We start from the raw sequence: 288,358 nt of genomic DNA on the forward strand, positions 1-288,358 counted from the left end.
GTGTTGGGTTGGTGTTATCTTCTCTCACTCCGCTCTGTCATTCAACTGACATATTGTAGGGAGAAAACCTAAAGAACTAAGGGCCAGATTAGAATGCATTATTAAAAAGGCTTCTTCTCTCCAGTGAAACAAAACAGGTCCTTGTTTCTGTTAAAGCCTCACTGGTCCACTGTATCACTTAACTTATCAAACCGCTCACAGCCTCTCCATGTATGGTAGCAACCGGAGAGGATTTCGGGGGGAAAATCAAGGGAAAAAAAACATGGCTGGAACCCAGCGTTGTAAAATTGCGCATAATTATTTAGTACAGGCTTTTTCGAGAGTGAGTTGATCAAAAACAGGAAAGGTATCTGCAGTGCCCTACAAGCTGTTAAAACAAGCTACAATTTGCTATTACCGCAGGTGTTCCAACAGTACTGCTTCCTCTGGAGTTATTGCTTCAATCCTGTTTTTGGTCTCCACTTACCACCCCATACCTCCTGTACATCTACCAGTGAAAAGTACAAACATTCTGTTATGAAAATAATATTCACCGTAACTATCCTACAGAGGGTGAAACATTTCACTTCTATACAGTACTTCCTATTTATGTCCCATTAATAGGAACTGTACATTCTATAAAACACTAAGTGTATACTATTGTAGTGTCACAGTCATCTAAAGAACTGCAGCCATAACCTTCAAACCCTGTGGTTTCATAATGCTGTGCTGATGTTGAAATTAGTTGGCTCTCCACTCTGCCATTACATGGCATTGGTGGGCATGTTTGCATTATGTGCTCCCTACTTAGTGTAATTTAGTGGCATCAAACACACATTCAAAAGCAGGCTAATAATGTAAAAAAAATACAAATACAATCAAATGAAAGTGCAAACTACAGCATTGATAAAGAGAGGCCTTGGTGTTTGGCCATAAATCTGGATCAGCAAATCTAATGCATATCAGCTGACCCTGTGCAGTCATAAAATATTTTGCCCAAGTGGAAATGGCTAAATGTCTATAAACTGTATGTGCACATGATGATGCTAATTATATGAAAAGTGACCACAATCATACTCTTGGGTTTTCACATGACTGTCTGTTATTCCCTAGAAGAAGAGAACAACATCTTCAATTTATGATACTTCTATAAACCACAAATCTGACCCAAAATGAGTCACAGTACTTCCTGGATGATAAAATGTAATAAAGTCATGTTGTTGTGGTCATAGTTTTTGTGTATTTATTTTTCTTTTAACTTGAAGACTTGGCTGCCATGTTCTAGAGTTAAAATTAGGAAATAGTGCACACTTCACATTGAAAATTCTCTGCTTAGTAGTCCCTCTGAGGAGACACATTTCCAGCATCTCTTTCTCCCCAATCGCAGGACACATTCTTCAGGCCCTGAAGCTACTGTTGAGGTCACGCCTCCTGAGGTGGCACACCTTGGAGAGCACCACCAGCACCACGATCAGCACCAAAGCCATCACCACAACGACGATGATGCTAGCGCTCTTACTGTCCAGCTTCTGACACTGTTCCTGCGTCACGCTCCTAATGTTTAACTCCACTAGCTCTGAATTCTCCATGTAATGGCAGGTTACTGTGGCGATGTCCGGGACGACCACATTGGAGCGTTGGAGCATGTTGAGGAAGCGGGGGTTGCTACAGCAACTGAGGGGGTTCGAGCCCATGTAAAGGGTTTTGAGCGTCCGCTCCAGGACCACGACTGTGTCGTACTCCAGGGTGACTAGGTTGTTGTTCTGCAGGTTCAGGGACTCTATGGAGGGCTCCTTGTTCCACAAGGGGAGAGCACTCAGCTTGTTGGTGGACAGGTCCACAAATTTGAGACTGCTTAGCAGGGAAAGGTCTGTGTTCAGTTCTGTGATGTGGTTCTCTCTCAATGACAGGTGAGTTAGGAAGTTCTCCAGACCAGAGAAAGAATTCTGGTGAATATCCAAGCCTGGGTTTAGGGACAGGTCCAGCAACCTGAGCATGGTGCCATTGAAGGCATACGGTGGCAGAACTTCAAGACTGTTTCCAGAGAGGTTCAAGAAGTGCAAGCTTGGTATGGAAGCAAAGGAGACACAGCCTGATGGATCCTGGGAGTTGTGGTCTGTCTGTGGTGGTTGTTGCTGTGAGGGGCAGACTTTCAGGTAGTTCTGCTGGAGGTGAAGGCCTCTGATGCTGGGCAGTCTTTGGAACGGTCCAGAGTCCATGGTTCTGAGAACATTCCCTTGTAAGAAGAGTTCCTGCAGTGACCTTAGGGTGTTCTCCCCAAACGAGAGTTTCTGTAGGGCATTGTAACTCAGGTCCAGGGTCTTCAGAGAGTTCAGAGGGCTCCCCTGATCTACAGAAAAGGTCCTGATACAATTATTACTGACGTTGAGGTGCTCAAGGGACACCATGCTGCAGAAGAAAGACTGCGGTATGCTATTGATCTGGTTGTAGCTCATGTTGAGGTACATAAGCCTTGAGAGGTCCTGGTGTAGGCTGGTTCCACCTGACTGTGTGTGAGGCACAAACGTGTCTCTGAAGTGCTCCATCTCATCCGCTGTCCCCGTGGTGTTGATGCTCATCAGGCGGTTCCTGGACAAATCCAGGTACATGAGCTTGTTTTTTCTTGGGAGAACGGGGAAGTAGTGGATCTTGTTTTCCCTCAGGTCGAGGTAGAGGAGCTCGTACTCTAGGTCTGAGTCTGTGGTTTGGAAGCACTCCATGCTGTTCCTACTGAGGTTCAGCACCTTCAGTTGGGAAAGGTTAAAGTCAGTGATACAAGTGATGGAGTTAATGGACAAATCAAGCTCGGACAGATGGATCAGCGAGTCAAATGCTCCATCATCGATCTCTAAGATGACATTGTTGTGAAGATCAATGTTTCTCAGGGCCAAAGATCCACAAAAGGTATCCTTGCCCACTTTGGTGATACTATTGCCATTCAGAGAAAGGTTCATGAGTTCTGGGGCTTCACTGAGAAAGAAGTCGGTCATCCCTGTGTACAGGCCATTGCCTGAGAGGTCAAGCCTCTTCACGGCCGCAAGAGGCCCAATGCTGGTTTTCAAAACAGCGAAAACATCCAAGTAATTACTGGAGAGGTCCAGCACTTGCAGATTGGTCATGTCTTTGAACAGACCCGGCTGGATGAACTGGATCTTGTTGGAGTGGAGGTTCAGATGATGAACGGTGGTGTAGATTGATAGAACCTCTTGGGTAAGGTTTTGTAGAAGGTTCCGAGATAGATCCAGCTTTTGGATGCCATGAGGAAGCTTGGCCGGAACAGTCCTCAGGTTCAGATCGTTGCAGTACACATCATTCTGTACCTGTGGACAAAACAAGGAGAGATAACTACATGAGCTTTGAACTTCATGGCACCACTGCACACTCCCAAATGACTGCAAGTCACCTTGACACTTTTCACTCTCACAAACCAAATGGTTTGTGCACATGTAGAGAGTTGTTTTATGGGCCATTGTATCTGTGTTTTTTGGCAGTCAAGGGAGACTGTTAGGCTTGTTGTGGGGTTTTCACCTCATAAAACAAGCTCTTGTTACACCCCCTCTTCCACCCAGGGATTTTCAGAACGCCTAGTGGACAAAGAGTCTCTTTCCATTATTATTTCAAACATTCAACTATTAACTTATCAGTGTGGCTGGTAATTTAAACCATATGGCATAAGCCCTCTCTCTAAATACAGCCCATAAAACACACATACGTGCACACACGCACACACACACACACTCAACTCACATAAAACAAAGTGGATTTAGGTTCATGTCATACATTTGAAGTAAGTAACAGGCCTTCCTTCATTTTTTTTGCTAAATGTCAAGCTTTTTGAATGCTTTCTTCTGGCTTTTATAAACAAATGTTACCTTATACATTTCTGATTAATAACTTAACTCATATGCAATTGAAATAGCCTGCAAATCATAACAATATATGATTATATTGTTTATATACAATAAAGCTATCATGGGTCATATATCATTATAAGATCTAAAGATGTTATAACAGAAAGAGAAAGAAAGTGAGGTACAGCACATCCGTAAAACCCCAACTTGATGTTTCCATCTACTTATTATTCTATTTTAATCTCTTTGGTGCAATTTTCACAAGTATGTGGTACATTTTCACAACTCTTAGTACAAAACTCCAAACAGATAATCAAAAAGACAGTTGTTTCAAAACTTAATTCACTGAGTATAACACACAAAATCATACAGTCACATATTCACCAAACTTAATCAGTGTTTCATCTAGAAATACTGTACATGTTTCACATTGCAATACATGGTCATATACATTTGAAGTCGGAAGTTTACATACAATTAGGTTGGAGTCTTTAAAACTTGTTTTTCAACCACTCCACAAATTTCTTGTTAACAAACTACAGTTTTGGCAAGTCGGTTAGGACATCTACTTTGTGCATGACACAAGTAATTTTTTGTTTACAGACAGATTATTTCACTTATAATTCACTGTATCACTATTTCAGTGGGTCAGAAGTTTACATTCACTCAATTAGTATTTAGTAGCATTGCCTTTAAATTCTTTAACTTGTGTCAAATGTTCCGGGTAGCCTTCCACAAGCTTCCCACAATAAGTTGGGTGAATTTTGGCCCATTCCTCCTGACAGAGTTGGTGTAACTGAGTCAGGTTTGTAGGCCTCCTTGCTCGCACACGCTTTTCCAGTTCTGACCACACATTTTCTATAGGCTTGAGGTCAGGACTTTGTGATGGCCACTCCAATACCTTGACTTTGTTGTCCTTAAGCCATTTTGCCACAACTTTGGAAGTATGCTTGGGGTCATTGTCCATTTGTGACCAAGCTTTAACTTGCTGACTGATGTCTTGAGATGTTGCTTCAATATATCCACTTAATTTTCCTGTCTCATGATGCCATTTACTTTGCTGCAGTCCCTCCTGCAACAAAGCACCCCCACAACATGATATTGCCACCCCCGTGCTTCACAGTTGGGATGGTATTCTTCGGCTTGCAAGTCTCCCCCTTTTTCCTCGAAACATAACGATGGTCATTATGGTCAACCAGTTCTATTTTTGTTTCATCAGACAAGAGGATATTTCTCCAAAAAGTACAATCTTTGTCCCCATGTGCAGTTGCAAACCGCAGTCTGGCTTTTTAATGGCGGTTTTGGAGCAGTGGTTTCTTCCTTGCTGAGCGGCCTTTCAGGTTTTGTTGATATAGGACTCATTTTACTGTGGATATAGATACTTTTGTATCTGTCTCCTCCAGCATTTCCACAAGGTCCTTTGCTGTTGTTCTGGGATTGATTTGCACTTTTTGCACCAAAGTACATTCATCTCTAGGAGTCAGAAACGCGTCTCCTTCCTCAGCGGTATGATGGCTGCATGGTTCCATGGTGTTTATACTTGCGTACTATTGTTTGTACAGATGAACGTCGTACCTTCAGGCATTTGGAAATTGCTCCTAAGGATGAACCAGACTTTTTTTCTGAGGTCTTGGCTGATTTCATTTCATTTTCCCATGATGTCAAGTAAAGAGGCAATGGGTTTGAAGGTAGGCCTTGAAACACATCCACAGGTGAACTTCCAATTGACTCAAATTATGCCAACTACCCTATCAGAAGCTTCTAAAGCCATGACATCATTTTCTGGAATTTTCCAAGCTGTTTAAAGGCACAGTCAACTTAGTGTATGCAAACTTCTGACCCACTGGAATTGTGATACAGTGAATTATAAGTGAAATAATCTGACTGTACACAATTGTTGGAAAAATGACTTATCTCATGCACAAAGTCGATGTCCTAACCGACTTGTCAAAACTATAGTTTGTTAACAATAAATTTGTGGAGTGGTTGAAAAACAAGTTTTAATGACTCCAACCTCAGTTTATGTAAACGTCCGACTTCAACTGTATGTGTGGTAAAGTAGTCAATAGTTAAGTATTTGTTCCCATATTCATAGCACGCAATGACTACATCAAGCTTGTGACTCTACACATTTGTTGTACGCGTTTCCTCTTTGATTTGGTTGCATTTCAGATTATATTTTTACCCAATAGAAATGTATGGTAAATAATGACCTGTCATTTTGGAGGCACTTTTATTGAAAATAAGAATAGAATATGTTTCTAAACACTTCTACATGAAAGTGAATGCTTCCACGATTATGGACAATCCTGAGTGAATTGTGAATAATGATGAGTGAGAAAGTGACAGATATCATACCCCCAAGACATGCTAACCTCTCACCATGGGGAAGGTGGTTATTCACGATTCCTTCAGGATTATCATATTGCTTCTTATATCGATACCTATTCTTATTCTATTCTTAAAAGTGACTGCAAAGTGACTTCACCCGACATGGATGACAATACCCTCAAATTAAAGCCCACATTCTGCACTTTAACCTCATAGTCATTGTTTGATTTCAAATCCAAACGTTTTACGTATACAGCCAAAAGAAGAAAAATGCTTATCAGTTCCAAAAATGATGAAGGGCACTATATGTATCTTACATGTTTTGTTATTGGATTAACTGGTTTTTAAAATAACAAAATTGAGAAGATATCATTATGATGTGCTTTGGTGACTAAACTAATGTACTCATTATATTCACAGTAAACATTGGTTGTACGGTGAAAGATGTCTACAAACAAAATGTATTCACAATGAAAGCTTTTGTGTTAAAAGTGTCACCAGTTTGTAGTTTTGTTCTAAGAGTTTAGAAAATGCATCACATACTTGTGAAAATAGTACCAAAGCTATGAAATAAAACTTAGAGAATGCATAAACAATGAACACTGCCTCTAAAATGAAAACATCTCCTTCGAGTCCGTTCCATTCAAACTGGCACGCTATGATATCAGTTCTTGCAGTCTAAAGAGCCAATTTCCTGCCCAGCTCCAATTCATCCTGCCTGTTTATACAGTTTAGTCGTTAGTAGTCAGGAATGCAATACATTCCCAGAACTGCAGCAATATGAATTTCGTATCAGATATTGTTTCCTTGTGTCTTCGCAGAGGGTGGAAAAATTAGAGAAGGAAAACACCAAAGGACTTTAATGTTCTATGGACTCAGGGCAGAAAGCTAGTGTATGCCAGAGCCTCCTTTAGTTAAAGACTATCAAAGAAAATTGTGTAACATCAGGTCCAGATTGATAGTTTCTGAGAGAGGGAAAATTCCCTTATGGAAAGCAGCCCTGGGGCTTTCAGCTCCTTAATATAAGGAGCTGTGGACGTAGAGCCGCTTCATCCAAATACGGAGCTCGACGAGATTACACATTTGTCCCGGCAACCATTTAGACAGAGGAAGTTAGTCAGCCAGTCTACCCAAGGAAGATGCCAAGAAGCGTCCGACTTTATGTCCAGCTATGTCTAAAAACGTACATGAATGTAGGTGCTTGGAGGATGAGAGTTGAACACACTGTCTGAAAGTGATTGGAGACATCACAAGCACAGTGCAGAGCTGTGAGGTAATGGAACATGTGCCTCCTCTATGGCTATAGTTTACTTTTTATCTTGCACTCTCACACACACATGCCTATTCTTCTCCATCTCAAAATGAAACAGTGTAGGTGCGACTACATTTGGGTTATGTGGTCAAACTGTGTGTTCTGTTATCTGCTGTTCAGAGCATGAGGAAACAGCATGGCCAGAATAACAACAAGGATCGGTTTCATATCACAAGACTTCAATAGAAACGTTCTCTGCCACCGGAGAATTTGAAAGTAACCAATATATTTTGGATATACAGTACATGAGAGATTTGTGAGAAAAGTGCCAAAACTCTCAGATAATAACATCAAGGTACACACAAGCAGTATTGTAGTACTCAGATTTATCAATAAAACATAGGATACTCTATCAAATCCGATAACAGAAACATCAGTTATCAGCAACTATCAACACTATTCCTCCCCTCTATGTAATTATAATCAGGGGTCCCACATTAAAATAAGTACCCCAATGCCTATTTATTGTATTACACACACTAACACTTTGTGATAAGTGCATTACAAATTAAATGTATTCATATTTTACATGGCAGTTACATAGTTTACACATTACGTAGTTTCAGCTGACATATTTGTGGTTGACAGCTATGAAAACATTCAAAAAGTCTGCTACTGCGGAAACTCAGTTCAGGGTCACTTACCACTTGGCAGTGGGAGAGCTGGCGTGAGGGATGTAACAAGGATTCTGCCACATCACTGACGATAGCCAGGACCAGCCAGAGGTAGGCTGCCATGGTGCTGTGACACACAGAGAGGGGAGGAGAGAAGAGACAGAGCAGACATGAGTGCAGGAAACACAATGATGGGTTTTTTTTATTTTATTTTACTAGGCAAGTCAGTTAAGAACAAATTCTTATTTTCAATGACGGCCTAGGTTAACTGCCTGTTCAGGGGCAGAACAACAGATTTGTACCTTGTCAGCTCGGGGGTTTGAACTTGCAACCTTCCGGTTACTAGTCCAACGCTCTAACCACTAGGCTACCCTGCCGCCCCGGGTTATGACATGAACTGAGACCATCCACAGGAGGAATTCCTAACAGGGAAGTTGTTTCTCTGGACACGGTTGCCTTTGTTTGACTTGTCATTGTTCATTTATTCCACTTGTGACGTCAAATCGCTGGTACTAAAAATGCATGACTGATCTTAACTGAGAACGTCTTGGTTCGTTTCGGGAAGCCCGCACATACAAGGCTTTGCTTTGAATACTTTGCAGTAATATTCAATCCCGTGAGAGTTAAATTGTGATTATTTCTTAAATCATGAAAATGATTACGCTTGTTACCTCAATGTCTCTGGTGTCTGCTGACCACCAATTACATTTGCAAACTTTTTTGTATTTATTAAGGATCCCCATTAGCTGCTGCCAAGACAGCTACTCTTCCTGGGGTCCTGGGGTCCCCCAACATTAAAGCAGTTAAACCTAATCAGTCACAATATGACCCTACATGAAAATATGGAATACTTTACAATATTTCAAGGAATGAGAGTAAAAGAGAGATTGGTTTGCTAAATAAGAGTAAGTGTAGTGGATACGTAAAACATTTTAGCATGCCACTATATTTAGTTCTTGTTCCTCTCAGGCTTGTTTTTAGTCTTAAGTGACGCAAAAGGAATCTCCCACTGATCACTCATTATTATTATTGGAACAAAGGTAATCTTTAACCAACAACAATGACTTGTTTTGGTTGTTACAGCTGAAGTGCTGACCTTTTCAAAATCGTAGATTTACTGCCTCACCAGAAATTGTATAATGTGACTGCTAAAACTAATTCCAGAGATGAAAGTGTGATTCTCCCTCCATGCCCTATTTGTCTTTTGTACAAAGCCTCAAAGGTCTCAGACTGTTTTTAGGTAGAATGAAAAAGCAAGGCTGTCATTGCATGACTTTTCTTTGACATGAGCGCGATGCTATCCACATCACTCAGGTAACAGGGAAATACCCTTTGAATCCTCATTGAACAACGCTCGCCTCAGAGACTTCACAATAGCCCATTAGAACATAACTCACACATTCTCTCTCATATATTCATCAGTACACAAATCCACACATTTTCTAATTCTCTCCCTTCCTCTTTTACATAGGACATGTCTTTACCTACCCACAACCGCCACTGCTTATTATCTCAGTCTCCTCTCCTCTGCCCTCTGTTGCACAGCTGAGGACCCTTCTACCCTTCTCCAAGGCATTCCTACCATTCACCCTAACCAGCAAGTAATAGAAACCACACACGCCAGCATATTATCGTTGTCCATAGGTGTTTACCTCTCTTAGAAATGGTTACTTTCCCCTGCAGTCTTCTGCTCATGCTGCTGCTCCTGTGGTAATCTTACATCCTCACTGACACACACACCCACACAAGCACTCTCACACACACAGCCGGCTCTTCCCTGCACCATTCAGTGCTGGTCCAGGGCTAACACACCCTGTGAGAATATCCGGCATCATTGTTGCTTTCCCCCTTCCCTTTTTTAGGGAAATACCTTATATGGGATTGGGAAGTCCATTCTCACCGTAATTACTCCAATATCATACTAATTTCTCTCTCTATTTCTTCCTTTCTCTCGCTTTCTCTCTCTCTCTCACACACCTTCTCGCTATCTCCATTTAGTCACTTCTCTCTTCCTTTCTCTTCTCTCTTTCTTCTCCTCCCTCTCTTCATCTATTGTTAATCAATCAGAACAACTGGGTCCTACTTCTTTGTGGCTTGTCATTCCCACATGTTGGCAGTTGCTCATTTTGGAACAGCTGTATACATAGTGAGGTTATAAATTCCTTGTACCTTTCTGAAAACAATTAGGCATGCAAAAACACATAAACTTCTGAAAGCGCTCGGTTGAGAGGTTATTTATTATGTGGTCTCTGTGGCCAGCCAAGTTATCATACGCTAACCAGATTGTTATTCTATTCTTCGGAGAATGATAAACAAACATATTTACAAGACGTACAATTAGGTTACATGTCATGGACATATGGCTAACTTTCAAATACTGTTTAAGCCTCAACTGAAGATGTAAAAGACAGGCACATACAAATGCATGCGTGCGCGAGTACGCACACACACACATACACACACATACACACACACACTGGCTCACCATTTCCATCCAAGGAGACAATGTCTTGTGAGATGTTGTACCGTTCCAGAATTGAATGGCAGAAATATGTTCCTCTCTCCCCTAGTTCATCCGGAGATATGCATGAGTCATTGAAGTGAGGGTCTGTCAGTGGCAGTGCGTTTGGCAGCATCCTCAGTCCAGTTATATTGAGCCCAATGGGGAATCCCATGACATGGTGTGCCTACCTACCCTAAGGGATAAAACTAGATTATCAAGTTTACACTCTTAGAGGGTTCAAAAAGGGTTCTTCGGCTGTCCCCATAGGAGAACCCTTTTTGGTTCCAGGTAAAAATGATTTTTGGTTCCAGGTAGAACCCTTTTGGGTTCCATGTAGAACCCTCTGTGGAAAGAGTTCTACATGGAACCAAAAAGGGTTCTTCAAAGGGTTCTCCTTTGGGGACAGCCAAAGAACCCTTTTAGGTTCTATATAGCACCTTTTTTCTGAGAGTGTAGGATAGACACACTTTCGGTTTTGGTTTCATTTATCCAACCTTGAAAGCAAAATTACGTATTTCAGACATCCATGGGACAGTACTCACCAAGTGAGCAAAATGACGTCTTTTAGATGTGCACGGACATCGGCGTTGGACAGTGCTCACTGGGAAATGTCTTCAGTGCATTATCAATAATAATGGTCTATCCATTTTTACCCAGTGTTGACAGGTTATGAAGTTTCTTCACTATCTGTCATTGACTTAACTCTGGCTCTGAATTAACTCCACTAAAAGTTGAAAGGGTGAACATCTCTAGACACACCTGTTTGTGTGGAAAACAGAACTTTTCAGGTTTTTGTTTTTTAAGTATCAAGGTATATGTGTCCCCCTAGTGCCAAAGAAAATGTATTGCACATGTGCTCCACATAAATACTATAGAATGTTGAAAACCATTCTTCACTTTGAAAATTGCTCCTGTGTAATCTGAGAATGTTAATGCTTCTCAGTGGTCATTTAAATTTGATTTGTGAGGTTTTTAACTTATAAATCCCTCATGAATTTACTACAACTCTGACCCTGTCATATGAGGTCGGCCTACACAACAATGTTAGTTTCAAAATTTGTTCAAAATATGTTTAAAAATCGTGCTGATGTCATGGGCTATCAGTTATTGCATCCATAGCTCCATACATTTCTAAAGTACCTGTTAGCTTTTTTTTTTTCAAGTTAAAGTGGTGGAGCAGCAAAATGAATGACAGATTATGGCTTTAATAAACAGCCAAACAACAGGCTAGGAAAGAAATAGGTAACAAACACAGCCAGTCAGCCACATAGATTCAACCACACTACACAATACCCTCCATCATTTGCTCTCCCTCTACAGTTCGGAGCTCCCCGACCTTATACCCTATCTCAGTGGGCCCCCCTGGTGGCGAGGTCTCTCCTCTTTTCCTTTTCCTCTTACATTACAAAGTATGGTGAAGTTGTCCCTAGATGCTGATCTTGGGTCAGTTTTGCACTTTCCCCACTAATGGTTAAGGTTAAATCTGTACCTATAGGGGAAACTTCACCCTGGAGCTTATGTTACAGAGCTTCATTACAGTACTGCATTGAACCATTTTTGTGATGAATGATTCTGATATGTTTTTGTTTGTCCTATGTCTCGGAGATATGAGATAAGATATGAGATAAGAAAGCTCAAGAAATATATATATACAGTACCAGTCAAAAGTTTGGACACATCTACTCATTCAAGGGTTGTTCTTGTTTTTTATATCTTCTACATTGTAGAATAATAGTGAAGACATCAAAACCTTTAAATAACACATATGGAATCATGTAGTAACCAAAAAAGTGTTAAACAAATCCAAATATATTTTATATTTGAGATTATTCTAAGTAGCCACCCTTTGACTGGATGACAGCTTTGCACACTCTTGTCATTCTCTCAACCAGCTTCATGAGGTAGTCACCTGGAATGCATTTCAATTAACAGGTGTGCCTTGTTAAAAGTTAATTTGTGGAATTTCTTTCCTTCTTAATGCGTTTGAGCCAATCAGTTGTGTTGTGACAAGGTAGGGGTGGTATACAGAAGAAAGCCATATTTGATAAAAGTCCATATTATGTCAAGAATAGCATCGCGAGAGTCATCTTTCCATGAGTGGTCATATTAGTTTGTAGGCCATTCAGATCGTTCGGACGCTACAGACGTTTTCGTGAATAGATGGATGTCTCATGGTCTGACAAACACCACTGTAACTCAGCCACCTCCACCGCAGACGTGTAAAGCTGATGTACTGTACAGTAGGCGGATGCTTAAATGGACAGATTTTGATGGGGATTTTTTATTATGTTACTTAGATGGACGCACAGGTCAATTGCATTTTCTTCCTCAATGTAGTTCAATGCAGTTTGTTTTTAATTGCTTTTCACTGTATTTCTGCCCTAGATTTATTTACCCAGACAGACATTTCCAAAGCCTATAAGAAAGCCCAAGGCGATATAGTGGCAAGGAAATTCTCCCCTCAGGAATGCAGTGACATTTTGCAAAGCTATGGAACATGTCCACATGCCTCAGTTCTGAAATCTGGGGTGGTGTGAATCAAGAGTCTCAGAGTAGGAGTGCTGATCTAGTATCAGCTGTTCATGCAATCTTATTCCTTGTGATCTAAATGGCAAAACTGATGTTAGATTAGCACTCCTACTCTGAAACGCTTGATAGCCTACATGTTGTCCCTGACCTGATTGTATTGTCTTGCAGGAGGTCAGTTGAACAGCTCGGACGTGTGGAGGCACATGCCCCTGGTGGACCACGGTCCACGTCGCCTCCTTGGCCAAGGCCAGGTGAAGAAACAAGATGGCTGCTCTGCTTGGAAAGGTAAGCCTTCCTTTGTTCCAGTTGCCTACCATTGAGGATACAAAGCCCCATAATCATTGACATCCACGTGTGATTGAGTCCAAGTCAGAGTTGCGAGCGCTTAGGATTTCTCCCATAATGCTGACCTATTCCCATATCTGGTTGTACTATTGTCTATACGGCAAAAATAGATCTGGTACCAGGCTACCATAATGCATATCAGGCTAAATCTTTGTAGCAGGCTGGTTTGCAATTTGACCATGTTAGACAGTGTAGAATAAGAATTGTACTAAGTTTGGCTGTGTGCCTATGTTTGTGGTTGTAGCTGTATGTAGCGAGAGGCTTTTTGATTTCCCTCACACATATCATGAAACCCCAGTTCAAGCTTAAGAACTTGTGAATATAGACAAGCATACCCCAACTCTAAATACGGATTCAAAAACAAAAGTTTTCAATGCAACAGAATAGCAAGATAGTTGACATAACATAATCTACCAGCACGTGTTGTTATTCTACTCTTCACCACACTGAGACAAAGGCTTATCAACTCAAACAATAGCTGGATCATGGAATAGCAAGTACTCCCTGTGTTGATCTATCAAATGTCAACCGAGGTTCTTCAATTGTGACATAGAAGAGACTGAGAGCCTTGTTATGCTTTTGTGGCTTTTTGGGAAAGTTTTGTGGAATTTCATGCAATGTTACCTTTTATAAAGAACGCCTTCAGAATCATGTTACCTACTCTCATGTTACATGTTGTCGACTTACACATGATCCATTTGAAGAAGCTCTCCAAACTGTAATCCTCATTGGATTGTATAGGGCTATAACCAAAAATATGCTATTCTTTTGTGCCTTAAGAGCTTGCCTTAACACGATTCTTATAATGGATTCTGGAAACAAGGAGCATTCCAAACTGTAAACACTGTCATACTCTCTCATTAAGAACCCCATCATTCAGTATTTGCCTACAAAACTGACACACTGTTTGTGTCAAGTGGATCAGCTGTTGTCCTGCTGATGTGTACGCCACTCCTCTCACAATACTGTAGTATTAGTCAAATGTAGAGTTGATCTTTTTCTTACAAGACCTTGATTGTACTGTCCATAGAGGTTCAGTGCTTTTGGGTCGATTTCCCAGACACAGAATAGTCCTAGACCAAAAAGCCCTTTCGATGGAAATTCTTCATTGACATTCATTTTAGTCCTAGACTAGGCTTAATCAGTGACCAGGAAACCGCCCCCAAAAGTAATGTATTATAAGAAAACCCTATAGTCCTACTAAACATCCTAATAATACATAATAAAGGAGACATTATCTACTTATATACACATGTAAAATTTGTGCCCATCTCTATACTTAAAGGAGAATATCACAGCTGCTCTATTTCACTATACACTCACCGGACAGTTTATTAGCTACACCACCGGTTCACGAAAATGTATCACTCCCACAGACAGTGAGTCAGGTGGCAGTGGCTTGCTATATAAAGCAGGCAGACAGGCATCAAGCCAGTCAGTTACTGTTTGGTTGAACATTAGAATGGGCAAAACAAGTGACCTAAGCAACTTTAAGCATAGTATGATCGTCGATTCCCGGCGCTCCAGGTCCAGTATCTATCCAGTAACGGCCACCTTCCTAGGCTTTTCAGGCATTACCGTGTCTAGGGTCTACAGGGAATGATGTGACAACAACAAGCATCCAGTCAGCGGTAGTTCTGTGGGCGAAAGCAACTTGTTAATGATAGAGGTCGAAAACGAATGGCAAGAATCGTGCAAGCTAACAGGCCGGCCACAAACAGACCAATAACGGCGTAGTGGTGTGCAGAATAGCATCTTGGAACGCACAACGCGTCGATCCTTGTCACGGATGGGCTACTGCAGCAGACGACCACACCAGGTTACACTCCTATTAGTACGTGATCACCAATGCTGGACAATTGAGGAGTGGAAAAACATTGCCTGGTCCGACGAATCCCGGTTCCTGTTGCATCATGCTGATGGCAGACTCAGGATTTGGCGTAAGTAGCCTAAGTCCATGGACCCATCCTGCCTGGTACAAGCTGTTGGTGGTGATGTTCTGGTGTGGGGAATGTTTTCCTGGCACACGTTAGGTCCATTGATACCAAATGAGCAACACTTGTTTCCAACACCTTGTAGAATCCATGGCCTGAAGAGTTCAGTCTGTTCTGGAGGCAAAGGGGTGCCCAAGACAGTACTAGATGTGTTTACCTTATAAACTGGCCTGTGAGTGTATATGTCCTTAAATATGTAATTAACATATCATATGTGTCATAAAAATGTAGAATTTCCTCATTAAATGCAAATATGAGTGTTTCCGCATCTCACCAGCTACATGGCCTGGTTATAAGCACACCACAATATCCAGAAATCATAACGATTTTAGGGTGTGGAGGACCGCACCGTGGAGGTGTGAAAAATATAAAAATGTCTGTCTTTGTAGCTAGCACTTTCAGCGAGAGGATTTCGAAATGGAACTGAAGTCTCAAATGTGGTTCCCATGTAGTCGAATGTTGAAAAGTGATGCTATTCTATCGATTTTCCCCTTCACTTCAAAGGGTGAGCTATCTGATCAGCCAACATCCGCGCAGCAGAAAATAAGTCAACCTGAAGTAATGTAGCTACCTGGATAGCTAGTTAGCGAACTACATTCGTTTATCTAAACCAAAATCTAGCTAGCTGGCTTTCATAATATGCTGGCTAGACACTCCAAAGCATATCAATATAATTTGGCAGCTGATATCTGCCGATTTGCTATGTAACTTTGCATGCTAACGTTAGCTTCGTCAGGCTACGTTAGCTAACAGCTAGCTAGCGATCTAACTACCCCGGAGGCTAACATGACTATATTCTATTTAGAGTCCGATCCCATCAACATCTGCAGAGGCATCAACATTAAGCTCAGCACCAGGAACTAGTGTAAGTCACCTTCTAAAATCTACTCAATCTTTCCATGACTCCATGATGAGCAAATAAATATACTGGAGCTAGGAATAAGCATGGTACATGTCTTGTTGCTATAGTTGGTGTTTACAAGTAGGCTACAGCTTCTACTGTAGTTTTCTCTGTATTATGGAGGCTTCGTTGATTGTTCATGCAAGGCTTGGAGACAATTGGAGGAATGGAGGTATTAGTAAGGAGGGGATGGTGGGGGTGACTGGTGTATGTCTGTTGGGGGGTGGGTATTGTATGTGAACGTTAGTATGCATGATTTATTGACATGAGGGAGGTGGGTGGATATAGTACATTGTTTGAGTGTGTATTGGTGGGGGCAAAGTAGTAAAATGTTGGTTAAGACTAGTCATGCTGCTGATGATGATTACTTTGACACCAGCTTTATTAGTACATAGTCTGTGACCCATTCCATGAAAGCTTTCAGCCTGGAATAAACTGAAGCTCAACATCATCTGACTTTGAAACAAGCCAGGACAGCCAAAGGTACATTATTTATTTAAAAGCACACTCTTGTGACTAAACTGTCTACAAGCCAAGTGCGCCTCAAACCTTTCCCACACTTGCAGTCAGTTCTTTGACATGGGGGAGAGGGGCTGTTAATATACTCTTCTAGCTTATTCACTCTATTGTTGGCATTGCTTGTCTACTCAATAGCACAACTATAGGTGCTCGTACACAATACATGACTAGACTGTCTACAAGTCAAGCCCCCGTATCACATCTTTGCCAACAGCCTGTCTCAATGCCCCATTATTGACTCAAAGTGTACCAAAACACATACCAGTCTACTGTATGCTTTTTTGTTACAGATAGATGAACATGGGTTTATTGTATGGTTACACATCCTCATGATCAGTCTGCATGTCTTTCCAGGAGACAAATCTTCTGCAAGAGGTCGAAGCAGTGGGTGGTGAAGAACGTGTGCGAGAAGCTTGTCTACCTGGCTGTGGAGTGCAGAAAGGAGCCAGAGTCACTGTCCCCAAATCCAACACAAGCTGCCGTTAACCTAAACCAGCTGTTATTACAAGAAGAGGTTCACCAGCTGAAGAACATTTTGGAACATTCAACCAACGCAACATCCATATTCAGTTAGACTGATGTTGTAGTATGATATAGAATACCGAGCATGCTTACAACTGCATTGTGGTATAGATATTGTCAGCTGGTGTATACAATGGTGTTTTATATAATATATTTTACAAGTGTACTGACAAGTGACAAAATTATTCCGTCTGCATCAGAAACCAACAGTGTTGACTTCAACTTTTTGATCAATTCATTATGATTGATGAATTGATAGAATTTATGAAGGGGGCAATCTAATGTAGAGGTAGCCTGAAGAGTTCTGTTATACTCTCCAGGTCTATGCCCAAACAGTTTGAGCTTCTACTTTTAAAAATCCATCACGCCAGAAATAAGTCCCTCACTGTTGCCGCTTGTTGTAGACCCCCCTCAGCTCCCAGCTGTGCCCTGGACACTATATGTGAATTGATTGCCCTCCATCTATCGTCAGAGTTCGTACTGTTAGGTGACCTAAACTGGGATATGCTTAACATCCCGGCCGTCCTACAATCTAAGTTAGATGCCTTCAATCTCACGCAAATTATCAAGGAACCTACCAGGTACAACCCCAAATCCGTAAACATGGGCACCCAAGATATCATCTTGACCAACTTTCCCTCTAAATACACCTCTGCTGTATTCACCCAAGATCTCAGCAATCACTGCCTCATTGCCTGCGTCCGTCATGGGTCCGCGGTCAAACGACCACCCCCCCATCACTGTCAAACTCGCCATAAAACACTTCTGAGAGCAGGCCTTTCTAATCGACCTGGCCCGGGTATCTTCAAAGGATATTGACCTCAACCCATCAGTAGAGGATGCCTGGTTCTTGTTTAAAAGTGCCTTCCTCACCATCTTAATAAGCATGTGAATTTAATTTTTTTTAGAACTAAGATATAGCCAAAGGTTCACTCCAGAATTGACTGCCCTTGACCAGCACAAAAACATCCTGTGGCCTACTGCACTAGCATTGAATAGTCCCCGCGATATACAACTTTTCAGGGAAGTCAGGAAAATACACAGTCAGTTAGGAAAGCCAAGGCTTTTTCAAACAGAAATGTGCATCCTACAGCACTTATTCCAAAAGGTTCTGGGACACTGTAAAGTCCATGGAGAATCAGAGCACCTCCTAAGCTGCCCACTGCACTGAGGCTAGGAAACACTGTCACCACCGATAAATCCACGATAATCAAGAATTTCATTAAGCATTTCTCTACGGCTGGCCATGCTTTCTACCTGGCTACCCCAACCCAGGCCAACAGCTCTGCCTTCCCCGCAGCAACTGGCCCAAGCACCCCAACCCCGCTTCTCCTTCACCCAAATCCAAACAGCTGACGTTCTAAATAGAGCTGTAAAATCTGGATCCCTACAAATCAGCTGGGCTAGACAATCTGGACCCTCTCTTCCTAAAATTATCCGCCGCCATTGTTGCAACCCCTATTACTAGTCTGTTCAACCTCTCTTTCGTATCGTCTGAGATTCCTAAAGATTGGAAAGCGGCCGCGGTCATTCCCCTATTCAAAGGGGGAGACACTCTAGACCCAAACTGTTACAGACCTATATCCTTCCTGCCATGCCTTTCTAAAGTCTTCAAAAGCCAAGTGAACAAACAGATCACCGACCATTTAGAATCCCACCGTACCTTGTCAACTACATAATCCGGTTTCCGAGCTGGTCACGGGTGCACCTCAGCCATGCTCAAGGTCCTAAACGATACCATAACCGGCATCGAGAAAAGACAGTACTGTGCAGCCGTCTTCATCGACTTGGCCAAGGGTTTAGACTCTGTCAATCACCGTATTCTTATCGGCAGACTCAACAGCCTTGGTTTCTCAAATGACTGCCTCACCTGGTTCACTAACTACTTCTCAGATAGAGTTCAGTGTGTCAAATTGCAGGGCCTGTTGTCCGGACCTCTGACAGTCTCTATGGGGTGCCGCAGGGTTCAATTCTCGGGCCGACTCTTTTCTCTGTATATATCAATGATGTCGCTCTTGCTGCGGGTGATTCTTAGATTCACCTCTACGCAGACGACATCATTCTGTATACATCTGGCCCTTCTTTGGACACTGTGTTAACAAACCTCCAAACGAGCCTCAATGCCATACAACACTCCTTCCGTGTCCTCCAACTGCTCTTAAATACTAGTAAAATGAAATGCATGCTCTTCAACCGATCGCTGCCTGCACTCACCCGCCCGACTAGCATCACTACTCGGTTCTGACTTAGAATATGTGGACAACTATAAATACTTAGGTGTCTGGCTAGACTGTAAACTCTCCTTCCAGACTCACATTAAACATCTCGAATCCAAAATTAAATCTAGAATCGGCTTCCTATTTCGCAACAACGCCCCTTCACTCTTGCTGCCAAACATACTCTCATAAAACTGACTATCCTACCGATCCTTGACTTTGACGATGTCATTTACAAAATAGCCTCCAACACTCTACTCAGAAAATTGGATTCAGTCTATCACAGTGCCATCTGTTTTGTCACCAAAGCCCCATATACTACCCACCACTGCGACCTGTATGCTCTCGTTGGCTGGTCCTCGCTACATATTTGTCGCCAAACCCACTGGCTCCAGGTCATCTATAAGTCTTTGCTAAAATGTATATTTTTTAATGATATTCATGAAATGTACACTGAATAATAATATAAACGCAACAAGAAACAATTTTAAAGATTTTACTGATTTACAGTTCATAAAAGGAAATCAGTCAATTGAAATAAATTCATTAGGCCCTAATCTATGGATTTCACATGACTGGGAATACAGATATGCATCTGTTGGTCACAGATAAAAAAAAGATATGGGCGTGGATCAGAAAACCAGTCAGTATCTGGTGTGACTACCATTTGCCTCAAGCAGCTCGACACTTCTTCTTCGCATAGAATTGATCATGCTGTTGATTGTGGCCTGTGGAAGGTTGTCCCACTCCTCTTCAATGGCTTTGCGAAGTTGCTGAATATTGGCTGAAACTGAAACACGCTGTTGTACATGTCGATTCAGAGGGCATCCCAAACATACTCAATGGGTCACATGTCTGGTGAGTATGCAGGCCATGGAAGAACTTGCGATATGTTGCCATAGATTATCATGCTGAAACGTGATGTAATAGCTGCGGATGAATGGCACGACAGGATCTCATCATGGTATCTCTGTGCATTCAGTTTGCCATCAATGAAATGCAATTTTGTTCGTAGTTTATGCCTGCCTATACCATAAACCCACCGCCAACATGGGGCACTCACCATACCGCTCGCCCACACAATGACATAAACACTGTCTGCCATCTGCCCAGTACAGTTGAATCCGGGATTCATCCATGAAGAGTACACTTCTCCAGTGTGCCAGTGGCCATTGAAGGTAAATAAACCCACTGAAGTCGGTTACGATGCAGAACTGCTGTCAGGGCAAGACCCTGACAACGAGATGGCAGATGAATTTTCTTGGAGACAGTTACTGACAGTTTGTGCAAAAAGTATTCGGTTGTGGAAACCCACAGTTTCATCAACTGGTCTCAGATGATCCCGCAGGAGTAGAAAGTGGATATGGAGGTCCTGGGGTAGCGTTTTTACATGTGGTCTGCAGTTGTGAGGCCAGTTAAATGTACTGCCAAAATCTCTAAAACGATGTATGGTAGAGAAAATAACATTAAACATGCAAATTGCGTGCTCCCTCAAAACTTGAGACATCTGTAGCATTGTGTTACGTGACAACACTGCACATTTTAGAGTGGCTTTTTATTGCCCCAGCACAAGGTGCACCTATGTAATGATCATGCTGTTTAATCAGCTTCTTGATATGCCACACCTGTCAGGTGGATGGATTATCTTGGCAAATGAGAAATGCTCACGAACAAGGATGTAAACTAATTTGTGCACAACATTTGAGAGAAATAAGCTTTGTATGTTCATTTTCTGTGACCTTTTATTTCAGCTCATGAAACATGGGACCAATACTTTACTTGTTGCGTTTATATTTTGTTCAGTGTATTTGTATAAACTAGCTTCAGTCTTACTGCTAAAATAATTATGCAGGGAGTTGGTGTATAATTTAATTTAACGCAGCTGATTCAAATGATCAAAGCTTGATGATTAGTTGATTATTTGAATCAGCAGTGTAATGCTAGGGCAAAAACCAAAATGTGCACCCCTTGGGGTCCTGAGGACCAAGTTTGAGAAACTGTCAGTTAGGAACTAAATAAAAATATGTTTCAATATGAATCTTCAACATCTCCTATCTTCCCTATAGGCCTGCATTAAAATGCAAACAATACAGTTCAAAAATGTTTATACAGTTTTGTTTATATCGGTGGTTGTTCGTTTTATCTTGATCGCACACTGGAGTTTATAGTTTACCCATTTCCCACCTTTTATTTACCATCATTGATATTAATATGGACTCGTAAGGAATATTCTAATAATTAATGTGAATCTGATCATACGAACATCTTTGTGCTCCATTGATGTCTTTTTGATTAGTAATGCCTAGGAATACAAGTGTGAACGCTATGTCATTTGAGATATCTATGTAAAGAGTTAAGGATTTTATGAAATTCATCACTACAACAAGTTTAGCATTAATTCCGACTGGTTAAGGTAAGGATTATGGTTTGAAGGCATCTCCCGACATGCTGGGGACCTGGACAAACATTGAATACTGAAGTCTATCTGGTGTGATCTTGCTCCAACTACGGTGCAACAAGCTGCAAGGAGTGAGAGAATGGTGCTGAAACACAAAATTGGGGGTTTATGATAGGCTGCCGAGTCTTTGTAAGTCTGATCTGCAATCAATTTGTTTTTATAATTGCTATACTGGTTTATACTGATCACAATGAACTCTGTGTTAGTCATCTCAACATTTTATTGAGAAAAAGCTGCGTGCATTAAGGAAATAGATGCCTGGCTTAAATAGAAGCCTGTCACTAATAATTACGGTTATGTTTAGTGATTGAAGCAAATACACACCCAAGCTATTAATTGATGTGTTATGGGTAGGCTTAGGGTTTCAAGCTTTGGTTGATTTCAAATTTATTGTATCCCTTGTCTATCTCAACCAAAATGCAAAGTAAAAAAATAGGTCTAAATACAATCAAATGCTATTTAAAGTGCATTTAAACTTTGATTAGATGTAGTTCTATGTTTTAACTTACATTTTTGATTGATAAGTGAATCCAACAAATCAATTACTAATTTGTAGACAAACTGGATATTGAATTGTGTTTGGTTGTCTTCACAATCAAATATCAACATTTGACAGAGATGTAACTTCTGCTTGGATAGTTCCAACTGTGCCACCATTTATCTTTTGTGCCAACGACTTAGTCTGGCTTTAATTCCAGTTCGTCTACAACTTAATAATGGATATGCTGGATTCACATCTCCATCTCAACCAAAAATGTAAATTAAAGAATAGAACTAAACCAAATTAAACTTACGTTAATTTGTATAAAAACTGGATTTAACACCGGACTAAGTCACTGACACAAAATATACATCTCCTTTCGCAATACAGTAAATAGCTTATTAAATTGTCGACAAGTTAACAAATTATCATTTGGATTCATGTCTCCCAACTAAAGCAAAAATAAAACTTAAAGAATAGTCTCAGCTGGTCTCAGGGGATAGTCAGGCACACATTGTTTCTGGATATCAATCAAGTGTAAACAGTTTTAGATGGTCAAACCATTTGAAACATTATTATACCGGCCTCCAAAATCATTGACAGATGGTACCTGTGACTTATCATTAACTGTCTTACAATAAATAAAAGAACATCTGTCAAATGATTTGCATACAGTGAGGCACCTGCAAATCTTGTCATAATGCATACATAGTGGACAGATAAGAGACATTTTAATACAATGTGTAGATCACACCTTGATCAGATAGTGACTGGATAGATAGATCGTAGATCAGATCAAGAAACTCACATAAGGTATAAACGAGGCTATGGTAACATTATGGTGTATGGGGTGGATGCAACCACACATGATGACAAGAGCATAAAGCAGGTAGGTGTTCACTACAATGAGGTGTTCACTACAACACAATGATCGAGAAGAAAAAGAAACGCACACCTATTTAGGCGAGGTGCTGGCTAGCGGAGTAGAAAACCTGAAAATAAAAGAGAGCCGCACACTCTAGGAGCTCAGATCCAAAAATATAATTATCAACGTTTCGACAGCCAAGCTGTCTTCATCGGGGTATAATCACAAACACTGCGGGATGACTCGTTTATATAGTGTCAAAAGACACAGGTGTCTGTAATCATGGCCAGGAGTGGCCTAATATCATTGGTTAATTATCAAATATTAAAATGTCATACAAAGAACAGCATACAAACAACAAATGGATAGCACACGATCATAAATTAATTTGACTACACAAGCTTACAAACAATCACAATGGCAAAGTCACAATAATGACATGTTCCATGCCAATATAACGCAGAGACGAAATCGAGTGGCCTGCCTCCAAGAAGTGGGCCGCAACTGGGTAAGTAAAGTTTCTACACCTAATGGTGCTACGATGCTCTGGGATACGTACTTTTAATTCGCGCTTTGTTTTACCTACATACATTTTACCACAAGGACAAGTTATAAGATAAATAACTGCCTTAGTGGAGCACATAATAACACCTTTGATTGGGATCGATTTCCCTGTTTGTGGGTGTTTGAAGGATCTACATTTATAAGTGCCATTGCATTGAGCACAGCCATTACATTTGTAATTTCCATCCAGTAGGGGCGCAAATAGACATTGTTCAGTACTATCTTGGGGTGGTAAATCAGAGTGTACCAATTGGTCTCTGAGATTTCTGCCCCGCGAGAATATGACCAAGGGAAGGTCCGAAAACACATTACCGAGACTATCATCGGATTTTAGGATGTGCCAATGTTTGTGAACAATTCCCATAATTTGTTCAGAGCACTTTGAATAGCGGGTAGTTAGAACACAAGAATGCGATGGCAATATTAATCTGACCATTCTTGTAGGCCCTCTCCTTGAACTATCTTTGCGTCTCAGCCATATTTCTGTCGAAATCTGATTGTTTTCTGCAAATTCTTTTGATTCGACAGAATTGGCTTTAGGGCAAACTATTTTTCAAGGGAAGTGGGTGACAACTATCAGCCCTCAACAAACTGTTACGATCAGTAGGCTTCCTGTAAAGATCAGTGAATAGAAAATTATCTTCACACAAGATCAGAAGATCAAGAAAACTGATTTGACGTGTGTCAGATTGCATAGTAAATCTCAAATGATCAGAACAGGAGTTTAAAAAAAGCATAGAATGCCTGGAGCTGTTTTGCATCTCCCGTCCATAGAACAAAAATATCGTCAATATACCGTTTCCAAATAATGATGTGAGGCGAGAAAACATTTTTGAGAGGATTGAAAACAGACTGTTTCTCCATGTAACCCACGTACAAATTAGCATAGTTAGGAGCCATGGGGGATCCCATAGCAATACCCTTCGTCTGAATAAAGAAATCATTTAGAAACATGAAATAGTTATGTGTGAGTACTATTTCAGCCAATGGCATAATGCATGCACTGGAAGGTAGTTCATTAGGGTCACGTTGCAGAAGAAAATGTTCCATACCTTCAATACCGGCCTCGTGTGGAATATTTGTGTATAATGACTCAACATCAAAAGAAACTAACAATGTATTCTCAGGTAGAGGATCAAGAGATTCAATGATAGAGATCATACTGCTGGTGTCTTATACAAAGGAGGGGAGATAAAAAAGTTAACAAAAGTAGATAGAGGGGCCGTTACTGCATCGATGCCCGCTACAATAGGGTGCCCTGGAGGTTGTGTAACATTCTTGTGTAATTTCTGCAAAGTATAGAAAGTGGCAATTTTAGGGTGTTGAATAGCCAAAAAAATCATGTTCTTTTTTGGTTATCTGACCAGAACTTAAATACCCATCTAGGACAGTAAAGATAGTATTCTGAAATTAGGAAGTAGGGTCACTTCTGAGTTTCTTGTGAAAGGTGTTGTCAAGCAGCTGTCTATGTACATAAACACTCATGTACAGTGCCTTGCGAAAGTATTCAGCCCCCTTGACCTTTTGCCACATTTCAGGCTTCAAACATAATAGATATAAAACTGTATTTTTTTGTGAAGTATCAACAACAAGTGGGACACAATCACCTTTTTAACAAATCAAAAACTGAAAAATTGGGCGTGCAAAATTATTCAGCCCCCTTAAGTTAATACTTTGTAGCGCCACCTTTTGCTGCGATTACAACTATAAGTCGCTTGGTGTATGTCTCTATCAGTTTTGCACATCGAGAGACTGAAATTCTTTCCCATTCCTCCTTGCAAAACAGCTCGAGCTCAGTGAGGTTGGATGGAGAGCATTTGTGAACAGCAGTTTTCAGTTCTTTCCACAGATTCTCGATTCAATTCAGGTCTGGACTTTGACCTGGCCATTCTAACACCTGGATATGTTTATTTTTGAACCATTCCATTGTAGATTTTGCTTTATGTTTTGGATCATTGTCTTGTTGGAAGACAAATCTCCGTCCCAGTCTCAGGTCTTTTGCAGACTCCATCAGGTTTTCTTCCAGAATGGTCCTGTATTTGGCTCTATCCATCTTCCCATCAATTTTAACCATCTTCCCTGTCCCTGCTGAAGAGAAGCAGGCCCAAACCATGATGCTGCCACCGCCATGTTTGACAGTGGGGATGGTGTGTTCAGGGTTATGAGCTGTGTTGCTTTTACGCCAAACATAACGTTTTGCATTGTTGCCAAAAAGTTCAATTTTGGTTTCATCTGACCAGAGCACCTTCTTCCACATGTTTGGTGTGTCTCCCAGGTGGCTTGTGGCAAACTTTAAACAACACTTTTTATGGATATCTTTAAGAAATGGCTTTCTTCTTGCCACTCTTCCATAAAGGCCAGATTTGTGCAATATACGACTGATTGTTGTCCTATGAACAGAGTCTCCCACCTCAGCTATAGATCTCTGCAGTTCATCCAGAGTGATCATGGGCCTCTTGGCTGCATCTCTGATCAGTCTTCTCCTTGTATGAGCTGAAAGTTTAGAGGGACGGCCAGGTCTTGGTAGATTTGCAGTGGTCTGATACTCCTTCCATTTCAATATTATCGCTTGCACAGTGCTCCTTGGAATGTTTAAAGCTTGGGAAATCTTTTTGTATCCAAATCTGGCTTTAAACTTCTTCACAACAGTATCTCGGACCTGCCTGGTGTGTTCCTTTTTCTTCATGGTGCTCTCTGCGCTTTTAACGGATCTCTGAGACTATCACAGTGCAGGTGCATTTATACGGAGACTTGATTACACACAGGTGGATTGTATTTATCATCATTAGTCATTTAGGTCAACATTGGATCTTTCAGAGATCCTCACTGAACTTCTGGAGAGAGTTTGCTGCACTGAAAGTAAAGGGGCTGAATAATTTTGCACGCCCAATTTTTAGGTTTTTGATTTGTTAAAAAAGTTTGAAATATCCAATAAATGTCGTTCCACTTCATGATTGTGTCCCACTTGTTGTTGATCCTTCACAAAAAAATACAGTTTTATATCTTTATGTTTGAAGCCTGAAATGTGGCAAAAGGTCGCAAAGTTCAAGGGGGCCGAATACTTTCGCAAGGCACTGTATCATGTGTATGCATGTGTCTCTTCACAGTCCCGCTGTTCCATAAGGTGTATTTTTATCTGTTTTTTAAATCTAATTTTACTGCTTGCATAATTTACTTGATGTGGAAAAGGAGTTCCAAGTAGTCATTGCTCTATGTACTACTGTGCGCCTCCCATAGTCTGTTGTGTTTAGGTTAGTGTGTAGTCAAGGCTTTGTCATTAAAATTATATTGTGCCTATTTTTCAGATCTGCCAACCTGCTTGGTGGGTGACAGGTAACCGTCTTTCCACCAAGCTGTTCCAGGCATGGAGTGGCATGCTGCAACTTCCAGAGGCTTGTAGACCTTAAGCAGTGTAATGTGGTCCAGGTAACTATCACACACACGTATACACACTCACTCAATCACTCACTCTGTTTTGTTGTATAACTATTTTAACATGAGAAAATTGTTCCTCTCTCTTTTAGATCTGACACTCCTATTAGCTCAACCTCTGCCTCTCCATCTCCTACACCGGCCACGGCAGGTGATACTGGTGATTATCACATGACTGTATACACACATACACTCTCTCCCTCACTTGGGGCTCTATTCAATCACATCCGCTTTAGCCGACATCCACATAGCGGTTGTTTTGTCTGAGGTGGAACTGTGTTAGAGCTGTCAAATCCACAAGTGGCTTGTGGCATTATACCTAAAGCGGACATTGTCATTGGCTGCATGGAGTCACATTAACAGAAATCTCATGTAGCCCTGTTTACAATTTGACATGTAATCTATACCTCGATAGACTGATAGAAATCCTCATTATTTCATTGAATGATTTTAAATTTGAGCGTCATTATTTCTGTATAACCTACACTTTCTTGTTCTGAATTTGTAACGTGAGTAGGACATGTGTAGTTTTGTGACAATGATCAAGAGCTGCTGCTTACCGATTTGACAGATCCAACGCTGTTACACCTCAGACACCACCAAAACATCAGCTATGCGGGTGTCGGCTATTGCCGTTTAATGCTTGATCTGATTGAATGATATTGTAAAATACTATGGCTTCATTTGTACAGTGTGAGGTTATTCTGTGTGCTTTCTTCTGAGTTGAAAAACACGCCTCCCTCTCTCACTCACACACATTAGACCCAATGTAAATACACTGTTTATTTCAAGTATGTTCCATTTTATTTGAGGATTGTGTACATTCAGAGTTAAGGCAATAGTTTGGTTTATTGTCTTTTTCTCTGATTAAAATGAATTATCAAAAAGAAGTTGGCAAACCTGCCTACATAAAAAAAAAAAAAATTGTACCAAAGCCATTCCCTGGCTACCCATCCACATCGCTCAGTTTGTTCTCCACAATGAATGTATGTAGCGATTAACATTCAGGGCGAGTCATTAGGCGACCAAGGCCAAGGAATGGAGAGCGAGATGACCTGGATGGAGTTCCAGGCTCAATTATTTATGAAGCAGAAAAGCATAGATGGGTGGCTAACAAAGAAAACATACACAAACACTCTCACACACTCACATTAGTAGGTAAATTAGTCAATATATTTGAATTACTCTCTCCCTCTCCCACACAAAGACACAATAAACATGACTCTCAGACACCTACATTAGACCCAATGTAAATACTTTTTTTTTTATTTCACCTTTATTTAACCAGGTAGGCAAGTTGAGAACAAGTTCTCATTTACAATTGCGACCTGGCCAAGATAAAGCAAAGCAGTTCGACACATACACAGAGTTCCACATGGAGTAAAACAAACATACAGTGAATAATACAGTAGAAACATAAGTCTATATACGATGTGAGAAAATGAGGTGAGATAAGGGAGGTAAAGGCAAAAAAAGGCCATGGTGGCCTTGGTAGATTTGCAGTGGAAGAATGTGCAAAGTAGAAATAGAAATAATGTGGTGCAAAGGAGCTAAATAAATAAATAAATAACAGTAGGGGAAGAGGCAGTTGTTTGGGCTAAATTATACATGGGTTATGTACAGGTGCAGTAATCTGTGAGCTGCTCCGACAGCTGGTGCTTAAAGCTTGTGAGGGAGATAAGTGTTTCCAGTTTCAGATTTTTGTAGTTTGTTCCAGTCATTGGCAGCAGAGAACTGGAAGGAGTAGCGGCCAAAGGAAGAATTGGTTTTGGGGGTGACCAGAGAGATATACCTGCCGGAGCGCGTGCTACAGGTGGGTGATGCTATGGTGACCAGCGAGCTGAGATAAGGGGGGACTTTACCTGGCAGGGTTTTGTAGATGACCTGGAGCCAGTGGGTTTGGCGACGATTATGAAGCAAGGGGAGCCAACGAGAGCGTACAGGTCGCAATGGTGGATAGTGTATGGGGCTTTGGTGTCAAAACGGATGGCACTGTGATAGACTGCATCCAATTTATTGAGTAGGGTATTGGAGGCTATTTTGTAAATAACATCGTCAAAGTCGAGGATCGGTAGGATGGTCAGTTTTACGAGGTTATGTTTGGCAGCATGAGTGAAGGATGCTTTGTTGCGAAAATGAAGCCAATTCTATATTTAACTTTGGATTGAGATGTTTGATGTGAGTCTGGAAGGAGAGTTTACAGTCTAACCAGACACCTAGGTATTTGTAGTTGTCCACATATTCTAAGTCAGAACCGTCCAGAGTAGTGATGCTGGACGGGCGGGCGGGCAGGTGCAGGCAGCGATCGGTTGAAGAGCATGCATTTAGTTTTACTAGTATTTAAGAGCAGTTGGAGACCAAGGAAGGAGAGTTGTATGGCATTGAGGCTCGTCTGGAGGGTTGTTAACGCAGTGTCAAAAGAAGGGCCAGAAGCATACAGAATGGTGTCGTCTGCATAGAGGTGGATCAGAGACTCCCCAGCAGCAAGAGCGACATCATTGATGTATACCGAGAAAAGAGTCGGCCCAAGAATTTAACCCTGTGGCACCCCCATAGAGACTGCCAGAGGCCTGGACAACAGGCCCTCCGATTTGACACACTGAACTCTATCTGAGAAGTAGTTGGTGAACCAGGCGAGGCAATCATTTGAGAAACCAAGGCTATCGAGTCTGCCGATGAGGATGTGGTGATTGACAGAGTCAAAAGCCTTGGCCAGGTCAATGAATACGGCTCCACAGTATTGTTTCTTATCGATGGCGGTTAAGATATCGTTTAGGACCTTGAGCGTGGCTGAGGTACGCCCATGACCAGTTCTGAAACCTGATTGCATAGCGGAGAAGGTGTGGTGGGATTCGAAATGGTCGATAATCTGTTTGTTGAAATGGCTTTCGAAGACCTTAGAAAAGGCAGGGTAGGATAGATATAGGTCTGTAGCAGTTTGGGTCATCCCCCTTTGAAGAGGGGGATGACCGCAGCTGCTTTCCAATCTTTGGGATCTCAGACGACACGAAAGAGAGGTTGAACAGGGGTTCAATAGGGGTTGCAAAAATTTCGGCAGATAAGTTTAGAAAGAAAGGGTCCAGATTGTCCAGCCCGGCTGATTTGTAGGGGTCCAGATTTTGCAGCTCTTTCAGAACATCAGCTGACTGGATTTGGGAGAAGGAGAAATGGCGAAGGCTTGTGCGAGTTGCTGTGGGGGGTGCAGTGCTGTTGACCGGGGTAGGGGTAGCCAGGTGGAAAGCATGGCTAGCCGTAGAAAAATGCTTTTGAAATTCTCAATTATAGTGGATTTATCGGTGGTGAAATAGTTTCCTATCCTCGGTGCAGGGGGCAGCTGGGAGGAGGTGCTCTTATTCTCCATGGCCTTTAGTGTCCGATAACTTTTTTGAGTTTGTGTTGCAGGAAGCAAATTTCTGCTTGAAAAAGCTAGCCTTGGGTTTTCTAACTGCCTGTGTATATTGGTTTCTAACTTCCCTGAAAAAAGTTGCATATCACGGGGGCTGTTCGATGCTAATGCAGAACACCATAGGATGTTTTTGTGTTGGTTAAGGGCAGTCAGGTCTAGAGAACCAAGGGCTATATCTGTTCCTGGTTCTAAATTTCTTGAATGGGGCATGTTTATTTAAGATGGTGAGGAAGGCATTTAAAAAAAAAATAACCAGGCATCCTCTACCGACAGAATAAGATCAATATCCTTCCAGGATACCTGGGCCTGGTCGATTAGAAAGGCCTGCTCGCTGAAGTGTTTCAGGGGGCATTTGACAGTGATGAGTGGCGGTCGCTTTATCGCAGGCCCATTACGGATGCAGGCAATGAGGCAGTGATCACTGAGATCTTGGTTGAAAACAGCAGAGGTGTATTTAGAGGGCAAGTTGGTTAGGATGATATCTATGAGGGTGCCCATGTTTACGGCTTTGGGGTGGTATCTGGTAGGTTCATTGATCATTTGTGTGAGATTGAGGGCAACAAGCTTATATTGTAGGATGGCTGGGGTGTTAAGCATGTTCCAGTTTAGGTCACCTAGCAGCACGAGCTCTGAAAATAGATGGGGGGCAATCAGTTCACATATGGTGTCCAGAGCACAGCTGGGGGCAGAGGGTGATCTATAGCAGGCGGCAACGTTGAGAGACTTGTTTTTAGAGAGTTGGATTTTTAAAAGTGGAAGTTCAAATAGTTTGGGTACAGTCCTGGATAGTAGGACAGAACTCTGCAGGCTATCTCTGCAATAGATTACAACACCGCCCCCTTTGGCCGTTCTATCTTGTCTGAAAATGTAGTTAGGGATGGAGTTTTTGGTGTTCCTAAGGCAGGATTCAGACACGGCTAAGACATCCGGGTTGACAGAGTGTGCTAAAGCAGTGAATAAAACAAACTTAGGGAGGAGCCTTCTAATGTTAACATGCATGAAACAAAGGCTATTATGGTTACAGAATTCATCAAAAGAGAGCGCCTGGGGAATAGGAGTGGAGCTTGGCACTGCAGGGCCTGGATTCACCTCTACATCACCAGAGAAACAGAGGAGGAGTAGGATAAGGGTACGGCTTAAAGCTATGAGAATTGGTCATCTAGGACGTCCAGGACAGAGGGTAAAGGAGGTTTCTGGGGGATATAAAATAGCTTCAAGGTATAATGTACAGACAAAGGTATTGTAGGATGTGAATACAGTGGAGGTAAACCTAGGCATTGAGTGATGATGAGATAGATTTTGTCTCTAGAAACATAATTGAAACCAGGTAATGCCATCGCATGTGTGGGTGGTGGAACTGAAAGGTTGGATAAGGTATAATGAGCAGGGCTAGAGTCTCTACAGTGAAATAAGCAAATAAACACCAACCAGAACAGCAATGGACGAGGCATATTGACATTAAGGAGAGGCATGCTTAGTTGAGTTATCATAAGGGTCCAGTGAGTAGTGAGGTTGGTTGGGGTCACGGCGATTCAGACAGCTAGCCGGGCCATCAGTAGCAAGCTGGCAGAGGATGGAGGTCTATTTTTAGCCACCTCATGCGTTTCCGTCAGTCGATTAGTGGGGTTCCGTGTGGTAGAGGGGACCAATGCAATTGGCAAAATAGTTATAGTGACCCAAGAAAATTGTCAGATAGACCTATTCAGATAGCAGCCGATAAGACAGCTAACGATTAGCGGGCCGCAGATGGACGTTCAGGTAACGTCGCGATGGAGGGGCCAGTTGAATAACTCCCTCGGGCAGACAATGTCGGTAGTCCAGCCGTGAAGGCCCGGTGGGGCTCCGCGTCGGCAGTAAAACGGGTCCGGATAGGTGATTGTAGCCCAGGAGTGGCTGATGGAACTCTTCAGCTGGCTAGCTCCGGAATAACTGATGTTTGATCCAGGACCAACGTAAGCCAGTAGTCACTCGGATAGCAGTTAGCTAGCTGCAAGATCCAGGTGTAAATGTCCAGAGCTTGCGGTAGAAATCCGGGGATATGGAGAGGAAATAGGTCCTGTATGCTCTGGTCTGAGTCTCGTTGTCCAAAACTAGCAATAGCTTTTCGAGCTAAAGGATAGCTGATGACCACCAACCGTGGTTAGTTGAATACTAATGTTAGCCAGTAAACTGGCTAGCTTCTGGCTTGCTTCTTTCTAGCTTCTATTGTGGATTTCAGATTTGAGGTGAATAATACTTTTTTTTAATTGGTGAGGCGGGTTGCAGGAGAGTGTTTAAGTTTTTTAGAAAGAAAACATATAAAAAGATATGCGAAGAAAAGATGTAAATATTATATACGTGGGACACGACAAGAGGAGGACAAAGGACGTCAGACTGCTATGCCATCTTGGTAATCCAATTGTAATAACTTGTTTATTTTATGGATGCTCCATTTTATTTTTGGAAAATATATGCAATAAAGTATATTCACAGTTAATGCAATGTCTTTAGTTTATTGTATCTCTCTCCGAATACAATGTAGAGCCAAAAGGAAGTCGGCAGACCTGCAACCCTTGGAGTGTGTGTTTTGTCACCTGGAGCTGAGAAATAGAGATGGGGAGAGCTAGGGAGGGAGGGAGGGATGGAGGAGTGCACTTAAAAGGTTTATCATTAATAACTGACACAATTATATAATGAATACATATTATAATAATAATAATACATAATTGAGTGACCAATAGTTACTGTATTATGATTATTTAGTTTTTTATTTACTCAAAAAGTAGTGACCCAAGGAGGGATCAAACCGTGTCTCAAAAGCAGCAGAAAAGGTCATATAAGGTCACCAACATTTCTGCTACTGCTATACACAACTGGCTGACTGAAACGTGCTGCTTATAGTGTTTGACTTGCCATTCTCATACCGAGTAGAACGGTTCTTTGGATAGTACCCTATAGAAATGCATATCTTTACCAAAAAGGGCTATCTTCTGTATACCACCACTACCTTGTCACAACACAACTGATCAGCTCAAACATATTAAGAAATAAATAAATTCCACAATTGAAATGCATTCCAGGTGACTTCCTCATGAAGCTGGTTGAGAGAATGCCAAGAGTGTGCAAAGCTGTCACCCGGGAAAATGGTGGCTATTTGAAGAATCTCAAATATAAAATATACACTACTGTTCAAAAGTTTGGGGTCACTTAGAAAAGCAATTTTTTGTCCATTACAATGTGTTGAATTTATTATGGATTTATTATGGATAAATGAATAAACAATATCCCCATTTTAAATAGAATTGTATCTAGGTAAACGTATATTCTGTTTTATAAGTAATAGACAATACGAGTTCATAAGAAGGAATTGTGTGACAGGACAAGGAGTAATAAAAAGTTAATGAACACCATTCCAACTAGGCAGGAACAAATGGGTTGTGGACTGTGTAAACACATAAGGTCGTTAGCCTATGGTTGACCCAACTGAAACTTAGCTCTGGGGTTTTTAGATAAGGTAGTGAGTGCATTCCTAGGTTTGCTGTTAATTATAACTGTCAGTTCAGTGGTGATCGATAATGTTGAGGGGTCAAAAGTTATCTGGGAGTGTGTTAGTAAGTTAGAATTAACTTTTCACTTCACTTTGTCCCGGTCGAGAGGAGGGGATTTGTAGAAGCAGGGAAAAGACGTCATGATCTGTATATAAACTGATGCATGTGTTTAAGTGGGAGCGCGCTCCGAGAATAAATTCTATTACCTATTATTTAAAGACTGGTCTGCGTCTATTTTATGCAAACAAGAAATCTTACAAATTCTCATAAAATAGGTTAAGGGCTTTCAATTGATGAAAGCACATTGGCATAGTTAAATTATACTAACACAATGACATCAATTTCAACAGAAATACCGTGTGGACATTGTTAATGTTGTAAATGACTATTGTAGCTGGAAATGGCTGATATTTAATGGAATATCTACATCGGCGTACAGAGGCCCATTATCAGCAACCATCACTCCTGTGTTCCAATTGCACGTGGTGTTAGCTAATCCAAGTTCATAATTTTAAAAGGCTAACTGATCATTAGAAAACCCTTTTGCAATTATGTTAGCACAGCTGAAAACTGTTCTGATTAAAGAAGCAATAAACCTGGCCTTCTTTAGACTAGTTGAGTATCTGGAGCATCTGCATTTGTGGGTTTGTTTACAGGCTCATTTTGTTTCTGGTCATTTTGAGCCTGTAATCAAACCCACATATGCTGAAAATTTATCAAGGTAAGACCCAAGTGCAGACTGTGTGAAGTAACAATGTTTAATGTAACCAGAGGGGCAGGCAAACGACAGGTCAAGGCAGGCATGGGTCGATAATCCAGAATAGGAGTAAAGGTACAGGACGGCAGGCTTAGTTCAGTAATCCAGAAGTGGAGCAAAGGTACTGGATAGGAGGCAGGCTCAGGGGCGGGCAGAGTGGTTGGGTGGGTACAGGGTCAGAGGCGAGGGTCAAAAACCAGGAGTACAATAAAGAAAGAGCTTGGGAAAAGGCAGGTAGTGAAAGGACAAACGCTGGTAAACTTGACAAACAATACGAACTGGCAACAGACAGACAGAAAATCAGGTAAAAATACATAGGGGAAGATGGGTGACACCTGGAGGGGGTGGAGACAATACCAAGGACAGGTGAAACAGATGAGGGCGTGACAGATGGATGCTTCTTCCTCTCTGTCACGGATTCCATGGTTGCCCTTAATTTGAATATGTAATCCGGAGACAGGTGTATTATATAACAGCCTTCTGTGTGTTCTCTTTTCGACTCCCTGTGCCTATTTCCAATCAAATGGCAGAATTTTCTCCATCTCCTTAACTATCATACTCTAATTCCACTGGGCATTCCACTGATTTCAAAACTCAAGCCTCTAGAAAATGGAGAGCATCCCTTTTGCAGTTCTACTACGTGATATCTTTAAAAAAAAGCTGCATTAGAAAGAAATACCGACACATACTAACCCAGCTTATGTTATAGACAGAAGCGTGCTACATGGCAGACCAATCCAAACTCATGTCCAGCCCATCCATTATCTCAGCCAATCATGGCAAGCGGGAAGGTTCCTGAATTCAGTGGCTAAACCAACGAGGCTTGTAAGTGAACATATTTATTCATGTTTACAGATGGCCTACAAGTTTGTTATTTTGGCACATGAATGTTCATATGTTCCAGAAGTAATTTATGCACCCAAAAAATAATTTAGATTATTTTTTTAAATTTCACATTCAAATGCCTTTTCTGTGAAGTAGTGACTCATGACATACGAGTCACAAATATGGTAGTGAGAGGAAACCCAGTGGCCAGCAGTGGGAGAAGATGGAACAAGATGGATTTTGGTCCAACATTCTGATAATTTTGTCATTGATGAAACCGTTGATCTCAATTCAGTTTTCTGTTCTCAAAACTATAAGCTGTTACAAACAGTGTGGACTAAGTTTTCTAGACTTTACCCCGTTGATTAGGAGTGTAAAGGCGAATTGAGTTATTGCACATGCGCACTTCACAGAGTAGTCGTTCCCTAATGGAATATGCAAATGTATGATAAAACGCACCAATAGGATCTCACTAGCTCGTTGTTACGTTCCCCAGTTTCAGTGTTGTGGTTTTGTTTGTATGTGTGTGTTTCAGGATGGCTTCCTGAAATTCCCCCAAGCAGCTGATTGGTCGGCCCCATCGATGATTGGAGCTGACCCCACCCTCTCGTCAGAGGATACAGCTGTATCCTATTACAGTCTCCTTCTGAAGCTAGAAAAGCAAGTGTTCCTTTGTTAGGACATATCAATCAGTTCTCTCCTGTGTTGGTTGTTGCTGATGGAGAGCTGATGGTTATGGTCTGTGTTTGTTGCTGAGAGAGAGCTGATTAGTATGTCCTGTGTGGGTCAGTGTTTTTGATTCTTGAAATTGCTTACTTACGTTTGGATTATTCTGTCATTTATTCCCAGGGGGGAAGAGCCCTAGGGAGTGTGTAGGCAGGAGGCCTGCGGTATTGCATAACCCGTAGTACACACTAGGTAAGACCTGGGTGAACCACCCCCTGTATTTTGGTTAGTAGTGGGTAGGTAAGGTAGGAGAGGGGGCTTGGACATTTACTTTCTTTGCTTTAGTTCCGTTCAGCCCCTTTTTCCCAAATTTACCGTGTGAAGGAATAAATTCCCAGTAAACAGTAAATTCTCTGCCTTTTGTCATCCTTACATGCACTTACAATCCCATACCTCTTTCACTCCGTGGGGAGCTGTTGTAGCAGGGTGTTGCGTTTCCTCTCCAAGAAGCGTATGTAACACTTGTGCTTGTTCTGCCCACTATAACTCATTTAGTCCCATTTGAAATGACAGCCTGTGGTCTCTTTTACCCTAACAGGGTACTCGGGGAATTCAGAAATATAATCCCCACCACAGTTGCAACATTTTACATTCAGACTCTTCAATAACATATTCCTTCTGTCTGCAAACACTTGACATGTGGCCAAACTTTTTACACTTCTTGCATTGGGTTTTGCACAAACGCTCTTACAGTGTATCCCATATATCCCAGCTTTACATTAGGTGGTGTATATACTCTTCCTCAAACATCAATAATACAAACTTTTCTCCCTTTTCCCCATACGGGTCAAGTGACGAGCATTACCTACTCCTGGAATTTCTTGCCTAAAATATTGTTTTTTCAATGTCCAACAGGATGCCAGAGAACACCTTTTACCGGTGCCCTGCTCCAAAAATCAAAGCTGTCCACTTCCTGCATTGATAGTTTTGCGAGCCACAATGCATGCTCCTTTTTCTCTTACATTTAAGTCTTTTGGCAGACGCTCTTGGATACACACAATATCAACACCATACCACTCCTGGTTACTTTGACTGCGTCCACTTTTCCCAACACCTTTCTCACTATCCCTGTGACTTCAAAAGAGTCTCCCAAATGAACATCCTTATCCAAACAACATACTCCAACAAGCAATGATTCATCAGACTCATTTTCCACAAGAAATGTTAGCCCTTTTTGTTCCATTCTTGGACTTCACTGTTCTTGGACTTCATCTTTCTCACAAACTACTCGACTGGCTTTCAACTTCGAACAACACTTCTGCTTCCGCTATCGTAACTTCTCCCGATAAGATAGCCAACTTACCTCTATTTTTGTCAGCCACCTATCACAGTCCTCTTTCATCTCTATGGTCAAAAATCTGGTTAGAGAGCAGTCGAGCCGTGGTCCAAAAACCTGACCAATTGTGTTTCAGTAGACTGCTACAGGCTATGTTCATTGGCTAGAATTTCCCCATTATAAAATTATAGTAAGCAGTTGCGAGAGCAAAATGGATTTTAGAATGCAAACTGGAAAATTGGTGTGAGAAATATACATTTGTGCTCACGGCTCCCATCCTCTGTTTGCTCGACCACAGTTCTCTCTTGACTCAAGTGTTTCTTCTCACAATTAATAAATCTTGCTTGAGCCCAAATCGGAAATCACACCACAAAGAATATTTGTTTGTCAAATGGCAGTCAAGCATCAATCATCATGTCAGCAGAATAAGACCTTCGATATTTATCAGAAAAGGCAGCATCAAGCTCATCACACTGCACTTTTACCACCCTGTAAAGTTCATAATTTATTTAATCTGTAGCCTAATAAACTGCATCTTACTGAGCACAGATGTCAATTCAACATTGGTTCTTCAATGTAATTTCATGTAAAAAAAAATGTTTGAGTCATTTTGCAAATGCTCTTGTCTAGAGCGACGTACATGAGCAATTGCTCAAGGGCACATTGATAGATTTCGGTTATTGTCCCAACGCTCTTAACTTCTAGGCTACCTGCCGACCTAGATGACACGGAAACAACGTTGATTCAGTCAGTGTGTGCCCAGTGATTGGTTTCCCAAGTTGTTGTGGACGGACCACACACCATATTATCGCTTTACTCCAATATGATGGTTATTATATGAATATTTCAGTATAAAGAGGTTTCCACCGCCCTTTCTCGCTTAATTCATTTTACCGACATAAAAAGATCCCACCATGTCTAACAAACAAATGATCTGTTTGCATTTATAAAATGTACCGAAACGTCCTGTTTCCCTTACAGGTGTTGCTGTTTTTTTATATATACAGTACGACTTTACTCACGTAACTGTGGATAGAAAAGTGGTTAGTAACAGACATAATAGATATTCAAACGGGACAATCCGACAGGGCATAGAGAACAATGGAGAAATACTCTGGGGGGAATATCGCATCACTAAAAAAGTGTCAGCATGCTTCAGTCACGGCTGTCGGCTAGCTGAGCCAAAGAGTACACTCGCATACTCCCTTAAAACACCTTTGCTTGAAAAACGATTAAAATGCAGCATAGGGTACGGTTTGTCAATTTTGAGAAGCCATCGACGGAATGAATCTAACTCAAGAAATCTGTCATTAATTTTAACGTTTTTGCCGAGATCTTAGTCGCGCAACTTTACATCCAAGATGTTTGGTGCAGTGTTTCTCAATGAAAAAACATGCATTAAAATGAGTCGTCTCTTGTGGAATGACAACAAAGACTTTATTGAATATTGAAGAATCCCCACTGTTGACCAATTACTGACAAAGGGGCGAAGACTTCGGGTCCGAACTTCGGCTTGTCTTCAGAAAAAATGAACTGTTTTGGCTGGAAGCTTATGGACACTTTAAGCCTCGACACATTTCTACTTTCTAAAGAAGATATTCCTATCTACACGAGAACATATTCCATTTCACAATTTCCGAATAATTCTCTAAGAAAACCTAAGGTAACCTCCCTCTGAAGTTTTTTTTGGATCGTCCAAGTTAGTGAGATGGTACCTGGATTGTTTTCTCCCAATCATCAGTCCTAAACTACCAGAACAGTAAACATAGATATCCAAAACCACTATTTGGTCTGATAGCAATGCCGTGGAGTGCAACAGTGCCGGCCTTCACTGGAATAGAACAGAACCTCTTCCATGGAAATGAGAACTGAGATGACAAATAATCTAATAATATCACCAGCACTTAGAGCAGTAACACACACCTTCTTATCATACTGAAACATCAGTGGTAAGACATTTTGTCACATGTGATAACCATCAGAGCTTCTGGGTTGAGGACTCGGGTGGTTGACAAAATGTATTGCTGTTCCTCTGAACTCCAATTAGTGGCTACGTGAGATTGTGGTAGTAATAGCTGAACAGTGAAAATGTGACAGTGCTGTCAACAGGCCTCTTCCATGCATAATCAGAACAGATGTTGATAGTAACGCTAATATCATTCTCCAGAACAGAAGGATGATGGTGACAAATAGACAGGTTACGTACATATTTTAATCACTGTCCATATGGGCAATCAAGAAGCCTACTGCCATTTAAAATCTCCAAAAAAAACATACATACATACATACAATGAAGGAAGTAAATAACTTAGAACAAATTTAAAGAGCGAGAGCAGGTGTTCAAGATGGTAGATGAAATACAAAAGGCACTAAATGTACTACATTCCAGTTAAGACATCGAACAGAAGCAGAAAAATAAAATCATACAATGCTTGTGGTCTTTGATATGTGGGATATAGTGCAGGTTTTGCAACATACAATATTATATAAACAAGCACCAAATGACACACACTATATTGCTACTTAACAGCTAAAAGTACGACTTCACACTTAAAACACGTAACAGTGGAATGGGTTTTGTAAACTGTACTTATCCAAACTTTGACACCGTCATTTTTTTGAGAATCTGAGCGGACTGTAAACAAAACGCTTTTTCATAATGCATAATCAAGGACAATACTACCTTAACTATTACCACGCACTAATACTGCATAAGCACAAGATAAGCTACAGTATTTGATGTATTTTTTGGAATGTAAATTGTCAATTACTTTTGCTATATTTTGCAGGACTTGTGGATAAGGCAGTTTTGGAATGAAGAAATGACGCTTCCTCTAGCACTCTTACGGTGATCAAAACCATTTTGTCAACAGCAAAAACATAGTTAACAACACTAAAGACGGCTTTTTAAGACATGACAGTGGAGGGCTCAGCATCAAGACAGAGCATTTAATAAAAATAAAAGATACACAATTTTAAATTGGAATTCTGAAACACATAATTGATTATTTTGTTAAAACACCAAGAGATACTACCATTGAGCAGAAAGGAATGGATTACAGTAAGGAACACAATATTTTACATACATTGAACTATCCATATACATAAATGTTGGTCGGGATAAGACAACTGCATTTAGAAATCAAGGAAAACATTAAGAGGGGTTGAATGTCCTGATTTAGACTTGGTTTCAATTCTCCTCATTAGGAAATGCGACTGAAAACGAGATTTGGGTTTTGGGGGTGTGCATTGATGTAGGTGTCTAGTGTGTGTTTTGAACATGGGAAGAGTTTGCACTCACTCTACCAGAACAGTACACAATTACAGTCACTCACCTATCTAGATAACTTGAAACAGTGTAACCAGGTATTGTGTCTGGAAGTAGCCTAGCCTAGCTAGCAAGCTGGTCAACTTAATTTGCCAATTAACTTCGGCGAGCTGGTGTGAGACCTTGGCAAAATTGGTTTGACTTTGGATAGCCCATCTGTGGGGCTAGTTAGGGACTGTCTATGAATTACACTATATAAATGGAACAAATTTCTTGTTGCACACCTTTTAATCGTCTCATTAATTGCTGTGAATATTTGTACATGCATTTCAACAATTTACACTTGGTTTGAGGTCAAGTCATTGACATTTGGAGCTATTTGCATTTAAAAAATATTGTCCCATGTACATCTTGTAATTCACTGATGGTCCCCAACTACCCTCATAAGGATATCTAATGTCAAACCAAATTCAACATGGACATTATATCAGGTCGCGTGCAGCTGCGCTCCAAATTAATGATTACTTGGGCGCTTCCAGCTGTGGACAGGTTTGTAATAACAGTTATCCTGGGGTTGAGTTTATGGTACCCTTCATTCCATGACATATAATTAGGAAAAAAATTGTCTCACAAATCTGTTTTGTAAGAGACTGACTTTGACCCAAATTATCCTATTTACACTTTGTAGTCAATTCTGACACTAAAATAAAATGTTTGACTCATAGACGCCACACTCTTCTCAAAAGGAAAAGTTGCTTATTACGTTCAGTTGCTCTTTAAACGAACTACTAATGCATCTCTTCAATCAAACATGATTGACTCATTGGAATAGAAACATTTGGCTTTGTAACATAAAATAAGACTTATAATGTGAACTTTGAATATATTTAAAACATTAAAGTGAAACATTAAAGTAGTGTTGTTAATGGGAGATATTTGGCCCATGATATTATCAGTCTCACATGATCACGAAATCTAAAACAGATGTCAAAATGAAAATGTCAAACAGGGTTTTTGTCATAATTAGTTGTGCTTAGTTAATAAATTACATGTAAACAGTGTATAATATCTATTCAATAAAAGCAATGTAAAAAAAAAAAAAAAAAAGTCATTGTCTATGTTTACATTTAACAGTTCAGTTTCTAAGCCAGTGGCAGGTAGGGTTTTAGTCATGGATATATTAATGCAATGTGCCAACCTATAGGACAATACACCAAAGTCATTTCACCATGAGGCTTTCCATGGCTGTGTACCGGCGTGATATATGGACTTAATCTAAATATGTTACAAGGTAACAATTTTGTGAAGGCAACGTGATTACAGACAAAACACCAATGCATTTCAGTTATCCTATATATCTAAACCATCAATGTAACATCCATCAGCTCAGTCCAACACATTGGTTAACATGTTATCATGGTCCCTGGATTGTAAAACAAAATAACAACCAAAGCCTATGTATTTTACACTTCCTACGCAGTTAATGCACAGTGCCTTCAGAAAGTATTCACAGCCTGCATGTAAAAAATATTATATTGAGATTGTGTCATTGGCCTACACACAATGTCAACGTGGAATTATGTTGTCATACATTTTTACAATGAGTTTACTCAACCCCTTTGTGGCAAGCCTAAATAAGTTCAGGAGTAAAATGTGCTTAACAAGACACATAATAAGTTGCATGGACTTCCTTCCTAACTCTGTTGCCGGAGAGGAAGGAAACCGCTCAGGGATTTCACCATGAGTCCAATGGTGACTATAAAAGTTAGTGTTCTCCTATCACAGCCATTAAACTCTTGAGGATGGATCAACAACATTGTAGTTAGTCCACAATACTAGCCTAAGTGACAGAGTGAAAAGAAGGAAGCCTGTACAGAATAAAAATATTCAAAAACATGCATTTTGTTTAAAGCACTAAAGTAAAACTTCAAAACATGTGGCAAAGAAATTAACTATGTCCTGAATACAAAGAGATATGTTTGGGGCAAATCCGACAACACATCACTGAGTGAGTAACACGCATGGTGGTGGCTGCATCATGTTACAGGTAACATGCTTGTTATTGGTAAGGACTAGGGAGTTTTTGTGGGGGGGGGGAATAAACGGAATAGAGCCAAGCACAGGCACAAATCCTAGAGGAAATCCTGGTTCCAACAGACACGAGGAGGCAAATTCACTTTTCAGTAGGACAATAACCTAAAACACAAGGCCGAATATACACTGGAGTTGCTTTCCAAGACTACATTCAATATTCCTGATTGGCCTAGTTGCAGTTTGGACTTAAACGGGCTTGGAAATCTATGGTAAAACTTAGAAATGGCTGTCTAGCAAAGATCAACAACCAACTTGATAGAAATTGAATACTTATGTAAATTGACTATTTCTGTATTTCATTTTCAATAAATTTGCTAACAAAAAAACATGTTTTCAATGTCATGTGGTATTGTGGGTAGCTGGGTAAAACAAAAAAAAAACATATCCATTTAGAATTCAGGCTGTAACAGAATAAAATGTGGAGGACATCAAGGGATATAAATACTTTCTGAAGACAGTGTTTCTCTAATCTCTGTGTTGTATTATTGTATTGAAATCATTGGTAGCATAACTGTTTTACCACACACATGAACATGCAATGAATGCTTTCAGCAGACAAAAGGACAAATTAATGACAAAAAAAACAATCTTTCAAAATAGCATAAATTCTAACCTTGTATTTAAACAACCCCCACCCACCCATCCCAAAGCAGCGAGCTATGGTGGCCTGTCCATTTTGGTCTCCAGTTCTCTTCAGTTTTTCCTTATGTCAGCATAGACCACTGGCTCCATCTTGTGGAATGAGTTGGGGTTCTTGGTGCCTGTGTGATCCAACTGGGCGTATATCACCGGTCCCTGTTGTGATGAGCATATGGATGGGTGGGGAAATCAGGAAAAGGGGAGGGGGAAGGCTGTGTTAGTAAAAATACATGTCACTGGTTCAGCTGTTAAGTTCAAATGGCCGACTGCAGATGGAAGCCTGTAACAACGCCAGATTGTAGCACAAAATAACCCCCCCCCCCCGGGACTACATCTGGGCTGCTCTTATCTTCAAGGTGAAATTTCTAACCCCCACTGAGCACTAACCTAAGAATCACACACACAAAAACAAAATCATAGGAAACATACAGTGCCTTCAGAAAATAACCATACCCCTTGACTTACAGTATTCAAAATGTTGTTGCGTTAGAGCCTGAATTCAAAATTCTCACCCATCTACACACAATAGCCCATAATGGCAACGTGAAACCAATTACATAAGTATTCACACCCGAGTCAATACTTTTACTTTTTAACTGACTTGCCTCGTTAAATAAAGGTTAAATGGACAAAAAAAAGATTTCCACTGATTTAAGTCAAAACCATAACTCTGCCACATTCACCGTCTTCTTGGTAAGCAATTCCAGTGTATATTTCACCTTGTGTTTTAGGTTATTGTCCTGCTGAAAGGTGAATTTGTTTCCCAGTGTCTGGTGGAATGCAGACTGAACCATGTTTTCCTCTAGAATTTTGCCTGTGGTTAGCTCCATTACATTTACTTTTTAGACTAAAAGAAAAAAAAAAAACTTGTCAGGTCCTTAATGATTACAAGTGTCATGACTCTCCTGGTCAAGGATCCAAGGCCTCAGATTAGCTTGGCAAATGGCTGACAGATAGGCAGACCCCTCTCTCTTACCTCACGCCAATCGTAAATTGTATGCAGCAGACGACTCCTTTTGGTCTCGAGTATCAAGATTGGAATGTCTTTGTTACTAAGACATTTTGCTACCCAAAAACTCTAACAACCAAAGAGTGAACTTTGAAACAATATTTCTAAGCTACGAATGTTAAGAATGGTCAGTGAGGAGCTAAAGAATAATCATGTCATATTGCTTATTTTGTGATGCTATTAAAAACTGTATAAACTAAAATACTGTAACTTGAAGAGTCAGATTTACATCCTTTACATTGTGTAGGAAATATCAAGAATATCAATATCAAGAACAATTAAACAATTTTTGTTAAGATAGGAATGTGATTTTAGTTTTCTAACAAGATCATAGTTAACTTCATTGGGATAGTGGGCAGCATTGGGAAGTTTGGATGAAAAGCATGCCCATAGTAAACTGCTTGTTACTCAGGCCCAGAAGCTAGGATATGCATATAATTGGTAGATTTGGATAGAAAAACTGTTAAAATAATGTCTGTGAGTATATCAGAACTCATATGGCAGGCAAAAACCTGAGAAAAATCCAACCAGGAAGTGGGAAATCTGAGGATTGTAGTTTAAGTGATTGCCTATCCTGTGTCTGTGGGCTCAGATTGCACTTCCTAACGCTTCCAGTAGATGTCAGTCTTTAGAAGTTGTTTCAGGCTTCTATTGTGAAAGGGGAGAGAATAAGAGCTGTTTCAACAAGTGGTCAAGCTGAAAGACATTAGTTTAGTCTTGCGCGAGGTTCGTTCCCTTTCTAATGAAAACAGTATTGTCCGGTTGAAATATTGAATATTTATGATAAAAACATCCTAAAGATTGATTATATACATCGTTTGACATGTTTCTATGAACTTTAAATTGAACTTTTTTTTACTTTTCGTTTGTGCATTTGGATTACTGGACTAAACAGGCAAAAAAAAAAGTGGTATTTGGACATAAAGATGAACTTTATCGAACAAAACACACATTTATTGTCTAACATGAAGTCCTGGGAGTGCCATCCGGTGAAGATCAAAGGTTAGTGATTCATTTTAACGCTATTTCTGACTTTTGTGACACCTCTCCTTTGAAAAATGACTGTATGGTTCTCTGTGGCTAGGCGCTGACCTAACATAATCGCATGGTGTGCTTTTGCCGTAAAGCCTTTTTGAAATCGGACACTGTGGCTGGATTAACAAGAAGTTTATCTTTAAAATGGTGTATAATCAAATCAAATTTTATTTGTCACATACACATGGTTAGCAGATGTTAATGCGAGTGTAGCGAAATGCTTGTGCTTCTAGTTCCGACAATGCAGTAATAACCAACAAGTAATCTAACTAACAATTCCTAAACTACTGTCTTATACACAGTGTAAGGGGATAAAGAATATATACATAAGGATATATGAATGAGTGATGGTACAGAGCAGCATAGGCAAGATACAGTAGATGGTATCGAGTACAGTATATACATATGAGATGAGTATGTAAACAAAGTGGCATAGTTAAAGTGGCTAGTGATACATGTATTACATAAGGATGCAGTCGATGATATAGAGTACAGTATATACGTATGCATATGAGATGAATAATGTAGGGTAAGTAACATTATATAAGGTAGCATTGTTTAAAGTGGCTAGTGATATATTTACATCATTTCCCATCAATTCCCATTATTAAAGTGGCTGGAGTTGAGTCAGTGTCAGTGTGTTGGCAGCAGCCACTCAATGTTAGTGGTGGCTGTTTAACAGTCTGATGGCCTTGAGATAGAAGCTGTTTTTCAGTCTCTCGGTCCCAGCTTTGATGCACCTGTACTGACCTCGCCTTCTGGATGATAGCTGGGTGAACAGGCAGTGGCTCGGGTGGTTGATGTCCTTGATGATCTTTATGGCCTTCCTGTAACATCGGGTGGTGTAGGTGTCCTGGAGGGCAGGTAGTTTGCCCCCGGTGATGCGTTGTGCAGACCTCACTACCCTCTGGAGAGCCTTACGGTTGAGGGCGGAGCAGTTGCCGTACCAGGCGGTGATACAGCCCACCAGGATGCTCTCGATTGTGCATCTGTAGAAGTTTGTGAGTGCTTTTGGTGACAAGCCAAATTTCTTCAGCCTCCTGAGGTTGAAGAGGCGCTGCTGCGCCTTCTTCACGATGCTGTCTGTGTGAGTGGACCAATTCAGTTTGTCTGTGATGTGTATGCCGAGGAACTTAAAACTTGATACTCTCTCCACTACTGTTCCATCGATGTGGATAGGGGGGTGTTCCCTCTGCTGTTTCCTGAAGTCCACAATCATCTCCTTAGTTTTGTTGACGTTGAGTGTGAGGTTATTTTCCTGACACCACACTCCGAGGGCCCTCACCTCCTCCCTGTAGGCCGTCTCGTCGTTGTTGGTAATCAAGCCTACCACTGTTGTGTCGTCCGCAAACTTGATGATTGAGTTGGAGGCGTGCGTGGCCACGCAGTCGTGGGTGAACAGGGTGTACAGGAGAGGGCTCAGAACGCACCCTTGTGGGGCCCCAGTGTTGAGGATCAGCGGGGAGGAGATGTTGTTACCTACCCTCACCACCTGGGGGCAGCCCGTCAGGTAGTCCAGTACCCAGTTGCACAGGGCGGGGTCGAGACCCAGGGTCTCGAGCTTAATGACGAGCTTGGAGGGTACTATGGTGTTGAATGCCGAGCTGTAGTCGATGAACAGCATTCTCACATAGGTATTCCTCTTGTCCAGATGGGTTAGGGCAGTGTGCAGTGTGGTTGAGATTGCATCGTCTGTGGACCTATTTGAGCAGTAAGCAAATTGGAGTGGGTCTAGGGTGTCAGGTAGGGTGGAGGTGATATGGTCCTTGACTAGTCTCTCAAAGCACTTCATGATGACGGAAGTGAGTGCTACGGGGCGGTAGTCGTTTAGCTCAGTTACCTTAGCTTTCTTGGGAACAGGAACGATGGTGGCCCTCTTGAAGCATGTGGGAACAGCAGACTGGTATAGGGATTGATTGAATATGTCCGTAAACACACCAGCCAGCTGGACTGCGCATGCTCTGAGGGCGCGGCTGGGGATGCCGTCTGGGCCTGCAGCCTTGCGAGGGTTAACACGTTTAAAATGTTTTACTCACCTCGGCTGCAGTGAAGGAGAGACCGCATTTTTCCGTTGCAGGCAGTGTCATAATATGTTTGAGGAATTTTAATTATGAGATGTCTATTATTTGAATTTGGCGCCCTGCAATTTCACTGGCTGTTGGCGAGGTGGGACGCTCACGTCCCGAACAATCCCGGAGAAGTTAATGTGTAACGGACATGAAAACTAAGCCATGCCCCGAATGAGGTCAGAAGAGCGTGTCAGTGTGATGGAACCGCCCTTTTCGACCAGAGTGCTCAAAAGGACTCGCTAAGGATTAACGGACCAGCAGAAGTGAAGCATGAGCTAAATGTTGAAATGGTTGAAACTCTAAATCCAGAAAACGTATAGCCAGGCTGAAAAATGGTTAGAACTTTATCTTCTTCACCTCGTGTGGAGAGTTAAAGACCAAAACATTTGACAGCCTGAATCTGTACATGTAAAAGTGGTCTTAGAACTTTGACTATCTACCCGAGGAAGAAAAGCAGAAAGAAGCTCACCTCAGACAATCACTGGTGAATCATTGAAGCGACAGACAACTAAGGACATTGTGACCTCTGATGGACAATCAGAGCCTTACACTCTTACACCCACGGGAGAGAGCACATCCTTCCGACAGGGCTTGGTTCTGACCGAGATAGACGAAAGAAGGCATTCACCACATGAATACATTTGTTACTTTCTTACCAAGCAGGTGGTTGTTCATGTGCAAGGCATATGATTAATGTGAGAATAGTTAGAGAAAGGGACATTTATCGTGGATACATTTCTATATCTCCCCTCACTCTGTGTAATAAGCAGAGGTCTGTGACGTTCAGAATGAGACTGATATGAGGTAATGATTAATAAGTGACTTATCAATAAATAACTGATTTATCTTCCGAATTAAACTCAAGATTATAACTCGTTAAACAACTTCTTCCGTGGTGCCCTAGTCCTAATGAGTACATTTTTACACAAGTATTTTAAAATCGAGCAACAATTAAACAGAATTAGTTGATTTGATACATAAATCAGATTAATAGCAGTCACGTCACTACACAAGCATAACCAAAACATGATGCAGCCACCACTACACTTGAAAATATGTACAGTGGTACTCAGTAATATTTATTTTGTATTTGCCCCAAACACATTTTATTCACATCAAAAAGTTAATTGCTTTGCCACATTTTTTAAAGTATTACTTTAGTGCCTTGTTGCAAACAGGATGGATGTTTTGGAATATTTTTTAAATTCTGTACAGGCTTAGTTCTTTTCACAAACTCATTTAGGTTAGTATTGTGGAGTAACTATAATGTTGTTGATCCATTCTCAGTTATCCTATCACAGCCATTAAACTCTGTAACTGCTTTAATATCACCATTGACCTCATGGTGAAATCCCTGAGTTGTTTCCTTCCTCTCCTGCAACTGAGTTAGTAAGGACACCTGTATCTTTGTAATGAATGGGTGTATTGATGCAAAATGTTATTAATAACTTCACCATGCTCAAGGGGAATTTCAAGGTCTGCTTTTTTCATTTTTACCCATCTACCAATAGGTGTCCTCCTTTGCGAAGCGTTTGAAAACCTCCCTGGTCTTTGTGGTTGAACGTGTGTTTGAAATTCACTGCTCGACTGATGGACCTTACAGACAATTTTATGTGTGGGGTACAGAGATGAGGTAGTCTTTCAAAAATGATGTTAAACACTATTATTGCACAAAGAGTGAGTCCATGCAACTTATTATTTGACTTGTTAAGCTAATTTTAACTCCTGAAGTTATTTAGGCTTGCCATAACAAAAGGGTTGAACATTTCAGCTTTACATAAAAATAACAAATTGTCTACATTTCTGAAAACATAATTCCACTTCAAACTTATGGGGTATTGTGTGTAGGCCAGTGACAAAAAAAAACCTCAATTTAATCCATTTTATATTCAGGCTGTAACAACTAAATGTGGACAAAGTCAAGGGGTGTGAATACTTTCTGAAGGCACTGTAGATGGTGAGGAAACAACACACAAACAACTGAAAAGTACAGTACAGTACACAGGAATGTAGCCACCACAGATCTGCCCCGACACGTCTCTTAATGTAATAAGGGAGAGGCGCCTCTCATGACGTCCCTCACAAGATCAGCAAACGAAACAAGTCGACTGGCAAAGTTGACCGTAAACAAACGCCTCTCAGAGAGACACAAAGCAAAAGGTAATTTTTCCCCAGACATAATCCTTCAATATCAGTTTAAAATCAGAGGACTCCTATGAACTTTCATAAGCAATGCATAACACCTTCATAGGCACTAAATGAACATCTATGCATGCTTATGTCAGCAACAGCAGCTACGCAAAAGGATATGCCGTGACACTCCGGCCTGCTGTTGTTGACATAAGCATTTCAAGTTTAACCTAAATGAGAGGTCTCATAGTACATTAACAAGTATTGTATCCTGTTAATCACCAATCATAGTACTGGAAAGCTACAGGATGTGTGGGCTTTTGTTTCAGTCCAGCACCAAAGCACCTCATCAATTCAATAATAATTGATGACTATTTGGATCAGGTGGGTTACTGCTGGGATAGAACAAAAGCCTGCTCCAGGCTCAGGGTTGGTGACCACTGAAGTCAGTCTGTAGTGAAGGGGTATTCACCTACAGTACTTAAAGGCTGCAATGTCTACAGGCCTCCATCTTAGACTTAAAGGGACATTAAACTTCAAAATCAAAGCTTTCAAATGTTTTCAGACCTTAAAAGTAATCCAACTTCAAGATAAATCCAAATTAGGGCTGGGCAGTATACCGTATTTCACTATATACACCGGTATTGATGCACGGACCGGTTTGGGTTTTTACTGTACCTTCTATAACGGTATTTGAATGTTTGGTTTGTTAAATGTGATACTGTGTGCAATGTCCATTTTTTATAGTTTACACTGCTACTTGAGTCATCTCTCTCTGCTACAGTGGGGCAAAAAAGTATTTGGTCAGCCACCAATTGTGCAAGTTCTCCCACTTAAAAAGATGAGAGGCCTGTAATTTTCATCATAGGTACAGTTCAACTATGACAGACAAAATGAGAAAAAAAATCCAGAAAATCACATTGTAGGATTTTTAATGAATTTATTTGCAAATTATGGTGGAAAATAAGTATTTGGTCAATAACAAAAGTTTCTCAATACTTTGTTATATACCCTTTGTTGGCAATGACAGGGGTCAAACATTTTCTGTAAGTCTTCACAAGGTTTTCACACACGGTTGCTGGTATTCTGGCCCATTCCTCCATGCACATCTCCTCTAGAGCAGTGATGTTTTGGGACTGTTGCTGGGCAACACGGACTTTCAACTCCCTCCAAAGATTTTATATGGGGTTGAGATCTGGAGACTAGCTAGTCCACTCCAGGACCTTGAAATGCTTATTTCAAAGCCACTCCTTCGTTGCCCGGGAGGTGTGTTTGTGATCATTGTCATGCTGAAAGACCCAGCCACATTTCATCTTCAATGCCCTTGCTGATGGAAGTAGGTTTTCACTCAAAATCTCACGATACATGGCCCCATTCATTCTTTCCTTCCTTTACACGGATCAGTAGTCCTGGTCCCTTTGCAGAAAAACAGCCCCAAAGCATGATGATTCCACCCCCATGCTTCACAGTAGGTATGGTGTTCTTTGGATGCAACTCAGCATTATTTGTCCTCCAAACACAATGAGTTGAGTTTTTACCAAAAAGTTATATTTTGGTTTCATCTGACCATATGACATTCTCCCAATCTTCTTCTGGATCATCCAAATGTTCTCTAGCAAACTTCAGACGGGCCTGGACATGTACTGGCTTAAGCAGGGGGACACGTCTGGCACTGCAGGATTTGAGCCCCTGGCGGCGTAGTGTGTTACTGGTGGAAGGCTTTGTTACTTTGGTCCCAGCTCTCTGCAGGTCATTCACTAGGTCCCCCCCGTGTGGTTCCGGGATTTTTGCTCACCGTTCTTGTGATCATTTTGACCCCACGGGGTGAGATCTTGCGTGGAGCCCCAGATCGAGGGAGATTATCAGTGGTCTTGTATGTCTTCCATTTCCTAATAATTGCTCCCACAGTTGATTTCTTCAAACCAAGCTGCTTACCTATTGCAGGTTCAGTCTTCCCAGCCTGGTGCAGGTCTACAATTTTGTTTCTGGTGTCCTTTGACAGCTATTTGGTCTTGGCCATAGTGGAGTTTGGAGTGTGACTGTTTGAGGCTGTGGACAGGTGTCTTTTATACTGATAACAAGTTCAAACAGGTGCCATTAATACAGGTAACGAGTGGAGGACAGAGGAGCCTCTTAAAGAAGAAGTTACAGGTCTGTGAGAGCCAGAAATCTTGCTTGTTTGTGGTAAATTCTTATTTACCACCATAAATTTGATTTTTTTTTGCCCCACTGTATATCTCGATGACACATTCCACGCAGTCTGCATGGGTTCAGTCTGCATGGTAAATGCAGCACAAACAGCAATGTTGATGACAATGATACTGTCTTTACTTTGCTTCTTAATATAAATCCACTAGCGTTCTATAATTATACGTTTGTGTTTCTTACATCTGCAAAAGGCTTGGTTTGTCTTTTCTTAGCAAGTTGGGCCTAAATCGTGTTAGCCGCTAATACTAAATCGCTAGTTAGCTGGCGACCTAGCTAATAAATGTAGATTCGGAGTAAACATAACTAGCTATACAGCCCGATAGTACCAGTAATGGTGTAGAACCAGCATGTTGTTTGTGCAACAGTGTTTTCTAAATCAAAGAGGAATACGTAAATATGTTAGCTACATGAAGTAGCAAAGAGGAAACATGCAATGTTCACTCAAGTGTTTTGAGTGCAGGAAATGCAGAAATGTATTAATTGTTTTAAGTTGAACTGAACTATATAAAACAATAAGACTGGAGAAAGACCCATTAAATTAACTTAGAATGCATGTGTTGCCACCCTAGGGTAACACACTACTCATAAAGCAAAACGTAGAACTTTTATACAGTCATACTGTCAACATAAAAACAAAATACTGTGATCTTATTATATTTTGTCCATATCACTCTAGTCCACATCCAATGCCAATTGTTGTGTAAATCCATCTACGCGTCAACCCCAAATGAATGGGAAAGACAAGCAATTCAAAATGGTGCTTATCTTTTCCATTGATTTTAGTTTGAGGCATATACAGTGGCAAGAAAACGTGAACCCTATGGAATTACCTGGATTTCTGCATAAACTAAACAAGTTATCCGATCTTCATCTAAGTCACAACAATAGACAAACATTGTGACCTAGATGAAGATCAGATCAAATGTTATGACCAATTTATGCAGAAATCCAGGTATTTCTAAAGGGTTCACATACTGTTTCTTGCCACTGTAGCTGGATCTATAAAACACATGGCCTGGGACATGGGCTCATCTCGACATTAGACTACTTTCTGAGGTCTGAAAACAAATGACAAATTACATTTGAGTGTATTAATACCTGTGATTGGTTAGGGAGTGTGTCCACCTGGGTTGTGTTCAGTAGATAGAATAGTCAACATTTTGTTACAATGTTCCTGTATTTAACACGACCCTGGTTTTCCAGGTCTGAAATCAGATGTATGAAAAACTAAAGAAGCCATCAAGGAGATCAGCTTGAAACCGCTGTAGTAGTCAAATGTTGGCTTGTCAATGACGATAATAGAGTTGGCAAGAGCACAAATAGGTCGGGGTGAGGTTAATGCTGTAGTGCAGATGAAATCCTGCGACTAGCGAGGTTTGGCTGCCAGACAGACAACCTGCCCGCTCGACCCCATTCCCTCCTCCAGACGATCTCTGGAGACCTTCTCCCATTCCTCATCAACTCATCCCGGGCCACTGGCTGCATCCCCTCTGACATCAAAATGGCCCGAGTCTCTTTCCTTCTCAAGAAACCAACACTCGACTCATCTGACGTCAAAAACTATAGACCTGTATCCCTTCTTTCTAAAACACTTAAGCGAGCGATCTTCTTGACCCAAACCAGTCAGGCATCAAGACGGATCACTCAACAGACTGCTCTTCTCTGTGTCGCAGAGGCTCTCTGCACTGCCAAAGCCGACTCTCTCCTCTGTTCTCATCCTCCGAGGTCTATCTGCTGCCTTCGACCTTACCTAAAAACAAGAAGCGGTGCAGGTTCTAATCCAGGCACTTGTCATCTTCCATCTGGACTACTGAAATTTGCTGTTGGCTGGGCTCCGCGCTAGTGCCATCAAACACCTGCCACTGCAGCGTTTTCAACCTTCTTAAGTACTCCAATGTCACCCCACTCCTCCGCACACTCCACTGGCTGCCAGTCAAAGCTTGCATCACGCTTATCCTATGGAGCAGCAAGGAGCAGCAAGGGGAACTGCCTCTCCCAACCTTCAGGCTCTGCTCAAACCCTACACCCCAACCTGAGCACTCCGTACTGCAACCTCTGGTCTCTTGGCATTCCCACCCCTATGGGAGGCCAGCTCCTAGTCCAAGCTCTTACGAAACTTACTATGCCTGTAATATGTGGTTGTCCCACCTAACCATCTTAAGATGAATGCATTAACTGTAAGTTGCTCTGGATAAGCGTGTCGGCTAAATTACAAAACATGTCAAATGTAGTGCATCTCAGCTCTAGTTAGTTAGTTAGAGGATCCCTCTCCACCCTGTTTGTGTCCCCTGGGCGACAGTGGGTGTGGATGGTTGGTTTGTCACTCACTGTAGCTCCTACCTGGACCGGTGTGGAGTGGCTGCTACACTTGGAGCCCTCCAAGCTGGACTCTGGTTTCTTCCCCCCCGGGCGTGTGGCGTGGGAGCTCACACTCTCCACTGACGTGCAGCTAGTTTTTGCGCCGGGTGATGGGTTTGCAAACCAGAGGTTTGTTTTGTGCAGTTCGGGAAGCGTTGGCGCACAGAGGAATAGGCGTCATGGACACATACAGACACAGACACACACAGGAGAAGACTTACGGGACAAAAATGCAAATGAGAAATGGGCAGATTCTGCATGGGTTATGTGGCACATTTTTAAATGACTGCTCCTAGTGGTTGGGAGGAGAGGTTTGCAGGAGTGACAGACATTGGGTAGAGACAATGTACTGGAAGTTTAACAAAGCATTTGTATGGGCACCAGGAGCAAATTCAAATAAAGATTGTCGTTCATCCTATGGAAGACAATAACTGATCAACTGGTCACTCACTTGAGAGATTATTTGTGTGTACACTCATTCAGCTGTGTACACTCATTCAGCTGTGTACACTCATTCAGCTGTGTACACTCATTCAGCTGTGTACACTCATTCAGCTGTGTACACTCATTCAGCTGTGTACACTCATTCAGCTGGCAATCAGTCGTCCACTAAACACTGAAGAGCAAACATGGCACTCTAAAAGAAACACACATACCATGCATATGTCCCAAATGGCACCCTATGCCCTAAATAGTGCACTGTTTGACAAGAGCCCTATAGGCCCTGGTCAATAGTAGTGCACACAATATAGAAAATAGGGTGCCAATTGAGACGCACCCCCATATCCTCCATTTTGAATAATAGGATCAGTTTGTTCACTCTACAAGATCTCTCAGCGCACATCTAACCAGGGGATATATTAAGCGTCTTAGTTTATCCTACTCTATGTACATTTGATTTTAAATACATAAAATATAATTTATACATTTAAAAAATGATTCTAAAAATTAATCTGAGGTGGCAGGTAGTCTAGCGATTAGAGCGTTGGTCCTGTCACCGAAAGGTCGCTGGATCGAACCCCTGAGCCGACAAGTTGAAAAATCTGTAGTTGTGCCCTTGAGCAAGGCACTTAACCCTAATTGCTCCTGTAAGCTAAATGACTAAAAGGTCATCTTGAAACTGTTAGCATTTAGTTTTTTGTGAGACTTGAACATATGCATGTCGTTCAGAAGGTATGTTAGAGGAAACATATCACAGTGAGACAGAAGAGGGAGGGATTAGTGGTTAGTAGTGGATGAGTGACATGTGAGTGGCAGACAACATGAACGTTAGATGACAAGCCAAGCTTAACGATGCACTTTTTATCCTTCACTGTGGGCACTGACAGACATGATATCTCCAGTCTTTCTACTTCGTTGTCAATAATTATGGTGGATTTGGATGATAGGCTAATTATTTTAAAAAACGTCACAAATTGAGTCAATGCAGTTTTAATCGCAGTGTTAAAAAAAATTATCTATTTTAATCTAATGTGATATCCACCCAAACAAAATTATTTTAGCCAAGATAATTTAATGAAAAAATAAAGTTGCAGACATTGGTGTTTAATACCCATTACAATTAGGGAGGGGCAATTTTGACGGCAGTGGGGGCCACAAAATCTGAACTTATGAGGAGCTGTAGTTGCTTGCGGGTCTGTGTACCCACATCCATGCATGCAGTCAGAGCTGGCCCTAGCATTTTGGGGGCATTATTGCAATTCTACACATTTTGCCATGGGGCGTAGAGAAAATATTGCAGTTTTAAAGCAAGCAATTCTACACATTTTACCATGGGCTGAGGGAAGATTTTGCAATTGTATAATTCATTTCATGCAATTATACTGATTTTGCCATAGGGCGGAGAGCAATGTTTGCAGTTTTTAATATGATGTGAGAGTGACTAACAAAATCAAAAATGTGGTCCTCCTTCAGTAATTTGACCATGATTACTATAAAAATATAAGCTGACATGGGCTAATTGAGTGACTGCAAGTGACTGACATGAGAAAACTGCTGATTTTGAACTTGCACCTACTATTCTAACACTCAACATTAAGTTGAGACCCCTACTGAGTTGGGGGGAAATTGATTCGCGGGCCTACAAAAGGGGAGCTGCCGCCAAATGCCCATTCCTGCATTAAATCATCAGGAGTCCATCTTAGTCTACGACTTTCGCTAAGTTTAGGATTCCGTTAGTCAGCACTTGCCCTACTGATTTGGATGTGCGTCGACTAATGCTTTATATTAGGCCTAAGTCATGAAAAAACACCAATCATGTGATGCAGAGAGAAAAGAGAGAAGCGTCTAAACATCTAGTCAGAAATAGCGTGACGTCCTCTACTCATATCTCTCATCCAGCCGCGACCTTCGAATTAGTTTTCATTTAAGGTTATGTCGGACACATAAACATTTTTAATCAATCACAAACATGTTACTGTATTATTCCAAGAAAGGGCACAAGCGGCAATCTACCATAACCCAACCCCCATATCCCATACAGCGGAGGTCTGCTGACTAAGAACGTGCGTGTACTGGGAAGTAGAGAGAAGAGATATTCATGGCATGCCCCACAACCCAACAGGCCATTAAAACATCAGTTTGAAAGTAGACCTCCATTCAATGCAAGGGCCGCTTCCAGAAAAAAAAGACAACTATGAACATCTGAATATTAAAATATTTCATTTTTAGATACCTCCTAAAATACTCTACAGATACTGACGGTCAGGTGCAATGATTGATACTGACCAAAGTAAAGTTATTCAAGTACTATTAAAGCTTTCTACTACCTTGATGGTGATACAAGGGAGAATGCCTTACCCTTCGTATTCATGGGTGGTTTGATGCCTCTTGATGATCAGGCAGGTAACCACAGAGACGAGGATAAGCCCGATGATGGCGCCACACACGGCGGCCACTACGATGGCCGTGTTGTCTTGAGGGAGAGACTCTGCAAAACAAGACAACGTAAGCATCATCATACAACATAACAATTACGTTACAAAGTCACAGCTGTGCAAATACTACTAGGACCCTACACATTTTTTTAAATTGAACTTAGTAGGGAATCAATTAAATGTATTGAAGTCTATCATAATACATTAACATAATGCTTTCGTGAAAATGGAATTTGGGAGAAAAAAAAAAACAGATTTTGGAAAAACAAATAATACCAATTTTAAAGGGCCTACCAGTTCAATGTTTGAGACGTTAAAAATCAGTGTTGGTGTTCAAATTGTGAATCTCTTGTACGTGTGTTTCTCACTCCCTGGTTAGTAAGATATGATTAATCGCTCAGTTGGTTTGTTAGGTGAAATGTATTTTCTGGCTGTTTTATTCTAACCTTCAACGTGAGAGACATTGGTCAGGTCCTATTTAAAAGTGAATTGAGTTGCTGTACTGTTGTGAACCTATTTGCAAGTTTACCTTTGATGACGACCTTGAGCTGTGTCTGAGCGGCGGTGCCAGATATGTCAGGCGGGTTAATCACGGCACATGAGTAGGTGCCATTGTCGTTGAACTGCGCCTCAATTAAATGGACTGAGGCATCTTTTTTGTTCAGGTCTCCCGCCCATTTCACCCTGTCTTTGAATTGAGCCACACTCCCTGGGTAGTGGTTTGCAGAAGTGTAATAGAAAATCTACAAAACAAATTTAAAAAAGATAGATTTTTTTTTATATATATATAAGAATGACTGAAGAGAAATAGATTGCGCAAGAATTGCACACAATGTTAGCGTCCCATATGAGACCCTATTCCCTTTATAGTGCACTTCCTCTGAGTATGCCCATGGGGCTCTGGTCAAAATAAATACACTAGGCTATATAGGGAATAGGTTGCCATTTGAGACACAGCCAATGACTAAGGACTCATCACAGGAAATGGGAAAGACAAGCAAACAGGTTTAACTGTTGGGATGCTTATGGCTTACCTACATGACTGGGCACTTTTGCCAAGAAACAGCTAAACTTCCCCCGATACTGTGTGTCATGTTCGTATCTGCTACTGTACCAAACTGATGGGCAATTTGTTTAGCATTTACATGACAGACAAATATCCTTAATAGTCATTTTGTTTAAAAGTTGAGAGTGGACAAATAGTCATTTGCATTAGTGTGGGTGTTGGTGACTCCCTCTCCAACTGCACTCTGTTGAGGCCGGATACAAGCACAGCATTATGGGCAAGATGAGCCAGCTAGCTAGATCTCTAGGGGAGGGAAATGGGAATAGGGGGACTAGTTACGCTTGTTCCTGCCATTTCCATTCAAATACCAGCATTGCAAATGTTAATTAACCTTCAGAAACTACTCTGTCAGGCTGAACACACTTTCCACATAAACAGGTCAAAGTTTCTGCCTCACTCAATGAGTTGTGGGTCATGTTCATTTGGCCACGCAATATATTTTTTTGAAAGAGGAAACAAAAATCTATTTACATATTGCCCTGAACCAGAGGAGGGAAGGAGCCCTGAATTCAATGCTTAAGTTTGGAGAAACAAGAAAGGGAAGGACGCAGATGGTCAGGAAGAAGTGGCCTAGAACATAACACAACCCTCCTCAAGCTCCTTTCCTTTCATTGGACCAGTCACAAACACACACGCACACCGCCTCACTCTTTTCTGTGGCAGTGGGCCTAAATAATAGCAGGAAACATGTTGTGCTAGAACACCCATTGGTGGAAGATCTGAGAAAAAGAAAGGACTCACGGAAACAGCACTTCCGGCATCGGATCCCGCCGGGCAAAACGACCAGATGACTGTGGCTGCACTGCTGATCACTTCCCTGGACTTGAAGGAACACTTGAGGATCCCCGTGGTGCCATTCTCAACCAGCACTTCCGCCGGGGCGTACAACTCTATAGCGAATGTTAGATTTAGACCTGTTGATAAAAAACCAACATTCAATTTCTTGCTTAATGTATTCAACGTTGAGAAGCTTGGAGGAATTGGGACTCTATAGGCACTTAAGCTTTGATGCTTTATAGCTGCTTGGCCTAAGTTTGCCTAATACATCAAACTGTTACCTTGGTTACCCCATGTATATTCAGTCAAAGTAGTCACAAGTCTCAAACCAGAATGTTGAATAAAATTGTTAAAATGTACTTCACCGGTTGTCCGTGCTGTTGGTCATTTTGACAGTAGTAAGTGAAGATGAAATGTCCACAAGAAAGTATTATATAGTATTATTATAGTATTATGAACCTGACGGGTGCCGGTGTGTATATGGCTCTGTCGGCTTGTATTTTCAATCTCCTGAAGCATTGCACGATATGCAAACAATAGCCAAACGTTGTCGACCGAAGCACGTTTCCTCGCATTCAGCTGGAAGTACCTGCATCTCACTGCAAATTCAAAGTCAGCAACATTCGATCAGTGGTTTGGTTTCTCTCAGGCATTGTTAACATACTTTGCAAGTGTTTACGTTGTGTGCAAATTGCGCCAGTATTGAAAATCGGGCTAATAACACTTCCCTGTGGAAATTTTGTCTCAGATGACCTCCAACAAAGACAAAATCAGCAGATAAAATCAAATCAAATGAAGTTTATTCAACATTCTGACTTGTAATGGGACTGTTTGGAAATGTTGAGCCAACAATGTAAGAGACGAAAGTGTAAGTCTTTCACTCTCGGATTCTAAAAGGCACGAGTCCAGCTATCGGGTAAAGAGGACATAAAGACATTCGCTTCTGTGTTCTTACAACAATCTGTGTTAGTGTTGTTTTGATACCAGTATCGCGATACTAGGAAGTAAGGAAGCAAAGGAAACAAAACATGAAGTAAAACAGTCCTAATGTTTATAAAAAATAAAATAATCAAAAACTGCCTTGTCGTCACCCAGAGTCATATTTGTTTATTAAGCTATAGCACACAATATTTTACAAGAGTAGGTTTTAAAAGGACCAGAGTTAAGTCTACTTCTGGGTTTTTGCCAAAGAAAATCTGGTATCGCTATACTGCTATTGTGATAACACTAATCTGTGTTTAGTAGTTTTTCATAGCTTAAAGCCTATACAGTGAGTTGTTCAACAGATTTCTGTACATATTTGACATCTTCTCCAGTTAGAGAGAGCCAGGTCAGAGGGGAAGGTGTGCAGTGACAAAAACATGCTGACAGTGCAGAATGCAATAATAAAACAGCTGGACACTCTCCCTGCAAGCCTTTGAATTTCAACCCAACAGACTGTGCAAACAACACACATAGAAACCAAATCCATTGGAAGTGATATGATATGGCATCTCAAAAGTGCAGTAGACAACAAATTATGCACTAAAATAACCATGACATTTTAACTTTTACACCAAAAAAAAAAAAGCCAGATGTTTCAGCGGATGTATAAATCTGAAGCATCCAGTTGGAATTTCCACTACCCACCAAATATGGTGATGACAGGAAGCCAGTGGCCGAGTACGGAGCAAAATGGAATTGGGCCGACATTCTGCAGATTTTCTCATCGAAGAAAAGCCTGATCTCAATTAGGGACGGACGATACCAGTATTGCAATACTCATTAGTATTGTGGCCTGGAAACAATTTTCTGACCATTTTTTGGGCCTTCCTCTGACACCGCCTAGTCAGGAAGCTTGGCCCCAGTGATGTACTGGGCTGTACGCACTACCCTCTGTAGCACCTTACGGTCAGATGCAGCGCAGTTGCCACACCAGGCAGTGATGCAACTGGTCAGGATGCTCTCGATGGTGCAGCTGTAGAACCTTTTGAGGATCTGAGGACCCATGCCACATCTTTTCAGTCTCCTGAGGGGAAAATGGGTTGTCGTGCCCTCTTCACGACAGTCTTGGTGTGTTTGGACCATGATAGTTTGTTGGTGATGTGGACACCAAGGAAGTTGAAACTCTCAACCCGCTCCACTTCAGTGCTGTCGATGTTAATGGGGGCCTGTTCGGCCCTCCTTTTCCTATAGTTCACGATCAGCTCCTTTGTCTTGCTCACATTGTGGTGCCAGGACAACAACCTCTCTCAATAACAGGTCTGACCTCCTCCCTATTGGCTGTCTCATCGTTGTCTGTGATCAGGCCTACCACTGTTGTGTTGTCAGCAAACTTAATGGTGTTGGAGTCGTGTTTGTTTACAAGGAGTTCAAGTGTGAAATGTAGTTATTGCACATGCACACATGTTCCCTGACAGAAATATGCAAATGCATGTTAGAATGCGCCAATAGGATCTCGCTCGTTCGTGCATGGCTTTGTCCACCTCCTTGCTTGTTCTGCCCACTATAATAAAAAAAATCCCCCATTGAAAAATAAACAAATGAACTATCATAGTTATGAATATCATAGCTAAAAATGACATGAACTAAGTTAAATCTTTTTAACTTGCTGTAATTTGAATCCGTCATATTTAGCCAATTAGTTGGTAAATTCTTAGTTATCACGCCAAAACAATAGATTCAGAAATACTTAGAGGTCATTCAGTCAACAACATGTGTCAAGTGTCACAACGGGCAAACTAACGTATCTTGAGATATTCTTTGGTTTTGTGCCAACTAGTTACATTACCTAGCAAACAAGTTAAGATAATCAGACCCCATAAATTAGGAATCTAACCAGCTGGCAAGTCCTCTAGTTACGATCTGCATCACATGCCTTAATTAGAAATACGACTATCGTACCAAGTCACGCACTAACGTTACTAACTAAAGCCAACTAGTATCGTCGTTTAGCTAGGTACAGTAGCCAGCTAACTAAAGCATATTATGTTAGCAATTATCTAGCATGCATTATCTAGCAACTACTGTACTGGCTAGCTCACTAGCTAGCCATCAACTATTGCGATCATATTGTTATCAGCTTAGCTAGAGCAGTACTTACCGAAAATAAGAAATAAGGTTATTCCACATAGTAAAACACAATTGCACGCTGGGTTTGTCCGTCTTAACTCCATAATTTAGAATGTATCAATATTGCCCTCCCTGTTTTTAGGTCTAACGTTAACCAGCGTCCAGCTGCTCATCCACTGCACCCTCTTCCTGTAAGCAATGTTCGTGGGGCGTTCAAGCCCTAAACAGCGTTTGACTGGCGGCACGGTCTCCCAGGCTGCGTGCCTCTCTCAAGACCAGAGCCAACCGATACAAGTATCAACGAGCAACAGAACCAGGAAGCTAACGCCTAATGATGTGGAAACCAAGGATTTCTGAAGCCTTTTGGGCTTTCACCAAATTGTGCTGAAAAATAGTTCATTACTCAAGAGTTTTTAACACAATGACCATTAGGGACCTCTGCTGGTCAGCAATGAAAAGCAGCGTTTGATGTTCATATAGAAGGTTATTCCACAATATATCACATATCATGGTTAGTCGTGGGTCTTAGCGCTATTGTCACTTACAGGTTCGCACCTTCCATCATGCTTCCCTGTTTTGCTGTAAATCCCTATTTTTTTGCTGTCAAAAACGGTGAATCTATGGCATTATTTAGGATAGAAGCTTGGGATGAACGAGTGACGAATATAAGGACAAGGGTGGTCCAATTAAAAATCATTCCTTACGGACATAATTCACATGCTCCTAATAAAACCCTTTTTACCCAATTTACCAGGAAATTACAGGATTTAAGTAACAAATACTCAAAAGGGTTTTCTAATTATTTCAGGGGATTTTAATGAAACACCTGATGCATCTGCTGATCGTTATCCGCCTCGAACGAGTCTAAACCCTCAAAATAGTAACATTATCATTACACTACGCTAGGATCTCTGTGTTGAGGATGGCTGGCATTATTTTAATCCGGATGCTAAGGGTTATACCTGGACCAACAAAACTATGTCACGTAAATCTAGAATATATTTATTCCTAATTTCCCCTTTTTTTGTTACAATTTGTTATAGATGTAGATTATCAGTTGGCTCCCTTTTCTGATCATCACTTGATTTCCCTGAATTTACAAGCTACTAAAAAATCAAAAGGTACTCGAGGATATTGGAAATTAAACAACACACTTCTTAAAGATACTACTCTCATTGAAAACATCAAATCATGAGTTAAATATAGTTTTGCAAGAAAAGACTTGGGTCAGGGAAGTAAGATGGGAATTGTTCAAATATAAAGTCAGAGTGGTAGCCATTAAATGCGCCAAAGAACTGATGCAATTAAAGAAACTTTGAGAAAAGGAGATGATGAGCAAAATGGACAGTTTTCTAAAGAAAGGTAATTTATCTGAAGAAGAGGAGTCTGTGTTCAAGTCTTTACAACTACAATTAGAACAGCTTTACACGGATCTGGCAAAGGGCGCCTTTGTAAGGTCAAGAGCAAAATGGATTGAAGAGGGGAAAAGAAAAACTAGTTACTTTTTTGCACTTGAAAAGAAAAACTACAACATAAAATCTATAACTGCACTCAAAATTAACGATGTGTTATGCAAAGATCCCATTGCACAATATCATCATTTGTCAATTCCTTTTATGAAAACCTTTACAGCTCTCAATTTCAGGAAGATGGTTGTGAAAGCTACATTTGCCACATTCAGAATTATGTCCCTGTAATTGAGATGATTTCCACTCAGTTTGCGATTCACCTGTGTCAATTGAAGAAATTAGAGAGGCTCTGAATTCAATGCAAAAAGGGAAATCACCCTGATGGCCTGTCAGTTAAATTCTATAGACAGTTTTGGGAGTTACAAGAAGACCCGATTTTCAATATGTTTCAAGATTGCATAAACAAATGGGGAAATGGTCTCCACTATGAAATATGGCCTCATTTCATTGATTCCTGAAAAGACCCTTCTCTCATTGACAATTGGAGACCAATTACTTTTTTAAATGTTAATTACAAATTGATTGTTCTGGTTTATGCCAAAATATTAAAGAAAGGAATAGATACCATTATAAATGAGACTCAAACAGGATTTATGAAGGGTCGTCACATAAACTCTGACATTTGTTAAGTCTTGGACACTCGATTATTCAGAAGCAATTGACTCCGATGCGGTTGTCCTATTTTTGGACTTTGGTAAAGCCTTAGACACAATTGAACATTAATGTCTCTTTAGGTCTCTTAAACTTTTTTGGGTTTGGTGAAATTTTATTAAAGTAATTTGCATATTTTACAAAGATAAACCGTTCTGTGCTACTAAACCTTAATACTTCCAAAAGATTCAGTATCAACAGAAGTGTACGACAGGGATGCCCAATTTCGCCATTTTGATTCATTTTGGTTGTAGAACTTCTATCTCCAGATATTCTGAATAATGCAAATTTGTATGGCTTAACCATTTTTAACAAAGAAATCAAAATCTCCCAACTGGCTGATGATACTACTCTTTTCTTAAGAGACAAAGACCAGGTCACTCATGCCCTTAATGCTATAACTGCATTTTCTATTGCATCAGGATTAATGCTGAATGTTTCTAAATGTGAAATCTTATGTTTATTTGACTCTGATGATAAAGAAATAGAAAATATTCCTGGAAAGGACTGTGTTAAATATTTAGGGATTCATCTGTCAAAAAAGAACACTTAGTCAGACCACATTTGAATTTCTCTCCTAAAATTAAGAGAACTAAAAATATATTTAATAATTGGCTACTAAGATATCTTTCTATACTTGGGAGAGTACTTCTGACCAAGGCAGAGGGACTGTCTCGTTTTGTGTATCCCTCATTATCATTATGTGTAACTCCAGCTACTTGTAAAGAGATTAATAAGACCTTTCTTGACTTTATCTGGAAAAATAAGTCTCACAAACTAAAATAATCTGTCCTATCTAACAAAAGAGCTGAAGGCGGTCTAGAAGTGTTGGAATTTGTTGACATAAATAACACTTTCAAGATAAACTGGTTGAAAAAATGTTTGATCAATACTGATTCAATATGGTATTTCATTCCAAATAATGTGTTTAATAAATTGGGAGGTCTTCAATTTTTACTGAAATGTAATTATATTCCTGAAGGATTACCTGCTAAATTGGCTAGGTTTCACCAACAAGCTTTAATGGCCTGGAAAATATGTTTCCTGCTCAATTTGTGTGGAATAACTTGTGGAATAATTCAGACATAACTGTAAGGAATGTCATTGTTCTACACCAGCTGGCATGAGAGGAATATTGACTTTGTTATGGCTATTTTCGACGACAAGGGTAATATTCTCACATATGAACAATTTATAAAGTTGAAAGAGTTTCCAATACCTTTCAGAGAGTTTCTTTCTGTGATCAAAGCGATTCCCAGTGGTCTAACTACACTTGTGAAATAAGTGGGAAATTATATTTTTGGGAAATGATCACAAAGTTTATCCAGAACTCAGATTAGAAGGCGTGGGCTTACTTGAGAGATCTTGTTGTAATGAATATATAAGACAAATTCTTCATTCACAAAACCAACTTACACCGAGAGGAAAGTTTTTATGGAACATGCTTATTCCTGACATTGTCTGGAAAAATGCATGGTTAAGGCCTTACAAATACTGTATACCAAACAAAGTCAAGGAAGTGCACTTCAAAATTTTACATTAGATATATCTATGTAAATATACGGTATCCAAATTTGTGGCTATTGATGATATCTGCGTTTTCTGTGAAAAAGAAGGTGAGAATCTGTCTCACTTGTTCTTTGAATGTAAATTTGTGTCAGAATTTTGGGAAAACCTTGCAAAATACTTATTTACCATTATGAACAATGTTTTTGACATTCAATATATAATATGTTACTATTGCAATGATAACAGGACCACTGAAATGATTGTTAATTGTTTTATTCTTGTTGCCAAATACTTCATACACAAACAAAAATTCCAAAATTCTATACCAAAATTACAAATGTTTCTGATTTAATTTAATTATCTTATTAAATCATTAACCCTAGTGAATAACAACAAGAATAACATCTTCCTGAATCATTATAATACGATTTTTTTCAGAGTGAATACAATTGCACAAAAATTGTTTATTTTTTGTATTATTTTATTGATTTTTTTTCTTGTTAATACATGTGTTTTGTTTTGTTAGACAAGATTGATGTAGCAATGTAAGTTGATTTTTGTATTACGATTTTTTGTATTTAAAAAAAATAATTCCTTCCTCCCTCGCCCTGCAAGTGTATACTCGTCAGACGTCATTATACGTCATCAGAAGTGTCCACTTCATTTCAGGGCTGAGGGGATAGGGTTTTGTCTTTTAAGAGTTTGGATCAGTAGCGCTGTGAAAACTTAATCGGAGCATCAGAGCTCGAGGTACTGATCGTTCCATCACTCCTCAAGCCTAGAGAGGGAAAAAAGTTTTATTGCAAGCATCTTTCAAAATTAAGGCAACTTTATGCTAAAATGTCACTGATATTGTATAAGACTGATTTGTTGTAAATAACCAATCTTTATGTGTTTGTTAGCTACCCAGATAGCACACATACAGTACATCGCGCCGATGTTGGCCCGATGTATACATGACACATTATGTTGATGTAATGTTAGCAGTGGTGGGCTGTCAGGGCCAGCAAGGCCTTCTCTGCTGGCCTAAATATCATCAGAATATATATCTTTTTTAAATATATTTTCCCACAAATATGTATTAAATTATTCCCCAGAGTAAGAGTTACACTCTTCATTTCATAGCGTTCCTCTTGGTTGCACTGCTTCCAGCCCCAGGTTGAGATTTGGAGGGCTGGTCTTTATGTTAGATATTCTATTCCAATCATATTCAGCCATCATGTGTTGCCAGGGGTCTAAAATCTGCCCTCAGGCCTTCAGAATCAACAGTGCGGGCGCTTGTAGCTTAAAGTGAATGGAAATTCACATTTAGTGTCAACCAATCAGCTTTAGAGTTGGCTATTGTACGCCTGCTGGCTGGCTCCAGTGTTACACAGGAGCCACTTAGCAGGCGTAGTGCCTGCACGTCTTTTGATTGGATTACCAATATTGAGAGGCAGGTCCTATATGGGCAGGTCTCAGAACTAGGAAACTGAAATTGATCAACTAATTAATTTGCGTACTACTAAACTGTTTTTTCAATCCACAATGGTGGAAGGAGAAGATATCGATTTGGTCGAGGATATAATTATAACGCCATTCTCAAGACAAACTTTTCAAGAAAAGTTAGACATTGTCAGGAGAGGTAGACGCCGATGCTACAAAGCCAACGCTACAAAGAAAGGCTCCGAGAAGCACTGCAAACTGTACTGCTGGGAATGCCTATTATTTGCAAGTGATCGATTTGGTGTTTGGAGCCACACTGGCTTTGCAAACCTGAGTTGTCTAACCAAAGCAGCAACGAGACACCAAAGTACGGCTGGGCACTTACAAACAATGGTGCTTTTGAAAACTTTTGGGGACACCCGAGTGGATCTACAGCTCAACGAACAAGCGCGCAGGGCAACGAAGCTGCACAATGAAAAGGTATTGTACTCTTCCCCTGCAATTCTCTGAATAAAAATTTCAATTTCAAGGTGATGCAACGCCTGGTTATACTGCGTTTCTGTCTAAATGTATAGTGTCTAGAGCCATGGCATCATAATGATGGTAATAAGAGGTGGATTAATTTGGGTGGGACTGTGTAGGACTTCACTGAAGGCCCAGGCCCCAGAACCACGGCACGCTACTGAATGTTAGTATGGAGAATTTGCACATTGGCAAGACGTGCATTAGATCACATTTGCCCTTCAGTTGCTGTTTGGACGATGATTTTCAAAGCTGTATGCTGTCTAGCCGCTCTGCAAATGACATAAAAAATACCTTTGAGGTCGGATCCAACAGCAAATAATGTTCCACTATATGATTTGAATTGCCCACACCCAGTGGCAACCCATCATTCAAGGCAGGTGTTTTGAGCCCCACATGTTTAGTTAACTGTTGCCTGCTTTGCATGTTATTTTGGCATTTTAATACATCTCCCATATCAGGTTACAAATATTGTAAAAATAAATAAATAGAATCTTTGAGTTAATAAAGCCGCATTCAAAAATGGACTGTCTTTTGCTTTCTTGAGTAAGGCAGCTCCAACATGCAGGTGTTTCAGCTAACCTCAGTGCTTTCTGTGGGGGCAGCCAACGGAAAATACGGAGCTTAGGGGTTGGTAATGTTCTCTAGTTGCGCCGGGATTGGCTCAGTGTTCTGTCACTCATGGGGACACGATGTTATCACAAAATAAACAGGGAGAGTGCGAAAATTCAAGCCCAAGGGGTGCTGCCATAGATTTGCATTAGATGTGCCTGTCGAAGAAGGCTCAAAGTCATTGGTCAAATCAAAGTTTATTTGTCACGTGCACCGAATACAACAGGTGTAGACCTTACAGTGAAAGGCTCTAACCAACAATGCAAAAAATATATTAGGTGAACAATTAGGTAAGTAAAGAAATAAAAACAACAGTAAAATGACAGTGAAAAATAACAGTAGCGAGGCTATATACAGTAGCGAGGCTACATACAGGCACCGGTTAGTCGGGCTGATTGAGGTAGATATGGTTAAAGTGACATTTACATTTACATTTAAATCATTTAGCAGACGCTCTTATCCAGAGCAACTTACAAATTGGTGAATTCACCTTCTGACATCCAGTGGAACAGCCACTTTACAATAGTGCATCTAAATCATTTAAGGGGGGGGGGTGAAAAGGATTACTTTATCCTATCCTAGGTATTCCTTGAAGAGGTGGGGTTTCCGGTGTCTCCGGAAGGTGGTGATTGACTCCGCTGTCCTGGCGTCGTGAGGGAGTTTGTTCCACCATTGGGGGGCCAGAGCAGCGAACAGTTTTGACTGGGCTGAGCGGGAACTGTACTTCCTCAGTGGTAGGGAGGCGAGCAGGCCAGAGGTGGATGAACGCAGTGCCCTTGTTTGGGTGTAGGGCCTGATCAGAGCCTGGAGGTACTGCGGTGCCGTTCCCCTCACAGCTCCGTAGGCAAGCACCATGGTCTTGTAGCGGATGCGAGCTTCAACTGGAAGCCAGTGGAGAGAGCGGAGGAGCGGGGTGACGTGAGAGAACTTGGGAAGGTTGAACACCACACGGGCTGCGGCGTTCTGGATGAGTTGTAGGGGTTTAATGGCACAGGCAGGGAGCCCAGCCAACAGCGAGTTGCAGTAATCCAGACGGGAGATGACAAGTGCCTGGATTAGGACCTGCGCCGCTTCCTGTGTGAGGCAGGGTCGTACTCTGCGGATGTTGTAGAGCATGAACCTACAGGAACGGGCCACCGCCTTGATGTTAGTTGAGAACGACAGGGTGTTGTCCAGGATCACGCCAAGGTTCTTAGCGCTCTGGGAGGAGGACACAATGGAGTTGTCAACCGTGATGGCGAGATCATGGAACGGGCAGTCCTTCCCCGGGAGGAAGAGCAGCTCCGTCTTGCCGAGGTTCAGCTTGAGGTGGTGATCCGTGACTATGCATATATACTATGCGTAAAAGAGGGGTTTTCGGGTGGTGGGTGGCGGGACACAATGCAGATAGCCCGGTTAGCCAATGTGTGGGGGCACTGGTTGGTCGGGCGAATTGAGGTAGTATGTACATGAATGTATAGTTAAAGTGACTATGCATATTTGATAAACAGAGAGTAGCAGCAGCGTAAAAGATGGATTGGAGGGGCCACACAATGCAAATAGTCTGGCTAGCCATTTGATTACCTGTTCATGAGTCTTATGGCTTGGGGGTAAAAACTGTTGAGAAGCCTTTTTGTCCTAGACTTGGCACTCCGGTACCGCTTGCCATGCGGTAGTAGAGAGAAAAGTCTATGACTGGGGTGGCTAGGGTATTTGACCATTTTTAGGGCCTTCCTCTGACACTGCTTGGTGTAGAGGTCCTGGATGGCAGGCATCTTAGACCCAGTGATATACTGAGCCATACACACCACCCTCTGTAGTGCATTGCGGTCGGAGAATGAGCAACTACCGTACCAGGCAGTGATGCAACCATGCTCTCGATGTTGCAGCTGTAGAACCTTCTGAGGATCTGAGGACCCATGCCAAATCTTTTTCGTTTCCTGAGGGGGAATAGGCTTTGTCGTGCCCTCTTCACGACTGTCTTGGTGTGTTTGGACCATTCTAGTTTGTGGGTGATGTGGACACCAAGCAACTTGAAACTCTCAACCTGCTCCACTACAGCCCCGTCGATGAGAATGGGGGTGTGCTCGGTCCTCCTTTTCCTGTAGTCCACAATCATCTCCTTAGTCTTGGTTACGTTGAGGGATAGGCTGTTATTCTGGCACCACCCGGCCAGGTCTCTGACCTCCTTCCTATAGGCTGTCTCGTCGTTGTCGGTGATCAGGCCTACCATTTTTGTGTCGTCTGCAAACTTAATGATGGTGTTGGAATCGTGTCTGGCCATGCAGTCGTGGGTGAACAGGGAGTACAGGAGGGGACTGAGCACGCACCCCTGGGGGGGTCCAGTGTTGAAGATCAGTGTGGCAGATGTGTTGCTACCTACCCTCACCACTTGGGGGCGGCCCGTCAGGAAGTCCAAGATCCGGTTGCAGAGGGAGGTGTTTAGTCCCTGGACCCTCAGCTTAGTGATGAGCTTTGAGGGTACTATGGTGTTGAATGCTGAGCTGTAGTCAATGAATAGCATTCTCACATAGGTGTTCCTTTTGTTCAGGTGGAAAAGGAAAGTGTAGAGTGCAATAGAGATTACATCAACAGTGAATCTGTTTGGGTGTATGCAAATTTGAGTGGGTCTAGGGTTTCTGGGATAATGGTGTTTATGTGAGCCATTACCAGCCTTTCAAAGCACTTCATTGCTACGGATGTGAGTGCTACTGTCTGTAGTCATTTAGGCAGGTTGCCTTCGTGTTCTTGGGCACAGGGACTATGGTGGTTTGCTTGAAACATGTTGGTATTACAGACTCAATCAATGACATGTTGAAAATGTCAGTGACGACACCTGCCAGTTGGTCAGCACATGCCCGGAGCACACGTCCTGGTAATCCATCTGGCCCCGCGGCCTTATGAATGTTGACCTGTTTAATGATCTTACTCACGTCGGCTACGGAGAGCGTGATCACTCAGTCATCCAGTACAGGTGATGCTCTCATGCATGCCTCAGTGTTGCTTGCCTCGAAGCGAGCATGGAAGTGATTTCGCTCGTCTGGTAGGCTTGTGTCACTGGGCAGCTCGCGGCTGTTCTTCCCTTTGTAGTCTGTAATAGTTTGCAAGACCTGCCACATAAGGCGAGCATCGGAGCCGGAGTTGTACGATTCGATCTTAGCCCTGTATTGACGCTTTGCCTGATGGATGGTTCATCAGAGGGAATAGCAGGATTTCTTATAAGCACTAACCCCGCACCTTGAAAGCGGCAGCTCTACCCTTTAGTTCAGTGCGAATGTTGCCTGTAATCCATGGCTTCTAGTTGGGGTATGTTTGTACTAGAGTTCGACCGATTAATCGGAATGGCCGATTAATTAGGGCCGATTTCACGTTTTCATAACAATCGGATATCTGTATTTTTGGGCGCCGATTTCCAATGATTATTATTTTTTTTTTTTTATACCTTTATTTAACTAGGCAAGTCAGTTACGAACATATTATTATTTTCAATGACTGCCTTGTTCAGGGGCAGAACGACAGATTTTCACCTTGTCAGCTCAGGGGATCCAATCTTTTAACCGTACAGTTAACTAGGCCAACACTCTAACCATTGCACTCCATAAGGAGCCTGCCTGTTACGCAAATGCAGTAGAAGCCAAGGTAAATTACTAGCTAGCATTAAACTTATCTTATAAAAAACAATCAATCATAATCACTAGTTATAACTACTAATCCAGTTTAGCAGGCAATATTAACCAGGTGAAATTGTGTCATTTCTCTAGCGTTCATTGCACGCAGAGTCAGGGTATATGCAACAGTTTGGGCTACCTGGCTCATTGCGAACTAATTTGCCAGAATTTTACGTAATTATGACATAACATTGAAGGTTGTGCAATGTAACAAGAATATTTAGACTTAGGGATGCCATCCGTTAGATAAAATACTGAACGGTTCCGTATTTCACTGAAATAATAAACATTTTGTTTTTCGAAATGATAGTTTCCGGATTCGACCATAAATGACCAAAGGCTCGTATTTCTGTGTGTTATTATGTTATAATTAAGTCTCATTTGATAAAGCAGTCTGACTGAGCAGCAGCAGGCCCATAATCATTCATTCAAACAGCACTTTTGTGCATTTTGCCAGCAGCTCTTCGCAAGCACAGCGCTGTTTTTGACTTCAAGCCGATCAGCCTAATGGCTGGTGTAACCAATGTGAAATGGCTAGCTAGTTAGCTTGGTGTGCGCTAATACCGTTTCAAAGGTCACTCGCTTTTAGATTTGGAGTAGATATTCCCCTAGCCGCTGCTTTTGTGGAGCAATGGGTAACGCTGCTTAGAGTGTGGCTGTTGTCGATGTGTTCCAGGTTCGAGCGCAGGTAGGGGCGAGGAGAGGGACGGAAGCTATACTGTTACACTGGCAATACTAAAGTGTCTATAGGAACATCCAATAGTCAAAGGTATATGAAATATAAATGGAAATAATCCTATAAATACTATATTAACTACAACCTAAACCTCTTACCTTTTAATATTGAAGTCTCATGTTAAAAGGAACCACCAACTTTCATATGTTCTCATGTTCTGAGCAAGGAACTTAAACGTTAGCTTTTTTACATGGCACATATTTTACATAGCATACATTTTTACATGGTGTTAGGGTTTTCTTCTAACTCCTCCTCTGACAAAGAGGTGTAGCAAGGATCGGACCAAAATGCGGCGTGGTAATTTTCATACATGTTTAATGAACAAATTAACACGAACAATACAAAACAACAAACGTAACGTGAAAACCTAAACAGCCTATCTGGTGACAACAAACACAGAGACGGGAACAATCACCCACGAAACACTCAAAGAATATGGCTGCCTAAATATGGTTCCCAATCAGATAAACACCTGCCTCTGATTGAGAACCACTCCACACAGCCATAGACTATGCTAGATACCCCGACTGGCAGATCTGGAAGAGTCTGGCTGACTGGCGGATCCTGGCTGACTGGCGGATCTGGAAGAGTCTGGCTGACTGGCGGATCTGGAAGAGTCTGGCTGACTGGCGGATCTGGAAGAGTCTGGCTGACTGGCGGATCCTGGCAGACTGACGGATCTGGCTGCTCCATGCTGACTGGCGGGTCTGGCTGCTCCATGCTGACTGGCGGCTCTGGCTGCTCCATACTGACTGACGGCTCTGGCTGCTCCATGCAGATTGGCGGCTTCTTGCAGACTGGCAGCTCTGGCGGCTTCTTGCAGACTGGCAGCTCTGGCAGCTCCATGCAGACTGACAGCTCTGGCTGCTCCTTGCAGACTGGCAGCTCCTTGCAGACTGGCAGCTCTTTGCAGACTGGCAGCTCTAGCTGCTCCATGCAGACCAACAGCTCTGGCTGCTCCATGTAGACTGGCAGCTCTAGCTGCTCCATGCAGACCGACAGCTCTGGCTGCTCCATGCAGACTGGCAGCTCTGGCTGCTCCATGCAGACCGACAGCTCTGGCTGCTCCATGCAGACTGACAGCTCTGGCTGCTCCATGCAGACTGACAGCTCTGGCTGCTCCATGCAGACTGACAGCTCTGGCTGCTCCATGCAGACTGACAGCTCTGGCTTCTCCATGCAGGCGGGAGACTCCGGCAGCGCTGTAGAGGAGGAAGGCTCTGGCTGCGCTGAACAGGCGGGAGACTCCGGCAGCGCATGAGAGGAGGAAGGCTCGGGCAGCGCTGTAGAGGCGGAAGGCTTTGGCAGCGCTAAACTGGCGGGAGACTCCGGCAGCGCAGGAGAGGAGGAAGGCTCTGGCAGCGCTGGAGAGGCGAGGCGCACTGTAGGCCTGATGCGTGGTGCTGGCACTGGTGGTACTGGGCTGAGGACACGCACAGGAAGCCTGGTGCGGGGAGCTGCCACCGGAGGGCTGGTGCGTGGAGGTAGTACTGGGTGGACCGGACCGTGCAGGCGCACTGGAGCTCTTGAGCACCGAGCCTGCCCAACCTTACCTGGTTGAATACTCCCGGTCGCTCTGCCAGTGCGGCAAGGTGGAATAGCCCGCACTGGGCTATGCAGGCGAACCGGGGACACCGTGCGCAAGGCTGGTGCCATGTAAGCCGGCCCAAGGAGACGCACTGGGGACCAGATGCGTAGAGCCGGCTTCATGGCATTTGGCTCGATGCTCAATCTAGCCCGGCCGATACGCGGAGCTGGAATATACCGCACCGGGCTACGCACCCGCACTGGGGACACCGTGCGCACCACAGCATAACACGGTGCCTGCACGGTCTCTCTAGCCCCCCGGTAACCACAGGAAGTTGACGCAGGTCTCCTACCTGACGTCGCCATACTCCCTGTGAGCGTCCCCTCCCCCCCAAGAAATTTTTGGGGCTGACTCTCAGGCTTCCATCCGCGTCGCCGTGCTGCCTCTTCATAACAGCGCCTCTCCGCTTTCGCCGCCTTCAGTTCTTCCTTGGGGCGGCGATATTCTCCAGGCTGAACCCAGGGTCCTTTACCGTCCAGTTCGTCCTCCCATGTCCATTCCTCTTTGAGCTGCTCCTGTTGCCCCTTCTCCGGCTGCACCTTGGGTCGGCTACACTCCCCTGGTTTAGCCCAGGGTCCTCTCTCGTCGAGGATTTCCTCCCATGTCCAAGAGTCCTGTGTCTTTGGCCGCTGTTGCTGCTGTCCGTTACCACGCCGCTTGGTCCTGTTGTGGTGGGTGATTCTGTTAGGGTTTTTACATGGTGTTAGTGTTTTCTTCTAACTCCTCCTCTGACGAAGAGGTGTAGCAAGGATCGGACCAAAATGCGGCGTGGTAATTTTCATACATGTTTAATGAACGAATTAACACGAACAATACAAAACAACAAACGTAACGTGAAAACCTAAACAGCCTATCTGGTGACAACAAACACAGAGACAGGAACAATCACCCACGAAACACTCAAAGAATATGGCTGCCTAAATATGGTTCCCAATCAGAGACAACGATAAACACCTGCCTCTGATTGAGAACCACTCCAGACAGCCATAGACTATGCTAGATACCCCCACTAAGCCACACACCCAATACCTAACAAAACCCCAAGACAAAACACACCACAATAAACCCCTGGCCTGACCAAATAAATGAAGACAAACACAATATACTTCGACCAGGGCATGACACATGGCACATACATGGCACATATTGCATATTGGCACATGACTTTCTTCTCCAACACTTAGTTTTTACATTATTTAAACCAAATTGAACATGTTTCATTATTTATTTGAGGCTAAATTGATTTTATTGATGTATTATATTAAGTTAAAATAAGTGTTCATTCAGTATTGTTGTAATTGTCATTATTACAACAACAAAAAATTTAATCGTCCGATTAATCGGTATCGGCCTTTTGGGTCCTCCAATAATCGGTATCTGTATCGGCATTGAAAAATCATAATCGGTTGACCTCTAGTACATACAGTCACTGTGAGGATGACGTCCTCGATGCACTTATTGATAAAGCCAGAGACTGATGTGGTGTACTCCTCAATGCCATCGGAAGAATCGCGGAACATATTCCAGTCTGTGATAGCAAAACGGTAGTTTTGCAGTAGTTTTGCATATGCTTCATCTGACCACTTTTTTATAGACCGAGTCACTGGAGCTTCCTGCTTTAATTTTTGCTTGTAAGCAGAAATCAGGAGAATAGAATTGTTGTCGGATTTACCAAATGGAGGGCGAGGGAGAGCTTTGTACGCGTCCCTGTGTGTCCTTGTCTCTGGTCACAGATAAAATTTCATCAAATCACGTTTTATCTACCGTAACTTTGATTGGACTGATCATGTCAACATCATCATATATCGACATAACCTGAAAGGCCACTCAGCAAAGAAGAAGCCATTGCTCCAAAACCGCCATAAAAAACCCAGACTACGGTTTGCAACTGCACATGGGGACAAAGATCGTACTTTTTGGAGAAATGTCCTCTGGTCTGATGAAACAAAAATAGAACTGTTTGGAGGAAAAAGGGGGAGGCTTGCAAGGACACCATCCCAACCGTGAAGCAAGGGGTTGGCAGCATCATGTTCCAAATGGACAATGACCTCAAGCATACTTCCAAAGTTGTGGCAAAATGGCTAGAGGACAACAAAGTCAAGGCATTGGAGTGGCCATCACAAAGCCCTGACCTCAAGCCTATAGAAAATGTGTGGGCAGAACTGAAAAAGCGTGTGCGAGCAAGGAGGCCTACACACCTGACTCAGTTACACCAGCTCTATCAGGGGGAATGGGCCAAAATTCACCCAACTTATTGTGGGAAGCTTGTTGGAAGGCTACCCGAAACGTTTGACCCAAGTTAAACCATTTAAAGGCAATGCTAGCAAATGCTAATTGAGTGTATGTTAACTTCTGACCCACTGGGAGTGTGATGGAAGAAATAAAAGCTGAAATAAATCATTCTCTCTACTATTATTCTGACATATCACATTCTTAAAAAAAAGTGGTGATGCTAACTGACCTACGACAGGGAATTTTTACTTGGATTAAATGTCAGGAATGATGGAAAAACTGAGTTTAAATGTATTTGGCTAAGGTGTGTGTAAACTTCCGACTTCAACTATAGTAGTACGGTGAACTTGATGTGGCTCGGGTGGCTGTGGTCCTTGATAATTTTCTTGTCCTGATGCGTTGGGCCCTCTGGAGAGCCCAGCGATTGCGGATGGTGCATCTGTAGAAGTTTGTGAGGGTCTTATGGGCAAATACACATTTCTTCAGCCTCCTGAGGTTGAAGAAGTACTGTTGTGCCTTCTTCACCACACTGTCTGTGTGGATGGACCATTTCAGATTGTCAGTGATGTGCACGCCAAGGAACTTGAAGCTCTCCACCTCTCCACTATGGCCATTGATGTGGATGGGGGCATGCTCTCTCTGCTGTCTCCTGAAATCTAGGATCAGCTCCTTTATTTTTTTGACGTTGAGGGTTATGAATATATTTCTGGCGCCACTCCTGTTAGGGCGCTCAACTCCTCCCTGTAGGCTGTCTCGTTGGCACTATGAGCTCAGACGGCACTATGGTGTTGAAGGCTGAGCTGTAGTCAATGAACAGCATTCTTACATAGGTATTCCTCTTGTCCAGATGGAATAGGGCAGTGTGATTGTGATTGCATCATCCGTCTATCTGTTGCGGCAGTATGCAAACTGTAGTGGGTCTAGGGTGTCAGGGAAGGTAGAGATGATATTATCCTTAACTAACCTGTCAAAGCACTTCATGATGACAGAAGTGAGTGCTACAGGGCAATAGTCATTTAGTTCAGTTACCTTCGCTTTCTTGGGTACAGGAACAATAGTGGAAATCTTGAAAAAACTGGGATAGGGAGAGATTCAATATGTCACACTCCAGTCAGCTGGTTTGCACATACTCTGAGGATGCGGACAGGGATGCCGTGAGGGGTAAACATGCTTAAATGTCTGCATTGTGTTTTCCTCAAAGGGGCAAAGGTGTTTAGCCTGTCCGAGAGCAAGGTGTCGGTTTGCGCCATGTGGCTGGTTTTCCCTTTATAATCCATGATTGCCTGGAGTCCCTGCCACATACGTCTAGTGTCTGAGCAGTTGAATTGCGATTCCACTTTTTCTGTACTGATGTTTTGCCTGTTTGCTTGCCTTACGGAGGGCATTGCTGTACTGTTTGTACTCATCCATGCTTGCAGCAGTGGCTCCTCAGAGGAGGAAGGGGAGGACTATCCTCCTCAGTGAAATAAATAGAAATAGTGAAACACTAAAAAAGTTATCCTTTTTAGATAAAACTATACTAAATATAGTCATATGTCACCAAATAATGAATTAAAACACACTGTTTTGCAATGTAGGTCTATAGTAACTTCAACAGCACTCTCTGGGGTAGCACCATGGGGTAGCTGGAGGACAGCTTGCTAATGTCCTCCTCTGGGTACGTTGACTTCAATACAAAACCTTGGAGGCTCACAGACCTCACCCACTTCCATATACCTACATGGTAATTATGACCACTTCTGGAGGATGACGTCCAACCAATCAAAGCTTTTGCAATATGTTGTCCATCCAATTATAGGATTAGGATCAGAGAATTAACCTAGTGTGTTGTATTGGGGTTGTGCCGCAGAGCATTATGGGGATAAGAGCGTCTGCCAAATGACTTAAATGTTGAGAAGCTTGGTAAATTAGTGACATTATTGGATGGAGATTGAAAAGTGATAGTTTAACATTTTGTTGATATTCAATTCAAATTAGTTTCTTCAAACTACAGGAGAAGGAGGTAGATAAATTGTTTTATTCATTTTAGAACTTTATTTTTAGTGCAATTTATTTAAATTTGCCTTGCTAACTTCAGTAGCAAGTAGCAGTAGCTCCAGTGTGCAGTTTTTACCGCCAATGCTACCGCAAATTTAGTTGACTTTTTGTTGAAGAACCCCTTTCATTCTCTGCGGTATATGGAAAAGGTGTGAATTAAAATCAAGGATCAACCTCTGCCTGAGATCAGTTTCACGAAGAAGGATGAAAAGGTGCGGGCATTCAATACCAAGCCGCCTGTATTGCTGGCCTTGCCTGCTTTTTGGAAAGTATGAGCCTTGGTCGGAAGGTGGGTACAAAGACCTGAAGAACATTGATCGTTCAGCTAAACGGTAAAACAAAAGCAGGGAGCATATAATTGCCCACATCAAATTCAAGCATCTGGAAAAAAGCCGCATCGATCATGACGGCGGTCTGGGTATTAGTGATGGGTCGTTCGCGAACGAGTTGGCTGTCACGATCGTTTGAAGCATACTCGGACCAATGTGAAGTGTGATCTAGGTTCCACATCTTTATTTAGTGAAACACACAAAACAATAAAGAATACAAAACGTGACGACAATGGAGTGCTAACATACAACTACCCATGAAGAATATCCCACAAAACACAGGTGGAAAAATGCTACTTAAATATGATCCCCAATTAGAGACAACAATAGCCAGTTGCCTCTAATTGGGAATCATACCAAACACCAACATAGAAAACAAAACTAGAACCCCACATAGAAAATATAATCTAGACGAACCCCCCAGTCACGCCCTGACCTACTCCTCTATAGAAAATAAGGACTCTCTATGGTCAGGACGTGACATTGGCTCTAAGAGCCGGCTCTTGTAGGTTAACATTGGGAGCTGGCTCGCATATCAGAAGAGTCAAATCTATTTCTAAAAATAGAAAAAATTAAGATATGAATAAATCAAAATATTTAAGTGAATAGAATTAACTAATTCAAAGAAGAAGACAAAAATAAAAAATAATATAGGCCTAAATGCTCAAGCGCACACAATCGTTTTAACTGTCTGCTCAGACTAACAGCCTCACCTGTTGTTCCTGTCAATCAGACACGCAGTGTCAACCAATGAACCAAAGTTGCACAAGGGAGGGCCGAGCCAACTCACTCACAGTCACACACTTAGCAGCTGAGGAGAGAGAGGAAGGACAGCTGTGAAAACAACAGCTGGAAAATTTGTCGGAAGCACAGTAGTATTTGGATGCATTTTAATAATGTAGACAATCTTAGAGCACAGTGTAGAATTTGCAAAATAAAATCTCATATGAAGCCGGTTCTACGCACATCCTACACCGGCATATGCAAAAAGTTTCTTGAGTCAAATGATGCCATCATCTCTACCCTGGCCATTGTCAATGCACCTGTTGATGCTCTGACCCAAGAGGAATGGGAGGTGGTGGAGGAGGTGTGCAGGGTCCTAGAACCCTTTGAGCAGGTCACTGTGGAGATCAGTGGAGAGAGGTACAGTAAGCAGTTATTACTACACCATTATTTAATCCAGTATTATATATGTATATGAGCAGAGGTAGAATGTAGTATCAGTAGACAAAACATGAACCTGAACTAATAAGTTACTGTTCTCTCTTTTCAGCTATGTGACAGCCTCAAAAATGATACTCCTGTGTAAGGGTCTGCAGCCAATCACAGCCAGCAGCCAGAGAGAAGCAAATGTAATCACAGGACATGTGACAGAGTTGATGGACACCCTATGTTCATCAATGGACAGAAAGTTCTACAGAATGGAATATAATCAACTGCTATCAGAAACCGCTTCACTTGACCCCAGATTTAAGAAGTTTGCCTTCAGTGATGTCAGAGCGATTGATGAGGCTCTTCAAAGAATAACCTCAGCAGCAGGGAGGGACAGCCCCAGCAGTCAGCTGGCTCAGGCACCAGGGCAACAGGAAGAAGAGGGATCAGATGGAGGAGAACCACCAGCAGTAGTGCCACAAACGTCTGCTGTTTGGATGCTGTTTGACTAGAGAGCAACTGAGGATGGAGCACGAAGGAATCCCTTAGCAGATGCCATAATGGAGGTCCGATCCTATTTGGAATAGCCCCTCCTCCAAAGATCTGCAGATCTTCTGAGCAGATGGAAGAACAAGGCCTCTGTTTACCCACGGCTTACTAAAGTCATGACAGGGAGCCTCTGCATAGTGGGCACATCCGTTCCCTCTGAGATGGTCTTCTTGAAAACGGGACAAATAATTACTGAGAGAGGAAACCGCATCAGCCCCTCAAGTAAGTCAGTTTGTATTTCTGAATGCAAATCTCGCATAAAATAAAAATATGGTCAGCATTGCTGTGTGCTGCTGGTTATAACATGGCAATAAAGAAGAGAGAGAAAAGAGGGACCAGTTTAATGTTTTAAGTGGGATGCTGCAGTTTTGCACATTGTTATTTATTTTTCTTTGATATGGTGCAACATTCTATTATTTTGTTGTTCAGATTGTATTCGTTTTGAATTGTAACATTTATATGCACTTTGTTTATGTACATTACAAAGTTATCCATAATGTATTTAAAAATGCATTGGTTTGTTATGAAAAAGATGGCTATTTGTGTTTAAAGGTTTAGGTAGAGTATGATTTCATTGAATAATTTAATTCTAATTGTTTTAACACCAATCATAGTCAAACTATCGCAAACTGTTTGACTTCAAAAAATACAAAATATTCAATACAAAAGAGTCGCTTCTTTTTGGTGAGCTGAGCCGAACGAGCCGGCTCACTGAAAAGAGCCGGAATGCCCATCACTACTATTCAAACTGTGCAACACAGTGAGAAAGTTACAGCCTGACCAACGTGACGGGAGCGTTGCAAAATACATTTTGAAATCTATGTTTTTCAATTATTGCACCCACACTGCTCACGCGCGCCAACGAGCGTCTGCGTTGCCAAGTGCTAAAATATAATTTCTATTTCTGATGCAGATCGCGCTGCAAGTCCTGCCTCTCCCATCTGCTCATTGGTTTATAGAAGCAGGTACCCATGAGCCATCTCCTCTTTGGTTATACCCTTGTGGGTGACTGAAAGACGAACAAGTTTAGTGACGGTAATGCACCTAATTTATGAAAGTTGCCAATCGCAATATAAAGAGAAGAAAAAGCAGGAAGAGAGATGACTAGAAACTATTTGGTTGACCTTATTATGGGTGGAATTCTTAGAGGAGTAGAGGACCTTGTGCATTTCAGGTAAAATAACTCCATGTTTATATCCCAGGACAAATGAGCTAGCAACAGCAAGCGTGCTAAATAGGAGAAATTAGCTAGTAAGTGCAAGCTAACTAGCTAAATTGCCATACATGTTTAATGCTTTTTGACATGTCCCCAAATTAATATAATTGGTTCAGAGTTTGTTTTGATATTTCAACCTGCGTGTCATGATCGTGTTTGTTTTGGGGGACAAAATAAATGTGTGCACGATGGCGCATGCATCTTTTGTCCAGATAGGATAGGGCAGTGTGCAGTGCAATGGCGATTGCATCATCTGTGGATCTATTGGGGCGGTAAGCAAATTGAAGTGGGTCTAGGGTGTCAGGTAGAGGTGATATGATCCTTAACTAGCTTCTCAAAGCATGTAATGATTACAGAAGTGAATGCTATGGGGCAATAGTCGTTGAGTTCTGTTACCTTTGCTTTCTTGGGTACAGGAACAATGGGTGACATCTTGAAGAAAGTGGGGACAGCAGACTGGGATAGGGAGAGATTGAATATGTCCGTAAACACTCCAGCCAGCTGGTCTACACATTCTATGAGGACGCGACTAGGGATGCCATCTGGGCCGGCATCCTTGCGTGGGTTTACACACTTAAATGTCTTACTCACGCCGGCCACGGAGAAGGAGAGCCCACAGTCCTTGGGAGTGGGCCGCGTCAATGACCCAACACACCTCCAGGCTGTGTAAGGGCTATTTGACCAAGAAGGAGAGTGATGGAGTGCTTCATCAGATGACCTGGCCCCGAGAATCACCCGACCTCAAACAAATGAGATGGTTTGGAATGAGTTGGATCGCAGAGTGAAGGGAAAGCAGCCAACAAGTGCTCAGCATATGTGGGAAACTCCTTCAAGGTTGTTGGAAAATCATTCCAGGAAGCTGGTTGAGAAAATGCCAAGTGTGCAAAGCTGTCATTAAGGCAAACGGTGGCTACTGTGAAGCATCTAAAATATAAAATAGATTTCGATTAGTTTAAAACTTTCTTTGGTTACTACATGATTCTATATGTGTTATTTCATAGTTTTGATGTCTTCACTATTATTCTACAATGTAGGAAATAGTAAAAATAAAGAAAAACTATGGAATGAGTTGGTGTCCAAACTTTGGACTGGTATTGTATATACAGTGTATTCGGAAAGTATTCAGAGCCCTTTTCCCACAATTTGTTACGTTACAGCATTATTCTAAAATGGATAAATGTTTTTAAAAATCCTTATCAATCTACACACAATACTCCTGATGACGAAGCGAAAACAGGTTTTTGGGAATGTTTGCAAAGTTATTACAAGTAAAAAAACTGAAATACCTTATTTATGTAAGTATTCAGACCCTTTGCTATGAGACTTGAAATTGATCTCAGTTGCATCCTGTTTCCATGGATCATACTTAAAATGTTTCTACAACTTGATTGAAGTCCACATGTGGTAAATGAAATTGATTGGGCATGATTTGGAAAAGCACACACCTGTCTATATAAGGTCCCACAGTTGACAGTGCATGTCAGAGCAAAAACCAAGCCTACAATGTGATTTTCTGGATTTTTTTTCTAATTTTGTCTGTCATAGTTGAAGTGTACCCATGATGAAAATTACAGGCCTCTCTCATCTTTTTAAGTGGGAGAACTTGCACAATTGGTGGCTGACTAAATACATTTTCTTTGCCACACTGTAGATACTTCTGCACCTGTTTCCTCCAGCATCTTCACAAGGTCCTTTGCTGCTGTTCTGGCATTGATTTGCACTTTTCGCACCAAAGTACATTCATCTCTAGGAGACAGAATGTGTCTCCTTCCTGAGTGATATGACGGATGCGTGGTCCCATGGTGTTTATACTTGCGTACTATTGTTTATACAGATGAATGTAGTACCTTCAGGCGCTTGGAAATTGCTCCCAAGGAAGAACCAGACTTGTGGAGGTCTACAATTTTTTCTGAGGTTTTGGCTGATTTCTTTTGATTTTCCCATCATGTCAAGCAAAGAGGCACTGAGTTTGAAGGTAGGCCTTGAAATACATCCACAGGTACACCTCCAATTGACTCAAATTATGTCAATTGGCCAATCACAAGCTTCTAAAGCCATGGCATCATTTTCTGGGATTTTCCAAGCTGTTTAAAGGCACAGTCAACTTAGTGTATGTAAACTTCTGACCCACGAGAATTGTGATACAGTGAATTATAAATGAAATAATCTGTCTGTAAACAATTGTTGGAAATATGACTTGTGTCATGCACAAAGTAGATGTCCTAACCGACTTGCCAAAACTATAGTTTGTTAACAAGAAATTTGTGGAGTGGTTGAAAATGAGTTTTAATGACACCTACCTAAGTGCATGTAAACTTCCGACTTCAACTGTAGATGGCTATCTAGCCAGCTACCTATACACCTAGCTCAACCCTCAACCTTTAACCAAAACAGTCACTTTGAGAAATATGTATTGTTTTAACTGTGGATTGCCACTTTAATACCTAAAAATATATAAAAAAATGCATTGTGCTCCTACATTTCTTTGTGTGCCCCTACATTTTTCAACTTAGGAGCACAAATTCTGAAGGTAGGTTCCTTAAAACGTTTAATGATATACAGTATATAATCAAGTTGCTGGTTATTATTTGTTTGAATGCATATGATTGTAATGAAAGACAACAGGCCAAATTCTGTGTTCTATACCAGTGGTTCCCAACCTTTTTTGGTTACTGTACCACCAACTGAATTTTGCTCTGCCCGAAGTACCCCTTTATATGCATTTTACCAGTAGGCCTATGGTCTCATGAGTCTTCTCAAGTTGATAGACCTAGTACCCCTGGTTGGGAACCACTGTTCCATACTACCTGCCCTTCTATACCCTTCTACGTGCCTCCCTAGACATTAGAGGGCACGCATTTGTCATGGTAATGATTGCGGTTATGGTTGTGGGCCTGCAGCTATCACGTTGTAGCTTTTTTAACGTGCAAATACTCTGAGTGCATTGTCGTACATCATGTTCATCTGTAACTTCTCCGGTGCTGCTTGTGGCTAAAGATATGTCTCTGTGTATCTCTGGTTGATCCCAGTCTGTAATCTGTTATCTGGCCTCCTGTCCCAGGTGAGACGAAACTGGACGGGGTCACAAGGTTGTTCAGTGTCCTGCAGGACTCCCACACTGCAGTGGAGGAGGGGAGGTCAAAGAATAGAAACTTTCTCCTGGAGCTGCAAATGTAACAGAACGTCAACTCAACAGGCAGTTTTCAGGCCTAGGATGTCACAAATGATACTCCCTCATCCCCTCTATAGTGCATACAAAGACAACCCAAACCCAGTCCCCCTCAGTCCCCACCTTTATCTTTGGAATGTTTTAGCATTCAGGTCCAAAAAGTGACTTTCTGAGCACTTCTACAATGGGCAAATACGAATGGAAGGTTTCGTTCAAATCAAAAGGTGTACTGTCAAAGTGATTAAATTCAAATGGATACTGTACCCTAGACTTTTTACATGCACTTGTGAATATGATGGAACAGTATGAACAACTGTACAGACGAGGAGAAACATGCATTTCAGAGGACAGATTGTCTGTATATGTATGCAAATTAATTTTTCAAGTGTTAAACTTGAACATGAATGGACCCCTGAAAGATTATTCTCAGAAATGTGAAGTGGAAGATATTGTCATCCCTTTATTAATTAATGTTGCCATTCTGTGTAAATTCAAACCTTTTTTACGCGTTAGGTTTTTATTATATGTGTGCATATGTTCTTATAAATCTTATACATTTATATTGTACATTTTTACATGCTATTTTCTTTCTGTTTCACCACGTGAATGTAAAATGTTGGACAATTAACATAGTTCATTGTTATTAACCACTAGGTGGCTCAGTTGCATAAGTATGCTTGTGAAGTGCTATACAGCCATGCTATACAGTATGGTGTAAAGTGAAGTTGCACCTAGATGCTGATCTTGGGTCAGTTTAGCATTTTCCCCAATAATGGTTAAGGTTAGGATTGGGGGAAGGGAATCTTATCCTAGATCTGTACCTAGGCAAAACTGTACCCTGGAACTGTACAGTATACAGGGTTGTTGTACTTTCTATTGTATCTTTCCAGGAAGAACCAAATGGTTAACTACTTCCATGTTGCATATCAACACATTTTGTGTAAAGCACCTGCAAGTACAGTTTGAAATTCCAGTTCTCTCCAATAATTTGAGAATTATCTAAATGCAATTCAAACCAGCTATACAGTCGACACCAATATAGTGCTGGCTTGTATAGTGACAGTGTGGATATAGATAGGAAATACTTTATAAAGTTCTTCACACACAAAATGCATTCATTTCAGATTTAATCAAGTGCAATGTATATTACATTATACAAATGGAAAATGTGTTGCTTTACATGTGACCAGAGTACATGCTTAATTAACTGTGTGCAAGGTCATTAAAAACAACTTTTATTGTATGAAAAAAAACCTCTAAACATCTAGCCAACATTGATATAAAGACAAGTTCTGTATAGTGCTTTCAGCATGCCTATTTTATTACTCAAATGTGGGTTGACTCACAGTATTACAGTTGACTTACAGTGGCATATCAATATCTGTGTCACTCCTCGTTGAAGGACACAATGCAGTAGCCCAAGTCAGACAATTGTTAGCGAAATATTACAGAAACATGCACTTAATAATGGTAATCAAGGCTCATGTAGTTTGCATAGTTTGGCTTATGTCCAGATCTTCAGCAATACAGAAAGAATGTATTTCCTGTTGTGGCTTCAACCTCTCATGGAAACAAGAAACATCCAAGCCCCTTTGCTCCCCCTCTCCTGACTCAATTTTAAGCAGAGGCGGCTCCAGAGAGGGCCTTGCCGGTTCTGACACACCCTCACTAGACCTAGCACCGCCATGAAACAATTGATAAGTACATACATGTACACCATTGATGGCAAGCATCCCTACGCAACGACCAAGCTACTCCAGTGACAATTATTGGCCACTGATTTTAAGACATAACATTTGTTTTTGCCACAACCAACTATGAATAGGTTATCCACTTTCCAGTTCTGTAAACCTGTGATCTGGATGTTACATTCATTTTGAATTGTTTATATCAATAATGCAGCTTTAGGAATGGGAAAATGTAATTGTATCTATTCTGTCCATAAGCTTTTTTTATTAATCAGCTATATATCAACTTTTTTACACTCAGTACAGGGACCTAAGTTAGTGAGACATTTTCATACCGCAAGAGTAATCTAATGTGGAATTATTTCAATGTTGACAATTATTTAGAAAGACCTTCAGATTTTTCATCTTGCATGTATAGGGGGGTCTACACAATCTATGGTATGGATTTTAATATGGATTTAGCTCAATTTACCCATTTGACCTGCTACATTCACAACTCATCATTTACCACCACTAAGTCTATGTTAATTTGTTGACTAAACATTACTAACCATGAGACATCACATCAACAAGATCTTTCGCCACCCATTGCATCACACCCTATTGGAAATTAGCATTTTTATATAAGCATGTAATAGGCTAATCTCATCCTTGACACTCAGGACCACAATATAGATTAGACACTGACAAATTGCCTCAATTTATCAATGTTGTGCCACAGCCATTGAGATGCCTGAAGGTGTCACGGCCGTTGAAAGAAGAGGACCAAGGTGCAGCATGGTGAGCGTACATATTCCTTTTATTATTATTATTATTATGACGCCGGCAAAAACAAACAATCCATAAACCATGAAGCTAAAGGGTATAGTGCCAACAAACAAAGACAACTACCCACAAAGACAGGTGGGAAAAAGGGCTGCCTAAGTAGGGTTCCCAATCAGAGACAACGATAGACAGCTGTCCCTGATTGAGAACCATACCCGGCCAAAACAAAGAAATACAAAACATAGAAAAATTAACATAGAATGCCCACCCAAATCACACCCTGACCAAACCAAAATAGAGACATAAAAAGCTCTAAGGTCAGGGCGTGATAGAAGTGATGATTGTTGAGTGCTTTAAAGGGTATTGATGATGGACCAGTGCACATTTAACTTTATTTTTTATTTAATCTTTATTTAACTAGGCAAGTCAGTTAAGGACAAGTGCTTATTTACAATGGCAGCCTAACCCGGCCAAACCGGACGACGCTGGGCCAATTGTGCGCCGCCCTATGGGACTCCCAATCACGACCGGATATGATTCAGCCTGGATTCAAACCAGGGACTGTAGTGTCGCCTCTTGCACTGAGATGCAGTGCCTTAGACCATGGCGCCACTCGAGAGCCCACACTAATCACAATGGCAATAAATCACATTCCATTTATAGGTGTAACTGATTGAGAGTTGTTCAAATGTCTCTGCTTAATATACTTTTTCTTTTACCATAAATATTGCAAAATATAAAATAGGGCAAGGCTACTTATAGTTGTCATTTACAAATATCCAGTAGACCTTCTTTTCAATAAGTTTCCCTAATACAGGTATGTGTATTTAGCCTGTATGGTATTATAACAGTAGGCAGTGTAATTACAATGCTATTATATTGTCAGTTCATTATCTCAATTGTATGTATATTTGGGAACCCTTAAGTGTGAGTTGCAAAAAAAAGTATATTGTAATTATTGTAAATCGTATTAGGGACAGTGCTATAGCCTATTGCAAAGTGGGATCTAATTTAATGAATTTTCAGGAAGGTTAACAATTTCCCAGTGATTCAGCACCAGGTGCACAGACATTCCTGTAAGCAAGTTGAACAGCTGGACCAAAGAATAATCAGGATAAATTATTATAGTCAACCCTACTTTCTCCTACACCTTAAATATACAAAATAGGCAACTATTTATGAATGCCAAGCCGGCCACAACATTGTTGGCCTTCTTCTATTCACAACTCTCCCAGCAACAGCGTCCACTTCCTTTGCTCTTTGTTTGGTTGATCCAGCGAAGGGGGAGGCTACAGAGGCGAGAAAAGACTCCGAAAATCCATTGCGCCCCCAAGCGAAACATTGAAAACCTCCTCACCTTCTGTGTTCAGTACGCCACATGTGCGACTGGGTGCGTACTGGTCAACGTTTTTAAGAGTCACTTTATGCTTGATCCGAAAATGTGTTCGGATGCGCCGTATGGATGGTGTGACGTACTCGCGGAGGCCAACTTGAGCTCTGTTCCGCATCACGGTGTGCCTCTCAAATTGTGTAACAATGTGTAGGGCTCCGTACAGCTCCGTATTTACATGATTGGTGGACGGTAGGTGAGAGCGGGAGGTCCTGTATAAACGCAAACTCACTTCCTTGACAACATCTCTGCGCTGCTCCGCGAAGCGCAAGAACCATGTATGCCATGACTTCTGTAGAGGCTATCACCGTACGGCAAACGCTGCACGACCAATGCAGACTATAGGTTGACCATACAGCGCCTTTAATAGTCGTGGACGGGGATCGAAGCTGCATGATTGAATGCGAGTTGCTGATGCTGCGTTGCACAACAAAATCGCAAACAAGAAGGGAGACCGAGGACTTGGCATATAGTTACGTTGTTGTTTCTGTTTGCTATCAGAACACAATCTCATTTTGTTCCTGAAAGTCGCATTTTGAAATTAAACCGGCATCTCAGTCGCATGAATTAGCCAAATGCGGCTCGCATCCTATCACACTCTCCCTTTCAGCTCCAGCTCAGCATCCATATTTTTTGTGCATCCCTGTGTTGGTGTATAGGGAGTGGCAACCTTCTGATAAATCAACCGATCAGCGCACCCCTCTCCTCTGGGAAAAACAAATATGTTTATGCGTAAATTGTACATTTAAAGGTAAGCGTTTCTTTCATGCATATTTATCGGGATTTGTTGAGTTGAAGTAGAAATGCACACCACGCTGTAGTTGGTATAACAATAGGTCAATAGGTTGTATGTGATTGGATGCGCATTCTGTTTCCCTATCACAGAAATATCAATTCGCAATATAATTGTGTAAACACTGTATCCAACAAGCTTAGCAAAGACAATGTGTCACTCAATAGCCTAATGGTCCTTGATGCTTAGAACATCAAATTGTAATATTGTAGCCAAGCTTAGCCCTACTGCACTGTTTTATATATATATATATATATATATATATATATATATATTGCTGTCAGGTGTATAAAATCGACCACACAGCCATGCAATCTCCATATTAAAACATTGGTAGTAGAATGGCCTTATTGAAGCGCTCAGATCACATTTTATTGGTCACATACACTTGGTTAGCAGATGTTAATGGGAGTGTTGCGAAATGCTTGTGCTTCCAGTTCCGACCATGCAGTAATATCTAACAATTAATCTAACAATTTCACAACAACTACCTTATACACACAAGTGTAAAGGAATGAATAAGAAAATGTACATAAAGATACATGAATAAGCGATGGCCGAACGGCATAGGCAAGAAGCAGTAGATGGTATAGAGTACAGTACATACATATGAGATGAGTAATATGTAAACATTACATAAAGTTGCATTGTTTAAAGTGACTAGTGAAACATTTATTACATCCAATTTTTTATTATTAAAGTGGCTAGAGATTTGAGTCAGGATGTTGGCAGCAGCTACTCAATGTTAGTGATGGCTGTTTAACAGTCTGATGGCCTTGAGATAGAAGCTGGTTTTCAGTCTCTCGGGCCCAGCTTTGATGCACCTGTACTGACCTCGCCTTTTGGATGATAGTGGGGTGAACAGGCAGTGACTAGGGTGGTTGTTGTTCTTGAAGAGGACAACAATGGAGCAGTTGCTGTACCAGGCGGTGATACAGCCCGACAGGATTCTTTCGATTGTGCATCTGTAAAAGTTTGAGTGTTTTTGGTGACAAGCCAAATGTCTTCAGCCTCATGAGGTTGAAGAGGCACTGTTGTGCCTTCTCCACCACACTGTCTGTGTGGGTGGACCATTTCAGTTTGTCCGTGATTTGTACGCCGAGGAACTTAAAACTTTCCACCTTATCCACTACTGTCCCGTCGATGTGGATAGGGGGGTGCTCCCTCTGCTGTTTCCTGAAGTCCACAATCATCTCCTTTGTTTTGTTGACGTTGAGTGTGACGTTATTTTCCTGACTCCACACTCCGAGGGCCCTCACCTCCCCCATGTAGGCTGTCTCGTCGTTGTTGGTAATCAAGCCTACCACTGTAGTGTTGTCTGCAAACTTGATGATTGAGTAGGAGGTGTGCATGGCCACGCAGTCAAGGGTGAACAGGGAGTACAGGAGAGGGCTGAGAACGCACCCTTGTGGGGCCCCAGTGTTGAGGATCAGCGGAGTGGAGATGTTGTTTTCTACCCTCACCACCTGGGGGCGTCTCGTCAGAAAGTCCAGAACCCAGTAGCACAGGAGGCGGTTGAGACCCAGGGTCTCGAGCTTAATGACGAGTTTGGAGGGTACTATGGTGTTAAATGCTAAACTGTAATCAATAAACAGCATTCTTACATAGGTATACCTCCAGATGTGTTAGGGCAGTGTGCAGTGTGATTGCGATTGCATCGTCTGTGGACTTACTGGGGGCGGTAAGCAAATTGGAGTGGGTCTAGGGTGTGGGGTAGGGTGGAGGTGATGTGATCCTTAACTAACTCAAAGCACTTCATGATGACGGAAGTGAGTGCTACGGGGCGATAGTCGTTTATCTCAGTTACCTTAGCTTTCTTGGGAACAGGAACAATGGTGGCCCTCTTGAAGCATGTGGTGACAACAGACTGGGATAGGGATTGATTGAATATGTCCGTAAACACACCAGCCAGCTGGTCTGCGCATGCTCTGAGGGCGCGGCTGGGGGCGGCTGGGGATGCCGTCTGGGCCGGCAGCCTTGCGAGGGTTAACACGTTTAAATGTTTTACTCATGTTGGCTGCGGTGAAGGAGAGCCCGCAGGTTTTGGTTGCGGGCCGTGTCCGTGGCACTGTATTGTCTTCAAAGCGAGCAAAGAAGATTTTTAGTTTGACTGGGAGCAAGACATCGGTGTCTTTGACAGGGCTGGTTTTCTTTTTGTAATCCGTGATTGACTGTAGACCCTGCCACATACGTCTCATGTCTGAGCCGTTGAATTGCGACTCTACTTTTTCTCTATATTGACGCTTAGCTTGTTTGATTGCCATGCAGAGAGAATAGCTGCACTGTTTGTATTCGGTCATGTTTCCGGTCACCTTGCCATGATTAAAAGCAGTGGTTTGCGCTTTCAGTTTTGCGCGAATGCTGCCATCAATCCACGGTTTCTGGTTGGGGAAGGTTTTAATAGTCACCTTGGGTATGCACTTGTTCACCGAATCAGCGTAGACATCAATGTTGTTGTCTGATGCTATCTGGGAACATATCCCAGTCCACTTGATCGAAACAATCTTGAAGCGTGGAATCCAATTGGTCAGACCAGCATTGAACAGACCTGAGCACGGGCGTTTCCTGTTTTAGTTTCTGTCTATAGGCTGGGAGCAACAAAATGGAGTCATTGTCAGATTTGCCAAAGGCAGGGCAGGGGAGGGCGTTGTATGCGTTGAGGAAGTTAGAATAGCAATGATCCAGAATTTTGCCAGCTCGGGTCGCGCATTCGATATGCTGATGAAATTTAGGGAGCCTTGTTTTCAGATTAGCCTTGTTCAAATCCCCAGCTACAATAAATGCAGCCTCAGGATATGTGGTTTCCAGTTTACATAGAGTCCAATGAAGATCTTTCAGGGCCGTAGAGGTGTCTGCTTGGGGGGGATATACACGCCTGTGATTATAATCGAAGAGAATTATCTTGGTAGATAATGTGATCGGCATTTGTTTGTAAGGAATTCTAGGTCAGGTGAACAAAAGGACTTGAGTAACTGTATGTTGTTATGATCACACCACAACTCGTTAATCATAAGGCATACACCCCTGCCCTTCTTCTTACCAGAGAGATGTTTGTTTCTGTCGTCGCGATGCGTGAAGAAACCGGGTGGCTGTACCAACTCTGATAACGTATCCCGGGTGAGCATTGTTTCCGTGAAACAGAGAATGTTACAATCTCTGATGTTTCTCTGGAAGGCAACCCTTGCTCGAATTTCATCTACCTTGTTGTCAAGAGACTGGACATTGGCGAGTAGTATACTCGGGAGTGGTGGGCGGTGTGCCCGTCTACAGAGCCTGACCAGAAGACCGCTCTGTCTGCCCCTTCTACGGCGCCGTTGTTTTGGGTCGCCTATTGGGATCCGATCCATTGTCCTGGATGGTGGTCCAAACAGAGGATCCACTTCGGGAAAGTAATTTTCCTGGTTGTAATGTTGGTAAGTTTACGTTGCTCTTCTATCCAATAGTTTCTCCCGGCTGTATGTAATAAGACTTAAGATGTCCTGGGGTAACAGTGCAAGAAATAATACATTAAAAAAACTAAATACTGCATAGTTTACTAAGAACGCGAAGCGAGGTGACCATCTCTAGTGGCTTTCAACGTGGCACCGTCATAGGATGCCACCTTTCCGACAAGTCAGTTCATCAAATTTCTGCTAGATCTTCCCCCGGTCAACTGTGCTGTTATTGTGAAGTGGAAAGGGTCAGCACAAAGTGGTAGGCCACACCAGCTCACAGAATGGAATGACAAGCGCTGAAGCATGTTGCGGGTAAAAATAGTCTGTCCCCAGTTACAACACTCACTACCGAGTTCCAAACTGCCTCTGGAAGCAACGTCAGCACAAGAACTGTCCTTCGGGAGCTTCATGAAATTAGTTTACATGGCTGAGCAGCCGCACACAAGCCTAAGATCACCATGTGCAATGCCAAGCGTTGGCTGCAGTGGTGTAAAGCACGCCACCATTAGACTCTGGAGCAGTGGAAACGCGTTCTCAGGATCACACTTCACCATATGGTAATCACACTTCGCCATATGGCAGCCCGACAGACAAATCTGGTTTTGGCGGATGCCAGGAGCACGCTACCTGCCCGAATGCATAGTGCCAACTGTAAAGTTTGGTAGAGGAGGGAATAAAGGTCTGAGGCTGTTTTTCATGGTTCCGGCTAGGCCCCTTAGTTTCGGTAATGGGAAATCTTAATGCTACAGCATACAATGATATTCTAGACTATTCTGTGCTTCGAACTTTGTGGCAAAAGTTTGGGGAAGGCCCTCTCCTGTTTCAGCATGACAATGCCCCCATGCACAAAGCGAAGTCTATACAGAAATGGTTTGTCGAGATCCATGTGGAAGAATTTGACTGGCCTGCACAGAGCCCTGACCTCAACCCCATCAAACACCATTGTGATGAATTGGGACTGGGAGCCAGGCCTAATCGCCCAACGTCAGTGCCCGACCTCACTAATGCTCTTGTGACTTAATGGAAGCAAGCCCCCACAGCAATGTTCCAACATCTAGTGGATAGCTTTCTCAGAAGAGTGGAATCTGTTATAGCAGCAAAGGGGGACCAACTCCATATTAATGCCCATGATTTTGGAATGAGATGCTTGACGAGCATGTGTCCACATACTTTTGGTCATGTAGTGTATATAGGCTACAAAGTTGCTACTTTGTATTGTCAAGAATATAGCCCTCTAGCAGAGCTGTCATAAAACTGCCCGAGGAAATATTCTGAAAGCATATACAGGACTATTGCATAAAATAACCTACGAAATGATGTTGGTACATGAGTCGACTGAATGGTGCTGATGATACTGTAAAAGCATCTTTGTATTTTGTCAGTCGTCTTATCTCGAAACCTGCATAAGTGCGACGTGGCGCTAGAACAATGATGTAACGCTGTCATGAATTGCATATTATGGTTGGAGAGATGTTGTCTTGTAGGCCATGCATGCAATTGGGAATACAGCTGATCAGATCTCAGAGTGTGTGGGCAGGGCCTAGTGCAATGAAGTCCTCTCATAGACATGTGATGCTATGGCACTGGCATAAGGCCACCCTAACCCTAACAGAAGTCTAATAACTACTATTATAACCACAATTCTATAAATAGCCCAAGTATATTCATTTGGAATGAATGCACAACCAAAAACAAGACCAAATGTCTCTTTTTCTGTCAGTGAATATTCTTGAAATACACATTTTAGCATTGAGGCAAAACAGGAAGCTCTTTTTGTGGAAGTGAACACATCTAAGTCCCTGTGCATTAATTCACCAACAACACACTTGAAACTATACATTTAACTTACTAAGGCCCATTGGCCAGAGTTCAGGAGAATCAACAACGATGATTAATAACCCAAATCAGAAATAGAGCCTATTGTTTTCTTATCTATAGTTATTTTTTTATCAAATTGAAAAGGAACCACTCAATTATTTAAATGTGTAGCCCTTTACAGTATTACAGTATAGGCTATACTTGCTACACCTTGACATGGCTTAAGTTTTAAAATGGCTGGAGTTCTCAACACGAAACCCAGCTAGCACAGAACGTTCCTGTAATGTTTCTATGAACCAAATTGTCCTTTACAGATGGATAATGCTAGCGTCGTCACTAATACACTTTGATGCTTCCACTCATCTCTACAGCTAAAATGGAGAGAGATTGCCACCATTCCGATTTCTAGTGCCTCAAACCGAAAGCCTTGATAGGGACTTTCTCATCCCTGCACATCTCCCCTGTACATGATGAACATGCTGAAGTCCAGTGGACTGAAGATCCCTGGCAGGGGCCCAAAGCACTCCCCTGGCCCCGTGGGACGAACCTCTGCTGGGGGATCTGCTTCCGGCACTGTGGGCCATAAAGACAGTAAGTCACTTCTTCACACTTCAAGCCCTTGAGACTCTCAGAGAGTGGATTTCCTATTGCTTATTTATTTTACTAGACAAGTCAGTTAAGAACAAATTCTTATTTTCAATGAGAGCCTAGGAACAGTGGGTTAACTGCATGTTCAGGGGCAGAATGACAGATTTGTACCTTGTCAGCTCAGGGATTTGAACTTGCAACCTTTCAGTAACTAGTCCAACGCTCTAACCACTAGGCTACCCTGCCGCCCCAGTTAGCCTATCAATCATTGTGGCATTTCATCATTGGAAGTGACCAGCGATTCCTTGATTGTTGTAATTGATTGTTTATTGTCAGGGCCCTGAGTTTTTCCTGGTCAGCTCATGTTGTCAGAAAAAATCAGGGCACTAGGTACAGTATTATGCTTTAGGTCAGAGTTTAACATGTTTTATTGGTTACTGTAGCCCCAATCACATTTTCCTTTGTCCGAAGTACCGCTGTTCTTATGAGTCTTCTCAAGTACCCCGTGTGGATATGCCAGGTACCCTTAGGGGTATTGGCACCCCAGGTTGAGAATAACTGTTGTAGGTGACTTTGTTGTGATTCACGGAGATGACATCTTAGTACTAAACCATATTTGTCTACCACCATGACAAATCTGAAGCCTCTCCATCTACCCAGGTGTTGACAGTGTGCAAAGGCATCAGAAATAGGACACTTACGTTATTCCCGGTTTTAGATCACATAACAAACCCAGACCCTAGGCAGGATGATGTTTATTGTCATGAGTCTTGTCCTGGGCAGAACTGAGCAATTTCCCCTTAAATAGGCCAGCTGTAAAGTCAAAATTGGCTATGTTGTAAAAATCAGCCGTTTAAAAAAAGAAGAAGCTTTTTAGTCTTATTTTAAGGTTAGTGTTAGCAGTGTGGTTAATGTTAGGGTTAGGTTTACAGTTAGATTTTATGGACTTTGTGGCTGTGTGAGCTACTGACCACTCTACAGAACTGCCTCCAGAACAAGAGTCATGACGAAAAACGCTAACCTGTGACCCTAACGCCACAGATGCGTGTGTAACACTGTCACAGCTTTCTGCAAAATTACAGCTAGACTCTGCCTCCGAGCTGCACTCAGCTGATATTAGCCTACAGGAGGCCAAACACTGTCTGGGGGAGTCTGGGCTGCTTCTGCTGTCTTGTTATTTGCATTAGCCTGTATGGGAGAGTTCAATCAGAGGCAGCCGTGTCATGGTTTAAGTTGACGGTGGAATGTTTTGAGCAAAGGAAAGGAAAGAGAAAAACACAGGAAGTACAGTCGTGGGTAAATGAGAATCATGCATAGCAGTAATGCCTTTGACAGTGTATATGTTTTTACTTTATTTTTTGTTCCTCCTTCAAAAGGACTATTTTGCAGTGCCATGTATGTAGTGTATGTTGTAAGTATAACTACCAATAGATGATGCATAATTACCTATCAATAGATAGTCGTACATCCCTTAAAATAACTAACATTGTTTCAAATTACTAATAGTGTTATTTGAATTCCTTCTCAATTATCCAAATTCACAAAGTCGTGTGAATTATCTTAGTTATTGAATGTTGGTAAAATGCCTCTCTCCATGCACAGTTTTGTAACACAATATGAATATATCTTGTAAGCAATATTAACTATGCTTTATTTATGTAAAAAGGAAGTATATTTAATCGGTAGAGGTAGGACATAGTATATCGGTCTACTTCAAGGCCCTCTCAGTTACCAGAACAAACAAAACAATGCCACTGAATTATCTTATTTATTGAATGTCCCCATTTCTCAAGACCCCTTACGGAGGAGGCCCCCTTACACATGCATCCATAAGCCAACATTATAACATCTACATCCATGGCTCCACAGCAAACAAAATCCAAACTTAGTCTCTATAATATTTTTCTAGATCAGGGTCATTTCAGGAACAGCTGGTAGTCATAGTAATTTACCTAATCCTACGAACTGACTGTCATCCTTTCTCACATCAGTGGTCATCAACTGCCTGCCTGCAGTGCACACAGAGAATCAGGTTAGGGCTATTGTGTGAATAGCCGTTTGTTCATCAAATTTCCATTTGTGTACTAATAGCCCTGCTCTAATTTCCTTTTTAGTTCAAGATCATTTCATTTCATAATACATTACATACTCTTCCCTTTGAGGTCCAATTGATTTGATAATATGTAGGCCTAGATAATGTCCTCTTGTTGTCCTGTCCCTATGTTCATCCTCCTTGGATTTCAATACCAAAAGGCTATTTTATCCATTTATAAATATATTGTGATTATATATAATGGTGCACCAACATACAGTTGAAGTTGGAAGTTCACATACACCTTAGCCAAATACATTTAAACTCAGTTTTTCACAATTCCTGACATTTAGTCCTAGTAAAAATTCCCTGTCTTAGGTCAGTTAGGATCACTACTTTATTTTAGGAATGTGAAATGTCAGAATAATAGCAGAGTTAATTATTTATTTCAGCTTTTATTTCTTTCATCACACTCCCTGTGGGTCAGAAGTTTACATACATTCAATTAGTATTTGGTAGCATTGCCTTTACATTGTTTAACTTGGGTCAAACAGTTCGGGTAGCCTTCCACAACCTTACCACAATATGTTGGGTGAATTTTGGCCCATTCCTCATGACAGAGCTGGTGTAACTGAGTCAGGTTTGTAGGCCTCCTTGCTCACACATGCTTTTTCAGTTCTGCCCACAAATTTTCTATAAGATTGAGGTCAGGGCTTTGTGATGGCCACTCCAATACCTTGACTCTGTTGTCCTTAAGCCATTTTGCCACAACTTTGGAAGTATGCTTGGGGTCATTGTCCATTTGGAAGACCCATTTGCGACCAAGCTTTAACTTCCTGCAGCAAAGCACCCCCACAATATGATGCTGCCACCCCCGTGCTTCACGATTGGGATGGTGTTCTTCGGCTTGCAAGCCTCCCCCTTTTTCCTCCAAACATAACGATAGTGATTATGGCCAAACAGTTCTATTTTTGTTTCATCAGACCAGAGGACATTTCTCCAAAAAGTATGATATTTGTCCCCATGTGCAGTTACAAACCATAGTCTGGCTTTTTTATGGCGGTTTTGGAGCAGTGGCTTCTTCCTTGCTGAGCAGCCTTTCAGGTTATGTGGATATAGGACTTGTTTTACTGTGGATAAAGATACTTTTGTACCTGTTTCCTCCAGCATCTTCACAAGGTCCTTTGCTGTTGTTCTGGGATTGATTTGCACTTTTCGCACCAAAGTACGTTCATCTCTAGGAGACAGAACAAATCTCCTTCCAGAGCAGTATGACAGCTGCGTGGTCCCATGGTGTTTATAATTGCATACTATTGTTTGTACAGATGAACGTGGTACCTTCAGTCGTTTGGAAATTGCTCCCAAGGATAGACCAGACTTGTGGAGGTCTACAACCTTTTTCTGAGATCTTGACTGATTTCTTTTGATTTTCCCACTATTGTCAAGCAAAAGGCACTGAGTTTGAAGGTAAGCCTTGAAATACATCCACAAGTACACCTCCAATTGACTCAAATGATGTCAATTAGCCTATCAGAAGCTTCTAAAGCCATGACATCATTTTCTGGAATTTTCCAAACTGTTTATTAAAGGCACAGTCAACTTAGTGTATGTAAACTTCTGACCCACTGGAATTGTGATACAGTAAATTATAATTTAAATAATCTGTCTGTAAATAATTTTTGGAAAAATGACTTGTTTCATGCACAAAGTAGATGTCCTAAATGACTTGCCAAAACTATAGTTTGTTAACAAGAAATTTGTGGAGTGGTTTAAAAAACAGTGTATTAGGGACAACACATTTGGGTTGTGGTAAATTCAATTTAAATTCAGTCCATTCAGGAAGTAGACTGAAATTCCAATTCAAAAATGTTCTTAAAAGCTAGGTTTCCATACAAGTTATATGAATATTCTAAAATCTGCATAAAAACTATACGCGCATTTTCCCACCAGACATGTGTTTCCATCAAATGAACTTGTTGCAGATAAAATGTGCAGATGTGTGTGATAACATAGTGAACATAAAAATAACTGTGGCGTTTAAATTCCCACCTACATATAAAAAATACAAATTAAATGGGTTTCCATCGCATGTTCAACTCTACTGGAGGTTTTGTCAGCAACACAAAAAACATTACATAGTGAAATTTGTGCCCACTCTGGTCTTGGCAAGTGCAGTCGAGCCAACAACTCGCAGATACAGTGCGGGTAGGATACCTACATGATGAGATTATGGATAAGAGCGAGATTCTTTTTATTTGTCAAATGGCAGCCAAGCATCTATCATCATGTCACCAGAATAAGACCATCAATATTTATTGGAAAGCAGCATCAAGCTCATAACCTTGCACTTTCACCACCCTTTCAAGTTCATCATTACTTATTTTACTGCATGCTTTCCCGTAGTGGCAGGACCACACAACATATCATTGTGCCACTCCAAGTTTACTTCAATATGATGGTTATACTATAAATATTTGCACATGAAGGTGTTTCCACCTCCATTTATTGCATAATATATTTAACAGTCTAGTGTATTTTGTTTTGTCGACATTTGGAATGTTTACAGACAAATTTGCTCTTTCCAACATGCATGTCGTGACATTTTACATCCAACGTGTACTTTACAGGATGGAATCTTGGTTATAGAGAAGCATTTAGGAGAATTTCCTTGAAAATGAAATTGACCGAATTGAAATGGAATGACCCAACCCTGCTAAAAATATTTTGTCAATCTCATAAAAGCTTACATGGTATTACCTCATAACTGCTCCCAATGGTTCTATCTTTGGAGGTCATGTCCTTGTAACTGTCGAAACAAAGAATCATAACAGAGAGGAAGGTGTTTAGGTATCGCCCCTCAAAGCGTAGTCCTAGTCTCTCCTTCTCTCACTGTCCTTAAAGTCAGCCCCACAATCGTGAATGCTACACATTAGCTATAGTATTTTTATGAGGAATAAACATCAGTTTATAATTAGGGAAGCCAAAGAAATGTTCAACTTCACTTATTGGACTTAAGTCTCTCTGAAAGCTTTCAGTTCTCAGTCAGAGAGAGAGAAAGAGAGAGATAGAGGGAAAGAGCAAGGGGAGAGAGAGTGAGTGTGAGGGAGAGAGAGGGAGGGGGTGTTCTAAGGAGTTGTGGTGGTGTGATTGTGTAGGGCTGGTTTGAATAGTTGGATTCAGATGGTGGTGGGAGGTGGCTAAGCACAATAGTGAAAGTGAGGCCTGTGTTCTTGCTCTTCCTCCTGCCCGCCTCATTTTCCCCTCGATCTTCCGTTGCCCCAGCAACCCAGCCACTTGGACTAGCACTGCGCCTGTCTTTTTTTGGTGCATGCTTGTTTGTCTGGTGGGACTTGTAGAGGGAGAAGGGGGTGGGTAGGGTTCTTCTCTGTGTTGGCTCAGTGATGTGGCACAGGGCCATGGTGTTGACAAAGCTCACACATGTGATACACACAACATGCACAAGCAGGGGCATGCTCACACACCCATACCCCCTGCTACTGCACATGATATTACATACAGCACCTGCTACTGCACACACTTTATTACTTCACACATACACACCAACACAAACATACTGCATAGTACACACACATTACCTACGCAAGCAGAACACACATGACCTCACAGGACATTGTCCTCATTGTCATGTGGCCGATGTGCAAAGCTTTGTTTGGTAAAAAAAGTATCTGTTTTGGAGGTATAATAACTTGAAATATGAAGGGTACAAGTGACTTTCATCATGTCATTATAAATCATTTTACTTGGGGTTAAAATGACATTTTAATGTACACTAGCAACTGAAAATCGTAGGCTATGCCCTTTTCTATAAGAATCCCAAATATAGTGGAAGTTCAGATTTAATAGGCCTTTTCAAACACATTAGTTATGGCCAGAAAGAGTAGCTGTTGGAAGCAGGGGCAGTGTCCCAAATGGCTCCAAATTCCCAAAATAGTGCACTACTTTTGACCAGACCCTATGGGTCCTTGTGAAAAGTAGCCACTGCACTACATAGGTAATAGGTTGCCATTTGGTACGTAGACAGAGTTTCATCCAGCATATTCTAGTCTTTGTCAAGAAAGACTAGAGTTTATCAGTGCTGCTTGAATCTCCACACAAGCTAGATACTGCCGTTTTTCCTACTTAGGTACCTGCTGAAACACCCATTACACTTATGATTAACACCCATTACACTTAAACGTGTGTATTTTGTGTTGGCATCAAAATACAGTTGCCTTAATGACATTGTTTGATTTTGTTTTGTTTCAATGTACGACATTATTGTATTCTGAAACCCATCAAGATTTACGTTATAATCACTCTTCATTCATGCAATTACAGTGTATGGATTTCTAATGAATTAACGTAAAACACATTGTACAAAACAAAATGAGCTTTTTACACATTTGACAAAATAGTTTAATGTCAAAGTGGAAGAAACATTGTAAAAAACAAAAACAAAACAACAACTAATATATCTTGATGACATAATTATTCAACCCCCTGAGTCAATACATGTTAGAATCACCTATGGCAGCGATTACAGCTGTGAGTCTTTCTGTGTCAGTCTCTTAAGAGCTTTGCACTCCTGGGTTGTACAATATTTGCACATTATTATTTTTTAACTCTTCAAGTTCTGTCAACTTGGTTGTTGATCATTGCTAGACAGCCATTTTCAAGTATTGCCATCCATAGATTTTCAAGCCAATTTAAGTCCAAACTGTAACTAGGCCACTCAGAAACATTCAGTGTTGTCTTTGTTAGCAACTTCAGTGTATATTTAGCCTTGTGTTTTAGGTTATTGTTTTGCTGAAAGGTGAATTTGTCTCCCAGTGTCTGTTGGAAAGCAGATTGAACCAGGTTTTTCTCTAGGATTTGCTTGTGCTTAGCTTTTTTCTGTTTTGTTTTTTTTTGTGATTTTTTTCTTTACTCCCTAGTCCTTGCCGATGACAAGCATACCCATAACATGATGCAGCCACCACCATGCTTGAAAATATGAAGTGGTCCTCAGTGATGTGTTGTGTTGGATATGCCACTATGAAAACACTTTGTATTCAGGACATAAAGTGAATTTCTTTGCATAATGTTTTGTAGTTTTACTTTAGTGCCTTATTCCAAACAGGATGCATGTTTTGGAATATTTAGGTTAGTATTGTGAAGTAACTACAATGTTGGTCCATCCTCTGTTTTCTATCATAGTAACTGTTTTTTTAGCAGTGTCCTTCCTCTCCGGCAGCTGAGTTAGGAAGGACACCTGTATCTTTGTAGTGACTCCGTGTATTGATACACAATCCAAAGTGTATTTAATAACTTCACCATGCTCAAAGGGAATTTCAATGTCTGCTTTAAAATGTTTTACCCATATACCAATAGATGCATTGGAAATCCTCCCTGGTCTTTGTGGTTGAATCTGTGTTTGAAATACACATCTCGACTGAGGGACCTTACAGCTAATCATATGTGTGGGGTACAGAGATGAGGTAGTCATTCAAAATCATGTTAAATACTATTATTGCACTAGTGAGTCCATGCAACTTATTATGTGACTTGTTAAGCACATTTTTACTCCTGAACTTATTTAGGCCATAACAAAGGGGTTGAATACTTATTTACTTAAAACATTTCAGATTTATTAATTGGTAAAAATGTATAAAAACATAAATCCTACTTTGACATTATGGGGTATTGTGTGTAGGCCAGTAACACAAAATTGACATGTAATAACTTTAAATTCAGGCTGTAACATCAAAATGTGGAAAAAGTCAAGGGGTGTGAATACTTTCTGAAGGCATTGTACCTCCATAAATGCCATTGTAAGACCCCATTAAGTTTCAAAACTGAATTATCATGCTAAAACCCACATTATTTTGTTCAATGTAGTACCCATTTTGCAACCAAGTCTATCGGTCTCACAACATATGGGAGCAATTGAGGCATAAAAACAGCCATTGGGCCCCCTCCCCCACTGTTTGGGTTTCAGAGAGACAGTCCTGGCACCACACACACACACACACACACACACACACACACACACACACACACACACACACACACACACACACACACACACACACACACACACACACACACACACACACACACAGCTTAGCTTCCTTGCTACAGTTAACAGCTTGTGTCTCTCTCACCAGAATGGATAGTGCTCGTCTGAACATCATGTGTCAAACAGCAAAGCACCGGTCAAGTCATCATTACATGAGAGATAATCTCACAGAGTTTTCACTAGGAAGTAGAGTAATGGCTAACCTCACATAAACACCTTTTTGTGATGTGATATGACGAAATTGGATAAATAGATGCTTGAGTGACTGGATTTTGAATGCATTGTTTTCTCTTTATTCAACGTGCCCGCCACCCACCCGCTCTTCATCCATTCAATATTTCATGACCCTAAACCCATCAAACCCACGCATCACTATTATAGATCTTCTACATTTGTATTATGACTGAATTCCTTATTTCAGCAGTTTGTGTCCATGCATGAGAAAACTGAACTGTAACCTGCATACAACACAATATATTAATCCTATAGACAAGCGACATTGTTTAGTTGATTATTTTTCACATTATTTGTTTGTAGACCTGTATGTATCGCCTTTTCTCTCGCCTCTTCAGCACTTTTGTAGATCAATGTCCATTTGAATGAATATAGGAATTATCTGATTGCAACCTATACTCTGTCTACAATAGTAATGAATGTAAATAGGAATTCCATGATTGTAGCCTACATGATCTCATACTCTCTCTCTCTACCTCCATAGACTCCCCACACAAGCAGACCTCCCCACTCCCCAGCAGCAATGCCTCGGAGAAGTCGTGCTCCAAAACATCCGAGGTGGGGGACGATGTCCTGGGGGACTACGTAGTTGGCGAACGTGTCTGGGTCAACGGGGTCAAACCGGGCGTCATCGCCTACCTGGGCGAGACCCAGTTCGCCCCGGGACAGTGGGCTGGGGTGGTCCTCAACGACCTGTTGGGCAAAAATGACGGCTCTGTGGGCGGCGTACGCTACTTTGAGTGCCAGCCACACCAGGGCATCTTCACGCGCCCCTCCAAGCTCACCAGGCAACCGGTGGGCGAAGGGAGCGAAGGCCACTCTGCTGATTCCCTGACGGCTCAGAACCTGACGCTCCATGGCGTCAACGGGGCTTCGCCCGCTGGTCAGCGCGTGGTTATGCCACTCAGGGAAGGCATGCTCAACAGTTCGGTGAAGACGGGTAACGAGTCAGGTTCCAACATGTCCGACAGCGGCTCGGTCAAGAAAGGCGGGGATAAGGACCTTCGAGTGGGAGACCGCGTGCTGGTGAGTCCATGTCACACACACACACACACACACACACACACACACACACACACACACACACACACACACACACACACACACACACACACACACACAGTATGGTTCAGACATATTTTCTAGGTCAAGTATACTGAACACAAATATAAACGGAACATGTACATGTTTGTTCCCATGTTTGATGAACTGAAATAAAATATCCCAGAAATGTTCCATATGCAAAAATAGCTTATTTTTCTCAAATTGTGTGTCTGAGACCAGCCACCCGGACAGCTGATGAAACTGCGGGTTTGTACAACCGAAGAATTTCTGCACAGACTTTCAGAAACTGTCTCAGGGATGCTCATTTGCATCCTCGTCGTCCTCACCAGGGTCTTGATCTGAGTGCAGTTTGGCGTCGTAACCAACTTCAGTGGGAAAATGCTCAGCTTTGATGGCCACTGGCATGCTTGAGAAGTGTGCTCTTCACAGATGAATCCCGGTTTCAACTGTACCGGACAGATGGCGTTGTGTGGGAAAGCAGTTTGCTAATGTTGACGTTGTGAACAGAGTACCCCATTGTGGAGGTGGGGATATGATATGGGCAGGCAAAAGCCACGGACAATGAACACAATTGCATTTTATCGATGGCAATTTGAATGCACAAAGATACAGTGACGAGATCCTGAGGCCCATTGTTGTACCATTCATTCGCCAAGCCATCACTTCATGTGTGACCGACCACCTTGATTCGGTGGTATGTAGCAAAATTTGATTTATTTTTATTTTTACATTGGATAAAAACAGAGACACAAAGCTACAACATGGTATATCATTCACTACATTTGAGATATCATAGAAAGGTAATTCTGCTTTAAAAGTTGATAAACTTGTAACCTCACTTTTGAGAAAATGGACTTTGAATGTATTGATACCTACTGGAGAGCTCTTCTTTGTCTACACCCATTCAGCATCATTCACACCCTCTTAAGCTTGAGCCCCCACCCAAACTCTTACCATTTTACTCACCCTAGCAGAGATGGTTAGGCTGTTTTCATGTTATCTAGAGCGTTGGTGACTGCAACTGTGCTGCTGGCAACAATTTAATGATGCTTTTTTGCCAACGTTTACTGACATGGCCATATTCAACTGGTGTTGTGCATTCGTAAATTCAACAGTTATTCTACGCTCTGGTACTCTCAGACTAGAGTGCTCTGAAATCGGAGTAGATGGCCAGACGGAATTTACAAATACCCCCCGAAATGGTTACTTTGGTCTTTTGTTAAGACATGTAGCTTGTTAGCTAAACAATGAACCATAATCACAACTTATGACGTTACTACCCTGCATGAATCTGTAGGTAGCTAACCAGCGTCTATCAACAGTTGTCATAGTGACATTCTATTCAAATGGATACTTGCATAGTGGAGTCTTTTGTTAAGAAATTTAGCTAGCCAGCTAAACAATGAACCAGAATCACAACTCATGACATTACTATCCTGTATGAATCTGCAGATAGCTAACCAATATCTGAAAATGTAGCTAGCTAGACTATCTTACCGTATACGTCATGGATGGACGTATCTCCTGTCGGATGCCATGGTTGCTTATAGTTTGAAGATGTAATCCGGAGACAGGTGTTTTCTACATCTCCTTAGCTATCCTACTTGAATTCCATAGATTTCAAAACTCGGTTCTCCAGAAGGTGGAGAGCCACACTTATGCAGTTTTACTATGCAATACATTTGTCAAAAATACGCATTAGCCAGGATTACCTAGACATACTTTCCAGTTCAAATACACAGAAGCGTACTATATGGCAGACTGATCCAAACTCATCTTTGGCATGTCCAGCCCACTCATTATCTCAGCCAATCATGGTTAGCGGGAAGGTTGCTCGCTTTTTCCATGGCTAAACCATCTAGGCTCATAATTTAACAATTTTATGCGTATTCACAGATGGCATACACGTTTGCTATTAAGGCACATGAAAGTTCACGTATTCGAGAAGGGATTTCTGCCAAAAAAACACGTTTTGATTTAAAAAAATGTTTTACTTTCAAATGGCTCTCCTGTGAAGTAGTGACCCGCGACATACGCCTAGTTTCCTGAAACGGGTCACATGTTTCAGCAAGATAATGCATTGAGCATGTTTGTGATGCTCTGGATCGACATGTACTACAGCTTGTTCCAGTTCCCACTAATATCCAGGAGTGGGACAACATTCCACAGGCCACAATCAACAGCCTGATAAGCTCAATGCGAAGGAGATGCATCGTGCTGCATGAGGCAAATGGTGGTCACACTGGACACTGACTGGAGTCAAATGAAATCCATAGATTAGGGTCCAATGAAAACATTTCAATTGACTAATTTCCTTATATGAACTGTAACTCAGTAAAATCTTTGAAATTGTTGCAAGTTGCATTTACATTTTTTCACATTCTGCAACTTTCATACCCACATAGTATCAAGGAAAACCGCTCTTGAAAAAACAATGTGTAAATGTTTTTCACTGTGTGGAAACAGATGATGGAAAATTATGTTGTTGACATGAAGAGCACGTTTGCTTTGACCCTCGCTCCACAAAAACAATGACAAAACATTATGAAGTTCAATCTTATTATGATTTACAATTATGATTATGATTTACCTGTCATGTTCTGACCTTAGTTCCTTTGTCTTTGTTTTAGTATGGTCAGGGCGTGAGTTGAGTGGGTTGTCTATGTTCGTTTTTCTATAATTTGGGATTTCTGTGTTCGGCCAAGTATGGTTCTCAATCAGAGGCAGCTGTCAATCGTTGTCCCTGATTGAGAATCATACTTAGGTAGCCTGATTTCACTTTTGAGTTGTGGGTGTATGTCTTCCGTGTCAGTGTTTGTGACCACACGGGACTGTTTCGTTTATTGTTTGGTTCCAGTGTTCTGTTGCGTTTCATTAAACATTATGGACACTTACCACTCTGCACATTGGTCCTCCGATCCTTCTCGCTACTCCTCCTCAGAAGAGGAGGATGAGATCTGTTACATTACCTGTAAATCTGCTATCTTTTTTAAAATCTTTTTTGATCATTCTGAAAGTCTGAGAAACCAGACCTGGACTGATTCCGTTTGCACTCCCACAAAAGGTCAAGGACTGCCATTTACACAACGTTCTTTCAACCAAACCACACTCTCCAAACAACAATTGGGTCACATTGCCATTCATTTACCGTTGGGTTGCGCTAAATGGTCAGTTTTGTCAATCACATTGGATTACTGTCAGGAGATCCCACCGCTGACATCATTTTACCTTGCTTCTCCACTCTGCTCTAACTCACAGCTATTCTGTGAGTGTGTTGGTCAATATGGATACTGGATAGGGGGTTGTGAAACTTGTTTCAAAATTGTCAGCCTCTCTTGCAATATTGATATTGTGTATTTTGGTGCCCTACTTTTGAATCTTGAAGATTTGTGATAGGCTCTGACTTGTATTCCAATTTTGTACACAATACACAATGGTAATCTCAAACTCCTGCAAGAGTAGAAAATTGTGTTTTTGAGAAATCCCTGGAAGGTTTATCAAAAGTATTACATTTGAATGCATAAATGTAACTCTAATTCCTGACCACAGTTTTTAACCACTTGCCATGGACTCCACCTTCCATGCTCTCTATGGATATAAGTATGTTTTCGCAAAAGCCTTTCCAACAGCCTCCGCCCACTAGAACTACTCATCAACCAGCACCAGCTTTCAAGGCCCTAAGCTGTGAGGTTGAAACCCTGAGTAATCAGTTGTTACCACTGGGATTAACATTGAGTAGTATCTAAATGACAAGGTAGCACCATGCCTATTCCTTCATGGGTTGTAATGGGGATCTGAAGGCCTAATGGTCGCTCAGTCACTAACATCCCCTGCCTAGTTAGAAGGATCTTGTTATCAGGGATTTGGGACATTACAAAGTCTGTGTCCAAAATGGCACCCTATTCCCCATTGGTCCATAAGGCTCTAGTCAAAAGAAGTGCACTATAGGGATTAAGGAGCCATTTGGGAGGCACCCATAGACAATCCAGACAACCCTGTTAGTCAGAGACGGAGATCCCTCATCATTAGAGGGAAGAGAAATGCTTTCTGAAAAGAGAGAACTTCTGTGGCCAAATATACATGAGTAATGTCTCATGTTCCTCTAGCTTTGATCTATGTTAAAGGACCACCCAGAGCCTGCATAGGATCGTTTTCTTGTTGTCGGCCATGTTATATTAACTTCACTGGAGGGCAGTTCTACAGCTGTAGATTAGGAAGCAGTTCTTTGACTAATTTAGTCTTGACAAAAGTTGTTTGACTTGTATGAAGTACATATTTCAGAACCATTTTGTGACTTTTAGGGTTGAAGGATTAACATGGTTGTAGAGGTTTTGCTCACTGTCACACCCTGACCTAGTTCACCTGTCCTTGTGATTGTCTCCAACCCCTCCAGGTGTTGCTTATTATCCCCGGTGAATATATCCCTGTGTTTCCCGTCTCTCTGTGCCAGTTCGTCTTGTTTGCCAAGTCAACCAGAGGTTTTCCTTGCTCCTTTCTTTCCCAGTTTCTGTTTGTTTCTAGTCCTCCTGGTTTTGACCCTTGCCTGTCCTGACTCCGAACCCGCCTGCCTGACCACTCTGTCTGTTCTGACTACCAGCCTGCCTTTCCCCTTGTAAGATGTTTGGACTCAGATCTGGTTTCTAACTCCTGCCTGACTATAAGACTGCCTATCGTCTGGTACTGTTTGGACTCTGACCTGGCAATGATTAAAGAACGCAATGGCGTTAAGTAAATTGCGGCTGTCACAGCTTTTGAGAGTCATGATGGCTCTCAGTGATGATGACACGAAAAATGAACTATTGATTGAATTAACTATTGATGAACTCAGAAGTAATCAAATTGTAATGTATTGCTAAATAAATACATATTGTTAAATATATGAGTTACACAAAGTAGGGAACTTTATTTTGAGAGGGGATGGATTGGAGTCTGTTCAAAGAGAGACATGAAGGATTATAATGTTACTTTATATAATGTTAATGAACAAAGCATGGGAATGATTAGGGTTCATATTATAACTTCCATTAGCACAAGACAAATCATTGTAACTACTTAACGTTAGAATATGACTGTATAAAGCAACAATATTAATATAAAAAAGAAGTATAACAACTAACAACAGTTGTAACACGAACTTCTATGTGTAATGAATACAATGGGAGACAGACTGGTTTCAAGCGCAGGGCGCAGCAGGTGTTTATTAGTAAAGGACCACAGGAGGAGGCAGGTAGCAGGGTCCAGGGACAGGCAGAAGGTCATACACAGGGAGACCAAACAGGTAACAGTACAGGCAGGGGAAAGGCTAATCACGTAGTCCGGGAGATCAGGCAAGAGGTTGATCCCTGCCTACAGACAGAAACTAAAACAAGAAGCTCCCGCTCTGAGGTCTGTTCAACGCTGGTCCGACCAATCTGATTCCACACTCCAAGACTGCTTCCATCACGTGGACTGGGATATGTTTCGTATTGCGTCAGACAACAACATTGACGAATACGCTGATTCGGTGAGCGAGTTCATCAGAACGTGCGTTGAAGATGTCGTTCCCATAGCAACGATTAAAACATTCCCAAACCAGAAACCGTGGATTGATGGCAGCATTCGCGTGAAACTGAAAGCGCGAACCACTGCTTTTAATCAGGGCAAGGTGACCGGAAACATGACCGAATACAAACAGTGTAACTATTCCCTCCGCAAGGCAATCAAACAAGCTAAGCGTCAGTATAGAGACAACGTAGAATCTCAATTCAACGACTCAGACACAAGAGGTATGTGGCAGGGTCTACAGTCAATTACGGATTACAAAAAGAAAACCAGCCCGTCATGGACCAGGATGTCTTGCTCCCAGGCAGACTAAATAACTTTTTTGCCCGCTTTGAGGACAATACAGTGCCACTGACACGGCCCGCAACCAAAACATGCGGACTCTGCTTCACTGCCGACGTGAGGAAAACATTTAAACGTGTCAACCCTTGCAAGGCTGCAGGCCCAGACGGCATCCCCAGCCGCGCCCTCAGAGCATGCGCAGACCAGCTGGCTGGTGTGTTTACGGACATATTCAATCAATCCCTATCCCAGTCTGTTGTTCCCACATGCTTCAAGAGGGCCACCATTGTTCCTGTTCCCAAGAAAGCTAAGGTAACTGAGCTAAACGACTACCGCCCGTAGCACTCACTTCCGTCATGAAGTGCTTTGAGAGACGAGTCAAGGACCATATCACCTCCACCCTACCTGACACCCTAGACCCACTCCAATTTGCTTACCGCTCAAATAGGTCCACAGACGATGCAATCTCAACCACACTGCACACTGCCCTAACCCATCTGGACAAGAGGAATACCTACGTGAGAATGCTGTTCATCGACTACAGCTTGGCATTTAACACATTTACATTTACATTTACATTTAAGTCATTTAGCAGACGCTCTTATCCAGAGCGACTAACACCATAGTGCCCTCCAAGCTCGTCATCAAGCTTGAGACCCTGGGTCTCGACCCCGCCCTGTGCAACTGGGTACTGGACTTCCTGACGGGCCGCCCCCAGGTGGTGAATGTAGGCAACAACATCTCCACCCCGCTGATCCTCAACACTGGGGCCCCACAAGGGTGCATTCTGAGCCCTCTCCTGTACTCCCTGTTCACCCACGACTGCGTGGCCACACACGCCTCCAACTCAATCATCAAGTTTGCGGACGACACAACAGTGGTAGGCTTGATTACCAACACCGACGAGACGGCCTACAGGGAGGAGGTGAGGCCCTCGGAATGTGGTGTCAGGAAAATAACCTCACACTCAACGTCAACAAAACTAAGGAGATGATTGTGAACTTCAGGAAACAGCAGAGGGAACACCCCCATATCCACATCGATGGAACAGTAGTGGAGACGGTAGTAAGTTTTAAGTTCCTCGGCGTACACATCACAGACAAACTGAATTGGTCCACCCACACAGACAACATTGTGAAGAAGGCGCAGCAGTGGAGGCTGAAGAAATTCGGCTTGTCACTAAAAGCACTCACAAACTTCTACAGATGCACAATCGAGAGCATCCTGTCGGGCTGTATCACCGCCTGGTACGGCAACTGCTCCGCCCACAACCGTAAGGCTCTCCAGAGGGTAGTGAGGTCTGCACAACGCATCACCGGGGGCAAACTACCTGCCCTCCAGGACACCTACACCACCCGATGTCACAGGAAGGCCATAAAGATCATCAAGGACAACAACCACCCGAGCCACTGCCTGTTCACCCCGCTATCATCCAGAAGGCGAGGTTAGTACAGGTGCATCAAAGCTGGGACCGAGAGACTGAAAAACAGCTTATATCTCAAGGCCATCAGACTGTTAAACAGCCACCACTAACATTGAGTGGCTGCTGCCAACACACTGACTCAACTCCAGCCACTTTAATAATGGGAATTGATGGGAAATGATGTAAAATATATCACTAGCCACTTTAAACAATGCTACCTAATATAATGTTTACATACCCTACATTATTCATCTCATATGTATACGTATATACTGTACTCTATATTATCTACAGCATCTTTATGTAATACATGTATCACTAGCCACTTTAACTATGCCACTTTACATACTCATCTCATATGTATATACTGCACTCGATACCATCTACTGTATCTTGCCTATGCCGCTCTGTACCATCACTCATTCATATATCTTTATGTACATATTCTTTATCCCCTTACACTTGTGTCTATAAGGTAGTAGTTTTGGAATTGTTAGCTAGATTACTTGTTGGTTATTACTGCATTGTCGGAACTAGAACTAGAAGCACAAGCATTTCGCTACACTCGCATTAACATCTGCTAACCATGTGTATGCGACAAATAAAATTTGATTTGATTTGAAAATCAGATTGGCAAAAGTACAGGCAGGGAATAGGCAAAAAGGCATCGTAGGTGAGGAAAACTATGATACACAGGAGGGCTAATACAAAAAAATGGTCAGCGCTTCGAATAAACCATGTAACAAAAACAAACAATACCTCACAATGATGGAGTGCAAGGAACTGAACTAAATAGTGTGTGTAAATGACCTACAGATGTGTGAACAGGTGATCAGAATTCCGGTGATTGGGATCTGTAGAGTGAGCTGCGTTCAGGGGATCTATGTGTTTGTGAGCTGGAAAGTGGTCTGGAAAGTTATCTACGTGTTTGAGAGTGTGAGTTGGAAGCAGATGTTACACCATGAAATATGCAATAACGTTATGTTGGATTATATGGAAATGATATCCACATTTGTGAGTCCATTTCCTATGGCACTTCCATTTCCAATTATGTTGCATGAACAAACAAATTTTTTGAAAAACTGTATTTTGACAGGAAAAGCCCAACAACTGCCCAAGAAACGGCGTCGTTACACTCCCGAAAACAGCTACAGACTGCTAACGAGGAGGTGATGGCTGAGAGGAGCCTGAGGGAGGTCATGCCTCCTGTCAGTACCTGTTTAAAGGGAAGCCAATGGTCCAGAAACATTACACATAGTTAATGACTATTGCAGTATGGTGACATGCTGTAAAAGATCACCGAACTGAGTGTGCACTTTGGTCTTTTAGGGAGTCCCGTTCATTTTCTTCACCTGTGCACAATCAAGAGTAGAAAGAGAGGCACGCAGGAATGTCACGTTTCAATTTGGGTTAGAGCATGTCATTTGCAAACAAGTTTAATAGATAGCACACTTATTTAGGATATGAGATTTCACAACGATTGAACACATAGCACTCGTGAACAGGTTGGCACAGCAAATACAGTTGAAGTCGGAAGTTTGCATACACTTAGGTTGGAGTCATTAAAACTAGTTTTTCTACCACTCTACACATTTCTTGTTAACAAGCTATAGTTTTGGCAAGTCGGTTAGGACATCTACTTTGTGCATGACACAAGTAATTTAAGGTACCACGTTCATCTGCACAAACAATAGTATGCAAGTATAAACACCATGGGAACATGCAGTGGTCATACCGCTCAGGAAGGAGACGCATTCTGTCTCCTAGAGATGAATGTACTTTGGCGCGAAAGGTGCAAATCAATCCCAGAACAACAGCAAAGGACCTTGTGAAGGTGCTGGAGGAAACTGGTACAAAAGTATCTATATCCACAGTAAAATGAGTCCTATATCAACAAAACCTGAAAGGCCGCTCAGCAAGGAAGAGGCCACTGCTCCAAAACCGCCATTAAAAAAAGCCAGACTGCGGTTTGCAACTGCACATGGGGACAAAGATTGTACATTTTGGAGAAATGTCCTCTGGTCTGATGAAACAAAAATATAACTGTTTGGCCATAATGACCATTGTTATGCTTGGAGGAAGAAAGGGGAGGCTTGCAAGCCAAGGAAGGCAGCATCATGTTGTGGGAATGCTTTGCTGCAGGAGGGACTGGTGCGCTTCACAAAATAGATGGCATCATGAGGAGGAAAATTATGTGCATATATTGAAGCAACATCTCAAAACATCAGTCAGGAAGTTAATAAAGCTTGGTCACAAATGGGTCTTCCAAATGGACAATGACCCCAAGCATACTTCCAAAGTTGTGGCAAAATGGCTTAAGGACAACAAAGTCAAGGTATTGGAGTGGCCATTACAAGCCCTAACCTCAATCCTATAAAAATGTGTGGGCAGAACTGAAAAAGCGTGTGCGAGCAAGGAGGCCTACAAACCTGACTCAGTTACACCAGCTCTGTCATGAGGAATGGGCCAAAATTCACCCAACATATTGTGGGAAGCTTGTGGAAGGCTACCAGAAACATTTGACCCAAGTGAAACAATTTAAAGGCAATGCTACCAAATACTAATTGAGTGTATGTAAACTTCTGACCCACTGGGAATGTGATAATAGAAATGAAAGCTGAAATAAATAATTCTCTCTACTATAATTCTGACATTTCACATTCTTAAAATAAAGTGGTGATCCTAACTGGCCTAAAACAGGGATTTGTTTACTAGGAATAAATGTCACAAATTTTGAAAAACTGAGTTTGAATGTATTTGGCTAAGGTGTATGTAAACTTCTGACTTCAACTGTATACTTCAAAATATGTGAACACAGCAAACGTGAGAGCAAAAAAAAGAAATCTCTTTGTCAGCAGATGACAGATCAGAGTTTGGCGCGGTGGTATTATTTTTATGATTCTGCACATCAGTCTTATGCAATTCATTATTTATTGATTCAGTGTGTGTTATTGATGACCTATTGATGACCTATGCTATTAGCATCATTCTCATGAAAATGAGTTTAATATTAGCCATTATAGTATTAATACTAAAGCTCATTTAAATGAAAATCATAAATAATTTACATCATTTAGCAGACACTCTTATCCAGAACAACTTACTTATTGGTCTCCTGTGGGAATGAAACCCACAACCCTGGTATTAAAAGCACCATGCTCTACCAATTGAGCCACACAGGACCATAATAATGAAAATGAATGACTCTTACAAGTGTATATGGTTACGCTTGTTTTTAATCTGTGAGAAACATGCTACCCCTGGTGGAAAGAGGCTGTATGGTACACGAGTTGCATAATGCATGCTTTCATAATAATGCATGCTTTTTGCCTCATTCGAATGCTGCGGTTATGCAGAATCTGTACGCAATACCGTTAGGTAGCAGTAGCCAACTAAAAATATCCAAAGTTTTAGACTTTATTCTCAAAATACTTTATTCTCAAAATTGTATTTCGATTTTATTATGGAAATATTGCGACTATTCACCAAATTTAATTTGGACATTTATTCTCAAATATTTTCAACTCTCTCAAAGTATTTTGAGTTTTTTAAGTACTATCAGTGCAACAACAACAAAATGCAACCCACCACTGTTTATTTTTTATGCATCACCGTGTATTTATTTTGTCTTCACTTGGCCTTAATACTCTTCTGTAATACAGTGTATATGTGCAAAATAACCCGTAAAGAACATTTAACCATCTCTATTAATTGTGTTTTATTTATGTATATTTCACTATCTGCATAGCACAATAACACAGTTGCTGGAAGTTATATATTTTTTGAATGCAAGGCAAACTAACGGACTCATAGGACTGGTCTTACACATCCTCAATATGATGTCTTAAGAGAGACTAGCCTATGGGTTACAGTTCATATCACCTTACTGTATCTTATAGTGCATCTGTCTGACCTTCATTTGAAATCATAGACAAAGATATCACAGCATAGTGCCCTGGTGTAGCTCTCTGTGTCTTGGCACTAAAGCGGGGTTGCTAAAACGGAGTTGCTTTGAGTCCCATCTCAAAGCAACAGAGGGGCAGTAGCCAAGAGGAGTCTTACAGTATGTTGCTGACTCGCTGTCTCTGCACTGCTGTCAGGCACACTCAGACTTTAATCTGTGAATCCTTATGCAGTTATCCATCCAACTGGCATCACAAGCAGCCCACAACTGTGTTTTGCCTCATGGCTTTCACACTACTCCATCACACTTCTCTCTTCCCAGCCCATGAAAATGGACAGGTTAGGGATGGAAGGGAACACTCAGTGAAATAGCAAGATCTCCTATTTTGTCAACCCAGGTCGATGTCTTCTCCTTATGTTTTGACAAGCTAGGTTGTGGTCTATTTTCCTTTGTGTGAAAGCTGTTTGGGCATGGTGTGTCATGCTGTGCAGGTTTAAGGAAAGGGGAATACCTTGTTAGTTGTACAACTGAATGCATTCAACCAAAATGTGTTTTACATATTTAACCCAACCCCTCTGAATAAGAGAGGTGTGGGGGGCTACCTTAATTGACATCCACATCTTTAACACCAGGGGAACAGTGGATAAACTGCCTTGCTCAGTGGCAGAATGACAGATTTTTACCTTGTCAGCTCGGGGTTTTGATCTCACAACCTTGCGGTTACTAGTCCAACGCTCTAACCACTAGGCTACCTTCTGGTCCCTATGAGTAAACAAAGTGAGTTAGGAAGAGAGGACTCAACATTCTTTGGGAGTGTTTTTGTTCTCTCTATGTAGATTCACGGGTGATGAATGTGTCTGTCTGTTACGTCAAGCTGGAGCTTCTCTTCTCAGAGGAAGTGAAGATGTGACAGTACTCGTATTTCACGTACAAATGTGCACCATATGTGGATGAGAAGGAGTGGAAGTCGAGATTTTTAGCCTTTTTTGACTCACATTGACATTGATGATGACTATCATTATTATGATTTATTAATAATTATTAATAAATAATTATATAATACATATTATATTATAATATTTATAATTTATAATAAATAAAGTTTAGTATTTATTATAAACATGTATTCATCGATCAATTCAATCGATCAATTAATCGATCAACCCTCAACATTCATTGTGCAGTTTTTATCCTCAAACATCAGCAGTAAGTTCTCAAAACACGTCATGACAAGACAACCTACAGCACAACTGATTTGTATGAATTTGATGAGTACAACATAATAATTCACTGGAAACTGCTCTGTGCTGACCAGGCCATGCTATCCAAAAGGGCAGTGTGCTGTAAGTAGGTTATGCTCTTTTCTCTTTCCCATCTCTTTCCCAGGCAATTACTGTAGGTTCTTCTCTCGCCCACTCACAAAAGGCCTCTGTGTCCCGGGATCAGTCTGGAGAAGATGTGTCTCAAAACAAGATGGCAGTAGTCACGAGTCAGAGGTTGGGAAGTGAACAGAGCACTATTCTCCACCAACTCATTTCAGTGACAGACATTGTCCATCTCTACTACATTCACACACAACATTTTTTATGATTGTGGATAACACTCTCTATGAATTCCCTCTACCTCATTGTAATGTATTATAACACTATGAGAATGGTGTGAGGGCATTATAACACTTTGCGTCATAAGGCATTATAGAGACTTGTCATAATGCTCTATGGATATAGTTATAGATGTTAATGAGCATTATAGAGACTTGTCATAATGCTCTATGGATATAGTTATAGATGTTAATGAGCATTATAGAGCCTTGTCATAATGCTCTATGGATATAGTTATAGATGTTAATGAGCATTATAGAGACTTGTCATAATGCTCTATGGATATAGTTATAGATGTTAATGAGCATTATAGAGACTTGTCATAATGCTCTATGGATATAGTTATAGATGTTAATGAGCATTATAGAGACTTGTCATAATGCTCTATGGATATAGTTATAGATGTTAATGAGCATTATAGAGACTTGTCATAATGCTCTATGGATATAGTTATAGATGTTAATGAGCATTATAGAGACTTGTCATAATGCTCTATGGATATAGTTATAGATGTTAATGAGCATTATAGAGACTTGTCATAATGCTCTATGGATATAGTTATAGATGTTAATGAGCATTATAGAGACTTGTCATAATGCTCTATGGATATAGTTATAGATGTTAATGAGCATTATAGAGACTTGTCATAATGCTCTATGGATATAGTTATAGATGTTAATGAGCATTATAGAGACTTGTCATAATGCTCTATGGATATAGTTATAGATGTTAATGAGCATTATAGAGACTTGTCATAATGCTCTATGGATATAGTTATAGATGTTAATGAGCATTATAGAGCCTTGTCATAATGCTCTGTGGATATAGTTATAGATGTTAATGAGCAATTATTAGTGCCTATTTCATGGATTATAATGCATTATGCGTAGCTCATAGGATTTTATAAATGTGTTTATAATCCACTATAAAGACAGCATTAATAGGAAGTTTTACCAAGTTGTGAAATGGAGTGTATTTTTTCCAGTAAATAAGCCTTGTGGAGCAATAACATCGCAGTCTTTGTTATTTGCATTTGTGTTGTCATCATACCATTTAGAAAAAATATCTTCTCACAGCCAGAGGTGGAATCAATATGGCTGTCTGTGAAAGAACAGGACTTTGGGGGATTGAAAAGAGAGTGAAAGCCATACCAGGTTTTGCCATCAGATGAATTTAGACTGAATTTCATTGTTCTGCTCCTTGCAGTGCTTTGAGTAAGAGATACACACTGGCATGGATGATATCATTGTTTGGCCTCTAGGATGATGACCATGATGACATAATGTGTGTTCATCATGTTTATAAAAAAAAAAATCTTGTTTATGTGGAAAGAGATATGATATCGAATCGATTGTTGAGAATCTGTATTTATATTGGTTTATTTGTTTATTTTGGTTTAGTGAAGATCAAGGAAAGGTTATTTCACTTATTGGTGATTGGCCTGTTGTTTGTTAGGTTATTGTTTAGGGGTTGGGCGGATGACGTAAACATTTTAATCAGTTGTTGATTACAGATTACATGGCAATGAAAGTAACAAGTAACATAATACATTGTACAAATCTATTATTACTCTATTATTACTCTATTATTACTCTATTATTACTCTATTATTACTCTATTATTACTCTATTATTACTCTATTATTACTCTATTATTACTCTATATTTACTCTATATTTACTCTATTATTACTCTATTATTACTCTATTATTACTCTTAAATTAGTATTAAAAACATTCTGATTACATTTACTTCCATTTCTATCACTCTTTTAATTAAACATGTACCCCTATTATTCAATAGAAAAACAAAGAAACACAATATCAAGTAATCTAAAACTCTTTTCATCTAAAACTCTTCACATTTCTTGTTGCTGCTGGATAATTGTCCTGCTGTAGCAAACTGGCTCAAATAAAGATCCTACATCTGTATGTGCTAACAGTGGGTTTACATTCAATACACAGAAAAAGAAAAGAAAAAAAGGGATGTATTGATGTGCTCTTTTTTCCATTGTTACAGACAGAGGTCGTATCAGCTCTACCTGTGCTTTTCCATTGTTACAGACAGAGGTCGTATCAGCTCTACCTGTGCTTTTCCATTGTTACAGACAGAGGTCGTATCAGCTCTACCTGTGCTTTTCCATTGTTACAGACAGAGGTCGTATCAGCTCTACCTGTGCTTTTCCATTGTTACAGACAGAGGTCGTATCAGCTCTACCTGTGCTTTTCCATTGTTACAGACAGAGGTCGTATCAGCTCTACCTGTGCTTTTCCATTGTTACAGACAGAGGTCGTATCAGCTCTACCTGTGCTTTTCCATTGTTACAGACAGAGGTCGTATCAGCTCTACCTGTGCTTTTCCATTGTTACAGACAGAGGTCGTATCAGCTCTACCTGTGCTTTTCCATTGTTACAGACAGAGGTCGTATCAGCTCTACCTGTGCTTTTCCATTGTTACAGACAGAGGTCGTATCAGCTCTACCTGTGCTTTTCCATTGTTACAGACAGAGGTCGTATCAGCTCTACCTGTGCTTTTCCATTGTTACAGACAGAGGTCGTATCAGCTCTACCTGTGCTTTTCCATTGTTACAGACAGAGGTCGTATCAGCTCTACCTGTGCTTTTCCATTGTTACAGACAGAGGTCGTATCAGCTCTACCTGTGCTTTTCCATTGTTACAGACAGAGGTCGTATCAGCTCTACCTGTGCTTTTCCATTGTTACAGACAGAGGTCGTATCAGCTCTACCTGTGCTTTTCCATTGTTACAGACAGAGGTCGTATCAGCTCTACCTGTGCTTTTCCATTGTTACAGACAGAGGTCGTATCAGCTCTACCTGTGCTTTTCCATTGTTACAGACAGAGGTCGTATCAGCTCTACCTGTGCTTTTCCATTGTTACAGACAGAGGTCGTATCAGCTCTACCTGTGCTTTTCCATTGTTACAGACAGAGGTCGTATCAGCTCTACCTGTGCTTTTCCATTGTTACAGACAGAGGTCGTATCAGCTCTACCTGTGCTTTTCCATTGTTACAGACAGAGGTCGTATCAGCTCTACCTGTGCTTTTCCATTGTTACAGACAGAGGTCGTATCAGCTCTACCTGTGCTTTTCCATTGTTACAGACAGAGGTCGTATCAGCTCTACCTGTGCTTTTCCATTGTTACAGACAGAGGTCGTATCAGCTCTACCTGTGCTTTTCCATTGTTACAGACAGAGGTCGTATCAGCTCTACCTGTGCTTTTCCATTGTTACAGACAGAGGTCGTATCAGCTCTACCTGTGCTTTTCCATTGTTACAGACAGAGGTCGTATCAGCTCTACCTGTGCTTTTCCATTGTTACAGACAGAGGTCGTATCAGCTCTACCTGTGCTTTTCCATTGTTACAGACAGAGGTCGTATCAGCTCTACCTGTGCTTTTCCATTGTTACAGACAGAGGTCGTATCAGCTCTACCTGTGCTTTTCCATTGTTACAGACAGAGGTCGTATCAGCTCTACCTGTGCTTTTCCATTGTTACAGACAGAGGTCGTATCAGCTCTACCTGTGCTTTTCCATTGTTACAGACAGAGGTCGTATCAGCTCTACCTGTGCTTTTCCATTGTTATAGTGGATGTACTTCTAGCCAACTCGGGCTACGTAAATACCGTTGCTTATATGTGAATTTGAGTTCGGAGCACGCCAGATGCATGTTGGATATGGTTTTCTCGTGACTTTGGCCTCCTTTGACACTAGCAAATCACATGCCAATCATCACGTGGGACGTTCCAAAAGCATATTGTTGGTGCTGCTTGGCAACAGACAGCGCATCTCTGTATGAAGCACTCTGAACAGTTCATTTATCTCATCAGCTGGTCATTTTTAGGTAAATGTCATTTAAATTGAAACATTTCAGGTAAATTCGCTGCAGCATAGGTAGCGTATAGCCTAGTGCATGCCATGATGATGCATGGAAAGTTGTATGTCAATATACTGTATACCATGTCTGATTGTCTTAGATTTTATATTATCATTTTGGGGGGTTTGGGAGAGGACACAATATTGTTGTTGTCATGGCATTCCAAAACACTGAGAATGGATCTGTGTTTGCCTCGGTCCACTGTTTGTAGATGATTGAACTTTAGATGGACTACGTTTCTTTATCATCAGTCTGTCTGATCGCATTAGCGTAACCGGCTGTGACCTTTTCAGACATAGAATGTAGGCTATATCAGCTTTTTCAGTCATGCATGATTACACATCAGCTCTGCCGCTCCGTTGTCAACTCCGAGTTGTCAACTTCGATGTCTACCCATGCAACACCGAGATGCCTGTCTGATTTCACCCTTATGTGTCTACATCATAACATCCCAATCCCACCTTCTAAAAAGGCAACACTCCATTGTCACTGAAAGTAGCCCAATGATTATTGTTACCTTTTTGGGATACAGTATATACTGTCGCGGTGAAGGCGCCGTGCAAGATTACGCCACACTACATACCTTATTTATAAACATGTAAGAACATCTTTGCACAGTTGGAAAAGGATGTCGCAAACGACATATCTTTTTTTCAAGTATGCATATTTTGGGGGCATCTGAAATAACACAAATACCAAGAAACAAACAAGCAAAAAGAAACAGAAAGACAACCTCATGTCTACCTCAGTTGCAGTTGTTCTATATTTTATCTTACTACGCAAGGTATTTTGGACATGATAATTCCCAAGATAATGCAGTTGTTCTATATTTTATCTTACTACGCAAGGTATTTTGGACATGATAATTCCCAAGATAATGCAGTTGTTCTATATTTTATCTTACTACGCAAGGTATTTTGGACATGATAATTCCCAAGATAATGCAGTTGTTCTATATTTTATCTTACTACGCAAGGTATTTTGGACATGATAATTCCCAAGATAATGCAGTTGTTCTATATTTTATCTTACTACGCAAGGTATTTTGGACATGATAATTCCCAAGATAATGCAGTTTTTCTGTATTTTATCTTACTACGCAAGGTATTTTGGACATGATAATTCCCAAGATGTTGCAGTTGTTCATCATGCTCCTTTGTATTTTCAGGTGGGGGGCACTAAGACAGGAGTGGTGCGCTACGTGGGGGAGACTGACTTTGCCAAGGGTGAGTGGTGCGGCGTGGAGTTGGATGAGCCCCTGGGGAAGAATGACGGTGCGGTGGCTGGAACCAGGTATCTCTCTCTCTCTCTCTCTGTGTGTGTCTTTCTCTCTCCCCCTCTCCTACTTGATCTAACTCCCTCTTTATTTAAATGTTTCTGTCTCTCACTGTCTCTTTCTCACTCTCCTACACACACACACACTCGCATGCACGCACACAAAACCCCCACACAGATCTGTCTGGCAGATCAAGCTGTAGGCCTAGTAGTGGCTTAAGCAAATCTATCATGTGTGGTTTAGTGTCAGATGAGACAGCATCATTCTCTTTTTAGCTGCAATCCCACTGTATGGTAAATATTTAGAGCTAGGCCTTCCCCTCTGTAACACAATATTCAACTGAATTATTTCCAAAATGGTGGAAACATAAATCACTGTGCAAACAGAATATGACTTCACTCTCCAGAATATGACTTCACTCTTCTACCTACAAAATTAATCCCGAAATCAAAAAATCAAAATTGAGATGGAAAGTAGCTGTGCTAACATATACTAGCGGCAACATGCTCTAGTTTCCTCGACTTACATATTTGATGTTTGAAATATGCCTTAGAAAGCTTTATTTCAATCCACTTAACTAAAAGCATGTTTTCCGCCTCTCAAAGTGATTGATTTCTATTAAAATACCCTTTGATATGAAGGAATGCTCGACAGCAACTCGTCATGACTTGCATCACATTTTACAGTACTATATAATTCATGACATAATACATACTAGAACATTGATATAACCTTTCCAACATGCCACTAAAATGAATGTAATGTAATGTATCCCAATAGTCTTGAAAGGCTCGTCTTAATTCCGCATTGCCACCTTTCTCTCATAACCTCTGATTAGAAAGGACCTTGATTCCACTTGACATGATGGAACCTAGTAGTGAGCACCAATATCGATTAAAAAGTAACAATAAAATAACAATAACGAGGCTATATACAGGGGTACAGAGTCAATGTGCGGGGGTTAGTCGAGGTCATTTGTACATGTAGGTAGGGGTAAAGTGACTATTCAGAGATAATAAACAGCGAGTAGCAGCAGTGTAAAAACAAAAGGTGAGGGGGTCAATGTAAATAGTCCGGGTGGCCATCTGATTAATTGTTCAGCAGTCTTATGGCTTGGGGGTAGAAGCTGTTAAGGAGCCTTTTGGACCTCGACTTGGCACTCCGGTACCGCTTGCCGTGCAGTAGCAGAGAGACAACAGGAAATTCAGCATGTATTTACGTCGCCGAGACATAGCATGGGAATCTTTGTCTAAGAGGGCCTCGGTCGAAAATACTAAATGCGCTATGAAACTCTCTCCAGTCGCTCCTTTACAGACATTGGGATGCATAGGCATGATGTCCGATGTCAATTACTCATGAATTATCCCTTCCTTGATGTATTAACTATGGCCCACTTCCTTGCAAGGTAGAAGCAAAACATTTATTAAAAGAGCTACATTTACTCAAACATTTTTAAATGGTATTAGTCACAAGACTTTAAATAATAATAAATAATTTGGTGGGTGCTTATATTTGTCCTATTTCACATATCTATTCATTGGAAATTAGCTTTTTTGCACATCCCAACTCCCCCTGAGACACCTTCGGAGAGTCGCCATTATCAACAGCGACCCTGGAACAATTAGGGTTAAGTGCCATTGTCAAGGGCACATTGACCAATTTTTTTTAACCTTGTCAACAATTGGATTCAAACTAACGACCTTTCGGCTACTGGCCCAACACTGTAACCGCTCGGCTATCCGCCGCCCTGTGTTTTAGCAATGAAATTGACTGAATATTGACATTTTAAAAAATGGGCAAGACAAAAGATTTAAGTGCCTTTGAACAGGGTATGGTAGCAGGTGCCAGGCGCACCAATTTGTGTCAAGAACTGCAATGCTGCTGGGTTTTTCATACTCAACAGTTTCCCTTGTGTTTCAAGAATGGTCCTCCACCCAAAGGACCTCCTGTCAACTTGACACAAATATGGGAAGCATTGGAGTCAACATTTATTTTATTTAACTAAGGCAAGTCAGTTAAGAACAAATTCTTATTTACAATGACGGCTTATGAACAGTGGGTTAACTGCCTTGTTAACTGCCTTGTTCAGGGCAGAACGACAGATTTTTACCTTGTCAGCTCAGGATTTGATCTAGCAACCTATCAGTTACTGCCCCAACACTCTAACCACTAAGCTCCCTGCCGCCCCAGCATCCCAGTGGAGTTCATGCCCCGACGAATTGGGGTGAACGGTTTCAGGATTTTTGGAGTCGACTCCGACTCCTGTGGTTGGAGTTAAAAGAGTCAACTCTAGGAAGACACATTTTGCAGTCTAGGGAGGACTGGCATGAACATGATACTGCCCATTTGCTTATCAACTTCTAAAAGTCCTATGTTGTTTGTATATAGAAGGTGATGTGTAGGAACTAGAATATTTCAGTGATATTTCTGCTGTGCGCAGCCTTGACAGATCCCATGGGATGATGCGGTGCACTCTACGCCGATAAACCTATTATTTGCTGTGTTATGAAATTATTATCCAAGCATTTGCTTTATTCCAAAGGATGATTTGCACAGGATTAATTTTCCCAAATGGAAAATTATTATTATTATTATTTTTATTAAATTGACTCTTATAACAGAAACCTGGGGTAGAAGTTTTTATTCTAGGCGTGAAGATATTTCAACGTCATGTCTAGACGGACTACACTGATGACAGGCTACACTGATAACTCGTGCTGACAGATGTATCGGTGTCTCCATAATATTTAAATTGAGGAAGTGTGATCATAAAAATATGATGATTTGAGCTGCAACATTTTTGGGGTCTGAAACTTACCTTTCTGGTCATTTAAAAAATTTAATTGCTAAGGTGTACTCATTTCTGAGGACACAAGCTCAAATTCATACAAATATTCAGAAAATATGAAAAATCATGTATGACTTTTTTCCTATTCAAAAAAGTGGGGCAATAGGGGGGGGCAATAGGGCATGACATGATTGAAATGCTTTCTAAATATGGTAACAACAGTTTATTAGCACAAGAAACTCTGAGTGCTCGGAATAGTCATTTCAACATCTAGTTTTGATTTACATTTGGTTGAAAAATAACAATGTCATTGGATTTAGGTTAAAAATTACAGGTGAGAAAAGACAATTCCCTTGCGTTGATGACTTTTTGCAAATCCAATCCCTTTCCAGGTTGATTCAATGTCATCATGTAGATTTTATTTGTTGAAATGACATGGAAACAACGTTGATTCAACCAGTGTTTGCACAGTGGATAGTTGTTACAATGTTGCAAGTTCGCTATAGCAACAGCTTCAGGCCGGACACTGTTGATTGATTTGGCATAATGTTGCAATTCACGAGCGACACTTCAAGTCAAACAGATAGAAGGGGAGCCAGACAGGCAGAGTAGAGAGATAAATGCATTTTTACTTAGTGAAAGTGACAGTGAAGATGAGGCCTCAGAGTCTGATGTTCAAGAGGTGGACATTGAGGAGGTCCAGGGAGAAGACATGGAAGCCTGAGAGGAAGACAACCAGACCTTTAGTTTCTAGACTATCATTTTATAAATGTGTGTTGAAAACCTTTTTGGGAGATGAGATGGATCATTCAATGTTTCCTTTTTTTTGTTCAGTGAAATCATCCCATGTGAAGAGTCAACTAATTTAAAGTTAAATTCATAACTAAATAGTGTTTTTTATTTCTATTGGAAGGATTTAATCATTTGCGATTATGTTTACTTATGATAAGGTAAATATATCCGGGGCGGCAGGTAGCCTAGTGGTTAGAGCGTTGGACTAGGAACTGCAAGATCGAGTCCCTGAGCTGACAAGGTAAAACTCTGTCGTTCGGCCCCTGAACAAGGCAGTTAACCCACTGTTCCTAGATCGTCAGTGAAAATAAGAATTTGTTCTTAACTGACTTGCCAAGTTAAATAAAGTTAAATAAAAATATATCCAATGCAAAAAACAATTAAATGGTATTAATTTGCATATAATTCTCACAAAGTTTCCACCTCTGAATATTCCCCAAAATGTACAACCCTAGGTAGGCCACACAAGCTCACAAAACAGGACCGTTGAGTGCTGAAGCGCATAGTGGGTAAAAATCGTCTGTCCTCGGTTGCAACACTCGCTACCAAGTTCCAAACTGCCTCTGGACGCAATGGAAGCCTAGCTTGTAGGCCTATGGTCCTAAATGAAAGGGAAACAGATTGCCATTTGTAGCCCAATAGACCACTGAAATCAGTCAAACCGAGCTCAATAACTCAATGCATGCACACAGTCCTATTGAATATGAATTTACCTATATTGTGAGTAGGCCTATACCATCTTGATGTACCCAGTTTATCAAGAGATTCACCATTCAAATAAATTCTTACCGTTATGTGGTTTGTTTAAAAACAAAGTCTAATTGATTGTATTGATACATGGCTGTCGCTGGGAATTTTTCTCATCAAAAAGTTAACAATTCATTATATTTATTATTGGCATTAAATGTCAACCTCCTTGACCCCCACAAATCATCATTAGCCCTTAAAAACCCATATCGGTCATTCTCTACCTCTGACCCAGGTACTTCCAGTGTCCGCCCAGGTTTGGACTGTTTGCCCCCATCCACAAGGTGATCCGTATCGGTTTCCCCTCCACCAGCCCGGCCAAGGCCAAGAAGAGCAAGCGCATGGCCATGGGGGTGTCATCCTTGGCCCACAGCCCCAGCAGCTCATCCATCAGCTCTGTTAGCTCTGTGGCTTCCTCAGTGGGCGGGCGGCCCAGTCGAACTGGCCTGGTGAGAGATACACATGCATGCATAGACATAAACCAACCAATGCATTTTCATGACTATAACTGCCAGTCTAATGGGGTGGTATCATTCATATAAAGTGCCTTGAGAAAGTAGTCATACCCCTTGACTTTATTGAGTTACAGCCTGAATAAAAAAATGATTAAATATATATATATTTTTATCTCACCCATCTACACATAATACCCACAATGACAAAGTGAAAACATGTTTTTAGAACTTATTGCAAATGTTTTGAAAATGAAATACAGAAATATCTCATTTACATAAGTATTCACCCTTGAGTCAATACTTTGTAGAAGCACCTTTGGCAGTGATTACATCTGAGCCTTTCTGGGTAAGTCTCTAAGAGCTTTCCATGCCTGGATTGTGCAACATTTGCCCATTATTTTTTCAATTCTTCAAGCTGTGTCTAATATCCAACGTTTTGACAGACAAGCTGTCTTCATCAGGGTATAATGAAGACAGCTTGTCTGTCAAAACGCTGGATATTAGGTTATTAAATCATTGCATCTGAGCGTCTAGAGTGTGCGGCTCTCCTTTTCTTTTTCAATCATTTCTATACAACCATTTTCAGGTCTTGCCATAGATTTTCAAGTAGATTTAAGTCAAAACTAACTCAACCAGAACATTCACTGTCTTCTTGGTAAGCGACTCCAGTGTATATTTGGCCTTGTGTTTTAGATTAATGTCATGCTGAAAGGTGAATTAATCTCTGTGTCTAGTGGAAAGCAGACTGAACCAGGTTTTCCTCTGATTTTGCCTGTATTTAGCTCCACTCTGTTTATTTTTTATCCTGAAGAACTCCCTAGTCCTTAACGATTACAAGCATACCCATAACGTGATGCAGCCACCACTACGCTTGAAAATATGAAGAGTGGTATTCAGTAATGTGTTGTATTGGATTTGCTACAAACATAAAGCTTTGTATTCAGGACAAAAAGTGAATTGCTTTGCCACATTTTTTGCAGTATTACTTTAGTTCCTTGTTGCAAACAGGATGCATGTTTTGGAATATTTTTACAGTTGAAGTCGGAAGTTTACATACACTTAGGTTGGAGTCATTAAAACTAATTTTTCAACCACTCCACAAATTTCTTGTTAACAAACTATAGTTTTGGCAAATCTGTTAGGACATCTACTTTGTGCGTGACACAAGTAATTTTTCCAACAATTGTTTACAGAGATTATTTCACTTATAAATCACTGTATCACAATTCCAGTGGGTCAGAAGTTGACATACACTAAGTTGACTGCCTTTAAACAGCTTGGAAAATTCCAGAAAATGATGTCATGGCTTTAGAAGCTTCTGATAGGCTAATTGACATAATGTTGAGTCAATTGGAGATGTACCTGTGGATGTAAAAATCTGTCTGTCAAAATGTTGGATATTAGGTTATTAAAATATTGCATCTGAGTTCCTAGAGTGTGCGGTTCTCCTTTTCTTTTTCAATCATTGCCTCTTTGCATGACATCATGGGAAATTCAAAAGAAATCAGCCAAGACCTCAAAAAAAATTTGGAGACCTCCACAAGTCTGGTTCATCCTTGGGAGCAATTTCCAAGCGCCTGAAAGTACCACGTTCATCTGTACAAAAAATAGTACGCAAGTATAAACACCATGGGACCACGCAGCTGTCATACAGCTCAGGAAGGAGGTGCATTCTGTCTCCTAGAGATGAACGTAGTTTGGTGTGAAAAGTGCAAATCAATTCCAGAACAACAGCAAAGGACCTTGTGAAGATGCTGGAGGAAACAGTTACAAAAGTATCTATATCCACAGTAAAACTAGTCCTATATCGACACACCCTGAAAGGCCGCTCAGCAAGGAAGAAGCCACTGCTCCAAAACCACCATAAAAAAGCCAGACTACAGTTGCAACTGCACATGGGGACAAAGATCGTACTTTTTGGAGAAATGTCCTCCAGTCTGATGAAACAAAAATAGAACTGTTTGGCCATAATGACCATCGTTATATTTGGAGGAAAAATGGGGACGCTTGCAAGCCGAAGAACACCATCCCAACCGTGAAGCAAGAGGTGGCAGCATCATACTGTGGGGGTGCTTTGCTGCAGGAGGGACTGGTGCACTTTACAAAATAGATAGCATCATGAGGAAGGGAAATTACGTGGATATATTGAAGCAACTTCTCAAGACAACAGTCAGGAAGTTAAAGCTTGGTTGCAAATGGGTCTTCCAAATGGGCATTGACCCCAAGAATACTTCCAAACTTGTGGCAAATTGGCTTAAGGACAATAAAGCCAAGGTATTGGAGGGCCATCACAAGCCCTAACCTCAAATCTATAGAAAATGTGTGGGCAGAACTGAAAAAGCGTGTGCGAGCAAGGAGGCCTACAAACCTGACTCAGTTACACCAGCTCTGTCAGGAGGAATGGGCCAAAATTCACCCAACATATTGTGGGAAGCTTGTGGAAGGCTACCCGACACATTTGACCCAAGTGAAACAATTTAAAGGCAATGCTACCAAATAATAATTCAGTGTATGTAAACTTCTGACCCACTGGGAATGTGATGAAAGAAATAAAAGCTGAAAAAAATATTCTCTCTGCTATTATTCTGACATGTCACATACTTAAAATAAAATGGTGATCCTAACTGACCTAAAACAGGGAATTTGACTGGGATTAAATGTCAGGAATTGTGAAAAACTGAGTTTAAATGTATTTGGCTAAGGTATATGTAAACTTCCGACTTCAATTGTATATTGTACAGGTTTCTTCTTTTCACTGTCAATTAGGTTATTATTGGGGAGTAAATGCAATGTTGTTGATCCAGCCTCAGTTTTCTCCTATTACAGCCACTGCTGGCTTGCCTCTGAAGCTAAGCAGGGTTGGTCCTGGTTGGTCCTTGGATGGGAGACCGGATGAAACATAGTCTGCAACATCACTAAGCACAGGGCAAGCAAGTGGCACCATGAAGAACAAAGCTTTCCAAACAGGTCAGACAAAGTTGTGGAGAAGTCAGATCAGGGTTGGGTTATAAAAAAAACAGAAACTTTGCAAAGCACCACAACAAACCTGGAAGTGGTGTTGGAGTCACTTTTTCTTCTGGTCTAAGAAAATATCCCAAATTCCCAGGGCAGTGATTGGGAACATAGAGGGCTGTCTTTCGGATGAGACATTAAACATGTGTCCTGACTCTCTGTGGTCACTAAAGTGGAGATTGGGGGGTAGTTATGCATGTTCAAGTTTTCTGTTTTTTTGTCTTTTTTGTTTGTTTCGCATTAAAAATATTTTGCATCTTCAAAGTGGTAGGTAGGCATGTTGTGTAAATCAAATGACACAAACCACCCAAAAGTCTATTTTAATTCCAGGTTGTAAGGCAACAAAAGAGGAAAAATGCCAAGGGGGTGAATACTTTCACAAGCCACTGTACCCATGAGACACACACTGTATTTGGCACAATATAACAATTTTAGAGACAACACAAACACAGTAGTGACACATTACATAGAATAGTTACAACATGTTGGGGACACAATTACTGATTATCATAGCACATAAATATGCAATATTCTTTTAAAGCTAGTATTGATATATTATCAGTATTGATGGAAATGTCTGTCTGTGTATGTCACCCTCTTATCAGGCAGTCAGGTGAGATATTTGGAAGATGTAGCACATTAGGTCAATTAACTTCAGCCAGCATTAGGACACCCTAATTATCACATTCTGGCACAGCAGGTGGCCTCTTGGTGCTTGCAGTAGGGCTAAAGTACAGACATACTGTGTATACCCAGAAAACATGACCCCATTGGCCCCATGTGGGTATTTGGTGGCCAAGGTGAGCACGGGCTAGCCCACACCAAGCCAAACACATTCTAGCCTACACCAGCCCAACTCGGGCTAGCCCGACATGGGCCAGCCCACACCAAGCCCAACACTGTCATGGTTCCACCTGTCACGAGAGGGCTGCAGATACCGTCCTAGAGACATTAACATCACTCAGGTGTGTCCTATTTACTCGTTATGATTTCCATGTTAAAAGGGGTGTGTTTTCTGTTGTCCTTTGCAGAAGCTTGAATTGTATACCATGTGCGGTCGTTTACTGGGTGAGGTTTCGAGACTTAGTGTGTGTTGTTTTTCTAGTGTACTTTGATCCTAAAGTATTCATGTTTACTCTTAACCACTGATTCTGCATCTGGTCTATTCTCTGCACCTGGGTCCAACCTCACTACGTCACAGCAAGCTTCTGCCTCAACATGGACCCAGCAGAGATCACCCAGATCCAGAATGCTATAACCCACCAAGGAGAACTACTGTTGCGGCAGCAAGAACAACTCTCCCAAATATCAGAGACCCTCTGGGCACTTACCCATTTTGTCCAACCACGGCCCAACCCCAACCCAGGAGGAGCCAATGCCCAAGTCTCATCACCCAGTGCTACAGGCGTCGCCATAGTTCCTCCAGGGAAGCTGTACCGGGAACCCAAGATCCCAGCCCCCGAGCAGTATGACGGCCACCCTGGAGGATGCAAGGGGTTCCTCACTCAGTGCGCTCTGGTGTTCGAGCTACAGTCCTCCTCGTTCCACACCAATCGGGCCATGATAGCCTATATCATCTCTCTACTCTCAGGCAAGGCCCTGGCGTGGGCAATGGAGGTGTGAGAACAGCAGCCACCATCCTGCAGCTCCACATTTGCCTTCACTGCCAAGCTGCGACGAGTCTTCAACCACCCAGTCAGCAGACGAGAAGCGGCAAGCCGACTGTCCAACCTCCGCCAAGAGGCCAGGCCAGTGGCTGACTTCGCCATTGAGTTCCGCACTCTCGCCGCCGGGAGTGGGTGGAATACTGAGGCACTGGTCACCGCTTTCCACCAGGGTCTGTTTAACTCCATCAAGGATGAACTTGCCGCTTGGGAACTGGGAGAGGACCTTGAGTCCCTGATAAAGCTGACCATCAGGATTTACAACCTCATCTGAGAACGTGAAAGACAGCGCCTTTGACACCACCACTGGTTACCGGAGCACCCCAAGCCCCCCCCCCGAGCCCAGAATTAAGGAGCTCAGGCAGCTGGGACGCACACGTCTGAGCCCACAGGAATGTGACCGGCACATGAGCAATGGCTACTGCGGAGGTCTCCGCCATCTCCGTTTTACATGCCCAGAGTTGATGGGAAACACCAGGCTCGCCAGGACAAGGGGAGACCCTGACAAGCTGTGCAGTTAAATCCCAGGTACCCAGTCACCCTCTGACACTACCCGCAACCCCCCATTGGGACAACCGTCAGCACCACATTCAAGCCTTCGTGGACTCTGGGGCTTCACCAGAGAATTGCAAATCCCCTGTGTGAAATGTCCCATTCCTCTGCAGGTTCAAGCCCTCAATGGACGCACCATCGGCTCCGGCCAGGTGGAATATCAGACCAAGCTCATTCTACTGCAGGTTGGGGTGAACCACTCAGACTCTTAGTTTTCTTTTGATCACTGCTCCCGAGAACCCCCTTATCCTAGGGTACCCCGGGCGAGTGCTACAACCCACTATTCTCCTGGTCCACAGGACACCTACTAGACTGGGGTAAGAACTTCCAGACTAAATGCCTAAGTGGTTCTCGTCAGCGGAACGCAACAACGATGTAAGCAACCGGGAGCTCTTGGCAGTTAAGTCTGCCCTTGAGGGGTGGAGACACTGGTTGGAGGGACACCTCATCCTTTTGTGATCTGGATGGACCATAAGAACTTGGTTTCCATTCAAGAAGCCAAGAGGTTGAACGCTTGCCAGGCTAGGTGGGCTCTGTTCTTTAACAGGTTCAACTTCGCACGAGCCTATCGCCCGGGATAAAATAATTAGAAAGCAGACGCCCTGTCCCGCCAACACAATGTCTCTAATGAGGAGAGGGACTGCGAGCCCATTATCTCCAGCTCCCGCATTGTGGCCCCCATGATATGGAGTATTGATACCACGGTCCGACAAGCCCAGACCCGAGAACTTGACCCCGGCTGGGTCCCACTAACAGACTATGTTCTGCGATCAGCCTGTTCCCGAGTACTACAATGGGGACACTCCTCTAAATTAACTGGGCATCCAAGGGTTAATCGGACACTGGAGTTCCTGAGGTGGAGATTCTGGTGGCCCAACATGATTGAGGAAGTGAGATCCTTCGTTACGGCCTGCTCCACCTGTGCCCAAAGCAAGTCCTCACGACAGCGACCGGCTAGGTTGCTCCACTTCTGCCCATCCCCAGCTGGCCCTGGTCCCACTTGTCCGTAGACTTTATCACAGAGTTACCCCCATCCCAAGGGCTTATCACTATCCTGGTTGTTGTCGATCAGTTTTCCAAGGCTGCCCATTTCATCACCTTACCCTCATCTGGGCAAATATGCTCAAAACACACTGCCAAACTCGTTCACTCGACCGTTCGAGTGTCAGTTCTGGTTTGCCGAACTGTTGTCCTTTGCAGAAGCTTCAATTGTTTACCATGTGTGTTCGTTTCCTGAGTGCGTTTTCGAGACTTAGTGTTTGTTGTTTTTCTAGTGTACTGTGATCCTGCTGCTACCGTTTCTCAGTAAAGTATTTATGTTTATCCTTAACCACTGATTCCTTGTCTGGTCACTTCTCTGCACCTGGGAACAACCTCACCACATCACAAACATAGGCCAGCCCACACCAAACCCGACATGGGCCAGAGCACACCAAGCCCAGCACCTAGAGGCTGGGGCTCATTAGAATATTTGGGGGCGTAGTTTGCACATAGTTATTTTTGTGCAACCGTGACTGAGTGTCATTCCAGTTTAAGTGTTCTGTTGTGAGATACTCATTTGTTATTTCTTATAAAGACGTCTTCTGCCACACCCATTGCTGACCGGTGTGTTAAAATCGAGCACACAACCATGCAATCTCCATAGACAAACATTCACAGTTGAATGGCCTTATTGAAGACCTCAGTGACTTTCAACGTGGAAGACGTGAACCTGGAGCTACCCCGATCAACTGTAAGTGCTGTTATTGTGAAGTGGAAACGCCTAGGAGCAACAACTGATCAGCCACGAAGTGGTAGGCCACACAAGCTCACAGAGCGGGACCGCTGAGTGCTGAAGAACAGAGCCCTGACCTTAACCCCATTGAACGCCTTTGGGATGAATTGGAACGCCGACTGCGAGCCAGGCCTAATCACCCAACATCAGTGCCTGACCTCCTTTAATGCTCTTGTGGCTGAATGGAAGCAAGTCCCCGCAGCAATGTTCCAACATCTAGTGGAACGCCTTCCCAGAAGAGTGGAGGCTATTATAGCAGCAAAGTGGGGACCAACTCCATATTAATGCCTATGATTTTGGAATGAGATGTTCGAAGAGCAGGTGTCAACATACACTACATTACCAAAAGTATCTTTAGTTTGCTCCTAATTGTTTTTTCTAATGCTCCCAGACAAATGTCCTCAATAATAATTCATATATCATGAAAGCCCCTTATAGAAATAATTTATGAAATCCCCTTTCTTTTTCTTGCATTTTTAAATTGAGTGTGTATAAAAAAAATGTGTAATGCTGCAAGACACATTTCCTCTAATCGTATTCGTTTCTCTCACCTCCTTCCCCCCTCTCTCTCTCCCCCCATTCCTCCCCCTACCCAACCACCCTTCCCCCCTACACAACCTCCCCTCCCCCGCCATAGCTCACAGAGACGTCGTCACGGTATGCCCGCAAAATTTCAGGCACTACTGCGCTGCAGGAGGCACTGAAAGAGAAACAGCAGCACATCGAGCAGCTGCTGGCCGAGAGGGACCTGGAACGGGCTGAGGTGGCAAAAGCCACCAGCCACATCTGTGAGGTGGAGAAGGAGCTCAGTGTCCTCAAGGCCCAGCACCTGCAGGTAGGCAGTAACCTGAGTGGCAGTTTTTGTCGTCGTGCCATGACATTGCAAGCCCTCTTTTTGTACTGCTTTGGTCAGTTTCTATGCAATAATATTGCGATGATTTCACTGTTTTTAGGCTGAAACAGTGAGGTGATTGGTCAAATTCACAATCATTGTTGATTTTGCAAAAAAATATTCTATCGCAGAATCCTGGGGGGACTGGCTTACTAGACTCAAAGCGGGACTAAACTGTAAATAAACCATCTCTAATGTGCTTTGGTTCGCCTGGAGATGTTCATCGTTCATAAACAAATCAGTCAGTAAGCTATTTCTGACGAATCAGAATCTCATGCAAGCTGAGCCTCACAATAATGCATGTTGATGCTAATATGATGTACAATATTCAATTGTTTCTATATGATAACAATAGCGTAAATATTTAATATGCCATAAACCTTTTTAATTTTTTTAGTTTCACTAATTCATTTTAATTAACTTAATAATTATGACACACCCCTCACTAGTGTCATTGTTTGCACTAATTGCACTGTGTCTCCATAACCTGGTTCAAGTAATCTTGATATTACCCTGAGAAAGGCACAGTGATGCGAAACGTTGGTAAATACCCATTAAATTGTTGGGAGTTTATACATGGAGTGTGCGACTTTCTTTATTTTGATAGTTAAAATGTTATTCGCCGTTAGTCAGCACCTCCAGATAAACACATTTTTCTGGGTGTGCGCCTGCTCTTGTTTTTTAATCTAGTAAAGAGGAAAGGAAAAATGTTCGGAGGAGACTCAAAAGCAAGATCAAGGAGTGCAAGGTAGCCTACAAAGACAAATTAGACAATGTTTTTAAAGACAATGACAGTAGGAAAGTCTGGCAAACCATCACAGGTTACAAACCAAAGAGACATTTTATGACTGTCGATAATGACCTTGTCTTTGCAAATGTTTTGAACCATTTCTATTGAAGGTTTGACATGGGTGATTTTACATCGCAGCATGAATGGCCATGGACAGTGTAGACACCATACCAGCTGTTGATATACAAATCCCTGTGATGACGTCAAGCAACACTTTCAACATGTCATCCCAAGAAAATCATATGGTCCAGACAGCTTCAGCAGGAAGGCACTCTGGGCATGCACAAACCAGCTTGCACTACCGTTCCAGAAGCTGTTCCAGCTGTCACTGGACAGCAGGACAATTCCAGACTTATGGAACAAGTTGCTGATTGTCCCAGTACCTAAAAACACCAGGCCAAAAGAAAATAACGACTTCTGACATTTGAACTGAATTTGGGTGTCAACTCTACTGATCAAGTGGATCAACAGTTTCCTTGTGAATTGTACCTAACAAGTGGGGATGGCAGAGTTGAACTTCACATCTAGAACGGTGAATACGGGAGCATCACAAGGGTGGGTACTTTCACCGATCCTGTACATACTGTGAACGAACGATGGTCAAGCCTCTGAGCCAGCCCACACATTCTTTAAATATGTAGATGACACCGCTCTTGTGGGTTTTTCCACCCAGACCAAGGTTTTGACAGAGAAACTGTCAAATTCGTCCAGTGGTACGCAATTCGTCCAGTGGTGCGCAGATAACTTTCTTGAAATAAACGTTATGAAAACAAGAGATTGAAATAGATTTTTAGAAGGAATGAAACTGCACTATCCACTACGAAGTTCAATTGGGAATCCGTCGATAGAGTGACCACGTAAATAGATATCTGGGAATCGAAATAGACGAACTGAAATTCAATGACTGTATTCTTTCAAAGAGAAAGAAACTGCCACATACAATGTTTTTTTTTACGCAAACTGAACCATTTTAATGTTGATTGCCATATCCTACAACTGTTTTATAAATCTGTCCTGCAGAGTGCACTGTCCCTTGGTCTGACATGCGTCTTTGGAAACATACGAGCACAAGACCATGTCAAGCTTCAGCGCTTGATCAAGACGGTGGGAAGGATAATTGATATAGACCAATAATCAGCCACCAGTCTGTACACAAAACCTATTCTCCAAAAACTTGAAAGCATTTTACAGGACAGTACCCATCCCCTTCACTCAAAACACAGTCGCAGTAAAAGTGGAAAGAGACTTCTTTAAGACCACCAGTGGCGCTTTTATAGCTCAATCTAATTCGTGCTGCTAAAAAAATAAATATCATAGCTCTAACGGACACATGCTCAAACTCGCACACTTTTGACAGACTTAAACATCTGCAAATTACCGAGATATCAAAGTGTCACCAACTAAACCTAAACAATAGGCCTATAGCAAATGTAGCATATGGCACACAAATTACCGAGATATCAAAGTGTCACCAACATAAACCTAAACAATAGGCCTATAGCAAATGTAGCATATGGCACACATTTTTCAAATGCAAATAGCACTTTTCGGTAGTGCTCAAAGCATGGCATTCCCGAGAGCAGCATTTATTTTTCATCTCGAAGCATTGAGCCCAATCAGTGCTCCATGACAACAAAATAAATAAACGACAGTGTAGTAACAGAGTTGGCTTGTCCTTAGTTTTTGTGTTATGCTCATGTAAAACAATTTGGCTAATCTCTATATTTCCATATTTCCTAGTCACTTGAAGATCCAGGGGTATTAAATATATTGGAATGACTGACAATCTTACACTTGTTTTTTTAAATGTAAAGATATAGCCAATCATATTATTATCTGTAGTAGAAAGGGATGGGTAAGAAGAAGCATAACCAATCCAGAAAGAAACATGAAACATCCATTTATGGTTGTAAAACCAATTGGTTATATTCATTTTGGCTCTTCTAATGCTTCTTATTAAGCAAGTTGACATTTATTGAGATTAGTCTTGTCCTTGAGGCAGAACCGAGCGATTTCCGCTAGATGGGCCACCTGCAAAATTGGATATATATTGTAAAAATGTATGAAATCAGACACTTGCTTTTTGGTCTTAATTTAAAGTTAGGCCTTAGGGTTAGCAGTGTGGTTAGGGTTAAGGATGGGTTTAAAATCAGATGTTATGACTGTGGCTGTGCCAGCTAGTGGCCAATCTGCAGAGCTGCCTCCAAAACAATATGTGTGATGAAAATCACTAACCTGCGCCCCTTAAAGGGAAAGTAATCTAAAACTTTATTATCCCACCAGGTGGAAATTAATTTGCTTGTGTGCTTAAAAAGACAGTATATAAAAACAGAACAATACGCACTCAAATTAATTTGAAAGTGTAATAGCCTACATATTTACAGTGAAATTACAATATGCTGTACACTCACGTGACCAATAGACTATCCATTGTGTATATCAGTTGAAGTCGGAAGTGTACATACACTTAGGTTGGAGTCATTAAAACTAGTTTTTCAACCACTCCACAAATTTCTTGTTAACAAACTATAGTTTTGGCAAGCCGGTTAGGACATCTACTTTGTGCATGACAAAAGTCATTTTTCCAACAATTGTTTACAGACAGATTATTTCACTTATAATTCACTGTATCACAATTCCAGTGGGTCAGAAGTTGACATACACTAAGTTGACTGCCTTTAAACAGCTTGGAAAATTCCAGAAAATTATGTCATGGCTTTAGAAGCTTCTGATAGGCTAATTGACATCATGTGAGTCAATTGGAGGTGTACCTGTGGATATATTTCAAGGCCTATCTTCAAACTCAGTGCCTCTTTGCTTGACATTATGGGAAAATCCAAAAACAAATCAGCCAAGACCTCAGAAAAAAATTGTAGACACAAGTCTGGTTCATCCTTGGGAGCAATTTCCAAATGCCTGAAGGTACCACGTTCATCTGTACAAACAATAGTACGCAAGTATAAACACCATGGGACCACACAGCTGTCATACCGCTCAGGAAGTAGACGTGTTTTGTCTCCTAGAGATGAACGTACTTTGGTGCGCTAAGTGCAAATCAATCCCAGAACAACAGCAAAGGACCTTGTGAAGATGCTGGAGGAAACAGGTACAAAAGTATCTATATCCACAGTAAAACGAGTCCTATATCGATATAACCTGAAAGGACCCACAGCAAGAAAGAAGCCACTGCTCCAAAACCGCCATAAAAAATCATGGGGACAAAGATCGTACTTTTTGGAGAAATGTCCTCTAGTCTGATGAAACAAATATAGAACTGTTTGGCCATAATGACCATCTTTATTTTTGGAGGAAAAAGGGGGAGTCTTGCAAACCGAAGAACACCATCCCAACTGTGTAGCATGGGGGTGGCAGCATCATGTTGTCGGGGTGCTTTGTTTGCAGGAGGGACTGGTGCACTTCTCAAAATAGATGGCATCATTAGGAGGAAAATTATGTGGATATATTGAAGCAACATCTCAAGACATCAGTCAGGAAGTTAAAGCTTGGTCGCAAATGGGTCTTCCAAATGGACAATGACCCCAAGCATACTTCCAAAGTTGTGGCAAAATGGCTTAAGGACAACAAAGTCAAGGTATTGGAGTGGCCATCACAAAGCCCTGACCTCAGTCCTATAGAAAACTGAAAAAGCGTGTGCGAGCCAGGAGGCCTACAAACCTGACTCAGTTACACCAGCTCTGTGAGGAGGAATGGACCAAAATTCACCCAACTTATTGTGGGAAGCTTGTGGAAGGCTACCCAAAACATTTAACCCAAGTGAAACAATTTAAAGGCATGCTACCAAATTCTAACTGAGTGTATGTAAACTTCTGACCAACTGGGAATGTGATGAATGAAATAAAAGCTGAAATAAATAATTTTCTCTACTAACATTCTGACATTTCACATCCTTAAAATAAAGTGGGGATCCTCACACGGATCCCAAACTGGCTGCGCGCGTGCACCATCGTGTGCTATCGTGCATACATTTATTCCCCCCCCCCCCCCACACCAAAAGCGATCACGACACGTGGGTTAAAATATCAAAACTAACACTGAACCAATGACATTAATTTGGGGATAATGTTGAAAATGATTAAACATGGATGGCTCGTAATGGATGGCTTAAACATGGATGGCTCGTAGCTCGTAATATTAGCTTGAACCTGCAAACTAACGTTAATTTGTCATATTAAGCTAGCTTGCTGTTGCTAGCTGATTTGTCCTGGGATATAAACATTGAGTTGTTTTTTTTACCTGAAATGCACAAGGACCTCTACTCCGACAATTAATCCACACATAAAACGGTCAACCGAATCATTTCTAGTCATCTCTCCTCCTTCCAGGCTTTTTCATCGTTTAACTTATATGGTGATCGCAACTAAACTTTCATTGTATTACCACGACTACCGGAAAAACAGTTCATCTTTCATTCACCCATGTGGGTATAACCAATGAGGAGATGGCACGTGGGTACCTGCTTCTATAAACCAATGAGGAGATGGGAGAGGTAGGACTTGCAGTGCGATCTGCGTCAGAAATAGGAATGAGTTCTATTTTAGCCCTTGGTGTCACAGACGCTCGTTGGCGCGAATAAAAATTATTTCTAAATTTATTTTGCGACACTCGTCCGGTTTGGTCAGCATGTAACTGACCTAAGACAGGGAATTTTTACTCTGATTAAATGTCAGGAATTGTGAAAACTGAGTTTAAATGTATTTGGCTAAGGTGTATGTAAATGTCTGATTTCAAATGTATGTACACACACACTAAAGTTAATAAATATGGGGTCACTTAGAGAAAAAAAAAAGAAAAGCATATTTTTTTGTCCATTAAAATAGCATCAAATTGATTAATTAGAAATACAATGTAGACATTGTTAATGTTGTAAATGACTATTGTAGCTGGAAACGGCTGATTTAAAAAGAAGAAGAAATATCTACAGAGGCCCATAATCAGCAACCATCACTGCTGTGTTTCAATGGGACGTTGTGTTAGCTAATCCAAGTTTATAATTTTAAAAGGATAGTCGATCATTAGAAAACCCGTTTGCAATTATGTTAGCACAGCTGAAAACGGTTATTCTGATTAAAGAAGCAATTAAACTGGCCTTTAGACTAGTTGAGTATCTGGAGCATCATCATTTGTGGGTTTGATTACAGGCCCAAATGGCCAGAAACAAAGATCTTTCTTCCGAAACCTGTCAGTTTATTCTTGTTCTGAGAAATTAAGGTTGTTCCATGTGAGAAATTGGCAAGAAACTGAAGATCTCGTACAACGCTGTGTACTACTCCCTTCATAGAACAGCGCAAACTGGCTCTAACCAGAATAGAAAGAGGAGTGGGACGTGCACAACAGAGCAATAGGACAAGTACATTAGAGTGCCTAGTTTGAGAAGCAGACATCCATCATAAGTCCTCAACTGGCAGCTTCATTAAATAGTACCCACAAAATACCAGCCTCAAAGTCAACAGTGAAGAGGCGACTCCGGGATGCTGTCCTTCTAGGCAGTCTGAAGGGGAAAACATACATAATCCATGTCTCAATTTTCTCAAGGCTTAAAAACCTGTCTCCTCCCCTTCATCTACACTGATTGAAGTGGATTTAACAAGTGACATCAATAAGGGATCATAGCTTTAACCTGCTCAGTCTGTCAAGGAAAGAGCAGGTGTTCTTGATGTTTTCTACTCTCGGTGTATATCACTTGTAGACTAGCACAGGAAAGCAGCGCCACAGATGAAAGGGGAAACTAGTGATCAAACCTGAGTTAGTTAGTCGCTTATCTTTGGTAGAGCATGCGCGGCTTGCCTTGCTCCCTCCGACAGTCAAACAAACTGAGATTGTGTTAGTTTCATGAAAAAAAATCTCAAAATAATTTAACTAATAATAATGCAGTACTTTCCACACAAAGAAATATTGTAAAGTAACACTTTTGTTAAATGTGACGAGTAATATATTACTTTTCCAAGTAACTAATTCCAACACGGGTGATGATGATGGTAATTAGCCATAAAAGCCGTTGGGCAGTGCAAGGACAGTGGTGACAGTGTGGCTACCTCCAAAACAGCACCATATTCCCTATATAGTGCACTTGAGTGTGACCATGTCGTGTGCAGTGAAAAGGGGCATTTGAATTGGCACCATATCCCCTATATAGTGCACTACATAGGGAATAGGTTGTCATTATACAGATTTAGGATCTTAAATTGATCACTCTTTTGTTGCTGAGAATGTTTTTGCACAGCAGGAAATGCAAACTTGTAGTGTATTCAATATTTAAAAAGGCTTCTAAGGTTTGTAATTTCCACTTCAAAATATATCAAGACCTACAAAAAAATTCCATTAATTATAATCCACATAATAATTCACATTTCCTGTTGGTGCAGGACTATTTTCCTGCTGTAAATAACTGGCTCAAATTAAGATCCTACATCTGTCATGGTCACTGCAGACTACACACTCACACCAGCCAAATCAGCAGCACCCACTCTATGACTCAACCAGGGAAATGTCCTAATATGTCATCCCAATGAATCTGCAGATGTTGATGAGTCACGCAATGACAAGGCTCTTGACTGAATTAAGAGAAAAGTAACTGCATATCTTTCAGACATATTCATCTGTTAGATATGGAAGTTGACAACATATAGGGCTGGTTTCCCAGCCAGTTTAAGCCTAATCCAAGACTAAAAAGCATTCTCAATGGTGATTATCCACTGAAATAATGTTATTGTAGTAGTGTGTGCTGTACATCATTGGAACTGAATGACACACACAAACACACACTTGCAGGAAAGCATATCTAATGTGCTCTGCTTCACCCCGGGGTGTGCTTTGGGTGATTCTCCATTGAAATAGTTGTTTTAGTCCAGGACTAAAAAGTATCTGTGTCCATGTCATTTATATATATATATATACCTTTATTTAAAATTTCAGCAAGCCATGATACCCACCATCTCAGATTGTTCTGAAATCGTTTCTGTAGTTAAAAACAGATAAGTATTACGGAAACATTTTGTTGAAATATAATTTGATCTCTGAGAAATTAAGCTAATTGATTGCACCCAAATTGGCCATTTTAATTGATAGCATACAATAATTATTAATAATATAATATTCAATTATAGTACCTAACATCCAAAGTTTTTTTTAACGATGAGTAAGACAAAGAAATGGACAAAAGCCAACCACAGACCCTCCACACCCCACACCAATCCCACCCCAACAACCAGTATATACAGAGCATTCAGAAAGTATTCAGACCCCTTCACTTTTTCCACATTTTGCTACATTAACACCTTATAATAACATGTATTAAAGAAATAAAAATCCTCATTAATCTACACACAATACCCCATAATGACAAAGTGAAAACAGGTTTTTATTATTTACAAAAGCATTCAGACCATTTGCTATGAGACTCGAAATTGAGCTCAGGTGAATCCTATTTCCATTGATCATCCTTGAGATATTTCTACAGCTTGTTTTGAGAACACCTGTGGTAATTTAAATTGATTGGACACAATTTGGAAAGGAACCTGTCTATATATGGTCCAACAGTTGACAGTGCATGTCAGAGCAAAAACTAAGCCATGATGTCAAAGGAATTGTCCTTAGAGTACTGAGACAGGATTGTGTTGAGGCACAGATCTGGGGAGGGTTACCAAAACATTTCTGCAGCATTGTCTCCAAGAACACAGTGGCCTCCATCATTCCTAAATGGAAGAAGTTAAGAACCACCAAGACTCTTCCTAGAGCTGGCCACCCTGCCAAACTGAACAATCAGGAGAGAAGGGCCTTGGTCAGGGAGGTTATCAAGAACCTGATGGTCACTTTGACAGAGCTCCAGAGTTCCTCTGTGGAGATGGGAGAACCTTCCAGAAGGACAACCATCTCTGCAGCAATCCACCAATCGGGTCTTTATGGTAGTGGCCAGACAGCCCACTTGGAGTTTGCCAGAAGGCACCTAAAGGACTCTCAGACCATGAGAAACTGGTCTACGGTGAAGGTCTACGGTGAAGCATGGCGGTGGCAACATCATGCTGTGGGGATGTTTTTCAGCGGCAGGGACTGGGAGACTAGTTACAATTGAGGCAAAGATGAACGGAGCAAAGTACAGAGAGATCCTTGATAAAAACCTGCTCCAGAGCGCTCAGGACTTCAGACAGGGGCGAAGGTTCACCTTCCAACAGGACAACAAACCTAAGCACACATGCAAGACACCACAGGAGTGACTTTGTGACAAGTCTCTGAATTTCCTTGAGTGGCCCAGCCAGAGCCTGGACTTGAACCCGATCGAACATCTCTGGAGAGATGTGAAAATACAAACTTTTTTCTCCTAATAGCAGGAACAGCACCATGTAGTGGTCAGAACCTGGTAACATTAGGATGTTGGATGGGACACACAAATTCACTGAGAATACATAACATAGGATGAAGAAACAAAATTCAGCGTCACAGCTCCATACTACTTGTCAGACAGATGATAGATTTTGAAAATGTGTAACTCATTGTTAGAAAAAGGTTTGGTCCTTTTATAAGAATCCTATAAATTAAAAGTGATGATTTGGGTGCAATCAATTAGCTTAATTCAGAGATCACATTATATTTCATCAAAATAATGTTGCAGGAATGCTAATCTTATATGTTCCTAACAACAGAAACGATTTCAGAACAATCTGAGATGGCGGCTATCGAAAATCTTATTTCTTGTGCTTGGAACGACCCTCTGGGAACCTGCCCCTTATTGTGTAATCTACAGACTTCACAAAGAAATCTACTCAACTTGACAAATAAAACATGATTCATCCATCAATGTTTCTTTTCATTGTACACTTCACTGTACATGTAAACCAGGCCTAAATTAGTATGGGTAAGTGTACTTACTGAGAACTTGTCAAAGCACTCAGTGATAGCATGGTATAGCTCATCCCTGATAGTTTTTTTTCTCTGATTACAGTATGTCACCGAGACTGAAAGCAACCTCCAGCAAGTCAAAACTCTGTTGGCAAGCACTCAGAAGGACAAAGTAGAGCTGGCCAATCAGCTTGAAGAAGAGAAAAGGTACATTTCTATGGAATGATTCATTTGCGGCACAAAAATATATAAATACTAAATTGCTCAGAGCAATTTATATATATGACAACAGGATATTACTATTGTCATTTCGGCAATTGAAACCAATGCTAAAACCTTCCTCAAGTGCGAAAATCCCCTCTATTATTCCATGTATGGTACTTTTGCTAGGGCATTGTCATTTTCATATGCCCTGCTTTTAAAATACACATTTTATTAGCTAGCTGCATTAGCCATCTTTGGTAGAACTTTCAGCTGTGAATAGAATCTATTGTTCCAGTAAAAGAGATAATAAGCGTCCCAATGGCACCCGATTACCTATATAGTAATACTTTTTTCAATAGAGTAGCCATTTGGAACGGATCCATGGTTGTCGGTGCTGTGATCAGACCTGTGCCAAATACATATGTCACATACTTAAAGTGCGCTTCATTTAACCTGACCAGTTTTCAGGGTGGGAGTATTTAGCACTTTTGGGACTATTCCATTGCACAGGGCAAGCTCAGTCAAGTGTACCTCAAGTGATTGAATTGAATTGACATACTGTATGCAGTATGCAGTTCTTGAAGTGGGACAATGCTTTCCTATACAGTGTACTGAGTCCGACTCCTCTAATTTTCTACTGCTGGAGTACTGGCACCTTTTATGATGAGTATGGTCACCCAAAATGAGTACCCACACCTATTTAGTTCTACTTCATGCTCTGTCCGTGTGTATTTGAACCAGGTGTGGTACTGTGTAGCTCAGTTGTTTAGAGCAGGGCTCAAATACGCATGTCAAAAATGTATGCAGTCACTGTACTGTAAATAGTTTTAGAAACCATTTGTTGGGTCGTGATGCTCTTCTGTGGCACTTCCCTGACACCTTGTGGCCGACGTGTTATTACAGGAAAGTGGAAGACCTTCAGTTCAGAGTGGAGGAAGAGTCAATCACCAAAGGAGACCTTGAGGTATTTATCTACCATTTGGTAAAAAGCTTAGATCAACAATAGTTTGATAAACATGTTTTGAAGGTATGAGAATGTGTGTTTTATAAGATTACTTTAGCAAAAGTTTTTGCTCTTTCTATAGTGTAATGTGAAAGTTATTGAGTAGGAGGCTGGTAGCGATCGACACTATGATGCTCAGTTAGGTTAGAGTGACCAAAAGCCTGTGCCAAACATATAGTGATTAAAACAAGAAGTGAGAAAGATAGACAGGGACGTTTCACATTTTCAATGTTTAGGGGCGGCAGGTAGCCAAGTGGTTAATAGCCTTGGGCCAGTAACGGAAAAGTCACTGGTTTGAATCCCTGAGCTGACGAGATGAAAAATCGGACTAATATGCCCTTAAGCAAGGCACTTAATCCTATGTAAATGTCTATCCTCCTCCAATCCTTTGACAACTGTTACAGAAAATCCCATGTGATGTGTATTTTTTTGCCTCTTCAATCTGTACAGGTTTCTGTCTTGTCTTTTTTTCTACCTCTGGTCTCTCTCCGTTCTCTTTTCCTCTCTGTAGACTCAGACGAAATTGGAGCATGCCCGTTTTCAGCAGCTTGAGCAGAATCTGTTCCTCGAAAAGTCGAGAGCAGAAAAGCTTCAGAAAGAATTAGAGGTGAATCGGGTAACTGATAGCCCATCCTAGAGCCCCTGCCTGTATCCATTTTCCTTTGCGCTTCTCCCCTGTATCTTTTGTTTTGGTTGCTGTGGGACTTGCAGCACAAATCCTTATCATTCCTGCCCTGCACCTGTCTCCAAACTCAGTCACTCATACAGAAAATCCTGTCAGTTACCTCATCAAACGGCATAGACTACAATCAGAATTGGATGCCATTGCCCTGATTTATTTACCAATGCCAGGAATGCTCTGTACAGATATTAGGTTTCATGTTGAGAGAAACAAATTTCAAGCCTGACGACTCACACTAAACTCTTCCCCTATTCTGTCGTTGCTAAATACTTTAGTCTGAGACTGCCATCATTGAAGTTGTTTGTGGTGACGTGGGGCATTGTACAAAACAAAGTAATTTAACCAATCAGAGTATCAAAGCCAATGACGAATTTTCAAACCGCCACTTTACCTACGTGTGTTCTGGCTCTGACCCAACCCATAGGTTTCTGGACCAATCAGAAATCCCCGAATGTGTTTGCATTCGGTGATGGGTCAGAGAGGTACTCAGATCCAGACTCATTGCGGATAAGAAACGAATGTCTGTGGACGTGGTGTAGCGTTTGGCCGGAGCAAGGAGTCTGAGTAGTCAGGCAAACAAATTGCACAAGTATAACCTGAATTTAATATTTCATTAATGAATGAACAATTGGCCTCACATCCAATAGAAAACCTCTCTATCGCGTATCAAATGGCACCCTATTGCCTATATCATGCACTACTTCTGACAAGAGCCATATGTGCTCTATGGGGAATAGTGTGCCAAACACAGTCTCTATCTATTTCTCTCTTGGCTCTCAGCTCTATTTCTCTTGGCTCTCTTTCCTCGTTCCTTTTGCCGCCCACTCACAAAAATCTTGTTTGAGTTCGCAGGGTGCAATGCTGGAGCGATTGTCAGCTGTTGTCAGCGTCGTTTCCCCTGTTGATGTCGTAACTTTAGTTTATAAGAAGGTTAAATTGGTGGCATAATATTAGAATTAGCACCAATGTGAAACTTCCATTAAGTTCTGCTGAGGACCAAAATCATGCCTTATACAGTTATGTACAGATATATACTGTCACACAATCATTTTGTGGTGAAACACACCTAGCTCATTTGGGTCATGAATGTTATATAGAGCTAAAAATATACTGATTTTACCTACAGGGAAGACGCAGACTTGATGCAGCACCCTTGAGGTTGGGTAAGAGAACCAAGGTGAAACAAAATGGACTCGTCGTTTCGTTCAGCTATCTAAACTGTTTGATTCCCAGTTGTCTATTTTTGACGACGTTGATCTTGCGAAGTCAATCTTGCCTTTTTCTTGAACTTAATTATTATCTCAATGCTATTAGGGAACTTTTTTGATAACTACTTTTCCTAGAAACCTATCAACTGTGGCGTTGATTTTGCCTCAATGGTCTGTATTAACATACTATGCACCCGTGTCATTATGTCTGCTCTGCCAAACATGGAGGTCTGTCATTTTTAATTGGATGTTTGAAAATGTCACATTTTAATTGCTATGTGTGGTCCTAGTGATTGCCTATCTATGTGTAGTGTTATGTCTGGGGGTTTCTGTGTGGGCTTTGTGTATCTGCCTGGCTTCTTTAGTGACAAAATAGCAAAGAATGGCTTACTTTCTTCTGATTAGGTTGTAATGCACCTGCTGATTTTAAAAGCTCAACTTGTTTTTGATGTCTGCGAGCAAAGCATTTCCTAAAACCAAGGGATTTCCACTGTAATGCGGAGCAGTCTGCTGGCCCAGCTTGTACGCTCATATGATTCTCAAAAGGCCTCTTTTCCTGGGCCTGCATGCTGTAATCAAGTATTTTATTTGGACGCTTGGTGCTTGAAAGATGCCATCCTGTTTCAGGCAAGTCGTCATCCCCGTTACAGGACTGACACTATCCGGTCATTCTGTTACGGGAACGATACTCCTGACTGTTTCAGTAATGACTCAAACCACATTAAGGCAATGACGGTCTCTCTCTCTCACTCTGCCTCCACAGCAAAGCACAGTTGAGGAGCAGAGCCGCGTCATGCAGCTGGAGGATGAACTGGCTCTGCGTCGGGCCGAGATCGAGGAGCTCCAGGTCCGGCTCCGGGATGCGACCAAGGACGGGGACTCCACCCAGGGGCCGGTGGCCCAGTCGGAAACCATTCTGCTCCGGGAGCAGCTCCTGACGGCAGGCCGGGAGCACCACAAGGAGAGCAGCCAGCTGAGGGAGAAGTACGAGGCTGCAGTGGCAACGGGCCAGGAGGAGACAGACAAACTGAAAGCCACGGTGGACAAACAGAGCCAGGAGATCATTGAGCTGAAGCAGAAAGTCCAGCAGGCCTCTACAGAGAACATGGAGATGATGGACAACTGGAAGGTGAGAGGCACTATTCTCAGAACATAAAGGGAATTAAATTACTCATTTGGAAATGTAGGTTTCTCTCTCTCTCTAATCTTGTATCCCTCTCCTCAAGGTCAAGCTGGACACCCTGGTCAATGACCACCAGCGTTCCCTTGAGGACCTGAAGGCCTCGCTGTCCAGCGGCTCGGCCAAAGGCCAGGAGCAGGAGCCCCAGGAGCTGAGGACCACACTGGAGAGCCTGCGCATGGAGCACCAGCTGGAGCTGGAGAATCTCAAGGCCAGGCATGAGATCGAGGCAGCAATGCTGGCCAAGGAGCGTGACGATCTGCGCTCACGCCTGCAGGATGCCAAGGACCAGCTGGTCGAGAACAGCCAGAACTGGAATAGCCAGGCCCAGACGAAGGCCAGGAGTGACCAGCAGGCCCTGGAGCTGAGGGAGGTCTGGGAGAAGTTCCAGAAGGCCCAGCTGAGGGTGGGCGAGCTGGAGAGGCTGCAGGGCGAGCAGGACGGCGTCCGAGACAAGCTCCAGGAGCGCTTGGAGCTGGCTGAGAAGAAGATGGTGGACTACAAGGCCCTGCAGAAGGCCGAGGCCCAGAGTAGACAGGAGCTCTGCAGCCTGGAGGAGAAGCTGAGGGTGACTGAGAACCGACTGCAGGCGGTGCAGGATGACCACCACATGCCACAGGATGCCAACGTGAGTCCTCCGGGGGGATAACTGTGGTAGCATTGGTTGTATATGCTATGCTGTGCTCCAGATGAGATTAGAGTCCTGTGACCCAACTATAAAATGCACTAATGTTGCGTTTAGAGCGCTAAAGGGTGCTAATGTCCTTATTCATGTGATATAATGCTAGCTTTCTAGAAACATTCTTTACACAAGTAAGTCAAATACTTCCGCATGATATCCATGCTTTTCTAGTTCCTTGTGTGTTTCCACATCTTGTCCTTCAAAAAACAACTAAAGCAATGAGTTGTCATGGATTTTAACTCTCAATTTTGTCTCCCTCTCAGGTTATAGAAAATAATGACATCTTGGAGGAAAAGATGAAGCTGAAACAGAATGTTGAAGGTATCGTAAATGTTAACCTGGCTAATTAAATTGTATTGTTACTGTAAACATATGTTTAGGAAAATGAGGATGGTTTTAAAGACCCTTAATGTCCAACCACTGTTATAGTTAAAGCATTTCAAATGTCAGACCTCTGCCGGCTTTTGATTGTACTTTGAGGACCTTGCATACCGTAAAACTTCAGTTATTGGAATCATCCATTTTTATTCCCAGTAAGAAACTGCTAGCCCTTGGCTGCTAACAGCTGAGAACTGCTAGCTAACTGGCATGCACAAAACAGTCAACATCGGGTGTAAAGACAGAAATTGAGAAGGGTCTATCTGCAGACTGTGTTTACTAGATGCTACACCCACTTACTTTATGCCACGCCAACTGCCATTGAGGCTGTTAGCTATCTAGCAGCCTCCCAAGTGGTGCAGAGGTCTAAGGCACTGCATCTCAGTGCTAGAGGCATCACTACAGACCCTGGTTCGATTCCAGGCTGTATCACAACCGGCCGTGATTGGGAGTCCCATAGGGCAGAGCACAATTGGCCCAGCGTCGTTAGGGTTTGGCCGGGGTAGGCCGTCATTGTAAATAAGAATTTGTTGTTAACTGACTTGCCTAATTAAATAAAGGTTTATAAAAAATAAATCTAGGACACCGGCACACAGTGTCCTTCGTCCCCCGCCTGCTAAACACTGCTTTCCCACAGTTATTTTAACATTACAGCAAAGGTATTCACTACCCACTACCCAGAGTTGGGTTGGCTACACTAGCTACGTACTTCCCTCGCCGTAAAGTTCACAGAACTGCTGGCGCAGGATTTAGTGGGTGCGGCATGTAGTAACCACAGTCTGCAGATAGACATTATTGCAGAAATCGTCCGATCGTCCTCGTGATAAAAGTAAGAACTGCTGAAAATGCACAGTCAAAGAGGAGGATAATTATTCTGTCAAGAGGCATACTAAAACAAAACAAACGTGACACAGTGTGTGAAGGATAACACATTAGTGAAGGAAATTAAGAAATTCATTAAAATGCTGGAAGTGAATGCTAGAATTAAACAAAATGTACTATGCAAATGAGCAAAAGCTGTATGCGTTAAGGAAGCTTTTCTCTAATAAGCGCCTGTTGTGTTCATTGATTTAAGCAAATAAACGGCCAGGCTTTTAATTGAAGTTTTACGGTAGTTAGGTTCCAAGGTTTTTGACCAACGGTGGTTTTACGTTTCTTTCAGAAACTATGGAGAATCTGACCAAAAGAGAAAGAGAGGTCTCTACTCTCACATCACATGTCGATGCCCTCAAATCACAGATAACTGGTAAATGATACTGCTACGACTACGATATGTTGCGTAAAAGGTGAAAAGAGACTCCGCACACTGATGAAGACCTGATTGGTCTTCAGAGACATTGTCAAATAAATTCCCATGGGACCATAGAATATAGTGTGTGGAGTATATCTCCACCTTTTATTGAACATTCTTTGATATCCAGATATGTCATCTCTTTTTTCTTTTTATTGTATTTTGCACTCCATGAATGTCTTGACAAATACGACACATTCATTCTCTATCAACTACATGTACAGTATTTGATTGCCTGAGAACATTTACTCTCAAATATATTGCATGAAAAAAAGTAAAGTAATGAAATGATAAAACTAAATTAATTCATAATAAAACAAATGATAATAAAAATAAAACATTTCACTGACTGTCGACTGAATATACATATCTTTTTTTTAAACAAAAATATAAACGCAACATGTAAAGTGTTGGTCTTGTGTTTCACGAGCTAAGAAATTTTCCATACGCACAAAAAATGTTTGCCAAGATAATCCATCCACCTGCCACATGTGGCATAACAAGAACCTGATTAAACAGCATGATTACTACACAGGTGCACCTTGTACTGGGGACAATAAAAGGCCACTCTAAAATGTGAAGTTTTGTCACACAGCAAAGTGCCACAGTTTTAAGGGAATGTGCAATTGGCATGGTGACTGCAGGAATGTCCAACAAAGCTGTTGACAGAGAATTTAATGTTCTACCATAAGCCTCCTCCAACGTCATTTCAGAGAATCGGCCTCACAACGACAGACCACATGTATGTAGTTTGCTGATGTCAACGTTGTTAACCGTGCCCCATTGTGGCAGTGGGGTTATGGTATGGGCAGGCATAAGCTACGGACGACAAACACAATTGCATTTTATCGATAGCAATTTGAATGCACAGAGATGCCGTGATGAGATCCTGAGGCCCATTGTCGTGCCATTCATCCACCGCCATCACCTCATGTTTCAGCATGATAATGCACAGCCCCGTGTCGCAAGGATCTGTACACAATTTCTGGAAGCTGAAAATGTCCCAGTTCTTCCATGGCCTGCATACTTACCGTGTACAACAGCGTGTTCCATTCCAGCCAATATGGAACACAGCCATTGAAGAGGATTGGGACAACATTTCACAGGCCACAATCAATAGCCTGATCAACTTTATACAAAGGAGATGTGTGGCGCTGAATGTTGAAAACGGTGGTAACACCAGATACTGACTGGTTTTCTGATACACACACCTACCTTTTTTTAAGATACCTGTGACCAGCAGATGCATATCTGTATTCCCAGTCATGTGAAATCCATAGTTTAGGGCCTAATTCATTTATTTCAAATGACTGATTTCCTTATATGAACTGTAACTCAGTAAAATCTTTGAAATTGTTGCACTTTGCGTTTATATTTTTGTTCAGTGTATATATATTTAAGGTGCCGACATTGCAATACGTGTTGGTCCAAACCAAACATTTAACTCTAAATGTCTTTTTGTCTTTTGTCTTTTTGTCCATCAGCCTTGGAGGGCAAAGTTCGCTTGGGTGAGAAGAAGGGCGATGCCCTGGTCAAGGAGAAGATGCGCCTGGAGGCCGACCTTGAGTGCATGACCAAGAAGTCCCATGATGCATCGGGACAGCTGGTTGTCATTAGCCAGGAGCTACTGAAGAAGGAGAGGTCATTTAATGGCGAGAGAAAGAGGGAACACTATTGATTTTACACCACAGCTCAGTATTTTCCCTTTGAAATACGGAATAAAACATGGCAGCCCACCCAAAGCTACAAGATATAGCCTACATTCATCTGAAGGAGATGTTTGCTAATGCACTTGTATGAAACTGTCCCCCGTCTTCACACATACAGTAGTTTGTGCTAGAGTCATGCGTTTTCAAAGACTGACAAAACAGTCGCAACTCGTCTTTGTGATTTGCAGTCACTAGACGTATGCTAGACATCTGTTTTATGAGGATCAATCCACTTAGGTTAAAAGCAGTTAAGGTAATGGAGAAAATTAGCCTGATTAAAAGTAGGCCTAAAAGGCCTTTTCACCCCTCAAATCATTGCATTGTCATAGCTGAGAATGCTATGTTACTTTAAAGTGTCCCATTCCTCATTCTAAGGCATTTAGGGAGATTACGCACAGCGCTTAGGCCTGGAAATATAAGCAAACATTTATTGAAAGGACAACAATACAACATTATGTATCTTAGTGACTCTTAGGGCATCTAAGTTTGCAGTATTTGACTGTGTCAACTGCCTTTCATAGAGAAAAACAAATATGCCATGTATCATAGATAGGTTTGGGTCATTGATAGTGAAACAACCTTGAATCTAGCCTGGGTGCCAGTCTCTTTCTGCTCTCTTGCCAACTCTGAGGAATTGTCATGCAAATGACACAATTGGAGTCAGCAAGAGCACAATCAGGTCTGGGACCAGGCTACCCTGAATCAGGAAGGCAAGGGTAAATCTTTATTGTATTGTCCCCTTGTGTCAGGAGTCTGAACGAGTTAAGGGTGTTACTGCTGGATTCCCCTCGCCACTCGCCCGGCCTGGACCGAGACCTGAGCCGAGAGGTGCACAAGGCTGAGTGGAGGGTGAAGGAGCAAAAACTCCAGGATGACATCAAGACCCTGAGAGACAAACTGCTCCTGCTGGTGAGAGGGGAGGGGCTGGGAGATGTCAATCACAGTGCTGGCTACGCATCACATCGTGTGTCCATCAACTTATTCGCTAGTAACCAAACGGGAGTAAACAGGCTGAATCGAGGAGGAATGTTTTCTCTGTTAAACGTTTTGCTATGCTGTGTACTAATCAATGTGACACAGTTGTTCTCACAAAGATGAACTCTGGTCTAGAAGTAGAAAAGCTCTACGTGATTAAGATTATAAATGTTCCATGTTTCTTATTTCATTCATGTCTGTATCCTATATGATTTAAAATATGTTTGACTCTGTATATTCATATCAAAGGCAGACCTAGCAATGACAGATGTAGCCCTCCACATTTGTCCAGCAATGGATTGAATAACTAAACAGAGTTGTGTTCATTAGGGCCCACAACTATAAAAGTCAAAGTAGTCTATTCCTGTTAAAGTCTGTTTTCTTTATGTTAGTGCCTAATGAACACCCAGTTGATCCCTACGCTTTATGTGTGTGTTCGCAGGGCAGGGAGAGAGGCTCGCCCCCAGATCACAGGCGCTACTCTATGCTGGACCCGTCGACCCTGGACTCGGAGGTGACACTTCTGCGCCAGCGGCTCATGAGCACAGAGGAGGCTCTGAGGGGAGTACTGGAGCACAACCAGGAAGTGGACCAGCTGGTGCAGGCCATGCGCACGCACCCAGACAAGAGCGAGGTAAACTAGAACAGGACCACCTCTTGTTTTGCCTTTCTGGGACAGATTTTGTTGTATAGTGACTATTTTGAAGTAGGGTCTACTTGCAATGACTGTGATTGTTTTTCCCTATTAAACTTTTATCCAGAGCGACTTACAGTCACCCTAATTTAATGTAATATAAGCTACAGTTGCAGGCACTAAAAGTTAGGCCGTGTCATGGTTTTGGCAGAACAATTCCTACAATGTGTGTGCAACTGAATGTGGCACTCTATCGTCTCCAAGTGGTGTAAAATACGTATGAAAAAATACATTCAAGTACTACTTAAGTCTGTTTTTTTTTCTTTTCGGTATCTGTACTTTACTATTTACATTTTTGACCACTTTTACTCCACTATATTCTGAAAGAAAATAATGTACTTTTTACTCCATACATTTCCCCTAACACCCAAAAGTACTTGTTACATTTCGTATGCTTAGCAGGACAGGGAAATGGTCCAATTCAGAGCATCCCTGATCATCCTTACTGCCTCTGATCTCACGGGCTCACTAAACACAAATGCTTCGTTTGTAAATTATGTCTGAGGGTTGGAGTGTTCCCCTGGCTATATGTAAATTTAAAAAACAGGAACATCGTGTCATCTGGTTTGCTTAATATGAGTAATTAGAAATTATTAATATTTTTCCTTTTGATACTTAAGTACATTAAGCAATTACATTTACTTTAAACCCAAGTATTTTACTGGGTGACTTTCCTTTAACTTGAGTTGTTTTCTATTAAGGTAACGTTACTTTTAGTCAAGTATGATAATTGGGTATTTTTTCCACTACTGTCATCTCCTTGCGATAGTTTGTCACAGAAATCTTTACCCACAATGGTAACGTGAGTTTGATTGGCAAATGTTTAAAAAACGTGTTTCTTGAACGGCAAACATTGTATGTACCATGTAACAAAGTACTAACAACACTGTAATTACATTGTACTTGCCTTTGTAACAACCACATAAATACATGGTTTCAGAGTAATTTAATATAAAGTGGTACCGAAGGATTGTCACGAGTCCGACCGAGGGTGGTTCCCTTTCCCGGTCGGGTGGTGCTCGGCGGTCGTCGTCACCAGGCCTATTAGCTGCCACTGATTGTCTTTCCTCCCCCTCCTTGTATGTTTAGTGGTAGCACCTGTTTATGTTTAATTAGTTTGTCTTTATTAGACAGCCTGGTTGTTGTGCGGGATTATTTCAGTGTAACCTTCGGCTCTGTTGTAGAGGTACGTGTTAGTGCCTGGTCGTGATTTTTTCCGTTGTACATTTTGATTCCCTGTGTTTGGGAACGTAACTATTGTGAGCACCCTGTGGTGCGTTGGTGCTATTAAAGACTCACAGCATTGAACTCTCTGTCTCCTGCATTTGACTCCACACCCACGACACCCGGAGCATTACAAGGATGTTCGATACAAAAGTCAGGATATATGAGTTTGAATAGTGTAAATGCTTCTTTCATGATTCTCTTTCAGGTGCATGGTGGTGCAAATTCAGCCAATGGAATTCATCAACAGAATCCTTCCTTTACTCAAGATGTAGGTATTAATTCATTATAATAGCACATCAATCACACTACATGTGGTATGTCATATCAATTACATGTATCTTAAGTCTATAGATCAGTTATAGATCAGTTAATTACTCACTGTCTAGAGATTTACTAAATGAGTTGCATAAATACAACATTGACAGCCGGTTTACCTAACACAGATAAAGACTTAGTTCTAGACTTAAAAGCATGCTCAATAGAGAATCTCCATTTAAAATGTTTTTTCTTCTAAAACAAGGCATAATCTGCCCTAGATTAATACTCTGACTGATATGTATTTGACACGTCATTTGAGCTTCTTCAATTTGATGTCTTGCTCCCCAGGAACAACGCTGATATAGGAGAAGAAGAGCTCATTGAATTGGGGAAATACAGAGGTACATTTTAAAAGAAGAAGTCAATACGACTTGGGACTAGCACGCCACTGGACTCCAGACAACATTTCCTGTTTACAGTTACTACCAAAACAATGTCTCTCTATCTCAATATGTACATTCATCTGTTGCAAAAAAGAAAAACACCCATTAGCCAAACTTAAAACAGCTTGAAGATACTGTAAAATGGTTGACAGAGGTGAAGAATTATAGGTATGACTTTTGAAAACTGATACATACCATGCCTACATACCCAAGGATGGTATTGGACATTTGGGCATGAGATAACCTTTTATCTTAGTTTATTAGAGATCGTGACCCTATGAGCCATGAAGGATGAATTGTGACTCCAGAGAATAAAATGACTCTGGTGTCTGATTGAAAACAAAGATTAAGAATTTGGCCTCAATCCATCACTTTTTGTTTTATTTATTTGCCACACTTATATTTTTAAATCCTTCTTCGATTACTGTAGCTGATTTGACCAGTGACGTTCAATTTGCTTCATAGCGAACATGCTCTGTAGTGAACATGTGAATGAAACGGGGATGCTGCTGGATTTAAGATGATGTTGTATCTACATATGAATATAGCTGCATTATCTGAAACCTGTGCATACTGTAAAAGTGTATTTAGTCGACTGAACCAATGCAACTTGGTGCTGTATGTGCACCAAATAGCTATCAGTTTAATGGTTTACTCATTTGAACTAAGTAATCCTTAATTCCACTGTGGCTTTACTGGCTAGTGGGAAACCATACCACTTTGTAGTGTTTTCATATACGTGAGGGGAAAAAAAATGAAAAAAGAAAGTCTTAACTTCCTATTGTTGATCATTTATCTAAAGAAAGTTCAACCTAGATCAATGCCTTGGGATCACTTTGTCCTTTGATTCGAGTAGGCCACTCAACGGCTGTTTGGAGCACAATGCAAACAACGGAACATTCAAAGCTTGTGTACCAAATGGCACTCTATGACCTATATAGTGCACTACTTTTGACCAGAAAAGTAGTGAACTATATAGGGAATAGAGTGCCATTAGGGATGGAGGCCTACTGTAACTGCTTCCTCCATTCTGGATGATCCCTCCCTTCTGGATGTAATCACAATGTACAGAATTGATACGTTACGGTCTTCCAAATGTTATTATCTCCATTGAACAAGCCAACAGGGAGATTCTAAATGCAGTCCATTACTGTATTCTTGGGAGATTAGTTGATATTCTGGCTGCGTCTCGAATGGCACCCTAATTTCCTATGTACAGTGAGCTCCAAAAGTATTGGGACAGTGACAAATGTTTTGTTGTTTTGGCTCTATACTCCAGCACTTTGGATTTGAAATGATACAATAACTATGAGATTAAAGTGAAGACTGTCAGCTTTAATTTGATGGTATTTTTCTTTCCTTATCGGGTGAACCATTTAGAAATTACAGCACCTTTTGTACATAGTCCCCACATTTTAGGTGACCTTAGGTATTGGGACAAATTCACTTATGTGCATTAAAGTAGTAAAAAGTTAAGTATTATCGCAGTGCTAGAGGCGTCACTACAGATCCGGGTTCGATCCCGGGCTGTATCACAACCGGCCGTGATCGGGAGTCCCATAGGGTGATGCAAATACAACAACAACAAAAAATTATAAGAATAATATTAATAATAAGTTCAGTATTTGGTCCCATATTCATAGCATGCAATGACTACATCAAGCTTGTGAATCTACAAATTTGTTAGATGCATTTGCTGTTTTATTTTGGTTGTGTTTCAGATTGTATTGTGTCATTTTGGAGTCAATTTTATTGTAAATAAGAATAGAATATGTTTCTAAACACTTCTGCATGAATATGGAATAGCTAATCCTGAATGAGTTGTGAATAATGATGAGTGATAAAGTTAAACGTACAAATATCATACCCCCAAGACATGCTAACGTCTCACCATTACAATAACAGGGGAGGTTAGCATTTTATATCATATCCCCAAGACATGCTAACCTCTCACCATTACAATAACAGGGGAGGTTAGCATTTTATATCATACCTCCAAGACATGCTAACCTCTCCCCATTACAATAACAGGGCCGGTTAGCATTTTTGGGAGGTATGATATTTATGCTTCTGTAACTTTTTCCCTCATCATTATTCATGAATCAATCAGGATGATCCGTAATCATGGTAGCATCCAGATTAGTGTAGAAGTGTTAAGAAACATATTCTATTCTTATTTACAATAAAAATGACAATACATTATCTAACATTAATTTCTATTGGGCACAAAATAATCTGAAACACAACTAAAACAAACAGCAAATGGATCCAACAAATGTATAGAGTCGCAAGCTTGATGTAGTGATCGCATGCTATGAATATGGGACCAAATACTAAACTTTTGACTACATTAATACACATATAGGTCAATTTGTCCCAATTATTTTGGTCCCCTAAAAATCAGGGTTCTATGTACAAAAAGTGATGCAATTTATAAAAGGTTCACCCGATATGGATGCAAATACCTTCAAATTAAAGCTGACAGTCTGCCCTCAAACCCGTAGACATTGTATAAATTCAAATCCAAAGTGCTGGAGTACAGATCCAAAACAACAACAAAAAATTGTCACTGTCCCAATACTTTTGGAGCTCACTGTGTATTGTGCACTACTTTTGACCAGGGCTCTACCCCTGGTCTAAAGTAGTGCACCATTTTGAATGCAGACTCTGTCTTTGGGAGAACATTATTTTGATGTGACTAATGTGGAATGTAAGACTTGGGGATTGACATTTCATGGGCAAAGTGTAGGGCTGGCCTCTGGTCAGTGAAACTGAAGCTACAAATTGTCATTGGATATTGTATATGGCCTTTTTCAGAAAGGAAACACTTCGTACCCTTAATGCTGTAATGATTTCTGAGATTGAGTCATTAAATGTTAACAATGTGGGCAAAGGATTATGGTGTTTTATTTAATGTGGACATATTCTCTGATGTGTTAAGCATTTATTAATGTCGTGTGCAGACTACGTAATGAGCAGCTGACCAATTACTTAAGGCTTTAGCTCTGGGTTAACTGAGATTAGGCCTTTATTGAACACCCATTTACAATTTTCTCACTCACAAATAAATCCTGTTTGTAGTTTTCTTACCTGCTGGACATGGGGGCACACACACACACACACACACACACACACACACACACACACACACACACACACACACACACACACACACACACACACACAGTGAACACACCAGTGTTCAGAAATGTACTTCTAAAAGTGGGACCAGACAGAGTACAATACTGTACTCAAACACTAGGGGCAAAGTAGGCTGCTATTCATGATTTATGCACTTGGCCAATGTCACCAAGGATATGAAGTGAGCTAGATCACATGCAAAGGGGCAGTTTGGACACTGCTCAGGTGGCTGACCAAAATAGTTCACAATTCAACTCTTGATGATATATACAGAGGTAAAGTATTGTTATCATATTACATGTTGAAATTGTATATTTTAGGTGTTCCTTTTTCACTATAGTTGAGTCAATTCTAAAAAGCATCTAAATGAATTTACCAAATAATACATTGTCCATTATATATAATCATCCTTTATAATACATTATATTAGTCCCAATTAGTTTTAAAACCAGTTTTTGTGCAGTCAAGTCTAAATGATTAGTTATTTAGTTAAATGTTTAATGTGGAGTGTGATATTTGTTTGTTTTTACAACAGGTTTAACTCACAACCCTCTCCATGCGAGTTTCCCCCCATGGTTTCCCAGAGGTTCCTTAATCCTAGCTATATGTAAATTACAGCCAATAGATGCTGTTGTTGAGTTGGACCGGGATTAGTGGAGGCGAATGAGTTTCAATTTTACTGGATTAGCTACAGAACAAAGAAACGGGACACACTCCACTGTTAAAGAAAATAGAAAAAACGGGGGAAATAGAAAAATAATCTCGGTGATAACGTTTTGCTAACGAATTTTGTGCAGTAATGCTTCAGATTACAATGTTTCGAAACCCCGATATTAATGCTAGATTTTAGATGGGAATTCTACCCAGCAATTTCGGTTGGATTAAACGGGGAATAACCATATTCCGGGATTGACAGTGTAAAACAATTTAAACGTTGATGTTGGTAAGGTATGCATCATGTTATTGTAACATTTATCAACATTCAAACATAAAACCGTGTATTTTGTATACACGTGACTTTTTATGACTGAACAAATAGTGAAATTACAGATTAGAATTCTGGGGGAGGAGATGGGCCAGCTCGATTGAACCTTCTCGCTATTTCCATAGCTAGCTAGCTAGATGCGGACAATGGTATGGGCTAAACTGTATTTATGTTGCTAAATTGTGTATTTGATATGTGTACAGCCAACTGAGCAACATAATTTCGCAGAATGATACGATGTACGACGAGTCTTGGTTGGGTGTTCGCACGGATGGTTTAGCTAACGTTAGCAAGAACGCGAATCTAGCTAGCCAGCTATCCGGTCATTGTTTTGTTGCCTGTTATTAGCTCAAACGGGTGGCATATTACATGTTGTGTGTTGCGTATAAATTAAGACATTTTTCAAGAGCACGTCAACCATTTTACTTTAGTGAAAGCTTACTGGTTAGCTACTTAGCCAGTTTAGCTAGCTAATTAAATTAGACTCAAGCGTTTTGTTCAATCTTGTCAACGTGATCTAGCGAGCTAGCAGGCAGCCCACATAGACATTAGTTAAAAAACACTTTCACAACTGTCGTGCACAGTTTTCTCTTCCCAATCTCATCAACTATTTTTGCATTGATACTAACTACTCTTCTGTAGCTAACGTTAGGTAGTTAGACTACATAGCTAGCTAGGTAGCTACAGTCAGGATTCAAACTCCCCATTGTAGCTAACCTGGAGTAGGGCGTGTAGCTAGCTAGTGTACTATAGCCAGCAGATTCTGACCCAACTGATGTTATATGATTGTTTAAACTGAGCTGCACTGGGGTCGACGGTATTAATTGTTAGATTAAGACAATGCGGAGCAGGCACGAGGTATAGGTCGGAAAACGTACCTGCAGGGGTGGGATGTGCCACTGTTATGCAAATTTGACCTATATCCAAACTGATACATTAAGAAGATTGAAATACTGCTATTTTACTGGAAAACTGCCCTTTTTGTAGGACTAGATTGTAGAAGCCACCACTGCTATTCCAGCCAATCAGCTCCTTTGTTGTGGAATGGCTGCTGTGGATACTGCTAGCTTTTCAGCACGAGGATGAAAAGGCAGCTTTCCAGAAAAAAATAGCAGTCGTTCAATCTTCCGTGTTTAACAGTTAGGATAATGGGACAAATCGGAGTACAATGCAAATTCTAATCACTGGATTGAGGTATGTTTTCGACCCAGTGCAGCTCAGTGTAAACAAGTGTAACGGTAGGGTCTTAATCTGCTGACAAGCTAGTTTACTATCATGTCATGAACATATCATGGAAGTTCACCTCAAACAAGCTTCACATGCAGTTTACCCAATGCATGCATTACCCGAGACATGATGTAAAAACCTATGCCATCCCAAAATTGTCTAAATTATATTAATTTAGACACTCTTATCATACCTCTAATTGCTCCTGTAAATCGCTATGTGCCTGGCAGAGGACTTGTGGTTACTGGCCCAAAGATCTTAACCGCTAGGCTACCTCAGTAAATATGCCTCAGTAAATGTTACAAGTAGGGATGTGACAAATGGACAATTTTACTTTAAGGTGCTACACATAGGATATTTAGGAATTTTTGGATTGTAAATTTAAAAATGTCCATAATATATCTGCATCAATAGTGGAATGATAGTGTTTCACAGTCTTACTTACCCACCAGTGTTGTGATATTCATCTATTGATTTCTCCCCCTGCCTTGCATCTCAAAATGGGGAAAACTGTTTTGAGTTTGTGGCTGTGTTGTCTAGGGAAATCGGGTCAAGTGGCCAATGTAGAAAGCGCTCTGTCATTTCCTGGTTGCTAAAACCTCTACACGGTTTGCTCAATTGCCATTTGCGTGAGAAAACATTGCTGTGAAATGTATTTTCGATTTCAATAACAAACAATATCGTTTTTACAGCTGTTTGAAGCTGGTGGACCAAAACTGAAAGTAAAAGGTGCGAGTCTCTGCCAAATTGCGGGGGATTAGGGAGATTTGTTTTGAATGCAGCCTCGTGGTGTTGTAATTCACCGATCTTCCATTTAATGTTGAAACTTTTTTTTAAATCGTTTTTTCTTTTAAACAACAAGAAAATAAACATACAATTCCACATCAATTCACAAGCAGAATAATGGTTATATTACATATGTACTAGAGGTCAACCGATTAATCCGAATGGACGATTAATTATGGCCGATTTCAAGTTTTCGTAACAATCAGTAATCAGCATTTTTGGACACCGATTATGGGCGATTACATTGCAGTCCATGGGGAGATGGCGTGGCGGGCTGACTATCTGTTATACGAGTGCAGCAAGGAGCCACGGTAAGTTGCTAGCTAGCATTAAACTTATCTTATAAAATAACTATCAATCTTAACATAATCACTCGTTAACTACACATGGTTGATGATATTACTAGTTTATCTAGCTTGTCCTGCGTTGCATATAATCGATGCGGTGCCTGAATTTATCATTGAATCACAGCCTACTTCACCAAACGGGTGATTTAATTAATTAATTTGCGAAAAAAAGTATTGTCGTTGCACCAATGTGTACCTAACCATAAACATCAATGCCTTTCTTAAAATCAATACACAAGTATATATTTGTAAACCTGCATATTTAGTTAATATTGCCTGCTGATATGACTTTCTTTTAACTAGGGAAATTGTGTCACTTCTCTTGCGTTCTGTGCAAGTAGAGTATGGGTATATGCAGCAGATTGGGCCGCCTGGCTTGTTGTGAACTGTGTGAAGACCATTTCTTCCTAACAAAGACTGTAATTAATTTGCCAGAATTGTACATTATTATGACATAACATTGAAGGTTGTGCAATGTAACAGCAATATTTAGACTTAGGGATGCCACGCGTTAGATAAAATACGGAAAGGTTCCGTATCTCACTGAAAGAATAAATGTTTTGTGTTCTATATAATAGTTTTCCGAATCAACCATATTAATGACCTAAGGCTCATATTTCTGTGTGTTATTATATTATAATTAGGTCTATGATTTGATAGAGCAGTCTGAGCAGTGGTAGGTAGCAGCAGGCTCGTAAGCATTCATTCAAACAGCACTTTCCTGCATTTGCCAGCAGCTCTTCGCTGTGCTTCAAGCATTGCACTGTTTATTACTTCAAGCGTATCAACTCCCGAGATTAGGCTGGCAATACTAAAGTACCTATTAGAACATCCAATAGTCAAAGGTATATGAAATACAAATGTTATAGAGAGAAATAGTCCTATAATAACTACAACCTAAAACTTCTTACCCGGGAATATTGAAGACTCATGTTAAAAGGAACCACCAGCTTTCATATGTTCTGAGCAAGGAACTTAAACGTTAGCTTGAGCAAGGAACTTAAACGTTAGCTTTTTTACTTGGCACATATTGCACTTTTACTGTCTTCTCCAACACTTTGTTTTTGCATTATTTAAACCAAATTGAACATGTTTCATTATTTTTGAGACTAAATTGATTTTATTGATGTATTATATTAAGTTAAAGTAAGTGTTCATTCAGTATGGTTGTAATTGTCATTATTACAAATATATCTAAAAATCGGCCGATTTAATTGGTATCGGCTTTTTTGGTCCTCCAATTATCGGTATCGGCTTTTCTTGGTCCTTCAATTATCAGTATCTGCGTTGAAAAATCATAATCAGTCGACCTCTACTATATATATGACCTTCTCAGGAGATAATTTCAAAGTGCCACTGAACGTGCATATTGCTTTTATTTTTGTATTTTATTTTACCAGGTATGTTGACTCACACCGACCACACAGCTCACATGCGTGAGCGCTGCAAAATACATTTACACATACATGTTATTCAATCATTGCACCCACCCTGACCGCGCGCCTCAACGAGCGTCTGCGTGGCCAAGCGCTAAAATAGAAATAGGTTCTATTTGTGACACTCAACGCGCTGTATGTCCAGCCTCTCCCATCTCCTCATTGGTTTTTAAGAGCATATACCCACGTGCTATCTCCTCATTGGTGTTTAGGAGCATATACCCACGTGGGTGATTGAAAGATGAGCTGACGTCCACACTCCAGTCGGTTGTAGTAATGCATCGTAAAGATGGTTGCCAACCGCCATATGAAGTCCAAAGAAGTAAAAAGAAGCCTGAGGAAGGAGGAGAGATGACGAGAAAGGAATTCAGTTTACCGTTTTATTTGTGGATTAATTGTCGGAATAGAGGACCTTGTGCATTTTAGGTAAAATAACAACCCAATGTTGATATCTCAGGACAAATTAGCCAGCAAGCTAGCTAAATTGCCATAAATGTTATTAATGCTTTTCGACCTGTCCCCAAATTAATATAATTGTTTCGGAGTCTATGATATTTCAATCAGCGTGTCGGTTTCGTGTCTGGTGTGGGTGTACAAAATCAACATGCATGCGTGCGTCAGTTTGGTCAGCATGTAAGAAGCCAACCTTACTAGTTACCACAGTCAGAAAGTCATATACCCAGCTTCTTTCTACAATTTCTCTTCTTAAAATGTGATTTTAAACCTAACCTTAATCACACTGACAACCTTGTGCCTAACCTTTAAATGAAGACCAAAGAACACATTTTTATTTTTTATGCATTTTTACGATATAACCAATGTTGACATTGGCTGTGGTAACTAGTGGAAACCTTACTGAAGCATGTTATTCCTACTACTCTCAATTGGCCTCCCCTTACTCACAGGGAACTTCTTAGGATCCCTCTCCCTGGACCCATCTTCCTCTACTACTCTCTTCACTGCCTCTTCATATGACACCTGTACTACTTGGGGCCATATAGTGCTACCATTTTACTCACATATGTACCTACATATTCTGGAATAATTTAGATTCCCCAAGTAATAATTCTAGCTTTATTACCTCAAATATTTATCATTGTGCTCCTACATTTCTTTGTGTGCGCTTACAGTTTTCAACTTAGGTGTGCTCCTTGTATAAAAAAAAGTCCAGCATAGAACCCTGCTCCTCTGACCCTGGCAACCGTGACCTGTCTTTCTCTTGCTGGACACTTTTGATCTCCAGCAATATGGGTACCCCTACAGTAAACATGCACAGCTGTCCCCACTAATACTACATATTCCTTTGTCTCATGCCCTCCTGCACACTTCTCACATCTAGGAATCTCCCTCCTACACACTGCTGCATCATGATCATAAGATGAACCCGTGAACTGTGAACCTCAGTTGTTCCGTGTATTTGAACTAATCCAGAACTAGCTGGATCTCCAAACTGCATTCTCCTGCTCCGACGTAGCAATCATCAACCAATGTGTGCAACGTCATCGACTGCAGGTGGGCCCCAGACTACTATACCATATGATGTGGTAAGCTGATGCGTAAAATACTTATCCAGGTGTTATAAGATCTGGCATGCGTCAGCAACGTCTGAGCAGAGGAATGACTCATGGCTATGCCTATCCCACAACGCAGGCATAATAGCCTAGCGGATGCATGTCTACAGCCTCTGGGATCATGCCTGGCATGCCAAAGATCAACATAATTCATTAAAAGTCATTGATCAGAACTGAGCCTAACATTTTAGATACAGTTGTGGTCTTCAAAAGGTCTCCGGGCCGTAATGGTTTGTTAAGGGGTATAAGCAAGTGTTGTGTATCAATGGCAGCGAGTGCCACAAGCCTCTTAGTGCAAAACCAGCTCAGAAAACCCTTATACCCCTTCTTAGTACATTGTAGCCTAATAACTCTGGCTAAATAATGCTTGGGCAATTATTCAACAAGTAAAGGATCAGCTTAGCCCTCTGTAGCCTGCAGAGGTTTACATGACATGAAGGAAATAACAGTGCCGGCTTCCCGGGGGGACTCAAATGGGTTAGGATGTCATTAGCTGGAGCATTTAAGCATGGCAGCTAGAGCAGCATTTTATCATTTTAAGATCAAGGCGTCACTCTCATACCAGGGACGTGTTCTGAACTGTAGCCATACTGTTGTGGTTCTTTTTAGTTTCTTAGGTAGAGGCTAGTTTCTCTCAATGCACAGGCAAAACATTTTAGGTACTGTAGCCTGGTGGTATCATACATTTTTTAAGACTAAGCTATATTTGGGCTACAGTCTGAAATGATTTGCGTTAAGGCGAGAGGCTACAATTGCAAATAGTTGAGTTGTTTTTGTTTTGTCCTTGCCAAAGGTCAAAGATGGCAAGGTTTTTTGTAGAATAGCCCTTTTGTATTCATATATATATATATATATAATATAATATATATATATTATAAATGACCAAAGCAACAAACCTAAAGCTTTTTCAGTCACATGCACCTACATTAATAATTGTTTGACATCTACAAGTGAAATTGGAACCGGAACCATATTGGTTCATTTGCATTTTTCCATCTCAACATCAGTGACTGTGTAAATTTCCATGCTCTTTGTTTTGACATTTGTACTTGTGACATTGCATTTGAAGTAGCCTAACCACTGCCAGCCAGAAAACACTTCATTTGAGTTCATTGGTGGCGGTTTTCTCTGGCTGCGAAAAAAATGCCGGTGCCCCCCTTCTCAATGTTTCGTGTGCTTCTGTTGCCTTAAAGATGGGAGTGAAAGAGGCCATCTATTTCGGTGGTGTAATAGTTTAAGGGGCTTATGTTTGCTGTTGGTTCAGGGGTCGGCCCTATTCAGACGTGCATATTGGTGCAGTTGAGACTGTCTCTCTCTCTGCCCTCCCTCACTGTCTATGGTTTGGGGCTGCCCTGAGAGGCTAGGATAATGACTCCCAGTGTCTGGAGAGATTAAAGGCCGGAGCTGCATTGTTCAAATGCCTCGAGATTAGTTTCCAAGGAGCAGATTGCTGTTGCCATGAGAACGCAGTGCCTGGAATTAGGATTGGGGGGGGGATTCTTCTTTTTAAATGCCCCACTCTTTCCATCCCACTTTTATTTACCCTTTCTTTCCTTGACTTTCTATTGACACTGATTATATTGTCCAGTTAACATGTGATGAATGTTAGGCCTACTCCCCTGCAAATAGACTAATTGACCCTTTTCTAAGCCCCACCCCCTTGGTTACTGTTGAGCAAGAGCAACGTGAAGTTCATAAGTGCACATCAAATTTGGTGTCAGATGACAGCTGAGTCTATTTATTTTAAGACATACACTGTATACACTTTTTTCAAAAATGTTCCATCCTAAAAATGTGGAATTGATTTCTGTTCAAACAGATGGAAAGGTGGTCTTAGAAAACATCTAGCAGGGAAAGTCTTAAAATGTATTAGAAATACATCAAACCACAATTATGTTAAAAACCCTGGCAACTAATATCAACATTTTATATTGTTTTTCAGAAATTATTTTCATTCTGTAAGTAAAAAAATAAATATGTAACCTAGTGTCTTGTTAATGTGTTACCAAAAATCTACCTATCTTTAAGATATTTTATAGTTTCTCTCCTTCATGAGGGAGGATAATGAAAGTTCACAAAAGTAACAAGTAAAGGTTTTACAATTATTTTGTGTTTTTGTGATAATTTGTTTTTTTTTCGATTTATTAAGTAATTAAAACAAGTCATTCTGTTACTAAATTGGTAACATAAACCCTTAAAAATCTGTAACAGATTACTGCAACTGAATTGGCTACAATGGGAATTTATAGTAGTCACAAACCAGTTGGGTCACCTGCTACTATTCTCCCTTCCACGAGCATACTGTTATGCTCAGCACAATGTTTTCTTTCTGTTTCTGTCCTGTGGAGTGTGAAAAACGTCTGGACAACCGCTCCTTCTCTCCCCCCCTGTCTCTCTTCTATCTCACTCTCTCCAGTTAATGTCAGCTCTCTCTGTCTTTTACTGACACCTACCCATTAGCCCCCTCTCTTTCCATACTGTAACCAGCCCTCACACCCACAGAGCACCGACCGACATCAGACGATGAGAAGTAGTTGAAATTTGATCAGTCAAAATCTGAACCAATCATAAACGACTGTTTCACAAGTTTGGACAGCAGAGTAAAGAAAAGTAGAGTATAGTACTGTAAGGTAGAGTTTAGAACAGTACAGTAACTCTACTGTGATGTCTGCTTCATAAGTTTGGACGTCTATGATTGGTACAAATTTGTTCCGGACCAACCACATTTGGTCTTGTTTGAGGGAGGAGCTCATTAGAATAATAGCCAGTGTGTAGAATAATACCCAAACATGCAAAGGAGGCTAGGAAATGTTTCTACATTCTGTGTACCTATTTAGGATACATCACCATGAAGAGAATGATATTCAAAATTATGCATTTCTGTATATTGCACATCAGAGACCCATGATTTCATTCTGTTACCATCATTCTGTTACTGGGTGTTAATCCACTTCAGTTACTGTATTACAATAACAAAATAGAGGTGTCATATCATAGCTGACACTCCATTCTTTCTACAGACATCTTTAAATTTGGAGTAGATATTTAAGAGTTTTTGGAAAATGTGGTCACATAAACAGAGGGAGATTTTACCATCATTCTGTTATCTGCACAGTTTTTCGAGTAAATGTGTTTATGGTTTGTTTAACTTTGCAATCGATGGTTTTTGTTTGACATTCTTTTAAAGTGAAAAATCGGAATATCAGCGTCATTGGAACATTGCCCTATGACAACTCGGACAACATTTTTCTGGGAAGCCCAATTCCCCGTTCAAACTAGTGGAGAAAACCCCTCAGAATGATTTCAGACTGTTTTTATTACTCGGTGAAAATAAAAAACACAAACTAACCTTTGCTAATCAGGAGCCTCTCGGATATGTTGTGGTGGACTGTTATAGCAATTGCTTCACTGGAACCTGGTAAAATATATATTTTTTAGTGTGGCTAGCCACTGAATGACTGAATGCACTGTGTCAGCATGTAGCTACTAACTACTTTTGGAGCTAATGAATGCTCTCAAATCATATCCTGATGTCGACAGCAGATGAGGATTAAATACATAATATAGCTAACTTAGCTTTCTAACATACATTTGGTGAAAACAAGGTATAATTAACTGGCTAACTAGCATTAGCAGCATTTTCAATGGTGGCCAGTGCAGCTAGCTAACAGTTTGTAACAGTTGCCATCCAATGGAGCACTGATTGATTGGGTGGGATTTAGCGAAGGTTCAATTATGAGTTCTCTCCTACACGGCTGTCCATTTTCCAAATGACATTGAACATTTAGGGCTGTTATGGTCATGGGATTTTGGGTGACTGTTATTTGTCAGCCAAATGACTGCGGTGATTGCTATAAAATATGCACTTTTTCTCTTTTCCACTGCTCCTGAATGCGGGGGGACTCAACTGAAGACTTGTTTGCTACAACACCTTGCTTGTTTCCACAAAGAACGAGAAAGTTTCGTCACATTGTTACCATGGAAACGGACTCAACCACAGGAATGCCTGTCTATCCCATCTATGGATATCCACTGAGTGTACAAAACATTAGGAACTTGTTAAATCCATTCGGAGGGTGAATGTGCAAGACAAAATATTTAAGTGCCTTTGAACGGGTATGGTAGTAGGTGCCAGGTGGACCGGTTTGAATGTGTCAAGAACTGCAGCGCTGTTGGGTTTTTCACGCTCAACAGTTTCGTATGGGTTTTAAGAATGGTCCACCACCCAAGGACATCCAGCCAAATTGACACAACTGTGGGAAGCGTTGGAGTCAACATGGACCAGCATCCCTGTGGAACGCTTTCGACATCTTGTGGAGTCCCATGTCCCAATGAATTGAGGCTGTTCTGAGGGGGGAAAAGGGGTGCAACTCAATATTAGGAAGGTGTTCCCAATGTTTTGTACACTCAGTGTAGCATGACCATACTATTTTTAAGGTCCCCGTCTTCAGTCAGATGTTCGTTTCACATACACAAAAAAGCATAAAGCATTTATGATGATCTTCATCTAAAATCGCCTGTTACACGATTATACAATTTCCGTGCCAGCCCTAAATTGAAATTAGGCCTAATCAGGAGCAAATGGAATTTGGGTACATTTTTCTTTCAATTCCAACCTCTACAGTTATTTGCTGAGCTACCTTCTAAGGAGAGCAAATGAAGGATGAAGAGATTCAAATAAATTTTCAGAGCTGTCTTTAATTGGCTGACAAAGGCTTATCGTAATTAGCTACTTTCGCATGTGTGTGACGGATTTGGGTATTAGCATATTACATGGAGGGTATTACCGCCACTTTTAAAAGCCTCTTAATGAGAATAAACTTCCCCCTCCACCCAAATGACCCCCATCCAACTGCCATGTTTTATCACTATTCAAAATGCAGCCAAACCCTGTTGTCGAATCAAATGGGCTTCTTGTTGTTTTATTGGTGCGATGAAGGGCAGATCAACGTCGTGTTCATTTGGTTACTGCTCAATAATTTGTAGGCTTTAGCTACCTTAAATGGCAGGACATGACTGTCTACCTTGCGTATGCCATATACTTAGACCATGGGTACACAACCTCCTTTTCTACAGACGTGGGTAAAACTGAATCATTGTTCAGTGTTTTACTCAGAACCGAGCTTTGGGGTGAAGTTTCCCCTAGGTACAGATCTGGGATCACCAATCATAACATCAACCACTAGTGAGTAAATTTCTAAACTCACCCTAGATCAGTGGTGCGGCAGGGTAGCCTAGTGGTTAGAGCGTTGGACTAGTAACCGAAAGGTTGCAAGTTCAAATCCCCGAGCTGACAAGGTACAAGTCTGTCGTTCTGCCCCTGAACAGGCAGTTAACCCACTGTTCCTAGGCCGTCATTGAAAATAAGATTTTGTTCTTAACTGACTGGTTAAATAAAGGTAAAATAAAAAAAAGTGTAGGAGCAACTTCATCCTACTCCCAGAAGTGACTGATGGGATGCAGACGAGATACCATCCACATTTATGGAATCTACACAGGCAGACACAAATGACTGTTTCGGTTCATCTTCTTGATAACTTCTTGAAAGCCCTCTATTTTGTGTCCCCTCAGAAGAGGAATGGCACAGATGAGGAAGTCGGGATGTGACGGGATAAGGACCAACTCCCGGACTGAGCTGTGGGTCCCACAGGTGTCGGCCAGACAGGAGATCCTCACCAGCCTAGTGTCTGCGCTGGACTCAGTGGTAGGACCACGAACACAGACATACACATATATTAGTTTTACCATGGAAAAAACATGAAAGATTGATTTGTCAGGCAGTGTTATTTCAATGACTTCTTACAAAATCAAATTTGGCAATTCCATGGGAGCTGAAAATATTTTTGGTAATTTGGATTGTTCTGGCAATTCTCACATTGGCAGGATGGATATTTGAAATGCTTTTTACATTTGTTTTGCAAACCATTAAAAAAACATGATTAAAGTGGCCATTTTTGGCAAATTTGTTTTAGACCTATACATGCCTACTGTAATACCCTATGATCTGTGAACTACATGATATAGACAACATCTTGGTGTCATTATACTCCTTATGGTGCTCTCTCAAATATATGTATTGATTCCAAATTAAAATGTCACATTAATTTATTCAACATTAAAAATATTAATATCTCAAAACTACCCATTTTAAGACTTTGTTGAGAACAATATACTCTAGAATTACATCAAATTGCCAGAGTGGGCTCTCTGCTAATTCTGAATATATATACTACATTTTATGAGCACCACCAACACAGTGAATGGGAAAATAGATTCAAAGGGAACTCCCGCTGCTGGTCACTTGCTGAATGTGCATTCCTAAAGGAGACTGATTGTGGTTAATGTTAATTTATATGTATAAAATGGGTCATATCATGAAAGGGTAACTCAACCCCAATTTCAGCCTTTTCCCAACCCCCTTCTATTAAAAAATGCAGTCAGGGGAGAAGTTGTGGGTGGGGGCAATTGCTCATAAACATTCATTTTGGGTGTGGATAAACATAGTTGTACCTGATCCCAACACTTTCTCACTAAAGCGTACTTACCAGAAGTCCACTGGCACGCTCTGATAATAAAATGATGTGCAACGTGAGCAGTTACAGCTTATTACATTTTCATTTTAGCAGACGCTCTTAACCAGAGCAACTTTCAGGAGCAATTATGGTTAGGTGCCTTGCTCAAGGGCACCGACAGATTTTTCATCTAGTCTGCTGGGGATTCAAACCAGAGACCTTTTAGGTTACTGGCCCACCGCTCTTACCGCTAGGCTAGCTGTCGCCCCATCTATTGCCACTTGCGGTGTAAGTTCGAATACCCCATGGGGCACAAAATACATCTTTTGAAATTTGTATTTTTGGTACTGTGTTGGGAAGAAAAGTGCAATCGTCACCTTAAATGAAGATTAGGTGGTCAATTCAATCCAGCCCGCATTGCTGGGGCGGCAGGGTAGCCTAGTGGTTAGAGTGTTGGACTAGTAACCAAAAAGTTGCAAGTTCAAATCCCCCAGCTGACAAGGTACAAATCTGTCGTTCTGCCCCTGAACAGGCAGTTAACCCACTGTTCCTAGGCCATCATTGAAAATAAGAATTTGTTCTTAACTGACTTGCCTAGTTAAATAAAGGTAAAAAATAAATTGCCAAATTGGGCGTGCTGTCACCTGCTTTTATAATAAGCCTTGAGGTTTTACCACCCAGAAGAGTTTATTTCATACCAAACCCCTCCCCTGAGATGACATAGAGGGACCTTCTCAAGGTGCCTCTCTACATCATGATTTCATTGGTAGAGTTGAACCGCTAGTGGCAAAAGGAGCTAGATTATTATTATTCACTCTGAAGCTGTGTTCGAATACTCATACTAACCGTACTATTTGTGACGTAAATTGAGTATGTAGTATGCTTATTGGTCATAGTATGGATGTTAGTAGTATGCCAAAAGATGTACTACATTCGCCAAAATACGAAGTATACAAGGAGTGGACACTATTTCCAGGCTCTTAGGGCCCATAATGTAATTATTATGCGTTCTCAATGGACATTGTTATTGAAGTCGTAAGATGTCTAGCTAGTAATTTGTCCGCTATGTTAACAATCTAGCAAAAAGTTGCATAGCAACAGCATCTACTTCCGGTAGAAAGGCGACGTGCTAGTACACTCAACTGAAATTATACCGTTCATTTACAGTTTACTAAAATGAACTAATAGTATGTAGTGTATATACTCATTAAATATGTAGTATACAGTTTGTTAGTATGGGTTTTCGAACACAGCTTTAGTCTTGCTTGAGAAGGTGACCTATGACCTTGTCTTTTAACCTGTATTCCAGTGTACAGCCATGTCAAAGCTCAATGCCGAAGTGGCTTGCGTCACAGTGCACGAGGACAGCGTGATCGCCGTGGGAACAGAAAAGGGAAGAGCTTTCCTCAACTCACGGAGGGAAATACAAACAGACTTCCACAAGTTTTGCAGTGAGTGCTTCGCTGTGTACTGGACAAAAAAGCTGAATCGGGTATAATTTGCCCAAATCACATAACACGATATGGCTACATTTTTCACTTGGAGCACAATTGCTGCAACATTTTCCTCACAGGTCCTGCTTTTGTCTTAGAGTTAAACTTTTTTTTTTTTTTAATCTGCGCCTAAAAAGGTTTTGTCTTATTTAAGTAATTCAATCTCTAGTTTTACATTTACATTTGAGTAATTTAGCATTTGCTCTTATCCGGTGTGTAGAACCATTTTTATTGTTTGTATCTCGGTAATGTGTCTCTATCCATGTAACTGTATACTGAATGTATCTGTATACTTTAAAAAATGGGACCACAATGGAAATAAGTCCCTGACTTTATTGTGCAATCCCAGTCAAGTAAAAAAAAAAATGTACTGTGTAAATATTTTTTTTTTTTTTTTACTGATAAATAAATCTATCATTCAATTCTAAAGCAATTGAGAACCAGAATAGCCCAACTTTGAGTGAAACTGGCAAGGTGAAAAGTGGAGATGTACAGTGAGGGGAAAAGTATTTGATCCCCTGCTGATTTTGTACATTTGCCCACTGACAAAGAAATTATCAGTCTATAATTTTAATGGTAGGTTTATTTGAACAGTGAGAGACAGAATATCAACAACAAAAATCAGAAAAACACATGTAAAAAAAATTATAAATTGATTTGGATTTTAATAAAGGAAATAAGTATTTGACCCCCTCTCAATCAGAAAGATTTCTGGCTCCCAGGTGTCTTTTATACAGGTAACGAGCTGAGATTAGCAGCACACTCTTAAAGGGAGTGCTCCTAATCTCAGTTTGTTACCTGTATAAAAGACACCTGTCCACAGACGCAATCAATCAATCAGATTCCAAACTCTCCACCATGGCCAAGACCAAAGAGCTCTCCAAGGATGTCAGGGACAAGATTGTAGACCTACACAAGGCTGGAATGGGCTACAAGACCACCAAGCAGCTTGGTGAGAAGGTGACAACAGTTGGTGCGATAATTCGCAAATGGAAGAAACACAAAAGAACTGTCAATCTTCTTCTGCCTGGGGCTCCATGCAAGATCTCACCTCGTGGAGTTGCAATGATCATGAGAACGGTGAGGAATCAGCCCAGAAGTACACGGGAGGGTCTTGTCAATGATCTCAAGGCAGCTGGGACCATAGTCACCAAGAAAACAATTGGTAACACACTACGCCGTGAAGGACTGAAATCCTGCATAGCCCACAAGGTCCCCCTGCTCAAGAAAGCACATATACATGCCCGTCTGAAGTTTGCCAATGAACACCTGAATGATTCAGAGAACAACTGGGTGAAAGTGTTGTGGTCAGATGAGACCAAAATGGAGCTCTTTGGCAACTCAACTCGCCGTGTTTGGAGGAGGAAGAATGCTGCCTATGACCCCAAGAACACCGTCAAACATGGAGGTGGAAACATTATGCTTTGTGGGTGTTTTTCTGCTAAGGGGAAAGGACAACTTCACCGCATCAAAGGGGCGATGGACAGGGCCATGTACCGTCAAATCTTCGGTGAGAACCTCCTTCCCTCAGCCAGGGTATTGAAAATTGGTTGTGGATGTGTATTCCAGCATGACAATGACCCAAAACACACGGCCAAGGCAACAAAGGAGTGGCTCAAGAAGAAGCACATTAAGGTCCTGGAGTGGCTTAGCCAGTCTCCAGACCTTAATCCCATAGAAAATCTGTGGAGGGAGCTGAAGGTTCGAGTTGCCAAACGTCAGCCTCGAAACCTTAATGACTTGGGGAATATCTGCAAAGAGGAGTGGGACAAATCCCTCCTGAGATGTGTGCAAACCTGGTGGCCAACTACCAGAAACGCCTGACCTCTGATTGCCAACAAGGGTTTTGCCACCAAGTACTAAGTCATGTTTTGCACAGGGGTCAAATACTTATTTCTCTCATTAAAATGCAAATCAATTTATAAAATTTTTGACGTGTTTTTCTGGATTTTTTTTGTGTTATTCTGTCTCACTGTTCAAGTAAACCTACCATTACAATTATAGACTGATCATTTCTTTGTCAGTGGACAAACGTACAAAATCAGCAGGGGATCAAATACTTTTTTCCATCACTGTATGCCTTTAGTTTCTCATGCTTGATTCTTTCAGGGCTGCACTGTCTGCAAGGGCTGACCACAGTGAATGCCCATGCCAAAGTCCAGGAGAGTGAATACAGCAAGCTTGGCAAAGAGGGCGGGCACAGCAAACAAAGGGCGTCAACAGATGCCCACTCTAACATCTTTGTCTTGAGGAAAATGGTGGAGGAAGTCTTCAGTGTGCTTTACAGTAAGGGCTTCAACATACCTCACCAAACAAAGATATAATTTTTTAGGCCTGCGCTATCGGAATTATTTATATTTTCTAATTTAACTTCCTAATTTCTACCTTTTCATAATTGAAATCAAATGTGAAACACATGATGGAATGTTAATATTTACAGTCATTTGACATGCTGTATGTATGTGATAATTTTCCAGGTGAGGCTGTTGGGAAGAGCAATAGCCTAGTCCCTGTGCCTTATGAGTGGATCCTGAAGGACCCCAGCTCTGTGGTGGCCCACGGCCTGCCTGAGGGGATCGCCCTGAGGAAACCTGCTGAGTATAACACCAAGACCTTAATGAAGATCCTGGAGCAGAGCAACCGCATCTACTTCACTGTCAAAAGGTGATCTCACTCCATACAGTACTTCATGACGTACCTGCATAAATGGCAGAAGTAAGGCAGCATAATTAGGATTGATCCATGGCTGGTCTTGTTATTGACACACAGCTTTATCTTCTCCTGTTTTCTTCATCTTCTGTTTATAGGGGAACAGAGGAGCCTTTGCGCGAGACTAAGTCCAGTGCCGGCAACGTCAGCAACCACAACTCCTTCTCGGGCACCACCAAGATCCTAGCCAAACACGTCCCAGCCTCCAAGCCTGCCTCCACCGCCCAGGAATTGTCCACCGCATCAGTCTCGGCCAGCAACTCCATGCTCTCCAGCTTCCTGTATGGCATGCCCATGTCCTCCCTGCCGCACCCTGACGGCAAGCTGGACCTCAAGCCCACGTCCATCCTCAACCTGGACAAAGACCGCCTGGGGGCCTGGGTGGCAGGGGCGGATAAAGGGATGGCCACCAAGGACAGTTCCGACAATGGTAAGATGTATAACGTGACCCCACAGGAAGAAGCTGTTGCTAAGGTAGCAGATGATGGAGATCCAGGTTACTACTGAAAAACGCTTCACCATTTTGAGTCACCGTTCATTTTCTGTCTCTGTAATTTAATTAATTTGGCAGGGTTACTATTCTCCCTGTCATTTTTCCTAGTGGTTATACTACTGGTTGTCATTTCGCATAATTTATTTGATCGAGAATCACTTTTGATTATGGACATTTTCATTTTTCAAAATTTGCTTGGCCTTGAAAGCATAATTTAATGGCTTTAAATAGGCTTTAAAATGTGCTTTTGATGCTACGCTTGAGAGTATGTTTATCAATGTTTAATTTCTGGCATTTTGCGGATAGTACTCCAAGGGGAGTTGGGCCAGAGTCCTCCCAGCATCCACGTCTCCAAGCGCCTCCTGTTTTCCCTCGTACATGAGAAGTCAGGTAGGCTTGAACTGGAACTGGACACAGACAGTAGACCTGTAGGCCACATACTTTTCTCACCAACCCGTTTGTGCTGTCTCAGATATTTTCCATTCACATTGTTCATTGGATGTAGCGTCTATGGTGGATGTGTAACAGGTACAGCTTAGCTCAGTTTGACTCTGCCCAGTAGTGTGAAACATTTTTTTTTAAAGGGGTCTTTGGGCATCTCACCCAACCTCCTGCCAGACAATACATATACTCTACATCCGGGTATAGACAATCTCTCAAATGTGGTCTTAAAGAATGACTTGTCGGCTCACTTAATGGCTCTTTTTTTCATGTGAATCCCATATTGCAGTTTATTAAAAACCAATGTTTTTTCCCTCACGCTATAGACTTCTCTCCTTTGTTGTATGACATGATTGAGAATTATAGTTTTTAATTTGTTAAACTTTGATTTCATATTATTTTTTACATTTTACACAGTGGTATGGCATTACCAAAATATATTGCAGATTAGAGTGAAGCAAAACATTGCACTCACACAGAGTATCTGCACAGTTGTGCTTCATGCTGCAGGAACATGATAGCTGCCAGACCAAAACAGTGTGAAGTTTATGCTAGCGTGTCATACTCTACGTTGTTGCGGAAGTCTGATTTGAATTATTTTCTCATTCAACTTTGTCAGAGTTTATTCTACATAGTAAATTATTGGGTGGGCCGTCTAAGGCCATACAGTATATTTTTAGAAATACATTTTGAGGTTGGTAAAATGCATTCAGTGCTAACTTTAAGGTATATTTTGGCACTTAGGTCCTTTATCTACTTTCCCAGAGCCACAAATTATTTTCTAATTTAATTCCTTCCTGTAAATCCCATCCCAATGTTTAGGTAAAATGTAATTCCAAATTCAATATTATTCCACAAATTCAATTCAGTCAGGCTGATAATGTAATTGTTCAGACAGCCTAGCTAAACTGGAAATATAGGAATAGCAGTTAAAATTATCTAAAACAAATCCTGTAGTCAGTTGTTGATACTAAGTGCATTATTTCCATTAACTGGGAAATTTACAAATATTCAATTCCAAATATTTCATTTTTTACAATTCAAATAGAATTGAATATTAGAATATTAAATATGTTATAGAATATTAAATTCCATAACTTGAATTTTTTTTTAAATTCGAATTGATTTCCACGTAAATTTTCCACTTCATGATTGAATTCAATAATTGAATAGGAATTTCAAATTGATTTGGATTTGACCCCAACCTTGATAACCACCAACAAAGCCCCTTTTTGATTTAGAAAAAAACCCTCAGTGTACATGTGGAAAGTAGACATACAGATTGAAGAGCTTTTATTTTTCTTCACCTATTTTTTTATGTTTACGTTCTTCTCTTTTGCGCTCAACAGAAAAATGGGATTCGTTCATTCGAGAGACAGAGGACATCAACACGCTGAGAGAATGTGTGCAGATCCTGTTCAACAGTCGCTATGGTGAGATGGTCAACCACTATTTCTCAGCATGGTTTCCTACTGTAGGGCATTAGCAACAAACACTTTTAGGGTTTTAACAACTTTCCAGTTTCCCGGACCCAGATTAAGGTTAGTCCCAGTCCAAAAAGTACTTTCAGTGGAGATTCTCTGTGAAAACGTTTTACTATAGAATGCTTGTGTTTAGTCACTTTCCAGCTGTCATTACTGCATATAAATCTATCCATACGTTATACCCTTATTAAGACCGCATTGTAGGGCCTCATGATTTCTGACAACCCCCTTATTTTCAGCGGAGGCCCTGGGCTTGGACCACATGGTTCCAGTGCCGTACCGGAAGATTGCCTGCGACCCAGAGGCTATGGAGATAATTGGCATCCCAGACAAAATCCCCTTCAAGAGGCCCTGTACCTACGGAGTACCCAAACTCAAACGCATCCTGGAGGAGCGCCACGGGGTCCGCTTTGTAGTGAAAAGGTAAACACTGATCTGAGATCAGTCTGGAAAAGTCTGTCATTTTTCTCTCTCATTCTTCCCTCCAAAAATAAGAGATTGCACTGTAGTGTGTAGTGCACCCATATAAGGGCTGCATAACACATCATTCCAGGGCTCCAAAATATATATTTTTTTACTGAAACAGGGAAGAACTACAACTAATGCAGTTGTCCAATAAGAAACATGCTCTAATGAAAACAATCCTTTTTGAGGACCACTGTTTGATGAGCTACAAAAGAAGGCACAGCATCTCATCTATCTCTAATTTCCTATTTGGAAAACTGAATCAATGAAGGCAGAAGTGTCAAACCAGGCCATCTGTCGGTTAAATACCCTGCCCTCCTAATAGACAATGCCCCGCTGACTGGTAACCACCACCGCACACCACACAGCATGGTGCCTCCTGCTCTCTGGCATATTGAGCCAACGTCTCGCTGTCATTCAACCCATTTGATGAAATAAATGTAGATTGGGCAACAGGCCTAGTTTGAGTTAACACCGGTATCAGCGCATGGCCAATCACAAGGCGACATGGGCATGTCATTAATATTAATACAATTAGAGCAGATTGAAGATCATATTTTTATCCAGGAGAGATATACTCCTGACTTTGTTTTTGATATTTGTTGTTGTTACTGTTGTTTATTTAAGATGGCCCAGATATAGACCGTGTAGAGAATCTCGTGACATGTTGTCTGTTCAGTTCCCTTGTTGACATGTGCACTGTTCACCAACAGTTTACTACAGGATGCCCTCCTTACTTGACTGTTATCAATGATCAATAATCACATTTATAAACAATAACAACCCTCTGTTCTCATTCCAGAATGTTTGACGAAAGGATTTTCACAGGTAATACTGAGTATTTTTTTAATCTTGCATTGTTGATTTCTAAAGAAGCCCTTAGCATGCCTTTTAGCAATGGCATGTCCTTATTTTTCTTCTGATACCATGGATGTTTAGCTGTAATAGCTTGTAGTCCATCATGGCTGATCTGATTGATTGATCTGATTGATTCTGTTATGTTGTGTCACAAAGCTGCTGGTAAGGTGGCCAAGGAGGAGGGGAAGCATGACATAAACTCCACTTTTGAGGACGGTTTCCCTGACAACCTCCAGGTCCCTTCGGCTGCACTGGAGCTGGTCACCAATCCTCACAGCAGCAGGTCTGTACGCAAATCCTAGGACTTAGCCAGTAATGTAGAGGGTGTAGTGACGCAAGATGTTATTTGGAATCATCAGAAAAATCTGTTCCGCACCTGATTTAGCCAATCTGCATCCAGAGATATAACAGACAATTAGATCAGAAGACAATACTAACAAACGTTACAACCCGTTGTAATATATTGATAGAGCCATTCAGTGAGTGCTACATGTCTATCACTTGGTAATGGAAGGCCATACCCTGACACACCATAATTTATCTATGCTAATGAATTTATAATAATTCGAAATTGTGCATTTGTTTTCCTTTTCAGATCTACAAGCTCTTGTGTGAGTCCATTGGCTGACTGCGAAGCAGGTTAGTGACAAGGCAATGCTATAGCATACAATAGCAATACTTTCATGCAAAGCCAATAGGTGAACACAGGTTAGCACTCCTTTTTACAGTAGTCTAATACGTTTCCTGATACAGAACATACTTACTTAAAGCATTTGAAACACATCTATAACAATCCAATGTCACACATTCTGGGAGAAAGATATAGCTTTACCTCCGATGGAACCATATTCCCTATATAGTGCACTACTTTTGACCAGAGCCCCATGGTCCCAGGTCAAAGTAATGCACTATATAGTGTGCCATTTGGGAGGCAGCACTGCTATATGAATTGTTTTTACTGTTACTCTTTAAGGGCCTTCAGGAGATTGTATTCCCTTGAAAAAGATTAAAACGGAACCCCCAGATGGGGAAATCATCCAGGTGACTGTACCAGGTAAGTGGTGCGCCTCCGTCATTATAGTACCTTTTGAAATAGCTTTAGCTGTTAAACCAGATAGCATCTGGAGAGCAGCAAGTCAATATAGCGTAGATATGCAGTACCAGTCAAAAGTTTGGACACACCTACTCATTCCAGATTGTTTTTATGTTTGTTACATTGTAGAATAATAGTGAAGACATCAAAACTATGAAATGACACATGGAATCATGTAGTAACCAAAAAAGTGTTAAACAAATCAAAATATTTTTTATATTTGAGATTCTTCAAAGTATGACATCTTTGCACACTTTTGGCATTCTCTCAACAAGCTTCATGAGGTAGTCACCTGGAATGTTGTATTTTTTTATTTCACTTTTATTTAACCAGGTAGGCTAGTTGAGAACAAGTTCTCATTTGCAACTGCGACCTGGACAAGATGAAGCAAAGCAGTGTGACACAGACAACAACACAGTTCCACATGGAGTAAACAATAAACAAGCCAATAACACAGTAAACAAATCAATCACACAGTAGAAAAAAAGTATATATACAGTGTGTGCAAAAGGCATGAGGCGGTAGGCAATAAATACGCCATAGGAGCGAATAGATCTGGAAGGAAAGGTGGCCAAATGAGGTGTTGGCTTTGGGGATGACCAGTGAGATATACCTGCTGGACCATGTGCTACGGATGGGTGTTGTTATCGTGACCAGTGAACTGAGATAAGGCAGAGCTTTAAGCATAGACTTATAGATGACCTGGAGCCAGTGGGTTTGGCGACGAATATGTAGCGAGGGCCAGCCGACTAGAGCATACAAGTCGCAGTGGTGGGTGGTATAAGGTGATTTGGTAACAACTAGGATGGCACTGTGAAAGACTGCATCCAGTTTGCTGAGTAGACTGTTAGAAGCTATTTTGTAGATGACATCGCCGAAGTCGAGGATAGGTAGGATAGTCAGTTTTACTAGGGTAAGTTTGGCGGCGTGAGTGAAGGAGGCTTTGTTGCGAAATAGGAAGCCTATTCTAGATTAGATTTTTGATTGGAGATGTTTAATATGAGTCTGGAAGGAGAGTTTACAGTCTAGCCAGACACCTAGGTATTGCATTTCCATTAACATGTGTGCCTTGTTAATTTGTGGAATTTATTTCCTTGAAGCGTTTGAGACAAAAAGTTGTCTTGTGACAAGGTAGGGGTGGTATACAGAAGATAGCCCTATTTGGTAAAAGACCAAGTCCATATTATGACAAGAACAGCTCAAATAATCAAAGAGAAACGACAGTCCATCATTACATTAAGACATGAAGGTCAGTCGATCTGGAAAATGTCACGAACTTTGAAAGTTTCTTCAAGTGCAGTTGTAAAAACCATCATTAAAGAATGCAAGACCCAGAGTTACCTCTGCTGCAGAGGATAAATTCATTAGAGTTACCAGCCTCAGAAATTGCAGCCCAAATAAATGCTTCTGAGTTCAAGTAACGGAAACATCTCAACATCAACTGTTCAGAAGAGACTGCGTGAATCAGGCCTTCATGGTCGAGTTGCTGCAAAGAAACCACTACTAAAGGACACCAATAAGAAGAAGAGACTAGTTTGGGCCAAGAAACACGAGCAATGGACATTAGACCGGTGGAAATCTGTCCTTAGGTCTGACGAGTCCAAATTTGAGATTTTTGGTTTCAACCGCTGTCTTTGTGAGACGCAGAGTAGATGAACGGATTATCTCTGCATGTGTGGTTCCCACCGTGAAGCATGGATGAGGATGTGGGGGTGCTTTGCTGGTGACACGGTCTGTGATTTATTTTGAATTCAAGGCACACTTAACCAGCATGGCTACCACAGCGTTCTGCCATCCCACCTGGTGTTCGCTCGTTTGTTTTTCAATGACCATCAGGCTGTGTAAGGGCTATTTGACCAAGAAGGGGAGTGATTGAGTGTTGCAGATAACCTGGCCGCTACAATCACCTGTCCTCAACACATTTGAGATGGTTTGGGATGAGTTTGACCGCAGAGTGAAGGAAAAGCAGCCAACAAGTGCTCAGCATATGTGGGAACTCCTTCATGACTGTTGGTAAAGCATTCCAGGTGAAGCTGGTTGAGAGAGTGCCAAGAATGTGCAGAGCTGTCAAGGCAATGAGTGGCTGCTTTGAAGAATCTAAAATAAAAACATATATTTTGATTTGTTTAACACTTTGTTTGGTGACTACATGATTCCATGTGTTATTTCACAGTTTTGATGTCTTCACTATTATTCTACAATGTAGAAAATAGTAAAAATAAAGAAAAACCCTTGAATGTAGTCTCGCCAAACTTTTGACTGGTACTGTATGTAAAAGGGAGTCTTGGAAAATGTTTTCTGTGTTTTAAGCGATCTGTCTTTTTCAGCCATCTTTTTTAAAACAAATTCTTATTTACAATGACTGCCTAGGAACAGTTGGTTAGCTGCCTTGTTCAGGGGCAGAACAACAGATTTTTACCTTGTCAGCTCTGGGATTCAATCTAGCAACCTTTTGGTTACTGGCCCAATGCTCTAACCACTAGGCTAACTGCCGCCCCATTTGTCACCTAAATATCACTGGATTGCTACTCTTTTATACTTTTGCCTGATGTTTTTTCCGTTACCGCTGTAACAATGTTGTGAAATTGGGAAAAGTTATATTTTAATGCAGTTGAAATGTTTACAAATTAGATGCGCTGAAATGAAAGCAACTTCCCGAAAACAAACATTTGGATTATAGTGATGTTATGTCTGATCTAGCTAGCAATGTAAAGTATGAATAGATGGGTGTAATCTAGAGCCAAGCGTGTTGATTTTTTTATCCAAGGGTATCCTGTTATTGACACACCTGTTGAATTATGAGAACGTGACAACAACAGTAATTAATGAGTTAGTCTAGACAGTGCAGGTAGGCCTAGACAGAACAAGTCACCTGATGAATTATGAGAACCTGACAACAACAGTAATTAATGAGTTAGTCTAGACAGTGCAGGTAGGCCTAGACAGAACAAGTCACCTGATGAATTATGAGAACGTGACAACAACAGTAATTAATGAGTTAGTCTAGAAGTCAGGTACCTAGACAGAACAAGTCACCTGATGAATTATGAGAACGTGACAACAGTAATTAATGAGTTAGTCTAGACAGTGCAGGTAGGCCTAGACAGAACAAGTCACCTGTTGAATTATGAGAACGTGACAACAACAGTAATTAATGAGTTAGTCTAGACAGTGCAGGTAGGCCTAGACAGAACAAGTCACCTGATGAATTATGAGAACGTGACAACAACAGTAATTAATGAGTTAGTCTAGACAGTGCAGGTAGGCCTAGACAGAACAAGTCTTTGGTGGTTGCAGCCCTGTTCCACCCCTTTGTTAATGTATTCTGTTAAATAAAGGTTACATTTTTTTTTTTTAAATACAAATGTATTCATGTCTGCGAATACGCCATGTGTTTATGCAAAGGAGGCACATATAATTGTATTGGTTTTAACACAAAATATAAAAACAATGCCTGTTAACATTAGAAAATGTGCATATGAGTACGTTCTAAGGAGAGAAAAAAGTGACATTTGACAATAAATGTAATACCCGAGTTCCCATCCCTGAACTCCTCCAGTAAAATATTGTATGCTCTATAATTTTGTGAATATCTGATGGATTTTAAAGATTCAAAAAGTTTGTAGAATCTAAATCCATTGTCCAGCTGTTACATTTATTAGAATTTGTTTTTAAAACCTTTTACCAATTTTGATGACCTTTACTAGATTGAGGTGGAGTGTTAGCCTGTTGGGATAGGGGGTAGCATTTACACTTTTGGATGAAATGCATGCCCAGAGTAAACTGCCTCCTACTCAGTCTCAGATGCTAATATATGCATATTATTAGTAGTATTGGATAGAAAACATTCTGAAGTTTCTAAAACTGTTTGAATGATGTCTGTGAGTGTAACAGAACTCCTATGGCATGCGAAAACCTGAGAAAAATCCAACCATGAAGTGGGAAATCTGAGATTTGTACTTTTTCAAAGCTTGGCATAACGAACAGTGTCTATGGGGTCAAGTTGCACTTCCTAAGGCTTCCACTAGATGTCAACCGTCTTTAGAAACTTGTTTCAGGCTTCTGCTCTAAAGGAAGGGGGAATGGGAGCTGAATGAGTCAGGTGTATGGCAGAGTGTCTCAGACTCATGACGCACGGTCCCGACAGAGTTGGCTCTCGTTCCAGTACTTTTCTGCAGACAATGGTATTCTCCAGTTGGAACATTTATTGAAGTTTTATGTTAACATCCTAAAGATTGATTTCATACATCGTTTGACATGTTTCTACAACCTGTAACGGAACTTTTTGCTTTTGTCTGGATGAAATGCTCACGCCTCATGAAGATGGATTACTGGGCTGATCACGCTAACAACAAGTGGCTATTTGGACAAAAATTATGGACTTTCTGGAACTTTGTGGAACAAATCAGTAATTTATTATCAAACTTTGATTCCTGGGAATGCATTCTGATGAAGATCATCAAAGATAAGTGAATATTTATAATGTTATTTCTAACTTCTGTTGACTCCAACATGGATGATATTTCTTTGGCTGGATTGGGCTCAGATTCTCAGATTATGCTTTTTCCGTAAAGTTTCTTTGAAATCTGACACAGCGGTTGCATTAAGGAGAAGTCTATCTTTAATTCTGTGAATAACACTTGTATCTTTTATCAATGTTTATTATGAGTATTTCTGGGATTTGAGGTGGCTATCTGCAAAATCAACGGATGTTTTGGAATCAAAACATTACTGCACGTAACGCGCCAATGTAAACTGAGATTTTTGGATATAAATATGCACATTATTGAACAAAACATACATGATGTCCTATGAGAGTCATCTAATGAAGATCATCAAAGGTTAGTGATACATTTTTATCTATATTTCTGCTTTTTGTGACTCCTATCTTTGGCTGGAAAAATGGCTGTGTGTCTTGGCTCTGACCTAACATAATCACATGTTGTGCTTTCGCTGTAAAGCCTTTTTGAAATCGGACATGATGGTTAGATTAACAAGAAGTTTATCTTTAATTTGCTGTATTGGACTTGATAATGTGTGAAAGTTACATATTTCAAAAATATATTTTAGAATTTCGAGCGCTGCCTTTTCAGCGGAATGTTGTCGAGGGGTTCGGCTAGCGAAACCTTTAAAGCGCAGGTGTTTCCAGGAATCCAATACCGCTGGATTTTACTTTTGTGTGGGTGGTAGGAGGCGGAAGAGGAGTGTTATTCCACACCTGTTTCATTCACTCTGTCCTGATCCATGTCTATGTTCCCCAACCATATTTTGTGCCAGTTCCCGGGAAGTGATCCTGACAAGTTATTTCCTCTAGTTACCCTTGCCTTGTGGGGCTGTTTCCCTTTACACTTACCGTACTTACACGATCATGAAAGCAGTGGAGTTAGCAAGAACATAAACAGATCTGGGACCAGGCTGGTTCTGTCTCTCCTCTCTCACGTGACTGTCCTGATATCCAGTACTCTAACACTGTGCCGCATGTCTTTATTAAGTACCCTAACCATGTGCCGTCTCTCCTCCCCCAGATGCCAGTGTTTCAGTGGAGGAGCCAAGTGAGCCTCGGGCTGACCCAGTTGCAGCAGCAGTGTTGGCAGTGGCCACCCCGGTGCAGGCTGCTCCCTGCCGCCCTTTGGAGACCCACGCAGGTAACTGCAGCCTCGCCTTCCTTCTCCACCTCACGGCTGCACCAGGACAGCCCAGACCCGGCGCCAATGGGCCTACTACCACCAACACGGTCTCTCCCTCTGTTAGGGAGCTAGATTACCAGCACACGTATGGAATCACTTTTCACAGATACTCCCTGCCTCCTCCTCCCCCCCCCCACACTTCCTACCCCACCCAGAGTCACTAGTACCCAGTATCATCTCTTACACCCCACCTACTCTCTGCCAAACCTGTAACACACATACGCAGGGTGCTCTGGACACACACTGTCCATCAGTTTTTTATTTATTATTTTTTATTATTTGACTATCATCTTTGGAAATCAGACCTTTTTAAGAATGTTTTCATTTTAGAATCTGATGGATGGTGCGGAGATCTAGTATCCATAAGCAATACCTCAGATTAAACACAGTTTTCACAGTAAAGCCTGTGTTCCCACAAAACATATTCAAAGAAAGATTGGTCAACAAATGGACACAATTTTGCAAACATCCAGATTAGAGGTCGACCGATTTATAATTTTTCAACGCCGATACCGATTATTGGAGGACCCCAAAAAAAAAGCCGATACCGATTTAATCGGCCGATTTTAAAATAAAAATGTATTTGTAATTATGACAATTACAATAATACTGAATGAACACTTATTTTAACTTAATATAATACATCAATAAAATCTATTTAGCCTCAAATAAATAATGAAACTCGTTCAATTTGGTTTAAATAATTCAAAAACAAAGTGTTGGAGAAGAAAGTAAAAGTGCAATATGTGCCATGTAAGAAAGCTAACGTTTAAGTTCCTTGCTCAGAACATGAGAACATATGAAAGCTGGTGGTTCCTTTTAACATGAGTTCAATATTTCCAGGTACTAAGTTTTAGGTTGTAGTTATTATCAGAATTATAGGACTATTTCTCTATACGATTTGTATTTCATATACCTTTCACTATTGGATGTTCTTATAGGCACTTTTTAGAATTGCCAGTGTAACAGTATAGCTTCCATCCCTCTCCTCGCTCCTACCTGGGCTCGAACCAGGAACACATCGACAACAGCCACCCTCGAAGCAGCGTTACCCATCGCTCCACAAAAGCCGCGGCCCTTGCAGAGCAAGGGGAACAACTACTCCAAGTCTCAGAGCGTGTGACGTTTGAAACGCTATTAGCGCGCACTCCGCTAACTAGCGGATAGGCTTGAAGTCATAAACAGCGCAATGCTTGAAGCACAGCGAAGAGCTGCTGGCAAAACGCACGAAGGTGCTGTTTGAATGAATGTTTACGAGCCTGCTGGTGCCTACCATCGCTCAGTCAGACTGCTCTATCAAATCCTAGACTTAATTATAACATAATAACACACAGAAATACAAGCCTTAGTTTCCGGATTCGACCATATAAATTACCTATCATCTCGAAAACAAAAAGTTTATTATTTCAGTGAAATACGGAACCGTTCCATATTTTATCTAACGGGTGGCATCCATCAGTCTAAATATTCCTGTTACATTGCACAACCTTCAATGTTATGTCATAATTACATAAAATTCTGGCAAATTAGTTCGCAACGAGCCAGGCGGCCCAAACTGTTGCATATGCCCTGACTCTGCGTGCAATGAACGCAAGAGAAGTGACACAATTTTACCTGGTTAATATTGCCTGCTAACCTGGATTTCTTTTAGCTAAATATGCAGGTTTAAAAATATATACTTCTCTGTATTGATTTTAAGAAAGGCATTGATGTTTATGGTTCGGTACAGTCGTGCAACGATTGTGCTTTTTTCGCAAATGCGCTTTTATTTAATTTATCCCCCGTTTGGCGCAGTTGGCCTTCTTTGTTAGGAAGAAATAGTCTTCACACAGTTCGCAACGAGCCAGGCGGCCCAAACTGCTGCATATACCCTGACTCTGTTGCAAGAGAAGTGACACCATTTCCCTAGTTAAAAGAAATTATTTTTAGCACGCAATATTAAGTAAATATGCAGGTTTGAAAATATATACTTGCAGATTGATTTTAAGAAAGGCCTGGATGTTTATGGTTAGGTACACATTGGAGCAACGACAGTCCTTTTTTGCGAATGCGCACCACATCGATTATATGCAACACAGGACACGCTAGATAAACTAGTAATATCATCAACCATGTGTAGTTTTAACTAGTGATTATGATTGATTGTTTTTTTAGAAGAAAAGTTTAATGCTAGCTAGCAACTTACCTTGACTTGTTACTGCATTCGCGTAACAGGCAGGCTCCTCGTTGAGCAGGTGGTTAGAGTGTTGGACTAGTTAACTGTAAGGATGCAAGATTGAATCCATGAGCTGACAAGGTAAAAATCTGTCGTTCTGCCCCTGAACAAGGCAGTTAACACACCCGTTCCTAGGTCATCATTGAAAATATGAATGTGTTCTTAACTTCTTGGCGCACCCATCCCGTTAGCGGGATCATTTTCGTCAACATCTGCTGAATTGCAGAGTGCCAAATTCAAATTAAATTACAAAAAATGTTTCATTTTCGTGAAATCATAAGTGCAATATAGCAAAACACAGCTTAGCTTGTTGTTGATCTACCTGGCGTGTCAGATTTAAAAAGTTTTACAGCAAAAGCTATTTAAGCGTTTATGTTCGGACATCTCTCTCAGTAGACAAAACATTACAAACAGCTAGAAGCAATGTAGATTGGTCAGAAAAGCAATAAAATGAATCGCTTACCTTGGATGATCTTTGGATGTTTGCACTCACGAGACTCCCAGTTACACAATAAATGTTCCTTTTGTTTGATAAAGATTATTTTTATAACCAAAAAACTCCATTTGGTTGGCGCGTTTTGTTCAGAAATCCACAGGCTTGTGCAGGTCATGACGGGCAGACGAAAATTCCAAATAGTATCTGTAAAGTTCGTAGAAACATGTCAAACGTTTTCATAATCAATCCTCAGGTTGTTTTTACAATAAATAATCGATAATATTTCAACCGGACCGTAGCTTTTTCAATAGGAGAGAGAGAGAAAATGTCTGCTCCAAGCTGTTGCGCATGCAAAACTCTGCTGGCACCCAGCCATCCACTGACGCGATGTGATCGTTCTCGCTCATTTTTCAGAGTAAAAGGCTGAAACTATGTCTAAAGACTGTTCACACCATGTGGAAGCCATAGGGAAAGGAATCAGGTTGATATCCCTTTAAATGGAGGGAAGGCATGCCATGGAACAGGGAGGTTTCAAAATAAGAGGCACTTCCTAGTTGGATTTTCCTCAGGTTTTCACCTGCAATATCAGGTCTGTTATACTCACAGACAATATTTTGACAGTTTTGGAAACATTAGTGTTTTCTATCCTAATCTGACAATTATATGCAATTATATTATATTCTAGTTTAATTTGGGTACGTTTTTCATCCAAACATCAAAATACTGCCCCCTACACTCAACAGGTTAACTGACTTGCCTCGTTAAATAAAGGTGTACAAAAACAACAACAAATCGGCCAAATTGGTGTCCAATTAATACCGATTTCCGATTGTTATAACTTGAAATCGGCCCTAATTAATCGGCCGACCTCTCATCCAGATCGGTTTCAGTTTCCTAATATAATAACTGCAATAGCAAACCTCTATTTATAAACAAATGTAATTTGAGAATTGACCAAAACTGGGTTTATTTTGTCCAGTTTGAGTTTCACTGAAGATATATGTTTTTAATTTGGACTCTGTCTCAGGTTTGACGGTACAGTTCATGCACCCTACACAAATTCTTGTTTCAACCCCGGCCAACAGCCCCTGCAGCCCAACCTCCTACCCTCGTCACCCACGCCCTAGGCCTAAACATCCATCCCCAAGCCCTGATTGTAGTCGAGTAGCACGAGGTAAATAAGGACACTTGAGTACACTACATTCTCTTTCTGAACCTCAATTCAAAGTTGTGCTATACTTGTGGAGCTATACTAGCCTGAGTGCCAGTCTGTTTGTGCTATCATGTCACTCATTGTCATGTTTGGCTCATTATTTGAAAATTCGTAGAGAATAGGAAAGAAAAGGAATTGTACTCAAGTGTCCATGCTAACCTCTTGTCTAGATCCTTAGACATTTTGTTTGTTTTATTTGGTTGCTGTGATGTTATGTTCAAGTTTTTTCTTTTCCAACGATGATCATGAAGGGAAAAAACACGGGTAAGTGCAGAAAAATATCATGCAATTTTTTTCTACATCATATTACCAGATAAACAAATTATGTACAACAATATCTTTGCCTTGTGATCAATGGTGAGACACAATGTCAGGTTTTTTTTTAAATCAAAAGGTGGCATAGGTGGTGGACGTGGCAGGGGGTGCATTCAGCCTGTCTGCACGGTTTAATTTTAGAGGGAAACGTTTTTTTGCATTTTTAAGGCAACTTCCTGCAATTCTCCATGGAGTTGAGAGGACATGTTGCAGTTTTAAAGCTAATTTCCTGCAATTCTATGCATGTCTGTTTACTTGAATTCTGCGAAGCATTTATTTGGGCTGCAATTTATGAGGCTGGTAACTCTAATGCGCTTATCCTCTGCAGCAGAGGTAACTCTGGGTCTTCCTTTCCAGTGGCGTTCCTCATGTGAGCCAGTTTCATCATAGCTCTTGATGGTTTTTACGACTGCACTCAAAGAAACTTTCAGTTCTTGACATTTTCCGGATTGACTGTTCTTCATGTCTTCAAGTAATGCTGGACTGTTGTTTCTCTTTGCTTTTTGAGCTGTTCTTGTCATAAAATGGACTTGGTCTTTTCCCAAATAGGGCTATCTTCTGTATACCACCCCTACCTTGTCACAACACAATGCGCTCAAACACATTAAGAAGGAAATAAATTCCACAAATGGACTTTTAACAAAGCACACCTGTTAATTGAAATGCATTCCAGGTGACTCCCTCATGATGCTGGTTGAGAGAATGCCAAAAGTGTGCAAAGCTGTCATTAAGGCAAATGGTGGCTACTTTGAAGAATCTCAAATATAAAATATTTTGATTTGTTTAACTCTTTTTTTTTTTTTTTTTTTTTTTTTTTTACTATATGATTCCATATTTGTTTTTTCATAGTTTTGATGTCTTCCATATTATTCTACAATGTAGAAAATAGTGTAGATGATAAGGATAAACCTTTAAATGAATAGGTGTGTCCAAACCTTTGACTGGTACTGTGTGTGTGTGTGTGTGTGTGTGTGTGTGTGTGTTTATCCTTATTATATATATGTGTGTGTGTGTGTGTGTGTGTGTGTATGTATATATGTATGTTTTCATGTCATAGTAAATATTTATGTGTTTTTAGCAAATGTAAGCAACATTTATGTTTATCGGTAGCCTGTAAAAGTTAGTTGTTTTTTAATGTAATACGTCCTCCTCATTTCATATTTCCATTTCGGTTGACCGGTCAGTCTGTATTTCTGAGGTTTGTATCTTTGAGGTTCTACTGTTTGAGCTTTGTCATTTTTTAAACAGTATATCTTGGCTTGACAAACAGTAGCATGAGTTGTAAGTACCAATGTGAAACCTTTTTAACTTGACAACCCTGCTCACCTCTTTGCCGTCTTCCTTTCAGCTGAAGCACTTTCATCTAAACCAGCTTCTCAAGGCCTCAGAAGATCTTCTGAAGGTAAAAATTGGATGGACAACCTGTCTCTACGATATTTCAGCTGTATGCACTGTATTCTTACATTGGACAAAGCCTAACAAATCCATTTCAAATGATTGATTGTTAAAGGTGTAATCTGGGATTTTTCACTTTTGCGCTTTTAAAATTGATTCTGGATTAATATAATGTATAAATGCCTCCATGAGTTTAGTTCAACTGTTTTATCACTTCAGGCCATTGTTGATTCAGACTGCAGTTTTAATGCATTGGAATCTGTAACTTTTACATGTATCACATTCTTCTTCACTAATCAGGTCAGAATACATACAGCTCTGAATAAAACACTCGTGAACATTTTTCTTCATTTGCTTTTTTTCCGGAAAGGAAATCTAGCTGAGGACATAGGTGAAATTATCCTCCAGCTTCGGAGGCAAGTGGAAAGCCTATTCAGCGCGAAGTATGGTAAGCTGCCTAATACACTTACCTGCACACTCAATGTTCAGACTCTGGCCAAGCGAGAGCAACTGACTCGAGCAATAAATCAGAAATTCTAGACTTCATCAACCGTTTCTACACAGCCTCATAATTTTCGATCCTTGTTAAGATGCCACAGAGAAAGCAATGATTCTCCAAAAAATGTTTCTTAACAATCCCGGGTATAATTCCAGTTGGTGCTGTATATGAACTAATATAAATGGGTTTTACTTGAACAATTATTTGTTAGTTTACAATTGTACAATTTATGCTCTGTGCATGTAAAAACCACTGCCGGAAAGCCCCGAACACAAGATTGTAATTTCTGACTCACACAGTGGAGGAATATATTGCTGGTTGACTCCTCTACATGGTAATATGGCACGCACCAAGTGGCACTTCACTTTATAGTTTGAGTAGCATTCCAGTTTAGCTCGCACTCAGCAGGCCATATATAAAACTCCCCTAGAGCTACAGAACGGACTAATTACCGCAACGCGCAGCCCCCACGTATTCCATATTCCGTTCCAAAAATCTGCCATCAGTACAGTGTAGGGAATATCTTTGAGTAGCCCATAGAAGATGGTAGAATAAAATTCTGCTGCGGGTGATGCATCAACCCGCGCGGATCCATAAGACGAGCCATCCACACACACAGTTTCCGCCCCAGCCATAGGACTCTATACAGTAACCATGACCTCCGTAGCGGCCAAACCTACTCTTTCCCATAGGCTTGTACTATCTATAGTAGGACAGTACCAACAGCTGGCAGACATGTTTACATTTGGTTAGTTTTATCAGTGTTATTTAGATGGAAGATGTGAACTACATGTGGTAGCTCTATAGCTAGTAAATGTTAGCATAGAGGTAGAAAGCTCTTTCACTTCCATGCTCACTGAAGCCTGTGATAATGCTCAGTCTGCTGATGCTGCTGGCTGTTTGAGATGCTTTAGAAGTCACGTTGATGGTCGGGACATTATTCACTTTGAGAAGCAAGTTCTTGCTGATGCCCTCCTTCCATTGTTGACAGCTGTGGAAGTTCCCAGGGATTAAATATGACATGCAGATTGACCATAGACACCCAATTTGCCCCCGCCTCATTCTCACCAATGTATCCCACTTTGTGACGCTGATCGAGGGGCGTTATGGGACTGTTTCTGAAGTTAGAGCTGACTTGGAGAAAACCTCAAACCCAACTTTAGGAAAACATTACAATATTATAACTGATTTAAGAGTTTTTAATATGGGAATGTTTTCTTTTGGTTCTCTAAGCTATTATTATATGTGTTTCTGGCATTGAGAAGTAGGTGCTACACTGCCTTTAAAAATGTCTTCCAGCGATTTTTGAACATATACTGTTGAAAAGCGATATCCCAAGTGTAAACACAGTAAAGGGTAAACAAATATGTTTTGAGTTAGTCTGATCAGAATCTGTGATGTCATCAGCCTCCCCCTTGCTTGAGGAACAATAGAGGGGAAATAGAGAACAAAAGAGGAAAGGCCCACCCTCCCACTTGTGCTATGTCATGACTTACCTGGAGATGTGCCTTTTGTTAAGTAAATCTGGTGTTTAGTGAGGTGAAAAGGAGACGAGTGCCACTTTAAATATTGAACAGCATAGGGCTTTTGCATAAAATGAATCACCCATATTCCTCTCCATTTCCCATCCCCCTCTCTTTCTGTAGCCGAGGCCCTTGGACTACGAGAGTCTGCAAAGGTGCCCTACTCCAAGTTTCAGATGTACCCAGAGGAGCTGTGTGTCACAGGGCTCCCAGACGGCATGACTTTCCGTAGGCCCAACTGTTTCGGAGCGGCCAAGCTGCGAAAGATCCTGGCTGTTGGCAGCCAGATCCACTTTGTTATCAAAAGGTCAGAGGCCATACATTGTCACGGGGGCAGGGTGCATCCTAGTAATATCTCCTTTCTCCAGAAGTTTGCAGTTGTTCACATCCCTTCATTGATTTGAAAGGAAATGACTGGTATATGGAAACCCTCTAGCCCTACGCCAATCTAATTATTTTTTGGGGAGTAGTGAACAAGTACACACTTCAATAGGATTATTGGAACGCAACTCAGGTCTTGGTTGCATTCCAGGCTGATTACATTGCAGATGTTGCATTACATCAACTAACGGTTGCATCATCGTCTGCCCAGTCGGGCATCAGACTGCTATATCATATGATGTGGTTAACTTAGCGTTGTGAGACACTTAACCAGGCGTTGTGAGATATAGAAGGCATCTGCAATGTAGTCAGCTTGGAACACAATCCTTGTTTGTATATTATTATTATTATTGTTGTAATGAAGAGGATATAGGTAAAACGTTGTATAAGTTGGTGCAGGAATTAAACACAAAAGCATTATTTGTGTGCAAGCTTCTCTTTATGAAGTTCTAAGCATGTTTTGTTGTGGTATACTATCCAGGCCAGAACTGTTAACAGATCTTGTCAAGCTAGAACCGCCTCCACTCCCAGCCTGTGATTCAGGTGACTACATCTTCATCCTAAATTCCAGCTGATTTAATGATTGTATCAAAGTTTGATTTGAACTATTTTAACATTCAAAAACACAAAGTAAGTTTACAAAGTAGATTAAACATCCCCACTGAATATAATGGCCAATATCTCAATAGTTTGAAATAAATTAGAATTTTGGTTCAATGTCAATTCATTACTGAATTGATTGAGTGAAAATGGGCCCAGCCCTCTTATAAAGTTCTCCACTGTGCCCTTTACCATTAGGCCCTTTTACATGATCAGTTCAAAATGTTGAGCCCATAAATTATAATTAACTCTGTAATTAATTAAAATGAGCTGGTAATTACACATTTAATGCAGTGGTTTGGATCCATATTTCCAAATAGGTCTGGTGAACTGGTTGTATTCACTGCTTTTTTAGACTTTTTTTCCACAGACCTGGACTCCAAAGATGCTTTGTCAGAAGACGTAGGGGCTGCATTGCAGAGACCAAGCTTCCCAGGTAATAAGGAGACCAAATACTTGATTCAATATCGGTACATTAATTTACCCTCCTATACTTTGAGTAATACATAGTGGATATCATTTGGAGCCTGGTTGGGATTGTTTTTTTCCTCTTGCTTGTTCACTTTTTCTCTAAAATGAGAAGCACTATTTATATGCTGCAAAGGTGTATATGAAATAAATTAAACAAAACTACTCCATTCATATGATGTTGTCATATGGTTCTGTTGACAGATAGCTTAGAGGCCAAGCTGTCAAGGATCGACCTGGCCAACACCCTGAGAGAGCAGGTCCAGGACCTATTCAACCGGAAGTATGGGGAGGCACTTGGCATCAAATACCCTGTCCAAGTGCCTTACAAGAGGATCAAGAGCAACCCGGGCTCGGTGATCATCGAGGGCCTGCCCCCTGGCATCCCCTTCAGGAAACCCTGTACCTTTGGCTCGCAAAACCTGGAGAGGATCCTGGCAGTTGCAGACAAGATCTGCTTCACCATCACCAGGTGGGTAGTTCTCCTTCACGTTTTCATGGGGTTGTGGAAATAAGACATATGGCAGGGATGTTCAGCTACTGGCCCTTGGGACAAACTATTGCTACTTTTCTCCCTGGTAGTTGGTTGATGTTAAGATTCCATCTTTGTTTATCTCTTGCAGACCTTTCCAAGGACTCATCCCTAAACCAGGTAACTCTCCATATATTTTATGAAGCAGATTAGAGGTCGACCGATTAATCGGAATGGCCGATTTTAATTAGGGCCGATTTCATGTTTTCATAACAGTCGGTATTTTTGGGCGCTGATTTAAAAATAAATTTATTTATTATTTAAAGTTTTTTTAATAACCTTATTTAACTAGGCAAGTCAGTTAAGAACACATTCTTATTTTCAATGACGGCCTAGGAATGGTGGGTAAAACTGCTTTGTTCAGGGGCAGAAAGACAGATTTTCACCTTGTCAGCTCGGGGGATCCAATCTTAACTCGTCCAACAACGCAATAACGACCTGCCTCTCTCTCGTTGCACTCCACAAGGAGACTGCCTGTTACGCGAATGCAGTAAGCCAGGGTAAGTTGCTAGCTAGCATTAAACTTATATTATAAAAAACAATCAATCATAATCACTAGTTAACTACACATGGTTGATGCTAGATAATATCTAGTAATATCGTGTCCTGCGTTGCATATAATCTGACTGAGCATACAAGTATCTAAGTATCTGACTGAGCGGTGGTATGCAGAAGCAGGCGCGTAAACATTCATTCAAACAGCACTTTCGTGTGTTTTGCCAGCAGCTCTTTGTTGTGCGTCAAGCATTTCGCTGTTTATGACTTCAAGCCTATCAACTCCCGAGCTGAGGCTGGTGTAACCGAAGTGAAATGGCTAGCTAGTTAGTGCGCGCTAATAGTGTTTCAAACGTCACTCGCTCTGAGCCTTCTAGTAGTTGTTCCCCTTGCTCTGCATAGGTAACGCTGCTTTGATGGTGGCTGTTGTCGTTTTGTTGCTGGTTCGAGCCCAGGGAGGAGCGAGGAGAGGGACTGAAGCTATACTGTTACACTGGCAATACTAAAGTGCCTATAAGAACACCCAATTGTCAAAGGTTAATGAAATACAAATGGTATAGAGGGAAATACTCATGTTTTCATGTTCTGTGCAAGGAACTGAAACGTTAGCTTTCTTACATAGCACATATTGCACTTTTACTTTCTTCTCCAACACTTTGTTTTTGCATTATTTAAACCAAATTGAACGTTTCATTATTTACTTGAGGCTAAATTGATTTTATTGATGTATTATATTAAGTTAAAATAAGTGTTCATTCAGTATTGTTGTAATTGTCATTATTACAAATAAATAAATAAAAATCGGACGATTAATCGGCTTATTTGGTCCTCCAGTAATCGGTATCGGCCTTAAAATCATAATCGGTCAACCTCTGAAGCAGATATTCAATTCATATTTCTGAATTTTCAAATCAAATTTTATTGGTCGCCTACCTACACATGATTAGCAGATGTTAATGCGAGTGTAGCGAAATTGCTTGTGCTTCTTGTTCCGACCATGCAGTAATATCTAACAAGTAATCTGACAATTTCACAACTACCTTTTACACTGGTGTAAAGGAATGAATAAGTACATATAAATAATATGTACATATAAATATATGGATGAGCACTGGCCGAACGGCATAGGCAAGATGCAGTAGATAGTTTAGAGTACAGTATATACATATGAGATGAGTAATGTAGGCTATGTAAACATTATATAAAGTTGATTGTGTAAAGTGACAAGTGATACATTTATTACATCCATTTTTTTATTATTAAAGTGGCTAGAGGTTTGAGTCAGTATGTTGGCAGCAGCCACTCAATGTTAGTGGTGGCTATTTAACAGTCTGATGGCCTTGAGATAGAAGCTGTTTTTTAGTCTGTCGGTCCCAGCTTTGATGCACCTGTACTGACCTCGCCTTCTGGATGATAGCGGGGTGAACAGGCAGTGGCTCGGGTGGTTGTTGTCCTTGATGATCTTTTTGGCCTTCCTGTGACATTGGCCGGTGTAGGTGTCCTGGAGGGCAGGTAGTTTGCCCCCGGTGATGCGTTGTGCAGACCTCACTGCCCTCTGGAGAGCCTTATGGTTGTGGGCAGAGCAGTTGCCGTACCAGGCGGTGATACCGCCCGACAGGATGCTCTCAATTGTGCATCTGTAAAAGTTGTTTTTTGGTGACAAGCCAAATTTCTTCAGCCTCCTGAGGTTGAAGAGGCGCTGTTGCGCCTTCTTCACCACGCTGTCTGTGTGGGTGGTCCATTTCAGTTTGTCCTTGATGTGTACGCTGAGGAACTTAACTTTCCACCTTCTCCACTACTGTCCTGTCGATGTGGATAGGGGGCTGCTCCCTCTGCTGTTTCCTGAAGTCCATGATCATCTCCTTTGTTTTGTTTACGTTGAGTGTGAGGTATTTTCCTGACACCACACTCCGAGGGCCCTCACCTCCTCCCTGTAGGCCATCTCGTCATTATTGGTAATCAAGCCTACTACTGTAGTGTGGTCTGCAAACTTGATGGTTGAGTTGGAGGTGTGCATGGCCACGCAGTCATGGGTGAACAGGGAGTACAGGAGAGGGCTATGAATGCACCCTTGTGGGGCCCCAGTGTTGAGGATCAGCGGGGTGGAGATTGTTTCCTACCCTCACCACCTGGGGGCGTCCAGTCAGAAAGTCTAGGACCAAGTTGCACAGGGCAGGCTCGAGACCCAGGGTCTCGCGTTTAATGATGAGTTTGGAGGGTAATATGGTGTTAAATGCTGAGCTGTAGTCGATGAACAGCATTCTTACATGGGTATTCCTCTTGTCCAGATGGGTGAGGGCAGTGTGATTGCGTCGTCTGTGGACCTATTGGGATGGAAAGCACATTTCCTAACAAGTACATGACTTGTTAAGAAATGTCCCATGTCAACTGTGAACTAATAGATAGTGTAGTAGTTATAAACACTGAGTGTACAAAGCATTAGGGACACATTGCTAATATTGAGTTGCATCTCCTTTTGCTTCACACAGGAAACTGTTGTGTAGAAAACACATCAGTGTTACAGTTCTTGACACACTCAAACCTGTGTGCCTGGCACCTACTACCATACCCAATTCAAAGGCACTTAAATATTTTGTCTTGTCCATTCACCCTCTGAATGGCGCACATACACAATCCATGTCTCAAGGCTTAAAAATCCTTCTTCCTCTACACTGATTTGAAGTGTATTTAACAAGTGACATCAATAAGGGATCATAGCTTTCACCTGGTCAGTCTATGCCAGGGAAAGAGCATGAGCAAGAATGTTTTGTACACTCGGTTGTATAATGACATTACATTTGTCTCCCTCTTAGCGCCTCGTCGGATCACTTTATTGAAGAAGGCCTACGCCTCAATAAGCGGTGAGCATTATAGTTGTGTTGCATATTCATTTTGATGCAGTATGAACACTTAATTTGAAACTGTCATGAATGCATGCACTAAATATGAGCATTCAGATACCCAGAGCAAGCAAAAACAAAGTAAACAGTGCACTTATCAGAGTCAACTGCATACACATATTTATTTTATTTTCCCACCAATTCTGTTTGACTCTCCTCCTGAAATGACAGATGAGGAAGAGGTCAACTGTATCGGTGAGAAAGTGATACTTCGCGAGCAAGTGAAAGAACTCTTCAACCAGAAATATGGTCAGTGTATATCCTTCATTCATACTGTATGCTTTATCTATACAAGCCTTAGTGAAAAAGATTATTCTAACTTACATTCAAGTTTAATATTCACTTAGTCTCATGATATCCATGCATGACTTAGTGAAAATACAACCTAAGTTGAAGTTAAGATTCGCCCAAAACTGACTGAAAAGATTCTTGTTAAGGTGATGCTTTGGGCCTGGACCACTCTGTCCTGGTCCCATACAAGCTGATCCGTGCCAGTCCCGAGTCTGTGGAGGTTAGTGGCCTTCCGGACGATATTCGCTTCAGAAATCCCAACACTTACGACTTAGTCCGCCTGGAAAAGATTCTTCAAGCCCGAGATGAGATCAACATCAACATCAAAAGCCAGCTACAGTGAGTGTCAATCTGAAGTTTGTGGAAATATCCCAGATTATGGATACAAAGTCTAAAATGTGAAAGAAGGACATGAAAGAACTGTACACATTGAAATTATAGTAGAGACTCACTCTTAGGCAATGCCAGGCTCACCTCCTGGTCATTTACAGAAATTAAATACATATTTAATTAATTTTCTTTTCTACAGGCCTTTTGCAGAAATATGCACCCAAACATGTAACACAGGTAAGGATTGTTCTATAGTAACCTATTTATAAAAAAATATATATATAAAAAAAAAGCAATGCAGTCTATAACGACATGTGCTTTAGCAGTATGTTCAAAATGGCATTATTGTTTTTGTGTTTTAAGAAGGGAGTGAGGTTTCTACCAATCGACGCAAACGCAAAAGAGTCCTGGAGAGCAGCCGGGTGTCCTTACCCTCCGAGTCAGGGGTATCAACCAATCAGATTCCAGTGATGGTACGTGGTAATAACAAAGCTATTATATAAGTTAGTTGTATTTACGTGATCATTCTCAATCATTATCAAAAATACATGACTGAAATACTCTGATTTGATACTTTGATGCAGATTACATTATATTTATAAATGTATATTATATTTGTAGGTATTAAAGGCATTTGTGAATGGCACTAATGGTTGTGTAATTGGACAGGAATTTGCTTCTGGAACAGCATAACTAGTCTCCCTCATGCTCACTCTAATGATCCTTCTATTGCTTTGTTTCTTTCTGCTTGTAGCAGTGGCCCATGTACATGGTGGACTACAGTGGAGTGAATGTGCAAGTCCATGGGAAGGTGAAATACTAGTAGAGGAAAAATATGCTATGCTACAGGAAGAGAATAGACATGAGAGGACTTTATCAAAGCTGTACTTATAACCACATCTCCAAGTTTCAGCTTTGCGCGTGTGCTGTTGCTTAAATACTCTTCTGACTGAAAATATAGGTTTGGATGTGTGTTTTGGAATGGTGGCGATTGCCAATATTAGGTGGCTTGGGTGGAAAGGTGAGGAGGAACTATAGAATCTGTGCATAATTTGTTGCAGGATGCTTTCTTTTATTTTGTCTTCCCCCACAAGTCCTGATGGGCTTTCTTGATACACCTATTTCAAAAGTGCTTAAAAAAACGCTATTCAAACCGACTGGGGTTATGTTATGGCACTAAGCTTATGGAACTCACAATTACTGAAGTACTCACCCTTTTAGATCATTTTTATCAGATCCAACATGGAGACTTTCGTTACGGGGTGTAACTACGGCACAAATGTATTGGATCAATCTGGTTTTACAACATTCAGATATTTGTATGATTATTTATTTATTTATTTTGAAGATGAAAAATAAAACATGTGCAGGGATGTAAATTACAATGTTCAGTAATCTAAGTACTGAATCAAATGTCTCTACAACGCTAACTACTACTGTATGTAACTCAAAAAGTATATCAATTGAAAACGGTTTGCCTTCAGGTGTGCGTACCGGTATTTTCCGTGGTAGGAATAACCCAAGGTGATGGCACTATATCTAAGAACAATTTTCATATTTTGTATAACTACATGGATTTTCTTTTATCACAGTACTTGTACATGGAGTTGAGATTTCTCAACTCGGCTTTTCTTATGTTTGTTCCACATCTGCGCTAAGTTGAAATGTCTCATTAAGTCAACATGAATGTAACGTGTGTAAAAGAAAGAATGGTCTGTGTTATCCTGTAACGATTGTCTCTGGATTCACCAGTATTTATATGCTGTACCTTAATGCCATTTAGGCCTTTGAAATAAAATGTGTTGCCTTGCACTTTCATTGGACTGCAGTGACTTTGTGTGTGATGAATGCAAGTAAAAAAAAAAAAAATATATATATATAATTCTAAAGAAAGTTTAAACCTACTACTTTTGTATTCGTATTGTGTCATTGACTGTCATGGTATCATTAGAGAAATTAAAAGTATATGATGGCGCTTTGAAAGGACAATTGACAGCTAAGTGCTTTTAACTACCTAAGCCTTGGAGGCTTAAACATTTTTAAATTACATTTAAAAAAAATATCTGGCTGTCAGTAGCTGATGACGACAAGGTTAATATTAATATAGACGCTTATACCACACAAAAATAGCTAATCCTGTGTCAAACACTATACAAGTAACTTTAGCATAATTGACTCAGACACTGAAGATGAGTTTTATTTTTCGGTTTCATTCACATGCCCTCATTTGCCAAGCAACTATTGTTGTTCAAGACGCAGAAATAGAATGAATAGAAAGGACATGGAAGCTCTTGGGTGCACTCAAAATGTCTGACTGGTATTGTGGTGCAATAACTTCCCTGGTAATTTGAAATGTTCTATCAACCAATGCTGGATTGCCATGGTTATGTAGAATGTTCATTCAAAAGATGCTGATGTGGGCTATGGATTGTATTTTTTGTAATGTCAGTTGAGTTGACTCAACAATTCACAGCACATATTGAAAGGTACATGTCCTGCTTTAACTCTAGGTTGAAGACAACGGCATCACAATAATGCAGAGGTTCTACCACTCCGAATCAACTATAGGACCAGCTCAAGCGTTGTAGCTACGCTGCCTAGGCAGAAGGCAAGCTGTCTGAAGCATATAAGGTTGGTGAAACAAGAAAACCATCTCGCTAGCTAACGTCTTGGTTGAAGATTACAAGTTTAAGACAACAGGGTTCTAATATTCCATAACTCCCTGCAATCAATGCCGTTAGTCCCATGAATTTTTGTTTATTTTCAAATGCTTCCGCATGGAATTATTGAGTTGTCTTAACCTATTATTTTTTTCCCTAGGTTTCACTTCGTGGCATGGGTACACTCAAAATGTCTGCCAGTCCATCCATTATACCATAGATACACACAGCGAGGCTTGCACCCGAGGAGGGTACAGCCATAGCGTACTCCCGTTACTCACATGTTAAATTGCCAACTTTACAGCCGTTGTCGGGTTATGAGTTTTCTTTTTTTATCAACAAACTACCTATCATCTAAAAATACATTCTAAACGTAAACATTTTAGCATTAAAACCCTTGAGTCTAAGCGGCTGGGGGAATTGATTTAAGATGGTTATAACAAGTACCATTTAGCTATTTCATTTAGAGTTTTAGGACCCCTTAAGGTATCCAAAAAAAAGTATTGAAACGCATTGAATACAGCTTAACAGATAGTAAAAAAAGGGTCCGTCATGGTTTAGAGCAGTGTCAGCATCATCGGACTGAGTTTGTTGTCATTGCAGGCAATCTCAACGCTGTGCGTTACAGGGAAGACATCCTCCTCCCTCATGTGGTATCCTTCCTGCAGGCTCATCCTGACATGACCCTCCAGCAAGACAATGCCACCAGCCATACTGCTTGTTCTGTGTGTGATTTCCTGCAAGACAGGTGGTGTTCTGCCATGGCCAGCGAAGAGCCCGTATCTCAATCACATTGAGAACGTCTGGGACCTGTTGGATCGGAGGGTCATTCCCCCCCAGAAATGTCTGGGAACTTGCCTTGGTGGAAGAGTGGGGTAACACCTCACAGCAAGAACTGGCAAATCTGGTGCAGTCCATGTGGAGATGCACTGCAGTACTTAATGCAGCTGGTGGCCACACCAGATACTGACTGTTACTTTTGATTTTGACCCCTCCTTTGTTCAGGGACTCATTATTCCATTTCTGTTAGTCACATGTCTGTGGAACTTATTCAGTATATGTCTGTTGTTGAATCTTATGTTCATTCAAATATTTACACATGTTAAGTTTGCTGAATATAAACGCAGTTGACAGTGAGAGGGCATTTCTTTTTTTGCTGAGTTTATAAAACATTTTATATAAACATTGTTTTAAATGTATTTAACCGCTTATTTTTGGCACTAAACTACCTCCATATACAGTATACATTTGTTTTATTTAAACTGGTATGGGGGACCTTCAGACAAGTCCTTGTGAGGCTTGTGGGCATCCTAGAGCAAAACAGAGACTTGTTCACCTTTCCAAAAAGGGGTCATATTAGTGTGTAGCCCAAACTGTTTGTACACTACAGACATAAATTGGCAGATCGGCTGTACCAAATTCAGACAAGTCCCAAGATGGTTGTGGGGTTCATAGAGAAAAACGGAGGACACCATACTGTTCGTGAGTCTCGCCTTTCCATAGAAGGGTCATAAGTTAGGCCAAACGGTTCGGGCGCTACAGACGACTTTGTGAGACTATCTCTAGCTTAAACTGACAGATTTTGATGGGGAGTTTTGTATTATGTGAATTAGTTTTCCACGGGTGCACGGAAATCGATTCTAGGAGTATTTAACAGATCGAGCTGTCCGCATGGATCAGCCAAAGAGCCGATTCCAACGGACTTTCCTCAACTACACTGAACAATAATATAAAGACATGCAACAATTTCAAAGATTTTACTGAGTTATAGTTCATATAAGGAAATCATGCATTGGCCCTAATTTATGGATTTCTCATGACTGGGAATACAGATATGCATCTGTTGGTCACAGATACCTTTAAAAAAAAAAGAGGTAGGGGTGGGGATCAGAAAACCTGTCAGTATCTGGGGTGACCACCATTTGCATCATGTAGCGCGACACATTACTTTCACAGAGTAGATCAGGCTAATGATTGTGGCCTGTGGAATGGAGTGCATCCCAAACATGTCTGGTGAGTATGCAGGCCATGGAAGAATGAACATTTTCAGCTTCCAGGGACTATGCATTATCATGCTGAAACATGAGGTGATAGTGGAGGATGAATGGCACGACAATGGGCCTCGATCTCTTGGCGGTATCCCTGCATTCAAATTGCCATTAATAAAATGCAATTGTGTTTGTTGTCCGTAGCTTATTCCTGCCCATACCATAGCTCCACCGCCACCATGGGGCATTCAATCCATTCACAACGTTGACATCAGCAAACTGCTCGCCCACACAATTGCCATCTGCCTGGTACAGTTGAAGCCGGGTATCATCTATATATATATCTGTGAAGAGCACACTTCTCCAGTGTGCCTGTGGCCATATATGGGCTCTTGAGTGGCACTGCAACTCAGTGCTATAGGCATCACTACAGACACCCTGGTTCAAATCCAGGCTGTATCACAACCGGCTGTGATTGGGAGTCCCATAGGGAGGTGCACAATTGGCCCAGCGTCGTCCGGGTTTGGCCAGTGTAGGCCCTCATTGTAAGTAAGAATTTGTTCTTAACTGACTTGGCTAGTTAAATAAAGGTTACATTTAAAAAAAATAGATATATATTTTTTTAATTGAAGGTGAGCATTTGCCCACTGAAGTTGGTTATGACGCCAAACTGCAGTCAGGTCAAGACCCTGGGGAGGGTTACGAGGAAGCAGATGAGCTCTCAAGACAGTCCCGTAGCTGAAGAAGCCAGATGTGGAGGTCCTGGGCTGACGTGTTTACATGTGGTCTGCGGTTGTGAGGGTAGTTGGATGTACTGCCAAATTCTCTAAAACAACTTTGGAGGCAGTTTACGGTAGAGAAATTAACATTTAATTCTCTGGTGAACATTCCTGTCGTCAGCATGCCAATTGCACACTCCCTCAAAACTTGATACATCTGTAGAGTTGCCTTTTATTGTCCACGGCACAGGGTGCACCTGTGTAATGATCATGCCGTTTAATCAGCTTCTTGATATGCTACACCTGTCAGGTGGATGGATTATTTTAGCAAAGCAGAAACGCTCACTAACAGAGATGTAAACACATTTGTTCACAAAATGAGAGAGAAATAAGCATTTTTGTGTATATGTAAAATTTCTGGAATCTTTTATTTCAGCTCATGAAACCAACACTTAACATGTTGTTTATTTTTGTTCAGTATAGATAACCCTGCTTTTAAGATGCCGAAAAGCTGTTACATACCGATTTGTTTGAACAATAGCAGGAGAAAAGGCCACAAAATTAAATTATATCAACTGCCCAAGGACCAGATTAGGCTAAACTCATGGTTAGGCTATTATGCCACGATGATTATGTAAAACTGTGGGCTCCGGTTACTCGACACATTTATGTGTTCGAACAACTTCATCACTTGTTTGTATCGAACTAGCTATGTGTATTGCGCAAAGCTTACTCGTTAGCTTGTAGTAAGGACTAGTGAGCTGTATCGGTCAAAATAACAGCTATACTTTTCCTCTGCATTTGGATATGTATGCAAAACTGCAGATTCCACCAAGTAGGTGCAGTTATCGCCATAAATTACTTTGGGCCATTTGGTAGGGTGTCTCCCCAGCTTTTCGGTCTCTGGCAAATTGAAAATACATAATATATATAGGCAAGCCAACAATAATCAACTTTTCTAAATACCTCGACATTTCCAAGGCAAGCAAAAACATGGAAGTAGTTACACAACATATCTAAGACTATTAGAATTAGATCTAGACTATTATCTAATTAGATCTAGATTAATTTATCTTGATAGCCAGCCAGCTAACAGGCGAAAAAGCTAGAAGTAAACAAACGGTGACATAAGTATAACGCGACGGCTTTACCTTCAGGGTTAGAAGGTCGGGTAACGAATTAGTGGCTGAATAAGTATCATGCAAATCATTTGTGGCAGCTGAAAATGTTTATTGAAACGACAAAAAAAAGTGTCAGTCGTTCATTTAGGATGACGCCCGAGTTAGGCTAATTACAGTAATGGGAGTACAATACAGTACCCGTAATCGGGGGCGTGGTCATGTAAAGCTATGCCTCGCCGTGTGTATCTATTATTGGGTTTGAATGGGGAAGGCCCTTCTATTCATTCTATTTCTGTGGTTCAGACAGATTGGTGGCTAGCCAGTTTGCGTTGGTATGCAATGTATGATTAGCATAGATACATACATTTCCGAATCGAAGGATTCATTGCTTCGCCAAAATGTTTTTTATACGTTTGCTTGAACGTTTACCGCCTGACCTGGAATCAGTCGTATTGTAAAAATGAGGCATTTTAAGAATCCAAGCTAGATGGCTAGCTAGCTTTCCATCTTGTAAACTCAATATGCTTTGCTAGCGTAACGTTAGCGGACTAATCGTGTAAACGTTAGTTACTTTGTTTTGCTAGCTAACGTTACATTTTATTGATGGGATAACGTTAGTTGGCAAGGTGTCCTGTAGTTTGTCCATCTGACTTCCTGAACCTATCTAACGTTAGTTTACCAGCCTCCGCTTTATTCCCTTAACTATCGTTTCGTTTACTGGATTTGACGTAACATTAGCTGGCACTGGCTAGTAGCTGCAAGATATGGCCACTGCCTCTAGCTCCTGTGTGGGGAGAAATGTGTCTAGAAATGGACCCTCTGTCTCGACCCCGACCTCGGGAGCACCTGGACAATCACAGCCTATGGTCGTTGTATGGGAATGGCAGGATGATCTTGGCGTCTGGCTACCGTACAGCGGCCAGGTGAGCGGCTACATAGAACAATGTTTCTCTTCTCCGCGGGGACACAGGAGTGGGGGTCCTGGCTCCACCAGTATCTGGCTCGGACAATCAGATCCCAGTTTGTCGCCTTATCTTATAGACATACCAAGCTTGAAACAGTTCCGCCAAGATACAGGTAAGGAAATTAAGCCACTGCCCTATGTATGCTTTACATTACAACTCAACGGAAGCCTTCGAGCTTTAGTTTTAATGCCCTAACTTGCGCAGCGCTATATAGCTAGCTGTTGTTGTGATCATGTGTTAGCCACCATAAGCCAAACATAATCGCATTGCTAAACTTGATAACAGCTATAGCGAAGAGTCAGCTACTATTTCCCAGCGATGGCAACGCTTTCTTTGGCTAACTAGTTAGCTGGCTAACTGTAACTGCAATGTCACAGATATTATATTAAGCCAGGGAATATACACTACGTGACCAAAACTGTGGACACTTAAGTTACTCATCGAACATCTAATTCCAAAATCATGGGCATTAATATGCATTTGGTCCCCCTTCGCTGCTATAACAGCCTCCACTCCTCAAATCCAACTTTATTGGTCACATACACATGGTTAGCAGATGTTATTGTGAGTGAAATGCTTGTGCTTCTGGGAAGCCTTTCCACTAGATGTTGGATCATTGCGGGGACTTGCTTCCTTTCTGCCACGAGCATTAGTGAGGTCGGGCACTGATGTCAGAGTATCAATTCATCCCAAAGGTGTTCGATGGGGTTGAGGTCAGGGCTTCCACATTGATCTCAACAAACCATTTCTATATGGACCTTGCTTTGTGCACGGAGGTATTGTCATGCTGAAACAGGAAAGGGCCTTCCCCAAACTCTTGCCACAATGTTGGAAGCACAGAATCATTTACAATGTCATTGTATGTTGTAACATTAAGATGTCCCTTCACTGGAACTAAGGGGCCTAGGGCTTCGTAATCAAAGCATTTACAGTTGACCGGGGCAGCTCGAGTAGGGCTGAAATTTGACGAACTGAGTTGTTGGAAAGGTGGCGTCCTATGACGGTGCCACGTTGAAAGTCACTGAGCTCTTCAGTAAGGCCATTCTACTGCCAATGTTTGTCTATGGAGATTGTCTGGCTGTGTGCTCAATTTTATACACCTGTCAGCAACTGGTGTGGCTAAAATAGCAGAATCCATTAATTTGAAGGGGTGTCCACATACTTTTGTGTATACATATATATTGTATGTAAAATGGACAATCCATTTTAATGCAGACTAGATCTAAACATTAATAATTGAAAATGACAAATTACCCAATGACTCATGATCATTTTCTGGTTAAAAAAGTGGGGGTGCAGATGCTCTGTTGCTCAGGCGTTAATGGATGTTCAGTGCACTAAGTTGACATCATGAACCACACTACTACTAGACTAAGACTATAATTAATAAATAGTTTGGCATTCACTGATGTCTATTGCATAATCTTCTGTGCAAAGCACTTTTGCCTCATGAGTACATTATTAATTCTGTGTTGTTCTTTCCTCTCTAGGGAAAACGCGGTCTGTACGCCGCCAATTGTTTGCCCAGTCCTCAGGCTTGGGTAGCGGAGTATATTGGGAGTGGGTGAATGACGAAGGAGGATGGACTCCATACGAGACTCGCACTTCTATCCTACTAGAACACAGCTACCAGGCACGGCAGGCCACGGCGGACATTGTCTCACACGGCTATAACTACATAGTGGACCTCACGGCGCTGGCCCAGGTCAACAAGGCCACAGGCTACCGGCGACAGGTACGACGGCAGGGTAACCTCCCCTACCCACTGGCATCTGGTGCTTCCGTCATACACTCGGGCCCGGCCTGCTCCTGCCAGCAGTGTCTGAGCCACAGCAGCACTGGCCCCATGTCCAGCCGCTCGCGCCATTCCTTCTCGTCGGGGCAGCTGAGCCGGCCTACCCTCCAGGTCCCTAGCAGGGCGACTGGAGCTCACCCCACCTCAGTGTACTCACCCTACCCCAGGAGGCCACTTTCTGTGGGGGGAATGGCGTGGGGAGGCCCCTGGCCACTGGCACCCTCCGCTAGTCAACTCCCTGGAACTCAACTGGCCTTGTCCACCAGTGCCAATGGCTTAAGGTGGGTCCTCAGGTCCATCTTATGGCCTTTTCAACCTTTGCTTTGTTGACATTGTTTGAAAAGTAATTGTCGACTCATTTAGGAGCTTATCCATTTAGACTAATAATCTTTGAGTTGAGTAAGGCACAGCCTACTGATAGAGGGCCTGATTGACATTTAGGCAGAGTTTACACAGGCAGCCCAATTCTGATCTTTTTCCCAATTATTGGCAAATTATCAGATCTGATTGCTCAAAAGACCAATTAGTGGCAAAAGATCAGACTTGGACTGTCTGTAAACGCCGCCTTAGACCCAATTGTTGTTTTGAACCAATTTATTTCTATGATCTATAATTTCATCTTGAGCTAAGTGACATATTGTTATGATTTGGGGTTAAACTGCAGTATGTCATAGAGTGCTGAATCTGAAAGATTCACAAACACTGTGCGAAAACACCAGGATAAGGTGTTTTGTTGACCTCCACTAAAGAGGAAGTGGTGTTACGCAGGATAGGAAACAAGATTTGTGACCCAAAGCTCTGCTTGGTCAATACCCCGCTGATGTTTTTAAAGGGTTACATTACATCAACTGCTGCGTGTCACACACACTTCCTCCCATTGTTGTCACTATGTGGTCCCTGGTTGTAGTAGGCCGAGGCTATGTCACACCATGTGACGAACAAAGCACCCGGACGAAAGCTTTTGACGGTCATATAGCATTTTTGTTTTCAATAATACCTTAGTGGCACTATTTCTGAATGTTTTGAAGCAGACTTGATGCCATACAGCGCCTGCCAAATATTCTTAAAATAACTTGAGTGAAAAGTGGCAGCATTAAGCAATGTTGAACAGAAACATTCACATTACTCCAGATCCTTGCCAACTTGGAGAGAAAGCACACAAAGTACAGTGCATTTAGAAAGTATACAGACCCCTTTTTTCACAATTTATGTTACAGCCTTATTCTAAAAATCTATATATTGCCCCCCAAAAAAAAAACAGATACCTTATTTACATAAGTATTCAGACCCTTTGCTATGAGACTCGACATTGCACTCATCCTTGATGTTTCTACAATTTGATTGAAGTCCACCTAGGGCTGGGCGATATGGAAATTCAATTATCACGATATCTATATATTTTTTTCATTTTCATTCGATAACGATAATTATCATGATATTAATCAAATAATGTCTAAAAGGTACATATATGCTTCAGACTCAATAATGCCTAATGCCTTAACAAACTACCAGGCAGGTAGCCTAGTGGTTAGAGCGTTGGGCCAGTAACCAAAAGGTTGCTAGATCGAATTCCCAAGGTAAAAAATTTGTCATTCTACCCCTGAAGAAGGCAGTTAAACCACTGTTCCCTGATAGGCCATCATTGTAAATAAGAAGTTGTTCTTAACTGACTTGGCTAGTTAAATAAAGGTTCCATAAAATAAAAATTGTGAGCTACACATAAAATTATACTTCAAGAAATGTTCCATGTTTGCGGCCAGGGAGCACGTACCTGGGGTCAATAAAACTAATAAGCCTCTTGAAACCTTCCTTTTTTGACTGTGCTAATTGGTAGCATGTCCTTAGCAATGCAATGCATAATAGTATTTGTGATGTCTTTGTATTTTTGATGTTTGCTTGTAGGGCATAAACTCTGTGTGTTGACTGCTTCAGGCAAACATTCCTAGATTGGCTGGTGCTTGAGGGGCATTCATCAATACTCAAACTTCCTGCATGTTCCAAAGAGTGATTTTGTTGTTGAAAAACATTTGTCGTATTACCAGACTTCGTAGCCACCTGTCTACGGCACAATTTGCACCAAACATTGCTCTGCTCTTTGTCGGACTTAAAAAATCCAAACCACTTCCAAATTACTGAAACAGTTTAACCCTTTGTATCGATAATTTCTTCGTTGGAAGCTGCTCCTTCTCCATGGCGATAACTGTTTTCGCCTACATCACTCATTTTTCGTGGTTAATAGTGGCCAATCCACCAAGTGGTGTTGGAGGGCCAGTAAGAGGCACTCTTTCCTCTGGTCTAAACAATATCCCAATGCCCCAGGGCAGTGATTGGGGACACTGCCCTGTGTAGGGTGCCGTCTTTCGGATGGGACGTTAAACGGGTGTCCTGACTCTCTGAGGTCATTAAAGATCCCATGGCAGTTATCGTAAGAGTAGGGGTGTTAACCCCGGTGTCCTGGCTAAATTCCCAATCTGGCCCTCAAACCATCACGGTCACCTAATAATCCCCAGTTTACAATTGGTTCATTCATCCCCCTCCTCTCCCCTGTAACTATTCCCCAGGTCGTTGCTGCAAATGAGAACGTGTTCTCAGTCAACTTACCTGGTAAAATAAAGGATAAATAAATAAACTTGAGGTGCTAACTGTTTTTTGATGGGCGTATAGGGCAGGGTAGCCTAGTGTTTAGAGCGTTGGACTCGTAACCGAAAGGTTGTAAGTTCAAATCCCCGAGCTGACAAGGTACAAATCTGTCGTTCTGCCCCTGAACAGGCAGTTAACCCACTGTTCCTAGGCCGGCATTGAAAATAAGAATTTGTTCTTAACTGACTTGCCTAGTAAAATAAATAAAAAATATATATTGTCACTTCTCTGCACGTTCCTGCTGTGTCAGTTGTGAAATGGACTGCTGTACCTAATTATTCAATATCGACCCTATCGGAAATTAATCTAAACGTTTTTATATCGTTATTGAGGGAAGTAATTACCTCTAATTATTGATTTAGCGCCCAGCCCTAAGTCCACCTGTGGTAAATTCAATTGATTGGACATGATTTGGAACTGCACACACCTGTCAGTATAATGTCCCACAATTGACAGTGCATGTCAGAGCAAAAACAAAGCCATGAGGTCGACGGAATTGTTTATTGGGCTCCGAGACAGGATTGTGTCGAGGCACAGATCTGGGGAAGGGTACCAAAAAATGTATGCAGCATAGTGGCCTCCATTCTTAAGTGGAAAAAGTTTGGAACCACCAAGACGTTTCCTAGAGTTATCCGCTCAGACAAGCCATTTGGAAGACCCATGTGTGCCCAAGCTTTAACTTCCTGACTGATGTCTTGATGTTGCTTTAATATATCCACAATTCTCCTTCCTCATGATGCCATCTATTTTATCAAGTGCACCTCCTGCAGTGAAGCACCCCCACATCATGATGCTGTCACCCCCGTGCTTCACGGTTGGGATGGTGTTCTTCGGCTTGCAAGCATCCCCCTTTTCCTCCAAACATAACGATGGTCATTATGGTCAAACAGTTCTAGTTTGGTTTCATCGGACCAGAGGACATTTCTCCAAAAAGTACAATCTTTGTCCCCATGTGCAGTTACAAACCGTAGTCTGTTTTTTTATGGCGGTTTTGGAGCAGTGGCTTCTTCCTTGCTGAGCGGCCTTTCAGGTTATGTCGATATAGGACATGTTTTACTGTGGATATAGATACTTTTATACCTGTTTCCTCCAGCATCTTCACAAGATCATTTGCTGTTGTTCTGGGATTGATTTGCACTTTTCGCACTAAAGTACATTCATCTCTAGGAGACAGAACGTGTCTCCTTCCTCAGAGGTATGACGGCTGTGTGGTCCCATGGTGTTTATTCTTGCATACTATAGTTTGTACAGATGGACGTGGTACCTTTAGGCGTTTGGAAATTGCTCCCAAGGATGAATCCGACTTGTGGAGGTCTACAATTTTGTTTCTGACGTCTTGACTGATTTAGTTTGATTTTCCCATGATGTCAAGCAAAGAAACACTGAGTTTGAAGGTAGGCCTTGAATTACATCCACAAGTACACCTCCAATTGACTCTAATGATGTCAATTAGCCTATCAGAAGCATCTAAAGCCATGACATCATTTTCTGGAATTTTCCAAGATGTTTAAAGGCACAGATACTTCGTGTATGTAAACTTCTGACCCACTAGAATTGTGATAGTGAAATAATCTGTCTGTAAACAATTGTTGAAAAAATGACTTGTCATGCACAAAATAGATGTCCTAACCGACTTGCCAAAACTATAGTTTGACACACAAGAAATGTGTGGAGTGGTTGAAAAATAGTTTTTTTTTAATGACCCCAACCTTCGTGTATGTAAACTTCTGACTTCAGTTGTATATACAGTACCATACACATGTTTCTTTATTTTTACTATTGTCTACTTTGTAGAATAAGAGAGCAGAAATCAAAACTATGAAATAACATATGGAAACATGTAGGATGCAAAAAAGTGTTAAAACAAATCAATATATTTTCTAATCTTTTAAAGAGCCTCCCTTTGCCTTGATGACAGCTTTGCACACTCTTGGCATTCTCCCAACAGTCTTGAAGGAGTTCCCATATATGTTGTGCTCCTTAGTGGCACAGCCGTCTAAGGCAATGCCTTGCAGTGCTAGAGGCATCACCACATACAGCCCGGGATCGAAACAAGGTATCACATCCGGCCGTGATCGAGAGTCCCATAGGGCTGCGCACAATTGGCCAAGCGTCGTCCGGGTTAGAGAAGGGTTTGCCTGGGCTATTCCGTCATTGTAAAATAAGAATTTTTCATAACTGACTTGCCAAGTTAAATAAATTAAAATATATGTTGCACATTTGTTGGCTGCTTTTCCTTCACTTCGTGGTCCAACTCATCTCAAACCATCTCAATTGGCTTGAGATCGGGTGGTTATGGAGTCCAGGTCTTATGCGGCACTCCATCACTCTCCTTGGAGTCACTCTCCATTTTCATGTTGAAAAACAAATAATAAACCTACTAAGCACAAACCAGCCATGCTCGTTAAGTGTGCCTTGAATTCTAAAGAAATCACTGTCACCAGCAAAGCACCATTACACCACCACCTCCATGCTTCACGGTTGGAACCACACATACGGAGATCATCCGTTTACGTATTCTGCGTCTTACAAAGACATGGTGGTTGGAACTAATGATGTCACATTTAGACTCGTCAGACCAAGGACAGATTTAGCCTAGTCTGATGGCCATTGCTTTTGTTTCTTGGCCCAAGCAAGTCTCTTCTTTATTATTGGTCTCCTTTAGTAGTGGTTTCTTTGCAGCAATCGACCATGAAGGCCTGATTCACGCCGTCTCCTCTGAACAGTTGATGTTGAGATGTCTGTTACTTGAACTCTGAAGCATTTATTTGGGCTGCAATTTCTGAGGCTGGTAACTCTCTAATGAACGTATCCTCTGCAGCCGAGGTAACTCAGGGTCTTCCTTTCCTGTGCTGTTCCTCATGAGAGCCAGTTTCATCATAGCGCTTGATGGTTTTTGCGACTGCACTTGCAGAAACTTTCAAAGTTCTTGACATTTTCCGGATTGACTGACCTACATGTCTTCAAGTAATGATGGACTGTCGGTTCTCTTTGCTTATTTGAGCTGTTCTTGCCATAATATGGACTTGGTATATTTTACCAAATAGGACTGTCTTCTGTATACCACTCCTACCTTGTCACAACATAACTGTTTGGCTCAAACGCATTAAGAATGACTTTTTATTTTATTTACATAGGCAAGTCAGTTAAGAACAAATTCTTATTTACAGTGACGGCCTAGGAACAGTGGGTTAACTGCCTTGTTCAGGGGCAGAACGACAGATTCTTTACCTTGTCAGCTCGAGGATTCGATCTAGCAACCTTTCGGTTACTGGCCCAACGCTCTAACCACTATGCTAAATAAATTCCACAAATGTAACTTTTAACAAGGCACATCTGTTAAATGAAATGCTTTCCAGGTGAGTACCTCATGAAGCTGGTTGAGAGTGCCTAGAGTGTGCAAAGCTGTTATCAAGGCAAATGGTGGCTACTTTGAAGAATCTAAAATATACACTTTTTTTGGTTACTACATGATTCCATATGTGTTATTTTATAGTTTCATGTCTACACTATTATTCTACAATGTAGACAAAGAAGAAAATCCTGGAATGAGTGTGTCCAAACTTTTGACTGCTACTGTATACATAGACACACTGTAGGTATCAGTTCACTAGATATGCGTAACTGTGGTAGGCTCTCTCTGCATGTGTTCTGGAATACTTGCAGCAGGACTTCTCTGCTTATGCTCTGCTCTCTCTTGGGCACCACTGAACACAGGCCTCAGTGGAACAACATGACAGTTTTGGAAACCAGGAGGAAATACTGCACAGTGCATCGTAGTACCCCTGGCCTTTGTCTGACGTGGAGCAGGAAAGCCGGATTTTTGGGGGTCCATTGTTCTCCTCCTCATGGGGGCAGGTTCAACTCTGAACACAGGCAGGCATGTTTTAGCAAGGCCACGCTAGCTCCCCATCCATCATTAATCAGAGGAAGGACATTTATCTTCTGTGGATTTCCTAGCTTTTTAGTTTAGAATGTCGAAAGTTGAGAAATTCAAATCGTAACCTTTTAGTATTGTTATTGATATAATTGTTAACCTGCAGTGACAGGCCGCAGAACTATTCAATATAGATGATATCGTGGATGGATTCTGCAGTGTCTGGAGCTCTTTTTTTTTCTTTTTCTTTTTGAGAAACCACCACATCAGTTCTTCATTTGATTGCTTATGCAATGGTGTGTACGTTCGTATGTGTGCCTTTTGGCCTTCACCATGCTCCGTTAATGTCTGTTTTCCTGTTTCTTCTGCCACAGTATCCCCGCCATCCCTGTGCAACTGAATGGATCCACCAGTGTGAGCTCAGCCCTGGCAGGTAAAGAGGTCCCAAGTAAATTCATCCAATTTTCACGTCCCCATTGGTGGTACTACCTGTATTCTTACAGTCCCCATCCATGTGAATTCTAGCCGTTTCGGTAAAGCATTGTTTTTCTTGTTGACGATGGCAGAACCTTCTGCTCCATGAGGTTACGTCTCAGTGTGAAAGTAAGAGGGTAAAAAAGTGTTGCGTTTTCACACTCATAAGTTTTAAAATCGATGTTCGTTGACATACTTTGTTTCAGCCAAATGTGTAGCCTATGGCAAGCTAATGACTTAACAAAGATGGCTGATACACCAGAAATAGGCTACACATTTGACAGCACTGTCCAGCAATTGTGTGCTTTAGTAAGCTTATCTGATAGACCTGACAGATTTTAGAGGCACAGCTTTTGTTGACCAGTCATTAAAGCAGTGATACAGAGAACTCCTTTGTGATTTCATGGCAATGGCCTGTCACTGTCTATGGTGTGAAAGCCATTGTGTCTCTCTAGACAACTAGCCTAGCACCTCAGTTTATCACTGTGCACAATCTCCACAGACCAGGCCCTGTTGTGCACCAACCAGGCTTGGTTCTTTCAGTTGCCCAGCCCATGATGTAATTTATTTTCCAGGGTAGTCTCAGGGGTTTGTGGTCTTAATGAAAAGGAATAGTTAAAGCAATAGTTCACTTTTTTCTTTCTCGTTACATTTTCCGTTACACTTAGGATGTTGTCGTTTTATCCAAACCGTTTTATTTTATTTGTATATGGTTATTTCGCAATGTCCAAAATGTCCTAGCTAGCAGTTAATCTTTTTACGCAAAAAAAAACATTGAATTCCTGTTGAGCCAGCAGGCCACCAGAGAGACAGACCGAGCATATATACAGTGGGGCAAAAAAGTATTTAGTCAGCCACCAATTGTGCAAGTTGTCTCACTTAAAAAGATGAGAGGCCTGTAATTTTCATCATAGGTACACTGCAACTATGACAGACAAAATTAGGGGAAAAAAATCCAGAAATTCACATTGTAGGATTTTGAATTAATTTAATTTGCAAATTATGGTGGAAAATAAGTATTTGGTAACCTACAAACAAGCAAGATTTCTGGCTCTCTCTCTGTAACTTCTTCTTTTAAGAGGCTCCTCTGTCCTCCACTCATTACCTGTATTAATGGCACCTGTTTGAACTTGTTATCAGTATAAAAGACACCTGTCCACAACCTCAAACAGTCACACTCCAAACTCCACTATGGCCAAGACCAAAGAGCTGTCAAAGGACACCAGAAACAAAATTGTAGACCTGCACCAGGCTGGGAAGACTGAATCTGCAATAGGTAAGCAGCTTGGTTTGAAGAAATCAACTGTGGGAGCAATTATTAGGAAATGGAAGACATACAACACCACTGATAATCTCCCTCGATCTGGGGCACCATGCAAGAACTCACCCCTTGGGGTCAAAGTGATCACAAGAACGGTGAGCAAAAATCCCAGAACCACACGGGGGGACCTAGTGAATGACCTGCAGAAAGCTGGGACCTAAGTAGCAAAGCCTACCATCAGTAACACACCATGCCGCCAAGGACTCAAATCCTGCAGTGCCAAATGTGTCACCCTGCTTAAGCCAGTACATGTCCAGGCCCATCTGAAGTTTGCTAGAGAGCATTTGGATGATCCAGAAGAAGATTGAGAGAATGTCATATGGTCAGATGAAACCAAAATATAACTTTTGGGTAAAAACTCATCTTGTCGTGTTTGGAGGACAAATGAATGCTGAGTTGCATCCAAAGAACACCATACCTACTGTGAATCATGGGGGTGGAAACATCATGCTTTGGGGCTGTTTTTCTGCAAAGGGACCTGGACGACTGATCCGTGTAAAGGAAAGAATGAATGGGGCCATGTATCGTGAGATTTAGAGTGAAAACCTCCTTCCATCAGCAAGGTCATTGAAGATGAAACGTGGTTGGGTCTTTCAGCATGGCAATGATCCCAAACACACCGCCCGGGCAACGAAGGAGTGGCTTCTTAAGAAGCATTTCAAGGTCCTGGAGTGGCCTAGCCAGTCTCCAGATCTCAACCCCATAGAAAATCTTTGGAGGAGTTGAAAGTCCGTGTTGCCCAGCAACAGCCCCAAAACATCACTGCTCTAGAGGAGATCTGCATGGAGGAATGGGCCAAAATTACCAGCAACCGTGTGTGAAAACCTTGTGAAGACTTACAGAAAACGTTTGACCTCTGTCATTGCAAACAAAGGGTATATAACAAAGTATTGAGAAACTTTTGTTATTGACCAAATACTAATTTTCCACCATAAATTGCAAATAAATTAATTAAAAATCCTACAATGTGATTTTCTTGATTTTTTTTTTTTTTTTCTCATTTTGTCTGTCATAGTTGAAGTGTACCTATGATGAAAATTACAGGCCTCTCTCATATTTTTAAGTGGGAGAACTTGCACAATTGGTGGCTGACTAAATACTTTTTTGCCCCACTGTATATGCATGTGTGACCAACAGCAATTCAGCTTATTTTGCATGTGAACACTTTTGGTTCAGTTGGACTTTCGCTAAAATGTTTTGTAGAGTGCATTTTTTGAATATTTTCTTTGTCACATTTTGTAAATATTTGTTTGTGTGCTCTTTAAAACGTACCCTTAATGAAATAACAGAATTTTTTTTCCCACATAGTTGGTTCAGGGATATCGACTCGGCAGCCATTCAGTTACTGGTCCAACGCTTATAACCACTAAGCTAAATGCTGTCCAGAATCGAGGCAGAACCTTACAATATGGCTTTAAAAAGGAAATCGGTGCATTTATCACATCAGCCCACATTTATTACTGCTGAATGTTACTCAAACACATTTTCTTTACTGAATCCAAATTACTTCTTATTCCTGAATCCAATGTTCTCTATTTTGACCAAGCAGAATTGGTCTGGAAGCTTCCCAAACTTCCCAATGCACGCCCTCTTTTCCCACCAGTCAGTCACTGCTTTATCCACCATGTCGCATCCCTTTGGTCCCGATCCCCTTCCAACCCCCGTCCCCCCCGTCCCCCTGTCCCCCACCCCCTCTGCATGTCTCCACCGGTCCTCCCCTGGCCACCCACTCCAGGCATGGCCTCCATTTTGATGTCAGCAGTGGGACTCGGCGTGCGCTTCATGAGTGCCCCCTCCTCCGCTCCTCCTCCCCCCAGCAGCAGCAGCAGGCCCGCGGGCTCCAAAAGTCGCAGCTCGGTTAGGAGGGAAAAGAGGCAGCACAGGACAGGTAGCTACGCCACCCCCCCCCCCCCCCCCTCCTACCCCCCCATTATGGGCCTGCATCCAGCTCTGTGCCTTGTCACATCCAATGCTTTCCATTGTGTTGTCATCTTGAGTTATCCCAAACAAGTTGTAATACATGTTCAAATATGAAAGAAAATGTATTCCTTGTGTTTTTGTGGTGGGTAAACTAATATGCCTGCCTGGTGAAACATTGGCGAAATCCGAGCTAGGAATTCCTATTCTCACTCAGTTTTAGGATCTCAATAGTCACTACACAAGACTTACAATCAATGGGAGTGATGGGGGCAACTGAAATCAACTCATTGATTTGGTTTGACTTGACTTAAAGGTGATTTGGCCCAAAATATATCATGGTTGCCCCTATCACTCCCATAGATTTTTCACTAGAGGTGGCTAAATTTAGCTCAAGTTAGTAGTGGCTTTTAAAATAAACCTGAACCATGGATTACATTTCCCCTGGCTGATATACTACTAACAGTGTAAGGAACCATTTATCATTAAGTTGTGTGTGTATTTTATATATATATAAATATGATAACAAAAGCTGTGCCTCTAAAATGCCATTTCAGGTTACATTTTGGTATGTAATGTAATGTAATGTAATGTAATGTAATGTAATGTATGTATGCATGCATGCATGCATGTATTTCAAAATGTAACCTGAAAAGGCATCTCAGGCAGTGTGTTTGATTGTTATCTGCAGGCTAGTATAGCGTCCTTTTATCTTACATGTGCTCACTCTTATCTCATTCCATCGCCTACTTGTCTCTATACGAATCATTTGCCCTCCCGTGACTCTCTCATTCATATCCACAAATCAGTGTTGTGATGTTGCTTGGCGGTCAACACCGTATTCATTAGCTAACAAACATTGGTGTGTTTCCTTCAGAACTAATCGTGTTCCTGCTTTTTGGATCCAGCTTATCTTCATATAATGCCTTTTTATTTACGAAGGTGTTATATAAAGATGGCAGAGCGAACTGACATTCACAAATTTAACTCTGAGGAAGCATCCCAAATTGGCACCATATTCCCTACATAGTGCACTACTTTTGACCAATGTCGGGGAAAAAGGTGGCATTTGTGACGCATACCCTGACTGACGAAGGAAGAGCAAGAGGGTGCGTTTGGCACATTAGTAGATTAATGTCACTATCTTACCCTCTTCTCTCATTCAGCCATAACTGTCAAACATTAATACTGTGTGCCTCAAACCCATGTTACAAGCCTGAAGTCTCAGCGACGTGTGTAGGCTACTTCTGCAGAACCCATGTTACAAGCCTGAAGTCTCAGCGACGTGTGTAGGCTACTTCTGCAGAACCCATGTTACAAGCCTGAAGTCTCAGCGACGTGTGTAGGCTACTTCTGCAGAATCCATGTTACAAGCCTGAAGTCTCAGCGACGTGTGTAGGCTACTTCTGCAGAATGAGTTGGAGATGTTTGCTTTAGGCTTTCAGAAGGCAGAAATATAAAATATTGCGGAAGTCAAGTGTCAGTTAAAAATGTTTTTGGATTTAACTATAGGCTATAAAATCTAGGCTATTATTTCTGTGAACATAATTTGCAAACTGCAAAACAACTAGGCAACCACTGTAGTTTCAACCACTGAAAGCCATGGATTAAAAACAAATTCTGTCGTGATAATACCACCTGTGTCCTGTGTATGTGGTTGGCTTCTCCCCAACGCTGTTCATTGTGTCCACTATCCTCTCAGTCCCAGCCCAGAAACCAGAGGATGTCATTCACCACTACATGGAGGAAGTTGCCTCTGCTCAAGACGAGGTACGCATGTCAATGTCAATCTCCCTCCTCCTCCCTCATATCTTATTTGTTTTGTTTTTTTTGTATAGGGTGAAGTTGCCCCTAGATGCTGATCTTGGGTCAGTTTAGCATTTTCCCCCCTAATGGTTAAGGTTAGGATTGGGGGAAGGGAATCGTATCCTAGATCTGTACCTAGGGGGAAATTCTCCCTGGGGCCGTCTTTTTACGCAGCACTCACTGAAGTAGTGCTCTTGCAGGAGAATCAGTCGTGTGTTTCCTCGTTCACTGGAACTCATTGTAAACATGCAATTAATTACACCTGCTTTAGTTTGCATGTAGTCTCTCAGACTTAAACTAGGTGATGTGATTTTTTTTTTTTATACAAAGCAACTAATTGTATTTGTATTGAAGAAAGAAATGTTATTTTGCAAAGAATTTGCAGTATGCAGGTTGAAAGCAGTATGATTTCTCTAAAATGAACACAGGCTTGGCCTATTTCTAAAGCAATATGATTTCTCTAAAATGAACACAGGCTTGGCCTATTTCTAAAGCAGTATGATTTCTCTAAAATGAACACAGGCTTGGCCTATTTCTAAAGCAATATGATTTCTCTAAAATGAACACAGGCTTGGCCTATTTCTAAAGCAATATGATTTCTCGAAAATGAACACAGGCTTGGCCTATTTCTAAAGCAATATGATTTCTCGAAAATGAACACAGGCTTGGCCTATTTCTAAAGCAATATGATTTCTCTAAAATGAACACAGGCTTGGCCTATTTCTAAAGCAATATGATTTCTCTAAAATGAACACAGGCTTGGCCTATTTCTAAAGCAGTATGATTTCTCTAAAATGAACACAGGCTTGGCCTATTTCTAAAGCAATATGATTTCTCTAAAATGAACACAGGCTTGGCCTATTTCTAAAGCAATATGATTTCTATAAAATGAACACAGGCTTGGCCTATTTCTAAAGCAATATGATTTCTCTAAAATGAACACAGGCTTGGCCTATTTCTAAAGCAATATGATTTCTCTAAAATGAACACAGGCTTGGCCTATTTCTAAAGCAATATGATTTCTCTAAAATGAACACAGGCTTGGCCTATTTCTAAAGCAATATGATTTCTCTAAAATGAACACAGGCTTGGCCTATTTCTAAAGCAATATGATTTCTCTAAAATGAACACAGGCTTGGCCTATTTCTAAAGCAATATGATTTCTCTAAAATGAACACAGGCTTGGCCTATTTCTAAAGCAATATGATTTCTCTAAAATGAACACAGGCTTGGCCTATTTCTAAAGCAATATGATTTCTCTAAAATGAACACAGGCTTGGCCTATTTCTAAAGCAATATGATTTCTCTAAAATGAACACAGGCTTGGTCTATTTCTAAAGCAGTATGATTTCTCTAAAATGAACACAGGCTTGGCCTATTTCTAAAGCAGTATGATTTCCCTAAAATGAACACAGGCTTGGTCTATTTCTAAAGCAATATGATTTCTCTAAAATGAACACAGGCTTGGTCTATTTCTAAAGCAATATGATTTCTCTAAAATGAACACAGGCTTGGCCTATTTCTAAAGCAATATGATTTCTCTAAAATGAACACAGGCTTGGCCTATTTCTAAAGCAATATGATTTCTCTAAAATGAACACAGGCTTGGCCTATTTCTAAAGCAATATGATTTCTCTAAAATGAACACAGGCTTGGCCTATTTCTAAAGCAGTATGAGCAAACCAACTGCTGTTTTGTATACAATACCCATCTGTATCCCCAAGTTATCCCAACCACAATTTATAGTCTTGCAATATAATATCATAGAGATCCTGTAATACTTGTTCTCATGTAATTTTATTATAACATTCTCCCTGTGGTTTCAGGACTGCATCATCTGTATGGACCGGCTGTCTTGTCCGTCGGATTATAACGTGGCGTCTGAGGGAGCCCAGTCCATCCAGCCTGGCGCCGTGGGCAAGTTCAAGTGTGGACACACCCTCCACATGCTCTGCATGCTGGCCATGTACAACACTGGTACCAAGGTGGGTGCCACAGAGATCCTAAATGTAATTCAGTTGGTTCCCTGGAAGACACGAGCCCACATATTGTCCGACATAGAGGCATTAACATATTATAAGCCTTATAAGGCATTATAATGGCTTGTACATGCTTATAACAAGTAATGAAGCGTTGTACTTGCAGGCTAAAAGTTAAGTGTTACGCACAACGTGTCATATTACAGTACCTTCAGAAAGTATTCACACCCCTTGACTTTTTCCACATTTTGTTGTTACAGCCTGGATTGAAAATGTATTAAATTACACACAATACCCCATAATATCATAGCGGAATTCTATTTTTTTTTAAATTAAATGAAAAGCTAATACATCTTGAGAAGGGCTGTGGCGGTCATGAGATTTTGTTGGCTGGTGATTTGTCAAGCAAATAACTGCCGGTCTCACGGCAATTGACTGTTATTAAACACATGTAGCATTTCCTGGCTTCCGCTGATGTAGATGTTCCTATGGTCTACATTTTAAAAAGTCTAATAAATCCATGTAATATAGCCTACACCATCACAGTAAATCCATGATGTATTTTAGACAGGTGTAAAGAAACATGATATGAAGATGTTGTCTATTTCAAAAGTATAGAATAGCATACTCTGAGTCCATATGTTAGGCCCTGATCAGGCTATGCCATATGGCTGTGGGCTACGCTGTGGGTTACACTAGTTAATTTAGCCTACAAGATTTGCTTAGAATTCCGTGCCATTATTTTATAGTTTGAAGAATACAATTGAAAATGGCTGAATAAAATAAAGGATATTTTCTCAAAGATTTGATTGCACACATGTGGCTATTTTGTGTTGATCGGTAAACAAAGAAACAGGTATATTTGTAACTTTTGGTGTGATACAAATGTTGGGCTATATGTTGTGATTTTTTTGATCCATTCTAAGGCTCCATGATGCGACTCCAATGATTTGAGAAAAAGTCACATGAAAGGCACGAGCTCTGCTTTGTGTTTTTTTGCGCAGGCTGTACATTATAAGTCTCTCATTCACAATTTGACAAGCACTTGACAATTCCTCAAATTTCCCGGCTAACCCCCCTTTTTGCGGCCGTTGTGCCCTTGGGCTAAATATAATAATTATAATTCCCTTCTCCCCGCTGCGTGTCGAAGCACCTCACTCACATAGCTCCGTCACATGATTGGGTCTTTCTCTTTCAACTGTGTGTGTCCTTATCCAATTCCAAAGTGCATATTGAAGATCTTGGAAGAACTGTCCACATTTACTTTGTCAGCCAACGAGATGGGTAGGCCTAACAAACGGCAAAAGCACTAGCCTGTCAATCTACTATCCCCCACAGTACAAAAGTTGACTCATGTCTCTACACCTGTTGTAAAGCGTATTAATGTGCTTCATTTTAAGAAGTTAATTGGCCACTTTTTAGTTGTGATACTAACATATAGGCCTATGGGCTAGGCTGCATGAGGTGTGTGTGTGTGATTTTAAAGTTGCGGGAAAAAGAAGCATTCTCTTTTTCATTCATCATTCAAGTGATAGGCTAATATTGTCAGCCAGCGTACTATTCTTAATCTAGTCTTTACATATACTAAATAATCTGTGTGAAATTTGATTTAGAATGAACCATTTTCATGCACCTGTCTTGAAACGGGCAGCTGAAAAAAATACATGTCCTACTTTCACTAGCCTGTCGAAAGCTGATGAGATCCTCCAAATGTTTAATAGAGGCCATCGATCTGTTTTCTCACGCAGTTGCATAGCCTATAGAAATGTTGCACAACATGGGCTCTCATGAAGGGTTTGATTACGTTTGCATTGATGTCAGTGATTAGAGGGACAATGTAGTGTTGAGTACCAGGCAGTTAGCAAGTTTGGTAGACTACTAATGAGCACCATCGGCAGCATCGGAGCTTGGAGAAGCTTAATTACTGTGACTAAACGGTCTTTGACTGCCAGTGACTGCCAATGGTCATCGCAACAGTCATAGTTTTGAGTTTAAGTATTCAACTCCTTTGTTATGGCAAGCCGAAATAAGTTAAGGAGTAAAAATTTGCTTAACTCACGTAAGTTGCATGGACTCACTCAGTGTGCAATAATAGTATTTAACATGATGACCTCACCTCTGTATTCTACACATGAAATTCTGTAAGGTCCCTCAGTTGAGCAGTGAATTTCAAACACAGATTCGATCACAAAGACCAGGGAGGTTTTGCAAAGCAGGGCACCTATTGGTAAAAATAAAATAAAGCAGACATTGAATATCCCTTTGAGAATGGTGAAATTATTATTATTACACTTTGTAGTGACTGGGTGTATTGATACACCATCCTAAGATACAGGTGTACTTCCTAACTGAGTTGCACGAAGAGGAAGAAAACCGCTCAGAGATTTCACCGTGAGGCCAATGGTGACTTTAAAACAGTTACAGAGTTGAATGGCTGTGATAGGAGAAAACAACTGAGGATGGATCAACAACATTGTAGTTACTCCACAATACTAACCTAAATTGTCAAAGCGATTAACCTTTGGTCCTGAATACAAAGTTTTATGTTTGGGGCAAATCCGATCCAACACATTGAGTACCACTCCATATACAGTACCAGTCAAAAGTTTGGACACACCTTCTCATTCAAGGGTTTTTCTTTATTTAAACTATTTCCTACATTGTGAAATATGAAATATTTATATGAAATAACACATGGAATCATGTAGTAACCAAAAAATTGTGTTTTAGATTCTTCAAAGTAGCTACCCTTTGTCTTGATGACAGCTTTGCACACTCTTGGCATTCTCTCAACCAGCTTCACCTGGAATGCTTTTCCAAAAGTCATGAAGGAGTTCTCACATATTATAAGCACTTGTTGGCTGCTTTTCCTTCACACTGTGGTTCAACTCATCCCACATCACCTCAATTGGGTTGAGGTTGGGTGATTGTAGAGGCCAGGTCAACTGATGCAGTACCATCTTTCTCCTTCTTGGTCAAATAGCCTATAGCGCTATTTATTAGAGAGGGGTAAAGATTTTGTTCGATAGAGGAGAGAGCAAGAGAAATCTTAGCTGTGGTTTTCAGGCTTGCAGTTGTCCCGTCTGACCGTCCAATGGTTTGTTGGTTTGTATGTCAAAGCTTCGCAACAATGTTGCTACTAATCCATGCGATCCATAACAGGTGCGGTTCCAAACGATCACGACCTAGAGCGGTCACACCGATGATTGAGTTAAATACTTTATAAACTACACACGCTGAAAATAAACAAGGACATCTGCAGCATAGCATTCACAACCAACTGTCGCGCCAACCTAGAGCCCCTCCCCAGAGAACTGAAAGAGCTGTCTGTCTTTATTTCCCCCTTCCTTACTGCTGATACGCTCTTAAAGTGGCAGCGCACGGTGAAGGCTCTGTGCAGGATTTTGCCACAAGCCCTTACATAGCCTGGAGGTGTGTTTTGTGTCATTGTCCTGTTGAAAAACAGTTATTTGTTATATTTTAGTTAGGAAAAGTCAGTTAGGAACAAAATGTTATTTATAATGTTGGCCTACCGGGGAACAGTGGGTTAACTGCCTTGTTCAGGGGTAGAACTACAGATTTTTACTTTGTCAGCTCAGGGATTCGATCCAGCAAACCCCTGAGCTGACAAGGTACAAATCTGTCATTCTGCCCCTGAACAGACAGTTAACCCACTGTTCCTAGGCTCTCATTGAAAATAAGAATTTGCTCTTAACTGACTTGCCTTGTTTAAATAAAGGTAAATCTCAAATATAAAATATATTGTGATTTTGTATTTTTACTACATGATTCCATATGTATTTCAGAGTGTTGATGTCTTCACAATTATTCCACAATGTAGAAAATAGTATAATTATAGAAAAACCCAGGCATGAGTAGGTATGTCAACTTTTGACTGGTACTGTATGTAAATGACATATTTCTGTATTTCATTTTCACTTTGTCATTATGGGTTATTGTGTGAGAAATATAACCCATTTTGAATTCCGGCTGTAGCACAACAATGTCAAGGTGCATTCAAAAAGTACAGTGTATTTGGACCTCTTGACCCTTTCCATGTTTTGTTACAGATTTGACTCTTTATTCTAACCCCCTATTTTCAGGTCTCTCCAGATTAGTTTGATCGGTTTTAAGTCTGGGCTCTGGCTGGGCCACTCAAGGACATTCAGAGACTTGTCCCGAAGCTACTTCTGCGTTGTCTTGGCTGTGTGCTTAGGGTCGTTGTCCTTTGCCCCAGTTTGAGGTCCTGTGCGCTCTGGAGCAGGTTTTCATCAAGGATCTCTTTCCGCTGATCCTGACTAGTATCCCAGTCCCTGAAAAACAACCCACAGCATGATGCTGCCACAAATGCTTCACTGTAGGGATGGTGCCAGGTTTCCTCCAGACGTGACGCTTGGCATTCAGGCCAAAGAGTTCAATATTGGTTTCATCAGACCAGAGAATCTTGTTTCTCGTGGTCTGAGAGTCTAGGTGTCTTTTGGCAAACTCCAAGCAGGCTGTCATGTGCCTTTTTACTGAGGAGTGGCTTCCGTCTTGCCACTCTACCATAAAGGCCTGATTGGCGGAGTACTGCAGAGATGGGAGAACCTTCCAGAAGAACAACCATCTCCACAGAGGAACTCTGGAGATCTGTCAGAGTGACCATTAGGCTCTCGTTCACCTCCCTGGCCAAGGCCCTTTTCCCCCCGATTGCTCAGTTTGGCAAGGCGGCCAGCTCTTGGAAGAGTATTGGTGGTTCCAGACTTCTTCTATTTTAATAATGATGGAGGCCACTGTGTTCTTGGGGACCTTCAGTGCCACAATTGTTTTTGCCTCGACACAATCCTGTTTTGGAGGTCTACAGACAATTCCTTCGACCTCATGGCTTGGTTTTTGCTCAGACATACACTGACAACTGTGGGACCTTATAGAGAAAGGTGTGTGTGCCTTTCCAAATCATGTCCAATCAATTGAATTTTCCACAGATGGACTCCAATCAAGTTGTAGAAACATATCAAGGATGATCAATTTTGTCTCATAGCAAAAGGTCAGAATTCTTATGTAAATAAGGTATTTCTGTTTTTTATTTTTAGTAAATTTGATACAATTTCTAAAAACCTGTTTTGACTTTGTCGTTGGGGGTATTGTGTGTAGATTGAGGAAAAATATTTTAATCAATTTTAGAATAAGGCTGGAACAAAATGTGGAAAAAGTCGAGGGGTCTGAATATTTTCCGAATGCACTCTACATGCCTTTTGGTATTTTGTAAAGAAAGTCTGCCTCCGTTGGGTGTCTTCTAAGGTGGTTGACTGCCTGTTCTCTATTCCAGGATGGCAGCCTCCAGTGCCCCTCATGCAAGACAATCTATGGGGAGAAGACTGGGACCCAGCCCAAGGGGAAGATGGAGATCTATAGTATCTCCCAGTCCCTCCCTGGCCACCCTGACTGTGGAACTATCCAGATCATTTACAGCATCACCCATGGGATACAGGTACACACACAAGACACACACAAGACACACACATGAGACACACTCACTCACTCACTTCCTCACTCTCTCCAGGGTCCAGAGCACCCTAATCCCGGGCAGTCGTACACCTCTAGAGGCTTCCCTCGCTTCTGCTTCCTCCCAGACAACAAAAAGGGCAGAAAGGTAAGCAGCTAACACTGCATCTATCTTACAACGAACCAACACACTGCAAACAGTTGACAACACCCTGGACGTGCTCGTAAGGGCACACAACAGAAAATTAGCAGTTCTCATTGGACAAGTCCACGTAGTTCCTCCCTGTTTTAGTATGTTTTTTTCCAGTTTGCTCCCTGATGAACACAACATTTTGACTCTGTTCTGCTTATGTAACCGGTGCTGTACTGCGCTGCCGTAGCTCCGCTGTGTGTGTGATCCTTTTGTAACTCCGTTGGTAGAAGATGTGGACTTCGGTGATCAGGCTGTTTTCAGTGTAATGAGTTTCTTCTGCTTCCATAAGAAAATATAAAAACATTTGAAGAACACATGTTCTGCCAATCATTTCCGCTCTCTACAGCAGACACAATACAAAGGACGGTGATCCGTCAAGGAGCGAGCCATCATTCACACATGCAACACACAAGCTAGCTAACAACCACATGTTGAATTTGAAATGTTATTATCATCTGTAAACGTAATACTTACAATACCATCCCTTTGAGTAAACACTAAATGTACACCATTATTTATGAACAAAACACTGTCTAGTGCTTATTACATGTAACATTTCTGAAGATGAAAGCGTGCCTACCTCTATGCGTCCAAATGATTTGAGCATGCAGGGCAAACCATAAGTACGCGCTCCCCTATTTCCCAGCATTCAGGCAAGCATAATAACTTGACATGCTATATGAATATATGAACCTGGCGAAATTCACAAAATATTTGAATAATTGTTACACTCACACATTCCTCGAATGTGCAAAAACCAGTCGGGGAAGTCTGACAGCAGTTTCAAGGGGGAAAATAAAAAACATTACATTTTCAGGTGTACCATTCAAAATAGTGAAACCTCTCACTTGAATATCTTGTTCCAATTCCTCCATTACTATTTTAATTTGATTTGCCATTCATTGCGACCAACTCCGCTACCCTGTTGGCTATATTTAATAAATGCTTATTTTACTGTACAGTGTGAGGTAATTGTTTTATTGATAATTCATCCAAATGTTCTTGCCAAAGAAATCCATTTCTATATCTGATTTCCTGTCGATGTGAAATGAAATGGACCTCTACCATAACCTAGAGATGCAGACCACCTTAAAAAGGACATTCAGTATTTTATAACTTAATGTTAGAAGGTTCCTCACCCTGAAACTAGTCTATGGGCCAGGAGAAACTTTAAAGGCGGCTGAACTGACAGATTTTGTCTCGGTTTTCCTCATTTAAGAACACAAGATTTGGGTCTTGGAGGTGTGTGTGTGTGTGTGTGTGTGTGTGTGTGTGTGTTTCACACGTGGGAAGCGTTTGTACATTAACTATGGCAAAACAGTACCACAGTCACTTACTCGTCTAAATAACTTCAAAACATTCTAACCTGCTCTGCTAGGGGGAGTAAAATGGTTAGAGTGAGGTGTGAAAGTCACTGTAAATTAGCTCATACTCTTTTAGTTCTATGTTCACTATTTATTTTGTATATAATATACAGTATTTACATTGTTTAAATTCCTCTCTGTATTGTCTCTATATTACATTTCTATATGTCTTGCTAGCAGCACCATTTTACCAAGTCAGATTCTAGGTATGTGTAAATTTACTTGACGAAAAAAGATGATTCTGAAGTACAGTACATAGCACTTTTGCTAGCCAGTGTGCGACCATGGCAGTTAGGTCACTGTTGGGGATTATCCAATTACACAATGTATGTGGGACAATATTTTCTAGTTGTCTCATTAAATGTCAAAAAGTGTACTTTCAAAGTATTTGTTTATTTTTAAATGATCCAGAAATTAATGTAAAATGTTATTCATCTAAACACAAATCATATTTCAGACCATAAGACGGTAAGGTTTCAAATGACACCAAGACTGTCTTTAGCATCTACAGACTCATCGTTGTAATGTCTTTAAAGAAGGCCTGAGTAAGGCCAAAATGTCACATTTTTTAATTTCAGTGATGGGGGCATGTCATCTCTAATTTCATGTCTAATTTCATGTCAGGTGCTGGAGCTGCTGAAGGTGGCATGGACACGGCGCCTCATTTTTACGGTGGGAACATCCAGCACCACGGGCGAGCCCGATACGGTGGTGTGGAACGAGATCCACCACAAGACGGAGATGATGTCCAACGTGTCGGGCCATGGCTATCCAGACCCCAACTACCTGGACAACGTGCTGTCCGAGCTGGCCTCCCAGGGGGTGAGCGACGACTGCCTCATCAGACAGGAGGACCCCAGCCAGGGAGGAGCGTCAAACTCTAGACTGTGAAAACTGGTTATGGCTAGGGAGCATCCGACTGTGAAACTGACCGTGAATCACTTTCCTCGTAATGTCGCAACTTCAACATAGAGAACATAAGGGATAAACCAAGTATTCACCTGGATGCGTTTTTATTAAGTATTCGATGCAAAACGTATGTCTGAGTACAGAGTGCTGAATACTACACATACTGATACTGTGGGGTTTGACTTGGACTTTATTAGCTGCAGTAGTGCTCCATTAGCTCGTGGTTTAGTCACCTAGGCCTTTAGTCACCTATATTTGTAGTGCTCTATATATTTATATGTACACACACACAGTGGGGGCAAAAAAGTATTTAGTCAGCCACCAATTGTGCAAGTTCTCCCACTTAAAAAGATGAGAGGCCTGTAATTTTCATCATAGGTACACTTCAACTATGACAGACAAAATGAGAAGAAAAAAGTCCCGAAAATCACATTGTAGGATTTTTAATGAATTTATTTGCAAATTATGGTGGAAAATAATTATTTGGTCACCTACAAACAAGCAAGATGTCTGGCTCTCACAAACCTGTAACTTCTTCTTTAAGAGGCTCCTCTGTCCTCCACTTGTTACCTGTATAATGGCACCTGTTTGAACTTGTTATCAGTATAAAAGACACCTGTCAACAACCTCAAACAGTCACACTCCAAACTCCACTATGGCCAAGACCAAAGAGCTGTCAAAGGACACCAGAAACAAAATTGTAGACCTGCACCAGGCTGGGAAGACTGAACCTGCAATAGGTAAGCAGCTTGGTTTGAAGAAATCAACTGTGGGAGCAATTATTAGGAAATGGAAGACATACAAGACCACTGATAATCTCCCTCGATCTGAGCTGACTAAATACCTTTTTGACCCACTGTGTGTGTGGCACTACAAAAGTAATTTTGTCAAAGATAAGTGCGCTCCACTATATATATATATATATATATATATATATATAGCTCAAAAAAATAAAGGGAACACTAAAATAACACATCCTAGATCTGAATGAATGTAATATTCTTATTAAATACTTTTTTCTTTACATACTTGAATGTGCTGACAACAAAATCACAAAAATTATCAATGGAAATCAAATTTAGCAACCCACAGAGGTCTGGATTTGGAGTCACACTCAAAATTAAAGTAGAAAACCACACTACAGGCTGATCCAACTTTGATGTAATGTCCTTAAAACAAGTCAAAATGAGGCTCAGTAGTGTGTGTGTGGCCTCCACGTGCCTGTATGACCTCCCTACAACGCCTGGGCATGCTCCTGATGAGGTGGCGGATGGTCTCCTGAGGGATCTCCTCCCAGACCTGGACTAAAGCATCCGCCAACTCCTGGACAGTCTGTGGTGCAACGTGGCATTGGTGGATGGAGCGAGATATGATGTCCCAGATGTGCTCAATTGGATTCAGGTCTGGGGAACGGGCGGGCCAGTCCATAGCATCAATGCCTTCCTCTTGCAGGAACTGCTGATACTCCAGCCACATGAGGTCTAGCATTGTCTTGCATTAGAAGGAACCCAGGGCCAACCGCACAAGCGTCTGGTCTCACAAGGGGTCTGAGGATCTCATCTCGGTACCTAATGGCAGTCAGGCTACCTCTGGCGAACACATGGAGGGCTGGGCAGCCCCCCAAAGAAATGCCACTCCACACCATGACTGACCCACCGCCAAACCGGTCATGCTGGAGGATGTTGCAGGCAGCATAACGCTCTCCACGGCGTCTCCAGGCTCTGTCACGTCTGTCACGTGCTCAGTGTGAACCTGCTTTAATCTGTGAAGAGCACAGGGCGCCAGTGGCGAATTTACCAAACGTCCTGCACGGTGTTGGGCTGTACACACAACCCCAACCTGTGGATGTCGGGCCCTCATGGAGTCCGTTTCTGACCGTTTGAGCAGACACATGCACATTTTGTGGCCTGCTGGAGGTAATTTTGCAGGGCTCTGGCAGTACTCCTCCTTGCACAAAGGCGGAGGTAGCGGTCCTGCTGCTGGGTTGTTGCCCTCCTACGGCCTCCTCCACGTCTCCTGATGTACTGGCCTGTCTCCTGGTAGCGCCTCCATGCTCTGGACACTACGCTGACAGACACAGCAAACCTTCTTGCCACAGCTCGCATTGATGTGCCATCCTGGATGAGCTGCACTACCTGAGCCACTTGGGTGGGTTGTAGACTCCATCTCATGCTACCACTAGAGTGAAAGCACCGCCAGCATTCAAAAGTGACCAAAACATCAGCCAGGAAGCATAGGAACTGCTGTCTATTCCATTTGCACAACAGCATGTGAAATGTATTGTCAATCAGTGTTGCTTCCTAAGTGGACAGTTTGATTTCACAGAAGTGTGATTGACTTGGAGTTACATTGTGTTGTTTAAGTGTTCCCTTTATATTTTTGAGCAGTGTATATATAGCGGCACGTTCTTATCTTTGACCAAAGGACTTTTTTTTTTTAACAGCCTGATGTGTCGCACCCCTTTTGACATGCTCCATGGAATGTGCCAGCTCTCGCGGAGAATATAGAACATCAGTAACACTTTTATTTTTGACAGCGCATTTAATTAACATGTATGGTAATTACCAGGTTATCTGTGGTTGATAGTAAACACTTTTTAAAGTAAATTATGCAATTACTTATTTTTTTTGTTTCTGTTGAGCAATGTCCTTACTCACCAAATACACAGGCATATAACAAAAACAAAATGGTAGCAAAGTGAGTACTTGTTTGTGTTATAATTGGAGATTTGTGGTTGTAATGAAAGCACTGTGAAGGAACAGATTTGCCAGTAAATGCCAGTTAATTTAGAAGCATAACCCGGAAGAGAAACTTCTCACTTTCCTTTTTGTTTCAGTTGTATTTTTTATGTATTCTTAATGCATTATAATTGAAAGGTGGAATCCTTAGTTGCTACATCCATGTTTTACTTAATATTAATATTATGTACCCATCGATTCTTGAATAATATAACTTATAAATGCCTCATGCGCTTAGTTCAATTGTCATACCCCAACAGAACCCAAAATAGAACCTTGTTACTCCAATGTTTAAACAATGTACATTTAAACAAACTCTGTATAGCCTCAACATGGTTAAAACTATACATTTGAATATAATGATCAGTCCTTGCATCTATGAATTTGAGAGTGGTTATGTTTCTCCATTTCTTTTTATCAAAGCACAGACGGGGTGATTGCTTTGTTTCAATTAAGGATTTTATCTTTAACCATTTAAAATGGGGAAACAAACAGATTTGTAATGCAGTCACTTGTAATGCAAACAAAGCTGGACCCTTGTTCATAAAGCATCTCAAAGAAGCAGTGCTGATTTAGGATCAGGTCCTCCCTGCCTATGTGACCTTATTCATTATGATCAAAAACGCACTCCTACTCTGAGACCGCTTTATGAATACGGGCTCTGATGCTTTGCTACACCCACTTACAGTGCATTCTAGGCAGTCATTGAAAATAAGAATTTGTTCTTAACTGACTTGCCTGGTTAAATAAAGGTCCAATTAAAAAATACAATTCGGAAAGTATTCAGACCCCTTGACCTTTTCCACATTTTATGTTACAGCCTTATTAAATATTTTTTTCCCTCATCAATCTATACACAATACCCCACAATGACAAAGCATAAACAGGTTTTATTCATTTTTGCAAATGCATAAAAAATAACTGAAATGTTACATTTTTATATAAGTATTCACACCCTTTACTCAGTACTTTGTTTGAAGCACCTTTGGCAGTGATTACAGCCTTGAGTCTTCTTTGGTATGATGCTGGCACACCTGTATTTTGGGAGTTTCTCCCATTCTTCTCTGTAGATCCTATCAAGATTTGTCAGTGGCCATCGGGTTTTTGGTCACCTCCCTGACCAAGGCCCTTCTCCCCTCTTAAGAATTATGGAGGCCATTGTGTTCTTGGGACCTTCAATGCTGCAGAAATGTCTTGGTACCCTTCTCCAGATCTGTGCCTCGACACAATCCTGTCTGAGCGCTCGAAACAATTCCTTTGACCTCATGGCTTGGTTGTCGTCTGACATGCACTGTCAACTGTGGGACCTTTATATAGACAGGTGTGTGGACATGATTTGGAAAGCCAATCTATTGAATTTACCACAGGTGGATTCTAAGTTGTAGAAACATCTCAAGGATGATCAATGGAAACCGGATGCACCGGAGCTCAATTTCAAGTCTCTTAGCAAAGAGTCTGAATCCTTATGTAAATAAGGTATTTAAAAAATGTTTAAAAACAATTAAGTATAAATGTGGAAAAATGTAAATGTTTTCATTTTGTTGTTATGGGGTATTGTCTGTAGACTGAAGAAAGTGTTATTTAATCTGCCATGGAAAATACCTCCAAGGACACCTGAAGTCATTCTTAATCATTCTTTATTAACAGAAAGCTGGAGGTCACAGTCAAACTTGGATGCATAAAGTACCAGTCTGAAGTGAGCTCTCCCGAGGCAGTTACGTTAGTTCTCTCATATTCCGCTTACACAGACAAGTTATATTTGCATGATTTAGCTTATTCATAATTAATTCATCATTAATGCTTGGTTCATGCATGTGACCGACCAGTAGCTCACAAGGCTTCTTTCCAAGCGGAGACATCCCTTTCGGTTCTCAAAACAATGTTCTGGGCGTACTGCCAAATTGCAGATACCGATAGTGAGGATTCCCCCCAGGCACAGTCAGTTACTTGCATGAACCTAATCAAATTGGTTATTAGAAAAGCACAAACCATAAACATTTTATATGAAGAAACATTTTATCACTTTTGTGACAATCTTTAAATTTCAAGGTAAGCATAGCTTCTATCAAAAGGTTCTATACTTGTATTAAAGTAAGAGAAATCAACACAACCAGATTCTTCAGCATTTCAAACCCTTCGTTTTGCGTTATACAATCTTTTTGTTGTTGAATTTTTACCCCCTTTTCCTCCCCAATTTCATGGTATCCAATTGTTAGTAGCCACTATCATGTCTCATCGCTACAACCGTACGGGCTCGGGAGAGACGAAGGTTGAAAGTAATGCATCCTCCGATACATAACCAAGCCGCACAACTTTGGTTAGCGTGTACTGCGCCCGGCCCGCCACAGGAGTCGCTGGTGCACGATGAGACAAGGATATCCCTACCGCCAAACCATCCCTAACCCGGACGACGCTATGCCAATTGTGCGTCACCCCACGGATCTCCCTGTCGCGGCCGGTTACGACAGAGCCTGGGCATGAACTGAACCACTGCGCCACCCGGGAGGCCCCCCCGTTATACAATCTTAAGTAGTATGGTAATACTATCATAAAAGGTTATACTTCTATTAACGGGAGTAAATTCCTCAAAAATACACACACATACACATCGTGTTAATTAGGCAAACTAAGTTAAAAAAAAACATCCTGCAGCCCATTTGGCAATTTGTTACAGGGATTCCATCCAAGTTGCGAGTGTCCACTCTGGTTGTGGGGAATTATTCTTAGCGACAGTGGCAATGTATTTGGTGAGATCAGTCATATTTGAAGTGGGACAAAAGTACAACATTCATCGCCAATGATTGCACGAGTGCCCCCTTGACCTGCAGAGCCAATTTACGTAATTATTTTATCATTGCCATATTTCTTTGTGGCTAGAGATCTCCCGAATTTGGTCTAGGGCACATGCAACTCCATACCTAGGTAAAAACACAAAGAACCTGGAGAGAAAAGGCAGTTGATAGCTTTGACTGGATGCTGTGTACAGGTTGCTGGCTCGGACTCCGGTCTCACGATAGAAGTGGTGAAGGACAGGGCCATAGTGAATGCCATTGTCACCATTACTTCAGCTGGTTAGAGGGGTTGAGGCACACACTTCTCGGTCTAATTATCTTCCATGCATCTCGATACCATCTGTGGTCACCTTCGCCGTAACATCGAGAGAGGACAGACCAGAACACCAGTTTAGTCTAGGGCATTTCTGATTCAGGAAATCCAGCTCTTTACTGTATGACATTAGTACTACCACCAATATGCTTAACACAGTTGAAACCATTTTTGCAAATGGGCTTATACTCCCCTATCATAGACAATCTCACCCCAGACTTACAGATTCAGGGCATTAGAGGGCTAATCATTAGGGAGAAATCCCGACCGTCCTGCAGACCCAGTCTGGTGAGATTTTTATTGAAGACAAAAACAAAACAGTAAAATGGACTACAGACAGAATTACAAATGCTTTATAACTCCATTGTAAAATAGACAAGAGACCGGGTTCCCTCATTCAGGGGCAGCTTAATTTTGCTCTCTCGTGCTCCGCATCACACAGTACTGTTGATAAATTATAAACTACTTCCTAATTATCAGTGTTTACATATTACATTTAACTGTCACCCAATGTCTCTAGCCTTTCTAGTGTGGGTGATCAGGCCTCACCAGAAAGTCAGAACAGAGATCAGGCATTTTTCCACCCCATTAAGTAGTTTCTTTCCCTGTGCCTCAGACTCATTATTTAAAGACATTTCAAACATTCATTTTGTGTACCAGGTTTACATTGGATTTTTCAGTATATTTCTTATCAAGAGAATTTACATGTGTGCAAATAAAATTCAGACGATGGATACTTCAGAAAATGTAATTTGTGTGCCCTTTTAAGGTGCAATCTTTCTGACCTGTGACAAACCCACTGAAACCAAAATAAAGACCCCACACTATAAATCAAACACAGTATTAGCACCACTAACAAATTCATAGCAGGTTATGTGTGGTAAAACATGGGGTAAAAAACAAAATGGCCTTAGTATAATAGTCCTTACTTAATTTGGGAGTTCCCTTAACACCTCTTACAGCCCCCCTACTTTGTGCAATTTCCACCTGAATAAATAACATGGGTAACTATTTCCACACTTTCAATATTTGGATGACCCTCAGTCCTCTATCAAATCAAATCTATTTATATAGCCCCAGCCTAAAACCCCAAACAGTAAGCAATGCAGGTATAGAAGCACGGTGGAAAAACTCCCTAGAAAGGCAAAAAACTATGAATAAACCTAGAGAGGAAGCAGGCTATGAGGGGTGGCCAGTCCCCTTCTGGCTGTGCCGGGTGGAGATGACAGTGGTTGTAGAGGGTGCAACAGGACAGCAACTCAAGAGTAAAAATTAACAGTTTAGGGTTTCATAGCCGCAGGCAGAACAGTTGAAACAGCGGCAAGGCCAGGTGGACTGGGGACAGCAAGGAGTCATCATGCCAGGTAGTACTGACGCATGGTCCTAGGGCTCAGGTCCTCCTCCTCCGAGAGAGAATACTTAAATTCACACAGGACACTGGATAAGACTCCCATTCGGAGTCAGTGTCACTGTGAAAGAAAATGTTCAGTTAGAATAGTTTCACATATGAGCTCTGTATCAACAGATATATATATATATATATATCTCTAGATATAGAGTTGAAGGTTGAATATACTACTATATTACTATTACCTACTAGGCCTACTGTCTCTTATGACATTTCATCTATATCTGTCTCTATTATATAACAGACCAGCTGTATCTGTCTCCATTTCACTTTGGCCATTGATGTGGGCCTGCCCTCCCCTCAACAGCCTCAAATAGGCTATTTCATGTGGGTTGGGGGTGGGGCGGCAGACACGCATCTCACATTTCATGACATTACATGTTTATATATTGCTTCTAAAATAAATTTTAAAAATCAAATAGTTTATATTATTAATTTCAAACAAGGGCATTAGCATGATAATAACTTACCAGTCTAAAACAATGTCCTCTCCTGTTCAAAAATATATTCCTCCACGATCACTAAATGAATCGTTCTACAACAACCTCTGTCTCACCTTCCCAATCAATTTATTCTAAAATTGTGTGTACATCTGTATATCTAGACTTAGATTTAGCTTTCCCTGACTTAGTCGCCATAATGATTGAGATATAAAACAGCTGAATCTGCACGTTCACCAAACAATGCATGCATAATATGCGTAGCTTCTTCCGGTATGAAACTTCAATAGCGAACGACTCACTTTACGCTGGAGCTTACGACATGGGTTGGTCTTGCAAGACAAACATGGCATATTGCCGTTTAGCTCAGCTCATTGGCTATCTACCCAGCTAGATTTCAAGATGATCAGTGGTCATTGGGTTAAAAGACAGTCAATCAACGAAACAGCGGGAAAATCATTGGTGCACAATGATGTCATGACTTGTCTCCAAATCGGTTTCTTTCAGTCAATATGTCCCACGAAATGGCCCTCAGGTTTGATTGTGTTACAAACCAGTTGATTGCAGTGAAACCAAACATGACTGGAAAAGTCATGTTCTGTGTGGGTTATTTACATCAAATGGAATGAGACGGAATTCACGACACAAGCGGTTCAAAATGTTTCGTTTTAGGCTATAAAAACTGATTTTATCAAACAAAAGAATTCATAATCGAGCTTACTGCATCTTGAGCAGGAAGTCTTGATATAACCATGCATATACAGAATCATACTTCAGACACAGACAACAGTGTCCCGTTAAGCTGAATAGGCACCTTCTAAAGCAAACAATCCCAGAGTCCCTTTCTTGTAATCTATCATTTTTACCTGTTGCATTGACATATGGTATGTACTGACTGTGACATCAACTAGTCAAAATATGTAAAGTGTTGTTTAACAAATCTGTAGGACCTTCAAAAAGTTGGTGCTGGCTTATCAGCTCAATATTTGGAACTAAACACATTTACTTGGATCTTCTGGACACAGTTCCACGTACTGGAAACGTGTTGTTTGAGATGACATTACCTTCTAAAATCACTCTTGCTCCACAAACTATGAAATTGATTAATAATTATTGGAGATTCTCAAACGCCTCATTCAATTATTCATACCCTTGTCCCAAAATGTCCCACTATGATGCAAACACAGATGGCGGCCTCTAATTTAAAATCGATCCCAAGGCTCAATCCCATAGTTTTTCATGTGACCTTGCATTGAAACATTTACTTCTTTAAAATTACTAAAACATTGTATTATTAGAGTGCTATCTAAAAGCCACTAATATTACCATTCACTTTGTTACTTTCACTAGTCTCCTATGTTTCCTTAAACTACGACTATCAAGACTCTCACAAGCACTACTGTTAATACACAGATCAATCTCAATATTCTGCTTTTACACCTATTGTAAAGTTTAAAAACAAAACAAACAACTTTCTCCATATTGAAAGGCATTGTTTTCAATTTAATCTACCCTATCAATGTTATTCTGTATACTTTGGGCACGCTTTTCATCCGGACGTGAAAATACTGCCCCCTACCCAAGAGAGGAACTTCTTATGGCTAGGGATTCCGCTAGCGGCACCACTCAACAACATTCCGCTGAAAAGGCAGAGTGCGAAATTCAAAAAAAATTTTTTTTAAATATGTAACTTTCACAAGTGCAATACACCAAATGAAATATTAACTTCTTAATATAACCATCGTGTCCGATTTCAAAAAGGCTTTACAGCAAAAGCACAACATATGATTGTTAGGTCAGAGCCAAGTCACAACACACAGCCATTTTTCCAGCCAAAGAGAGGAGTCACAAAAAGCAGAAATATAGATAAAATTAATCACTAACCTTTGATGATCTTCATCAGATGACTCTCATAGGACATCATGTTACACAATACATGTATGTTTAGTCCGATAAAGTGCATATTTATATCCAAAAATCTCAGTTTACATTGGTGTTACGTTCAGTTATGTTTTGCTTCCAAAACATCCAGTGATTTTGCAGAAAGCCACATCAATTTCCAGAAATACTCATAATAAACATTGATAAAAGATACAAGTGTTATTCACAGAATTAAAGAGACTTCTCCTTAATGCAACCGCTGTGTCAGATTTCAAAAACACTACGAAAAAGCACACCATGCAATAATCTGAGTACGGCGCTCAGAGACCAAACCAGCCAAAGAAATATCCGTTGTGGAGTCAACATTAGTCAGAAATAGCATTATAAATATTCACTTACCTTTGATCTTCATCAAAATGCACTCCCAGTTTGATTTGTTCGATAAAGTTCATAATTTATGTCCAAATTACTCATCTTCCTGAGGCGTGAGCACTAGGTCCAGACAATGTCCAAAAGTTCCCTTACAGTCCGTAGGAACATGCCAAACGATGTATAGAATCAATGAATCTTCAATAACGTTCCAACCGGAGAATTCCTTTGTCTGTAGAAAAGCAATGGAACGCGAGGTAACTCACATGAACGAGCGTCACGAGCTTGTGGCACTCTGCCAGACCACTAACTCAAAGAGGCATTATGAGCCCCTCCTTGACAGTAGAAGCCTCAAACAAGTTTCTTAACACCAAGCCTTAGGAAGTGCAATTTGACCCCATAGACACTGTGTATTCAATAGGCCAAGCGTTGAAAAACTACAAACCTCAGAATTCCCACTTCCTGGTTGGATTTTTCTCAGGTTTTCGCCTGCCATATGAGTTCTGTTAGACATCATTCAAACAGTTTTAGAAACTTCAAAGTGTTTTCTATCAAATATTAATAATATGCATATATTAGCAACTGGGACTGAGTAGCAGGCAGTTTACTCTGGTCACGCTTTTCATCCAAATGTGAAAATGCTGCGCCCTATCCCAAACAGGTTAAGGATAAACATAATACTTTACTGAGAAACGGTAGTCACAGGATGACAGTACACTTGAAAAACCAAACAAAGTCTCAAACTCACTCAGGAAACGATGTTAAACAATTCAAGCTTCTGCGAAGGACAACCAGAAAACTCTTTTAGCAGGGAAATCATCGAGTAAATATGACACACCTGAGTGTCGTTAATGTCTCTAGGATGGTTTCTGCCGCCCTCTTGTGACAGGTGAAACCATGACAGTACCCCCCCAAGGCTTCCCAATACCATGCGACGAACTGGGGCCCACGATCCGAGACAATGTCCTGGGGAAGTCTGTGTAGTCGAAAGACATGGGTAATCATGAGATCAGCTGTCACCTTCGCTGAGGGCAACTTGGGTAAGGCGATGAAATGGGCTGCCTTGGAAAACAGCTCGACGACCACCAGGATTGTGTTAAGCCCGTGGGATGGGGTTAACCCTGTGATAAATTCTACAGACCGGTAGGACCAGGGCCGGCTAGAGATGTGCAGAAGGTGGAGCAACCTAGCCGGTCGCTGTCGTGAGGACTTGCTTTGGGCACAGGTGGAGTATGCCGTAACGAAGGATCTCACTTCCTCAATCATGTTGGGCCAACAGAATCTCCACCTCAGGAACTCCAGTGTCTGATTAACCCTTGGATGCCCAGTTAATTTAGAGGAGTGTCCCCATTGTAGTACTCGGGAACAGGCTGATCGCAGAACATAGTCTGTTAGTGGGACCCCTGTCAGGGTCAGGTTCTTGGGTCTGGTCTTGTCGGACTGTGGTCTCAATACTCCATATCACTGGGGCCACAATGTAGGAGCTGGGGATGATGGGCTCAGAGTCCCTCTCCTCATTGGAGACATCGTGTTGGCGGGACAGGGCGTCTGCTTTCTGATTATCTTATCCCGGGCAATAGGCTAGTGTGAAGTTGAACCTGTTAAAGAACAGAGCCCACCTAGCCTGGCAAGCGTTCAACCTCTTGGCTTCTTGAATGGAGACCAAGTTCTTATTTTCTGTCCAAATCACGAAAGAATGAAGTGCCCCCTCCAACCAGTGTCTCCACCCCTCAAGGGCCCACTTAACTGCCAAGAGCTCCCAGTTGCCTACATCGTAGTTGCGTTCCACTGGCGGGAACCGCTTGGAGAGAAAGGCACATGGGTGCAGTTTGTTGTCCTTCTCGTTCCGCCGTGAAAGGACCGCCCCTGCTCCGGTGTCCGAGGTGTCCACCTCTACGGTTGGGACGGGTAGGATCAGGATGGATGAAGATGGGTCCGGAGGTAAAACGTCCCTTGAGCTCCCCGAATGCCCTGTCAGCCTAGGGGGTCCAGCAAAAATGGCTCTGGGACTTGCGTGTTCGGACTTTGAGAGGCGCTGCCACCGTACCAAAATTGCATACAAGCTGCCTGTAAAGTGGGGCAAACCCGAGGAACCGCTGGACTTGTTTGAGTGAGGCGGAACGGGGCCAGTCGGTGACCAACCTCACGTTTTACGTGGTCCATTTGGGTGCCGGTGGTAGAAAATGTGGCCCAGAAAAGAAACTTGGGGTGTACCACGCGGTAAACAATGCAAGCTTCTGCAAAGAACAGACAAAATACATTATTTAACAGGGAAATCATAACGAGTAAATAGGACACATCTGAGTGTCGTCAATGTCTCTGCCTCCCTCTGGTGACAGGTGGAACCATGACACCTAATGACTCTCAGACCATTTGAAACCAAGATTGAACTCTGGCCTGAATGCCAAGCGTCACATCTGGAGGAAAACTGGCACCATCCCCTACGGTGAAGCAAGGTGGCAGCAGCCTCTATGGTGGTGGCAGTGTAGATGTTTTTCAGCGGCAGGGACTGGGAGACTAGTCAGGATTGAGGGAAAGATGAACGGAGCAAAGTACAGAGAGATCCTTGATGAAAACCTACTCAAGAGCACTCAGGACCTTAGACTTGGGTGAAGGTTCACCTTTCAACAGGATAATGACCCTAAGTACACAGCCAAGACAACTCAAAAGTGGCTTCGGGACAAGTCTGAATGTCCCAGCCAGAGCCCGATCGAACATCTCTGGAGAGACCTGAAAATAGCTGTGCAGCAACGCTCCCCATCCAACCTGACAGAGCTTGAGAAGATATTTTATTTTAGAAGGTAAGTTGACTGAGAACACATTCTCATTTACAGCAACAACCTGGGGAGTAGTTACCAGGAAGAGAAGGGGATGAACAAGCCAATTGTAAGCTGGTGATGATTAGGTGACTGATGGTATGTGGGCCAGACATCAGGGTTAACACCCCTACTCTTACAATAAGTGCCATGGGATCTTTAGTGACCACAGAGTCAGGACACCCGTTTAACGTACCATCCGAAAGACAGCACCATGTCCCCAATCACTGCCCTGGGTCATTGGGATATATATATTTTTAAGAGGAAAGTGTGCCTCCTACCTGCCCTCCAACGCCACTTCCAGCAGCATCTGGTCTCCCATTGTCAATTGCTGTCAAAAGTGCTTCAACAAAAGTACTGAGTACAGGGTCTGAATACTTATGTAAATGTGAGATTCGTTTTTATTTTTAATACATTTGTAAAAATGTCTAAACTGTTTTAAAAGGTCAAGGGGTCTGATACTTTCCGAATGTATATTAAAAAATATATATTCAAAATAATATTTACAAAAAATATGAGATTGGAAATTATGCAGACAACTACATTGATAGAAGCCACAATCTGCAATATTAAAGCTGAACTACCCCTTAAGAAAGTGTATATAAAAAAAAGAATAAAAAAATATATACACTCTGAAAACCTGCTCCTCCCTCGACAAAGATCGATCCTCTCAAACTAAAGCAGATGTGGTGGGCTTGTACGGCCCACCACCTACTACCGGAGGGTCTAATTTGCTTCTACACTCCCGCAGCTTTGGGAGACTTGTGCATAATGGCAGAGACGTACTTGAATGAGTAAATTGAGGGTCGAGGCTAAGGGGATGGTTTGGGATTCAGCCGTAGTTCTGCCTGATGGGCCTTCTCATGCTTGTTTGTATAGCCTACTTTTATTTTGAGAATGCCTTTTTAGATTTTAGTTTTTGTATGTATTGTCGTGTTTACGATTAGCTGGTCTTTTCCACTGAGTGTAACTAGCTTCTTCAGTCTGCAGATGACCGTTAGCTAACAGTTAGCTAGATGAACTAAACTAACGTTAAAGTACTGTAGCTGGTTATTCTCTTGGATTTACACAGACCGTACGTGTGGATGGCATTGGAAGAAGGTCTATATGACAACCTCTCTTGTTTCAGGATGTTGATTTCAGACAATTTATAACACTAATTACTGTATACCTCCTTTACAGATACACATAGGTGTCCATACGGGGGCCATATAACAAATTGAAGAACCAACAGAAAACACTGAAAACATTGGAACATTCCGCTGTCAAGGGAATCATCAACTAGATTTAGCCGTGGGGCGATTTTTTTTTTCTTGAGAGGATGGTGGGGTGGGGGGGGAACATAATTACAAATAATTTGTAGACTGCAAATTGACTGCAAGAAGCCCAAAAATATACAATGTTGGTCTCACACAATTTCAAAACATTTGTATTCGATCATCTCTATGTGTGGAAATACTTCGGTAAAGATTTCTGAAATTAAAATCACTTCTAGCTGATTTCCTGGTGTTTTTAGTCCATTTTATTTATTTTTCTCTGAAAACTTAGTGGGCCAAATAGAACCTCCCACAGGCCAAATTCAGCCAGCTACAGTCCTAGGCACTAGTTTGTACCCGTTTCCTCCAGCATCTTCACATGGTCCTTTGCTGTTGTGGAATTGATTTGCACTTTTGGCGCCAAAGTACGTTCATCTCTAGGAGACAGAATGTGTCTTCTTCCTGAGTGGTATGATGGTGTTTATACTTGCATACTATTGTTTGTACAGATGAACGTGGTACCTTCAGGCGTTTGGAAATTGCTCCCAAGGATGAACCAGACTTGTGGAGGTCTACCATTTTTTTTCTGAGGTCTTCAAATCAAATCTATTTGTCACATACACATGGTTAGCAGATGTTAATGCGAGTGTAGCGAAATGCTTGTGCTTCTAGTTCCGACAATGCAGTAATAACCAACAAGTAATCTAACTAACAATTCCAAGGCAGCAGGCAGTGGCTCGGGTGGTTGTTGTCCTTGATGATCTTTATGGACTTCCTGTGACATCAGGTGGTGTACGTGTCCTGGAGGGCAGGTAGTTTGCCCCCGGTGATGCGTTGTGCAGACCTCACTACCCTCTGGAGAGCCTTACGGTTGTGGGCAGAGCAGTTGCCGTACCAGGCGATGATACAGCACGCCAGGATGCTCTCGATTGTGCATCTGTAGAAGTCTGTGAGTGCTTTTGGTGACAAGCCAAATTTCTTCAGCCTCCTGAGGTTGAAAAGGCGCTGCTGTGCCTTCACGATGCTGTCTGTGTGGGTGGACCAATTCAGTTTGTCTGTGATGTGTACGCCGAGGAACTACACTTTACTACCCTCTCAACTACTGTTCCATCGATGTGGATAGGGGGTGTTCCCTCTGCTGTTTCCTGAAGTCTTGGCTGATTTAGTTAGATTTTCCCATGATGTCAAGCAAATTCGGCACTGAGTTTGAAGGTAAGCCTTGAAATACATCCACAGGTACACCTCCAATTGACTCAAATGTCAATTAGCCTATCACAAGCTTCTAAAGCCACGGCATAATTTTCTGGAATTTTCCAAGCTGTTAAAAGGCACAGTGAATAAGTGAAATAATCTGTAAACAATTGTTGGAAAAATTACTTGAGTCATGCAAAGTAGATATCCTAACCGACTTGCTAAAACTACATTTTGTTAACAATACATTTGTGGAGTGGTTGAAAAACAAGTTCTAATGACTCCAACCTAAGTATATGTAAATTCCGACTTCAACTGTATGTTAACATTTCCAAAGCAAGTGAAATAAACAAAAAAGAACAATTATCTCTCCCTGTCTTGACATTTCTCACAGTTCAGTCACAGATGGTATGTAGGCTGGTTGATAGCACCTGCAGACCTGTTTGAGGGACAACTGGACAGAATTTATCAGAATTTTTGGACTTCAGCTGAGCCACTCGTCTTGGTACCCTTCCTATTTACTTGTTACATGTGTATTTAAATAATAAGTCCCTCTCACAATGTGAATTACACCTACTGGCCAAATGCGTCACCATGCACTTCAGCTTGCATTTCCTTTTTTCAGGCCTGGTTTAAAAATGTTCAAGTAAAACTCTTTGGATTAATTGTCAAAATTGTGACACATTCTTTATTGTTATGGTTATGTATGTACAATATGGTATCCAATATTCTTAAATGTGACATGGGTTGAAGTTACTTTCATAAATTCTGCATCAAGTCTCATGTAAGAATAGTAGTGTATAGAATAACCTGTGTTCTACTATTTTTGATCCACTTGATGGCAGCAATGTGTTTTTCTACTCACCCTTAATACTGAGCAAATGTTCAAATGAATGAAATTCCCCGAATTTGCATTGATGGATACTAGATTGGATTTAAATAAATTATATAAGTGTCATACATCTGCCAGTGCCCAGCCCACATGGGCTTACAAGACACTACACAACAAAATAACATTATACATATTATAGACATAAAATAATCATGGCCAGTGTTGATTTTAGCATGTATATCTTGGTGGGGCAAACTAAAGAAATGTTTTGGGGATGCATACCAGCAAAGCCACTACACGAAACAATACATTAATTTAACTATAACCGTGATGATCTGTTCGGGCCTTCAGCGGAGTCTTTTCTGGCAGCAAAACAGTTAATTCAGCCTCATTTACTGCCTTAAAAAAACATTGCTGACTTGCTTAGACAAATGTGGATTCTACTGACAATTGAGATTTACAAAATTTGGCGTAAGGGAACGATGAGGGGATGAGCCAATCCGTAATTTAGATTAAGACATTAATGAGCGAGCTAAGACGAACATAGTTCAGCACCTTTGAAATGTACAGTGACAGAATTCAGAACATGGGCCGTCCTTACACTATTCTACCTGTACTCCAAGTCAGAACCGTAGGATAAATTAAGGGTGCACATAAGCATAAATGAAAGCTCTTACAATATTTGATCATGACATTTCTCCAAAACATGCTATAGGCTACATGTGCACCACCAAGTCAGAACAGTAGGCTAAGTTGAGGGGGAAAATACCAAAATGATTAGGGTGAGGCACATGGGCTACTAACAGCTTACTACACAACATACGATTAGTATTACTTTCTTAGCTACAGTATACATATCTCCCGGGCATATTACATCATTGATGCAGGACATTTTTGGACTCACCTTGTTGTGCTATGCTAATATGAAAAAGAATGTGACACTGCGGTCATTTTTGTGGGCAAATGTTGTCAAAGTCTGGCATTCTCTGGATTTATGAGCTTAAGACAACTGGGAACCTCGGGAAAAAAACAAGGTTGGATCATGACGTCAGTCATCTTCAGGTCGGAGCTCTAGAAAGTGGCCCAAGTTCCCGACTTGGAATTCCGAGTTGGATGACCGTTCAAAACGTATTTTCCCAGTCAGAGTTAGTTTTTTTCTGAGTCCCCAGTTGTCTTGAACTCACTGAAGTCTGAGAATTCCGTTCCAAGTTTCCAGTTGTTTTGCTAGTAATTTCTTTGCAACGCTTGCAATTTGCCACTGATTCCTTCGATACCCCTTGTTACGAATCCCTTTTGGCCCGACAGTCTGGGGGGGGGGGGCATAATAGTGACAAAGTAAAAGTGTGAACGAAATAACCACGACAACTGTAATCTACCGTCAAACTCAGGGGGGTTTATTAATAAAACACACGGTAATGGAGGGAGCAGGAAAAGAGGCTGAGCTGGACCCAAGGAAAGAAACAATAAGCATCCAAAACACCCCTGAGCTAGACTAGCCTACTTTAACAGCTAACTAACCAAAAGACAGTGGGTGGTCCGCCCAGTTCTAACTAGTGTATTTAACAAAGTTCACCTACGGGTAGTGTATGCCCATGGGCGACTTGTCTTGGTTCCCCCTTTTCCCACAAACAAACACCATAACCAAAACAATACTCACAGGTGATGACAAAGTGCTATGGAGGTGATCAAACGAAAGAGAGGTCAATACACACCGAGAGCGTGAACCAGAGAGACTTACAGACATGGCATTTACAGAGAGATTGGGCTCAAGAGCAAACAACTGACAGGGTTTTTAAACCAAGGGAAGGAACTGTGATAGGGTAGGAAACAGGAGGAGGTGTGTCTTCTGATTGATGATTGGATTGGTGACTGATTGGGGAGTGATGATTTCCACCTGTGAGGGGAGAAGGAGAGAAAAGAACACAGGATACACACACACACACACAGGATACACACACAGGATACTGGTATCCGTAACACCCCTCGTTGTTGAATTTTCTATTTCCAACTTGTTGTGTAATGTTTATGTCCAATGGCCGATGAGCACCGATACATTTGATCTATAATTTCTCTTCGATTGAAAAGGATTTGCCAGTAGATTCTCGACATGATTTATGATGATGCCTGCTTGTCTAGCTTGCTAGCTAAGATTTTAAAGTATGATGTTGACATGATCAGTCCAATCAAAGCTACGGTAGATATAACGTCATTTTATCTGTGGCCAATGACCATGAGCCTTCTTGGATGGGCACTTCTAATGTAAATCTATGGCAGCATCCAAGGGGCTTGAATTTTCCAGCTCTCCCTGTAGATTTTGTGGTGACATAGTGTCCCCATGAGTGACAGAACACTGAGCCAATCACAGTGCAACTAGAGAACATTACCAACCCCTACGCTCTGTATCTTACGCTGGCTGCCCCACCACCACAGAAAGCACTGGGCGAGGCTGAAACACCTGCATGTTGGAGCTGCCTTACTCAAGAAAAGAGACCATGTTTTTTATGTAGCTTTATTAACTCCAGTTATTTTATTTTTTAGTGTTTGCTAACTGATATGTTACACGTATTCATGCCAACATAACATGCAAAACAGGCAACAACAAAACATTTGTTTATTTTTCGTAAAATTATTTGTTTTTGCTAAACATGACAGGTTCCCACTAATCACAGCAAGTACAACTGCCATCTAGCCACACTACACACAACAAGTACATTTCTCCTTCTCCATGCATTGTGAACAAACTCAAACATTCCCTGTCTGAAACAGATTTCAAGCCTCTGCTCATCGAGGAACCAGAATACTTCAGGGTTATCAACAAAACTTTTACCAAAAAGAACATGTCTCAGATCGTCATACAGAGGACAATAAAATACAAAAAAGAACATGTCTCAGATCGTCATACAGAGGACAATAAAATACAAAAAAGAACATGTCTCAGATCGTCATACAGAGGACAATAAAATACAAAAAAATGGATTTTGTTTTTTGATTCCCCCAAGATCACACAGTAAGCAAATTATCTCTTCAGGCACTCTGATATATCTACCCATCTCTATAGCCAGAGGGAGGATGCCAGATCTGACTTGTGCACAAAATGACCTTTGGCTTTTTGTTAGGTTCAGGTCGGAACAGTGGAGGCTCCTCAGAGGAGGAAGGGGAGGATCATCCTCCTCAGTGAATTTCATAATAGAAATGGTAAAACATTTAAAAAGTTAATATTTTTAGATAAAACTATACTAAATATATTCACATCCCCAAATAATTGATGAAAACAAACTATTTTGCAATGAAGGTTACAGTAGCCTCAACGGCACCCTATAGAGTAGCACCATGGTGTAGCCGGAGGACATCTAGCTTCCGTCCTCCTCTGGCGACATTGGCTTCAATTGAAAACCTAGGAGGCTCATGGTTCTCACCTCCTTCCATAGACTTACACAGTAATTATGACAACTTCTGGAGAACGTCCTCCAATCTATTAGAGCTCTTGCAGCATAACCTGATATGTTGTCCACCCAATCAAAGGATCAGATAATGAATCTATTACTGAATACGTAAGCTACAGCTAGCTAGCACTGCAGTGCAATGCATACAAAGTTGGTGGGTAGTTGACTCAAAGAGAAAGACAACAGTTTTGAACAAATTAATTTCTTCCAAAATGAAGGAAAAGCAAGACAGAGATGGATGGAGTGTCATTTTAGTTTGATTCACTTGGCTAACACATGCAGCTAGCTAGTTTAGCCTACTCAAAAACCCTGCTCAAACAGGGATGCTGTGTTAGCTAGCTGGCTATGACTATCCAACACAACACAGGAACTCTTATCAAGTCAAGGTAAGCTTTTGTTTTTACTAGTTTATTGCCACCGGGGCCTGCCGGTGTAAGTGCTAAATTAATAACGCATTAGCTATGTTGACTATGACTTTACTGTCGCTAATATGGTGACAATGATGTAGGCTGTGTGTAGCGGTTATGATATGGTTTGGCTTGGCTTGGAAAGGTTTTTTTGCCTGTTCACATTCAGCTGATGTGTTGTGCATTGAAGTCATTGAAGTGCATGGAAGGGCTCCCGAGTGGTGCAGCGGTCTAAGGCACTGCATCTTTTCCGTTGTAAACACAACTATTGCTGGCCAATTGGTCTACTTCTCTGGTGTACGATCTTAATTTAATCACCCTGATGTTACAGGAACTTTCCATTCATGGGCTAGATTGTAGCAACTTCATGAGGGAAAATTTGAGTATCATGTAGTAGCCTAAACCTATCTCTGTTACTTTGAACTGGGTTAATGTAATATGAATGACAGTCATCCAATATGCTGTAATAGAAATAAGTCATGCTCATGAGAAATGAAATGATGTCCTCCCTCATCTTAAACGGCACCAACCGCCACTGAGGCGGACATTTGGTTCAGCGGCATAGTTCTCTTTGATGAGTGTACATTCTAAGTTTAGGTTTAAACCAAACAACAACTGTCAATTTTTCCTTGTGGATCAGAAAAAGCTAGTCCTTGATTTGGTTAACACCATATGGTAATTTGTTCCTGAATATACAGTTGAAGTCGGAAGTTTACATACTTAGGTTGGAGTCATTATACTTGTTTTTAAACCACTCCACAAATGTATTGTTAACAAACTATAGTTTTGGCAAGTTGGTTAGGACATCTACTTTGAGCATGACACAAGTAATTTTGCCAACAATTGTTTACAGATTATTTCACTTATAATTCACTGTATTACAATTCTAGTGGGTCAGAAGTTTACATACACGAAGTTGACTGTGCCTTTAAACAGCTTGGAAAATTACAGAAAATTATGCCATGGCTTTAGAAGCTTCTGATAGGCTAATTGACATTATTTGAGTCAATTGGAGGTGTACCTGTGGATGTATTTAAAGGCCTACCTTCAAACTCAGTGTTTCTTTGTTTGACATCATGGGAAAATCAAACTAAATCAGTCAAGATGTCAACCATTTTGTTTCTGACCTCCACATGTCTGATTCATCCTTGGGAGCAATTTCCAAACGCCTAAAGGTATCACGTCCATCTGTACAAACAATAGTACGCAAGAATAAACACCATGGGACCACACAGCCGTCATAACGCTCAGGAAGGAGACGCATTCTGTCTCCTAGAGATGAACGTACTTTGGTGCTAAAAGTGCAAATCAATCCCAGAACAACAGCAAAGGACCTTGTGAAGATGCTGGAGGAAACAGGTACAAACGTATCTATATTCACAGTAAAACGAGTCCTATATCGACATAACCTGAAAGGCCGAATCAGCAAGGAAGAAGCCACTGCTCCAAAACCACCATTAAAAAAAGCCAAACTACGGTTTGCAATTGCACATGGGGACAAAGATCGTACTTTTTGGAGAAATGTCCTCTGGTCTGATGAAACAAAAATAGAACTGTTTGGCCATAATGACCATCATTATGTTTGGAGGAAAAGGGGCAAGCCGAAGAACACCACCCCAACCGTGAAGCACGGGGGTGGCAGCATCATGATGTGGGGTGCTTTGCTGCAGGAGGTACAGAAAATAGATGGCATCATGAGGGAGGAAAATGCTGTGGATATATTGAAGCAACATCTCAAGACATCAGTTAGGAAGTTAAAGCTTGGTCGCAAATGGGTCTTCCAAATGGACAATGACCCCAAGCATACTTCCAAAGTTGTGGCAAAATGGCTTAAACTCTAGCGTCGAGCAATCCCGTATCCGGGAGCGTAATCATAGCCTCAAGCTCATTAGCATAACGCAACGTTAACTATTCATGAAAATCGCAAATGAAATGAAATAAATATATTGGCTCACAAGCTTAGCCTTTTGATAACAACACTGTCATCGCAGATTTTCAAAATATGCTTTTCAACCATCGCTGCACAAGCATTTGTGTAAGAGTACTGATAGCTAGAATAGCATTAAGCCTATCATTCAGCAGGCAACATTTTCACAAAAACAAGAAAAGCATTCAAATAAAATAATTTACCTTTGAAGAACTTCAGATGTTTTCAATGAGGAGACTCTCAGTTAGATAGCAAATGTTCAGTTTTTCCAAAAAGATTATTTGTGTAGGAGAAATCGCTCCGTTTTGTTCATCACGTTTGGCTAAGAAAAACCCCCGAAAATTCAGTCATTACAATGCCAAACTTTTTTCCACATTAACTCCATAATATCGACAGAAACATGGCAAACGTTGTTTAGAATCAATCCTCAAGGTGTTTTTCACATATCTATTCGATGATAAATCATTCGTGGCAGTTGCCTTTCTCCTCTGAACCAAATGGAAAAGTGCACGCAGCTGGAGATTGCGCAATAATTTCGACGGAGGACACCAAGCGGACACCTGGTAAATGTAGTCTCTTATGGTCAATCTTCCAATGATATGCCTACAAATACTTCACAATGCTGCAGACACCTTGGGGAAACGACAGAAAGTGTAGGTTCATTCCTGGCGCATTCACAGCCATATAAGAAGACATTGGAACACAGCGCATTCAAAATCTGGGGCACTTCCTGTATGAAATTTCATCTTGGTTTCGCCTGTAGCATTAGTTCTGTGGCACTCACAGACAATATCTTTGCAGTTTTGGAAACGTCAGAGTGTTTTCTTTCCAAAGCTGTCAATTATATGCATAGTCGAGCATCTTTTCGTGACAAAATATCTTGTTTGAAACGGGAATGTGTTTTTTATCCAAAAATTAAAAGAGCGCCCCCTATATCGAAGAAGTTAAGGACAACAAAGTCAAGGTATTGGAGTGGCCATCACAAAGCCCCGACCTCAATCTTACAGAGAATTTGTAGACAGAACTGAAAAAGTGTGTGTGAGCAAGGAAGGCTACAAACCTGACTCAGTTACACCAGCTCTGACAGGAGGAATGGGCCAAAATTCACCTAACCACTTGTGGAAGGCTACCCAAAACGTTTGACCCAAGTGAAACAATTTAAAGGCAATGCTACCAAATACTAATTGAGTGTATGTACACTTCTGACCCACTGGGAATGTGATGAATGAGATAAAAGCTGAAATAAATCATTCTCTTTACTATTATTCTGACATTTCACATTTTTTTAAATAAAGTAGTGATCCTAACTGACCTAAGTCAGGGAATTTTTACTAGGATTAAATGTCACGATTTGTGAAATGTATTTAAATGTATTTGGCTAAGGCGTATGTAAACTTCCAAAGTCAACTGCATGCTGCAAATAAGTTTCACAAGAAATGTATAACAATTCTCTAGCCCACAGATAGTTATGAGTCGAACACATTTGTTTTTTGTGATTCTGTGTTCTGACACATTTATCAGTCTGTTCCTAGATATGTCTGGTTGTGATTCAGTCACATGCAAAGTATTACACAAAGTGTGGAATGTTGATTCCCCCAATTACTGTCTGTCACTTGCTCCAATAAATATCTTAAACATATACAGATGAAGGTGTGGTCTGTACTTTGTGAATGTTCCATTTTGATATCACAAATATTCCCATTTGTTCTCTCTGCTGTAAAATAAAGATGTGTTTTAGAATTACTGCCACAGACATACAGTGGGGCAAAAAAGTATTTAGTCAGCCACCAATTGTGCAAGTTTTCCCATTTAAAAAGATGAGAGAGGCCTGTAATTTTCATCATAGGTACACTTCAACTATGACAGACAAAATGAGAAGAAAAAAAATCCAGAAAATCATATTGTAGGATTTTTAAGGAATTTATTTGCAAATTATGGTGGAAAATAAGTATTTGCACAATTGGTGGCTGACTAAATGTTAAGTACTCATGCACTTTCTCATTGAAAGAGAGGGGAGGGTTCAGAAAAGGAGGCAAAGGCCTGAGGCTACAGTCCATTAACAAATGACCAGCCGTGCCACCACACCCACCTGCAGTACATTCCTCTCCCCATTCCCACCTACTTACACACATGCAATTCAAGGACGATCTAAGTCTATATTCACAAAGTGTCTCAGGGTAGCATTGCTGATCTAGGATCATTGATCAGGTCCCTCTATGTAGTCAGCAGATGCAGCTGCTGTTTCAGCACGGAGTGCCGGGCCCAATTATAGGAAAAGTCACATGTAATAAGTAATTGTGGAGATGACACAATTTTCTTAATTTTGAATTGTCTTTTGACGACATTTTATTATAGGAGATATCATTCTGATTGACTCTTCGCACAGTGCACAAAATGTTTCCAAAAATGTATTTTCATGCCCTCGCCTATGTACATCTAAAACTCATCAGTATTGGCAACCAAAGAAATGTGTGCTTTCATGGATAGAAACAAAGATTTTTGGAATTCTTATCATTTTTTTTAAAGGCCTATTTAATTCAAGTGACCTAAAAAAAATTGACCTATTCATCATCTCCAGCACCACCCCAACATCAATATGTGAAAATGGTGTGTTTCTATATTTTGTATTAAAAAAGATAAAGATAATTGTTTCCATTGACATCATCAACTAATTAGTAGGCAATTAGTTGGCATTGCATACTTGTAATTGGTTAAATTCCCACGAGGCACACCGATGATGTCATTGGAAACACTTATCGTCCCCTGTCCCCAGGCCATTTTCACTTATGTTGATGTTGGGGTGGTGCTGCAGATGATGAATATAAAATATTTTGAAATGTCCCTTTAAGTTCAATTGCATGTAGTAACTTTTAAAGTCCTCTGGATGGCAATAGAGATCAGTAATTAACCCTGGAGTCCATATGAGACATTCATGTGGAACCTTGAAATGACAGGTGAAAAGTGTATTCAAACAAACACGTAGCATTAAAAATAGAGGCAGTCAGACTTGTATCAGAATTTTTTAATGTATTTTTTTTACAGCCAAGGCCCATACCCACAAAGCATCTCAGAGTAGGATTGATATCTATACATTTTAGGTCATAATTAATACAATTATATGGACTGATCCGACATAATCATTCCTACTCGAAAGCATTTTATGGATACTTGCCCAGTTCCATACAGTTTAAGTCTTTATTTTAAGTATGGGACCCACAAGGGTATGAAAAGTTTGGACATGGCACAACAGATCTAGGATTGGGGCCCTCAGCCTTGACTTTGACATAATGGTATAGAACACACTGATCTTCCCCTCTCTCCCTCTTTTATTTGTCTTTCTCACTTGCTCTCTTTTCTGAAGGATCAATATATTGGAAGTAGAATGCACGGAAGGTCCTGGCCAACCCCCAGGACCTTCCGGGGCAGCAGGGTAGCCGCCCCGGTAGCCTAGTGGTTAGAGCATTGAACTAGTAACCGAAAGGTTGCAAGTTCATATCCCCAACCTGACAAGGAACAAATCTGTCGTTCTGCCCCTGAACAGGCAGTTAACCCACTGTTCCTAGGCCGTCATTGAAAATAAGAATTTGTTCTTAACTGACTTGCCTAGTTAAATAAAAAACGACCCCCAGGCCCTTCAAAGAGGAAGAAAGAGACCACGGCAAAAGCATTTTATCTTCACAATTATATTTTCATGTTAAATGTACAGTATATTGGCAAAGCAATGAAAGTTATGTGGATGTGACTACCCTATTAAAAGGCAAAATCAAAGTTTGTCTCAACTGTTTTAGTAACTAGTGAATTTGGAATTTAATTAGGAACTTCACTAACTAATTAGGATACAAACAATCCAGTTTATAAGTATGTGTAAAGCTATAAGATCCGTATCATCGTAAGATAAAACAAGTTGGAATAATTCAACACTTTGATGCCAAATTGTTCTCTTCCCAAAGAGACTACGAGGAGGTGGTCCAGGTCTGTGATTGGGTTGGATGCAGTGAGAACCACCACATATTGACTTTAAGACCGGGCTCTGTCCATTTCTATAAAAAATGAATTGACAGAGTGTTTAATTTTAATTGGGTATTAGAACAGAGGAATTAATTTCCTGTAACACACATCCTGAACATAGAAACATTGAGAGAGGTGAGCTTGAATATTTTCAATAGGTTGAAGCTCCTGTTGAGGGTACGCCCAGAGCACGACTCTCTGAGAAAGAGAGGCAACAGCTGGGGTGACTAGGAGGACTGGGCTAGGTTGATTGGGTGTTTGTAAGTGAGTTAATCCTTAGACATGCATATATTAACTGCACAGTTGAGGGCTAAACCAAAAGTCCAGGGCCATGTCTGGTTTGATCACAGCAGGACTGGTGAGGTTGTGTAAGAACAAAAGTCCAGGGTGCAAGTAAACTTCTCGCGAGAGTTTCTTTGCCTGGTGATTTCAATTTATAACGTGCATTTGTTTTATAGTGTTCTTAGACGGCAAACCAAGTCTGCCATTTTAAAGTGGAAATTACAAACTTTAGAATCCTTTTAAACCTGAAATGCACTACAAGTGTGCAGGAAATTTCCTGTAACATCAGGGGGATTAAATAAAGATCATATACCAGAGAAGTAGGCCAATTGTCAAAGCAATAGTCATGTTTACAACTGAAAAGTATAGCCTAACTCTGTCTTTCAGTGAGCAGTAAAGGTTGTTGATTAAGTATACCCATACCAATAAAAAGGCTTATTTTAATTTGCAGATGTAACTCCATGAAGTTCATGATGATCATCCAGAACTCACAGACAGACAGACAGACAGACAGACAGACAGACAGACAGACAGACAGACAGACAGACAGACAGACAGACAGACAGACAGACACACACACACACACACACACACACTGACTTTAACTTAATTGGATATTGTTGTATGTGTAATCAATAGCTAAGTTATGTTATATTAATTAATTAATGTTAAGTTATATTAATAGCCATCAGAATATCTAGCTAAATTAGCTACAGAAAGTAATGGAGAAATCTAACGGGCAGCTTCATCTTGTAGTAGGTTGAGGGACTAACTTATTTCCACTAGCTACTACTAGCTAGCACGACTATAGCCATTAAGCATATAGGGCAGGCTAGCCAGCCTGCTAGCTAGCTCACCAGCTAGTGCAATCAAACTTTGTTCAGTTGTTAAATTTGTTCTATTGGCATGCTAACTTCATAATAAGTTCTGCATCTTCGTGAACATGAATATTTTTATCTCACAGTCTAATCCTTTCTTTTTTAATGCCAACAGGCTTTAAACACACCCCCTAAGCCCATGAATATTGTATTAGGGGGCATGTAATTCCGGATATGGAAAATAAAAATAAAAATGTATTTTTTTTCTGTTATTCCATTTCAAATTTTGACACTAGAAATTAGAAAACAAGTTGATTTCCATTTTTCCATTCGACTCTGAAATCAAAGTAACAAAATGTACACGGACCTTGTAGGGGCAATGGGGTGGTTTGGGATTCACTAACAATTTTTGCAAGAGGGATGGTATCTGATTTCATTGGTCCTCATCTCGAGACACTTCATTCATGATAAATGGAGTTAGCAGTGAGTTAGCCTGCCCTAGAGCAGGTTAGTTCTGAAGTATTCGTTGCCATAGAAATGTACCTGGCTAAAAGATGAGCCATTTTCTTGGTACTGGTTAAACTCTGAGTTAACTCCTCAAACCAGGTACATAGTATAGCCCTCTGATCCGCTTGCTATTTCCATGTTCAATGAATACATTCAGACAGGTTATGGAACAGTTAATCAAACATAGAACTCCTAGACATGGTGAGTTGACTTATTCCTAGGAAGATTAGTTTGTTTAGTAAGGACACACAAAACCTACCACAGTAGTTATTTTATGTCTGGTTATGACACCTACATAAGACTGTCAAAACCTAGCACACCAGGCAAAACATATTGCATTATACTATAGCCCACTTGTTTATGTTATATAACATTTTCAGAAATGTACCATATTAAATTATCATTGTAATTGCTCACACATTGATGTCGGCATGCACCACTCCAGTGCTATGTTTCTGATGAATGCAGGAGCAGATTTCAGGAGCAGGACAAGACACCCTCTGTTTGACTGATGACTGACATAAGGGCATGTACGTGAAATGCCTACAATATCTGTCTTATATGATTATGATGCTCATAATGCTTCTTGACGGTGTCATAAAGTGCATTTTCTTAGTCCAAGTCACGTGACATAGGATGGTCATAATGCTTTATGACATTTTCATAAAGTATATTTTCCAGACGTTGTTTAAAATATGATAGAACAAAAATGACTGTAAAGAATTCATTACAGTGTTATAACCATATTATGACAGGTTATGACAAGCTGTTATGACAAATTATATGGTTATGACCGTGTCATAACAGGTTTAATGACACTGGGTGTCAAGTACAGTGTTATCGAATCCTTTCTCTCTATGAAATGAAACACTGTAGTATGTGATGTGGTGCTATTTCTCCTGTAGAGAGCAGCATTGTATCATCAAATTTAGAAACCAGCAATGAGACACGTTCACTCTCCCTTACATCGAAGATGCCACATGCTGCTCAGATATTCATGGGTACCTTTCCATGTTGTTGCCACTACACCCATATGAAATATAGATCAGTCAGTTGTTGAATATTATAAGAATATCTTCCCTTCTGGTTGAGTCATCCTGTCTTGAATATTTCTTCTGAGAATCTGTAAGTGGTTTTTCTCACTTCAAATTAATCATGTTTCTATTGTTTTTTCAGTCTGTTTTTAGTTGACTCCATTCTTGTTTGTTACGCTAATTAATTATGCTCCCTCCTTGATGCCACCCTATCATCATAGCCCCAAACTCTCTAGATAAACATTAATACTAATCAGTTTTATTTTGAAATTGCACCTACTCTATGAGTAACTGACGGCCCGCTGCCCCCCTTTTGTAGGCATGCAGGTTGCCAGTTGCACATCCCTGGAAGCTATAGTGAGCTTTGATTGGTCAATAGTGCTGCAATGTCATGGAGTATTTGCATAAAGTTTAGCTTTCCCCAACTTTGGTCCCGCTCCGTTCACACTCCCTCACCCATGCTCGCATCGCCCAATGGTCCCCCATCCACCCACTTCACTTCCATCCTTTGAAAATGAATCGGGCGCCGTTATTTCATCGCCCCCCCCTCCCTCCCAAAGTGTTATGTGGAAAAGCACTGTAAGCGATTCAAGTCGTTGCCTTCGCTGAGGGAAGGACACTCCATTACAACTGCACTGACCCAAGTCTGGACAAATTACTATCTACTTCACTGGCTAGGTTGAGGTTTTTCCATGGGTGAACAACCTCATTGCTGAATGGATAGATGAAGTTATATTTGAAAGACAATTGTTCCTATTTGAAAGACTGTTGCAGTAAATATTGGACAACATCATCAGCAATCTCTCAGGGTTGAGGAGGATCTCTTTTTCACAGGTTTTGCTTGTAGTGGGTCCTGTTGTGGCTGGGCAGACCGATCCTGCAGCCACAGACACGTCCACAGACAATGCAGGTCAGGTTGGAGGGAAGGGAGTGTCGGTTTTGTTGGTGGGTTGAGGGTCCTTTCATTTCTGCCTTTTTTTCATTGGCCAGAGTGATGCGGGTGAGCATTAAAATGTGAGGGGGAACAATTGTGTGGGGTATCTGTAATAAATTGTGTCTTAACAATCAAGCAGTCCCTTAACCTCAATGAAATAGAGTACATTTAGTTTGTCTCGTAATATTTTACACACAAGTTAATGGATTAAGTCAAAGTTTTTTTTTTTTTTTTTTTTTTTTTTTTTTTTTTTTTTGCAATAACATCTTAGACTTTCATCTTGAAAAATAAAAGCTTTTCAAGCATCAACTTCTAATCTATTGGTTGCTCTTTGAAATATTTACATTTGATCAGTATAGACGAGTTATGCTGTACATGCACCATTTTACATTCGGAATTATAAAGCCTCTCTGATCAAGCTTCATAGAGTCTTATTAAGTATGCCATTACTTCTGATGTTAAAAAGCATATTAGAAGTGAGATCAAAACTCGTGCCTCTCCCTCGGCAAGGCTTTACATTGCTTAAATAGTCTGACTCTCCAACTCCTACAGTACAGAGAAAGAGAGATGCCGCAGCCCATAAGACAGGATCTACTCAGCTCCCACATTCCCATTTCAATTTCCAGGGGATGAGAACCTCGCTGACTATCTTTATTAGGAAACATCTATGCTGTTTGTTGTCTGTAATTAAAATGAGGCTTAGGGATGATGATAAATTCGCTTGGACCTGAGGCATATATCTTCCTTCGATGGGATCTCAGCGCTGACTCAAGAGGATTTTCCCTCCCCTGTCCTCTGTCTCTGTATATTTCCTCTTTAAAATATATATTTTAATAGATATGAAAGAAGAATGGTTTGCTTTTCTCCCATTTCCCATACAATATAAAAATAAATGACTGATGTAAATATAATAAAGAAACTTCATATAACAAAAACGCATGTCAGAGGATTAATTGGGCTTTCCATTCAATTTTTGTATAATCATTGTATAATGTACAATAATGTCCATATTAATGCAATAGCATAAATATTTACTGCATTACAACACTGATGTCTTAAAGCTAAAGACTAGCATTCGAAAAACAACAAATCAGCTGCCCTACCACTTATTTAGGCATACAGCTGAGAGATGGGCTAATTAAATTGAACCCCTCTCAACTTTCAATGACAGTACTCTAGATGCAAGGACTGACAGTCCACAACCTCCACATGATAGTTGTAACCATGTTATGAAGCTATACACTGTTTGTTTAAATGACATTGTTTAAAAACAATGGCGAAACACAAGCTTATATTTTGGGTTCTGATGAGGTAAGACTGTTGTACAAAGCAGTTGTACTAGACAGTTGCACTATCATGAGGTTAGTGTCACCTTAATTGGGGAAGATGGGCTCGTGGTAATGGCTGGAGCAGAATAGGTGGAATGGTATCAAACACATGGTTTGATGCCATTCCATTTGCTCCTTTCCAGCCATTATTATGAGCTGTTCTCCCCTCAGCAACCTCCACTGCATAAGGTATTTATAAGTGATATTCTTCAAGACTCAATGGCTATATGTCATTCATTTAAAAGTCTCAAAATGGATGTAGTATATTTATTTAAGTAAGTTACTTAAGAAAAAAATCTTATTTACAATGACCGCCTACCTCGTCCAAACCCGGGTGGGCCAATTGTGCGCCGCCCTACTAATCCCAGACTGTAGCTTTAATGCCAGTACCTGTGTGGCTCAGTCGGTAGAGCATGGCGCGTGCAACGCCAAGCGTCGTGGGTTCGATTCCCGCTGGGGCCACCCATATGTAAAAAGTAGTGGCCCCAGCCGACTTGTAAGTCGCTTTGGACAAAAGCGTCTGCTAAATGGGATATATATATATATATACCATCCATTCCAAGTAGATGGGCTCAGGCAGATAGGAGTCTGCACTGTATACAAAGTCAGTGAGAGCGCTGGCATAGACATCCTAGCTGGAGGCCACAAAAGCACACACTAATGTCTCTTCTCTCTCCATATTTTATGAAACCAATTATTTGGAGCTTCTGCTTCTCTTTTTATGTCTTAAATGTTCCCGTCTAAACAGAGAAACAATGTAAATGCAACGTGTAAAGTGTTGGTCCCATGTTTCATGAGCTGAAATAAAAGATCCCAGAAATGTTCCATAAGCACAAAAAACTTATTTCTCTCAAATTCTGTGTACAAATTTGTTTACATCCCTGTTAGTGAGCAGTTCTCCTTTGCCAAGCTAATTCATCCATCTGACAGGTGTGGCATATCAAGAAGCTGATTAAACAGCATGATCATTACACAGGTGCACCCTGTGTACCGTTAGGTCACACAACACAATGCCACAGATGTCTGAAGTTTTGAGGGAGCATGCAATTGGCATGCTGACTGCAGGAATGTCCACCAGAGCTGTTGCCAGGTAATTGAATTTGGCCGTACGTCCAACAACTGCAATACCACATGTAACCACACCTCCACATCCAGCTTCTTCATCTGCAGGATCGTCTGAGACCAGCCACCCAGACAGCTGATGAAACCGTGAATAATATCTACACAAACTGTCAGAAACATTGTGAGTGAAGCTCATCTGCTTGCTCATCGTCCTCACCAAGGTCTTGCTATGAATGCAGTTTGGCATACTAACCGAATTCAGTAGGCAAAGGCTCACCTTTGATGGCCACTAGCATGCTGGAGAAGATGGCATTGTGTTGGTGAGCGGTTTTCTGAAGTCAACATTGTGAACAGATGGTATGTGGTATGGGCAGGCATAAGTTCTGGACCATGAACACAATTGCATTTTATCAATGGCAATTTGAATGCACATAGATACCGTGACGAGATAATGAGGCCCATTGTAGTGCCATTAATCCCCCACCATCACCTCATGTTTCAGCACGATACCGCACAGCCCCATGTCGCAAGGATCTGTACACAATTCCTGGAGGCTGAAATTGTCCCAGTTCTTCCAAGGCCTGCAAACTCACCAGACATGTCACCCATGTTTGGGATGTTCTGGATCGACATGTACAACAGCGTGTTCCAGTTCCCGCCAATATTCAGCAACTTTGCACAGCCATTGAAGAGGATTGGGACAACATCCCACAGGCCACAATCAACAGCCTGATCAACTCTATGCAAAAGGAGGTGTCGCACTGCATGAGGCAAATGGTGGTCACATCAGATACTGACTGGTTTTCTGATCCACGGCCCTACTTTTTTTTAAATCTATCTGACCAAAAGATGCACATCTGTATTCCCAGTCATATGAAATCCATAGATTAGGGCCTCATGAATTTATTTAAATTGACTGAATTGTAGCTCAGTAAAATCTTAGAAATTATTGTTTTGTTTATATTTTTCTCAAGAATCGATGACTACCATCGATGAGTCAAGGTAAACAGCTTAGAAGGCAACTCCCATAACCATATTAAGACCGCCATTGATAAATAGTCAAAAGCATTCCGTTGTAATATTTTTATGTCAAGTCAACGAATCTAAAGACCTTCCCGCATGAGTAAGTGTTTCTTTCTGGCTGGGCCACTTTGCATTATCCACCACAGTGTCATGTTTCATTTCTATAAGTGTTGACTCACTACTCAACAAAATGGGCAAGCAGTGTTCACAACTCTCTCAGGCTACAGTAGGTGCAACAGCCTGTCTCAAACACAAAATGGAATCAATTTGCCTCTCATTGCCGCCACTATCAGCTCATTACTACAGCCAGATGCGTCGGGTTTCGGCTACTCCTTTGAGTGCGGCTGAGAAGAATTCGTTACATTTGCACAGTATAAAAAAGTGACGTGTACGCATTAGGTGAAAGCCTTGTGTATTGTTTACCTGTCTTTCCATAATATGTCTCACATTTCCAGAGATACTACATTTTGGTGCCTTATTTACACGCATAAAATGGGTAGTTTGGATCCTGGATGCTGTTTTTTTTGATAGGCGTTAGTTATTCACGATAATCCACGGGTAATGCCTGCAGAGCCTCCCTGACCTGGGTTCAAATACAGTGTCAAGTAATTCACCTGGGCTTGATTGAGCTATTGTGGAGAAATGGACCAAAACGGTAGCCGTAAAAGTGCAAACCTCACCCCTTTTTTCATATGCTTCATAAACAGTGAAATTCTTACTTAACAATGCAGTGAGAAAAAATATAAAATGAATTATAACACAAGGAATAAATACACAATGAGTAATGTTATCTTTGCTATATACATGGGGTACTAGTACCAAGTCAATGTGCATGGGTAAGAGGTAATTGCGGTAAATATGTAAATACATAGACATTACCTTTGGAAAGTATTCAGACCCCTTGACTTTTTCCACATTTTGTTACATTACAGCCTTATTCTAAAATGTATTAAATAGTTTCTTTCCTCATCAATTCACACACAATTCCCCATAATGACAAAGCAAAAACAGGTTTATAGCTATTTTTGCTAATTTATCATTAAAAAAAACTGAAATATTACATTTACATAAGTATTCACACCCTTTACTCAGTACTTTGTTGAAGCACCTTAGGCAGCGATTACAGCCTTGAGTCTTCTTGGGTATGACGTTGCAAATTTAGCAGACCTGAATTTAGGTAGTTTCTCCCATTCTTCTCTGCAGATCCTCTTAAGCTCAGTCAGGTTGGATGGGGAGCATCGCTGCACAGCTATTTTCAGGTCTATCCAGAGATGTTTTATCAGGTTCAAGTCTGGGCCACTCAAGGAAATTCAGCCACTCCTGTGTAGTCATGGCTGTGTGCTTAGGGTTGTTGTCTTGTTGGACGGTGAACCATCTGAGGTCCCGAGTGCTCTGGAGCAGGTTTTCATCATGGACCTCTGTACTTTGCTCCGTTCATCTTTGCCTAGATCCTGACAAGTCTTCCAGTCCCTGCCGCTGAAAAACATCCCCATAGCATGATGCTGCCACCACCATGCTTCACTGTAGGGATGGTGCCAGGTTTCCTCCAGGCGTGAAGCTTGGCATTCAGGCCAAAGAGTTCAATCTTGGTTTCATCAGACCAGAGAATCTTGTTTCTCGTGGTCTGAGAGTCATTAGGTGCCGTTTGGCAAACTCCAAGCAGGCTGTCATGTGCCTTAACTGGGAAGTGGCTTCTATCTGGCTACTTTACCATAAAGACCTGATTGGTGGTGTGCTGCAAAGATAGTTGTCCTTCTGGAAGGTACTTCCATCTCCACAGAATGGTCACTGAGCTCTGTCAGTGACCATTGGGTTCTTGGTCACCTCCCTGACCAAGGCCCTTCTCCCCTGATTGCTCAGTTTGACCTTGCGGCAAGCTCCAGGAAGGGTCTTGGTGTTTCCAAACTTCTCATTCTTTAAGAATGAGGGAGGCAACTTCAATGCTGCAGAAGTGTTTTGGTACCCTTCCCCAGATCTGTGCCTCGACACAATCCTGTCTCGGAACTCTACAGACAATTCCTTTGACCTCATAGCTTAGATTTTGCTCTGACATACACTGTCAACTGTGGGACCTTATATAGACAGGTGTGTGTGTGCTTTTCCAAATCATGTCCAATCAATTGAATTTACCACAGGTGGACTCCAATCCAGTTGTAGAAACATCTCAAGAATGATCAACGTAAACAGGATGCACCTGAGCTCAATTTCGAGTCTCATAGCAAAGGATCTGAATACTGATATAAAAAAGGTATTTCTGTTTTTATTTTTTTATAAATGTGCAAAAACATTCTAAAAACCTGATTTTGCTTTGTCATTATGGGGTATTGTGTGTAGATGGCTGAGGAAATGTTTTTATTTAATCCATTTTAGAATAAGGCAGTGACCTAACAAAATGTGAAAAAGTCAAGGGGTCTGAATACTTTCCGAAGGCACTGTAGATAGGGGTAAAGTGACTAGGCAACAGGATAGATAATAAACAGTAGCAGCAGCATATACGATGAGTCAAAAGAGTGAGTGCAAAAAAATCCTGGTCGCTATTTGGATAACTATTTAGCAGTCTTATGGCTTGGTGTTAGAAGCTGTTCAGGGTCTTGTTGATTCCGGACTTGGTATATTGGTACCACTTGCCGTGCGGTAGCAGAGAGAACAGCCTATGACTTGGGTGTCTTGAGTCAACACATCCAAGGTTACTGTAAACAGAAAAGTTGCAAATCTGATGTTGAAGAGAGATCTTATTAAACATATTTTACAAATGTAAATCCACCCTTAGTATGTGGACACCAGTGAGCCATTACAGACCATCATGTCAAAGAGCCCAAGACCCTTTGACTGGCTAGTAGGTGGGGATCGTAGAGAAAGCCTGGCTCTAAAGCAGTATAAACCTTTGGCCCTCATTATACTTAATTTCCCAAGAGCAGAAGCATAAACTTAACCAGGCTGTTAGCAAGCACAGGCTCTATGAAGCAGCTCCACCACAGGCATACTAACCAGGTGTAATTTCAAATGTTCAGTGAAGTACATCACAAATGTTATGTATGACATAGACATATGCAAAGAAGTAGGACATTTTTATGATTTTATCCATGTCATTAACTTGAACATTTTGGGCCAGTTTCCCAGATCCATCAATTTGATTTTGGTATAAAAATAATGCTCAATTGAGAACCTACAGGAAACTGGTGTCACACCCTGATCTGTTTCACCTGTCTTTGTGCTTGTCTCCACCCCCCTCCAGGTGTCGCCCATCTTCCCCATTATCCCCTGTGTACTTATACCTGTGTTCTCTGTTTGTCTGTTGCCAGTTCGTTTTGTTTGTCAAGCCTACCAGCGTTTTCCTCCTTGCACTTGTCTTTTTCTAGTTCTTGTTATCTAGTTTTCACGGTTTTTATCATTTCTGCCTGCCTGCCTGCCGTTCTGTAGCTTCTCACACCACCCTGGATTATTGACCTCTACCTGCCCTGACCCTGAGACTGCCTGCCCTTCTGTACCTTGTGGACTGATCTAGATTACTGACCTCTGCCTGCCCTTTACCTGTCATTTTGCCTGTCCACTGTTCTAGTAATACACTTTTGTTTCTTCGACACTGTCTGCATCTGGGTCTTCTCCTGAAAAGTGATAGTATGAACTAGCCCCTTCGCTTCCGCTGCACGGACCCTGTAACTGCAGGATTGACATTCTCCCAGGCACCACTCCGCCCCGTGGACGACTGCACTTTCTGTCATGTCTGGAGACCTACATTGAGGACTCCCTAGTTGCAGTGTTCCTCGGTCCTTCTGCCTCCCCCGCCTGCGCCTGTGCATTGACTTCCGGGGCCTCAACGTCATCACGGTGAACCGCTACCCACTACTTCTCATCTCCTTGGCCTTCGAGCCACTCCAGGGGGCCACCGTGTTCTCCAAGCTGGAGCTACGGAATGCCTACCATGGTGCGGATACGGGAAGGGGACGAGTGGAAGACTGCCTTCAACACGACCCAGTGGTCACTATGAGTATCTGGTCATAGTCACCTCGATGACATCCTCGTTTTCTCCCGCTCCACCCAAGAACATGTGCTTCACGTCCGACAGGTTCTCCAACACCTGCTAGAGAAACAGATTTGTGAAAGCAGAGAAGTGCGAATTCAATCACTCCACGATGCCCTCCATTGTTTACATCATTGCTGCAGGGAATGTACAGATGGATCCCAGGAAGGTGAAAGCAGTGGTGGATTGGCCCCAGCCTATGTCCACAGTGCAACTGCAACATTTCCTAGGATTCAGCAACTTTTATTGCCGCTTTATCCGGGGTTACAGCACCCTGGCTTCCCCCCTGTCTGCACTCACCAAGGTTCCGTTCACGTGGTCCCCAGCTGCTGACCGGGTGTTCTGGGATCTCAAACACACTTTCACCACAGCTCTCATCTTGGTTCATCCTGACTCGTCCCGCCATTCTGTGATGGAGGCCGATGCTTCGGATGTCGGAGTGGGGGCTGTCCTGTCCCAGCGTTCTGCCCTGGACCTCAAGTTACATTCCTGCACCTTCTTCTCCCATCGCCTCAATGCCACGGAGAGGAACTACAATGTTGGGAATCGTGAGATTCTTGCGTTGGAGGAGCGGAGGCACTGGCTGGAGGGGGCGGAACATCCGTTCATTGTGTAGACAGACCACAAGAACCTGGAATATCTCTGAACCACCAATAATCTCAATTTCAGGCAAGCTAGGTGGGCCCTGCTTTTCACCTGGTTCAACTTTGTTGCCGCATGCAAGATCTGTGTGCAGAACAAGACTCCCGGCAAGCTCCGGCTGGTCTCCTTCAACCTCTACCTGTTCCTCAACGTCCCATGTCTCACATATCCCTGGACTTTGTCACTTGTCTCCCCCCATCTGATGGCAACACCGCCATCCTGACTGTAGTGGACTGGTTTTCCAAAGCTGCCCACTTCATTCCTCTCCCAAAGCTACCCTGTGCCAAAGAGATGCCCAGCTCATGGTGCAGCATGTCTTCCGGATCCATGGACTCCTATTGGACATAGTCTCCGACCAGGGTCCTCAGTTCTCGCCCCAGTTCTGGAAGGCTTTCTACACACTCATTGGGTCGTCGGCCAGCCTGTCCTCCGGTTGGGTTCCACCCCGAGTCCAACGGCCAGTTGGAGTGAGCCAACCAAGACCTGGAGATGACTCTACGCTGCCTGGTCTCTGCCAACCCCACCACCTGGAGCCAGCAACTAGTGTGGGTCGAATATACCCGCCTCACCCTTCCTTTCTCTAACATGGTTCTCTCATCCTTTGAGTGTTCCCTGGGTTATCAGCCCCCACTCTTCCCGGAGAAAGAGGAAGAGGTTGGCGTAACCTCTGCCCGGTTGTTTGTCTGCTGCTGTCGTCGTACCTGGAACCCGGGTCCCCGGTATTGTCTCAGGCACAGGGTATGGCTTTGCCCATCTGGGTGGAGTCCCTCAAACTTTCCCCTCGGTTTATTTAGCCCTTTTACTGTTCGTCTTCTGTTGCCCCGTACTCTCCATATACATGTCTCATAGCCATTTGTCTCCTGTTTCCTCATTAGAGTATCTAGCTGGTGGTTGTAAAATTAGATTTGATTGCCTCAGAAGACATACATTAAAAACAAGATTAAAACCCTCATCAAACATGATGGAGTAACTTACATCAGACTAGGTCTGCATCAAAACATAGTGGTTAAAAATCTCATTGCTGATGGCAGAAATTCCCGTCTGCAGTTTGCAGCATTATGGTTCCTCAGTCATAGGTTACATCCCAAATGGCACCCTATTCCCTATGTAGTGAACTACTTTTGACCAGGGCCTAAAGGGTAGTAGTGAACTACATAGGGAATAGTGTGCAATTTGGAATGCAGACATAGTGTGCTTAAAAAGTCTCATTGCTAATGGCAGAAATTCCCATCTGAGGCTTTCAGCATTATGTAATGAAAATCTCTTGCTAAAAAGTGCAAAGCTATGTATGTAAATACAGAAAATATGCAAATACGGGAGGCTTTAGGGTTTCTGCCCATTATAAATAGACATGGTGCATCAGTGAGTCAAACTTAAGTCAAATCGACTGCCATCCACAGACGATGGACTGTCTTCCCTGAAAGTACAATTTAATGTTGTTGTTGGCAATTACAAAAGGTTTGTTGGATCAATACGTCTCGGGAACACTGAACAATGTGTGAAGATCAGAGTTTTACAAGGTCTAGCTAGCTGTATTCCTTTGACTGAAATGTTTAATCATGCTTGATTAGTAAGTGCTATAAAAATCAGAACCAGCAAGTAAGTATGAATTTTAAAGGTAGATTCAATTCTGTCAAAATAATGCTTTATTTTGATAATCGTGGTTAGGCGTTACCACAAAAATAGCTTCTTTGCAAAAAAATATTCCTAAAGCAAGAATTTTGCTTGGACTGTCTGAGGTGCCTAACTGTCTGAGGTGCCTAATTGGCCTTATGGGAGGGACCTGAAAACTAGCTGTTATTGGCAGGGAGGTTTGAAATTCTCTTTATTGGTCTATTAACTTACACCGCCTGCCCCCATCCCACCAAAACAGGCTGACATTTCAGGCTTTTCAAACAGCTTTTACACTAAAAGCGCAATATCATGAAAATTACATTTTTGACTGCACTGGGCCTTTAACCCCACTGACTCAAGAGCTATGACATTAACTAAAGAATTAAAACTGGTAATATGTCCTTGAAAAAAAAGGCTGCATTAGTTATTATGTACAATAAGGAATGGGATACAGATAAGGCATAGTGGTTTGGTCACTACTGGGCTTGGGTCAATTACCCTCTTGATAGAATTCGGTATTGACATCTGCCCAACTCTGAATAACCCTGCCTGTTCAGTCACTTAACCCTGTGTATATTTTACCTCTTGCTCATAGTAGCAAAGATAATAACCTACAGCGCCTTCAGAAAGTATTCATATACCCCTTGAAATATTCCACATTTTGTTGTGTTACAGCCTGAATTCAAAATGGAGTAAATAGATTTTTTCTCTCACCCATATACAGTGCATTCGGAAAGGATTCAGACCCCTTGACTCTTTCCACATTATTTTACGTTACAACCTTATTCTAAAATGGATTAAACACATTTTTTCTCATCAATCTTCACACAATGCCCCACAATAACAAAACAAAAACATCATATTTACACAAGTATTCAGTACTTTGTTGAAGCACCTCCGGCAGCGATTACAGCCTCGAGTCTTCTTGGGTATGACGCTACAAGCTTGGCACACTTGTATTTGGGGAGTTTCTCCCATTCTTCTCTGCAGATTTTCTCAAGCTCTGTCAGGTTGGATGGGGAGCGTCGCTGCACAGCTATTTTTCGGTCTCTCCAGAGATGTTTGATCTGGTTCAATTCTGGGCTCTGGCTGGGCCACTCAAGGACATTCAGAGACATATCCTGAAGCCACTCCTGCATTGTCATAGCTGTGTGCTTAGGGACGTTGTCCTGTTAGAAGGTGAACCTTCGCCTGTGTCTGAGGTCCTGAGCGCTCTGGAGCAGGGTTTCATCAAGAATCTCACTGTACTTTGCTCCGTTCATCTTTCAATCGATCCTGACTAGTCTCCCAGTCCCTGCCAATGAAAAACATACCCACAGCATGATGCTGCCACCACCATGCTTCACCGTAGGGATGGTGGCATGTTTCCTCCAGATGTGAAGTTTAATTTTCAAACCAAAGAATTCAATCTTGGTTTCATCAGACCAGATAATCTTGTTTTTCATAGTCTGAGAGTCCTTTAAGTTCCTTTTGACAAACTCCAAGCTGGCTGTCATGTGCCTTTTACTGAGGACTGGCTTCTGTCTGTCAACAAAATGCCTGATTGGTGGTATGCTGCAAAGATGGTTGTCCTTCTGGAAGGTTCTCCTATCTCCACAGAGGAACTCTAGAGCTCTGTCAGAGTGACCATCGGGTTCTTGGTCATCTCCCTGACCAAGGCTCTTCTACCCTGATTGCTCAGTTTGGCCGGGCGGACAGCTCTAGGATTAGTCTTCGTGGTCCCAAACCTCTTACATTTAAGAATGATGGAGGCCATTGTGTTCTTGGGGACTTTAATATGAAATAGTTTTCCCTCTACTAAGCAGGAATTGTTTTAATATGGTCATACCATGGATCATTTAGCTATTTGATTTGGAATTTTAGGACCCTTTAGATATAAAGAAATATATATATATTACTATAACCCATAGAAACGCATTTAATAACTCATGAATAACTGCTGAATGAAATAACGTTTTGAAGTGTGTGTCCAATATCTAAGAGATATAAGAAAGCTCAAGAAATATTTTAGTTTTTTGGACACATTTAACCCCTTCTTTTGTTGGCACACAACTACATACTTCCATTCATTTGTATTCGTTACCTTCAAGATGAGTCCCGTGACATGTTTGGGGGTCATAGAGGAAAATGGAGAACACCATCGTGTTCATGAGTGTCTCATTGTAAATTCAGACTGTAACACAACAAAATGTGTAAAAATCAAGGGCTGAGACTACTTTCTGAAAGCACTGTAAGTGGCTCTGTACTGCTATAGCTAGGTAATCTCTTCAGTGAGATGTGTGCCTGACATTTTTAGCCCCAGTTGTCTAACATCCACAAATGGAACGATACAATCATACAAAGCAACGTTTAAGAAAACCTGAAATACAGGAAAAATCTTCGTATGGCACACTTTGTTTCTCCTGCTCGGATGTGGCCATGACCTTTCCTGCAGATGCCGCCTTGCTTCCCTCTCCACACAGCAAAGGAAAGAGACATATTCAGACTCCTTGCTAATAGTCAGTGCTGCTTCCAAGAGACAGCAAATCAACAGCAGACACTGAGGCAGGACCGTTGCATCTCCAGGCAAAGCGACTGTGAGTCTCTCCGGCTCGACCACACACAGGGTCACAGCGGGACAGAGCCAATATGGCTGACAAGCTTCAACCGACGACCCGAAAATATACTGCTCCTTGGGGGCACGCTTGGCTTTCTTTCTTTTTTTTACCATGCAAAGACAAGATTCTTCCTCCAATTCCATTAGAGGAAGGAAAATAGTATTAATAAAAGATCAGTCAATCAAACATGCCGCGCTCTTGGGCATTCTCACATGCCTAGTGAGTTGACATATTAGAGCCCTGCTGTGTGAATTTGTGTTTTTTTTGTTATAGAGTGGGTTGCTGAGTGTATTGTGTGATTTATTCCACATATTCCAGCAGTGGCAAAAATCCAATCATGCCTGGTGAGGAAGAACTCTGACTCTCCTCCTTTCCCATCAGCCTCCTTTATTTACCCGTGTTTTACTCACGGGCGGAACGCTATTTGTGTTTGAGCGGTTCATTAATGGCATACCTGCGGTGACAAAATGTTTACCCATTTGGTTGTTAGGAGGGTATTGATTTTAGAACCTCATCTCTCCGTCCCGGGACACACAGCGATGAATCAGCGGCGAGCAATATAGTTCGCCCATTTATCATCACAAATCAAACACCTCGGTTGCATGTTCATTAACCGAATGGCATGCAAATACATAGCTTTCCCACACACATAATGCTGATTACTTGGATTCGCAAGGATATTCATGGATTTTCGTGCTTCATTTCCATCTATTGGAAATGTACTTTGCTCTCTCCCTACACATCACTATCACCTTTAACTTTAAAAGAATAGTACATTCATCGCAGTGAAAAGAAGAAATCAGAGTGGTGCAAAATGAACTCCTATGGACAAACTGACTTCTCTCTCTTATTACACTGAACAAAAATATAAATGCAACATGTAAAGTGTTGGTCCCATGTTTCATGAGCTGAAATATGAGCTTATTTCTTGCAAATATTGTGCACAAATTTGTTTATATCCCTGTTTGTGAGCATTTCTCCTTTGCCAAGATAATCCATTCACCTGACAGGTGTGACATATCAAGAAGCTGATTAAACAGCATGATCATTACAGAGGTGTACCATGTGCTGGGGACAACAAAAGGCCACTCTAAAATGTGCAGTTGTCACACAACACAATGCCACAGATGTCTGAGGGATCCTGCCATTGGTATGCTTTCTGTATAAATGTCCACCATAGCTGTTGCCAGAGAATTTAATGTTAATTTCTTCAATGTTGTTTTTAGAGAATTTGGCAGTACATCCAACCGGTCTCACAACCGCAGACCACATGTATGGCGTTGGGTGGGCGAGCTGTTTGCTGATGTCAATGTTGTAAACAGAATGCTGATGGTGGCGGTGGGTTTATGGTATGGGCAGGCATATGTTACGGACAACGAACACAATTGCATTTTTTCGATGGCAATTTGAAAGCACAGAGATACCATGACGAGATCCTGAGGCCCATTGTAGTGCCATTCATCCGCCGGCATCACCTCATGTTTCAGCATTGTAATGCACAGCCCCACGTCGCGAGGATCTGTACTCAATCCCTGGATGCTGAACATGTCCCTATGGGCCCTGCTCAAAAGTAGTGCACTAAATAGGGAACAGGGTGCCATTTGAAAAGCAACCATGCTGAAAGTTTTTTAGTAAGCTGGGCTAAAAGGCAATACTGAATTCAATCTCTCTCCAACACATAATTATGATTCCCATTTAGACCTGAAGCAACCTCCTGTGCACCCTCTCTCCAAACAATTATGTAGACTCAAGCCCAATAAAGAAGAAGTAAACTCATTTCACAAAACCATTAAGCATTTTCAATCTGGCTACACTCTATTTAATTATCCAAACTCAGAGAATTAGGTGAGCGATGTCTCCGCCAACTCCAATGTCTCCACATAGATAAACTAATGTCACCATGGTTACAGAGACCAGAGCTCTTCAACAGGCACTCAATATTTTCCTTATAGAGAAGTTCACTATCCTCCCTAACAACTGCTAGGCCTACAGTGCATTCGGAAAATTTGCAAACCCCTCAGCTTTTTCCACATTTTGTTACATTACAGCCTTATTTAAAATTTATGAAATAGTTTTTCCCCCCATCATCAATCTACACACAATACTCCATAATGACAAAGACATTTTAGATTTTTTTGCAAAAAAAAGTATTCAGACCCTTTACTCAGTACTTTGTTAAAGCACCTTTGGCAGTGATTACAGCCTCGAGTCTTCTTCGGTATGACACTACATGCTTGGCACATGTATTTGGGGAGTTTCTCCCATTCTTCTCTGAAGATTCTCTCAAGCTCAGTCAGGTTGGATGGGGAGCGTCGCTGCACAGCTATTTTCAGGTCTTTCCAGAAATGTTTGATCAGGTTCTGGCTGGGTCACTCAAAGACATTCAGAGACTTGTCCCGAAGCCACATCTGCATTGTCTTAGCTGTGTGTTTAGGGTCGTTGTCCTATTGGAAGGAGAAACTTTGCCCAGTCTGAGGTCCTGAGCGCTCTGGAGCAGGTTTTCATCAAGGACCTCTCTGTACTTTGCTCTGTTCATCTTTCCCTCGATCCTGACTAGTCTCCCAGTCCCTGCTGCTGAAAAACATACCCACAGCATAATGCTGCCACCACCATGCTTCACTGTAGGGATGGTGCCAGGTTTCCTCCAGATGTGGTGTTTGGCATTCAGGCCAAAGCGTCCAATCTTGGTTTCATCAGACCAGAGAATCTGACAGTCTTTCGGTGCCTTTTGGCAAACTCCAAGCAGGCTGTCATATGCCTTTTACTGAGGAACGGCTTTCCGTGTGGCCACTCTACCATAAAGGCCTGATTGGTGGAGTGCTGCAGAGATGGTTGTCCTTCTGGAAGATCTCCACAGAGGAACACTGGAGCTCTGTCAGAGTGACCATCGGGTTGCTGACCAAGGCTCTTCTCCCCTGATTGCTCAGTTTGGCCGGCCGGACAGTTCTAGGAAGAGTCTTGGTGGTTCCAAACTTCTTCCATTTAAGAATGATGGAGGCCACTGTGTTTTTAGGAACGTTCAATGCTGCAGAAATGTTAAGGTACTCTTCCCTAGATCTGTACCGTGATACAATCCTGTCTCGGTGCTCTACGGACAATTCCTTCGACCTTAAGGCTTGGTTTTTGCTCTGACATGCACTGTCAATTGTGGGACCTTATATAGACAGGTGTGTGCCTTTCCAAATCATGTCCAATCAATTGAATTTACCACAGGTGGACTCCAAGCGAAGTTGTAGAAACATCTGAAGGATGATCAATGGAAACAGGATGCACCTGAGCTCGAGTCTCATAGCAAAGGTTCTGAATACTTATTTAAATGATGTATTTCTGTTTTTTTTTATAAATTTGCATTTCTAAAAACCTGTTTTCACTTTGTCAGTTTGAGTTATTGTGTGTAGATTGATGAGTGCAAAACAAATATTGATCCATTTTAGAATAAGGCTATAACGTAACAAAATGTGGAAAAATTGAAGGGGTCTGAATACTTTACGAATGCACTGTATCCCATAATATTTTGCAATGTTCATTACCTCAATTTAATTCAGGGTGAGAATAGTCTCTGACAAATCACAACTGTAAGCGTATGTCAAAACAAGGGAAATTTATAAAAAGACAAAAATACAATTTGCATGCAAAGCAAGCTCCAGATTGTGTGTGTAATGTCATATGAAGGATGAAATAATGTGATATGATTCCACCGAATAAGGTGTCGTGTATTGCACAGACAGTGATATACCTTGCACCTGGCTGCCGCTTTTGACATTTTTTATAAATTTGCAAACATTTCAAAAAAACTGTTTTTTGCTTTGTCATTATGGGGTATTGTGTGCAGATTGATGAGGAAAAAAAAATATTTAATCAATTTTAGAATAAGGCTGTAACCTAATAAAATGTACATATTATGTGCATCCCATGTGGCTTTAGCCATTTCAGATGTGAATGTTCTGCAGAGTCAAGTATATTTCACTTGGAGATGCAGTACTTGTCAGTCTGGCACGTAAAATGTAACGTTGGGTAATCTTAATATCCTGTCATGACAGGCATTATCTTGAGACAGATTTGGTCTACAGACGGTCCATATGTACACACTAGGATAGCTCTGTAGAAATTTCAAGGGCAATACAATCTCCCCTGTCTGACAAGTGCCATTATTCTTCGAACGTGATTGGAGCTGATTGCATTGCATATGACCTGTAATATTAGAAACGGTCAATTGCGACTCCTTCAGTCTTTTCTCCTTAGTCTTTGCTTTCTAGATTGATGTCTTTGAGTCCTAGCCCACAGATACATTAAGTCCCTCGTTTGAGTTTATTTGTATATGTGTCTGATGCAAAATCATTCTCTCTACTATTATTCTGATATTTCACATTCTTAAAATAAAGTGTGGATCCTAACTGACATAAGACAGGGAATTTCTACTAGGGTTAAATGTCAGGAATTGTGAAAAACTGAGTTTAAATGTATTTGGCTAAGGTGTATGTAAACTTCCGACTTCAACTGTATACTGCAAAAAGGTTTCACAAACAATTGATAACAAAAATGCCCTGTTTTAGGACAGTTAGGATCACCACTAAAGCCATGACATAATTTTCTGGAATTTTCCAAGCTGTTTAAAGGCACAGTCAACTTAGTGTATAAAACATCTGACCCACTGGAATTACAGTGATACAGTGAATTATAAGTGAAATAATTGTCACGACTTCCGCCAAAGTCGGTCCCTCTCCTTGTTCGGGGGGCGTTCGGCGGTCGATGTCACCGGATTTCTTGCCACCGATGATCCACTTTTCATTTTCCATTTGTTCTGTCTTTGTCTTATCTTATCTTACCTGGCTTCACTCACCAATCACTTATCTAACCCTTTGTTCCCCATGTTGTGTTTGTGAGTGGTTGTTATTTGTTACGTGAATGATTGTCAGGCGTTGCACTTTTGTTTTAGACCATGTTTTGGCACTTGTATGTATTATGTGCTGTCGTTTGGTAACCGGTATTAAAGTGCGCCTGTTTATTATACTCTGCTCTCCTGCACTTGACTTCGCCTCCCATATACACGCATTACAATAATATGTCTGTAAACAATTGTTGGAAGAATTACTTGTGTCACGCACAAAGTAGATGTCCGAACTGATTTGCAATAACTATCGTTTGTTAACAAGACATTTGTGGAATGGTTGAAAAACGAGTATTAATGACTCCAACCTAAGTGTATGTAAACTTCCGACTTCAACTGTACATACAAATACCTCCTTTTTTAGGATTATTATTCCCTGCAAATCCTACCACCCCTCCCCCAATTGGAGTAAACTAATAAACAATAACACTCAGGCTTTTACCTTCAGTTTGAACATATTATACACATTTTACAGACACAATCTCTTTTACAATAGTTACATTTGGTTTGTTTTCATTCCTTCCTCTATTTCTGATGTTCATCTAGTTTGATTTCTTTCTGTAACTGTGCTATTTCACAACATTTCTGAACCTATATACATTTTACAGACCCCGTATGTTTTACATTGGTTATCTTATAAGTCCCACCCTTCAGCTCCATTCAACCCCTCCCATCTATCTCTTAACACCATCCATTTTGTATTTCTATTTGCTATATTTTTTTCAACTGTGCTGTGATGCTTCACAAAAGTACTGAACATTTCTATTCTCATAGCTTCTACAGATTGTAAATTAGAGAAAAAATAATTATTATATTATTGATTGATTGACTATGACTTTTCAAATCACCGATTTATTGTTGTCTGCAGTGTTAGTTCTAGGCAATTGTTGCAATTCTTCAGCCATTCCTGGATCTGTGACCAAAAACGAGCTACGTTTAGACAGTACCATATGGACAGTCCTCACAGCAAACTTTGCAGAGCTGGGAAGATTGTATCCCCCATATATATAACATTCAATTGGGTGCAAGAATTTTGTATAATAATTTAAATTGAAAAATTTGAAGTTTTGAATCCGGCGTTGTTTTGCGTGTCAATTCATAAACCATGTGCCATGGAATGGGTACATCGAAATTCTCTTCTCAACTATTTTGCAATTAAATGGCACAGCTGTCAATTTTTTGGTCCTTAAATTAAATTGGTATATGTTTTTATTTATCACACTTTTCTTTAACCATTTATGTTCTTTAATACAGGGCCAACATACAAGTTCCTTACTTTTCCCCCCTTCTACTTGCCTCTTCCATTTTTTGTGGTAATGCTGCAATTAGTTGGTTGTAATTTTGGGTAGAGCACACATTTCCATATGTCTGTGTTAGCTGCATTTGTGACAAAACTCCACCAGTCCGATGTATGATATAATTTACAAAAATTATACCGTGATTAAAAGTTTTATTGAAAAATAATGTTTTTTAATCAATTAGCATATTTGAATTTAACCACAATATTTGTTGTATTATCTATTCTGTATTTTCAGGTGGATTTAACTGAAATTGCAACCAACTTTCTAACGCTTGTTTAAAAAATATTTTCGAGATTATTTAGTTTTCAAACAACTGAAAGTAAGCAGTTGTAATCTGAATAAAGGGAAAAGGGCCATTCTTGAACATGGTGTCATTCGTGTGTGTTTTCCTTGTTTTAGTGTTGGTCAGGACGTGAGCTGGGTGGGCATTCTATGTTGTGTGTCTGGTTTGTCTATTTCTATGTTTGGCCTGATATGGTTCTCAATCAGAGGCAGGTGTTAGTCATTGTCTCTGATTGGGAACCATATTTAGGTAGCCTGTTTTGTGTTGGGTTTTGTGGGTGATTGTTCCTGTGTTTGTTGCACCAGATAGGGCTGTTTCGGTTTTTTCACATTTCTTGTTTTGTAGATTGTTCATCTTTATTAAAGATGTTTACAAGTAACCACGCTAGGGTTTGGGCTGCCTCTCTTTCCCCAGAAAACCATTACACATGGGGTGAGACATTCCTACCTATTTACTTGAGAACCAGGTCTAATGCTTTAATATTTACCATTTATGCCCTTTTAATTTTGTCTGGCTTTCCATTCCAAATAAAATGGAATATCTTTTGTTCATATAATCTAAAAAGCAGGTCACGAGATGTAGGCAAAACCATAAGCAAATAGGTAAACTGTGATATGACTAAAGAGTTAATCAGAGTGATTTTTCCACAAATAGACAGGTATTTTCCTTTCCATGGTAGCAAGATCTTATCTATTTTTGTTGCATTTCTATAAAAATTTATTGGAGTGAGAATTTCTTTCTTTCGGGATTTGTATATCGAGTGTGTCCACATCCCCGTCAGACCATTTTATTGGTTAACTACATGGTAATGTGAAAAAAAATTGTGATTCAATATGTATTATAGTACACTTTGGTTTTAATCCAGAGAGGTTAGCGAAAGTATCTAGATCCTCCATGAGGGTTTGGAGGGATTCTAATTGTGGTTAAAAAAAATGAATAATCAGCATACCTTTGTTTTTAAGCCACGCATTTCTAATCCCTTAATATTATTGTTGGATCTAATTTTAACAGCTAACAATTCGATTGCAATAATAAATAGATATGCCGATAGTGGAAAACCTTGTTTTACTCCTATAGAGAGTTTAAAACTTTCTGAGATGTAGCCATTATTTACTATTTTACACCGAGGGTTACTATACATAACTTTAACCCATTTTATAAGAGATTTTCCAAAATTGAAATATTCAAGGCATTTATATATAAACTCCAGTTGTACTTTATCAAAAGCCTTTTCAAAATCAGCTATGAAAACCAGGCCTGGTGTCCCCGATATTTCATAGTATTCTATTGTTTCCAGTACTTACTTGTCTTATCTCCAATGTATCGTCCATGTAAAAAAACTTGTCTGATTAGGATGAATAACATCTGACAATACCTTTTTAATTCTATGTGCTACGCATTTTGCTAGAATGTTTGCATCACAACACTATAGTGTAAGAGGCCTCCAATTTTTTTCTATGGATTGGAATTTATACAGTGCCTTGCGAAAGTATTCGGCCCCCTTGAACTTTGCGACCTTTTGCCACATTTCAGGCTTCAAACATAAAGATATAAAACTGTATTTTTTTCTGAAGAATCAACAATAAGTGGGACAAATTAATGAAGTGGAACGACATTTATTGGATATTTCAAACTTTTTTAACAAATCAAAAACTGAAAAATTGGGCGTGCATTATTATTCGGTCACGACATCGCAGACACAAAAATTCCAAATAGTATTCGTAATGTCCACAGAAACATGTCAAACGTTTTTTATAATCAATCAGGTTTTAAAAATATATATAATCGATAATATATCAACCGGGACTGTCGCTTTTTCAATAGGAGAGGGAGAGACAATGGCTGCCCCACTCTGTTGCGCAAGCAAAACTCTGCGAACACCCAGCTATTCACTGATGCAATGTTATCTTTCTCGCTAATTTTTCAAAATAAAAGCCTGAAACTATGTCTAAAGACTGTTGACACCTTATTTTGTCTACTGAGAGATGTTCTTACATAAACGCTTGTTATGCTTTCATAGAGGAAAAGGAATCTGGTTGATATCCCTTTAAAAGGAGGGAAGGCATCCAATGGAACAGAGAGCTTTCAGGAAAAACAGCACTTGCTGGTTTGATTTTCCTCAGGGTTTCGCCTGCAATATCAGTTCTGTTATACTCACAGACAATATTTTGACAGTTTTGGAAATTTTAGAGTGTTTTCTATCCTAATCTGACAATTATATGCATATTCTAGTTTCTAGGCCTGAGAAATAGGCAGTTTCAAATGGGTACGTTTCTTAGCTAAAATGAAAATCCTGCCCCTACACTCAAGAAGTTAATGATTACAAGTGTCATGACATTGCCCTCTTTGGGTACAGCAAGCCCCATCCCCCTCTCTCTGTCTCCCACACTCAGGCTGCTGCGACCTCAGGTCGTAAATTCCTGGAGGAGATTATCTCCTCATGGCCACAGTATAGAGACAGAGTTTTCATAGAGCGAACAAAGGAATTTCTTCCACCTCACAGAACTCAAGGTCCGAACAACATTTATGTTCTGGAGAAGGTATGAAAGATCGGTGAAGAATCCAGCTACGAACTGGTCCATTTGGTACAACTTTGAGAAACTCATGGGAGACAATACGGCCACATTACCATAACGCTGTTTATATAATAGCCTCAGATATGAGGCTTATGTCTAATTGTTGTACAGGATGAATGAGGAAAAATACAACTATTTCTGAAATTATAGGATGCTATGTATTGATGTAATGTGAGAGAATTGTATTTCTGTGTAAAGTTTCACTTAAGTCACTGGCACGCCCCCATGAACACAACCAGGATTTGGCGCCATGAGACAGCCTTTTTCTGCTCTTCCGAATAAAACCCCCACCTTGAGAATTTCTCAACAGACCATGTTTCTCTCAATTACGAGAGGACAAAGGTTGCAGACCAGCTTACCTCGATAAAGAGAGGGCCAAGGTTTGAGACCAGACTGCTGAATATTTTAACCATCCCACGTGGTTAAACTCTTAGACTATCGATACCGACAGAATAAGAACAAGTCTTTGATATTAATTACTAGTCTGCAGCTAGGAATTCGGTATCATTGAACGGGAGACTGACAACTGCCGAAACATCTATTCTATAACGACATGAATGAATCAAATCAAATTTATATAGCCCTTCGTACATCAGCTGATATCTCAAAGTGCTGTACAGAAACCCAGCCTAAAATCCCAAACAGCACGCAATGCAGGTGTAGAAGCACGGTGGTTAGGAAAAACCCCCTCGAAAGGCCAAAACCTAGGAAGAAACCTAGAGAGGAACCAGGCTATGTGGGGTGGCCAGTCCTCTTCTGGCTGTGACGGGTAGAGATTATAACAGAACATGGCCAAGATGTTCAAATGTTCATAAATGATCAGCATGGTCGAATAATATTAAGGCAGAACAGTTGAAACTGGAGCAGCAGCACGGCCAGGTGGACTGGGGACAGCAAGGAGTCATCATGTCAGGTAGTCCTGGGGCATGGTCCTAGGGCTCAGGTCCTCCTCCGAGAGAAGGAGAGAATTAGAGAACGCACACTTAGATTCACACAGGACACCGAATTGGACAGGAGAAGTACTCCAGATATAACAAACTGACCCCAGCCCCCCGACACATAAACTACTGCAGCATAAATACTGGAGTCTGAGACAGGAGGGGTCAGGAGACACTGTGGCCCCATCCGAGGACACCCCCGGACAGGGCCAAACAGGAAGGATATAACCCCACCCACTTTGCCAAAGCACAGCCCCCACACCACTAGAGGGATATCTTCAACCACCAACTTACCATCCTGAGACAAAGCTGAGTATAGCCCACAAAGATCTCCGCCATGGCACAACCCAGGGGGGGGGGGGGGCGCCAACCCAGACAGGATGACCACAGCATTGATGTATGGATGACTCATAGTGAAGACGGGGTTCGTGCAGATAACCAACAATTTACGACGTTTGGAATGAGACTAACGTGAGGTAAAACAAAGAATAAGTCATTCATCAGAAGACTAATTGATCAGATATTAAAATATCTGAAAAGTTATATTAGGAAAATTATAACTTTGTAATCTGAATATTTTCCTTGGTGCCCCGACTTCCTAGTTAATTACAGTTACGTGATTAAGTAGTTTAATCACGTAATCATAATTAGAGAATTTTTGATAAAGTTGAATCTTCAGTTTAATGATGCCAAAGACACGACACAAGCATGATGCAGCCACCGCTATGCTTGAACATATGGAGAGTGGTACTCAGTAACGTATTGTATTGGATATGCCCTAAAAATAGCACTGTATTCAGGACAAAAAGTTCATTGGTGTACAACATTTTTGGTAGTTTTACTTTACTGAAATGTTGCAAACAGGATGCATGTTTGGAATATATTTACTCTTTGCAAGTTTCCTCCTTTTCACTCTGGTAGGTTAGTATTGTGGAGTACAAGTAACTACAATGTTGTTGATCTATCCTCAGGTTTCTCCTATCACAGCCATTGAACTCTGTAACTGTTTTAAAGTCGCCATTGGCCTCATGGTGAAATCCATGAGTGGTTTCCTTCGTCTCTGGCCAACTGAGTTAGGAAGGACGCCTGTATCTTTGTAGTGACTGAATCTATTGATTCACCATCCAAAGTGTATCAATATTGAGGAGTATTTCTGTCTATAATAAAGCCCTTTTCTGGGGAAAAACTCATTCTGATTGGCTGGGCCTGGCTCCCCAGTGGGTGTGCCCTCCGAGACCCACCCATGGCTGCACCCCTGCCTAGTCATGTGAAATCCATAGATTAGGGCCTAATGAATTTATTTCAATTGACTGATTTCCATATATGAACTGTACCTCAGTAAAATCTTTGAAATTGTTGCATGTTGCATTTATATTTTTGTTCTGTATATTTAAAACGACGTATGACAGCTTCTGATGTCATAATATGTTATATAGACATTATAAAGGCTTTATGAATGCATGCATAAGAACACCTACAATAAAGTTTTACTGAAAAATCTAAGTTTTCAGACATTTTCACTCATCCTACAGGGAAACTGCACTGGTAGAATAGCATGTGTTTATTTTCATATATTCTCAAAGGCTTCCGTTTTTAAAATAGGGAGCTCTTCTTCCTCCTGTATTTGCATAGCCTCAACGTACATGCATCATGGCATGAAATGTGATTTGCATTGCCCCCATGGAGCATGTATTTCATGTCACCTATGCAGATGTGTTTGAAGAAAATATGTCAAATTTAACGAATTTAAAATTAGACAGTGGGGTCCAGAATTATTGGATCCCTTGATAAAGATAAACTGACAAAAAATACTGTATTTCCTGTTTTCAATACTCCAACACCTTCTACTTGCAAGGTTAGTGACAGTGAGTCTTTTTCAAAAATATTTTGTGAGATTCGAGAACATATTGGAAGGGATCTTAGACCATTCCTCCAACAAAATTCAAGTCCGGAGACTGAAATGGCCATTGCAAAAATGTTGTGGTCAATTAACCATTTCTTTGGATTTTTATGTTTGCTTGGGGTTATATTATATATTATTCACTTGTGGCCAAGTTTCAGCCTCCTGGCAAAGGCATCCAGGTTTTTGGCTAAAATGTCCTGGTACTTGGTAAAGTTGATGATGCCGTTGACCTTAACAAGGGCTCCAGAACCAGTGGAAGCAAAATAGCCCCATAACATAAATATCCACCACCATATTTTACAGTAGGGATGAGGTATTTTCTGCATATGCATTGTTCTTTCAAAGGCCAAACCCACCATTGTTGACCATATGACACAAAGAAATTGGTATTTGGCTACGCACATCAGCAGTGGGTTTGGCCCTCAAAAGAACAATGCATATAGTGTGAATGTAAAAACCTTTATTAGCATTATGATTTATTAGCATTTCTGAGCATTTATAAGGGTTTATTCAAGAAAGTTATTATCAAGTGTAAGAGGTCAGATGCACAAACTACTCACACATAGAAGCCCAAATGAAGTGAGTTCTTTGGGAGTTTGTAACTTCACCAGCTTTAAAATGGAGCATACCAAACCAGGGATGCTTTCCAATGAGCCAATGTGCACCACAAACAACTAAAGTCACTGAATCTCTGGTGACTGGCGCCACATCTGTCCCTGTCTGAACACATTACGCTGTGACAGTCGAGTTTCATCTCATCCGAGCCTAGTCGTGCCTCACTCTGACAGCTCCAAGACCTTGACACAGATCCTCTCGTCACATCCTGTCTCGAGGCCCCGGCTCCTTCAGCACAGTTTCAAGTCAATCTACTTCTTGAGAGGGTCAAAGAGGCCATATCTCCATCAAAGTGTTCTCTCTCTCCCTCTGTATTCCCTCTCTCTTATCTTCTCCGACAATCTGTGTTTATGCAGACTTCTCAGAAATGTATGGCCAACACAGACTTTACACAGCTCTCTCTTTTGCTCTCTCTCTCTCTCTCTCTCTCTCCGAGAAGGCTAGGTAACATAGAGTTAACCCATTACCCCCAGCACGCCACTCAAATCCCTCTGTCCTTGGAACTCCATCTCCCCTGTGAGCAGCTAATAAGGCACAACAATGGGTTAGCAAAGAGGGGGTGACAGAATGCTATAAGTTCACATACTGTAAATTAGACCTAGATCAGCTTTAGCCCGACACACACGAGCGATGCTACAGAAAGGCGAGCAAGGTCTGTAATTCATACGTGTTTTGGAAAGAGGAGAAAGTTTGAATAGCTGTTGGATTGGATTTCAAACATCTCTGCAAACAGATTAGGTCTGGGAGCCCAGACAATTGGTCTCCCTTCAAATATAAGAGCATTGATCTCATTTTCACAGATATTTACCTCAGTGATGTTGGAATGAATTACATTACAGGGCTGTGACCTGAGGTGACAGCCATTTAGATATGTTTGCAATTGCTCATCTCATTTGCCCCTCTTCCCCAGACAAAGATGAAAATCAACTTAGCCTGCTTGAATGGGTGTAGTTAGATAAATGGAGGTTATTTTTACATAATTCTGACATCTATTTGGATGTTTGAGAAATTAATGTTAAAGGGGAAATCTGCGTTTCGAAAAACAACAAAACGGCTGCCCTGCCACTTATTTTGATAACAGCTGAGACCAAATATGGTGTACCAATCACAGACTGTAGCTTTAAGGGTTCTGGACTGGTTTGAGTTAGAATGATAAAAAAACTATGTTATACATGTCATGTCTGACTATTCTTCTAAGGACTTGGACCAATTTAATCGTCAAATTGGAATGAGTTTGTGAGGGATCA

At 41.2% G+C, this 288,358-nt stretch overlaps 5 protein-coding genes and 1 long non-coding RNA gene across 21 annotated transcripts in view; 4 read left to right on the forward strand and 2 right to left on the reverse strand.

Moving 5' to 3' along the window:
- LOC135548861 (transforming growth factor beta activator LRRC32-like) overlaps positions 1-10,692 on the reverse strand; it is an 11,967-nt gene extending 1,275 nt beyond the window's left edge. Inside the window, exons 1-3 of one of the 2 annotated variants that reach the window (XM_064978900.1) lie at positions 10,573-10,692; positions 8,118-8,214; positions 1-3,299 (exon numbers count right to left, since the gene is read on the reverse strand). The exon at positions 1-3,299 is cut by the window's left edge and continues 1,275 nt beyond it. In XM_064978900.1, coding sequence (XP_064834972.1) covers positions 1,377-3,299; positions 8,118-8,210 — 2,016 coding nt within the window. In that variant the 5' untranslated portion in view covers positions 8,211-8,214; positions 10,573-10,692 and the 3' untranslated portion in view covers positions 1-1,376. Of the gene's footprint in view, positions 3,300-8,117; positions 8,215-9,739; positions 10,118-10,572 lie in introns of those variants that run through there. The other variant, XM_064978899.1, reaches the window with a different exon arrangement.
- Positions 8,113-18,081, forward strand: LOC135548862 (uncharacterized). The gene is made up of 3 exons (XR_010456898.1): positions 8,113-8,198; positions 13,288-13,404; positions 17,233-18,081. It is a non-coding gene; the product is annotated as an uncharacterized LOC135548862 (long non-coding RNA).
- Positions 18,082-40,127: 22,046 nt separating this feature from the next.
- Positions 40,128-62,939, reverse strand: LOC135548863 (myelin protein zero-like protein 1). Of its 2 annotated transcripts, none has more exons than XM_064978901.1 (6): positions 62,545-62,939; positions 59,427-59,599; positions 58,149-58,362; positions 57,543-57,672; positions 54,714-54,834; positions 40,128-44,090 (listed from the first exon to the last, which is right to left on the reverse strand). In XM_064978901.1, the coding sequence occupies exons 1-6, from the start codon at positions 62,615-62,617 to the stop codon at positions 43,989-43,991; spliced, it is 813 nt and encodes a 270-aa protein (XP_064834973.1). In that variant the 5' UTR covers positions 62,618-62,939; the 3' UTR covers positions 40,128-43,988. The 2 variants fall into 2 exon arrangements, with proteins under 2 accessions (XP_064834973.1, XP_064834974.1); XM_064978902.1 differs by having other exon boundaries at positions 54,726-54,834; positions 62,545-62,938.
- Positions 62,940-89,135: 26,196 nt separating this feature from the next.
- On the forward strand, positions 89,136-160,278 carry LOC135548864 (CAP-Gly domain-containing linker protein 2-like). Of its 8 annotated transcripts, XM_064978905.1 has the most exons (21): positions 89,329-89,950; positions 93,036-93,109; positions 93,205-93,405; positions 95,616-95,835; positions 104,641-105,182; positions 123,031-123,155; positions 127,701-127,914; positions 135,560-135,757; positions 145,561-145,664; positions 146,565-146,625; positions 147,176-147,271; positions 148,473-148,523; positions 149,318-149,683; positions 149,781-150,362; positions 150,680-150,737; positions 151,957-152,040; positions 153,570-153,726; positions 154,544-154,703; positions 155,212-155,403; positions 156,896-156,958; positions 157,297-160,278. In XM_064978905.1, exons 4-21 carry the CDS (start codon positions 95,712-95,714, stop codon positions 157,306-157,308), a joined length of 3,189 nt encoding a protein of 1,062 aa, XP_064834977.1. In that variant the 5' UTR covers positions 89,329-89,950; positions 93,036-93,109; positions 93,205-93,405; positions 95,616-95,711; the 3' UTR covers positions 157,309-160,278. The 8 variants fall into 8 exon arrangements, with proteins under 8 accessions (XP_064834978.1, XP_064834977.1, XP_064834976.1 ...); XM_064978904.1 differs by having other exon boundaries at positions 93,036-93,405; XM_064978906.1 differs by lacking the exons at positions 89,329-89,950; positions 93,036-93,109; positions 93,205-93,405 and adding an exon at positions 89,136-89,321.
- A 481-nt stretch (positions 160,279-160,759) lies between these two features.
- LOC135548866 (general transcription factor II-I repeat domain-containing protein 1-like) lies at positions 160,760-203,530 on the forward strand. 6 transcript variants are annotated; one of them, XM_064978916.1, is made up of 27 exons: positions 160,760-160,807; positions 172,456-172,588; positions 174,706-174,847; positions 176,999-177,175; positions 177,367-177,553; positions 177,697-178,028; positions 178,398-178,481; positions 179,882-179,965; positions 180,256-180,439; positions 181,284-181,309; positions 181,496-181,622; positions 181,935-181,978; positions 182,313-182,393; positions 187,958-188,077; positions 193,647-193,700; positions 194,064-194,141; positions 195,839-196,022; positions 196,578-196,639; positions 197,052-197,132; positions 197,369-197,636; positions 197,788-197,816; positions 201,005-201,052; positions 201,263-201,340; positions 201,529-201,721; positions 201,912-201,949; positions 202,076-202,185; positions 202,467-203,530. In XM_064978916.1, exons 2-27 carry the CDS (start codon positions 172,463-172,465, stop codon positions 202,533-202,535), a joined length of 3,006 nt encoding a protein of 1,001 aa, XP_064834988.1. In that variant the 5' UTR covers positions 160,760-160,807; positions 172,456-172,462; the 3' UTR covers positions 202,536-203,530. The 6 variants fall into 6 exon arrangements, with proteins under 6 accessions (XP_064834988.1, XP_064834984.1, XP_064834987.1 ...); XM_064978912.1 differs by lacking the exon at positions 160,760-160,807 and adding an exon at positions 161,159-161,480; XM_064978915.1 differs by lacking the exon at positions 160,760-160,807 and adding an exon at positions 161,159-161,475.
- A 4,877-nt stretch (positions 203,531-208,407) lies between these two features.
- Positions 208,408-236,037, forward strand: LOC135548867 (probable E3 ubiquitin-protein ligase DTX2). 2 transcript variants are annotated; one of them, XM_064978917.1, is made up of 9 exons: positions 208,408-209,277; positions 210,656-211,241; positions 217,852-217,910; positions 221,008-221,160; positions 222,892-222,959; positions 224,822-224,980; positions 230,283-230,444; positions 230,517-230,606; positions 232,640-236,037. In XM_064978917.1, exons 1-9 carry the CDS (start codon positions 208,965-208,967, stop codon positions 232,904-232,906), a joined length of 1,857 nt encoding a protein of 618 aa, XP_064834989.1. In that variant the 5' UTR covers positions 208,408-208,964; the 3' UTR covers positions 232,907-236,037. The 2 variants fall into 2 exon arrangements, with proteins under 2 accessions (XP_064834989.1, XP_064834990.1); XM_064978918.1 differs by lacking the exon at positions 221,008-221,160 and having other exon boundaries at positions 208,409-209,277.
- Positions 236,038-288,358: the final 52,321 nt, after the last annotated feature.

Source organism: Oncorhynchus masou, chromosome 11, assembly GCF_036934945.1.
Source record: "Oncorhynchus masou masou isolate Uvic2021 chromosome 11, UVic_Omas_1.1, whole genome shotgun sequence".
NCBI classification, from domain to species: domain Eukaryota; kingdom Metazoa; phylum Chordata; class Actinopteri; order Salmoniformes; family Salmonidae; genus Oncorhynchus; species Oncorhynchus masou.

Excerpts from the sequence above, each read along its gene's own strand:
- LOC135548867 (XM_064978917.1), top strand. The coding sequence starts at position 208,965 with ATGGCCACTGCCTCTAGCTCCTGTGTGGGGAGAAATGTGTCTAGAAAT. Across the intron at positions 209,278-210,655 it reads ACAGTTCCGCCAAGATACAG|GGAAAACGCGGTCTGTACGC; the intron begins GTAAGGAAATTA and ends TTTCCTCTCTAG. Across the intron at positions 230,607-232,639 it reads ACAACAAAAAGGGCAGAAAG|GTGCTGGAGCTGCTGAAGGT; the intron begins GTAAGCAGCTAA and ends ATTTCATGTCAG.
- LOC135548863 (XM_064978901.1), bottom strand. The coding sequence starts at position 62,617 with ATGGAGTTAAGACGGACAAACCCAGCGTGCAATTGTGTTTTACTATGT. Across the intron at positions 57,673-58,148 it reads GCTCAAGGTCGTCATCAAAG|AGTCTCTCCCTCAAGACAAC; the intron begins GTAAACTTGCAA and ends CTTGTTTTGCAG. Across the intron at positions 54,835-57,542 it reads ACCACCCATGAATACGAAGG|CTGCACGTCAGTGGAGAGTG; the intron begins GTAAGGCATTCT and ends CGCAAAAACTAG.
- LOC135548864 (XM_064978906.1), top strand. The coding sequence starts at position 95,712 with ATGATGAACATGCTGAAGTCCAGTGGACTGAAGATCCCTGGCAGGGGC. Across the intron at positions 135,758-145,560 it reads TCAAGGCCCAGCACCTGCAG|TATGTCACCGAGACTGAAAG; the intron begins GTAGGCAGTAAC and ends CTCTGATTACAG. Across the intron at positions 145,665-146,564 it reads CAGCTTGAAGAAGAGAAAAG|GAAAGTGGAAGACCTTCAGT; the intron begins GTACATTTCTAT and ends GTGTTATTACAG.
- LOC135548866 (XM_064978911.1), top strand. The coding sequence starts at position 163,762 with ATGGGCGATTACATTGCAGTCCATGGGGAGATGGCGTGGCGGGCTGAC. Across the intron at positions 181,623-181,934 it reads ACCAATCCTCACAGCAGCAG|ATCTACAAGCTCTTGTGTGA; the intron begins GTCTGTACGCAA and ends TTTCCTTTTCAG. Across the intron at positions 196,023-196,577 it reads ATCCACTTTGTTATCAAAAG|GCCAGAACTGTTAACAGATC; the intron begins GTCAGAGGCCAT and ends TATACTATCCAG.